The 277,526-nt window shown below is 36.7% G+C and overlaps 5 protein-coding genes across 16 annotated transcripts in view; 3 read left to right on the forward strand and 2 right to left on the reverse strand.

Moving 5' to 3' along the window:
* The window catches only part of LOC121383816, an 81,261-nt gene extending 55,000 nt beyond the window's left edge, over positions 1-26,261 (forward strand). The window contains 5 exon segments of the mRNA XM_041513915.1: positions 9,827-9,957; positions 11,963-12,019; positions 15,733-16,018; positions 18,272-18,346; positions 23,431-26,261. Coding sequence (XP_041369849.1) covers positions 9,827-9,957; positions 11,963-12,019; positions 15,733-16,018; positions 18,272-18,346; positions 23,431-23,687 — 806 coding nt within the window. The 3' untranslated portion in view covers positions 23,688-26,261.
* Positions 26,262-36,207: 9,946 nt separating this feature from the next.
* LOC121383818 lies at positions 36,208-37,561 on the reverse strand. The gene is made up of 2 exons (XM_041513916.1): positions 36,985-37,561; positions 36,208-36,722 (listed from the first exon to the last, which is right to left on the reverse strand). The coding sequence occupies exons 1-2, from the start codon at positions 37,559-37,561 to the stop codon at positions 36,208-36,210; spliced, it is 1,092 nt and encodes a 363-aa protein (XP_041369850.1).
* A 19,903-nt stretch (positions 37,562-57,464) lies between these two features.
* Positions 57,465-100,693, forward strand: LOC121383349. 2 transcript variants are annotated; one of them, XM_041513327.1, is made up of 6 exons: positions 57,465-57,641; positions 87,900-87,993; positions 88,650-88,713; positions 95,630-95,698; positions 98,276-98,347; positions 99,385-100,693. In XM_041513327.1, the coding sequence occupies exons 2-6, from the start codon at positions 87,924-87,926 to the stop codon at positions 99,596-99,598; spliced, it is 489 nt and encodes a 162-aa protein (XP_041369261.1). In that variant the 5' UTR covers positions 57,465-57,641; positions 87,900-87,923; the 3' UTR covers positions 99,599-100,693. The 2 variants fall into 2 exon arrangements, with proteins under 2 accessions (XP_041369261.1, XP_041369262.1); XM_041513328.1 differs by lacking the exon at positions 95,630-95,698.
* Positions 100,694-113,359: 12,666 nt separating this feature from the next.
* On the reverse strand, positions 113,360-174,391 carry LOC121383139. 8 transcript variants are annotated; one of them, XM_041512958.1, is made up of 18 exons: positions 174,318-174,391; positions 172,205-172,416; positions 169,191-169,314; positions 167,486-167,707; positions 166,461-166,569; positions 164,985-165,008; positions 158,447-158,544; positions 153,628-153,693; positions 142,189-142,556; positions 141,672-141,812; positions 136,116-136,270; positions 134,675-134,900; positions 133,758-133,832; positions 127,348-127,566; positions 126,046-126,135; positions 118,917-119,129; positions 115,317-115,406; positions 113,360-114,686 (listed from the first exon to the last, which is right to left on the reverse strand). In XM_041512958.1, the coding sequence occupies exons 2-18, from the start codon at positions 172,380-172,382 to the stop codon at positions 113,380-113,382; spliced, it is 3,705 nt and encodes a 1,234-aa protein (XP_041368892.1). In that variant the 5' UTR covers positions 172,383-172,416; positions 174,318-174,391; the 3' UTR covers positions 113,360-113,379. The 8 variants fall into 8 exon arrangements, with proteins under 8 accessions (XP_041368892.1, XP_041368893.1, XP_041368894.1 ...); XM_041512959.1 differs by having other exon boundaries at positions 126,058-126,135; positions 174,274-174,391; XM_041512960.1 differs by having other exon boundaries at positions 115,317-115,394; positions 174,274-174,391.
* A 188-nt stretch (positions 174,392-174,579) lies between these two features.
* LOC121384153 (endophilin-B1-like) lies at positions 174,580-243,490 on the forward strand. Of its 4 annotated transcripts, XM_041514407.1 has the most exons (12): positions 174,580-174,700; positions 185,510-185,651; positions 187,203-187,331; positions 196,875-197,008; positions 197,533-197,625; positions 202,247-202,264; positions 214,071-214,088; positions 214,866-214,955; positions 220,725-220,825; positions 223,274-223,309; positions 231,206-231,416; positions 234,072-243,490. In XM_041514407.1, exons 1-12 carry the CDS (start codon positions 174,623-174,625, stop codon positions 234,177-234,179), a joined length of 1,158 nt encoding a protein of 385 aa, XP_041370341.1. In that variant the 5' UTR covers positions 174,580-174,622; the 3' UTR covers positions 234,180-243,490. The 4 variants fall into 4 exon arrangements, with proteins under 4 accessions (XP_041370341.1, XP_041370344.1, XP_041370342.1 ...); XM_041514410.1 differs by lacking the exon at positions 223,274-223,309; XM_041514408.1 differs by lacking the exon at positions 202,247-202,264.
* Positions 243,491-277,526: the final 34,036 nt, after the last annotated feature.

The raw sequence follows: 277,526 nt of genomic DNA on the forward strand, positions 1-277,526 counted from the left end.
ACACACACAGATACAAACAGAAACACCACACACACACTCCACACAGACACACATATACACACCTATATAAACACACCACACAGAGACACACACACATACATACGCACACTCATACACACACAGACACACACATACACACAGAGAGATACACACAGAGACACACCCACCACACACACACACACACACACAGAGAGAGAGAGAGAGAGAGAGAGAGAGAGAGAGAGAGAGGGAGAGAGAGAGAGAGAGAGACACACATATACACATACGCACACATATACACACAAACATACACACACGGACACACACACATACACAGAAACACACACACATACACACACAGACACACACAAGAGCACACACAGACACACTCACACATACTCATACACACATGTATACACATACTCTAATACTCACACAGTAAACACACACACACACACACAAACACATGCACACACACATACACAATAATACACACACAGTAAACACACACATATACACACACAACACACACATATACACACACAAACACACACACAGTCACACACATTAATACACACAGTAAACACACAACACACACATACATACACACACAGACACACATATACACACCTATATACACACACCACACAGAGACACACAAATACATACACACACACACTCATACACACACAGACACACACACAGATACACATAGACACACAAACACATGCACACATACACAATGACACACTCACAGAGAGACACACATACACATACACACAAACAAACATACACACACAGACACAGAGACACACATACATACACACACACACAGAGAGGCACACACATACACTAACACAAACACACACACACACAGACACACACAAAAAACACACACAGGCACACTCACACATACACACACACATGTACAAACACACACTAATACTCACACAGTACACACACACACATACAGAAACACATGCACACACACATACATACACACTAATACACACACAGTAAACACACACACACATACACACACAGTAAACACACACACACATACACACACAGTAACCACACACACACACACACACAACACACACACACACACACACACACTAATACACACTCAAACACATACACATACTAATACACATAGTAAACACACACACACACATACACTAATACACACACAGTAAACACACACACTCCCTCACACACACACTTAATCACATACATTAATCACATACACTCACATGCACACACACTCCCTCACACACATACACACACTCATACACACATATTAAGCTCACATACACCCACACACACTCTCTCTCACACACACATATACAGACACCCGCACACATACATGCATATAGACATACAGACAGACAATCATACTGACAAACATACAACCAGAATGATTAACAAAAATACAGACAGAAACACACATCTATACAAACATTCCTTATACAGCCACATTAATACACATGGATACATATACACACAACATTCATTATAGAGCCACATTCATACACATGGATACATATACACACAACACTTACTATACAGCCACATCCATACACATGGATACATATACAACGAACATTCATTATACAGTCACATACATACATATGGATACATATACACACAACATTCATTATACAGCCGCATTCATACATATGGATACATATACACACAACATTTATTATACAGCAGCATTCATACATATGGATACATATACACACAACATTCATTATACAGCCACATTCATACATATGGATATATATATACACACAACATTCATTATACAGCCGCATTCATACATATGGATATATATATATACACACAACATTCATTATACAGCCGCATTCATACATATGGATATATATATATACACACAATATTCATTATACAATCACATACATACATATGGATACATATACACACAAAATTCATTATACAGCCGCATTCATACATATGGATACATATACACACAACATTCATTATATACAGCCGCATTCATACATATGGATACATATACACACAACTTTCATTATATAGCCACATTCATACATATGGATATATATATACACACAACATTCATTATACAGCCGCATTCATACATATGGATATATATATATACACACAACATTCATTATACAGCCGCATTCATACATATGGATACATATACACACAACATTCATTATACAGCCACATACATACACATGGATACATATACACACAGCATTCATTATACAGCTGCATTCATACATATGGATATATATATATACACACAACATTCATTATACAGCCGCATACATACACATGGATACATATACACACAACATTCATTATACAGCCACATTCATACACATGGATACATATACATACAACATGCATTATACAGCCGCATTCATACACATGGATACATATACATACAACATTCATTATACAGCCACATCCATACACATGGATACATATACATACAACATTCATTATACAGCCACATCCATACACATGGATACATATACACACAACATTCATTATACAGCCACATACATACACATGGATACATATACACACAGCTTTCATTATACAGCTGCATTCATACATATCGATATATATATATACACACAACATTCATTATACAGCCGCATACATACACATGGATACATATACACACAACATTCATTATACAGCCACATTCATACACATGGATACATATACATACAACATGCATTATACAGCCGCATTCATACACATGGATACATATACATACAACATTCATTATACAGCCACATCCATACACATGGATACATATACATACAACATTCATTATACAGCCACATCCATACACATGGATACATATACATACAACATTCATTATACAGCCGCATTCATACACATGGATACATATACATACAACATGCATTATATACAGCCACATCCATACACATGGATACATATACATACAACATTCATTATACAGCCACATCCATACACATGGATACATATACATACAACTTTCATTATACAGCCGCATTCTTACACATGGATACATATACACACAACATTCATTATACAGCCGCATTCATACACATGGATACATATACACACAACATTCATTATACAGCCGCATTCTTACACATGGATACATATACATGTACACACAACTTTCCCTTTAATAATGACATCAACCTCAGGACATTATCTTTAATAATGATATCAAACTCGCGACATTATCATTAATAATGGCATCAAATTCAAGGCATTATCTTTAATAATGACGTCACACACAGGACATTATCTTTAATAATGACATCACACAGAGGACATTATGTTTAATGATGACATCAAACACAGGACATTATCTTTAATAATGACATCAAACTCAGGACATTATCTTTAATAATGACATCAACCTCAGGACATTATCTTTAATAATGACATCAACCTCAGGACATTATCTTTAATAATGACATCAACCTCAGGACATTATCTTTAATAATGACATCAAGCTTAGGACATTATTTTTAATAATGACATCAAACTCAGGACATTATCTTTAATAATGACATCAACCTCAGGACATTATCTTTAATAATGACATCAAACACAAGAAATTATCTTTAATAATGACATCAAACTCAGGACATTATCTAATAATGACATCACACACAGGACATTCTCTTTAATAATGACATCAAGCACAGGACATTATCATTAATAATGACATCAAATTCAGGACATTATCTTTAATAATGGCATCAAATTCAGGACATTAATTTTAATAATAGTATCAACCTCAGGACATGAAACACAGGACATTATCTTTAATAATGACATCAACCTCAGGACATTATCTTTAATAATGACATCACACACAGGACATTATCTTTAATAATGACATCAAACACAGGACATTATCTTTAATAATGACATCAAACACAGGATATTATCTTTAATAATGACATCACACACAGGACATTATCTTTAATAATGACATCAACCTCAGGGCATTATCTTTAATAATGACATCAAACTCAGGACATTATCTTTAATAATGACATCAACCTCAGGACATTATCTTTAATAATGACATCACACACAGGACATTATCTTTAATAATGACATCAAACACAGGACATTATCTTTAATAATGACATCAAACACAGGACATTATCTTTAATAATGACATCAAACACAGGATATTATCTTTAATAATGACATCACACACAGGACATTATATTTAATAATGACATCAAACACAGGACATTATCATTAATAATGACATCAAACACAGGACATTATCTTTAATAATGACATCAAACACAGGATATTATCTTTAATAATGGTATCAAACACAGGACATTATCTTTAATAATGACATCAAATACAGGACATTATCTTTAATAATGACATCAAACACAGGACATTATCTTTAATAATGGTATCAAACCTCAGGACATTGTCTTTAATAATGGTATCAAACACAGGACATTATCTTTAATAATGACATCAAACACAGGACATTATCTTTAATAATGACATCACACACAGGACATTATCTTTAATAATGGTATCAAACACAGGACATTATCTTTAATAATGACATCAAACAGAGGACATTATCTTTAATAATGACATCAAACACAGGATATTATCTTTAATAATGACATCACACACAGGACATTATCTTTAATAATGACATCACACACAGGATATTATCTTTAATAATGACATCAAACACAGGACATTATCTTTAATAATGACATCAAACACAGGACATTCTCTTTAATAATGACATCAAACACAGGACATTCTCTTTAATAATGACATCAAACACAGGACATTATCTTTAATAATGACATCAAACACAGGACATTCTCTTTAATAATGACATCAAACACAGGACATTATTTTTAATAATGGTATCAAACACAGGACATTCTCTTTAATAATGACATCAAACACAGGACATTCTCTTTAATAATGACATCAAACACAGGACATTATCTTTAATAATGACATCAAACACAGGACATTATCTTTAATAATGACATCAAACACAGGACATTATCTTTAATAATGGTATCAAACCTCAGGACATTATCTTTAATAATGGTATCAAACACAGGACATTCTCTTTAATAATGACATCAAACACAGGACATTCTCTTTAATAATGACATCAAACACAGGATATTATCTTTAATAATGACATCACACACAGGACATTATCTTTAATAATGACATCAAACACAGGACATTATCATTAATAATGACATCAAACACAGGACATTATCTTTAATAATGACATCAAACACAGGATATTATCTTTAATAATGGTATCAAACACAGGACATTATCTTTAATAATGACATCAAACACAGGACATTATCTTTAATAATGACATCAAACACAGGACATTATCTTTAATAATGGTATCAAACCTCAGGACATTGTCTTTAATAATGGTATCAAACACAGGACATTATCTTTAATAATGACATCAAACACAGGACATTATCTTTAATAATGACATCACACACAGGACATTATCTTTAATAATGGTATCAAACACAGGACATTATCTTTAATAATGACATCAAACACAGGACATTATCTTTAATAATGACATCAAACACAGGACATTCTCTTTAATAATGACATCAAACACAGGACATTCTCTTTAATAATGACATCAAACACAGGACATTATCTTTAATAATGACATCAAACACAGGACATTCTCTTTAATAATGACATCAAACACAGGACATTATCTTTAATAATGGTATCAAACACAGGACATTCTCTTTAATAATGACATCAAACACAGGACATTCTCTTTAATAATGACATCAAACACAGGACATTATCTTTAATAATGACATCAAACACAGGACATTATCTTTAATAATGACATCAAACACAGGACATTATCTTTAATAATGGTATCAAACCTCAGGACATTATCTTTAATAATGGTATCAAACACAGGACATTCTCTTTAATAATGACATCAAACACAGGACATTCTCTTTAATAATGACATCAAACACAGGACATTATCTTTAATAATGGTATCAAACACAGGACATTCTCTTTAATACTGACATCAAACACAGGACATTCTCTTTAATAATGACATCAAACACAGGACATTATCTTTAATAATGACATCAAACACAGGACATTATCTTTAATAATGGTATCAAACACAGGACATTCTCTTTAATACTGACATCAAACACAGGACATTCTCTTTAATAATGACATCAAACACAGGACATTATCTTTAATAATGACATCAAACACAGGACATTATCTTTAATAATGGTATCAAACACAGGACATTCTCTTTAATACTGACATCAAACACAGGACATTCTCTTTAATAATGACATCAAACACAGGACATTATCTTTAATAATGACATCAAACACAGGACATTCTCTTTAATAATGGTATCAAACACAGGACATTCTCTTTAATACTGACATCAAACACAGGACATTCTCTTTAATAATGACATCAAACACAGGACATTATCTTTAATAATGGCATCAAACACAGGACATTCTCTTTAATAATGGTATCAAACACAGGAAATTCTCGTTAATACTGACATCAAACACAGGACATTCTCTTTAATAATGACATCAAACACAGGACATTATCTTTAATACTGACATCAAACACAGGACATTATCTTTAATACTGACATCAAACACAGGACATTCTCTTTAATAATGACATCAAACACAGGACATTATCTTTAATAATGACATCAAACACAGGACATTATCTTTAATAATGGTATCAAACACAGGACATTCTCTTTAATAATGACATCAAACACAGGACATTCTCTTTAATAATGACATCAAACACAGGACATTATCTTTAATAATGACATCAAACACAGGACATTATCTTTAATAATGACATCAAACACAGGACATTATCTTTAATAATGGTATCAAACCTCAGGACATTATCTTTAATAATGACATCAAACACAGGACATTATCTTTAATAATGGTATCAAACACAGGACATTCTCTTTAATACTGACATCAAACACAGGACATTCTCTTTAATAATGACATCAAACACAGGACATTCTCTTTAATAATGACATCAAACACAGGACATTATCTTTAATACTGACATCAAACACAGGACATTCTCTTTAATAATGACATCAAACACAGGACATTATCTTTAATACTGACATCAAACACAGGACATTATCTTTAATACTGACATCAAACACAGGACATTCTCTTTAATAATGACATCAAACACAGGACATTATCTTTAATACTGACATCAAACACAGGACATTATCTTTAATAATGGTATCAAACACAGGACATTCTCTTTAATACTGACATCAAACCTCAGGACATTGTCTTTAATAATGGTATCAAACCTCAGGACATTCTCTTTAATACTGACATCAAACACAGGACATTGTCTTTAATAATGGTATCAAACCTCAGGACATTATCTTTAATAATGACATCAAACACAGGACATTGTCTTTAATAATGGTATCAAACCTCAGGACATTATCTTTAATAATGGTATCAAACCTCAGGACATTGTCTTTAATAATGGTATCAAACCTCAGGACATTATCTTTAATACTGACATCAAACACAGGACATTGTCTTTAATAATGGTATCAAACCTCAGGACATTATCTTTAATAATGACATCAAACACAGGACATTGTCTTTAATAATGGTATCAAACCTCAGGACATTATCTTTAATAATGGTATCAAACCTCAGGACATTGTCTTTAATAATGGTATCAAACCTCAGGACATTATCTTTAATAATGACATCAAACACAGGACATTGTCTTTAATAATGGTATCAAACCTCAGGACATTATCTTTAATAATGACATCAAACACAGGACATTGTCTTTAATAATGGTATCAAACCTCAGGACATTTTCGTGCCCACTGGACAGGGTTTTCCAGCTTTGGCACGTTGCTAGAAAAATCTGTCTGACCCTAGGGCTAGATAAATCTGTCTGACCCGAGGGCTAGATAAATCTGTCTGACCTGAGGGCTAGATAAATCTGTCTGACCTGAGGGCTAGATAAATCTGTCTGACCCGAGGGCTAGATAAATCTGTCTGACCTGAGGGCTAGATAAATCTGTCTGACCCGAGGGCTAGATAAATCTGTCTGACCCGAGGGCTAGATAAATCTGTCTGACCTGAGGGCTAGATAAATCTGTCTGACCCGAGGGCTAGATAAATCTGTCTGACCTGAGGGCTAGACGATTTCTACATACCCGTGACGTCATATCTCATATTTTACGACGATTGAAGTCATAACTGATGGTTTTCAAAATTCTGTTTGCCATTTCACGTTGTATCATTGTTTCAAAAATATTTTAAAAAATTAATATTTTCAACTTTATATTTATTGTTAAGTTGTTGCATTTTTATGTCGCTGCATAAGTTGGACTATATTTTTCAGCGTATGATTAAATGAGTTTCATTGTTTGTAGGTGAAATGTTTACGAATCGTTCAACTATAAACAAACCGTACGTAGCTTAAAAAGTTAATGTTTTGTTACTGTAATTAAATGAGCAAGAAAAAGAATCAATCACCGTTGTGAGGTATAGATAAGGCAATTCCAACCCTCGGAAAAAAAAAAAATTGTCCCTCGGGTTGGAATTGCCTTACCTATACCTCACAACGTTGATAGATTCTATTAATCTTTAATAATGGCATCAAACACAGGACATTATCTTTAATAATGACATCAAACTCAGGACATTATCTTTAATAATGACATCAAACTCAGGACATTATCTTTGACAATGAAATCAAATTCAAGACATTATCTTTAATAATGACATCAAACACAGGACATTATCATTAATAATGACATCAAACTCAGGACATTATCTTTGATAATGACATCAAACTCAGGACATTATCTTTGATAATGGAATCAAATTCAAGACATTATCTTTAATAATGACATCAAACACAGGACATTATCATTAATAATGACATCAAACACAGGACATTATCATTAATAATGACATCAAACTCAGGACATTATCTTTGATAATGACATCAAACTCAGGACATTATCTTTGATAATGGAATCAAATTCAAGACATTGTCTTTAATAATGGTATCAAACTCAGGACATTATCTTGCCCACTGGACAGGGTTTTCCAGCTTTGGCGGGACAGAGCCCAGTGGTAAAGCGTTCACTTGATGCGCGGTCAGTCGGTGGACTCTTTGGGCTATTTCTCGTTCCAGCCAGTGCTCCACAACTGGTGTAAAAAAGGCCGTGGTATATGCTATCCTGCCTGTGGAATGGTGCATATAAAAGGTCCCTTGCTGCTAATCGAACAGAGTAGCTCATGAAGTGGCGACAGCGGATTTCCTCGCCATATTTGTGTGGTCCTTAACCATATGTCCGAGGGCGGGACGTAGCCCAGTGGTAATGCATTCGCTTGATGCGCGGTCGGTCTGGGATCGATCCCCGTCGGTGGGCCCGTTGGGCTATTTCTCTTGCTGCTAATCACAAAGAGTAGCCCATGAAGTGGCGACAGCGGGTTCCCTCTCTCAATATATGTGTGGTCTTTAACCATATGTATGACGCCATATAACCGTAAATAAAATGTGTTGAGTGCGTCGTCCCCCCCCCCCCCCCCCCCTTCACGGAAACACGTGCCTGAATAAACAGAAATACGCCTCTTTTTTTCTACGTCTATCTGCGTCGGTTGTCGGTGTTTTATATATTTTATGAAAACCAGACTGCTTAATTCTATCCTGTTCTTACTGTTTCCAGGTACATCATCTAACTTGAACAAGGAGTCAAGCGCGGAAGTGCTAAAGGTTTCAGGGGCCCGATCAAATAGTACAGATATAAGTATCAAAAGTGGCAGATCGCAGAGTACAGAGTGTGCTAACAATTCCAACGTAAGAGAAAAGCATGTATTTTTATAGTCAAGCAAGGATTTACGAGGTCTCCCCCGTCCGTCTCCATGCGACACTTTTATCCTTTGTTGACCTCACATTGGACTCCCTAGACTATTTTAATTAAAAATTATAGTAAAATTTAGAGGTAGAATAAGGAGAAAAAGAATTATATACAGGAATATTAATTTAAATCAATGTAAATTTTATTAAACAATATATATATATATATATATATATATATATATATATATACACACACATATACACACATATACATATACATATACATATACATATACACACACACACATATATGTGTATATATATATATATATATATATATATATATACACTGTCAAAAAAGAAACGCATAGGTGATAGGGAAAGAAGAAACGTGTTTGATTTTACAAAATATCGGGGTTTTTTGTACAATGTTGCTGAATGACCATGTTTGTTAATGTTCCTGAAATAGGACAGCATGCCCAAATGCACCCTGAAACAAATTTAACGCACGTTGTGGCACGTTGTGCGACAATTGCAGGAAATCGGCGTGAAATGGTCAGATTTTAGCGAATGCACGTGACACTCGGGGAAAACATTGGGGTAGTAATGGATATTTAAATCTGCAATGCTTGCAATGATGCCTCATTTCCATTTCGACGTAGACGAGTTTCAAGATGCCAAGACTAAGCCTGCCGAATCGAAATATTGCAAAAGGCCGCCTCCAGTTAGGTGAATCGCAGTCAGCAGTCACACGCCACATGAACGTTCATCAGAGAATCATTTCACATCTCTGGGACAGGTACCAGCAGTTTCAATCAGCTGAAGACCGGCCCAGAAGTGGAAGACCTCGCATAACAACTGTAGCACAAGATCGCTACATTCGGGTTCTGCACTTGCGTCACCGAACTGCCACAGGACGCATACCTGGTTTGAGAAGGGTGTCTGCACAAACCATTCGGAACCGACTTCGAGAAGCTGGTTTACGGGCTAGAAGACCATATGTTGGCCCCGTCCTGCGACGTCAACATCGACATTTCCGTGTTCGCTGGTGTACGAATGTACAGGGATGAAACTTGGGAAACTGGCGGCGAGTATGGTTCAGCGACGAGTCACGTTTCCTTCTACAACGACATGATGGATGACTACGCGTTTACAGACGCCGCAATGAACGTGTCGCCAGCAACTGCGTCGCCCAAGTTGACAGATTCAGTGGAGGGAGTGTCATGATGTGGGGAGCCATCTCATACACCGGTAGAAGTGAACTTGTGTTCGTACAAGGCAACCTGACAGCTGTACGCTACCGGAATGAAATTCTTCGCCGTTATATGCTTCCCATTTTGGATCGACAGAGAGAACTCTTTCAGCAGGACAATGCCAGGCCGCATACGGCACGTGTAACAATGGATTTCCTACATAATAAGAACATTAATATGCTGCCATGGCCATCAAGATCGCCAGATCTCAACCCCATTGAACATCTATAGGACGAACTGGACAGACGTGTACGCCAGCGTGACCCGGAACCTCAGACGCTTCCGCAACTGCCACATGCACTGCAGGAAGAATGGGCTAGGATTCCACGTGCTCGGATTCAGAGACTCATTCAGACTATGCCAAGGAGGTATCGCGCAGTGATTGCTACTGCTGATGGCCACACATGGGTGGGGTGTATGCAGTTCCCATGGTTAAATTCGTAGTTGTTAGGTTTATAAATGGCCAAATGGATGGAAATGGTAGTGGCGATTGTATCCAACATCCAACATCAGTAGAACATTAATTTTGTACTTTTTAATTTAAATAGTATTAAAACCAAATTTGACGGCAAACAGTTTGCTTTAAAACAGACGTATATCAAACAAACACACAAAATACATTTAATTTTGTATTTGTAAATTATGTCATAATATGATGAAGGCCCATTTTAACTTTAAAAAGCTACTATTTTGAATATCGGATTTTGTTTTTAAATGATGAAATACACTATTGTATGTTTTTATTGCAGAACAACTCCTGTATTAAAGTGCCTGCTTTAATGATTTGCACTGGTGGGTCTTTGAAGGTATGTAGAACATAATAGTATCCACATAGTTCAAGATACAGGGAAATATAATGTCATAATCCTTTCATGTGCACAACGAATGACGTAATTTTGAGAAGCGCAAAGCGACTTCCCCAGTCTTATCTCTGTGTAATCGCTTACCAAAATTACGTCATTTCATTGTCCTTGTTAGTCATCAAAAATAATATGGATAATGTGCATAATAAAGAAACTCCTGTCGGGATTCAATAATCGTGACACTCGTTCCATAAAACCAGTACGACACACACGTGAGTATAATCTCTATATAAACCTCACCCTGAACTGCGGTACGGCAAGCGATGCTAACAATCTGGAGTTATTTGACTGGTTTCCAGTGTTGTCAATTCAGAAATAGTATAATTATTGGTAGTAAATTTTAAGGCACAGATGACTTTTACTTGTAGAATCCAGTAAATTGCATTTCAGGACATCTAGTTTTCAAACCAGCCTCGGTGGCGTCGTGGTTAGGCCATCGGTCTACAGGCTGGTAGGTACTGGGTTCGGATCCCAGTCGAGGCATGGGATTTTTAATCCAGATACCGACTCCAAACCCTGGGTGAGTGCTCCGCAAGGCTCAATGGGTAGGTGTAAACCACTTGCACCGACCAGTGATCCATAACTGGTTCAACAAAGGCCATGGTTTGTGCTATCCTGCCTGTGGGAAGCGCAAATAAAAGATCCCTTGCTGCCTGTCGTAAAAAAGAGTAGCCTATGTGGCGACAGCGGGTTTCCTCTAAAAAATACAGTGTCATAATGCCATATGTTTGACGTCCAATAGCCGATGATAAGATTAAAAATCAATGTGCTCTAGTGGCGTCGTTAAATAAAACAAACTTTACTTTTACTCTAGTTTTAAAAATGTTATGGGGGAACATATCCCCGAACCCCCTAGAAACGCTGCTTTACTCTCTCGATCTTAGTCAGCCCCCCATCCCAAATGCCTACTTGTTTCTGCCGTATCTGCATTTGAGAGGGTGGGGGTGGGGTAACAAGAAAAATGTTTCTTTTTTATATACAGTATATATAAACCAGGGTTGGTAGCGGTCTTCAAATTCCTTGAAAATCTTTGAATTTGAAAAACAATCTTTTAGGTCTTTGAAAGTCTTTGAATTGTAATAAACTCCTTTAAAAGTCTTCAAATTCTCACAAATCATAGCCAACGCAATGAAGACAACTTTTACAGCTGAATGCACTTGATATTTTACAGTTACAAGGTTGTAATCTGTCATGATGTATGTAAAACAAAAACAACTTTCTGCCATAGACAGCAACGTAGACGAGTTGATTTTGGTATTTTTGGCATTCTATTGTCTTTGACCGCTGTGTAAGTCTTTGAAAGTCTTTGAAAATGGTAGGTAATAGTATTTGAAAGTCTTTGAATTTGTTTGGTCTTTAAGGCTATGAACCCTGAAACTGTTCCCCTGTACTAAGTCTTGTCTGGCTCCTTCAGGGCTTATGCTTATAACTCTTTTGAGGTTAGAATTAAAACGACATACCCTAGAACGCCCGTGTAAGAAGTAATGCTTAGTAAAGACACGCTCTAGTTATTTTCGACGGTATTTCCAACATCATAGACTTTAGCTTCTCTCTGTTGTAACCATATTCAAATGTGTGTTGCAGGTTTGTAGATTAACTAAACTTAGTGTCCATGTTGTAACCATATCCAAATGTGTGTTGCAGGTTTGTAGATTAACTAAACTTAGTGTCCATGTTGTAACCATATTCAAATGTGTGTTGCAGGTTTGTAGATTCACTAAACTTAGTGTCCATGTTGTAACCATATCCAAATGTGTGTTGCAGGTTTGTAGATTCACTAAACTTAGTGTCCATGTTGTAACCATATCCAAATGTGTGTTGCAGGTTTGTAGATTAACCAAACTTAGTGTGCATGTTATAACCATATCCAAATGTGTGTTGCAGGTTTGTAGATTAACCAAACTTAGTGTCCATGTTATAACCATATCCAAATGTGTGTTGCAGGTTTGTAGATTAACTAAACTTAGTGTCCATTTTAACGGGCTGAAACTAGTGTCTGCGGCTTTAAGTGGTCAAATCTCTAATGACGTCAGAAGCATTTAATTTGTACAGCATTGACATGATGTTGAACTTTCAGACTATAGCAGTCTTGAGTCCAGACGCTAAATGTTTTACAAGCGCCAGGGCTATTGAAGTGTATTTAAATGAGGGGAAGGGGAGCACTGTTAGGGGATCCAGGGGCGTGTTCAGTTACGGCAATCCCAGCATTCTGATTACAATAACGGGAAAACATGACTCTCTGTTCCACTCCCCCTGAATTTCGGACCTTGTTCCCATTCTGTGTGTCTCCTGGTAGAAATCTTTTGTTTTGCAAGCTTGTTTGTACTGATTATAAAGAAAATCAATATGTTTTTGGGGTTTTTTGGGGTTTTTTGTTGCTTTGTTCTGGGTTTTTTTTTTTTATTCTGGGGAGTGTTTTGTTGTTTTTTGTTTGTTGTTATGGTTTTTTGTGTTGTTAATTTTTATTTATTTATTTTTGCTTTGTTTTTTTGTTTTATTTCGTAGGGGTTTTTGTGGTTTCTTTTTGGTTTTGTTTTGTTTTGTTTTATTGTTGAGTTTTTTGATATGATGAGGGCTTTTTCTTATTATGGGTGACGGGGTAAATTTGTTTTATTTGGTTTCGGTTGGTTGGTTGGTTGTAGTAATTTCAATAAAAACTCAAGATAGTGACTTGATTAAATCATTTGGTAAGTGCTAGTGGGTTTTCGGCAACACATCACCGTTTGCAGTGTGTTTACTGTGTGTAGTAGTCCGTGTTAGGGACTAGGTCTTCGTTAGACTGGTATACAAAATACTGAAATACCACTGGTTCCTTAATCATTACAAGTAGACTGACCTATTTAGCATTAAATAACCCAGTGGTTTGAGTTCCCTTGTTGTTTTCTAAACGATGACAAATGTGCATGTGGTGTGCTGCCACTTACATCAACCAAAATAAACCGTTGCTTTGGTTTGTTTACCACCCTCCCCCAGCCACCCCCCCACCCCCACCCCACCCCCCTAGGTACGGCCCGATGGTGTTTAACCTTTAGAAATATATCGTAGGAAATAGTGGTCAGTTCATATTACAATTAAAAAATTCAACGAAAATATACTCAGTTTCCGTGTAACATTTGAAACCTTTGGGTAGTGTCGTTCTCAGAACATTGGATTCCACTTAAATAGATGTCAAAAAATCATTACACGTAACAAACTACGTTTAGACAGAAATGTCGTACAGTGTTGTAGGATCAAGTACCTTTAATCCATTCATGCTATTTTTGTCCGTTTCCTATTCATTAAATGTTAATTCATGGAACTAAACAACAACAAAAGTAGTAACAACAACAACAACAACAAAATGAAAAAAAAATCACACAAGAAACAACAAACGAAACGAAACGAAACGAAAAACAACAACAAAACCCTAAAAAAAAAAAAAAAAAAAAAAAATACAAGAAACAACAAAAGAAACGAAACGAGTCTACGAAACCAAACCAAAAATTCAAGAAACAAAACATAACAAAACACGTAGCGGGTTTCGTCTCTAAGACTATATGCCAAAATTACTAAATATTTGACATCCAATAGCCGATGATTAATAAAAAAATAAAAAACTAATTTTAAACTTCTTTTTTTCTTTTTTCTTTTTTAATTAAAATCTATTGTATTAATAGGAAATTGGCAGTGATTCACTGGAGGACATGAGCAGACTCGGGGACAAACACAAACTGAAGACGCCTTTTGTCGACAGTCTTCTCAAAATGCACAACAAACTGAGAGCGCGACATGACGCCCCGGTCCTGATGCACAGCGACGAACTGTCCAAGTACGCCCAGGAGTGGGCTGAATTCCTGGCGCACATGGACCAGATCAAACACAGCCCGTGCACGCTGAAAGGACAGCGACTGGGGGAGAACATCGCCTGCAAGTTCGACATGGCGGGCTTTGTCGACTACTCGGGTAAGAGGTGTCGTAAGATTGCAGCGTGCCGTAAAAACGTTTCTTTTGTTTAACGACACCACTAGAGCACATTGATTTATTAATCATCTACTATTGTCAAACATGTGGTAATTTCGACATATAGTCTTAGAGAGGAAACCTGCTAAAGTTTTTCATTAGTAGCAAGGGATCTTTTATATGCACTATACCACAGACAGGATAGCATGTGTGTGTTTTGTGTGTCTGTTGTATGTGCGTGTGTGATGTGTGTGTGCGTATGTGTTGTGTGTGTATTGGGTGTGGTGTGTGTGTGTGTGTTGTGTGTGTTTTGTATTGTGTGTGGGGGCTGTATGTGTGTTATGTGCGTGTTATGTGTGTGTTGTGTGTGTATGGGTGTGTTGTTTTGCGTGTGGTGTTTGCGTGTGGTGTGTGTGTGTATTGTATGTGTGTGTGGTGTGTGTGTGTTTTGTTTGTGTGTTGTGTGTGTTATGTGTGCTGTGATGTGTCTGTTGTGTGTGTGTTGTATGTGAGTGTTGTGTCTGTATTTTGTAGTGTGTGTGTTGTGTGTGCGTTGTGTATGTGTTGTATATGTGGTGTGTTGGGTGTGTGGTGTGTATGTGTGTGTGTGTGTGTGTGTGTGTGTTTGTTGTGTGTGTTGTGTATGCATGTGTTGTATGTGCGTGTGTGTTATGTGTGTGGTGTGTGTGTATTGTGTGTGTTGTGAGTGTGCGTTGTGTGTGTGTTTTGTATTGTGTGTGTGTGTGTGTGGTGTGTGTGTTGTATGTATGTTGTATGTGTGGTTAATGTGTATGTGTGCTGTGTGTGTGTTGTGTGTGTTGTGTGTATGTATTGTATGTGTGTTGTGTTGTGTGTGTGTTGTGTGTGTTATGTGTGATGTGCTGTGTGTTTTGTGTCTGTATTTTGTATTGTGTGTGTGTTGTGTATGTGTTGTGTGTGTTGGATTTGCGTTATGTGGTGTGTGTGTGTGTTGTGTGTGCGTGTATTGTATGTGTGCTGTGTGTGTTGTGTGTGTATTATATGTGTGTTGTGTGTGTTTGTTGTGTTGTGTGTGTTCGTTGTGTGTGTGTGTGTGAGTTGTGTGGTTTGTGTGTTGTCTGTATGTTGCGTGTGTTGTTTTTGTGTTGTGTGTGTGTGTGTGTGTGGAGAGAGAGAGTGTGAGGAGGGGAAAGAAACAGAAAGAGGGAAAACGAGAGAGGGAGAGAGAGAGAGAAAGAGAGAGAGAGAGAGAGAGAGAGAGAGAGAGAGAGAGAGAGAGAGAGGAGGGAGGGAGGGAGAGAGAGAAACAGACTAGTTAGACAAACAGAACGTATTTTGACACCCAGTGTGTGTTTTTGGTATAGGTGTGTCGTTAAACATTCATTCATTCATTCATTCCTTGTTCGTATTAATTCGATGGTTGTTGGTAGTTGCGGAAACAACTGTTTGACATATTGAGAGGTGTGTTAGTTTTGGCACTAAGAGCACTGCAACCTTGCTTACCTTGTTATTTTCATTCTTTTGCCTTGAGTTAGCCTGTAGAGACTGGACGGGACGTAGCTCGGTTGGTAAAGCGCCGCCTGATGCGCGGTCGGTCTAGGATCTATTCCCGTTGGTGGGCCCAATTGGGCTATTTCTAGTTCCAGCCAGTGCTCGACAACTAGTGTAACAAAGTTCGTGTTATGTACTATTCTGCCTGTCGGATATTGTATATAAAATATCCTTTGCTGCAAATCAAAAAGAGTAGCCCATGGAGTGTCGACAGCGGGTTCCTCCTCTCATTATCTCTGTCGTCCTTAACCATATGTATTACCCGAATGGTTAAAAATATCTTGGTACGTATCAAAGTGATACGTCCCACTTGGCGTAACGTAACACTTCGACGTCATCGATTGGTGCACTAAAACAACCTTACACGAACATCAATCAAACGAGTTGAATGATATAAATTAAGATCGATTATGGGTAATAAATAGGATATTAAACTCGCTACCATTTCGTATCATGTTTATGTCCCTCGAGAAATAATTATTTCACTTGGGGCATAAATATGATACGAAATGGAAGTTCGTTTAATATCCTATAAAAAAAGTGCATACATATACGTTAAAACCATTTAACTGATTATACAAAATATATATTGAGAGCGTAAAATTAAATCATGGTATTAAACCACCTTCAGTGCTCGGAGGCCGAGGTAGTTTCTGTTTCTGTGCGTTAATAAAATTCATTACAAAACAACTACACGTACTAATATTATTTGTGTTCGTATTGCAGCTAAAGAAGTTGCACTGCAGTGGTACAGCGAACATTTAAACTACGATTTCTCTACCCACAAAGGAACAAACGCTGGTTGGTATCATCAGTCTACATATCGTTCTTTCTTACTGTTATATTCTAATATCACAGTCCAATTTACAGTAACAATTACAGTGTTGGTCATTCGAATTTCTGAATAAAAAATCAAACTAGTATTAAAACATCATAGCAATATGCCTGCACCGTTAAGCTCAGTTTGACAGCGAGCCAGTGATGACATGCACTTATGAATCGATATCGGTGAAGACATGTACTTATGAATCGATATTATTGGTGACATGTACTTAGGAATCGATATTACTGGTAACATTTACTTATGAATCGATATTACTGGTGACATGTACTTAGGAATCGATATTACTGGTGACATGTACTTAGGAATCGATATTACTGGTGACATGTACTTAGGAATCGATATTACTGGTGACATGCACTTATGAATCGATATCGGTGAAGACATGTACTTATGAATCGATATTACTGGTGACATGTACTTATGAATCGATATTACTGGTGACATGTACTTATGAATCAATATTACTGATGACATGTACTTATGAATCGATATTACTGGTGACATGCGCGTACGAATCGATATCGGTGAAGATATGTATTTATGAATCGATATTACTGGTGGCATGTACTTATGAATCGATATTACTGGTGACATGTACTTATGAATCGATATTACTGGTGACATGTTCTTATGAATCAATATTACTGGTGACATGTACTTAGGAATCGATATTACTGGTGACATGTACTTAGGAATCGATATTACTGGTGACATGTACTTAGGAATCGATATTACTGGTGACATGCACTTATGAATCGATATCGGTGAAGACATGTACTTATGAATCGATATTACTGGTGACATGTACTTATGAATCGATATTACTGGTGACATGTACTTATGAATCAATATTACTGATGACATGTACTTATGAATCGATATTACTGGTGACATGCGCGTACGAATCGATATCGTTGAAGATATGTATTTATGAATCGATATTACTGGTGGCATGTACTTATGAATCGATATTACTGGTGGCATGTACTTATGAATCGATATTACTGGTGACATGTTCTTATGAATCAATATTACTGGTGACATGTACTTATGAATCGATATTACTGGTGACATTCACGTACGAATCGATATCAGTGATGACATGCACTTATATATATATATATATATATATATATATATATATATATATATATATACGTGTATATATAATCGTGTCTATTCCAGGTAAATCGGTGTATATTTATCTAGTCATCATATCTTGAGCGTATGACGAAGAAGAAGAATATAATATTATTGGCAATACATACATTGATTGCAGAATAAGGTAGAATTAAGTCTCTTTGTAACCCACACACACACAAACACACATACATACACACACACACAACATATATACTGATTCCACTGGAATAGACACGATTATAGCCGTGTCTGTTCCAGTGTAATAGGTATATATGTTGGGGGGGGGGGGGGGGACAAAGAGTCTTAATTCTACCTTATTCTGCAATCACTGTATGTATTGCCAATAATATTATATTCTTTTCTTCGTCATACGCTCAAGATATGATGACTAGATAAATTTATTCATATTTGTTCTCTGGCCAACGGAACGGAAGAACATTTACACTAGTTATGATCGGCAATGGAATATATTGTTCGAAGTTACTTATTCTTTTATTTCCAGATGTTTGTTTCAATTTTAAAAAATCGTTTTGAAGACAATTTGTTATTTAAGGTATTGTAGGCGACAAGTCATTGAATGTATGTGGATAGACGATTCCGGAAAACTATAAACTTGTGAAATAAAACGGTTTGTTTCATTAATTGTTCGTTTTATATTAATTGCAGGATACATAAAATAACCAGGTACTGTCTTAAAATATCGGCTTTATCCTGCGTAGGCCGAATGGCAAATTCTGCTCGACAAAGCCTCGCGGCCTTCGCTATTTTGACCGTCGCAGGATAAAGCCGTTATCTTAAGACAGTAACCGGTTATTAGCTATATATACTAAAAGGCAAAAGTTATTGTGACATGGAATGTTTGGAGTAATAAATTTGTGAATGGATTTATGGGTGTAAACCAGAGAAAATGTGCATGAAACAGCTCGAAGAAATGCAACCAAGCAGTTGTTGCAGGGATTGCCTGCTTTGTGTAAGAAACACTGAGTATTCGGGAGAAATCCTCTTCAGTGTTTACCATAAAAGGCCAGACATTCAGTCGCAAATCACTGCCACTTTGTGCAGCCTTCAGAAGTCTAGAAGTCAGAAAAACACCATTAGTGAACCGTTTGATGCAATTTCTTCATGCCACGCCTCAATTAAAATGACAGATGTCATAGGGATGCTTGAGTTTGGAAAGTCGCAGCATGACGTCACGTCAATTCAATGTCCACAGAAACATCATATGGCACTTATGGCAACGATATCAACAAAAGAACCAGGTCAGGGACCGTCCCCGTAGCAACCGACCACCCGTGACAACCCCACGCCAAGACACATGGATCCGAACCACGCATCTGCTAAACAAGTTCCAGCCAGCTACCCTCACAGCCAGTACCATCCCTGACAAGAGAGGTGTATCAGCGAGGACAGTCCGACGACGTCTACACATCTACGGCATCCGTGCAAGACGCCCAGCCAGAAGGCCAATCATCGACGTCGACGTCTCCAGTGGTGCAGACAACACCTGCGATGGACAGCGCGTGACTGGAGACGTGTCCTTTTCATTGATGAATCCCGTTTCCTTCTCCACAGATCTGACGGCAGGACACGTGTCTACAGACGTCAAGGTGAACGTTACGTCACGCCATGTGTTCTTGAAGGGGATCGTTTTGGAGGCGGTGGCGTTATGATATGGAATGGAATTACAGCCACAGGCAGGACTCAGATGGTTGTGATTGAAGCCAATTTGAATGCTGTGAGGTACCGATATGAATTTTTGCAAACAACTGTGTTGCTGTTTTTGCAGCAGAACGGACCCGGGATGACATTACAACACGATAACGCCAGACCACACATTGCTAGAGTTGTGCAGCAGTATCTCAGTCAGAACAATGTTGATGTGCTACCATAGCCTGCCAGGTCCTCGGATTTGTCATCAATCGAACATGTCTGGGATGAAATGAAACGATGCTTGCGACGTCTTCCAAATCCTCCAACAACACTGCAGGAACTCCGCTTTATCCTTCCTCAGATCTGGAATGGCATTCGCAGGAACTTTCACCAGCGTTTAGTGGCATCATTGAGATGACGGTGCCAGGCCTGTATCAGTGCTCAAGGTGGACACACTCGCTACTGACTGTGTGAACTTCGCTCTGGACCCCCTCTAGTGATCTGGCTCATTTGTATATGGCAAGTGAGCACAGTTCATGGACTATTGCTCGTCTCCATACCTTCGGACATTTCTCTTTCCATGTTATAACGTTTCATATACGGCAGTAAAAACTTATCATCAATTATCTTTGTCTTTTGTGTGTCACAGTAACTTTTGCCTTTTAGTATTATGTATCTTAAAACAGTCTAATGGATGAGGTGAAAATTATTCGTCTTGAAAAAACAATTGACTCGAAGTTATTGTCAAAAAAAATAAAAATAAATAGCACATTTTAAAGGGTTAAACTGAAGGGAGACCATTATTGTTTATAAAACGTTGAGCGGAGTGTTTACCTTGTGGTCAGTCATTGTTAATCATTCATGACTGAAGCATGTTCACATTGGGTTGTAGTTCGTCTGTTTGTTCTGCCAGAGTGTTAATGTTATCGTAGCAGACCACTGTTATTTGTGAATCTTCAGCTGAGATGTATGCCTACCAGCCCGTGGCAACCTAAATGTCCACCTATGGTTTAAAAATAAAGAAAGATACAGGTATTTTTAGTCTCAAGGAAATTACAAAAAGGGTCATAATTGTAAAGAGGACTTATTTTAAATATGTTTAGTTAAATGTTTGTGTTACTTTCATCATAATGTGTCCAAACTGCATGGTTTTGGGTGCATTTTTTGACAATTTTCACACCCATACAAACACACCCAAGCGGGAGTTGGCGGATATCACATATATTTATGGAAACTTTACTCATCGAACCTTACAAAAACCCTAATTTGAATAAAGGTTTAGCTATTAAATTTTTCACAAAATCAGTTTGTTTGAAAATTACCCAAAATGATCGTTCGCCACTTTTGTCACAAGGAAAGCCTAGTGTATGAATACCAAGCCTCATTACAGCTAAACCATTTGCACTGCTGGTGACAAACCAATTGTCATTTGTTTAAAAATAACTCCTTAGCTATCACTAAGCTAAATAATTTACTTGCTATTCCAAATAATTCGCTTTTAAACATGGATCTGTGCAAAACCAACAAGCGAACTCTTTGCGCGCCGGGCACACACGGGAACTAACAGTACACTGTGTGGAGCGGGCAAAGTGTTCTTACTCGATCATTTGTTCTCCTCTCTTTTTGTTTTTATTGTTTGTTTGTTGAGGGTTTTGGTTTCTTTGTTTTGTCTTTATTTTTGATGGATTTTGTTGTTGTTGTTGTTGTTGTTACTTGTGGGGGATTTTCGTGCTGATTGGGATATTACGGATGCAAACGTAGGTTATCACAATGCTTTGAAAAACAACTTCGATCACCACGGATGTTTAAAACTGGACATGGCTGTTCATTTTAAAGTCAACACACACACACACACACACACACACACATACACGCTAATAAGAAATGTTACTTTGAGAATAATAAGAAATGGTGATGACAGCCGACTCCCGCATGGGCCTGGGTGTGGTTTGTATGTGTGTGAACATTGCCAAAATTGTGCCCAAACTACATTTAACTATAAATATTTAAAATGAGTCCTCTTTATAATTATGACCTTTTTTGTAATTTCCTTGACACTAAAAATACCTGTATCTTTCTTTATTTTCAAACCATAGGTGGGCATTTCGGATGCCAGGGGCTGGCATGAGTAAATCTCGGCTGAATATTTTCATATAACTGCGGTCTTCTACAAAATACTACTTTAAGAAGGACTATTAAGAAAATATTATTTCCGGACTGAATAATTACAAGAAATGTTACTTTGCAGGTCAGTTCACTCAGATGGTGTGGAAAAGCACAAGACACATGGGGGTGGGTAAGGCGAAGTCCCCTGAAGGAAAGGTGGTGGTGGTGGCTTCCTATCGACCTCCCGGTAACGTCGTGGGACAGTACGAAGAAAACGTGGCTCCCCCGAACGAAGACATTCCAGAGGAAGGCATAAAAGCCATTTTGAGTACGTCGAAAACGGCAGTCACGGGCTGTATGTCTATGCTTCGTAAGTTTGGTATGGACAAGAAAGCTTAAGACTTATATCAGAACTATTCCAGACATTATCACATTGGGAGAAGTAGAGGGCAACTTAAACCATGTGTATGTCGCGTGTGCTGAATTGTTTTTTATTTTTTTGTTCATTTTGAAGGGGTGGCGTGAAGTGGAAGATGACGTTTCAAAATTAAGGTAAATCAATTCAATTAATTCAATTCCATTTAAATACAATGCAATTCAATTCCAATTCAATTAATTTCAATTCGAAATTTAACTTAATTTAATTATATTAATTAATTGTACTTTTTTCCTTACTTTCTTCAGGTGGATGTAGGTTAGTTTGGGGGTATTATTTTATTTGTTTGAGATTGTTTTCTTCATATTTGGTCTATTTAGCACCGTTAATCGTAATAACCTTTTCTGGATAGGTTCCCGTAAAATCATAGAAATACTAGTTTATTAAAGGGGTACCAATTTGATAACTATAACTTTGTTCATGCGTCGTAGAAATTAAAACAAATGTCTTATACACCCATACCCACGTGATAATGTCTCGAACAAGTCTTGTTGGTTGATGTCTTTATTTGGACGTAGAAACCTATTGCTGAGTATGTATGGTATATATTACTACATAGCCTGAGTATGTACAACATTAAAATGTAATTCAGTTTTGTCGTCTTTCAAATAATAAGTTCGAGGGATGATCTGTTATTTCCAAGGAGTGATGAGAATTATAAAAAGATACCTCTGGAATATCTGATTCGTCCAAAAGGTTTTGTTTTAGCATTAGTTATTGGGAATTTTTGTAAAGTCAATATAGCTTTGCATCAATGCCTATCATATAACTTGAAATGCAAAGGATTCCAAAACTACAGTGGAATATGACACTGTATACAAATACCTGTACTATATAACGTCAATCTCGAAAACATTCATGTCTCTTTAATACCTTTTGGAATCACAAAGTTCCCCTTCAGTATTTGCTTATTAAGCCATAAGAACAAAATTGTAATGAGCTGAGCAGGTGAACCTTTAACGTCGACCTTAATGAAAGCATTCTCTTTGTATACTTGTTAATATAACCGTATGACCACAACCATCAGTAGTTACCTATACGTAATTACAGCAATAAACGTCCACTCCTCACAAACACGTGGCATCATTATCTACAGTAGATAGCCAAAGGGTTTCGTCTTCATTGTTAGATTAACACTAACTGGTGAGGTATATAAGTGGTAGGGCATTTACTCGAGATGCATGGTCTTAAGATCGATTTCCCCATCTGTCTCTACAGATATATATATATATATATATATTGATATATATATATATATATATATATATATATATATATATATATATATATATATATATATATATATATCCTCTTGATCTCTCGAACTTGAACTCAATACCAAAACAAGAAACATTTTAGGTTGGGACCAAGGGCAAAAAGGCATATAGACAAACTCCCTGAAAAAGGCACTTCAATTTAATTTGTAAACAAATTGTAAAAAAAAAACGTGACACTTTAATTTTTAAGGGGGTACAGGTTCCCCCTGGTCCCCTCCCTTAACCCGCCCTTGCAAAACAGTTGTTATTTAAAAAGTACTGAGATACCGTTTAGTCAACTAGTCCTTTTCTTCCCTGGGCACTAAAACGTAAAGTGATGTAGAACTAATTGAGATAATGTCTGCAGCAAAGCGAAGAGCAAACGACCACAACATCGCGTTGCATTTATCAATCAAACTCGGGCGTGTCAACTCAATGACAAAATGCTGCATAGCGTTTCTCACTTGGCTCTCCGAGGATGTTAATTTGGTGTCAGAAGTGGGACCACCATCGCTCGCTGCCTCGTGGGATCTCAACTAGATTTGACGGAGAAGTCATAACAGAATATAATTATGAGTCTGAAGTGTTAAGACATGGTGAGAAAAGTAGGCAAGTACTGGAGAGGATGCCAAGAGGTCCACAGAGGATATTATAGTGCTCTACTGTAAATCAAAATTTAAATTAAACAACTTATCGTTTTTCACAATTCCTGAGAACATTATAATTTATGCTGAAATGTATTAAATAAATAGAAAGCGAAACCCATTAAACTAATTTCACCACACGCATAAAGGTGACATAATGTGTATATCGGAATATAGTATTATTTGTTATTTTGATTTCTTTCTTCTTTGAATTGTAACAGATATTTCAAATCAATTTGTTACCCTCCATTTGCTTTTTTGTTGTTTAATTTTTGTATATTTATTTTTTTATTTTTTTGGGGGTTGGTAGGTAAATGTTTAATGTTTTGTTTTGTTTTGGTTATATGTACATGCATGTACACATTATATCCATGAGATATATAAATATATATATTGTAGAATGTATTTGTTGTATTCAAACTATTATTAGATATTTTATCAAATTCCCTTGACTTATGCTATGTTTCAACAAATATTTAGCATTCCTATGTTACTTTCTCTTCACATTATCCATCTGAAATGGTGTTAGACATATTTTAATTTTATATATTCATGATACCAGTAAGGTGACGGTGTTCAACTCGCACACTGATGTACTGCAGTTTGTGTGGTGATATATAAACGCATACAGATGATATTTCCGTGTTCATTTGGATATATCCTACGAGTTATTGCTTTCTACTTTTGCCTCTTACTGGGAATAGTTTGATGAATACACAAATCTTCAAAACTTATTACGATATGTTTTCTTTACCTACATAACACGCAGACACAACCCACACCAATTTGGTAAGAAGACCTAAAATAGTCGCAGTAGACCTAAAATTTTCGCATTAGATTGATCACTTTAATGAACGTCATAACTAAAACAAGTTTGTTTTGTTTAACGACATAACTTGAGCACATTGAGTTATTAATCATCGGCTATTGGATATCAAACATTTGGTAATTTTAACATATTGTCTTAGAGGAAAACCCGCTACACGTTTCCATTAGTAGCAAGGGATCTTTTATATACACCATCCCAAAGACATGATAGTATATAGCACGACCTTTGATATACCAGTCATGGTCCACTGTCTGGACATTTAATCTGAATGTTAAAATAAATTAAAACTAAATTAATATTCTTCTTTCTTTTGCCACAATTGGTATATCAAAGGCGTGGTATGCACTATCCTGCCTGTGGTATGGTGCATATAAAAGATCCCTTGCTACTAATGGAACATTTTTTAGCGGGTTTCCTCTCTAAAACTATATGTCAAAATTACCAAATGTTGATATCCAGTAGCCGATGATGAATAAATCAGTGTGCTCTAGTGAGGTCGTTAAACAAAACAAACAAACAAACTTTTGTTTCTGTTGTTGGTCAGTATACTCTGTGCGTGTCTATCTCAACACTATATTCTGGTAAGATTTTACTAAATAACATATCTCGTGTGAGTAATCTCTGTCCTGGGATTTAATTAAACAAGCTATGGCTGGACCGGAATATAGAGACCCACGTAATCTTTAGTTTTGAAAATAGCATTATTTACCTACAGCCAAACAAGGTGTAAAAGAAATCATATAGGTAATATTTTAAAAGTTAAAATAACTATCCGCATTTATTATTTTTTATGATGACCTGTATATGAAACTTACTGGGGTTTCGGTTTTGATCGTGGATAATTAAAGAGAACAAACGTCGACTGTGTATTAAAAGACACAGGGTCTCAATGTCTGGATAGAACAATGACATTTTCAAATGCATGCATGTCTTACTTTGCAATACCTACATCTGCAAAGCCGCGTAATAAATAAGGATATATTCTCGTTTTCTTGAATGTTTGTGTGTTGTTACCTTCACGATTTTAAACAATGCTATATAATCAGACATTGATTTTAAATTATTTCCCAAGAAATAAATTTCACGTTAAATTGTTTAGGCCATTTTTCACCAAAAGCTCAACATTTTTACTAAAATAACACAACGAGGGGCCGATCTGGGTCGTTCGGTAGAGCGCTCGTCTGAGATACTGGAGTTATTGGGTTGAACCTCTCGGCGAAACTATTGGGGTTTTCCGCTTACCAACCAGCGATATGTGCTGCTTTTCTTTCTGTATATTCAGTCTTCCGAGGAAACCTGCTACAGTTTTCAATTTGCAGTAAGGGATCTTTTAATAGTCATTTACCACGACCCAATCATATCCGACATGCCCTCTTTTCACTGAGCTAAAACCCGCCCCTTCACTCGCGTAACCAAATGTTCGAAATAACCATATGTTAAGCCATGTTCACACCTACGCAACTTAAACTGGTTTAACTACGTATATTGGTTTAGTTAAACCACTGTTGGATGGCAATGACGAGCGTTCACACATGCAATAGTTATACCGGTCTAAAGTGGAAGTGCATTTATTCGCACTTGCGCAAGACATTAAAACAGCAGTGGACTACCAGACTTAGGCCTTGCCTTTGCTAACGCATTTACTGTTTATTCTGACTGTAAAAGATCGCATTCACATTTAAATTTTTAAACTGGTTTAGTTATGCCAGTTTAGTTACAAGGACATTCCTGAGTTTGCCGCATTGTAAAATGTTTCCGACTAATAAAATATTTCTACGATATAAATATATTTTCTTGTTTAGAATATGAATGTCTGTATATTCAATGTGTTTCTGGTCGTCTTAATATTTGTAAGAAGCCCAAACTAGATTTTGTCTTCAAATAATTTCGTACGTACAAATAAAAAAAAAATAGATTTTTTTTTTTTTTAAACCAATACAAATATTAGAACGATCAGAAACACGTTTAATATGTTTGATACGTTTGACATGTAATTACAATCGTTAAAAGTCTGTTAGTTGATCACATCTTAAAAATTGCAGCAAGCTCAGGAATGTCCCTTTAAACTAGTTTAAATTTTAAATGTGAACGCAGCTTTAGAAACGTTTACTATGCTGAGGTGTCGTTAATCACGAATGAAGGATTCAGCCGCCTATACCTCGATATGACATCATCAGAAAACTATAACAGATTATTTTACTTGTTTAAAATATACATATTCTTGTATATTGAGTTTTAGTTTAGACGAACAATACATTATTTTTAACTACTATAATCATCGTACTGGAAAAATCGAATTTGAAGCGGAATCAAAATAAAACGCAATCTCAACTCTCAAAACAAATATCGTTAAAATAGAATCACTCGTTATATTTAGCTTTATAATAAAATTGTTTACTGTGAGCATTGCGGTCTAAATCTATTTCACTGTACTAAAAGTGTCAGTCCTACTTTTCTTTTACGTAAGCACCGCAACGCGTCTTACAAAATACCTACGCTAAGCGTATTGGCAAAACAAGGATAACATCCATATTCATTATGTGACGTCATTTCTATATCATTTTCTGTACGTGCACCTATACACTGTACACAGCAGACGAGAGTAATCACAAAACAAGACAAGACAAAGACAAGACAAGACAAGAATTGTATTCTCATAAACTGCACCAAGTGCAGTATGGAGAAAATATAAACAAAATAGGTTACAAAGTGTTTTCTGTAGTGGTAATGGACATAATATTTAAGTAATATTAACCCGGAATCGATGACAATTTGCAAATATTTACATAGTTTACACAAATGTGATTTTTTAGTTGTAGAAAATAACTGGTAAAAGGTAATTTCACTTGCTATTTTGGTATTGTAACTAGGTATATACTTATTTCACTCAGTAGATAAAGACGTACATTTAAAAATATAGTGGAACTCATCACCAACATCAGTGTTGCACAAGTGACATATTCCGTTTTCTCTCTCAATATTAAACCATCTACCGGTTTCAGTAGGAAGTCTGATACTACCAGTTCGAAATTTACAAATAATTCTAGCATTTTTTGTTGAGAGTTTCAACAAATAATTTTCTAATTTAAATTCATGCTTGAACATTCTGTAGTTAATACCTTTTGATGAGGCAAATGTATCACTATTCCATTTTTGTAAGAGCTGGTCACATAATATTCGTTTAACGAGGCAATCTGATTAAAATTAGCTCTACTGGGTCTAGCCAATAGATCTAACAGCATTGCATGGACTGCCCTGTCCAGGTGACATTTCATCTATAAATAACAATTTATGGGTATGGGTAACTATATTTACGTGCCCCTATCCACGAGGGTTCAGGCACGCCCACCCCGGATTCAGCCTCTGACATCGCCAGTTGTTTAAATATCGACCAATTACATTTCGCCTTTTATAGCGTTATTCGGGAGCATACAAATTCTAAAAATATCGGGCGAGACTATTTATGCAATAGGTGAACTTGTTGGTCTATTTCAATTGAAAAAACAGGGTGAAAAGTGCAGTAATAAACTTTGGATTGTATACTAGTATAAACAGATTTTATGGCTATACCATCACGGGTTTTTTTTTCGTCTTGATGATGATGATGATGATGATAAGTGGTTTAACGTGCCCATATACCACTAGGGTTTCGAACACGCCCATCCCGAGTCCGACCTCCGATAAGATCAGTTAACGAGGTGATGTCAACGCCAGGTGACGCCACACGAAATAACGGTCCTACGTGAAGATGGAAACCAGTCTAGGAAGGCGTTTTCGTACACAATTAAAAATAAATAAATAACATCAAAATACGGCGTATCCAACTTGCATTAATTGTGAAACGTCACTATTAAAGAGAGTTAACTCGTGGTCCCTTTTACTTTTATCCAAAATAAGCATACACATGGCAATCTCCTTATATTTGACTACATAGTAGCAAGATATTTTTTGTCTGGTCAAATTTTAAGTAGCATTGTTTGAACTATTTTTTTGTGGCTACATTTTAGTTAGTTCCAGTAGTCCTTTCTTGTTGGTGTCGGGAATAATAGTTGTAAAAGAATGACGTCGAACTCAGAGAGGAAACCCGCTGCTGCCACCACTCAATTCGTGACTCTCTTCAAATAGCATCAATATGTCTTTTATGTGCATCATCACACAGATAGGATAGTGCATACCACAACATTTGTTACACCAGTAGTGTAATAGCTTGGAAAAAAATGCAGGGAGTTTTAGTTTCAGTGATTTTTTTATTATTGATACTTTTAATGTGCGTTGTATGTTATGAACAAACTCCAAAAATGGTGTCACGGGGATTCTATAATACCCGTAACTAAATAAAACACGATTATCCAAATATCTCTCCTAACTGTATATCTATTAGATCTCTCTGTAACAGGCAGTATATACCCGCGTTGGCTCGTGTTTAGGTATGATCAGAGATAAGATCTTATATAAAGTATATATTATTATAGCACGTTTAGTTCACTAGAAAACACAACAAAAACACAATACACTTTGGAATCTGTATTAACCTACGCTGACAAATGTACAGCCGCAGTAGTTAATTAATAACAACAATAATAACAACCCAGAACTGATCACTTAATTAGTTAATCTCTAGGTGTCTAGTTTACACAATATGCTAATCACTTCACCGTGACACAACACCCACACGTGTGATAATTGAGAAACGCTTCTAGGAGAACTTAATTAATAAAGGAATTACAGCACTATTCCTAACTGGTTAATTTTTAATTAACCCTTAACTACTCATTCAGTAACCTTGTAACACAGAATTAATACTGGTACCTATCACAATAAAGACAATAACCTACAGTTTACCTAGGTCTTCTAGGATGACTGACTAAGCTTTATATTACCAAATACACGTATAAATATAGAACAGTAAGACTACGATTTACTTCGTCAGATGACCGAAGACACTGTCTAAAGAATATTGGTATAATACAGTATTAAAATATGTAAAGTCACATCAATCACATCAAGGTTATACAACAGAGCAGAAATAAAATATTTACCAAAGTCCAAACGGACAACGTTCCCCCGGGATACCTTCCTATGGTTCCCCTAGCTATTTATTCAAAACTCTCAGAGACCGCGAATATTGCCTGGGGGTACAACGCGGTACCTCACCTATCATCTGATATTCCACCTCTCCCAGAGTCGGTATATTTTCCTCTGATCGTCAGACTGGCTGTCGCCAATCCGCGAGCAATCCCCTGGCCATAAACAGCACTACCGGAGATATTACGTAACCACTAGCCACATGGCCTCCACACCTACTATGGGTGTGTATTAGAAAAGGTCGATGACCGTCGCGCAGAAGTATTACGTAACAAGTTGCCCACCTGGATAAGTGCAATTTGGAACTGCACACGGCCTTCTAAAACAATTAATATCGCCACAGGTGAAAACAAATTAAGAGCATGTTCCGTCACAAATGGCTAATGAAAAGTCTGAGACAGATTTCAGACAGTTTGTACCTTTTAGACACAGTATGTAACAAATCCTTTTGGTCGTCGAAAATATCAAAACTGATAGTTTTTAACATGAAGCGAACTCTAGCAGTGTTCTCAAATATAAAGTTTAACGACATCATTAGAGCACATTAATTTATTAATGGATGTCAAACATTTGGTAATGTTGACATATAGTTTTCGACGGGAAACCCGCTTCATTTTTCCATTAGAAGCAAGGGATCGTTCTTTCTTTTTTTTAACATAATTGATAGAATTAAAACAAGGTGTTAATGCGTTATACATGCTGCAGCATCTATTTTAAAAGGGGGCGGGACAAGGCTCAGTGGTACAGCGCTCGCCTGCTGCGCGATCGATCCAGAATCGATCCCCGTCGGTGGGCCCATTGAGCTATTTCTCGTTCTAGCCAGTGCTCCAAAACTGGTATAACAAAGGCCGTGGTATGTACTATCCTGTCCGTGGGGTGGTGCATATAAAAGATCCCTTGCTGCTAATTGAATATGAACTTCAACCACAAACACCTGAAGTAAATGACGATTTCTCATGATCGAGTGTATACCATTGTTAGGTTTATTAATCTCAATCCATGTGCATGCTGGAGAAAATAAGAAACTGTAGAAATCCAAATAAAACAGTAAAACGATTTCCTTTATGACACCACTAGAGCACATTTATCAATTAGTCATCTGCTACTGGATGTTAAACATTTGGCAACTGAAATGTTGCGTTCATAGGGAAAATGCTGCACATTTCCATTATCAGCAAGGCATATTTTACATGCACTTTCCTACAGACAGGACAGCACATAACACGGCCTTTGATATACCAGGCACTATTTAGGGCAGGAAAAATATGATACACCAAGGAGGTTTGACCCTACGAACCAAATAATTCAGGCGAGCATTCAGAGTTAGGTCACGGACCCTTGATAAAACAGCCAATCACATGCGGAGAGAAGACGGACCGCAGTTATATATCAGATGGGTTTGCTGCATTCTGTTTCCTCTGTACATTTAAAAAAAAAAAAAAATGACAGCTTACAGGATTCGAACCTATTGCACCGATTCGTATGTCATTTGATAGTCACGACTTTGTTTTCTTAAATACGAAGGGTGGGACGTAGCCCTGGGCCGGTATTTATAAAGATTCTTAGAATTTTTAAAGAAGATTCTCAAAAAATTCTTAACATGTTAAAAATACTCTTGAGTATAAAAATATTCTTAAAATTATTCTTAAAATTCATCTGATACAAACTTTTAGTTTAGTCTTAAGTATAACACTAAGAATATTCTCAGATGGAATTCTCTTCATTGTTAGGGATATTCCCGTTTATATTTAATATCACGTGGCAAAACAGGCAGACGAACTATCAAACGCCAACGAGTAGATCTGCAACATGACGGAAGCAAGCAAACCGAAGCGTAAACCGAACTGGACTGAAGATGAAACATTGAGTCTTGTTCGTTTGGTGGACGAGAGAAAATATTCATCTGCGTTGTCCTCCAATCCCTATTATGGCAGCCATTTTGTTCGAGATAAGAATTCTTAACCCAACTTAAAAGTCCTTCATATGACTCCTAAATTTTTCTCAATTCTAAGAGCAATCTGAGAGTAATTCTTACATTTAAGAGAAATTCTCAGGGATTCTAAGAATTATTTTTAAATTCTTACATTTAAGAGTAATTCTGAGAATTATCTTATATTTAAGAATTCTTAAGCATTTAAGAATCTTTATAAATACCGGCCCTGGCAGTGGTACAGGGTTCGCTCGATGCGCGGTTGGTGTGTGATCGATCCCCGTCGGTGGGCCCATTGGGCTGTTTCTCGTTCCATCCAGTGCACCACGACTGGTATATCAAAGGCCGTGGTATGTACTACCCTGTCTGTGGGATCATGCATATAAAAGATCCCTTGCTGCTAATCGGAAAGAGTAGCCCATGAAGTGGCGACAGCGGGTTTCCTCTCTCAATATCTGTGTTGTCCTTAACCATATGTCTGACGTCATATAACTGTAACAGGGTCCATGTATTGAAAACAACAACACGTCTCATTTGGAAAACTTTTTACTCTCATGGGAGAATCATGTGTCAGTGACAAACACCCTGCAAGATTGAAAAATACACAGTATATAATAACAATTCATTATAAGTTGATCATACAAATATTTTCCAGATCTTCAATTCATCATAATAAAAACATAAATCATCATCATAAAAATATTACAATCCATAGTTAACTTTTTCTGGTTCACACCTATAGATGATAAAAAATTATATTTCAAGGGGAGATACCCACTAAAGTAAATGGTTAGCATTAAATAAATATATTACCCTAATTAGATGTAAATAAATTACAAGTGAATATGTTGTGAGAAAATAAATACTTTACTCTATTAAATATTACAATTACAATATAATGACATTAAATATTTATAGGTATTGAATTCATGTTTGACAATAAATCATCACTATTCCATACCCTGTATGTGGTACACGGGCGCACGACAATGATTTCACAAGTGAGTTGGCACTACTGTCAAAACCTGGGGAATAATAAAATATAACTAAATACCTAATATGAGTTATTAAGCATTACCTCATTACAAACAAACAAAACATAAAACATTCACACCGCATACACCCATTGAAGTAATAAAATATAACTAAATACCTAATATGAGTTGTTAAGCATTACCTCATTACAAACAAAACATAAAACATTCACACCGCATACACCCATTGATATAATAAAATATAACTAAATACCTAATATGAGTTATTAAGCATTACCTCATTACAAACAAAACATAAAACATTCACACCGCATACACCCATTGATATAATAAAATATAACTAAATACCTAATATGAGTTATTAAGCATTACCTCATTACAAACAAACAAAACATAAAACATTCACACCGCATACACCCATTGATATAATAAAATATAACTAAATACCTAATATGAGTTATTAAGCATTACCTCATTACAGACAAAACATAAAACATTCACACCGCATACACCCATTGATATAAATATAACTAAATACCTAATATGAGTTATTAAGCATTACCTCATTACAAACAAACATAAAACATTCACACCGCATACACCCATTGATATAATAAAATATAACTAAATACCTAATATGAGTTATTAAGCATTACCTCATTACAGACAAAACATAAAACATTCACACCGCATACACCCATTGATATAAATATAACTAAATACCTAATATGAGTTATTAAGCATTACCTCATTACAAACAAACATAAAACATTCACACCGCATACACCCATTGATATAATAAAATATAACTAAATACCTAATATGAGTTATTAAGCATTACCTCATTACAAACAAAACATAAAACATTCACACCACATACACCCATTGATATAATAAAATATAACTAAATACCTAATATGAGTTATTAAGCATTACCTCATTACAAACAAAACATAAAACATTCACACCGCATACACCCATTGATATAATAAAATATAACTAAATACCTAATATGAGTTATTAAGCATTACCTCATTACAAACAAACATAAAACATTCACACCGCATACACCCATTGATATAATAAAATATAACTAAATACCTAATATGAGTTATTAAGCATTACCTTATTACAAACAAAACATAAAACATTCACACCGCATACACCCATTGATATAAATTAATAAATATTATTGGAAATATTAAAAATGGATAAATGCCTAAAATACAAACCTAAGCTTAAAATATAACCTTTAAACTAAATAAATAATATTATATATTGTTAAGATTACTTTTAGAAACTGTTTAAACATTTAACAATTAGTTAATAGTTACTCACAAAACTTTACACAATAATAATTAAATTATCAAAATAATTTAACCACCATTTACCTGTAATGATTAATTTCTACATAACTATATTATGTTATATTTGTTGTTTTAATGTTTAACTAAAACTATTAAACTAATTTGTACCTGTAAATGTAATTTGTCCTGTCACAATCTCATGTCCAACATGTCTGCTGTCAGTGTGATTTGTGATCATGAAAAGCATGCAGTGCTATTATCCAATCAGATAAAGGATACCTGACTAAGAAAACTATTAAAATAAATACTATTTGGCAGACAACTATATCTTGACAAAGACCTAAAACATAATATTAAAAATAGCAAACTATATACACTTAATATTACTAAAATATCACCTGCCACACACTTCCCCCCACCGTGAAATGACGTCCCCGTCATTTAGCATCACCGGTGACCAGGCTCAGAATAGCATGACTAACTTCTGACTGTATAGTGAGCACTCCCTCAGCTAGAAGAGACCTGAGGTAATTGGCTCTTACAAACCAGTCAGGCTGTGACACTGCTGAAAATACATAATCTCCACCAGTCATCCACGTAGGCTGTGTGCGCCGTCGACTAGACCTTCGAAGTGAAGGTGTAGGTGGAGTAATCGGAGTATCTTCCACAACAATGTCATTTCCACGCGGATCAGGATCCACATCCACCAGATGAGTTGGCAGTTCATCAGATACTGGCTCATTCGAAACATCATCTTCCGATATCTCTGACACAGCATCTTCCGATATCTCTGCATCTACTTCTAAAACCTCATCCCCAGCACTAATGTCCTCTCTCTGGTCATCCTGTACTACTTCCACTTCAGTCGGCCCATCAGCTGCAATATCAGCTGACAATGAAGTTTCGGATGGGTATGTGGAGATTATAACCAAATCGTCATCCCCAGACATCACTATCAACCACAGAAGTATCTTTAATTTTGGTGCTATTCGGTAATGAAGATGTTAACATCCTATTCCTCCTTGGTTTAGGAACTAGCACCAAAGGTTCTTGGTGAGGAATGGATCTTATGGGAAGTAATAAGTTTCTATGCAGTGTTCTCTTGCGATCATCTCCATTTTCCTTTCCAACGATAAAAACTGGAATAGATGGATTTGGTTGCTTCTGAACAATGTAAACATCTTCTTCCCACTTATCCGATAGCTTGTGCTTACCATCAAAAGCAACAATCTTCACTAGCACTCTGTCTCCTGGCTTTAACACTGCAGCGCTAGCTTTCTGGTCATAATAAAGCTTCTGTCTTTCCTGTGACTTCTTGACTGTAGTGGAGGCTAAATCAAAGGCATGTTTTAGACGTTCTCGTAATTCTGTATTGTATGCTCTAACAGATTTGGACTTATTTGGCTCCATATCCAATCCAAAAGCTAGATCTATGGGTATACGTGGTTCACGCCCAAACATCAATGAGAATGGAGAGTAACCTGTAGTCTCATGCCGTGTACAATTATACGCATGAACTAAAGGTCCTACATGTCCTTTCCAATTCTTCTTGCTGTCCGGGTCAAGAGTTCCGAGCATGTTGCAGAGTGTCCTATTAAAGCGTTCACACATCCCATTACCCATTGGGTGATAGGGAGTGGTTCTAGACTTGTCAATCTGCAACATGGCACACAACTCTTGCATCAATTTCCCTGTAAAGTTAGCTCCTTGATCGGAATGAATACGTTTTGGAATCCCATAGTGAACTACAAAGTTGTTGAAGAATGTCTCTGCCGTAGTCTTTGCAGTCATGTTCTTAGTGGGATAGGCCTGTGCATACCTTGTGAAATGGTATGTAACCACCAAGACATATTGCTGTCCTCCTTTCGATGGTTCTAATGTCAGGAAATCCATACAAACAAGTTCCAATGGATGAGATGTTTCTATACTGATCAAAGGTGCTCGACTTGTGGGAGTCTTTCTTTGTAGACAAGGCACACAGTTATGTACGTGCTCCTCTACATCGTTGGTCATTCCTGGCCAGAAAAAGCGGTCTTTAATGAGTGATAATGTTTCTGCCCGGATGTCCAACATTATCATGTAAACTGGTCATAGCAACAGATCGGCATCTACTGGGAAGAACCAACTGTTCATGTGTTTTACCATCCACTTCAGTGATTCGATACAAAACACCACGCTTAAGTCGAAACTGTTGAAATGTCTTCAAAAGTCCAATCATCTCCTTGTTTCCAGCATACTGCTTTCTGTCAGGTCTGGTTCTATTCGTCAAGTGTCCAATTACTGTGGCAAGTGTTGGATCCTTGTTTTGGGAACGTCTCCATTCACGGGCATTCAGTTCACACTTGTCATCTGTAATATTTACATCATCAAATTCATCAACATCAATAGCCAAACACAAACTTTCTACTAAATTTGAAACACAAGTAGATTTACAAATTGCTTCAATGGAATCCTTTGACAAACTTTTCATTTCTTGTGAGTCATCTGTGTATTCTGGCAATCTTGACAAAGTGTCCGCATCAGCATTAGCCTTGCCTGGTCTATAGCTGATACTGAAATTGTAATTAGCCAACGAAGCCAACCACCTAATATGGGTGGAGAAGACAGTCTACTTTTTAAGTGTTCAAATGCCTCTTCCTGTTCTTTTCCCCATTCCCACTGCACCATATCAGAAGCTTGTCTTCTTGACTTCTTAGAAGCGGACTTTGGCATAAGTTCATTTAATGGCTTGGCAATCTTGGAAAAATTGGATACAAACTTTCTATAATATCCTGCAAACCCAAGAAATTTCCTCACCTCTTCTGGATTTACTGGGGTAGGCCATTGTTTGATTTTATCCACCTTCTCCGGATCTGCTTCTATGCTATCTGCAGTAACAATATACCCGATATACTTCACTCGTTGCTTGAATAAATTGCATTTCTGTGGAGCAAGCTTCAACCCACAGTCACGAAGTCGTTGAAACACCATCTCTAATCTCTGGACGTGTTCTTCATAAGACTTCGAAAAGACAATCAAATCGTCTATGTAAATCATACAAATGTTGAGATGCAATTCATCAAGACAAGTTTCTAGCAGGCGCTGGTATGTTGCCGGAGCATTGGACAATCCAAAGGGCATCCTGTTAAACTCATAAAATCCGAGAGGCCCAACTGTAAAAGCGGTCCGTTCTTTATGGGTTTCCTCAATTTCAACCTGATGATATCCGCTTTTCATATCAAGAACCGAGAAATATTTCATGCCTCCCAAACAATCCAAAAGTTCATCAATCCGTGGCAATCCATAGGAATCCTTGATGGTTCGATTATTCAACTGTCTATAATCAATACACATTCTAAGCTTACCATCTTTCTTCTTTGCCAATACAACATTCGAAGACCATGGGCTGTGCGATCGTCTAATAAATCCAGCGGATAAAAGTTGTTGTAAGTGACTCTTTCCCTCTTCAAACATGGATGGAGGAATCCGTCTATGTCGTTGTTTGAATGGAGTAGTGTCGTACAAATCAATTCTATGCCGAACCTGCCCGGAATAACCAAGATCTTCATCACTTTTGGAGAATATGTCATGAAACTTTTGAACAAGATTTATTCCTTGTTCCATCTCCTCCCGAGTAAGACCATTTTTCTCAATCTCAACCTGATCTAACAATGTTCGTACATCAATCGGCTGTTGAGTTGGTGGATCCTCTAAAGTCACTGGGTGTAGTTCGCAAAGCAGCGCACGTGGCGGAATAATTACCGTTCGAGATGTTACATTACAGACATGAACTTCAATAATGTCCACACTCTCACTGTCAAAATCAATAACAGTAGGTTCAATATCAATGTCGTCAGTTAAAGATGACCTCAGTGTTGGTTAGAGAAGTGCACAAACCTTCGAAGATCTTAAAACTTTATCCACTTGACCTCTTACAACCATTCTACTATTGGGAGGAATAAAAATGTTTTGGTCTTCTGCATTTTTAACTAAACCCAAACGCCAATCATTCCTTATCAAGTTTTTCTCCTGCAAGACCATACTTCTGTAAGCCAAGTACCATGTAGTAAACAATGGCGCTTTTTACAGAAATCTGTTTCCATGTTTAGCCTTGCATTCTGCTATCAGACAACTCAAGATGTTAGTACCGAGCATTATACTTAGTATCAGGGACAATCAAAAACAAACATGGTACACATCCCACATCGATACCACCACCAGTAATAGCAAGTTGAACCTCCACAAAACCCTTATATGGAAGGTTTTCTCCTCCAGCACATTCAATGTTAAGAAGATCCCCAACAGGTTCCAAAGGGATATGCTGTAGATTAGTCATAAAAAAAATGATTCTGAAATAATGGAAACTGTGGCACCTGTATCTAGAAGAGCACACACTGGTACCCCTTCAATAGATACTTCTACCTCGTTAGCTTGGCCAACTAACCCATCAGGCACTCGATTCACTGTAGGGCATGCTGTGGAACCTATGGTCGCCCTCTTCGCATAAGTCCCCGGGAGTTTAAAGGTCGGCGTAAATGATCGAGTCGCACTCTGCATGGAATAGTGATGATTTATTGTCAAACATGAATTCAATACCTTATAAATATTTAATGTCATTATATTGTAATTGTAATATTTAATAGAGTAAAGTATTTATTTTCTCACAACATATTTACTTTAGTGGTTATCTCCCCTTGAAATATTATTTTTTATCATCTATAGGTGTGAACCAGAAAAAGTTAACTATGGATTGTAATATTTTTATGATGATGATTTATTTTTTTATTATGATGAATTGAAGATCTGGAAAATATTTGTATCATCAACTTATAATGAATTGTTATTATATACTGTGTATTTTTCAATCTTGCAGGGTGTTTGTCATTGACACATGATTCTCCCATGAGAGTAAAAAGTTTTCCAAATGAGACGTGTTGTTGTTTTCAATACATGGACCCTGTTACAAAATGGAGCCGACGTAGGGACGTTTTGATAAAGGACGTGATGGCTCTCTTGAATTAGTGACAGCAGATTTTCTTTGAACAGCCATTTCGAATACTATGACTGGTCAAAGAGTGGCGGAAAGCGTAACATTGGCAGTCTTTCATAAAGTTGGTTTCCTCTTCTAAAATAAAATATATCACTATTCCATACCCTGTATGTGGTACACGGGCGCACGACAATGATTTCACAAGTGAGTTGTCGCTACTGTCAAAACCTGGGGAATAATAAAATATAACTAAATACCTAATATGAGTTATTAAGCATTACCTCATTACAAACAAAACATAAAACATTCACACCGCATACACCCATTGATATAATAAAATATAACTAAATACCCGCATACACCCATTGATATAATAAAATATAACTAAATACCTAATATGAGTTATTAAGCATTACCTCATTACAAACAAAACATAAAACATTCGCAAATACACCCATTCACCTACATTACCATTACAAACAAAACATAAAACATTCACACCGCATACAATATAAATAAAATATAACTAAATACCTAATATGAGTTATTAAGCATTACCTCATTACAAACAAAACATAAAACATTCGCACCGCATACACCCATTGATATAATAAAATATAACTAAATACCTAATATGAGTTATTAAGCATTACCTCATTACAAACAAAACATAAAACATTCACACCGCATACACCCATTGATATAAATTAATAAATATTATTGGAAATATTAAAAATGGATAAATGCCTAAAATACAAACCTAAGCTTAAAATATAACCTTTAAACTAAATAAATAATATTATATATTGTTAAGATTACTTTTAGAAACTGTTTAAACATTTAACAATTAGTTAATAGTTACTCACAAAACTTTACACAATAATAATTAAATTATCAAAATAATTTAACCACCATTTACCTGTAATGATTAATTTCTACATAACTATATTATATTATATTTGTTGTTTTAATGTTTAACTAAAACTATTAAACTAATTTGTACCTGTAAATGTAATTTGTCCTGTCACAATCTCATGTCCAACATGTCTGCTGTCAGTGTGATTTGTGATAAAGGATACCTGACTAAGAAAACTATTAAAATAAATACTATTTGGCAGACAACTATATCTGACAAATACCTAAAACATAATATTAAAAATAGCAAACTATATACACTTAATATTACTAAAATATCACCTGCCACATAACCGTAAATAAAATGTGTTGAGTGCGTCGTTAAATAAAACATGTCTTTCTTTCTTTCTTAAATACGAATGTAATGGGAGACAAAATCAAGGACTATTTACAAACATTAGGTCGACAGACACACACTGAATATATTGACAGTGATATTCTAAACACGAATCTGTATTTAGTATGTAGGCCTACTGTCAGTGGCTACAAAATGGTATTAGTCAGAACCATTGTTTATGGCAGAAAACGGAGAGCAGTTACTTTAAAACCACACTGACCATCTAGTCTGTCTGTAATAACATTGTGTTGACCAACAAAACAGTACAAGAAGTTTGTTTTGTGTAACAACACCACAAGATCACATTGCTTAATTAATCACTGGCTATTGGATCTCAAACATTTTTGTAATTCTGACACGTAGTCATCAGAGGAAACCCGCTACATTTTTTCCTAATGCAGAAAGGGATCTTTCATATGCACTTTCCCACAGACTGGAAAACACATACCATGGCCTTTGACTAGTTGTGGTGCACTGGTTGAAACGAGAAAAAAACAATCAATTGAATAGATCCACCAAAGTGGTTCAATCCTGCGACTCGAACACCTCAAGCGAGCACTCAACCAACTAAGCTAAATCCCGCAAACCACCCCCACCCCCCCAACAATAACAACAATAAAACAGATACATGCTTTATGTTGGTCATTAACCCCTTTGCAATTTAAAAATTGGTGTGCTGGATATAAATACTAAATTGTTGCATTAGTTTCGAGCCGATGGTTTGACAATTTACGCAGTCTTAACTACCGGTTGAGATGCTTCTATTTTTGTAGAATCCATTTCGGCCGATGCGAATTGGTGCAGTAGATTCGAAACCAACCAGCTGAAAGGTGATTTTTAATATTATATTGTTATGACCCCTCCGACCTGATATCGTGGCTGTTTTGATTAGTGATATGTAGTGCATGTCAACACGTTTACATCTCTCTTCATCCCAGGCTCTCTGTGCAGGTTTTAAAAAGTATATCGTCTTATTGATTTGTCATTCACATGCAATCATTTTGATTGTTTCAAACATAAACATTTCCAAATTCGGTCGTAGGTCCTATAATGTCATTGTACTCCACAGGAAGTTGCTTCTTGTTTTAATCTCTACCGCTCCCACTCACACCCCCTCCAAGTCATAAATCCAGCAATTTTCTTAATCGAATATCACGAGTGTTGTTAAAAGGTATTCGATTTGATCTCTGTAGCGGCACTCCTCCAGTGAGCTTCATTGGCCGGTTGCATGCTCTCCACGAGTTTCGTTTAAGGGATCTCCGTGATGCATTCGAGATTAGATCATCTATTAATAATACGTGTCTGGTCTCCAGGGACTCACTTCGGTCTCGTAAGGGAGGTTCGATCTAGATTACTGGTTATTTCGAGAGTGCGGTCGTCATTACATCTACGGTGTTTGAAAGAAAATACACAAGTGTATCCTGGTGCAAAACGTATTTGTCACACGATCCTCATTCACGACTTTGACGTGTAGAGCCAGGACCTAAAACATTTTTTGTGAAAGTCTATTTTGTTTAACAACACCACTAGAGAATTTCGATTTATTAATAATCATTGGCTATTGGATGTCAATCTTTTCTCTTTTTTTTAACTCGTCTTCAGAGAGAGCCCGCTACATTTTTCAGTTAGCAGCAAGGCATTTTTATATTCACTTTCTCGCGGCCTTTAATACACCAATCGTGTCGGCACTGGTTGGAAAGGCAAAAAACAATCAAAAAATGGTTCCATCGAGAAGGTTCGATCCTCCGACCAGCGCACATCTCGCCCCTGCCAGAACGTATGTCAACGGTAGAGCGATCGTCTAACCGCGCAGTGGCTCGCGGGAAGGTTCGCACTCTAAATGCTCAATTTCCTATTCCGTTCCAACCAGTGCTCAACAGCTGGAAAACAAAAATTTGGTATGGTTTAACGACAGCGCTAGAGCATGGGGTTTTTTTAATCATCGCCTATTGGATGACAATTCTGTAACCTAGTCCTCAAAGGAAACCCGCTACATATGTCCATTAGCAGCAAGGGTCTGTTATTTGCACTTTCCCACAGACGGGACAGCACATACCATGGCCTTTGATATAATGGTCGTGTCTGGTATATCAAAGGTTGTGGCATGTATGGGCAAGTGAATATAGAATATCGTGTGTGTTTTATCGGTAGGAGTAGCATATGTGACGGCAGCTGGTTCAGTGTGCTCTCTTTCTGTCTCTCGACAAAGTAAGGGCGGGACGTAGCCCAGTGGTACAGCGCTCGCTCGATGCGCGGTCGATCTAGGATCGATCCCCGTCGGTGGGCCCATTGGGCTATTTCTCGTTTCAGCCAGTGCACCACGACTGGTATATCAAAGGCCGTGGTATGTACTATCCTGTTTGCGGGATGGCATATAAAAGATCCCTTGCTGCTAATCAAAAAGAGTAGCCCATGAAATGTGTTGAGTGCGTTGTTAAATAAAACATTTCTTTCGTCTTCCTTCTTCCTCGACAAAGTATCTAAATAACCATATAGTAGATACCAAACAGCATTAGTTTAAAATGTTCTGAGGTGTCGAACAAACATTCCTTTCCTCTCCTTTCCTTTGACGTAGATGTAAATGTGTGCGTGTCATTCAGTGGTTAGTAGTTAGTGGTCAGCCAGACAGACGTCGGTGTAGTGGCCTTACATCCACCCACTGAGCTGCTGAAACTCTGGGTGGAAACCGGTACCGGAATGCAAACTCAGTAACTACCAACCTTAACTATGATGGTTTAACCATTACAAAACTACAACACTTCTGAAGTCGTTTATTCCGTTTCTCAAAAACCTGCATATATATGCAAGATCTGTGTGAAACACTAATTTGGGAGTATTAGAATCATTCATATACAGTTACTTCAAACAGAAAACGTTGGCGGAAGTTGTGACGTGTTGACGAGGAAAAAATACTGTCCTTAGGTCGAAATTTCCGCCACGAAGAGATACAAATATTTTAACATTATGATACACTGCCGAGTTTGTGATTGATTCTGGTGTCTTTACATTCTCCGGTTCTTCAGATTTCGCCCCTTATCCATTTAGTTCTTTCATGTTCCAATTATCCGAAAGTTCAACACTGGGTTTATTCTTGCAAACAGAAGAATTCGTTTGTTGGTTAAATCTATCTGAGGGCAAACAATAGAAAGGTTGTTGTGACTGCGAGAACTTCAAACGGCGTGGAATGCACGACAGAGGCTATATTACCAAACTAGATCATCTTCCGTGTGCATTACAGTTATTACAGAACGGAAAACACAAAAACAAAGAAAAATGCCCATTGGGCTTCTCTTGCCGCCGCCAACGTTAAAGCGATCAGTGTGTGTAAATTGATATAATGGTTTAAAGCAGGGCCGTTTCTAGAATAAAATAATTGGTGGACATAGCTGAGAGGGGGTGGGGGAGGGGGCAGAATAAAGAATCAGGGAATATTGATTTAGCGTCTTCTCCAGATAAACAAAAAAGGGAAACTTTAACATAAAAAAGACAGGGGTGGGGGGGGGGGGCAACTTCCCTTCTAAACCCACCCCGCTAGATACGGTCCTATGTATGTGTTAGACTAGCTAGTTACAAGTGGAGACATGTTCAGGAAGTGACCGGTCGCTGGTGGTTGGGGTTTTGTTTGGGGGGGTTTGTAATTTTGTTTTTAATTTTTGTTTTTAATGGTGGGCAGGAGAGGAGGTGTTTTGTTTTGTTTTGCAGAGGTTATGTTTGTGTCTTTTGTGTTATTTTTGTTTTGGTTTGGTTTTTTGGGTGCGTTTTTTGTTGGGTTTTTTTTGGGGGGGGGTGTTTTTGTATCGGGTTGGGGAGGTTGGAGGTGTTTGTTTTTTTGGAAGGTGTTTATTTTTTCTGTTTTTGTTTTGTTTGTTGTTGTTTTTGTAGGGTTGTATTTGGCTTTTGAAGTGGTGATGATATGGTTCATTAACCACTAACCAACTAACAACTAACCTACTGTCCTGGACAGACAGCCCAGATAGCTGAGGTGTGTGTGCACAGGACAGCGTGCTTGAACCTTAATTGGATATAAGCACGAAATAAGTTGAAATGAATGAATGGTGATATGGTTGGTTAGATGGTTTCTTGTTGTTTTTTCTGCTACTGCTGCTGCTGTTGGTAGTGGTTATAGTGGTGGTGGTGTGTGCTTGGTTATTTTTCATTTCGGGGTTGCTGTTTTTTTCACCTAACGTTAAATTAGTTTGTTAGCATAGACGAAGATCGAAGCCAGTCAAATTATCGAACACACGCCATTGGTAGGTTCTTGGATTGCACCACTTGATGATAGCCGTGTCAGTAGTTCGACATCTCTTACACCAAGCACTAACCATTAACCCCATTAACCGTTCCACAACGGCGTTGGAGGAACATACACAATACATTGAATACAAATTACATAGTCATAATGAATAGTCAGCATTGGTTATCACGGAACAGATGTTAAAATAAAAATAAATAGCAATGAATGAGCATATAAGATTTGTCAATAATCAATTTGTTTCGTCTTTTCCTTTGTATCTTCTTCTTCTTCTTCTTTTTCTTCTTCTTCTTCTTCTGGTGTATCAAAGGTCGTGTTATCCCGTCTGTGGGATGGTACATATAACAGATCCCTTGCTACTAATGGAAAAATATAGCGGGTTTCTTTTTTAACACTATATATGTCAGGATTACCAAATGTTTGATATCAAATAGCCGATGATTTATAAATCAATGTGCTCTAGTGGTGTCGTTAAACAAAATAAGCTTTAACTTTTCTTTCATATCTTCTTCTTCCCCTTTCTTCTCTTTCTATATTTATTCTTCTACCTTCATTCTGCTTGTCTCTCCCCTTTTCTTTTTCTTCTTTCCTCCTTCTCTTCTTCCTTTTCTTCTTTATTTCTCTTTTGATATTATATCACTACTTCTTGGGGGTTTTCCACTCTTTTCTTCGTCTTCTCTTTTTTTTTCTTCTTCTACCTCCATCCTTATTGCTTCGTGGGGTTTTTTTTTCTTAGCGCGCTATGGGAAATCAAGAAATGTTTCATATCAAAAATACATTCAAGATTGTAGCCTTGATGTTTGTAGCAGCTGAAAATATTTTTTATTGATGTAATTAGAAATTTCTTTAAGTGAGCACGTTATTGCGTAACGTATCCTCCTATGAGCAGCTTGAAACTTAATTGAATAAAAGCACGAAACAAAATAACAGCATCTTAATCACCCGACCAACCTTTCTGCTGAATTTTAAAATGCCAAACCACTGTCGCTTGACTTAGTTCTATGTATTCCATGTGTGAGAAGGCAGCATTCAAAATCACAGCTAATTTGCGAACTCGTAAACAAAATTAATAAAAAGCCAGCATGACGATTCTGACGAATAAAACCAATAAGATAAGACCTTGGCGGTTCTTGAAGGTCACTGAGATACACACACGTCATTTACCTGTCGGCGTTTCAGCCTTCAGGCAATATCAACATACTATCATGTCATGCATATCAAATGCATATTGGAAAAGACCGCTTTGCTGCTAAATCAGATATTGAAAAGGATATGAATGGATTTTTGTTTATCGATATATCATCTTTTAAACTACTGATATTTGACATCTCATGTAGCTATTTCTAATTTGGGAGAGAGTGAGAGAAAGAGAGGTGTGTGTGTGTGTGTGCGTGAGAGAGAGAGAGAGAGAGAGAGAGAGAGAGAGAGAGAGAGAGAGAGAGAGAGAGAGAGAGGGGTGTGTGTGAGGAGAGAGAGAGAGAGAGAGAGGAGAGAGAGAGAGTGTGTGTGTGTGTGTGTGAGATAGAGAGAGAGAGAGAGAGAGAGAGAGAGAGAGAGAGAGAGAGAGTGCGTGTGTGTGTGTGTGTGTGTGTGTGTGTGTGTGTGTGTGTGTGTGTGTGTAAGAGAGATAGTGAGAGGTGAGAGCGGGCTACGTCCCGCCCCTTTATATAAACAGAATGTCCTGAGTTTGATGTCAGTATTAAACAGTATGTCCTGAATTTGATGTCAGTATTAAACAGAATGTCCTGAGTTTGATGTCAGTATTAAACAGAATGTCTGAGTTTGATGTCAGTATTAATGAGAAGGAAGGAAATGTTTTATTTAACGACGCACTCAACACATTTTATTTACGGTTATATGGCGTCGGACATAAGGACCACACATATATTGAGAGAGGAAACCCACTGTCGCCACTTCAAGGGCTACTCTTTTCGATTAGCAGCAGGGAATCTTTTATATGCACCATCCCATAGACAGGATAGTAAATACCACGGCCTTTGACGTACCAGTCGTGGTGCTGAATGGGCCTACTGACGGGGATCATTCCCAAACCGACCGCGAATCAAGGGCAATCGATCCTACTATCCATCGCCCCTCATGAGCATGGTTATGTGGTCTATATTATTAAACATAACCTGGCAATGACGACCGATTGTAACAAAATAAATGCGGATGAAAAATAAATGTTTTTGTTTTTTTAACGACACCACAGGAACACATTAATTAATCATCGGCTATTGGACGTCATACATTTGGTCACTCTGACACGTAGTCATCAGAGAAAACCCGCAAGATTTTTCCTAATGAAGCAAGGGATCTTTTTATAGACAGACAAACAGACAGACAGACAGACAGATAGTTTATTAAAGTCTCACCTCATTACAACAAAATAAAAATACAACATATACATACAATCAATAAAAGTAATAAAATTGTAATGAGCCACTCTATACTGAGTTACGAGAGACTATTGAATAAAAACATCTAAAGAAGACAAAAAACAAACAAATATACAGCTAAAACAATTGCAGCACAGATAAAACAATAAGATATATATCGGAATCATTTCATAGTGTATGAAAGGGATTTTCTATGTTTAAGAATACAATAGCAGGTTTTGGCAGATAAAATACATATATCAGGACAGGACAAGATAAAACACACTTTTTGGATGTCGGTGCAGTGATCAAAATTTAAAAGTAATGTCCTACAGTAAGCGAGTACTTCTACTCTAATATTTACATATAACGGACATTCAAGTAAAACTAGGCACTCGTCTTCAATGTGGTTGGGACAATTAAAACACGTTCTTTTTTCCAGTGGTGTATTATTGTATCGACCGGTTTCAACTTTCAGGGGGGCAACTCCGCATCTAAACTTAGCGAGAGCACTTCTGTGGTATCGAGGCAAGTAACTGGTTACATAGGGCTCTACTTTAAAAATATCTTTAAAACAAGAATAAATTCTTAATTTATTCCCCCCGACACCTGTTCTGCCGTGTGGTTGTATTAACGCCCGTTTCCATTCTGTTAAGACTTCTTGTTGACTTTGTCCTTCACCTTGTTGACTACATACTTTTTACCATATTTGCATTGTAAGTTAAGGAAGTGATTTAGCCCAAGTTTAATGAATTTATTGTTGACTTTAAAGGACCAGTTATTTTTCCTGCGTGTTGACCACCGGTGAGACCATAACCAGATGCGAGACGTGATTCGGTGTTGATTCAAATTTCTCAATCTCATATAATGCCTTGATACAGTCCCCCACCGCCGAACTATTGGAGAAATCCAGCCCATGTCCCCGCCTGCAGCGTTATTTGGGGCGTATTTTCGTAATCCAAGAAAGAAACGTATGGCTCTGTTATGTATAGCATCAATACAAGAAAATTGTGAGGTTCCCCAGATAGCTGCTCCATAGTCAATAATGGACCATACCATAGTATCGTAGAGCTTGGTGTATGTACGATATTGCATTCCATCGAGACATTTGTATTTAGAGATTAACAGACCGAGTGCCCTACTGTCGGAACAGGCTACGGATTTGGCCATGCGGCCGTAGTTTAAATGCTCAGTTAAGAGAAGTCCCAAATAATTATAGAATTCAACAATCTCCAGTACATGATCACCACACATAAAGTTACAGTTTGTCTTTACAACTGATGGATTTCGGAAGTGTATCACTTTAGACTGTTCAACGTTGATGGTCATCTTACTTGTACGACACCAGGTATTCAAACAGTCAAGCATGATATTGAGGTCATCCTCTGATTCTGCTAAAAGAATAATGTCGTCAGCGTAAGCCAATATACAAACAGTAGAATATTCAACCATTATTCCTACTTCGTGCTCAGTTATTGCAACGATCAGGTTATAAACGAAAAGGTTAAACAATAAGGGAGACAGCAAACATCCTTGTTTAAAGCCACAACTAACATCGAACCAGGATGTACAACATCCATTTAAGCGTACACAACTTTTTACATTTTTATATAGTGAGACAGTAGCATTAAACATTCGACCCTTGATGTTAGACTCGAGTAACTTCGTCCAAAGAATATTTCTATCTATACAGTCATCTAAAGTCGATAAACCCCACATATATAGATTTCTTCATACTTTTTCTGGTTTATATTATAGATGTTACACTTGAGACGTATTCTGTTGTGGATCTTCCCCTTCTAAATCCATTTTGACAATCACTAATAATTTGATTGTCTTCGGTATATTTCATAAGCCTGGAGTTCAAAAAACCGCAGTATAATTTACTGGTAGCACTGGCTAGTGTAATACCTCTATAAGACATAGGGTCTCTTTGATCATTAACGGTAGATTTGGGGATGGGGTTGAGGATTCCTTTTCCCCACGCAGTGGGGGAAACACCTTCATCAAAACACAAATTAAAAAGTTTATGAAGGAAGTACACTGAATTATGATTCCGGAGTTCCTCGACTGGGATACCATCGAAACCAGGGCACTTTCCATTCTTAGCTTGTACCATGGCTTTTCGTATCTCACTTACTGTTATGTCTACATTCATTTCTGTCATTCTATCACCATTTTCTGGATATATTACAGTCTCCTCAGAGCCTTTATTACAATTCAACAGGTCTGAATATGCTTTCTTCCACGTTTCTAGCACAACATCCTTTTCTGCACTAACCGACCCATCTGCTAATGTAACCTCCATAGGTATTGCCCTTCTCCTTTCCCATCCTACTCCTACTTTCCCTATCTGTTTCCAAAACTCATGCTTATCAGTCTCACACAAACGTTCTAGATATTCTAAAGTTCTACGAATGTGCGTCGTTTGGCTCGCTGTGTTGCCCTATCAAAGTATTTTCGTTTAGTTACATAGACAGCTTTAAGACGTTTTTTCTGCGGCCTGTTACATTTACACCAGTTTTTCTCAGCTAGGCACATACCTTTCCATAGGTTATCTAAATGCTCGTTCCACCATTCCTTTTTTCGTCGACCTTTCTTATGTCTCATCGAATCATATTTAAAAGTTCTAGTTGGTAGCGGTGAATGCATATCCTCCAAGACATACTTGGCAAAAGTATTAAAAGCACCATCAACATCATGCACTATCCCACAGACAGGATAGTACATACCACGGCCTTTGATATACTAGTCGTGGTGCACTGGTTGGAACAAATGCGGATAAATAGTAAAATAAACAAAAATATATTAGATATTTCATCTTCATGTAAATAACGATAAATTATTTAATTAGATTTCGTGTTATAAATATTGAATTGCATTGCGTGGATTCTAGGTATTGAAACAGTATTGATTTCCCAACCCACACTATGTATGTATGTATGTATGTATGTATGTATGTATGTATGTATGTATGATTTTATAAAGAGAAAAAAGGTCTGATGGGGGAGGGGGCATAGTCCCCGTGTCCCCACCCCCTGCTACGCCACTGTCTCGCACTACGATTGTAATGTTTTGTACGACAGTCGTGACTAAACCGTGTTAGAACAGCGCTGAAGATAAACAGTTTGGATGTTAAAGGGACATTCCTGAGTTTGCTGCATTATAAGATGTTTCCGACTAATAAAATATTTCTATGATTAACCTTTATTAAAATATATTTTAGGAAATAAAATGAAAGTTAACCTAGTACAAATATTAGAACGATCAGTAACACGAGAGAGACAGACAGACAGACAGACAGAGACAGAGATATTTTTTTCAAGTTTGAGCAAACAGATGTGTACGTGTTTAATTGTTGTTCCAACTTATTTGGCAAATATTGGCAAGACTACTAGCCATCTTGCAAACGCATATCTCCTGAACCACAAGGTGAGTTTTCAAAATATTAGTAGTTCTAAACAGTACACCCAGACTGGAATGTGAAATATTACCACACCGACTGGCTCAGTGATGATAACGAATCAAGTTATTATATTTCACTCTTTCTGCTAGTACTGGAATCAAACTGTCTACCGCGGTATTTGTATAATCGGTCTGCTCATTGACAGTAAGATAGTTGATGGCGTAAGAATCAATTCTGAAATCAGTCAGTGTAATTCCGCTTCATCAAGTTTAAAGTGTCTGTTTAACGACATCACAAGAGCAGACTGATTTAATCAGCGGCTGTTGCATGTCAAACATTTGATAATTCTGACATACAACGGTAGTCGTAGAGAAACCTGCTGCATTTTTTTCATAAGCAGTAAGGGATCTTTTATACGCACTACTCACACATTAGGGGGTAGGACACAGCCCAGTGGTAAAGCGCTCGCTTGATGCACGGTCAGTCTGGAATCGATCCTCGTCGGTGGGCCCACTGAGCTATTTCTCATTCCAGCCAATGCACCACGACTGGTATATCAAATACAATGACATGTGCTGTTCTGTCTGTGGGATGATGCATATAAAAGATCCCTTGCTACTAATGGAAAAATGTAGCGGGTTTCCTATCTAAAAGTATATGTCAAAATTACTAAATGTTTGACATCCAATAACCGATGATTAATAAATCAATGTGCTCTAGTGTTGTCGTTACGCCAAACAAACAAACGAAATACTCACACATTAGAACAGAAAATGCCACGGTCTTTGATGTAACCAATCGTGGGGCATTGGTTTGAATGGAAAAACCCAACTGGAGAATGAGAGAGAGAGAGAGAGAGAGAGAGAGAGAGAGAGAGAGAGAGAGAGAGAGAGAGAGAGAGAGAGAGAAGAGAAGGGGGAGAGGCAGACAGACACAGATAGATAAGAGAGACAGATGCAGAAAGACCGTCTGAGAGAAGGAAGAGAGAAAAAATGACAGACAGACAGACATACTGAGTCAGAGAGAGTCAGAGAGAGGGAAATGAGAGAGAGAGAGAGAGAGAGAGAGAGAGAGAGAGAGAGAGAGAGAGAGATGGGAGTGAAGAGAGAAGGGCATCTATGCGGCCACAGAGACTCGTCCTACCGATAATACAGCAAGGGGTATTTTATTTGCACTTATCCATAGACAGGACAGTACATACCACGATATTTGATCTACCAGTCATGGTGCCTGGCTGGGACAGGAAAAAGAAAACAGCATCAACAGACGGCGATCGATCTTGCGATCCACTTGAGCTTCATCCCGCCCTTCACCCCGTCCTTCATTCCGCCCTTCACCCCGCCCTTTATCCCGCCCTTCACCCTGTCCTTCATTCCGCCCTTCACCCCGCCCTTTATCCCGCCCTTCACCCTGCCCTTCATTCCGCCCTTCACCCCTCCCTTTATCCCGCCCTTCACCCTGCCCTTCATTCCGCCCTTTATCCCGCCCTTCATTCCGCCCTTCACCCTGCCCTTCATTCCGCCCTTCACCCGCCCTTCATTCCGCCCTTCATTCCACCCTTCACCCCGCCCTTTATCCCGCCCTTCACCCTGCCCTTCATTCCGCCCTTCATCCCGCCCGATCGGCCTCGGTGGCGTCGTGGTTAGGCCATCGGTCTACAGGCTGGTAGGTACTGGGTTCGGATCCCAGTCGAGGCATGGGATTTTTAATCCAGATACTGACTCCAAACCCTGAGTGAGTGCTCCGCAAGGCTCAATGGGTAGGTGTAAACCACTTGCACCGACCAGTGTTCCATAACTGGTTCAACAAAGGCCATGGTTTGTGCTATCCTGTCTGTGGGAAGCGCAAATAAAAGATCCCTTGCTAATCGGAAAGAGTAGCCCATGAAGTGGCGACAGCGGGTTTCCTCTCAAAATCTGTGTGATCCTTAACCATATGTCTGATGCCATATAACCGTAAATAAAATGTGTTGAGTGCGTCGTTAAATAAAACATTTCTTTCTTTGTTTTTCATCCCGCCCTTCATTCTGCCCTTCATCCCGCCTTTCATTCGCTTAACAGACACAAATCAAAGATTCTCGTCAAACGACAGTACAGCTACTAGACAAGTAGACACGTAAACTTTGTTAGTGGACCGTTTGTCTAAAACACACAAACTTCATTACGTTTGCGCGTTCCACTAGACGGACGTGTGTTCGCCGAACTGATCAGATTACTCCCACTGTCGCCAATTCGAGTTCGCAGATTCCAGGCCAAACAGGTCTGAGAGTGTTCATTTCATTGGCATCTGTTACGTTGGTTAATCGACATGAAAGAGTTGAGTGGGATGAGTTATTTGTGTGTATGTGTACGCATGTTGAGTCATCCACGTATGTTTGTTATTTATGTACGTAGGTTGAGTCATCCACGTATGTCTGTTATCCATGTACGTAGGTTGAGTCATCCACGTATGTCTGTTATTCATGTACGTAGGTTGAGTCATCCACGTATGTCTGTTATTCATGTACGTAGGTTGAGTCATCCACGTATGTCTGTTATCCATGTACGTAGGCTGAGCCATCCACGTATGTTTGTTATCCATGTACGTAGGCTGAGTCATTCACGTATGTTTGATATCCATATACGTAGGTTGAGTCATCCACGTATGTTTGTTATCTGTGTACGTAGGTTGAGTCATCGACGTATGTCTGTTATCCATGTACGTAGGCTGAGTCATCCACGTATGTTTGTTATCCAATGTACGTAGGTTGAATAATTCACGTATGTTTGTCATCCATGTTCGTAGGTTGAGTCATCTACGTACGTTTGTTATCCATGTATGTATACTGAATGTAGATTGAGTGATGATTCACATATGTTTGGTATCCACGTACGTAGGTTAAGTCATCACGAATGTTTGTTATCCATGTACGTAAGTTGAGTCATCACGTATGTTTGTTATCCTCGTACGAAGGTTGAGCCATCACGAATGTTTGCTATGACATTGTACGTAGGTCGAGACATGATCCACGTATGTGTGTTATACATATACGTAGTTCGAGTCACACACGTTTCTTTGTTATCCATGTACGTAGGTTGAGTCATCCATGTATGTTTGTTATCCATGTACGTAGGTCGAGTCATCCACGTACGTTTGTTATCCATGTATGTAGGTCACGTCATCCACGTACGTTTGTTATCCATGTACATAGGTCGAGTCATCTACATATGTTTGTTATCCATGTACTAGGTTGGTCCATTTACATTTGTTTGTTATCCATGTACGTAGGTCGAGTCATCCACGTATGTTTGTTATACATATACGTAGGTTGAGCCACCCACGTACGTTTGTTATCTGTGTACGTAGGTTGAGTCATCCACGTCTGTTATTCATGTACGTAGGTTGAGTCACCCACGTACGTAGATTGAGTCATTCACGTATGTTTGTTATCCATATACGTAGGTTGAGCCACCCACGTACGTTATATGTTTATTATCCATGAGTCACCCACGTACGTTTGTTATCCATGTACGTAGGTTGAGTCATCTACATATGTTTGTTATCCATGTGCATAGGTTGAGTCACCCACGTATCTTTATTATCCATGAGTCACCCACGTACGTTTGTTATCCATGTACGTAGGTTGAGTCATTCACGTACGTTTGTTATCCATGTACGTAGGTTGAGTCACCCACGTATGTTTATTATCCATGAGTCACCCACGTACGTTTGTTATCCATGTACGTAGGTTGAGTCATCTACATATGTTTTGTTATCCATGTACGTAGGCTGAGTCACCCACGTACGTTTGTTATCCATGTACGTAGGCTGAGTCATCAACGTATCTTTATTATTCAGGTACGTAGGTTGAGTCACCCACGTTTGTTATCCATGTATGTACGTTGAGTATTTCACGTATACACAGAGACATTAATTAGTATCTCCTACAACAATAAAGGACTCCGATTTACCCTTTGATATAAAAGCAAGTTGTATATGATTTATACCTAGAAAGGCTTTCAATCTAAAGGATGTTCTGGGGATCCTGCTTCGGGTGAAAGTCAGTACTGGGAATGGATGAATGGAAGGAAGAACGAACGAACGAACGAACGAACGAATGAACGATTGAATGTTTAACAACACCCCAGCAATTAATAATATATATATATATAGGCATTTGGGTATCATGAGCAAAAAACAATTTTAAAAATTGTAAAATTGCAATGGTCAGGATGTAACTTGGTAGTGGGCTACTGCGGTGGGTATAAGGATCGATTTCTCTCGACTGAATTGTGTCGACATGTCAGACACCAAATAATTATTATTATTATTCTGCAAGACAGTGTGGGCATTTTTTTTAATTTGTTCATTGTATTAATGAGATTCAGCAGTTATATAATCAATATTTATCGAGTGAAACCAAGAATAGAACATATTAAAAGTTATGTGTTTTGTTTAAATTGCCAATAAATATAGGCATGGCCCTTAAATGTTTCCATACTTTTCTAGAGGTCGCGCGTTCTAAATATAGTAACACTGTGACCGTGTATAGCCTCGTTTTGATTGACAACAACCAGACGACAGTCTGATAGCTGTCAGAGCAGAACAGTATGCGGGTATGTTAGGTACTGGGGCTATTTATAAGCATGGGGGTGTTACTAAAATCACACTCTCTGTTATTTTATGACCAAACAGTGAAACTATGACATGTCAGACACCAAATAGCTGTCGATAGATCAGGTGTTGTTTAAAAAAAAAAAAATAATAATAAAAATTAAATGTTTTAAAAGATTCCTTGTAATCCCCAATCCAATTAAAATTAGCTCCACTATTACATGTGGATCTAACAGCAGTCCGTTGAAGCTCATGTCCAGTTGACCTTTCATTCGACCAATCAAAACCTTACTTGCAAAATCATGCCAGTGATTTGAAAAGAATTTGAAAACATTCGGGATTATGCCGAGGGTATACGAAATGATTCGGGTGAATTACGAAGTATGCCGGAAACTAATTTCAATATAAAATTTTATATAAAATTCGTTTCAAGACGAAAGAAAAACGTGATGGTATAGCCATAAAATATGTTTATACTAGTAAACAATCCAGAGTTTATTACTGCACTTTACCCCCTGTTTTTTCAATGTTGAAATAGACCAACAAGTTCGTCTATTGCATAAATAGTCTCGCCCGATATTTTTTAGAATGTGTATGCTCCCGAATAACGCTATAGAAGGCGAAGTGTCGATATTTAAGTTGATATTTATAGATGAAATGTCACCTGGACACCACGCAATGCTGTTAGATCTACTGGTGAAACCAGTAGAACTAATTTTAATCAGATTGTGTAATCCCATGGTCTGCACGACGTGATTGGTTTGTGTGCTCCGCCTCCGTGGGGGTACCAGTCTAACTTGAAGCACCAGTACAATGAGAGTTACCTGGCGCGGGATTGGCCGATATTATCGTCTGCGTGTTCGCGTGCTCTGCTGTCATCGAGCGCTGCCACGAGAGACTGGGTGATTAGTTGACGACGTGAGTCGAGTGATCCACGGAGTTCGGGTGGCGGAAATAACGTGTGTCTGGCACGTCTAGTACGGAGTACTTTCAGTTTTCTGGTCGCTAACTTAAGTTCGAGGTAAGATGCTTAAATTTTAATGTTACAGTCAATTTCTTAAATCAGTAAATTTTATAAAATGACTGAAAATATCAGTCAGGTTTATTTGTTGGGGTTTTTTTCGTCCTTTTTTTTCTTTTTTGTAACTAGATTGATTAACTGACGCCATTTACAAACTGCATAAATATTTTTATTAGTTTCTTTAAATTAACTGGAAAAGCAGGCTATATATTTTACAGATTGACTAAAACAATTACTTTGATGATACAGAATGAAAGTAATGAGTATATTAATAACTATCACCATCGCATGTTGATATCATACACCAAATTTTTGTGATGTACCAATAATCGATTATAATTTTTAAAATTGATGGGTCTACTATTTCAAGGAGAGGTTTTGTCTCCGATTCTATTTTCTATGTATGTTAACGATTGTGAAATGCATCTTTTAACTGATAATTGCCCTTATTTTCCTGTTAATGTACGGTGATGACATGGTTCTTTTAGCCGAAACGCCAGAAGGACTTCAGAAACTAATTAATGCTATCTCAAATTATTCCAAAAGATGGGATTTAACTGTAAACATTAATAAAACAAAGATAGTTGTTTTTAGAAACGGAGGCAAAGTAAGGGAAAACGAAAAATGGTCTTATGACGGTAATTCTTTAGAAGTTGTTAATGAATTTATATATCTTGGCCTATTATTCTTTTATAACGGAAAATTCAGTCGCTGCCAAAAAAGACTCGCAGAACAAGGACGCAAAGCTCTATTTTCAATTCGCAATGTATGTAGTAAAAATTACTTTAATATGGAAACCATGTTATCAGTGTTCGATACTTATGTGAATAGTATACTTAGTTATGGGTCTGAAGTATGGGGTTTCCATTCCGCACAGGACGTTGAAAAGATTCATATATATTTCTGTAAGAAGCTTCTGGGTATACGGAATGGAACTTGTACTGAATTTGTTTACAGTGAATTAGGTCGATTTCCTTTACAAATAATAAGAAAACTGCGAATCTTCAAGTATTGGATAAAGCTACGTAATACTAGTAATTGTATTTTAAAAGCTGTATATGATGAAATGTATGAGAATGAAGATAATTGGTTAACGAATGTTAGAAGGGAACTTAATATGTTGGGTCTTAACTATATATGGAATCTAACCTATGTTGAGGACCATTATTTTAATGTAATTAAGGAAAGATTATGCGATAGTTTTAAACAGCATTGTTTTAGTAAATTAATTACCACGCCTAAGGGCATTCTGTATCGAAATTTGATAAACGAAGTTTAAATTACAAATTTACCTTACTAAACCATTAGAAGGAAAATATTTAAAAGAAATAGCAAAAATGAGATTATGTGAACATAAATTAAATATCAAATCTGGTAGATACAGGAACATTAACAGAGAGGAAAGAGTATGTGCACTTTGCAACAGTAATGAGTTTCATTTTATATTGCAATGTCCACAATATTACGACCTAAGAAAAAAGTATATAAAAAGTTATTACTATATGCGAACCAGCGTTTTTAAACTTTCACAACTTTTAACCACTGGAAATAATAAAGACCTAAACAATCTTGGGAAATACCTAATAACGGCAAATATAATAAGGAATTCTTTAATTAATTAATAGAATAAAAAAAAAATTGTGTAATTTTATAGTAATTTAATGAATAGTGAAATATAATTATTGTTATTTATTGATCATATAAATATTTTAATTCGATGTTACTTAATTATCTTATTGATTAAATAAGTAATTGAATGATTAATTATATTATTTATTATTATCCACCATTGTTTGTACATATTGTATATAGATGTATTTATATTTATGTTATTATTAATGCTGATAAGATGTAAATCTTAAGGCAATAAAGAACTTGAACTTGAACTTGAACTAATGTGATGATCGATTATAATAATCTATAATCGATTATGTGGGGACAATTATATTTGTTATTTTCATCCTGTTTAGATGATGGAATCGGTACATGTTTTTCCATATGTATACTGGGGTACCATGATATCGCGGTACTTAACTATTTGGAAGAAATAAAGAAATGCACTAACATATATGAAGGTACATATAATTGGGTTGCAATTTTTGCTATATCTGCATCATGTCCATGTCATTATATTGACAAATACATGAAGTTCTAACATTAAAATAGTTGATGGAAGTACACCATAGCACTGGTTTTCGTTCAAGGGAGGTTACCAGGATATCGCGGTAAATCGCAAACGTTACAATACGGTGGACCGCACGGGTCAAAAATGGCTTTTTGTAAACACATTTGTAATAATGTCTAGTAAACTAACTTCAACACAAGAATGAAGAAAAGTCAACTTAAAACGTTTCGTTTTTCAATTGTAGTAACATATTTACATTTTCCAATGGAAAAGTTGGTAATAATTATTATTATTATTCTGCAAGACAGTGTGGGCATTTTTTTAAATTTGTTCATCGTATTAATGAGATTCAGCAGTTATATAATCAATATTTATCGAGTGAAACCAAGAATAGAACATATTAAAAGTTATGTGTTTTGTTTAAATTGCCAATAAATATAGGCATGGCCCTTAAATGTTTCCATACTTTTCTAGAGGTCGCGCGTTCTAAATATAGTAACACTGTGACCGTGTATAGCCTCGTTTTGATTGACAACAACCAGACGACAGTCTGATAGCTGTCAGAGCAGAACAGTATGCGGGTATGTTAGGTACTGGGGCTATTTATAAGCATGGGGGTGTTACTAAAATCACACTCTGTTATTTTATGACCAAACAGTGAAACTATGAATACTTACTAAAACTTTTGACATTTTTTCAAATTGGTTAACGGGAAAAACAATGTTTTGTCTGTCATCATATTTCTAATAATAAACGTGCCACCAGGGGGGCTTTGCGCGTGCTAAACCGCAAAATTTTTAGATGCCGCGATATCATAGAACCCGTGATATCGTGAGCAAGGAGTATATATATATATATATATATATATATAAATATGTGTGTGTGTGTGTGTGTGTGTGTTACAAGATAATAAATAGTTATTGAAGGTAAAATTAACGATTTGTAGGTCTATCCTTGTGAACAGCACATTATATGCTTGGTTTTTATAATTAAAATCAGTCTTATGTTCATATAATTTTAACCGATTGTGTAATCGAAAGTTGATCGGTTACTGCCAAACAGTGGCGTAACGTGGGCGGGGCCTTGCCCCGGGCGCTGGCAACCCACGCTACGTCACTGCTGCCAAACAATTATGACCGATGATCGATGATAAAATTCCAACCGATTCCCAACAGTTAAGCATAGAAGGAAGGATATGTTTTATTTAACGACGCACTCAACACATTTTATTTACGGTTATATGGCGTCGGACATATGGTTAAGGACCACACAGATATTGAGAAGAAACCCGTTGTCGCCACTTCATGGGTTACTCTTTTTCGATTAGCAGCAAGGGATCGTTTATATGCACCCTCCCACATACAGGATAGCACATACCACGGCCTTTGATATACCAGTCGTGGTGCACTGGCTGGAACGAGAAATAGCCCAATGGGCCCACCGCCGGGGATCGATCCCAGACGGACCGCGCATGAAGCGAGCGCTGTATCACTGAGTTAAGTCCGTTAAACAAGAACGTACAAGAACAATTACTTTAATAGATGGGAGATGAGAAATTACAGTACATTTTATTTGGAAATCCTTGGTTAATTTGATTTTTTTCTGTTAATACACAATAATACAAAATACTGACAACAGACAGATGTAGATGGGTGGGTGGATGGATGGATGGATGTGTGGGTAGGTAGGTAGGTAGGTAGGTAGGAGGGAATGAAGGTAGGTAAGTAAGTAGGTAGGTAAGTAGGTCAGGGGTTTCCCTAGAGCGATAAGCCGACACGGCCCGTGCTCCCTTAGCCAGCCAAGTAAGCGCCTTCATGTCTGGTAAGCGCCTTAACTGCAGGACCGTGTCGGCTTAATTTGTAACATGTATACAAAACAATGGAGCTGTGATCCGTAACGTCATTCACCACACATTATCACACTTCCATTTGGTATCTCTGCAATTCTTTAGATGTCACTTTGAGGTCCATTGATCGCACCGTTTTAATTGTCGGCAGGCTTGTGTTGGTCACGTGGTACAGGTGATCGGCTACTACTAATCCGCCAGTTAACTGCTTGTTGTAATAATGTCTGTATGATTGGGAATTACGCATCAAGACAAATCAAAGAAAATACCTATTAATTGAATAAACATCTTTGAAGGTGAAATTCTTGAGTAAAACATGTCACCATTAATCCTGGTATATATTTACCATATCGAAACCGTAACTACGTTGTTATTTGCTAAAATGAACGGTCACGAATCGACCAAAAAAATGGCTAATAAAATTTGCAACAGGCTAAAATTTTGGCTGAGCCATTTTCTATCTTCTGATGTGAACAAACGGTTACATAATCTATTCGACACCTCAAACATAATAATACCAAATATTTAATTAGCATAATAGCGATCTCGCGACCGGTAACGAGAAACGGTGTTATCCAGAATACAGCGTGTGCCTTATGATGTTTGCTTATTTTAATAATAAAGGTTATTAATTTTAACGGCATGCATTCGACATGTATGATAGCAATGTGACGGCGATTCAATGTCTGGAAGATATGTAACTTGCTATTTTAATTTTGTAAAGTCTTTGAACCAAAGTAATAAAAACAAACCGACAATGCATGTCAATTTGAATACACATGCCAGTTCAGGGCCGAACGACATGTCGGCTATCCCAAGGGCTGAGTTCAGCCAGACCGAGCGGAAACAAAACGTTTGCTACACTGTTTTGTGCGCTTCACGTTAAACCAAATGGACACGACGGACACCAATCAAGTAGTTCGCGAACGTTAGGAAGAACGTTCGTTGGCTGAACTGAGGAAAGCTCTCGGCGTAATATACGTCACGCTTCAGAGTCAGCTGACACCCACTTGTCAAGAGATATCGTTGCGGACATGAACAATACGATTACACAGGAGTAAATCCTGATGTAAATGTGTAGAAAAACAATAGTTGTTTGCAGCAATGAATACCTAACTGCAGTTTCGTTATTTCCTTTGTCTTTGTTAATTTTGTACCTATGGTCGAGAGCACGCACTGAGATCGCGATCGCGGGAAATGTACATGCAGTATTTATACAAATTGCAGTTAAACGTACACTGAATTAGTTTACAATAATCATATTTGTTAGATAATGCTAGATATATATTTGTTAAACTGTGAGATGACATTTAATAAGTTAGCTGGATTTTTTTTAAAAAGTAAAATTTTATTTTATTAACGTTTTGGGGGGTTTTTTTGTAGTTTTTTTTTTATAAATGGAATATACTGTAAAGTCAGCATTCTTAGCTTAGGTATTTTACAAGCAGAAATCACAACAAGCATTTAACACGACGCTGAAATCAACAACAACAACATGACGCAAATTATGAAGTTGTTGGGGGTGGGGAATTGATGGGGTTTTTAGAAAAAAGCCCCCCACAACCCCCCACAAAAACAACCCCAACATGATTTGATGGATTGAAGGCAAACACTTGACTGTTTTCAACTCACTACCCCACTTCTTTTGGCTTGATTTTTGTGTTATAATGATGCTAAATATGTAAGCGCCTTAAAAAAATCCTGGGGAAAGGCCTGTAGGTAGGTAGATACCATAATATATTGATACAGTAATTGATGAATATTCATGTACATATACAGTTACTCGGATATGTATTCAATAATTGTAATGCTGGTATGTGATTGGCGGTAGAATCGTAACAAAGGTGCCTCGATTGGCTGGTTACAATGTAAACCACATACCGACACAATAACGATACCTCATCATGGAAATACTGCGGCTTCCCCATTCATCTCTTCATCATTCATGTTTGTAATGTCCAACAACGTTTTTGTCTATGTATTAAATGTGTGTGGTGTTATTAATTGGCTACAACTGGAACTGATTTCATGTCAGATTATTTGAGTTCCAAGCAATTACAGACGTAGAGGTGGACAGAGGATATGAGTTGTATTTGTCCAGATGCGCCCCGCCTATACATGTCCGTTGACGTCATTACTGTTTGTATGTTGACTTCAGTTTGTTTGTATGTTGACGTCAGTTTGTTTGTATGTTGACGTCAGTCTGTTTGTATGTTGATGTCAGTTTATTTGTGTGTTGACGTCAGTTTGTTTGTACGTTGACGTCGGTTTGTTTGTATGTTGACGTCTTTTTGTCGCTTTGTTTGTATGTTGACGTCGGTTTGTTTGTACGTTGACGTCAGTTTGTTTGTACGTTGACGTCGGTTTATTTGTATGTTGACGTCGGTTTGTTTGTAGTTCCCACTATCCCACAGACTAGAGGCTCCAGAAGTACTCAAGTACTCGGGCACAGGACGAGTCTAGCAAAACTCGAGTCCGTTCACAGAACTCGAGTACCCATCAAGGAATTGGATAGAATGTTCAGATACCGTGCAAAGAAGAGCATTATCATTTAATTATATATTGTTTACGTCATTTTGCCATATGCTTGCAGCCGATTACATTACAGGGCTATGAGAATGTGTGCAATGCAATGACATGATTTGGCATCCATGTTATGTTCAGCGCTGGAATTAAGATGCTTAATGCTTTTTACTTTATTACTTAGTCTCATTATTATCTACTGTCGGGTACTCGGGTCCGGGTCGAGTTTGACCAACGAGTACTCGAGTTTCAATATTTTGGACTCGTTGAGGCCCTACCACAGACAGGAGAGCACATACCACGGCTTTTGATATACCAGTCGTAGTACACTTGCCGAAATGAGAAGTAGCCCAATGGGCCCACCGACGGGTTCCTAATAAAAACATTAATAAAATCTCTTTAATGGAATATGACCACCTGTTTTCTTGCAGGTAGTTTAAATGTGAGGTATAACACGGTTTGTTGGTGTTCTGCCTGGGTGTTTTGATATGCTGCTTATATGAATTGAATTAGTAAACGTTAACATTTTCGGCAATATAAATTGATTTGGTGCATTGGGACTTCTAGCAGGACAAGCGCGCTTGAAACAATTTACTGGTTTCTATCATAACCTATCCTACCACATCCATTTATTGTTGTGCACAGAAAACAGTCTAGCGAGATAGTGACCGCAAGTGCTCGACCTCCTGAACACGACTGTAAACTATGTTTGGTCTGTGTGAGGGCCTATGGCGGTACGATCGTCGTTAGCGATTGTTATAGTTCGTCTGGAATCACCTCCATTCAAAGTGTCGTAACAGTCATTACCCCAGCCATAACAACTCATCATTAAAATATGCTTTCCTCGCCTCGTGTGCTACTTAACGGAATTCTGCGGACAGCCTAGCCCCGAGGAGAAAGGATCGCAATGTTGCTATCGGATAATCAGGATGATCAGTGGCGGATCCAGAAAATCCATTTAGGGAGGGCCCCAATGACATGAGGTGAAATGCCAAGGGAACTTTGGGGGAGGTTTGGAGGGGGATCGTAAAAAAAATAAATTAATATATAATAAAATTATAACTCGCAAAATTAGGGGTGCCCGGGCCCCTGCCCCCCCCCCCCCCCGATCCGCCTTTGATCAGGATGGTAGTGAGTGCAAATCAGTGGATGTTGTAGGTTTTGACTTTTTGACTTTTAAATATTCATGTATAATATGTAACTAATATAATATAATATGTCATTATAGAGGAACTGTTTTTTTTTTTTAATATTACACTCGGAAAGTCTTGTTACTCACGACACGTTAGAAATAAAGTGTTCTAGAAATAGTCTTAGACGGAAGGGATTATCGTTTACAACACCTTAACGTAGTTTAAATGTCAGCCAAGTGTCGCAGATCTTTATTACAGGTTAGGTATACGCGTACAAGCATTGAATGTGACGACAAGTTTTAAGGATTCCGGCGGATTCGTAAGTGATGTAATCTAGATGTTTTGGGATTCCCTCTCATACTCTGACGCTTGCGATCGATCATTAGAGATTCCCGGAAGCGTGGACTCCTACTAAGTTCACCGCCTGTCATAATGTCAGTTGATTAAACAAGAATTGTGAAGGTTGCTTTACACCAAGACAATCCTCATTTCCCAAAATGGTGGTGGTGGTCGACGTCGTGGTGGTGGGTCCGATAATAAATGTTTCCTAATAAAGCTGATTTAGTGTAAAGTAAGTGTTAAAGACATAGTCCTTCTTCTTTTTTGCCCCATTTTATGACATATTACCTTTTAAATCAGGGACATTTTATTTACAGTTATATGGCGTCAGACATATGGTTAAGGACCACACAGATTTAGAGAGGAAACCCGCTGTCGCCCCTTCATGGGCTACTCTTTCCGATTAGCAGCAAGGGATCTTTTATTTGCGTTTCCCACAGGCAGGATAGCACAAACCATGGCCTTTGTTGAACCAGTTATGGAACACTGGTCGTTGCAAGTGGTTTACACCTACCCACTGAGCCTTGCGGAGCACTCACTCAGGGTTTGGAGTCGGTATCTGGATTAAAAATCCCATGCCAAGACTGGGATCCGAACCCAGTACCTACCAGCCTGTTGACCGATGGCCTAACCACGACGCCACCGAGGCCGGTCAAAGTTACAAATACACGGAGTAAAAACATCTGTAGCTGATTGGTAGTAAAATGAGTAATTGTATAAATAACATTTTCTTTTTCAAATAAATAAATATATCGGGTGCCCCCTCCCCCCCCCAAAAAAAAAAAGAGAGAGAGAAAGAAAATGATAGCATTAACAACCCTGTGACGCCAGACAGGAGGACAACACGTGCTATGAGCGTCGCATTGTTTTTACTTACAATTTGAATCTGTTGCAAAAGGGGCGGGATTTAGCTCAGTCGGCTGGGTGTCTCGCTTTAGTTTTTGTTTTGTTTAACGACACTACTAGAGCACATTGATTTGTTAGTCATTGGCTATTGGATGTCAAATATTGGTTCATATTGACATATAGTTTCAGAGAGGAAACCCGCTACATTTTTCCATTAGTATCAAGGGATCTTTTATATGCATCATCCCGCAGATAGCCCATACCACGGTCTTTGATATACCAGTCGTGGTGCACTGACTGGAAGGAGAAATAGCTCAAGGGGCCCACCGACGGGGTTCGATCCCAAACCGACTGCGCATCGATCCCAAACCGACTGCACATCGAGCGAACGCTTTATCACTGGGCTACTTCCCGCCCCCGGGTGATCGCTTTAGGTGCTTGCGTCGCAGAATCGAACCAACTCGGTGGATCCATTCAGCTGATTGAGTTTCTTTCCGTTCCAACCAGTGCACCACAACTGGATAAAGGCCGTGGTATGTGTTTTCCTGTCTGTGGGGAAGTGTATATAAAAGATCCCTTGCTGCATTAGGAAAAATGTAGCGGGTTTCCGCTGATGACTACGAGTCATAATTACTAAATGTTTGACATCCAATAGCCGATGATTAATTAATCAACGTGATCTATTTGTGTGGTTAAACAAAAACAAGTGTTGCAATATTAACAATATTTGATCTGAGGCCTAAATTTTCTACTGGAGGTGGCACATACCCCATACTTTTTAAATACTCTATATTCAGTAGGGTTATTGTGGGGTTTTGTTTGGGGTTTTTTGTTTCTTTCTTGTGTTGTGTTTTGAGGTTTTTTGTGTTTTTGTGGTTTTTTGTTTTGTATCACTATTCCATTTTTGTAAGTGCTGGTCACATAATATTCGTTTAACGAGGCAATCTGATTAAAATTAGCTCTACTAGGTCTAGCCAATAGATCTAACAGCATTGCATGGACTGCCCTGTCCAGGTGACATTTCATCTATAAATAACAATTTAAATATCGACCAATTACATTTCGCCTTTTATAGCGTTATTCGGGAGCATACAAATTCTAAAAATATCGGGCGAGACTATTTATGCAATAGGTGAACTTGTTGGTCTATTTCAATTGAAAAAAAACAGGGTGAAAAGTGCAGTAATAAACTTTGGATTGTATACTGGTATAAACAGATTTTATGGCTATACCATCACGGGTTTTTGTTTCGTCTTGATGATGATGATGATGATCATGATGATAAGTGGTTTAACGTGCCCATATACCACTAGGGTTTCGAACACGCCCATCCCGAGTCCGACCTCCGATAAGATCAGTTAACGAGGTGATGTCAACGCCAGGTGACGCCACACGAAATAACGGTCCTACGTGAAGATGGAAACCAGTCTAGGAAGGCGTTTTCGTACACAATTAAAAATAAATAAATAACATCAAAATACGGCGTATCCAACTTGCATTAATTGTGAAACGTCACTATTAAAGAGAGTTAACTCGTGGTCCCTTTTACTTTTATCCAAAATAAGCATACACATTGCAATCTCCTTATATTTGACTACATAGTAGCAAGATATTTTTTGTCTGGTCAAATTTTAAGTAGCATTGTTTGAACTATTTTTTTGTGGCTACATTTTAGTTAGTTCCAGTAGTCCTTTCTTGTTGGTGTCGGGAATAATAGTTGTAAAAGAATGACGTCGAACTCAGAGAGGAAACCCGCTGCTGCCGCCACTCAATTCGTGACTCTCTTCAAATAGCATCAATATGTCTTTTATGTGCATCATCACACAGATAGGATAGTACATACCACAACATTTGTTACACCAGTAGTGTAATAGCTTTGAAAAAAATGCAGGGAGTTTTAGTTTCAGTGATGTTTTTATTATTGATACTTTTAATGTGCGTTGTATGTTATGAACAAATTCCAAAAATGGTGTCACGGGGATTCTATAATACCCGTAACTGAATAAAACACGATTGTCCAAATATCTCTCCTAACTGTATATCTATTAGATCTCTCTGTAACAGGCAGTATATACCCGCGTTGGCTCGTGTCTAGGTATGATCAGAGATAAGATCTTATATAAGGTATATATTATTATAGCACGTTTAGTTCACTAAAAAACACAACAAAAACACAATACACTTTGGAATCTGTATTAACCTACGCTGACAAATGTACAGCCGCAGTAGTTAATTAATAACAACAATAATAACAACCCAGAACTGATCACTTAATTAGTTAATCTCTAGGTGTCTAGTTTACACAATATGCTAATCACTTCACCGTGACACAACACCCACACGTGTGATAATTGAGAAACGCTTCTAGGAGAACTTAATTAATAAAGGAATTACAACACTATTTCTAACTGGTTAATTTTTAATTAACCCTTAACTACTCATTCAGTAACCTTGTAACACAGAATTAATACTGGTACCTATCACAATAAAGACAATAACCTACAGTTTACCTAGGTCTTCTAGGATGACTGGCTAAGCTTTATATTACCAAATACTCGTATAAATATAGAACAGTAAGACGACGATTTACTTCGTCAGATGACCGAAGACACTGTCTAAAGAATATTGGTATAATACAGTATTAAAATATGTAAAGTCACATCAATCACATCAAGGTTATACAACAGAGCAGAAATAAAATATTTACCAAAGTCCAAACGCACAACGTTCCCCCGGGATACCTTCCTATGGTTCTCCTAGATATCTCTAAACCCTAGCTATTTATTCAAAACTCTCAGAGACCGCGAATATTGCCTGGGGGTACAACGCGGTACCTCACCTATCATCTGATATTCCACCTCTCCCAGAGTCGGTATATTTTCCTCTGATCGTCAGACTGGCTGTCGCCAATCCGCGAGCAATCCCCTGGCCATAAACAGCACTACCGGAGATATTACGTAACCACTAGCCATATGGCCTCCACACCTGCTCTGGGTGTGTATTAGAAAAGCTCGATGACCGTCGCGCAGAAGTATTACGTAACAAGTTGCCCACCTGGATAAGTGCAATTTGGAACTGCACACGGCCTTCTAAAACAATTAATATCGCCACAGGTGAAAACAAATTAAGAGCATGTTCCGTCACAAATGGCTAATGAAAAGTCTGAGACAGATTTCAGACAGTTTGTACCTTTTAGACACAGTATGTAACAAATCCTTTTGGTCGTCGAAAATTTCAAAACTGATAGTCTATTAGATCTCTCTGTAACAGGCAGTTATACCCGCTGTGGCTCGTCTAGGTATGATCAGAGATAAGATCTTATATACGGTATATGTAAAATAGCACGTTTAGTTCACTAGAAAACACAACAAAAACACAATACATTATGGAATCTGTATTAACCTACGCTGACAAATGTACTGCCGCAGTAGTTAATTAACAACAACAAATAATAACAACCCAGAACTGATCACTTAATTAGTTAATCTCTAGGTGTCTAGTTTACACAATATGCTAATCACTTCACCGTGACACAACACCCACACGTGTGATAATTGAGAAACGCTTCCAGGGGAACTTAATTAATAAAGGAATTACAGCTCTATTCCTAACTGGTTAATTTTTAATTTTTAATTAACCCTAACTACTCATTCAGTAACCTTGTAACACAGAATTAATACTGGTACCTATCACAATAAAGACAATAACCTACAGTTTACCTAGGTCCTCTAGGATGACTGGCTAAGCTTTTTATAATTATTTAGGACAGTGAGCCTACAGATTACTGCGTCAGATGACCGGCAGCACCGTCTAAATAATATTGGTATAATACAGTATTAAAATATTTAAACAGAGCAGAAAATATATATTTACCAAAGTCCCGTCTGAACTAATATAGATCGTTCAGTGGACGACGTCCGTGCCCCTGGATACTTCCAAATGTTTCTGCTCGATATCTCTAAAACCCTAGCTATTTATTCAAAACTCTCAGAGACAGCGAATATCGCCTGGGGGTACAAGGCGGTACCTCACGTATCATGTGGATTTTCCACAGCTACCATGCCGGCATATTTTTCTCTGATCGTCAGACTGGCTGTCGCCATTCCGCGAGCAATCCCCTGGTCATAAACAGCACTAGCGGAGTTATTACGTAACTACTGACCACATGGCCTCCACACCTGCGCTGGGTGTGTATTAGACGACCGTCGCGCAAAGGTATCACGTAACAAGTTGCCCATCTGGGCTTAAGTGCAATTTGGAACTGCACACGGCCCTCTAAAACAATTAATATCGCCACATGCGAAAACAAATTAAGAGCATGTTCCGTCACAGTATGCATTTGTTATATATCATCCATTGGAGGTTAAAACTAGCCTATAGCGCAACTAAAAAGTCTATTTTGGTGGTGGGGGGAGGGGGGTTTGGGGGGGATAATTAATGTTAATATAATTACTGAAATTTGATGGATTCTTATTGGAATTATTTCTACAGTTTACCATAATCAACGTGTATTCCCAGAAAATATATTTTTTTTAATGAAAGCTAATAGGTTTGATCTGAAATACTAGCCAATGTGACTATGAACAGCTGTTTGGGAAATCATTTACAACTACATTGAATAACAAACTGAATTAATTCTCTGATTTAGTTGAAGTACTCTCCAAAAATCAGTCAGTTTTGTATTACGTATTAACAGGCATTAATGCATAGAATGTATAGTGCGTTTATTGCTATGGGAGGTGGGAATGCGTCCTATTTTGTGTAATTAGTACAAAACATAGTACTATTCCATTATTAATAAAGAAGCGCTTCAAATAAAACATCAGTATGCACAAGAGTGCACCATACATAGTTACCAAATAATTCCTTATACTGCTTACCAGTAACATTTTATCAAATAATTCGGTAGTCACAATCGCAAGTATCACGGATAGGAATAACAAGAAGCGTGCATTAGGATATGGTAAATGATTATCTTTGTGTTTCATTCTGACAATAACTATACTACCTGTGATTCAGGATAATCGGCTATTTTTGTTGAGTTCATATCAGTCGGTTTTATTGTTTGTACAGCTTAAAGTACACATTTAAAATTAACGTGTTCTCTAGTGGTCTAAGATGCCACGATGTAACAAGTAATGGCGCACAATGCCATCGCTATGGGTTTAAATCTCGGCGTAGATATTAGCATGTAGCGTTTTCAAAATACACCAGTCTCTCTCTCTCTCTCTCTCTCTCTCTCTCTCTCTCTCTCTCTCTCTCTCTCTCTCTCTCTCTCTCTCTCTCTCTCTCTCTCTCTCTCTCTCAACTCTTTGTATAACAGTTGGTTGTTTTTTTAATCGCACACTTTTATGTGATAAGTATCGCACATATAGCTGGCAACATCTCTACATTTCCTTTTTCAGTCATACTAGTCAAAATACACAAATAAAACACGTCAAGGATATTCCGGCAAGTGCTAGCTAATTAATGGCTGACAAAACAGCAACAACAAAAAAATGTACACTAAAACTTTTGATTAATTAAGAAACGTGATTTTATTAATTAAAAAAAAAATATATATACAAGAATATGTGTGAAAAACACGGAACACTTTTGCATTCGATAGTACTATTATAGTAATAGAATCGTGGAAGGTATGACAAACGAAACACGTAATTCTCATTAAATCTTCAAACCTGTATTTAACCATTTCATTTCGATTTAGTTGCTTGGTTGTTATTATCCCACTATGATTCAAGCTCACTCGACACACATTGATCCCAACATCCCAGTGGTAGATGTTGGATATTTTCTGAGGAGGCGATGCAACATTTAAAAAGGGCACCTGTAATATTCAAAAGTACACTAACATATATTATTTATATGGTAATCTTCAACGGAAATATCAAGCTGAACAATTAGGATACGTTTCCCACTAAAATCAATAAATGCAATTGTATTCACCTGCCAAACACTGGATTTATCAGGACACTTCATATATCGAGGGGGAGGAGATGGAATGCACCCTCCACACCATCCACTTTGACCCGCGCCTGTTATCTTTGACAGAGATTAATGGTTAGTGCTTAGAGAAATTAGTTCATCCCTGTGCTTCTCAGGAACTAATGTTCAAACAGATTGTACAGGCACCATCAACAGTGTCAGTGTCTCTAGATCTCTTATGTGTGTGTGTGTATATATATATATATCCCACAACTGTCAAAGGCCGTGGTATGTGCTTTCTTGTCTGTGGGAAAGTGCATATAAAAGATCCCTTTCTACATTAGAAAAAATGTAGCGGGTTTCCTCTCATGACTGTGTGAGAATTACTAAATGTTTGACATCCAATAGTCGATGATTAATTAATCAATGTGCTCTAGTGGTGTCGTTAAAGAAAACAAACTTCAGCTACATTTTCCCATTATTAGCGAGGGATATTTTATATGCAACATCTCAGACATGATAGCACATACCACGGCGTTCAATATACCAGTTCCCGCACCAATAACTAGGACATTCGTAACTAATTTATAATCAATGAACTCAAACACAAAAATACGCATAAGCTATTGGGTGTCAAACAAAGGCACGTGTACGAACAGGACATAACCACAAAATAAAGGTCACCACCATATGACGTGAAGTTTCCTCGTCCAATAGGGCTGATCAAAAATGAGAAATACAATATGGTTGTTAACATGGATGGATGGATGGATGGATGGGTCGATTGTACAACACCCTTCCCTCGCTCTTCTGAAACGATCGTTGTTTGTTGAACACAACTATATGGAGTTCATCAAGGACGAGACGCGGAAATATGGCACCCCACCTGTTCTCTGTTATTGTGACCAGAAGGTTGGAAATATCGTATTTAAACACATGAACCTGAACGTTTTCTCGGGAAAGCACACCCTCCGAACCCACCGTAACAAATGCCGGCCCTTCAGGCCCACAAATGCCCATCATTTGGAGTACCTTAGTAACTGTGCCACCCCCACCCCCTTTCCATTACACGTCATAGGCCCTGTCCATCACTACAGTGTCGTATTAAATAGGTGAAGTTAAGTATCCTAGCTTCTGATTGACTAACGCTGCCAACATCAGTTTGGTGAGGGTGTTTTCTTTCGCCATTCCTCGGGGGAATTCAAACTAAATGACCACCATGTAAATGTCCCACCGAAAACAGCTTTGGCCTCATATCTATAATGAAGTGTCTTCAGTTGCTTAGCTACCGCATGAAAACCTTATGAAAAGGCTCATGAAAACAAAGATAGTCATTGTCTTGGTGCTAAATGAATGTGAAAATTTAATGACCTCTTATTAGCAGCTGGCGCGTTGGTTCTAAATAATGAAAATGTAATGGTGACAAAATTAATATCATCCTTTAGAAAGAGCTCTTTGTTTGCAACACAGAACTGATCGGAATGTTTGAAATTGGGCGTTTCCTGTATTAGTTAGTCCGGATACGCCATATGTCGGCCATAATTAAAATGTGGTGCTTACTTTAATTGGGAGGAAATTACCAAAGTTATCCTGAAGGTAATCATCAAGTACATGACAAGAAGTATGTTAGTCAGAGACCATGGCTATGTTTATAGTGATTAGAAGGAATATGTCAGCTCTTGGCGGTATATTACCCAGTCTTTGAAGACGTTTGATCAGCGTTTATATTAGGCCGCAAGTGATAATGTTAACGGGTTTGGATAAAACAAATATATATATGCAATATACCAACTAAACTGTGATCCCTAAATATGAATACAACAACACCTAACCCAAATTATTAACTGAAGAAAGTGGAACCGTTTTTGGCTTATTGTCGCCCTTGGTTTTGCACAATATTACATAGATTTACTTGACAGAGTGGTAATGGATAGCATAAAATTGCTTGGAAAAACTATTTGTGTGTACAACACAGTGAAACACTGTTCTATTTTTAACCATTTTCAGGACTGGTAGTATTAACTGCGGTATCAAAAGTTGCGTGCACTTCGACCGGATGTTATTTGGCGCAGTGCTCCCTGTAAATAGAGAACACTACATAACTGGACGTTACATACCATTCATCTTACAATGAACTACTTGTATTTCAAAATGTATCTAACTAGCTGCAGTGATTTGGTTACGTTTTTAAACACTCAGTAGCACGATAAATGGTATCTGACTGACACGAGTGTGATCTTTTATTCCTGACCTATCTCCAAGACGTCTTTTCCAACAAAACATGTTTATATCAGACTTTAAACAATTAGTGCATCAAAAATTACTTTCGTTGGTGTTAATTTCAGTAGACGGTCTGGCTTATACATTATGCTTACTATTATGAAAGAGACAATCAGATGTATTTGAAATAATGTGATGTCACTAATATCACACAGTATGAAGAAAACCATACCAAGTTTTTTTTTCTTAGTAACTATTTGCAGTAATCTGTGTCTTGGGCAATGGAAACAGGAAATGTACATTTAACATCTCAGTACATTGACTGTGATACAGCAGCCACTACCGCGTCAAAACTTACTTTCGATCTGCATTGCGTAACGAAATTATTTTAAATCTGTTAATGAATTTGTCGTCCGATTAGAATATAATATATCTTTGATTAAACTGTGCTAGGTTGTTGTTAAACATTTCCTTTCTTTCCTTTTCTTTCTATAACAATGGCGATGAAAGATATGTGGCGGATGTTAGTTATTCGTTAGAAGATCTGAGTAAATCCGATTTCACCACGTGTCGAGATGACTTTTCATTCAGCCGGCCATAACGTCTCTGGTTCTTGTAAAATCTGATGACCGATATTTATCTCTATCATCAAAGTATAATGGTAAACGGAGCCTGAGTGAAACGTATTGTGTCCGGAAAAAGCATTATGTATAGGGGAATGTCCGAGTAACTCTCCATTCCTGAAAAACAATGGAGACGAAGCCCGCTATATTTTATCTATATTACTCTTAGTAATGGAGAGTTAGGGAATGATCGCTCCATTACTGAAAAATAATGGTGTTGATACAATACAGTGACGTAACAGGTGTATTTTAATGTTACATAAAAATAGTCCTACGCAAGTATGTTGAAATACTGAAAGATATTTCTTAATTCACAATGTTTCCAATTTTCACTAACGACTATGGTTGGTTAAAATTGCTTACCATACAATTTTTAAAGGTCAAAAGATTAAACACATTACTCCCTATATGTCTCCTTAGCATCACAATCGATAAATTGTAACAGTGTGACGCAAAGGCTGCAGTGATAGCATTTGTCAAACTCTCATGCAAATGTCGTACAGTTTTCGCATAGTTTGTTAATCGTTTTCTATTTGCATTCGTCATTACTAAATAATGTAGTCAAATATTTGACTTTCTGTTCTGAATTTAGCGATCATCATTATCTCAATTTGAGCACTGAAGCGTAATTCTTTAAGCGCATGTACGACTGGTAAGTATTTCATCACGCATTGTCTGCCCGGACGCCAATATTTCGGTATAATACATGAATATTTGATGATTATAAAATGTTTCCAGCAACAATAGGTTCCTGTTTCTAGTGTATCAGTTTTGTGAAGCTCTGTTAAGAACATATAATCCGATCATGTGCGTGGTTGCGGATTTTGGCTTGGATTGTAAATACAAGCGCGCAGTAGGTGGGAGAGGGGGAGGAGGAGCACTCTTACCCTCCCCCAGCTCACAACAATAGTTTTTTTTTTCAACTTACCTTACAGGGCATTCAACTACCAATTAAATAGTTTATGTACGCCTCACTCCGCCGCAAAATATCCATGTTCCGCGTTTGAAATATGTTCCAGAAATGATCAGATACCATAATTATTTATTTTATACCTTGATGTGAATACCAACCCAATAGATACTTCTGGTTACAGTCTTTGGGTGGGGGGACGTAGGCCAGTGATAAAGCGCTCGCTTGATGCGCGGTCAGTCTGGGATCGATCCCCGTCGGTGAGTCGTTCAAGCTAGTGCACCACGACTGGTATATCAGGCTGTGGTATGTGCTATCATGTCTTTGAGATGACGCATATAAAAGATCCCTTGCTACCAACGGGAAAATGTAGCGGGTTACCTCTCTAAGACCATATGTCAAAATTACAATTTTTGACATCCAACAGCCGCTGATTAATAAATCAATGTGCTCTAGTGGTGCTCTAGTGGTGTCGTTAAACAAAACAAACTTTAACAACTCTTCTAACACTGGACTGTAGGTTTTTATTCGATTCTTTTGGAAATCATCTGTTGACACAGATTTTGAACTGACATTCGCTCGCAGCAGCGGATCACAACACAATTCGTTTTCTTGACGTTGATTCATGGGTGTGGACTTTTAACTTCAGATTTGTTAATGGACGTGGTCTTTTTATTGACGTCTATCCGAGGACGTTAACTCTGATCCGCACAAGCACTAATGGCACATGAACGGGTTCTTATAGTCCGTATCTTTCAAATCTGACAAACAAGAAACATGCTGCAACATCGGCAAGACAATCACAACCACACAAACATTTATACCCCCCTCCCCCCAAAAAAAAAAACACAAAAAAACAACAACAAAACAAAAACAACAACACACACACACAGACACACACACACACACACACACATACACACACACAACACATACATACACAAACACACACAACACACACAACATACACACAAAAGACACACACACCACACAACACACACACACACAAAACACACACAAAACACACACACACAACACACACAAAACACTCATACAAACACAAAACACACACAACACACACATACATATACACAAAACACACACACACACACAAAACACACACACACACACACACACACAACACACACACACACACAAAACACACACAGACACACATACACGCACACATACACGCACACACATACACACACAAAACACACACACACACACATACACACACAAAACACATACACACACAAAACACACACACACACAAAACACACATACATACATACACACAAAACAGACACACACACACACACACACACACAAACATACACACACAAAACACACACATACATACACACACACACACACAAAACACACATACACATACATACACACACACACACACACACACACAACACCACACCACACCACACCACACCACACCACACCACACGATGACATTTGATGTTTTTGAGATACTGTGTTATTAGATTATGACATAGTTACCCATCTTTATATTCGTTATAAGCTATAATTTCTCTCACCATATCATTTACTGAAACTAGTTTTCTTTAAGGGCATCACTAGATGAATTTTTAATCATCGGCTACCCCGTCGGTGGGCTCATTGGGCTATTTCACGTTCCAGCCAGTGCATAACGACTTGTATATCAAAGGCCGTGGTATGTGATATCCTGTCTGGGATAGTGCATATAAAAGATCCCTTGCTACGGATCGAAAAATGTAACGGGTTTCTTCTCTAAGACTATATGTCAAAATACCAAATGTTTGACATCCAATAGCCGATGGTTAATAAATCAATGTGCTCGTGTGGTGTCGTTAAACACAACAAACTTTAAACTTTAATTATTGGCTAATGATTGTGAAACATTTGGTAATTCTGACATATAGTCTTCTGAGAAAACACGCTATATTTTTCCATTAGCAAGGGATTTCTATATATATCAATATTATGCAGTTTTCCGCAGACAGGACAACACATACCACGGTCTTTGATATAGCGGTCGTGGGTCGTTGGCTTGAATGTGAAAAACCATTTGGTAATGAGTCCAATGAGTGCTTCGATCCAGCGTCCCAAACACACCAGATGACCGCTTGGCCATGGTATGTGCTGTCCTGTCCTGTCTGAGGGAAAGACCCCTTGCTGCAAATGACACAAATGCCACATGTTTTCTTTATAATTATGTCAGAATTATCAAATGTTTGAATTCCAATAGTCGATGATCAATATATCAGTGTGCTCTAGTGGTGTTGTTAAACAAGAGCAAATGTTTAGCCACATTACAAGTCTGTCACTGTGTATTTCAGAACACTAACGTAAAAAGTGTAAATGGTATCCCGCTACAGAGAGTTCAAATGGAGATGGGACTAAAGCCAGTCATAATACAAGCACTACTACAGTTTTAAACAACAAGCTCATTTGCGGATCCAAGGGTGGGTGGGGGGGGGGGGGGCATGGCGCCACCCACCCACTTCCGTGCTCGCTTGCTCGTTATAAATACTCTTTTTAGTGTCCCTTTTGAGACGTTTTTTTAGTTGTTGTTGTTGTTTGGTTTTGGTTTTGGGTTTTTAGGGTTTTGTTTAATGTTGGGTTTTTTGTTTTACTTTTTGTTTTTTGTTAGGGTTTTTTTTTTCTTTTCTTTTCTTTTTTGTTGTTGTTGTTGTTGGTTGTTGTTTTTGGGGGGGGGTTTGATGGGGGGGTTTGGGGGGGGATTTTGGGGGGTTCTATCCAAACCATTGCTCCACGACTGGTACATATATGTATGTGCTCTCCTGTCTGTAGGAAACAAAACAAAACATTTAATGGTTTATTCTAAATGGTTAAATGTCTTTTAAATCACAATATTGCAATTTTAAAGCTAAAACATTATAACTGTTATAATGCAAATTTCATGTTACACGTATGTTTAGAAATTTAAAACATTTTGTTTGTGTGTCATGTTGAAATAAAACAACGTTTTAATAAGCGGGATTCGGAATTGTCGTGTCGCTTTACACCCAGGCCAAACATCAATGCCAGCTTAATATAACACGTAATCTTTCAGGATATCTGTTATTCAAATTGTTGTTCGAAAACTATTAACTTCACGCATGGTCTTGTTTTCAACAATGAATAAATGCATGCTGTCTTTAGGGACAAGGTTTATTTGTTATTCTCTTTTTATCATCAGAAACACAATCCCATCACATAATAATAAAACAACAAAGTGTGTATTAAGCCCATGTCACAGCATCATACCTAACACCCATTAATGGTTCTAGTTTTTAAAGAGTTAAAACCATGCAGCAGTGTGTTTCTCTTCAACAATGGCGGACTTCACGGAGTGCTTCTTTTATCCCAGATCATATACCCGTTTTTATCCCAGTTCATATGCCAGTAGATTTGGCTATAGAAATGGGCGTCCGACTCTATACCGGCGTCCGACTCCTCTATACCGGCGTCCGACTTCTCTATATCAGCGTCCGACTTCTGTATATCGGCGTCCGACTTCTCTAAATGATTACATTGCCAGCATGAATGGCGTGACTCTGGACAACGAGTTTCAATCAATTAATTGTCACTTGATGTTATCTACGAGTATCTTACACGGTCTGGAGGTGACCATCCCACCGAGACCACCGCCAATTCCTGCTAGTACTCCTCGACACAGAGACACTGATCGAGAAACCCAGCGGCGGACCTAGAGAGGGGCCAATGTGTCCCCTATAAATAAATGGTGTATCGATCGTAATCCTCACCATAAGACCTAGATTAATTTAGATGTTTAGGACTCGGCGACAGAACAGAACAGTATTACGCTCAGGACCACCATCGTTCGATAGTATTTAAGGAATCCATTCCAGCGGCGAATCCAAAGAAGGGGCCCAGGGTGTGGGTGTTGATAAAATGTGGCATGCTTCCACGCTTATTGTGGACACAACCTCTGACTTCGCCGCAGAATTCTGTTCAAGACAGAACTTCGCCTCAAATAATGTTAACAATATTTCTTTAAATCAGACACACAGGTTTTTGCTTGCTATTTTTGGGTCAGTTGAATTTGCCAGTACCCCACCCCTAGACAATCGTGGATCCGACACTGAAGTCTGATATCTCCTTTTAATATTACTGACCGAGTTTGTTGACTTTACAAACACTGGTTATTTCTGACTGACGAAACCAGATTGTACATTAATCTTGTATCTACAGCAATATTGGATTATTAGTACGCTGACACATATATGTTTTTACTGTAAAGAGTGTTTGCGGTGTATTACTATTACAGTACATCTGACTTAATAAAAGAATGTCAGTCATGTGATCTAGAGAACATACGATCACACCAGAATATTACAAGTATTGATTAATATAACCCTGGAAGGAAGGAGTTCGAAGGAAGGAAATATTGTTTTGTTTAACGACGCACTAAACACATTTTACCTATGGCTATATGGCGTCGAACATATTGTTGCCTTGGGCTACTCTTTCCGATTAGCAGCAAGGGATATTTTATATGCAACATACTATAGACAGGATGGTACATACCACGTCCTCTTTTACACCAGTTGTGGAGCATTGACTGGAACGAAAAATAGCCCAATGGGCCTACGGACGTGGATCGGTCCTAGACCAACTGCGCATCATCAGAGTTGCCCCGTGACATAGTGCTACTATATGCCTGCGCTGGATACCGTGCTTATGAAAGTGTAAAATCAAGATTTCACCAAAGTGGTCATTTCCTGCCAGCTTACGCGCTGCCATCGTCTGTCACAGCTACGCATGAAAAGAGATAAACGAAATGAATGTTAGTTTAGTTTAGTTTGTTTGTTTGTTTGTTTGTTTGTTTTGCTTAACGACTCCACTAGAACACATTGATTTATTAATCATCGGTTATTGGATGTCAGACATTTGGTAATTCTGATATATAGTCTTAAAGAAGAAACCCGCTATATGTTTCCATTAGTAGCACTCTATATGCACCATTCCATAGACAGGAAATCACATACCACGGTCTTTTATATACCAGTTGTGGTGCACTGGCTAGAACGAGAAATGGCCAAATGGACCCATCGACAGGGATCGATCCTAGATGAAGCTCGCATCAGGCGAGCGCTAAAAATACCACTGGGCTCCGTCTCGCCCCGAATGTTTGTTTAACGACACCTCAGCGTATTTTAAACTAATCCAACCCCCCCCCCCCCCCCCCCCACACACACACACACACACACAAACCCCCCCCCCCCTCCACCCGCCCCCCCCAAAAAAAAACCCCACAAAAAAACAATAACAACAAAAGAAATAGAAATAAAAAATAAAATTAGAATTTTAGTAACCTCATAGCATACCTCTTCCCTCGTACCCTCCTTAGCCATTGTCTAGCCCGAGTAGAGTACTCTGATTGTAAGAAAGCAAGATGGACATTTGGATGGCTATGACGCTCTAATGAGAGCGTATATAACTGTCCAAATGTCCGTCTAGTTCTCTTACAGCCAGAGTACTCGGGCTAGCCATTGCCGTGTCCTGATTTGTAGAATAACTAAATTGCAATATGAACTGTAGTGGTACGTTCTAAGAGAGAAATATGTTTTCCTTTCATTGTTATCAGGACTGACTCTGAAGTGCCCACTTTAGATAGCTGTTAATTCTCGTATAAAAGATTAATTAACTCTTCGTTTCCTGAAGTGGTTTTGTCAGAGCAGTGAAGCAACACAACAACATATTTATCATAGGCAGACTCGTTAGCTTCAAAAGAAGGATAATTTGTTTAAATTTGTGTTAATATTGTTTTTACTTCTCTAATTTTAAAGTTATTTTCTAATGAATTAATTTAATATATTTGTTTTTAAATAAAGGTCCTATTAAAAGATTGCCTGTCAGTTCTAGTCGACAATAATTATTCCTGTAAAGGTCATTGTGATATTGGTTGTACTACTTGTGAATTGAAATAAAGAAACAAAAAGATAGAAAGAAAGTTGTAAACATTATTAAATATACTGTCCCGAGATTGCTGCCTTTGTAAAACGTTTCTGATTAACAGTTAAAGTTTGTTTTGTGTAACAATACCACTAAAGCACATTCATTTATTAATCATCGGTTATTGGATGTCAAACATATGGTCATTTCGACACAGTCATAGAGAGGAAACCCACTACATGATTCCATTAGTAGCAAGGGATCTTTTATATGCACCATCACACAGACAGAATAGCACATACCACGGCCTTTGATATACCAGTCGAGGTGCATTGGCTGGAACGAGAAATAGCCCAATGGGCCCACCGACGATGATCGATCCTAGACCGACCGTGCATCAGGAGTACGCTTTACCATTGGGCTATGTCCCAACCCCTGATTAACAGAGTATTTTTAACAACTAAACTGACACGTTAAATACATGGGGCGAGACGTAGCCCAGTGCTAAAGCGTCGCTTGATGCGCGGTCGGTCTAGGAGAAAAATATGTTTTCCTTTCATTGTTATCAGGACGGACTCTCAAGTGCCCATTTTAGATCCCGTCGGTGGACCCATTGCGCTATTTTGTCGACACCGTAATGTTTGTAGTGGCTCAAACGTCATTTTACAAGTACTTCCTAATATAAATGTGGGTTTTTTTTTTCGTATATGTGAATTTATTGGGAGGTAAAATAGGACGTCTAGAATGTTTATAAAATCCACTAGTCATGGGATCAATGCTTTAAAAAATTTTTACTAGCAATGATTGAAAATTCATTAGCCCTACTTTTCTTTAAGTAAATACAACTTTACTAATACGGTAGTAATAATGGGATATGTCACCTAAAGAGGCAGATAGAGCCTGAAAACACTAGGGTTAGGGTGGAGACAGGATAGTCATATTTACAAAACAGACTTATTTGCAGCATTTAACAATTTGTTTTTCATTAGTTGTCGGACATGGCAATAGTAGTATTTACTAGCCCAACATTATTTATTATCACTAGCCATGGGAGTGGGCTACCATAATCTAGAAACCCTGGATAAAATCAAGTCGCGAATTCTAGAAACATAAAGGCGATCAGAAACCGAGGTTCTAAACATGAAAATACATTTCATATGTAATTATAGTAATTAAAAATGCTTAGTCGGTCAAAAACCTGTTACAACAGCAGCAAACTCAGGCAGTCCCTTTAACTTTAAAGAATTTTGAATATGTGTTTAGAACATATGTTTCACCTTTCGGACATCGGGGTCGAGATGTAGTTTGGTGAAAGAACGCTCGTTTGGGGGATGACTGGCCGCGGAAATAGCTGATGTATCATGAAACAGATATTCTTTCTTCTTTTCATTATCGTATTTTCATAGAAACAGTTACGCGTAACCACGTCTAACTTTCACTAACTAGTTTTATCCCCGACGCTATACCAACTAATGAATTGTTGATTTTTTATGCGTCAGACATACACCAGCTTACCAATAAAACGTCCATTAAAATCGAACGGTTTTCACCCGACTGTCCTCTGGGACTTGCTGCTGCTGGAACCTGTGACTTGTTGTTTGATCGTGATGGCGGCAGGTCTTTAGTTACCACGATACAAAGCAGGATTACACTCTGATATTGGCAGTTTGATGACAGGCAGCCTTCGTCGGAGATTTATCAGGTCTGCAAAGACAAAGTTTTCTCACAGATTTCTTTTTTAACAAAAAAGGTAATATTTCCACATGAAAGTATGCACTTGCTGACGAGTTGAGTACACACACAGAGGAAGACTTTTGAAGACATAAAACGCATTTAGTGGTCAATGTTGTTGGGTTGTTTTTTCTCTCTTTTAACGACATCATTTTTTCACACATAGTAATGAATCATCGGCTGTTGGATGTCAATCATTCAGTAAGTCTGACCGTCTTCAGACAAAAACCCGCTATAATTTTCCATTAGCCTAAAGGGTTAGTAAAATGCACCTTTAAAGACGTTCTCGTAGATAGGAAAGCATATATCACAGTCTTTGATACACCAGTCATGAGGAACTGATTGACAAGGAAAGACCAAACGTATGGATGGTGGGGTACCAGAAGAATTTGTAATAGAAAGAGGAGGAAGGGGGGTATATGGTATCCACATATTATGGTTAAGGACCACATAGATACTGAGATGAAGGGAGAAATGTTTTATCCTAACTCCATTGAAAACACCAGTCAGATTTGTAGTTGAAAAGAAGAAGAAATAACAATATATTTAACTGCTTTTGTGTAACTGTGTGTATTCCGGTAGGCAATAAACAATCCAAACATTGTATACACGGGTTAGGGTTATTGTATGTCGTATAGCAACCTAGCACATGCCATAGCAATAACAACCGAAAATTGAGTGGTGCGTTTTCGATGGACTTCAGTATATCTAACGACCAGATAATGAGTGTGGTGAAAACACGTTGTCGTCACTCCATTGGCTACTCTTGTTTCCTTTAGCAGCAAGGGATCTTTTATATGCACCATCCCACAGACTGGGTAGTACATACCATGATATTTGTTCCGGGCCCAAGAATGCCGCGACGCTCCGCTTCCAAAAACATCCACCAGTTTGTTTTGTTTAACGACACCACTAGAACATCGACTATTGGATGTAAAACATTTGATAATTCTGACTCGTAGTCATAAGAGGAAACCCGCTTAATTTTCCTAATCCAGCAAGGGATCTTTTATATACACTTTCCCACAAACAGGAAAGCACATACCACGGCCTTTGACCAGTTGTGGTGCACTGATTTGAACGAGAAAAAAACCAATCAGTTGAACGGATCCACTGAGGTGGTTCGATCCTGCGACGCAAGCATCTCAGGCGAGCGCTCAACCGACTGAGCTAAATCCTGCCCCCCCCCCCCCCCCCCCCCCCCCCCCGCTCATCTTCCAGCTGAATGTCTCCTGTTCAAGCACACTAATTTAATTACTGTAGCTTCCATAAGATATTTGACAATAAAGACTAAACATAATATGTATAGTAATACAGAAATGAAAAGGTCAAAGAAAATTAATCAAAAACTAAAGGCGTAACGGTAATATTAATCAGAACAGGCACGTAGGGACGATATTTAAAGTGGAGGTGCGGGACAAAATATTTAGTGGACACGTGGGGGGGGGGGGGGGGGGGAGAGAATATAGGAGCAACAAGCCAGGCCCGTAGGAACGATATTTGAAGTGGGGATGGCACAATCTCTAGTGAAGGGTGGCGAGGTGGGGGAAGGGGGGTACAGTATCTGGTGGGGCACAAGCCATATTTTTTTTAATCTATATTTTTATAGAGTAGGACAAAACACACCTTTTCGTTCTCAAGTGGGGGGAGAGCGCACGGGCCTCCCCCACCCCCCCCCCCCCCCCCCCCCCTTCCTGTGGGCCTGTAAGCGGCCTATATTTGGGTGGCAATATTGTGTATTACATTTTTCAGGAGTTCAGTTATAAAAGTTATTTTATTTTTAGCACGACACAGCTGTCAGATGATGTTAGCCACTGATAGGGCCAACAGGGAAGGGAACTAGAATGTATTATTTATACATTTGGGGGACATCCCGCTACCGACGCTAGTAACTACGTAATTAATAGCAAAACCATGTGCAGTTTCTGTGTAATGGCCTTTAATTTTGCCTTATTGAAAGCAAATACCAAGTTTGCTGTCATTATACTTCCACCATTCCTCGTTTTCCAATCACATTTGAATTTTCGTTTTAGGATTGTCTTGGCTTCTCTGTATGATATGGAAGAGTTGGGTTGTGGGAGGCAGCTGCCTGCTTTGACCAGTTGGTCGGCATTTTCGTTGCCTGCAACTCCTACATGTGCAGGGATCCACTGTAGTATCACCTTGCAGCTTTGATTAAGAGCATTCAATTTTTCTTGCAATTGTCTAATCGGAAGTTCCGAGGGTCCAGTTTGGGCTACTATAAATAATAATACTAGAACAGAAACACTATATATACAAACACAGATATTGGAAATGAGAATTTTTAATATTTAATTGTTATGGTAAAAAAGGATCTATTGGTTGGAAACGTGTTACAACAGCAGTGTTATATTTAACCAATAGTATGGTGTACAATGCAGCACACACAACAGAGGGCACAAAATGCAAGTTTTCATTGTCAACCATGAACAGTCTTTATGGGCAGCTGTAATTTTCACTTTCGTTTGTTGAACTAGTCAAATAAATCAATTACGAGCTCTCTCTATCGCTTTCAAATATTCGCAAACAGTGCTGCGGCCGTAATTCAATTTCAGACGAATCAGTGTTCACACCCTGTGGTCGTTGGTCGTTTGATAACATTTCAGGTTAACGTGTTTCCAGTTAACTAAATCAGACCATTTCGCACGGCGCACCACAGTTCTTGTCATTGGCGCCACCTCAATATTGCTTTAGGTAAAGTCGCTATACAATCCACCGCCTACACAACTAGGGTTTCCTAAAGTGTGTGTCGATTGAAATGTGTCTTTTTCTGGGGGGTTTTAAAGCTTGTAATAAAAGATTAATTATACATGTAAATAATGACACAACAAAAAGGTTGAGCGTATCCTTCCATAGATAATTTAATTATATGATAGAACAACATCGTGTGTGTGTGCGTGTGTCTGTGCGTGTGTGTGTGTGTCTGTCTATGTGTGTAGATATATGTGTGTATATATATGTGTGTGTTTGTTTGTAGGTACGTCTCTCTGTTTGTGTGTCCTTATTTAGTTTAATAACTGAAAGCCAAGTTTCCTGAATACAAACTATATTTATAACTGGAATCGCATTTTTCAAACAATGTTTAAGTTCGTCTCCATGTCCCTATGATCTCAGGCCTCTAGCATTCCATTGTAGAATGGACAAGCCTTTAAATATATCAAACCGTTTATTTTTATTTTGATAATTAGATGTATTAATAAAAATATTATTATTAACATTGTTACCATTTTTAGTATTGGAAAGGGATAAATTATATCTCGTGTCTCCCATAATCGGTTTGATTGCAATACTAATTATAAATAATTAATAACATTTTTAATCCATATTATGGTGATTAGGGGTGGAGACAAGAGTTGGTTTGGCCATTCTATTTCTATACCAATAGATGTGATTTGGTCTAACACTAGATTCACTAATGGTAACCCCCTGGTAACAGATATCAACAAAGCCTATCATTTAAACCACACACACACACACACACACACACACACACACACATACACACACACACACACATACATACATACATATATACAAATGTATATATATATATATTTGCGCGCGACGAAGCGACGAAGTAGGACAATCTGGAAGAGCTCTCTTGGGGCATGTTAAAATAGTTCAGCAGACAGTTGCCCAACTCGACGGTTACGTTGTACTTTCCCCAACTCCCGACTTACGACGGCAGTGGCGGATCCCGAAAATCCATTTTCCATTTGACTTTGGTTGAGTTTTGGAGGGGATCGTAAAAAAATACAAATTAATATATAATAATAAAATTGTAACTGTCGCAAAATTTAGGTGGCCCAGCCCCCCCCCCCCCCCCCCCCCCCCCCCCGATCCGCCTCTGGACGGGGTTCTCAGATTAACAACTAGTGAATCGAGTTGTAAGAGCACTCAAACTAGCAACTGGACAGTCGTAGAAGTCGCGACAGCAGAAAGTTGGCCAACTTTCTGCTGGCAGTTGGTAGTCTGAGATAGCATTAGACTTTGTCAAAATATTTACCAAATTTTTGACATTCAATAGCCGATGATTAATAAATCAAAGTGATGTCATTAAAGAAAACAAATTTAACATATAACTTGACTGTTTTCAGATTTGACGACTCGCAGCCAGTGATATGAATCTCGTTGCCTTGTCTGCCAGTGTGTTCCTCTTTACCTTGGTGCTCAACTCATCTGGTGCTTTTGGTGAGTCTTACACTGTCCAGTCGGATTAAACCATCGTCCACGTTATTATATATGTTCTATATTAGTAGTATTAATATATGTACGACAATTCCTTTGTTTGCTTAAAAAAGAAACCTAAAACCCAAACACTTTGGTATATCAAAGACCATGGTATGTGCTGTCCTGCCAACGGGATGGTGCATATAAAAGCTCCCTTACTACTAATGGAAAAATGCAGCGGGTTTCCTCGATGGGATGTATATGTCGGTATTGCCAAATATTAGACATCCAATAGCTGATGATTAATAAATCAGTGTGCTCTAGTGGTGTCGTTAAACAAAACAAATAAATAAAAAATAAAAAAAACATCTTGATCTGACAGTTTAGAGGAAGAATAATGTCAAGCATCTTTGTGTTTTAAATTGAGAATGTGTAACTGTTCTACTTGCACAAAGTAATTTTTAATGACCCGAATCTAAAAACCACTGGCCTCGGGCATCGGGCCACCGTATTCTAGAACCTCTGTTGCTGTAATAAATTATAAAATTTAAGTGGTTAAACATTCAATAAAATAGTTTGGATACCCCTTTACCACCATATAAGAATAAAATATTTGGTTACAGCCCTATATGAATCCGTTCTTTTTATAAGTTTCATATAATGATATCTTTTTTCAGATTGGGATCTATCAGACCTAAAAGATTTATCTAACACTGAAAATCTTCCAAACGCCGATAAAAGGTAAGACTATTGATCAGTGCATGCAGCCATTCCGTATGACGAATAGTGATGTGCAATGTCCCCCGTTTATATATAGAGGATACTACATGAGTAGTAGGGGTGTGCGGTATTATCGGTATGTCGATATATAATGATTTGAAAAACAAATAATACGTATTGCGATACACTTTGCCTGTACTGATACATTCGGTAATTTCCGTGCATGTCCGTTAATGTCCGTTATTAGTAGTAAATATCTTATTCGTGAATTTCGACCGTAGTTTAGCAATCTATCATTACGACTGCAGTTTAAACAAACATGCTGAGAGTGCTGCTAAAGCAGAAAAACAAAAATAAAAATAAAAATCAGCTCATTTTCTTTTTATATGTATGACAGGCAGACGGACAGACAGACAGATAGACAAACTAACTTACAGACAGACAGAAGGACGCAGACGAATCGTATAGTCCCCTCCAGTTGGACTGGCAGGGGACTAATATAACATAGAAGACGAAAGTAAACATTCTTGCTGAGAGGAACGGTCTAATATTATTAAAAAGACGTTACTACAGTGACCCCGTCGGTGGGCCCATTGGGCGATTTCTCGTTCCAGCCAGTGCACCACGACTGGTATGTCAAAGGCCGTGGTATGTACTATCCTGTCTGTGGGATGGTGCATTTAAAAGATCCCTTGGTACTAATGGAAACATGTAGCGGCTTTCCTCTTTAGACTATATGTCAAAATTACCAAATGTTTGACACCCAATAGCCGATGATTAATAAATAAATGTGCTCTAGTGGTGTCGTTAAACAAAACAAACTTTACACTACAGTGAATTGACCTATTGTATACTTAAAAGTTTAAACAAGCATTCTGAGAGTACTGCTAAAGCAATACATGTTCCCTACCTAAAGTCAAGTGGATAACTAGCCATTAAACTATAACAGTATATGATAAAGTTATATCCAGAATTTCAGATCAATAACTAGCCATTAAACTATAACAGTATATGATAAAGCTATATCCAGAATTTCAGATCAATAACTAGCCATTAAACTATAACAGTATATGATAAAGCTCTATCCAGAATTTCAGATCAATATCTTGAGACATTGCACAAAAAATTAAATAAGAAGAAGAAGAAGAAGAAGAAGAAAATCGTATCTCTTAAATTCAAGTGTCATAACTCTGTCCACAATAGGTAAGTCGTCATGAAAGTCAAACTTGAACTGTAGTAGTACATGATAAAGATGTGGAGTCCAGAAAACAAACACCCGTCTCTCATAGGTTCAAGGGTTAAAACTCTGTCATAGAATCGGCATGGAAGTCAAACTTGATCTGTAATGGTGCATGATAAACCTATACGCAAACTTTCAGCTCAACATCTTGAGGTATTGAGGGGAAAAGTACGGAAAACAAATTTCTCCTAAGTTCAAAGGCCATAACTCTGTCAAAAAAATTAGAAACTTGATCTGTAATAAGTTAAATATCTCTAGCCATTGTGAAAAAATCATCTGGAATACTATATGTGGGACTGACTGACTGACGAACGGACGGACGGACTGACGGACAGACAGAAGGACGGAGATGAAACCAACAGTCCGTTCCGGTTGGACCAGTTGGGGACTAAGCTTATATCATGAATTTTCTTTATATTTTTTTTATCCTTTCTTAAAATAGAAGATGTTTATATATCGCGATACGAAAATGTTCATACTTCAAATATCTAGTTAATAGCTGTTAGATGTATTTAATAAATTTACTTAAGGGTCAGACAGAAGACGTATGTGGCCATAACTGCGTGCTTGAACATTAATTGGATTTAAGTTCGAAAATGAATTTACAACAACAAAAATGCTTGTGTTATATTATGTTATGAACTTTTCATCACAGATGGTTTATAAATGTTGTTTGAGTATATTTCACCAGTGATGCTAGCTTTGTATCCTTTGCAAACCCTACAAACAAATGCACTTTATACCATATATAAAGATAAATGCCACAAATGGCTACTGGCCTTTAATTTTGTTGAAAATATAATACATCTTACAACGAATTGTTTCAAAATGTGTATAACGGCCGAGGTGTAGGCCTATTTGCTTTGCATCTGTCGGACGCGAATGTACATGTAGGAATGTGTTTTCCATTACATCGTATCTACGACACTATCTTAGTTAACGTATACACCACAGAGCAACCTGTTTCAGTACCGTTCATATCATTGAATGGTGTGGCTTTGGCGTCTAAATCATCACCGTGGAACAACCAATGAGATGTCTTTGGATTAATCTCCCTCATATGTGGTATCGCTGTTTAATAACAAGAATATCATAACATGTTCTCAGCAATGGATGTGAAACAAAGATATAGTATGAATCAAAATGTAAATAATACGTGTCACGAGTGCACGTTTCCTGTACCAATACTAAATAAAATATAATGCACCGAGGTGACTGGTTCTTTGAGGTTTAAATAATAAATTAAACTTGTATTGTGTAATTTCTTTATTTTGTTAAATGTTTTCCTCAAAATACTGTTGTTGTTTTTGTTGTTGTTGTTGTTGATGCTGCTGTCTATAATAATAATAATAATAATAATATTCTCAAAAACGTAGTTTTGTCTAGTTTAATAACACCCCTAGAGTACATTGATTAATAATCATAAGCTACTGGATGTCAAACATTTGATAATTCTGACATAATTTTCAAAGAAGCCTACATTATTTCATTACTAACAAGGGATTTTATATGCACTTTCCCACATACAAGACATCACATATCACGGTATTATATATTCCAATCGTATGACATGAAATGAGAGGGTGGGGGAACAGTAGGTTCGCCGAGGTGGTTTAATTTTACGGTCCTAGCACCCCAGGCGAGAGCTCTACCAACTGAGCTAGATCCTGCCCCATAACTTCTCATAATACCCATCCGTGGTAGTTAATGACTCGGTTATTACTTGCAGCATCGTGTGACATTCGACAGTAACTGGTGTTTATGAGGTTTTCTACAAGACATATATACAGTTATGAGCGAGTCCATCATAGTGCCCGATACGAGTGTGACATTCGACAGTAACTGGTGTTTATGAGGTTTTCTACAAGACATATATACAGTTATGAGCGAGTCCATCATAGTGCCCGATACGAGTGTGCATCGTGCACAATTGTCAAATATGTTTTTCCTTGTAACAAAATATTGATCAAATCTCTTACTTATTTTCAGTAATGGTGCATATAAAAGATCCCTTACTAACTAATGAAAAAATTTACCGGGTTTCCTCTCTAAGATTATATGTAAAAAATACCAAATGTTTGACATCCAATAGCCGATTATTAATAAACGAATGTGCTCTAGTCGTGTCGTTAAACAAATCAAACAAACTATTTTAAACTACATATTATATAAAAGGAATATTTGATCCCTAATATAAGCAGGCGACCGTCCAAGGTACGGTGCTGGGTGAGCGCAATCTCGAACTTCGAACACGATCATTTATTTGTTTTAGTCGAATACATGATTTACTTTCTTGGTCGGCTTTGTGTTTCTGTGTAAGCTTACCGTAATATGTAATACCTGTTAGTGTACTTTTGAATGTTGTAGTGCTTCTTCTATGAACACCGTGTGTGCCTTTTTTAAAAACCGTTGCTACCCTTACTAGACAATCCTGCATCCGCCCTTCCAGCTCGAGTAACCTCCAGCCCTCCCATTTTTGGTATGCTGTTGGCGAAGGCTATAGAGGACTGTGTGTAATACTTTAGCAATCGTCGATGACCAAATGGTAGCCAGCTATTGTGTCTAAAATACTTTTTTTCTTCTTAAATCAAAGCTTTAGTTTAATTATTCTCGAGTCCAGTGATGACATTAAACTTACATGTTGTTAACCAGTACCAAGACTATACGAAGAAAGCCGACTCCTCTATGCGACACGAACCTGTGCTGTACTTTGTTGTGATGACGTAGAGCAAAGTGTGAGACACATAAAGCTCTGTGGCATGAGATTTAGGAAAAACATGTGTATTTTAGACACAGTACCTGGCCACCATTTAGTTGTTGACGATTGCCGGTGTATTATACACAGTCCTGTCTAGCTCTCCCCTACAACATATCAATAAGAAAAGGGCTAGAGGTGCTCGAGCTACCGCCCTCAAGGAATATATGTGTGATGCTATCTCAACATTTTACTTGACTGGCATATTACTCGACATATTACTTGACTGGCATATTAATCGACATATTACTTGACTGGCATATTACTCGACATATTACTTGACTGGCATATTAATCGACATATTACTTGACTGGCATATTAATCGACATATAACTTGACTGGCATATTACTCGACATATAACTTGACTGGCAGCTATCGAGTGTTGTATACGGGGTCTAGAGTGGGAGAAAACGGCGATGTTACCATTGGGGTTACCAGAATGCTATATTGGGTGGTGACACCCACATTCGTGTGGGAGCATACACAGTGTGTTTTACACGTGTTATGGGGCGATAGGCAAAGAAAAAGAGGTGTAATGGGGTATGGCGTATCTAGGGGAAGGCACCGTGGGCTCTCTTTTGTTTTCGCTGACGTCAAACAATAAATATATGATCCGCGCCCGGGTGTCTCATACTGTGTATGTATACTTGTTCATGAACATATTACTAGTGATGCGTGGTATTACAGGTATACCGATATTTATGATTTTGAAAGTAAATAACATACGTACAAATATTATATACTATACGGTATATTTCCGTAAATAGCTGTTGTCCGTCAAAACCACCTGTCTGTTAGATTCGACTGGTTCTCTCAACTTATCTGCCCAATGTATTGCGTAACTCTTCTTTTCATATTTCTGTCGTATGTAAATCAATGAACTAAAGAAATCACAATGTGGATTGTAGGTTGTTATTTCTAACTCCAGTGTGTAACAATAAGTAACGTTATAAGTATTATGTATATGAATTATGTATTATGTATATGAAACAAAACTCTTGGTTATAGTAAACTGTAATGTCATTCTAGTAAAGTTTGTGCTTTGTCAGAGAACTACAAGGCGTGTGAACAAAACCTGATCTCCCAGTGTCTCACGCTCGTGGATAGAGGACCCTTATTTATAAGACAAATACTAAACACGTATCCATGTTGTGATTTTTAGTTGTCATGGTATACCCGTTAAGACTTTCTGTAATAAACCTGAGGCAACAATTAAAATGCATTGTGTCTATGACTGCTCGTAAAAGATTATTATTGCATACCACGGTCTGTGTGGCAGATTGCCAACTAAGTGGAGAACATGTTAATGTATAGATGGCAGACATCAGTTAACCATGAGATAATTCGTATTGTACATGTAAAAATAAACATATAAACTGTATTGTTACAAAGTTGAAATTGTTCAAACTGTGACAGTATGCATATATGCTGTAAACCCTTCTATTTATTTTACGACGCTCAGAGACCCAACCTCTATTCAAGGCAGGCCTCTATATATTTTGTTCATGCAAAATTGTCTAACATAAGGCTGTTGTAAGGTCATCTTCTAATCAAGGTTTCCAAACTTTTTTGTACGTTATATCTCACTGAGAAATGAAATTGTCTTCTTCTTTCCTGTTCTCCCCGTGTGGTTGTAAGCTGTTGGTTATGCAACGGAAATGAGTATAACGTGGTCTTTAACAAGACAAAGCAACTGTAGCAGAAGGTAGCCTTGGTTCTCTTCAAGGAAGCCCTCTATTCAAGGATCTATGGAATATATATTTCACGCTTTAGATAATAAAATTTAACATGTATAATATATTTTCTTTAATTAGAAGCCATCCTCATAATTGGCTAGTATATTAATAACACCCTGATATGTATCGTAATACGAGGTACCCATATTGCGATATGTCGTGATACCTTTATCCTGCATTCTCCATTGGGACTACGTAATATTGATTCAATTCACCAGTTCAAACAATGAAAGTGACACATAAAGCGTTAATAATTATACGCATAATCACTATCTGTGCATGACAATTATTACTGCGCAAACCTGTAGACACATCCACGATTCGTTAATTTTGGTGCGTGCTAACGAATGCCTGTAAGCAATGATTTGATACTAATTGCATTGTGCCGGCTATTACAGTTGGAATATTACGTTTTTATTAGGATTAAGTCAATCTGATTTTAATACTAAGATAATGTTCATTGTCGTGGTCTACTTCATCTTGTGTGTTTTTCCTAACATGGTTTCGAACGAGTCGAAAGTTTAATGGCACACAATCACGAACAAAATACAAAGAATATTTACACACTTGGTTGGAGAAATTCTTATTATCATATCGCGCTCTGCTGTTGAATATATCTAACCAGTATTGTTGTGGTTTTAACAGTGATGTTTTAGTGTATGCTAAGGTGTCTTTGTTAAAACTTCGCTTTTTCTATACTGTTTTGTGATAAGATATAATCAATATAGCGGTTGATTCCTTTGATATATTGTTTAAGGAAATTGTATATATTTTAGTAGTAGCAGTAGTATTTATTTATTTACTAGTATTTCTTGATTTTATTTCTTTATTTATTTCTTTATTTAACTATCGATTAAATGTATTTACGTATTTATTTATTTATCTTTAATATGCCTAAAGGGCGCCAAGTGATACTTTGGTTTTATCGTCTATTAAAAATATGTCGTATTCAATAAGGGATCCGTCGCTTTAGTTTTAATTTTTGTTCATATTTTTAATGCACGACTTGTAACACAATAAATCTTAAATAATAACATAACGTTCTTTTAAATCTTGGAGGGTGCGTCGTAAAATAAAAATAAAATGTCTCTGTTTCTTTCTTTAACTCTTGGAATGTTGCACTTTGCACCAACAACAGCTCTTGTAGTGAGAGTTATCGTTCGTGATGCGTGTGTTTCATACGGGTTCTGGACGTTCCGTTTCAGGTACGCCAGACTGTCCTACTATCGTGCTCCCTCCTCCAATAACTATCGCCGGCGTAACAGAGTATCCAGGTCAGAATACATCACGTGATTAACAACTTGGTTTCTGAACATTTTCAAATTCTCTAACAACTCTTTTATATTTCCTGTATTTCGTTTCGTTATTAATTAATTATTATTATTATTTTAAATAATATGATGAAATATTCATGAAATGTAATTTGGTTTTCATCTATAATTTTGGTTTATCTCGTTTTGACCTTTTTTTACACAGTCGTTCAGTAAATATAGCCAACGTCTCTAGATCAGAACACATCACGTGATTAAGCATCTTGTCTTTGACACGCTTCGTACTTTATACTACATGTATTTCGTTTGCTCGTCTCGTGAACTATTCCTAATATTTTGTTTGCTCGTCTCGTGAACTATTTCTAATATTTCGTTTGCTCGTCTCGTGAATTATACCTAATATTCGTTTGCTCGTCTCGTGAATTATACCTAATATTCGTTTGCTCGTCTCGTGAACTATTCCTAATATTTCGTTTGCTCGTCTCGTGAACTATTCCTAATATTTCGTTTGCTCGTCTCGTGAACTATTCCTAATATTTTGTTTGCTCGTCTCGTGAATTATACCTAATATTCGTTTGCTCGTCTCGTGAACTATTCCTAATATTTCGTTTGCTCGTCTCGTGAATTATACCTAATATTCGTTTGCTCGTTTCGTGAACTATTCCTAATATTTCGTTTGCTCGTCTCGTGAATTATACCTAATATTCGTTTGCTCGTCTCGTGAACTATTCCTAATATTTCGTTTGCTCGTCTCGTGAACTATTCCTAATATTTCGTTTGCTCGTCTCGTGAACTATTCCTAATATTTCGTTTGCTCGTCTCGTGAACTATTCCTAATATTTTGTTTGCTCGTCTCGTGAACTATTCCTAATATTTCGTTTGCTCGTCTCGTGAATTATACCTAATATTCGTTTGCTCGTTTCGTGAACTATTTCTAATATTTCGTTTGCTCGTCTCGTGAATTATACCTAATATTCGTTTGCTCGTCTCGTGAACTATTCCTAATATTTCGTTTGCTCGTCTCGTGAACTATTCCTAATATTTTTCAACCCATAATCTCTTGGCAGATAATTTAATTACTTAGTCAATATTCTGCAATCGCAATCTTAAATTATCGCCATTTTCCAATGTTCATTCTACATACAATTTGCAAAATATTTTTTTTTTGACAGAACGGGGAAGAATTCTGTGAAACTAAAAGCGTTAAACGTTTAAGTAAAACACTGTTATACGGAATTTATCTTGCGAAAGGTTACATCAATTCATTCTTCATAAGAAATCGACATTCTTTTCTATAGCCATTAGCAGCAAAGTGCATTTTCTTATAGTCAAATGCATTTTCATATGACCAAATGCATTTTCATATAACCTAATGTATTTTCATTTAACCAAATTTATTTCAATATAATCAAATATTATTAAATTTAAATTCATCATCTTGATCCGTAGGATTTCAGTAATGGGGTACCATGAAAACATTCTTGTTGATAGCGGCGCGGATAAGCAAATAAGTTCGGGAAATCTGCACAATGCATTATAATGAACCGTCATTGTTTTGTACACTCTTTGTTTAGATATAAGCTACATATACATTATAATGAACCGTCACTGTTCTGTACACTCTTTGTTTAGATATAAACTACATATACATCATAATGAACCGTCACTGTTTTGTACACTCTTTGTTTAGATATAAGCTACATATACATCATAATGAACCGTCTCGTTTCCACATAAGACGAATATAAACCTCTTTCTAAGAACACGCATTTGTTTTATTTTGTTTAATATTTTATTTTAACTCTCTCTCTCTCTCTCTCTCTCTCTCTCTCTCTCTCTCTCTCTCTCTCTCTCTCTCTCTCACTCTGTGTGTGTGTGTGTGTTTGCGTGCGTGTGTGTGTGTGCGCGCGCGTATGCGTATGTGTCTGTTTCTGATTCTCTATCTATGTTTTTGTATATTTGTCTTTGTCTCTGTCTGTCTCTCTCCATAGTTTGACACTCAATAGCCAATATATTTTTCGTGCTGGAATGTCGTTAAACATTCATTCATTCATTCATTCATTCATTCTGTCTGTGTCTTTTTCACTCTCTCTCTCTCTCTCTCTCTCTCTCTCTCTCTCTCTCTCTCTCTCTCTCTCTCTCTCTCTCTCTCTCTCTCTCTCTCTCTCTCTCTCTCTCTTTATATATTTCTAGTTCCAGTCAGTGCACCACGACTGGTAGATCAAAAGCCGTGGTATTTGCAATCTTGTCTGTGGGATGGTACATATAAAAGATCCCTTGCTACTAATGGAAACATGTAGTGGTTTTCCTTTCTAAGACTATAGGTAAAATTACCAAATGTTTGACATCCAATAGCCTATAAGTAATAAATCAATGTGCTCTAGTGGTGTCGTTAAAAACATATTCTTTTTTTTCTTTTTGTTCTCCAAATTCCCCAGGCAGATTTGGATAATGCCATATTTGGGACCGTGAATCACCATATTAATAATGACAGCAAGGGCATTCTCTTTAAGAGCGTTGTTTGGCCGCTCTGGCAGTGATTAACAGGTGATGTGGTTAGTTGTGTGTTTTTCATTTCAGATATGCCCGTTTGTCGTTTTATCGACCCTCGAGTTTGCCGCGTCGTTACGGATGGAGACCGAGATATTCAAGGTGAGATTACATCATGCGCATCAGTAACTCGATATTAACTTCATATTAACTCCATATCATTGTTAACAGCAAAGTCACAACAGCGGCGATCACGACGTGATAGGAAGGGAAAATGAATATCCAGGAAAATATTTCGAAAATGAGAAATACGAGAGAAATTATCGTTGTTTTGTATGAGGGTTTATTGTAGTAGGGTTTTTTTTGGAGGGGAGGGTGTGTATTGTGTCTTGTTTAGTTTTGTTTTCTAGTGATGGGTCAACCCGAGTACTCTGCAGGCACGGCGGAAGCAAGTAGACTAGATGTCCTGAAATGCAATTTTCTGCATTCCACAATTAAAATTCATGTCTGCCTTAAGATTTGCTACGGAATGGCTGCCTACCACCGGGTAGTCGAAGATCCCCGCTCTAATACAACAATCACCCTATGTTTGACGCTAAGTACCACTAACTGTTCATTTTCGAGTTCGCCGATAACAAATAGTTCACACATTATCCAATAATGCACACACTACAGGCAGAAATCCGACAGCACCCTCTTTCAATAACGTCCCAGTTACATAGGTTAACGTAGGTGCAATTTTAAAACACTAAACAGTAGTTTCTAATCAATTTTCAATTGACTAGAAATATTGCACATCAAGATTTTGAAAACAAAATGTTTCCTTAGGGGGAAAGCACATAATAATTACTTCTTTTTTTTTTAAAGGCCTAATTTTAAATAAAATTGTTTATCGGCGTCGGTGACGCAGTGGTTAAGCCATCGGACTGTAGGCTGGTAGGTACAGGGTTCGCAGCTCGGTACCGGCTCCAATCCAGAGCGAGTTCTTAAGGGTTCAATGGGTAGGTGTAATGCCACTACATTCTCTTCTCCCTCACTAACTACTAATGAACTAATAACTAACCCACTGTCCTGGACAGCCAGCCCAGATAGCTGAGGTGTGTGCCCAGGACAGCGTGCTTGAAACTTAATTGGATATAAGTACGAAAATAAGTTAAAATTGAAATTGAAAATAGAATTGTTTTGTTGTTTTATATTAGTAGGCGGATGATGCCCTGGGATTATCTCCCGCCTGGGTTCTGCTTGCGGAAGCGCTGCCGAAGTCACTACGATTGTTGCCGATCTCACAACCTGTGTGACCCGAACGCCAAGGTTTGCTACGACTGCTGGTACGGCCACCCGTGCTCCAAGAACGCAGACTGCTGCCAGCGGTACCCCTACTGCAACCTGGCACAGAAAACCTGCTCAGACTGAGCTGGTACAGTGGACTTGCTCACGGACTGCAGCTATTTGTATTTTAAATACACTCCGGCATTATTACCACTTTAAAACAAACAAAGAAATTCATTTACAGCCTGGTTCTACTAGAATATGTAACACGTCGAAGATTGTTGCAGAACGGTGACGATATTAATGGGAACATAGTGGCAGATCGTCGACGTTTTGCGGCATGTTAGAGTTTTTATGGGAACCAAGCTTAATAGTTCGCTTTTGTGGGTGTGGGTAATTTTTGACATGCTTCCATCAGATAACTGTTCAAGCACGCGTGTCATGGACACAACCTCTGGCTTCGCCAGAGAGTTATTTCCAAGACAGGGAGGGCGTTCGCATTAAAATTTTATTCAATGTCATTCTATATATAAAACGCAGCCCACCACGAATGATTAAATAGTTAATCGATTCTACAATAACACAGGTATTTGATCTGTTCGTGCATCAGCTACTGAAACGTTTCTGTGAATTACTGGAAAGACAAAAAGAAATAATAACGGAACGAGAATTGTATAAAGAAGGTGTTGGGGGCAGCGAAAGTCTAAACTCAAAAGTCAACTCAGACATGGGAATAATACAATTTGGACTGGGTATATATTATATGTTTACAGTCTGAAAGTCAACTCAGACATGGGAATAATACAATTTGGACTGGGTATATATTATATGTTTACAGTCTGAAAGTCAACTCAGACATGGGAATAATACAATTTGGACTGGGTATATATTATATGTTTACAGTCTGAAAGTCAACTCGGACATGGGAATAATACAATTTGGACTGGGTATATATTATATGTTTACAGTCTGAAAGTCAACTCAGACATGGGAATAATACAATTTGGACTGGGTATATATTATATGTTTACAGTCTGAAAGTCAACTCAGACATGGGAATAATACAATTTGGACTGGGTATATATTATATGTTTACAGTCTGAAAGCTGAACATTAGGAAGGAAAGAAAAAATGTTTTATTTAACGACGCACTCAACACATTTTATTTACGGATATATGGCGTCAAACATATGGTGAAGGACCACACAGATAATGAGAGAGGAAACCCGCTGTCGCCACTTCATGGGCTACTCTTTTCGATTAGCAGCAAGGGATCTTTTATATGTACCATCTCACAGACAGGGTAGTACATACCACGGCCTTTGATATACCAGTCTTGGTGCACTGTCTGGAACGAAACATAGCTCAGTTGGCCCACCGACGGGGATCGATCCCACACCGACCGCGCATCGAGCGAGCGCTGTACCACTGGGCTACGCCCCGTCCCCATTATGAAGGAGAGGCGTGTATAGACAATTATTCAGAGAGGGGGTATAGAGTGACTGACAAGCGAGGTTTCTGAGGGGGCTTGCGTCATGCTCCCTCTGAAAATAATATGAAATAAAAGAAATGTTCGCCCGAAGCTGGGGACGAGTAGACCTATACATTTTCTTGTTAGCTGTTCTTTGAATTATCTTGAAACATTTCAAAACTGACTTTTCCGTATCCATAAAAGTGTGGAACGAGAGATGTATCCCGCCACGAATATTGTTTTTATTTGATTAAAAACTCACCTTCAAAAGGTGTTAAAGCCGTAAATGATTTCAAAAGCAAAACTAATGATACGATATTTATAGCACGGTCACCGAAAATATGTTAATTTTGTTTTAGTTATTTGTTAATCGGTATGTTTCTGCACAATTCATTAGCAGTTTTCTTTGTAGTAACTATATAATTTTCGAAAACGTATGAATAAACATGTTGTATCTTTATTAAAGTATGCATAGTTTTGAAAGGTGATTATTTGCGTTTGTTGTCACTGATTAATTAAAATAAAACATTGGGTTTCGTGTGTCTCTTCTCATTTCGAGTAGGATAACAATTCAATGTAAATTGACTTTTTTCTCTCTTTTTTTTTTTTTTTTTTTTGTAGCTTTATCTATGGACGTGTGTACGTTAAGTGCTTACAAATATGTTTCTGTTTGGTAAATGTGCGATGTCATTTCATTATTTGTTATTTTGTGTTTCGTCTGTTAAATTATATTTGTGGATAAGAAAAACAAAAAACTTTTTATTGTATTACATACTTAAGACTTGAAAATGGCAGTAGAGAAGTAAGTAAACAGCATTTGGTCTACATGTTAATTCAAAAACCGTGTACAGGTTTTGAGTTACTGAACCATTCCAGAACATTTTATGTTTTAAATTTCACTACGAATAGTGATGCGATTGACGACATAAAAAAGACAGGATTATGCATTTTGTGTTAGAATTGTGCCACTTTGCATGCACATACTACATGGGTAAGTGACTATTTTCTAAGTGGCGCTCACATTGAGGAACCCAAGTACTATAATTATACATGCGAAGTGGCACAATTCTATCACACAGTGCACAATCATTTCCGTTCTTATTCGCCTCACTAGCAGCCTTTTAATAGACCAAAATTACACATTAAAGACGTTTTCTTCTTCAGGAGGGGAATATCTATAAAATACTAATGTGGTTTGTTTTTGTAGTCGTCTTAGTATTAGCAGTAGTTCAAACTCCATTTTACTTCGTAATACATGTTGTTGTTGTTTTAAACATAGGACATATTTGGAGGTAAAATGTTGAATGGTGAGAAATACACTGAATATAGAGAAAGTTATATTCTTAAGAAGAAAATGTATGTAATATGTAATTATTAAATGCTCTCTCAGTGAGTTCAGCAAACGCAGGACAATGTCGTTGATGCTGTTAGGTACAGGGTTCGAATCGCAATACCAGCTTCGCCTGGAAGCGAATGTTCAATAGGGAAGATTTCAGTTTACGGTCATTACATAAACTTCACTACGGTTTGTCTGTTTTGAACAGATAGCCCGGGTGTGTCCAGATCAGCGTGCTTTAACATGAACTAGGGGGCAGGATTTAGCCCATTCGGTAGAGCCCTCGCTTGAGTTGCTTTGGTTGTAAGACTAAAACACCTTTGCGAAACCATTGCATGTTTTTTGACCCAACTAATGTCCCACGACTGGCATATCAAAGGTCGTTGTAAATGTAGTTCTATTCTGTCTGTGGGAAAACACTGCTACTGGGAAAATGTAGCATATTTCCTTCTGAAGATGTAGCATATTTCGTCTGAAGATGTAGCATATTTCGTCTGAAGATGTTTCACATCTAGTAACCAATGATTAACATAATTAGTGTGTTCTAATGGTAGTTTGGTTGTCTCCCATTTGTTACACATCCCATTTGTTACACACCTCCATATTTCCAGTTCTTACACAGTCAGCTTAGGAACTAATTAAGCAAACCTCTATAACCTCAGTGGAACAGTCTAGTCCAATTCAACTGTTCAATTCAATTCAACTCTATCCCATCAAACTAATCACATTGGTACATAATACATGTATGCATTTATAAATTAATATGCATACTGTAAATCGGGAAAATAATGCGTGTTTAAACTAAAACATCCAAGCGCATGAGATAAACGTTTACAGTGTGAATATCGCACACATGACTGTAGTATGCCGTAATAAGCCAGTACTCACGAACCGGAAATGAAACTCTAAATAATGTAAAAAATAACACGGACAAGCTAACATAGTTGTCAAGGGTTTTTTCTTCTACTACTAATTAATGACTAGAACTTCAATGAGTGGCGAGAATATATGTTCTCTTATTGTGTCTTAATCAGTGGCGGATCCAGACAGTCCACTGGGGGGGGGGGGGGGGGGGGCAGTGACATGAGGTGGAATGCCAAGGGAACTTTGGGGGAGGTTTGGAAGGGGATCGTAAAAATATGAAAATTAATATATAATAAAATTATAACTATCGCAAAATTTAGGGGGGGCCTCTGTTAATTGGTAATAGAAGGTGAGTCTACTATAGCATACGAAGTAGAAGGTATAGGATTCGCAGTTCATTCAACTATGACCTATGTTGTTAAAAGGTGTGTAAGTAATGGGACGTGTAACAAATGGGAGTTTCTGTCCAGGGTCGGATCACTGGCCAACCCATAAAGCGGACCCGGGATGGACATGCCTTAACACCCAAGTGGTATAGGGCATGTACAGATAGTTCAAGTTCTAATGGTGTCGTTAAACAAAATAACTTTTAACATTGGGAAAGAAAATGAAATAGTTTCAAGATGTATGTGATTCAGGTGAACTTAGTTCCAATAGTACTCGTACTCGTAAACTCGATTAACGTGCCTCTATCCAATTAAGGTTCAGGCACGTCTCTCCCACACCCAGTCTCTGGCATGGCCAGTGGTCGAGTGTGGGACAGAAAAAGTACTTATTAATGGGTCAATTTTGAATTATTTATAAAAAGGGGATAGTGGAAAATTTTGATATTTTTAATAGTTTTAGTTAATTTAGTGTGACGCTTATTTGTGACTGGTTAATTCCAAAAAAGTAAATAAAACAATAAAAATTACGTAGTTTATATGCCCTTAAAAAAGATTAAATGAAAGCAATTCCAGGTGCCCAAAAAGATTAATAGAAACAATTTAGTCCAACCTAAACGCATCCCAGTAGTACTATTAAGACTACTGTCAATTATAAGGCGTTTGCCATTTCATGTATCTAGGTAACAAAATCCATTTTCTTTGTCTTGTATGCATAAAAGTTAAACCAAGGCTCGACTAATGGGATCATAGGATTTGATTTACTTCGCTGCCTCTTCAGTATTGCTCTATTAATAATAAGGTTTGGGTTATCCATTAACGCTGGATTTTGCAAACGCATTATAACATTTGTCAAGTTCTTTGTAATATTTTGAAAGGGAAAATAATATACATGTACACTCACTACAGATTTAAGGTGATGCAGGAAATAAAAAAATCTTTTTGAAAACATAGCTTGTTTTAAATTTGATCATGTTGGATGTTCGTCGTTGATGACCTCGGGACACAGGACGTGGCTCAGAGGTAGATAGCTCGCATCTTGTGCTGTGCGTTCCTCGGTGTTTTGGCATAGTCCTAATTTTATATTGGGGGAAACTCACAAATGCCTTGAAATGGGGGAGGAGAGGGGACTACACTGAAAAAATAAAAAGGTGGTGGTGGTGGGGGAGATGTATTTGAGGTGGGCGTGGCACCTATGTCCTCCACCTCCCCGGCTAGTCCACTGCCTCTGCACGAATGGACGCACGGCATTTGACCTAATCAATGGCCTAACAAGACATTGCATTTTTCTTTCAAAAAGTACTTTATTCAACTACTCACATCATGCGTGGATTAAGGTGGCAGCCCCTCCCCATCCTACGTTTTGGTAAAGAAATGAGCACTGCCTTTGTATGAGGAATGTTGTTTATGAACGACGCCGAACTACATAACCTAATGTTACTGGGCCCCTTCTAGTAAGTCTTAGATTTATGCTATGATATTTAGGTACAACTGAATTATGGTTGCATGTCCATAAATAAGAAGAAAATCAAGCAACCAACCAACCAATCAAACCAAACCAAACCAAATCAAAACTGTTACAGTAATTTTAGTTAACGCTATCAATTTAAAATGTCTACAAAACGGCCTCTGATAGCAAGCGGTACCTGAATAGGAACGTAGTGTATATTTCAAGTCATGTCAAGTCAAGTAACTTGGCCATTATCAGGTCAACTGCCGTGTGATCCTACCGTTAAAATAAGTTTGAGATTTCTTAAATTGTGCTCTACGACTAACCTCAAAGGTCGTGACATGTCCTAAACATGCATATGGGGAAGTACATGAGGGAAGAGGAAACCCGCTGTCGTTATATAAAACATTACCACTGAAAACCCCCCCATCAAGGCATATTTTATAAGTACTGTCCCACAGACGGGACATATACCACGACGAGAGAGAAAGTGTGTGTGTGTGTGTGTGTGTGAGAGAGAGAGAGAGAGAGAGAGAGAGAGAGAGAGAGAGAGAGAGAGAGAGAGAGAGAGAGAGAAAGGGAGAGAGAAAGAAAGAGAGAGACAGACCGAGAAACAGAGACAGACAGGAGAGAGGGAGAGAGAGACACACAGATACAGACAGACACAGAGAAAGAGACAGAGAGACAGAGAGAGAGACAGAGATATTGTTTTTAAGTTTGAGCAAACAGATGTGTACGTGCATAATGGTTGTTCCAACTTATTTGGTTATGTTGTTTAAAAACATGCAACGGCAAATATTGGCAAGACTACTAGCCATCCTGCAAACGCATATCTCCTCAACCACAAGGTGAGTTTTCAAAATATTAGTAGTTCTAAACAGTACACCCAGACTGGAATATGAAATATTACCACACCGACTGGCTCAGTGATGATAACGAATCAAGTTATTATATTTCACTCTTTCTGCTAGTAATCGAATCAAACTGTCTACCGCGGTATTTGTATAATCTGTCTGCTCATTGACAGTAAGATAGTTGATGGCGTAAGAATCAATTCTGAAATCAGTCCGTGTAATTCCGCTTCATCAAGTTTAAAGTGTCTGTTTAACGACATCTCAAAAGCAGACTGATTTAATCAGCGGCTGTTGCATGTCAAACATTTGATAATTCTGACATACAACGGTAGTCGTAGAGAAACCTGCTGCATTTTTTTCATAAGCAGTAAGGGATCTTTTATACGCACTACTCACACATTAGGGGGCAGGACACAGCCCAGTGGTAAAGCGCTCGCTTGATGCACGGTCAGTCTGGGATCTATCCTCATCGGTGGGCCCATTGGGCTATTTCTCATTCCAGCCAATGCACCACGACTGGTATATGAAATACAATGGCATGTGCTATCCTGTCTGTGGGATGATGCATATAAAAGATCCCTTGCTACCAACGGAAAAATGTAGCGGGTTTCCTCTCTAAAACTATATGTCAAAATTACCAAATGTTTGACATCCAATAACCGATGATTAATAATGAATGTGCTCTAATGGTGTCGTTAAACAAAACTAACAAACACAATACTCACACATTAGAACAGAACATTCCACGGTCTTTGATGTACCAATCGTGGGGCATTGGTTTGAATGGAAAAACCCAACCGAAGAATGAGTCCACCAATGGTATTCGATCGACCGACCCAAGCACCTCAGTCAAGCGCTCTACCATCTGTTAGATTCCGTCCACACTGTTATAACGCGTTTATTACCTTTCCCCCTTTTTCTTTTTAGTTTAAATGAGCGAATTCACAAATGGTCATGTAAACAGTATATAGTAAACAATTAACAGTCAGCACTGTCAGAAGTGAACAACTAACAGCAGTTTGTCAATTGTGCCATGATATCACTATAGCTGTAGTCACTCTTTCCAGGCACGCAGAAACCTAACCCAAGGCGGACCCAATTAATAACATTGCTACGTCTGATTTGGACTAGTAGAAACTGATTCGGACTAGTAGAAACCGTTGTGTTGTAATATGCCCTCCAAGCGAGGCCCAAAACATTCACTTTTACTATATACATGTACTAGCATTTTAAAACAAGTGCTTTCCTATTACATTTATCTTTTACTAATTCAAACTACAAAGAGAAATAAAGCCATAATCGACAATTTGCCAACCTCCTGTAATATTCAAATGCCATTGGTTGAAGGCAGCCATCTTGTTTCAAACATAGCTTTCATACCTCTCATGTATTTGCATGTTCGGTTACATTGTGAGGTTACGCCAGGCAAAGAAGCATTTGAATATGACCTAGACTAAATAAAATCTACAGAAAATGGATTGGCGTGCCAAGGGGAAGAGAGTTGCTTGTCTATTCCAAATACATAAATGTTAAAAATATAGTAGATAGTTCTGCTTTAATGTTACATTCCTTTTCTTATATTAAAGCCTACTGTACAAACTGTACACAAAGACAAGACTACACGAGTGGCCGTTAGATCCCATTTATCTATAAGCTTACGCGACGGGGGGGGGGGGGGGGGGGGGGGGGGTCCTGGAGAACATCCTCAAATTCGGGAAAAAACAATAGAGGAATTTGGGCAAAATGGGCTGGCCTGAACAATTTTCACTATGTATTTTCATTATTCTAAACAAAATGGCGATTCATTTGTATCGCTATATAGCTGTTTGGCAATAATGCTAATATGAATAAACGTTGTAATCCAGATTCGGGCACTTTTGTTTAATTCTGGCAAAAATCAGCTCCCCCCCCCCCCCCCCCAAAAAAAAAAAAAGAAAAAAAAAGAGAAAAAAAAAGAAGAAAAAAAGGGTCAGCCCGGACGCCTATGCATTTATCAGACTCGATTAAAACGTATATAAAGGTGACGTAACACGATACGAGTCCCATTGTCCTGGACAGACAGCCCAGATAGCTTAAGTGTGTTTCCAGGACAGCATACTTGAACCTTAACTGGATATAAGCACGAAAATAACTTGAAATGAAATGAATGAACGATACGAGTGCATTGTCCGAGAATAGCCGATTCACTGAACATTACTTCCACAACGAGCGAAACTGGTCACATTTCCACTATCGATAGAATGGGCGTCACCGTAAGACCAGTGGTACAAGTTCATCTGATTTTACCTTTTTACCGGTATATTTTAAGATGTTTCCGGCTTTAGATGAACTGAAATAAATAGGCCCCCCATGTCCTTTGTTGTGTTCATAAAAAAACATATGGAAAAAGTTGATTTTTAAATACAACTCATGTAATGTTTATAAGTTATAGGTAAAATGTTGACTTTGGAATACCTTTTTGTGAGCTTTTGTGGACAGATTACTTTATTTGTTATTTTAGTGTAATCTTTATTTAATACTTTACACAATCATACTTGTCGCAGTGGCAGTATTTAATTTGATGTTATAAAAGTTTGAAAACATGTTGGTAGGGATCACGGTTCACGGTTTTGTCTCGACAGTTTTACATGTGGTGTACGGTTTCGTCATAATGCAATGTTCGGTTCATCAATACGCAGAATAGGCCATAGATCTATCCAGGAACCGAGCTAACACACGAAAAATACATTTACCTGCTTCACACACACACACACACACACACACACACACGCAGACACGCACACTCACACACACACGTACACACACACTCTCACACACACGCACGCACACACACACACAGACACACACACACTCACACACACACGTGTACACACACACAGACACACACACACAGACACACACACACACATACACACACACAGACACACACACACACAGACACACACACAGACACACACAGACACACACACACAGACACACACAGACACACACACACACAGACACACACACACACACAGACACACACAGACACACACACACACACACACAGACACACACACACACACACACAGACACACACAGACACACAGACACACACAGAGGTATACAAAGTACTTTCATATAAAACATATTTACTGCGCTGCCTCTTGGGCGGTTTAGGGGCGGGACGTAGCCCAGTGGGGTCAGTCTAGGATCGATCCCCATCGGCGGGCTCATTGGGCTATTTCTCATTCCAGTCGTGGTATGTGCTATCCTGTGTGGGATGGTGCATATAAAAGATCCCTTGCTACTAATGGAAAAATGTAGCGGGTTTCCTCTGTGAGACAATTACCAAATGTTTGACATCCAATAGCCTCTGATTAATAAATCAATGTGCTCTAGTGGTGTCGTGTGCGGTTACTTGTATATCAAAGAGCAATCATTCTGAGTATTTTAATAAGGACATTTTTAAACATTCCAATCCCGCCCACACAAAATATGAAAAAAAAGAAAAAAAAAGAGAAAAAAAACATATGTATCACAGTATTGTTGTTTATTACATGCATAGACAAATATATATATCTTCACAGTTTAATACACACAAAGTATCTGCATCTACGTAAGGAAATGATGGAAGCTTAAATAAGTAATACCACTGCAAACCATTGCTGCCATAAAATAGTACACACAGAACAGTGGGGTCTTTCACAACAGATATAAATACATAAATAAAGGTATATTAAATAAAGGTATATTAAATAAATGTATATGCATCACTGAGAATTAACTGACAATCAAATATTAAAGTAGTTTAAAAATACGGTCATGAGTTCCCGGTCATTAGGCCATAATAAAATAAATCCTACATTTTCATCCAAATGTTTTCAAAATGGCAGTAGGGGTGACATTTTATTTTAAATATTCTGGACATTGGAAATGCCATACATCATTTATCATAAATGTTTATGGGATAAAGGTTGTGGGTTTTTTTGTTGCCAATGACACCCCCCCCCCCCCCCCCCCCCCCACCAACCCAACAAAACCAGAGCCTTGACGTTATCCTCAATGTGGGCAGATATGCTTTTCCTTTCTTTTTTTAAAATATAAAATTATTATAGTCTTTTTAATGACTAAAATTAAATATTAAATGCAATTTTTGGTTTAGATTATCAATGTCTTTATACTTAATGTTTCCCATCATTCCAACTGTATATATACATGTAGTTGCTAAATGTCATTTTAGTTCACAATTGTGTAGTACGATTATGAAATTATTTGGAAGAAAATACATTTAGGCTACTACAAGTATTCAGATATCAAGAATACACGATGAACAGTCTCAGATATTCTGACCCGGAAAATATATGTACAGTTTCAGTTGTTTAAACAGCTCTGTTAGTTGGAAACATATTACAGCAGCAGGGAACTCAAGACAGTTTCTAAATTGCAGTATAAATTGAACTTTAAAGTAAAGAAGATTACCATTATCACAGCTTGTTTGTGAGAGGCAGCGGTGTTAAGATATCACAGTCTATATCCACTATACGACACATCCTGGGAGACTCTCACAGAATCCAGGAAGACTGACTGGTCTGCATATCTGTGGGAAGATGGCAGCAACTGGGGTGTAGGTTATTTATTAATTTCCCTTTCAATAGGTGTACCACTGGTCGCCCACCAGTTTCCAACATATATGGCAACATTTACTAATCACTATTGCTCAAATTTGGCACACACACACACACAGCCCAAAAATAATACATAATCGGTAATGGAAGAGATGTTTTAAACAAAAACAAAAGTCTTTTTATGGAGACATATTTTGTAAACAAAACTATGAAAGTAAATGCATGTCATATTCAGTTAATATTAAAGCTGCAGTCTTGTCCTGCCATCCCAAAACATGTTTCCTTAAATTGATGCAAACCTCAAACTATTGTATTTCCTCTATAATTACCTCTGTAAAGTTTCAACTTTGCATTGTTTTCTGATCTTTAACAAAGATTTTAAAAATACAACCATGTGCAAGAATAGTAAATCTGTGAATAAGTATTTTGACCACCTTGTATTATTAGACAGTAGCCCAAGTACTCTGACTCTCACAGAGCTAGACGGACAGTTATACACTCTCATTACAGTTATACACTCTCTATCCAAATGTCCGTCTAGCTCTCTTACAGTCAGAGTACTCAGGCTATATTAGATTGGTACAGTAAAAGTAATAATAAAATAGATATATATTAACTGTAGGTAGATACAAAAGAAATCCATGATTTGACATGGGTAAACTGGATGATCTATTCTAAAAGCTGAAATATATTAAAGACCAAACTAACTGTTAGTTAGGATTATGGTTAGTTTGTAATAGAAATGGTTTACTTGATTACAAACGCTCACTTCTGTGAACTGATAATCAATATATGAACTGGTAATTTTCCTCAATCTCAGTATGTGATAATCACTTTAAAACAACTAAATTTAATGTTACAGCTGACAGTTATATATATGTAGATATTTTAGTGTTCACTGTAGTCCGATATTCTTAACATTGCAGCTTAAAGATGCAGACCCTAGTTTGAACCTGTGTAATGGACACTAAGTCTGGTTAACTTACAAACCTGTAACACATTTGGATCACGTTACAAGAGTGAAACAAGAGTCTGTGATGTTGATATGGTGAAATATCATTAAAAAGTAGACTAATAACTGTTACTTCTCAGACGCACATGCGTTTTAAAAAATATGAAAAATGCATTTTATGGTATTAGAAACACCAGGATGACCAGAAACACTTAGGTTATACAGAAATGGATTATCTAAACAATAATATATAAGTAATGGTTTGATTTCAGTGATTGTAAATGGTTGTAATAGTGAAAAATATGCCTTAGTGTTTAAAAACTAGGGTCTGTCCCTTTAACATAAAATAAATAGTAGGTCCAACAAGATAACAGTACTGGAGATGGGTGGTGTAGGGGTGGTGGGTGTAGAACAGATGTTTACTAGTAGGTCCAACAAGATAACAGTACTGGAGATGGGTGGTGTAGGGGTGGTGGGTGTAGAAGAACAGATGTTTACTAGTAGGTCCAACAAGATAACAGTACTGGAGATGGGTGGTGTAGGGGTGGTGGGTGTAGAAGAACAGATGTTTACTAGTAGGTCCAACAAGATAACAGTACTGGAGATGGGTGGTGTAGGGGTGGTGGGTGTAGAACAGATGTTTACTAGTAGGTCCAACAAGATAACAGTACTGGAGATGGGTGGTGTAGGGGTGGTGGGTGTAGAAGAACAGATGTTTACTAGTAGGTCCAACAAGATAACAGTACTGGAGATGGGTGGTGTAGGGGTGGTGGGTGTAGAAGAACAGATGTTTACTAGTAGGTCCAACAAGATAACAGTACTGGAGATGGGTGGTGTAGGGGTGGTCGCTGTAGAAGATGGGTCCATCATCCCACATTTTACATGAACAGAAAAAGCACAATTTAACATCACATTCATACAGTTTATATACAGTGTCATGTACATCCATCCAAAGTGCAAGTGTTATAAAAACAACAACATACATCTACACTACAAATATATTGTATATTAATAGAATGTGTGTTAGCCAGGACTGTTTAAAACACAAGTCAGGCTGGCCTGTAGGAATAGTCACAAGTATAAATATAAAATAAGTATATAGTCAGACCTCATTACAATCCCAGGATCACTCTGTCATTGTATTAAATTTGCCATTGTAGCAAATTTGTCATGAATTATCTCTTTTGCCATAATGATGTTGGGAAAAATACTGCTTAATAGTTATTACAACATAACAGAAATTATAACAGAAGACTGATACAATTTTCAAATATGGTTAAACTGAAACTCAATATTCAATTATTTTCAAATGTTTTATTACATCTGTTAATTACAATACATCAAAGTTCATTGACTGTCAGTCACTGACTGTTTAAAGATGTCTATGACTGGTACCTGTTTCTGCCCCAAACCCTACAACTGCACATGGCAATCGGCAATGCCATCGAGATTGTCATGGAGCTTTTAATTCTTCACAGCATTTTTTTTTTTGCCTTGGGACTATATTCAGGGTTTTTTCAATGGCATGTTTTTTTGCTGCGGACATTTTCTTCATTGCAAGGGTTGATGCCGTACACATTTACAAATCTCTATAAAAACAAATCTCTTTGTAATGAGGTCCGACTGTGTATATATAATATACATATATGTATCAAAACAAAAAAGTAAATTAAGGGAGGGTACAGCCCTCCTCTCCTTCCATGTTGGGTTTGTTAGGTGAGAGAGGAGAAAAAAATATTTGCACATCAAGTGTAAATAAATTATGTGGTAAATTTTTCACATCAAGTGTAAAAAAAAACTACGTAAAAAAAAAGGGCATTTTTTCAGATATCTTTTTTCAATATGTTATTATCAGTGTAAAATATTTTTGGTTTCCCTGTATACAAATAAAATCTGTGTAATAAAATGATAAGAAACATATTATTGTGTATATGTATAATATAAAAATGCATAACTTTGGTCGTGTCTTCTTAACTGGTTTCTTTTAAAGCTCAGCTGTTCTTGTGTTTTAGTGTTGTTCATTAGAAATGTCCTGGTCTGTGTCCTTTGCTTCCCCCTCACCTGCAGCATCACCAGCCTGCTCCTCCACCTGACCAGTAACAACTTCCTCCTCCTCCCTGACATCTCCACCAGGAGTCTCACCTGCTACTCGTTCATTGCTGACCGGAGCCTCGGTGTTCATCTTCGACTCGGAGCTGTCAGCATCCACTGGATCAGACACTTGAATGTCCTGCCCTTGATCATCATCATTGTCAGTAGAAGTCCGGATGATATCTGCTTCACCCATGAAGAAATCAGATTCCGCTCCATCAATTTCTCTTGGTGCATTACAAGGTCTGGGTTCCATGTTAATTTTCTCAGTATCCGTGGTTGATTCGCTGTCCTCCAACACCTCACGTTTTGATGTTTCTGGCAGCACACCTTGGGTCATGCTTCCATTTGTAGTTTTACTAACTGGCATTCTTCCTTTAAAGAGAAGGTCAGGAGAGGAGTCTTCACACTCGTCTGATGCTATTTCACCCGTCAGAGTCCGCTCGGTGATGTAGCCAGCTGCAGAGACACCCGCAGAGCTGGGAATATTCGACCGATACGTCGTGCCATCCGCATCCGATTTGAGAGACGACCTAACCGTCCCGTCACCATTTGTCTTGTCACTGCCAGGTGGCATATCTGCTGGAATGTCAACATTCACAAACGAGTGTTCCGTCATTTCATTTCCTCTGTGGCTACTGCCTAGAGGTGCAACATGGGATACGTAGGTCGCTGTCCCCGGATCGTCTTCCACCGGAGACTCACCAGCAGCTGGTGCAGACGCGAGGGAATCGACCACCTCGCCACACTCCTCGTACAGAGGCTCCATCACCAGCGAGTCATGAGACTTCCCTTGAGCGCTCTCAGCTTTCTTCAGACCCTTCAGCTCCGGTGACGGAGGAGGGGGAGCGGGCGACTGCACATTCTTGGTGTCGTCCATCATCTTCCGGACCAGAGACTCACGGTCAGACTCCTTCCCATTCGACTTGCTCCTCGAGGTCGAGGTGGGGATTTGGATCAACTGTTCAGAACTTGAAGCCTGCTCAGTTTCCTCTTTGGATGCTGGCATACTGGCCAGCTCATACGCTGCTTCACTGACTTCTGGCCAGACATCAGGAGACGGGTACTCTGGAGCAACATAAAGTGCTGGAGAACACGTTTCGGGTTCGTCTGCCTTCATCAGCTCGGAATCAGTTGGAACAGTGTCTGTTAATGGTTTCGTTTCTGGCTTTTCTGCTTCTTTCACTGTATCTTCAACGACTGGTACTTTGCTGATTATTGGACCTGAAAAATAAAGACAAATGATGTTGTGAAGTGTACAATGTCTTAAAATTATGTCCGATGCTATTCCATAAAAAGTATCCATTATGGCTGTATGCTGATACTGTAGATACTGAATACGGCAAAACCAGATTTGTCACCTACCAAACAAATAAAAGCCAACATCTGCAAAGAATTGTTTTGTTTACATTTTTAAAGATTTTTCAAATAACAATGATTCAACAAATAAATAACAAAAAACCTGTTACACAACCAATGCATAGAAAAAGATATTAAATACAAAGACATAGACAGACAGCATGGATCAGCTTCATTCCATCATATTCACCTAGATATTAGGAGATGAAAACATTGGATGGATGAATGGATGGATAGATGGTATATGGGACATATGAATTGGTTGAAACAAAACTGATGTACAGAATCAATTTTATTCCCTCATCTTCACCCAGATAAATGAAGAGGACAAATGGATGGATGGATGGATGGATGGATTGATGGATTGATGGATGGATGAATGGATGGATGTCTGAGATAAGGAACAAATGGGTAGGATGAATATAAGGGTGATAAATAGTTGTAACATTATCAGCTTTATTTTCATCCCTGCACAAGAACACACAGCAGCATCACCTGACTGAACATCCACGTGGATGTCACTTGTATCCTTTTGTTGGGAATCTTTTATAGTGGAGTCCACTTGACACATTCCTGAAATAAATGCTGAAAGTTTACCACAAACAGTATTAGCAAAACAGACAAAGAAATTAGCAAAACAGAACCCCCCCCCCCCCCCCCCCCCCCCAAACAATAACCACCCCAAAATCCCTATCAAACATGTTATTCTGAACTTGGTGACAACCAGTCATTCTGTGAATGTGAGGATTAGTAGTACTGAACTACTGAATTACTGATCATATCATGTGTGGAAGTATATACTGTACAATTAACACCGAAACCTGTCCTTACAATAACTGTAACTGAAAGATAGCTATTTTGAAGAGAGAGTGAGAGAGAGAGAAAAAAAGAGATCAAAATGGACATTTCATGAAGATTGTCAGTAGAAAAAGTATAACCACAAACCTATAAATACAAAATGATATATTGAAAAGCTGATTTTCCATTCACGGCTTTGGTATAAATATTCCAATTCATACCAATTTGTAATGTATCAACCTTTTTGTTAAATGCAGGGTTTAATCTCACAAACAGATAGGCATATAAACTACTGAATTGATAGTTAATGGATTAATGAAATAAACAAGTAGGCACATCATGAAAATTATGTCAACTGGTGCAGATGTTTAGAATATGTTACCAACTGAAAAGAAATGAATAACACAATATGTTAGTAGAAATAGTGGTTGGATACACCTATTGATAGATTAATATTTTAATTTCCTCAACACTTTCTTGATATCGCATGAGAATTTTGCAGAATCACTTGTCTGATAAACCATTTGTGGTTTGTTTTGTCTCCTGTTCTGAATCATATGCAATATGTACTTAGTGTCCATGGTTGCTGGGAGCATTCCAACAATCAATACCAATGGTATCACTGTATTTTGTTTTTAAAGAAGTGTTTTGTAACCATATTTAAAATACAAAGGAAGGAAAATACATGAAAATGCATGCATGGTTGATAAATAGATGAACTGCATGTCACCAACGTATTACTGGAAGGATGGATTTATAGATAATTGATTGACGAAATTCTTTGTCTCGATCCCCTCCTCCAAGACACAAGATGACCCAGTAGATGACTTGGTAAACTTCAGCCCTCCCAAAAACATTCTGTTACTTGGGTTGGAATTGCTGTATCTATATCTTACGATGGTGACAGATTCTATTGCTCTGACAACTTCCATCAAATCTGAATATTCTACCCTACCAGTTAGTCATACTACTCATACATATGTTAAGAATGAGAAAAAAAAAGCAAAAAAAAGCAGCATGTACAAATCATACAATGTTTGTAATTATTATGATGTTCAAGAAGAATTTCTGACACAAAGTTTGTTTTGTTTAACAACACCACTAGAGCACACTGATTAATTAATCACCGGCTATTGGATGTCAAACACTTGGTAATTCTGACATTAGTCTTAGAGAGGAAACCTGCTACATTTTTCCATTAGTACATGTAGCAAGGAATCTTTTGTATGCACCCTCCCACAGACAGGATAGCATATACCATGGCCTTTGATACACCAGTCATGGTGAACTGGCTGGATGACACAAAGACAGAGTCGAGAATACTGTGGGCTGGTACCATGGATATCAAATAAGACTGGCAGAACCAGAATGGTCAGGTTATGAATATCTGACAGAAGAAAAGCTGACATCCTACTTGCTTACACTGCTGTCAAAAAACTAAATTTCCAAATGTATTTTAGATGCATTAGAACACCCCCAAAATAATTTGGATACACCTGTTAATACATAGCTAAAATAAGACGAACAAATCTAGTTTTGCAGGACATTGTCTTAATGATTGTAACAGATTTTAGACAGGTTGAAAAGACAGAGGATTGAATGAATGATTAAAGTATGTAAATGAAGTTTTTAAAAATATAAGCAAACTGGAAAATAAATTTATGTATGAAATGAATACAGAAACATATAAAGTTATAAACTGATTGGATAACTGGATGGATCATCCAATGGATGGTAGATGGATAGATGGATGGATTACACTGATGGAACGGTCAGATTGAATAAATGAATGAATGAATGAAAGAATGAATGTTTAACAACACCCCAGCACAAAAAAACCCAAACACATTGGCTGCTGAGTGTCAAAGACATGTTATATGATGATCAATATCAATGTAAAATTCTACAATTGTTAATAAAAATATCATCGGTTATTGGATGTCAAACATTTGGTAATTTTGACATACAGCCTAAGAGAGGAAACCTGCTGCATTGTTCCATTAGTACCTCTTTTATATGCACCATCCTACAGACAGGATAGCACATACCACATCCTCCATCAATAACATTCATCTGTGGAACACTCCTCCCATACAGATTTCAATAACATTCATCTGTGGAATACTCCTCCCATACAGATTTCAATAACATTCATCTGTGGAATACTCCTTCCATACAGATTTCAACAACATTCATCTGTGGAATACTCCCATACAGATTTCAACAACATTCATCTGTGGAATACTCCTCCCATACAGATTTCAATAACATTCATCTGTGGAATACTCCTCCCATACAGATTTCAATAACATTCATCTGTGGAATACTCCTTCCATACAGATTTCAATAACATTCATCTGTGGAATACTCCCATACAGATTTCAACAACATTCATCTGTGGAATACTCCTACCATACAGATTTCAACAACATTCATCTGTGGAATACTCCCATACAGATTTCAACAACATTCATCTGTGGAATACTCCTCCCATACAGATTTCAACAACATTCATCTGTGGAATACTCCTCCCATACAGATTTCAATAACATTCATCTGTGGAATACTCCTTCCATACAGATTTCAATAACATTCATCTGTGGAATACTCCCATACAGATTTCAACAACATTCATCTGTGGAATACTCCTACCATACAGATTTCAACAACATTCATCTGTGGAATACTCCCATACAGATTTCAGCAACATTCATCTGTGGAATACTCCTCCCATACAGATTTCAATAACATTTATCTGTTGAGTACAAAGGATTTTATACAGATGAAATTAGTACTAAGACTTTCAATTATAACTTTCAGGTGAAAGGCGAGAATCATCTATAGTGTACTAAATAAAAAGACCCATTGTTAGATAAATGAACACAGTAAATATACTATGTAGTGCATCATGAAAGTATTACAAATTTCCTCTAATCTTGGTCTTGTGCAGGTCTATATTTGCTAAGGATCAGATACATAGATGGATAGATGGATGGATAGATAGTTGGATGGATGGATGGATGGATGGATGGATGGATGGATGGATCAGTTTCATGAATACATTTTAGGAAAGATAGATGATTTAATAACTGGATGGATCAGTGCATGGATGGATGGATAAATGGATGGCCAGGTCAACCATGCTCGCTTCCAATCCTCCCAGATATGAGATGACTGAATTCAAAGCAGAGGATGGACAGATGAATTAATGGACTGACCGAAGAAAGGAAGGATGGATGAATGGACATTCCCTCCCTTCCTCCCCAATATGAGACAAAGACCCAGTAACATCATCACCTGACTCATCACACTTTTTGGCTCCGTTCGTCTCCTGCTGTGAATCTGTGGTGTCCATGGTTACTTCATCCTCATCTAGAATGACTTCATTCACAAAATTAGTTTTTTTGACAATTATTGTAGGTTTAGGAACTTCAGTTTCGAAACTGTCCATTCTATCTATCTCTTGATAAACTGGAACCTTACTAGTCACAGAGACACTGTTAGTATGTACTGTAAATACAAACGTATAACAATGTACAGTTTAAGGTCTCCGACTTTAGATTTTGTTATGTATATTACAAAAGAACATAGTTAAACCTTCAGCCTACCACACTGGAAGCCTACAAAGATGGCAGAACTATACTGGTCATAAACTGAATGTCTGATAGAATTAAATTGGGATGATAGTACAAACGGTAATTGCCATAGTCCCAATATGAATTGGTGTCGGTCAGGAGCTTCACCGATGGCAGTGTTTTGCTGATGGATAAAACGTATTGCCATCCGTTGACTATTTTTTGTTTTTATATTTGTTACAAACATTACCGATTTAAAATTGCTGTAGGCAGACTCAAAACTGTCGTTGGTGAGCATTTTGCCTGTGGCAAAAACATTTCAAAATTGCCGTAGGTAACCAATTCTTAAGTTTGAGTCGTGGCTGCGGAACACTCCTCCCATACAGATTTCAATAACATTCATCTGTGGAATACTCCTCCCATACAGATTTCAATAACATTCATCTGTGAAACACTCCTCCCATACAGATTTCAATAACATTCATCTGTGAAACACTCCTCCCATACAGATTTCAATAACATTCATCTGCGGAACACTCCTCCCATACAGATTTCAATAACATTCATCTGTGAAATACTCCTCCCATACAGATTTCAATAACATTCATCTGTGGAACACTCCTCCCATACAGATTTCAATAACATTCATCTGTGGAATACTCCTCCCATACAGATTTCAATAACGTTTATCTGCGAAGTACTCCTCCCATACAGATTTCAATAACATTCATCTGTGGAACACTCCTCCCATACAGATTCAACAACATTCATCCGTGGAATACTCCTCCCATACAGATTTCAATAACATTTATCTGTGAAATACTCCTCCCATACAGATTTCAACAACATTCATCTGTGGAACACTCCTCCCATACAGATTTCACTAACATTCATCTGTGAAATACTCCCATACAGATTTCAATAACATTCATCTGTGAAATACTCCTCCCATACAGATTTCAATAACATTCATCTGTGGAACACTCCTCCCATACAGATTTCAATAACATTCATCTGTGGAACACTCCTCCCATACAGATTTCAATAACATTCATCTGTGAAATACTCCTCCCATACAGATTTCAACAACACTCATCTGTGGAATAATCATCCCATACAGATTTCAACAACATTCATCCGTGGAATACTCCTCCCATACAGATTTCAATAACATTCATCTGTGAAATACTCCTCCCATACAGATTTCAATAACATTCTTCTGTGGAACACTCCTCCATCCAGATTTCAATAGCATTCATCTGTGGAACACTCCTCCCATACAGATTTCAATAACATTCATATGTGGAACACTCCTCCCATACAGATTTCACTAACATTCATCTGTGAAATACTCCCATACAGATTTCAACAACATTCATCCGTGGAATACTCCTCCCATACAGATTTCAATAACATTCATCTGTGAAATACTCCTCCAGATTTCAATAACATTCATCTGTGGAACACTACTCCCATACAGATTTCAATAACATTCATCTGTGAAATACTCCTCCATACAGATTTCAATAACATTCATCCACGGAACACTCCTCCCATACAGATTTCAACAACATTCATCCGTGGAATACTCCCATACAGATTTCAACAACATTCATCTGTGGAATACTCCCATACAGATTTCAACAACATTCATCCATGGAATACTCCTCCCATACAGATTTCAATAACATTCTTCTGTGGAACACTCCTCCATCCAGATTTCAATAACATTCATCTGTGGAACACTCCTCCCATACAGATTTCAATAACATTCATCTGTGAAATACTCCTCCCATACAGATTTAAATAACATTCATCCATGGAACACTCCTCCCATACAGATTTCAACAACATTCATCCGTGGAATACTCCCATACAGATTTCAACAACATTCATCTGTGGAATACTCCTCCCATACAGATTTCAACAACATTCATCTGTGGAATACTCCTCCCATACAGATTTCAACAACATTCATCTGTGGAATACTCCTCCCATACAGATTTCAATGACATTTATCTGTGGAATACTCCTCCCATACAGATTTCAGCAACATTCATCTGTGGAATACTCCTCCCATACAGATTTCAATGACATTTATCTGTTGAGTACAAAGGATTTTATACAGATGAAATTAGTACTAAGACTTTCAATTATAACTTTCAGGTGAAAGGCGAGAATCATCTATAGTGTACTAAATAAAAAGACCCGTTGTTAGATAAATGAACACAGTAAATATACTATGTATTGCATCAAGAAAGTATTACAAGTGGTTAACAGTGGCCAAAATAGCATGTAGAATGTATTGCAACCCCAGCTTATGTTTTATTTGTAAAAACACAACAAGGTTTGCTGAAGCAGCGAGCTAGGGTTAAAGATCATACCATGTGTTGTTTTAATTAATTGGAAAGCTGGAGACAATTTCACAAAACGTTTACGTCATTGACAAACGGTTATACCAGTCATATGTTTGAAAGAGTTTGGCATCTATTTCATGCCCCCAAAATAACATCATTACGGAAGATGGAGTATTTTAACGACTAAAGAAAATGAAATATGTGTACTTCATATTATATATGTTGTACTGCCAATAATAATAAGAATTGTTATTTACTTGTAAATTTACGTTCATGTGCAAAACTAGGCAAAATTGGGCCCTGGTCATAAGTGTTAAATGAGCACATATCACCAGTTTGCTCTGTGTGTATTTAGTAACTCAATGTCAACGTCATTGCCACAAGTAACATTTTTATACATTTAGCACATAAATTAGAGGCTAAATTATAGCAATGTTTATGACTGTACTGATATTTTCGTCTTTTGTTACCTAACAAGTATAATCATACTACTGCACGCGGTAGTCACTCACAGGTTTTGCAATACTTGGTAGCTTTCAAAACTTTCTAGCTTTACAGTACATGGATAAATGAACAAATGGAGGAAATTGTAACTATAATGTAAGAATTAAAGAATGAATGCAGAATACACGTGCAGCACTTATCACGGTCAGATAAATGAATAGTACATGAATACATGGAAGGAAATGGTTGATGTATTGATGGATGTATTGATGGATGGATGGATGGATGGATATGGTTGATGGATGGATGGATGGATGGATGGAGATGGATGGATGGATGGATGGATGGATGGAGGTATAGATGTATGGATGGATGGATAGATGCATGGATGTATGGATGGATGGATGGATGGATGGATGGATGGAGGTATAGATGTATGGATGGATGGATAGATGCATGGATGGATGGATGGATGGATGGTTACAAGTAGCTTAACATTCCCTCTATTACCCTGATATACCATAAGATCTCAACAACAGCATCACCTGACTGACCCCCAATGTTGTCTCTGTCTGTGATGCCATTTTGTGAACCAACTATACTAGCCATGGTTGTCTCAGACATTCCTGGAATGATTTCATAGGGTTTTTACCGGCCTCATTGGCACAATGGTAAAGCCATCGGACTACAGGCTGGTAGGTACAGGGGTTCGCAGTTCTTAAGGGCTCAATGGATAGGTGTAAGGCCACTATACCCTCTTCTCTCTCACTAATCACTAAGCAACTAACAACTAACCCACTGTCCTAGACAGACAGCCCAGATAGCTGAGGCATGTGCCCAGAACAGCGTGCTTGAACCTTAATTGGATATAAGCACGAAAATAAGTTGAAATTGAAATATAGGGTTTTGTAAACAATTATTGCAGGTTTATCAGTTTGATTATCAAAAATGTAAATTCTATCTATCTCTTGATAAGTTGGTTCATTACTAGTTGCAGATATACTGCTTGTCAGTGCTGTAAATTAGTATAAAAATTGAAAATAACGTAAGTGGCCATTATAGATTCCATTTATCTTCAGTTACACATTTTAAAATGAATGAACCAATGAATGAATGAATGAATGAATGAATAAATGTTTAATGACTCCCCCCCCCCCCCCCCACACACACACACAAAATGTACTGGTATTCAAAAAGTGAAAACTAGTGGGATATGTTTTTGAACCAGTTGAAGATAAATGGGCAAATAGTATTTCATTTCTTACATATAATTCTCAAAAACCAGGTTTAAATTACAAATTTAAATGTCTGTTCATAACTAAAACACATTTACAGTGCTTACACTTGCTGCGCAATCAGTTTCAGGTTAATTTACACATCACAGAGTATTCAATTTCAACAATGCTTATTTTGGTGGAAACAACCAATCACAAGTCCCATATAAAAGTATAATACAAACCAAAGGTAGGACCTCTGTAGCAGCATTTTTGAAGTTTTTAAACCAAGATTTTGTGGAGGGTTTTAATAATGTTTTCTTGTGAATGCCAAAAGAAGTACAGAATAGCTGCACATAGGCACCGGCTAGTGGACATCAAATATGATTAACACAAGAAAATATAGAATAAATTGGTAAGAGAACAAGAAACCCATCAGCATACAGAGCTTCACCAGTAATAGATGATTAATTCATTAATTTGTAAACACCACCTTAGAATATCTATATGTCAGGTTTAACAATTATTAAAACTCTATGAGATATACAATGGCATGTACATTGAGATTTGTAATTAAATAAATTAAATTATATATATATATATATATATATATATATATACTCACGGAAAAATGTTCCTGTGCATCATTACAATTTCAGTGAGACTTATCTTTAAAAATTTAAAAATATTGTGTTTTACATAGATGTACTATTTATTTGTTAAAAGTACAGTAATCCTCTCCTGTCTTCTGAACTTGAAGTACGGTCTACACAATGCTTGGTGAGCCATCAGTGAAGATGTAACAGAACGACGTACTGATGGACGGTCATGGTCGTACTTTGTGATCACTTAATCGGTTGTGTACAATTCTTCCACTGATTGGCCTTAACTCAGGGATGTATTGGGATGTTAAACTTGTCATTTCCAAATGATTCCATATGTAAACCCGCTTAATATTGACAATTTATTAACTTGACTTTAGGTGTTGACTCCTTCCATATGGAAGATCCCTAATATCCCTAAACTGTCGAGAACATCTCTACAGACACTGCATAGTGTTCTCATGAACACCAATGAACACTAAAATGATTAGCAACAACGTTTGTGCCATTCTAACCTCAATAATACCCATCGTTCGAAGATCATTTTCTTGGAGGCGTGGCATCACACTGACAACGATCCGATACCAATACAAGTATTTTTCTGAGTGATGAGAATCCATACAATAGTTTTAGAGACCAATGATAAGAAAAATGACGTCAAACAGGAGCATGTGACCAAGATTGCTAGTAATGCAACTCGTGATCACAAAGCATGAATAGCTTGTGCAATTGATAGGACACCTGTGGAATATCGAAGTGAGTGGTTACACATTCATTACCGAAATGTGTATGACCAGATTTCAAGTCAATTATATTCTATATGCAATTATTTGGTGCACAGGAACTTTTTTCTGCGAGTATATATATATATATATTAATTTAAAAAATGATGTTTGCATACAACATTATTCTGGCTAGTGTAGTGTAACACTGGTAGCTGTGCAGTGTTTGCACATACTGATTTTTAACCTTTGGGAATAGATTTAATAATACTGGCTTCAAGTTACCACCATCTAAAATAAGGGCAAATTAATTTTATGACCATACAGGATGTTTAACCTACTCCAAAGAAAACAACATTTAGCCATGCACTTTTATAAATACATGTAAAGAAAAAAGAAAACAACAACAAAACAAAACAAAAGAAGTAAAAACATGCACAAATGAATTTAATAAGAAAACAGAATGGTTAAAACATCATCCAACGAATGAAGAGATTTTAACTTAAGGAGGACCATCAAAGTGCTGTCAGAGTTAACCCTGACTATTGTTGCAGTATGGAACAAATGCAGGAATGAAGTAAAGGAATGGTTGAGCTTTGGAGAGTCAGAGAAGAAACAAACTGTCACCACAGAAACAACCTTTACCAAGCTGTAAAAAGAATCTTATATGTGCACGTTCCCATTCACCAGATAACAGTATATTATACCTCAACATTTAGTAGACACAACCAGTTCTGCCCTGTTAAGGCTAGATGTACTAAATAAAAATAGTAATTTATGAATTTCAGGATTGTAAAATAAGAATCAAAATAAGACAGCCATTGAATATACTAGTGAATTATCTTCCTAAAAAAAATGAATGTTGAGCAACTGCTTAATAAAACTAGATCAAGGCTCAAAATGTGTTTTTCTGAACATTCTTAATTCACCACTAATCTGCCAAATGTCTCAGCAGGACAGAGTTGTGAAGCACTGGTTGAGACACAAACAACTAACAACTAACTCATTGGCCTGGACAGACAACCAACATAGCTGAGGTGTGACCTAACCCAGGACAGTTTACTTGAATCTTAATTGGATAGTTAAAAGTCTGTTTTGTTTAAAGACACCATTAGAGCACATTGATTTATTAATCATTGGCTATTGGTTGTTAAACATTTGGTACTTTTGATGTATAGTCTTAGAGAGGAAACCCCCTATATTTTTTCATTAGTAACGAGGGATTTTTTTTATGCACCATCTCACAGACAGGATAGCACATGCCTTAGAAACACCAGTGATAAATTGCCCAAATGGGCCCACTGACAGGGCTTGATCCCAGACTGACTGCAGATCATGTTAGTAGGAAAGAAGCACGAAAATAAGTATAAATGAATGAAGGTTGGGAAAATAAAATAATAGGTAGAGAAAAATAAAGGAATAAATTAGAAATAATGGTTAGGTAAGAATATGACTAAATGGTTAGTGAGACATGACAGATGAGTCATGTTGCCCTCCCAGTGACATCATCACCTGACGGATCACCTGTCGAGGCCTCGTTTGTCTCCTCCTGCCGTGAATCAACTACAGCAGCATCCATGGTAACAGGTTCAGGAATAACTGCTGAAATTGTTTCATAAAAAATACCATCAATAGAAGTGTTTTCTATGAACTTTACTAAAGGTTTTACAAACTGTTTAACAAACCACATTATGATGTTCTACAATCACAATGTTTCTCACTATATGATGAACGTATGTAACATTGTATGGGTGAAGGGAAGTGAGGATGAATGGATGGATGAATGAATGAATGGGTGAGTGGATATATGGGATGGATGGATGAATGGATGGATGGATGGATGGATGGATGGATGGATGGATGGATGGATGGATGGATGGATGCATGGATGATGGATAAATATATCAAGTTCATCATCACCTGGCTATCCATTTCTTGTTAAGCTGGAAGCTAACTAGTTACAGTATTACTGCTAGTGGGTACTGTGAATACAACAGAGCAATAACGTTCATATTAAGTTCCAGACTTTGACATAATATACAGTAGTTCTGGGTGTGCAATAAGCTGGCAGAATTAGACTGGTCATAAAGTGTTTGACACATAGATTGAAAGAGGTGAATTTCAAAATATTACTTTTAGAATAATGTTTCCATATTGATTTCAGCAACAATCATATCTCTATTAGGGAAAAACAAGAATCCTGCCAACTTTGACAGCTCATGTACATGTACTTACCTTTTTAATAAAATGTCTTAACATTTAAAAACAAATCAAATACTAGACCCCATAGAATCCCTGTATGTTTCAGAACTTTCCAGTTGAAACTTTATCATATGGACTTTAGAGTTTTCATTAAATTTCAATTTTAATTATTTTAAATAAAATGAAAGTTTGTTTTTGTTTAATGACACAACTGGAGCACATTGATTTATCATTCATCGGCTATTGGATATGAACTATTTGGTAAGTTTGACATATAGTCTTAGAGAGAAAACCTGTATTTTTATATTAGTAGCAAGGGATCTTTTATATGCGCGATCCCACAGATAGGATAGCACATACCACGGCCTTTGATATACATATGTACCAGTTGTGGTGCACTGGCTAGAACAAAAAGTAGTCCAATGGGCCCCATGGACAGGAATCGATCCTCGATCAACCGTGCATCAAGCAAGCAATTTAGCAGTGGGCTACGTCCCACCCTTCAGTGCATGAATGGATGGATGGACAGATGGACAAACAGACCGATGGACCGACCTCATGCTCTTTCCCAATCCCTCAATTGTAAGGATGTGACCTCTGTAACATTATTACCTGACTGAATTTGCACATCACTTGTCTTCTGCCCTGAATCAAATACACTAACATCCATAGTTGCTTTGAACAGTCTGTGAATGGCTTCAATGGCAGAATGCTCTTTCTTAACAGTTATTGTAGCCTTTGGAGCTTGAATATCAAAACTGACCATTCTATCCATCTCAAAATATTCTGGTTTACACATATATGTAGCTAGTGATATAGTGCTTGAGGGTTCTGTAAATAAAACATGATAATAAGTTAAAGTTTGTTTTGTTTAATGATACCACTAGAGCACATTGATTTATTAATCATCAGCCATTGGATGTCGAACATTTGGTAATTTTGACATATTGTCTTAAGGAACACACTACATTTTTTCATTAGTAGCAAGGGATCTTTTATATGCACCATCCCACAGACAGGATAGCACCATACCATTGCCGTTGATATACCAGTCGTGGAGCACTGGCTGGAATGAGAAAGGGCCCAATGGCCCAAATTCACACTTTGTTGTACATATTGTCCATTACAGGACAATGAAGGAATACATAGGGCTATATGAAGTGTGATTAATTTTTAGGAGACAGCCAGAATTGTATACAATGTATTTGACTTTATACAATGTATACATATTTTGGGATTCCATCTCATAATCTTGCACTTTTGACCCAAAATCTGGGATTTGCAGAAACATGGAATGCTGTTAAATTTAAATCCTAAGTACAGAATTAGTTCATCCTTCCCCATTTTCGAGATACAGATGAACACTTCGATTGATGGATATTCATGGATAATGTAAAAAATCAGTGGCCTAATTTAAACTCTCACAACTTTGCGATATCGCAGTGCAATGCTAAAAGACTTGCAAAGAGTATGCTTTGTTGTCCAGCAGAGCCTAAGAGACCTTTGTGAATTAGGCCACAGCTTCACCCTTCCCTGTTTACAAACACAGATGATCACCAGTCTCATCGTCTGTTTGGACTTGGTGTTACTTTCCTCCTGCTCTGAACAGACTATTGTCTGTATGGAATCCAAGGACATTTTGAACATTCTTAGGTTGTCTGCTACAGTTAATTTGGGATGTTTAACATTGATTGTAGATTAATAAACTTGTTTCTCAAAATCATCCATTCTACATCTGTCTGTGGACAACTTTGTATATGACTAATTCTGGCTATCTGTATATTGTGTATTGGTGCTATAATATATGGACATATAACACTGGACGAATCAAAGTAGTACTTTCAGGACTTTTTTTTATTATTATTTTATAAAAATTACATGCACATTGGGCCCTAAAAATAAATATTAGAAGAACTATATACTGGCACCAATCTAAATGTGTGTAAAAAAAAAAAAAAAAAAATGTGTGTAAGACAAAAGAAGAACAATTGTAAACCGGACACTCATGGGACCAAAGTCTGCTTTAATTGGTATCTGGTTTAGACAGGTTCTGTACCAATATTTATAAAGGGACCATGAAAAATGTCAGGTTTTTTTTTTATGGAATGCTGGTTTACTGAAGGTCCAGTTTAGACAGGGTTCGCTATGATAATTTCATTAAAGTTTAATTTAGGTGGTCTCCCTGTAAACAATAGTGAAAGTTTCATGTCATATATTATTTTTGAATAAGATTTAAAAACACACTTCAATAAAAATCATTTAGCTGTGAAGTCAAAACTGATGGATGAATGAATCAATGGATGGATGAAAGAATGGACTGACTGATGAAATGATGGATGAATAATGGCTGGTTGGCTGACTAGATGGATGGATGGATGGATAGATGGATGGATGGATGGATGGATGGATGGATGGATGGATGGATGGATGGATGGATGGATGGATGGATGGATGGATGGATGGATGGATAGTTGGATGGAAGGATGGATGGATGGATGGATGGATGGATGGATTGAAATCATTATATAGAAAATTAGTTGTGTAAAAGGTTTAGATCAATATATTTAATGGTTTGATGGATATATGTATGGATGTATATTATATATATGGATGGATGAATGGATGAATGAATGGATAGATGGATGGATGGATGGACGAACAGAAACAAAAACAAAAAAAGTTTCAGAAACTATTTTTATAATCTGATGATAGCTTTGATAGAGTACATGCACACACACACACATACATGCACACACACACAAAAACGCACACAACACACACACATTCACTTTAAAGTCCAGATTCACAATCTCGAAACTTTAACAAGAAGCAACCATATAGGCCAGATTTATTAAAACCTTCAGTGTAGACTTCCAACTTTAAATATAATCACGAAGCCTGACAGTACTCAAGCTGGACCAATCTTCCTATAAATGATGACAGACACTTTTTGTGGTGTTAAAACATCCATTACAAAAATGAGATTTTGTTTCACTGACATCTGTATGTAACTAAGTGATACAGGCCTTGAAGAGAATTTTTTTTTAAATATATAAAAAAATTAAATAAAAAAATCCTATGGCTTTGGTGACTAGTAGCCAACAGAAAGTTAAACATGGTCCCAATATAGAAACTGCTCTTTAATGGTTGGCTTCATGACTAATATATGCAATGTTTGTGTTCTATCTTGAGAAGAGAAGAGAGAAAAACATATGTTTTGGTTTTGGTTTCTTTCTTTTGTTTTCACTTGAAAGTCACTTACATCACACCACATTAACAAGAAAATGCACAAAAATACTTAAATTAGAAATGTCATCTATTTTCTGCACCTTTAATTTCCAAATTCAACTTTCCATTTCTTTTGACCTTTACTTTATTCTTTGACGATGCTCTCTGATGTGTGTAAAATCCCATGCTTCAGAGTGCTAAAACCCATCGGATTTGTGCATGTACTTTAAATAACACCACCGATATAGTTTTTCTTTTACTCAGCGAGAAACAACGAAGTTGCCTTTATTTTGATTCTGTGACTATTTTTGACTATTTTATTCTCTGTGTCTGAACAATATTTATTTACCGCCAAAGACAACAGGCAAAAACATACATTATGGCCTCTTTCGACATTTTACAAATACAAATACTGTTTTGTTTAACGACACCACTAGAGCACACTGATTAATTAATCAACAACTTTTATATACAAAACATTTATTAACTGTCTTGAGAGAAAACCCGATACATATTTCCATTAGCAGCAAATGGATCTTTTATGTGCATTTTTCCACAGACAGGAAAGCACATACCACAAGATTTGATATATATACACATGTATGTGTATATATATATATACATGTATATATATACTGATGGAAAGAAATAAGGGATCGGATGTTTATGTTATATAATTTGAATTCACTATACAGTTAGAAATGACACAAGAAAACCTGAACTTTAAGTTGTTTTATTGAATATTAATAATGGTTGTGTCCCCCATACACCCACGCATCTTCAGCACAACGTCGGGGCATACTTTGAATGAGAGTACGGATGGTAGCTCTTGGGATGTTGTGCCACTCATCTTGGAGAGCCAAGAACAGTTGATCCACGTTTTGGGGCGCAATGGGGCATTCACGAACACGACGACCCAAAACATCCCACAAATGTTCTATTGGATTCAGGTCTGGACTTTTTGCTGGCCAGGGTAAAGTTTGGATATTGGCATTTCTTAAGCAGTCCACCGAAACACGGGCTATGTGTGCGTGCATTATCATGCTGGAACTCAAAGTTGCGTCCAACCCTGCGTGAAAACGGTATCACTACCGGCTGCAAAATGTCGTCCCTGTATCGAATATCAGTGACTCTTCCATCAAGCCGTATCAGATCTGTCCTGTTGTCGTAGATTATCCCGCCCCACACCATTACAGAACCACCCCTGTATCTGTCATGTTCTTTAATGGTGCATGCAGTGTATCACTCATTAAGACGGCGCCAAACACGCAATCTTCTATCAGCATAGTCAAGATTGAAGCGAGACTCGTCACTAAACATTGTACAACGCCAATGACGTAGTTGTCGTACCCCATATTGATGCACCCACTGTAACCTCAATCATTTGTGTTGGGCTGTCATCTTGATTCCAATAACTGGTCGTCGACTTTTTAACCTGGCTTCTTTCAGTCGATTGCGTACTGTTCGGTCGCTGATTCTTAGCCGACATATAGCCCTGAATTCAACATTTATTTTAGACGATGGCTTACATCTGTCCCGTAAAGCAATCAGGCGAATCTGACGGTCCTGTCGAAGGGTGGTGAGTTTACATCTTCCTCGACCAGGTCGCATTGTCACGTTGCCAGTTTGTTGGTACAGGTTCCATAACCTTGATATCACGCTAATTGACTTCCCAAGAGCAGTTGCAACCTGTCTAAGTGATTTTCCTGACCTAACCATACCCACAGCAGTCCATTTTTGAGCTAAAGTCATGTATTGTCGTACCATTTCAAAACCCTTTCTAACCTGTAATCTCCATACAACAATAACTTATATACCCGAAAGAACATTGTGGAAAAATCGTGGAAACATATTCTGCACGTGCATTACATTACAGGGAGTGAGTTTAGGCTCAATCAATAGTGTTGAAATTGTATGGGAGTTAATGCAAAACGCGCAATCATGACCCTATTTACTGATAGTAGAAAAACGATCCCTTATTTCTTTCCATCAGTATATAATATATATATATATATATATATATATATATATATATATATATATATATATATATATATATATATATATATACCAGTCATGAAGCAATGTTGGAATTGAAAAAACCAATGGGTTCACCGAGGTTTGATCATATATGACCCAAACACCTGTATCAAGTGCTCTACCGGTCAGCCCAGCTCAGTAAGATCTATGAGCTGTAAATGCTTACATTAGCTGCAGTGATGTATGATAAAATAAATGATGAGAGGATGAGGGATGAGATCACGTCCAAATTTAAAAAAGGATACCAACTAGTCCTACAGTATTCCCAAATATACTACAGGTAACACACGTGTATTACAATCAATCATTGCTAGAAACAGTCTTCACCATGAGTAAAACCAAGACAAGCTGAAGATCACTCTCCTGGAATGATGCCAGGTGAGCAATCACATGAAGTTTTAAATGAAATTCATTAAAATTTGTATTACAAGGCGAACAATTTGCATTTTAAACATCTGTTAACTTGGGACAGTCTGGGTGCACTCCCTCAGCACCCTAACCCTGGATCTGCACCTAAATAGATCAGCAGGCAGATGAAATTATTTACATCCATCCTCAGCATCGGTTACAAGTGTTACAAGGCCTGAAATGCACTGTCTAGAATGAGAAGAAAGTGCCACTTCTGACCTTTTAATCTGGAAGCAAACACTAGAAACTGAGAAGCGGACCTCTAAACCATCTGTATAAATTTATATCATTGTCGAGGAGTCACAACCTTGCTTGGAAACTTTTGTTTTAATAACTTTGATTATCAACAGTTGGTGATCTGTTGAAAATTGAGTAGCAACTACTATTTAACATTTTGGAATTGTGTAGTGATTTCTGTAATTGCATAGTGAATCGTGATGCAGTACTGGACAAAACGTTTCCTGGCTTGTAACTGTGTATAGCCATCATTTTAGTTACCATACAAAGTTTTGACTCATGAATGACAACATAAATCTTACACTCATTGCGTATACATTTAAACTAATCAGTTTTTCTTGTCTTTCTATTCAACCCCTGAAATTAAGAAAAAATTCCACCACAAAAAAAGCATGAAGTTGAAAACAACTGAATATATAGCCCAAGGCAAAAAAGTGTTGTGGATGATTAAACATTTCATGACAATCTGTACTGTGTCTTTTGAATGACAACAACCTCTTGCTCCCTATCATAGAATAGAATAGATGTTTAACGACACCCCAGCACATAAAATACATCAGCTATTGGGTGTCAAACTGCTCCCTATCAGTTTGAGCCTTGGTAATCATAATTGTTTTAGTCGTTTCTGAAATGACTGGCAAAATTTTGCCACAGTCAGCTGCAGTAAGTGAAACGTGAATTTGTGTTAACAAAAGATTAACTAGCGACACAGTAATTCAGCAATATGCTAACTGGGTGATAGGTTTTGGATCATTCCTGCAACTGGGAGCAGTGGTGAGAAACAAGATATTAAATCAACTTTCAACAGGGTGCAAGAAGTGGCAACATATATTATGGATAACTTAGTTTCAGAGCTGGATGGGGGTGGGGGGGGGGGTGGCACTGATTTATGTCCCTTTGCTTCAGACAGCCACATAGGGAGATCTGGAGATGGACCCACACCAACAGTATTACTTCACCAAATATTCTCCATCTGGCCTTCTGGATTGGGGCTGGAGGGGGGTGGGAGGCACTGGCACAGGTACCTTTTCTTCTGACGGTTATGGGGAGATAACTCATTTGACTGCAAACTGAGATATCTGGAGGTGGGGCCCACACAACAGTATTACCTTCGCTGAACATCTTCTGTTCTGAGTCATTAACACAAGGCACCATGGATGCTTCATTCAGTCCAGATGTGACTGCTGAAAAATCAACAGAAACACAATTTGTACATTGAAGCTTGTCAAAATATGCAGGGCACTGGCAGATTTCACAAGCTTAAGAAAATCTATGCCAGCTATATTGTATGTTTTACAAGTTACATTACATTCCTACAATTTGTATTTATTTATAACAGACCCAAGTAGGTGGCCATGTTAGCTGACTTCCAGTTAAAACTTGAAAAGTCTGTTGCTAAACTAATCTGGTAAGGTCACAGAGTGCTCCCTAGTATACAATATGTAAGTACACTAGAACATTCTGTTTACTAAATATATTATTAATTAAATGGAATTAATTAATTAAGAAGGAGATTGTTTTGTTTAATGACACCACTGAAGCACATTGATTTATTAATCATCAGCTATTGGATGTCAAACATTTGATAATTCAGACATATACTCTTAGAAAGGACACCTGCTACATTTTTCCATTAGTAGCAAGGGATCTTTTATATGCACCATCCCACAGACAGGATAGCACATACCACAACAATTACATGCATGCCAATTACACACACACACTACAAAAATATGTCAGCTAACAGGAAAATATGTGCCTATAGTTTGTTACCAGTAAATCACCATGTATTTAGTGAGAGAGAGGTTGGTAGGCGTGGCTTAAAAATTTTTCGGTTCATCAAGATATTAATGAAAAAATGGAAGCACCTCTGAACCAATCAGTTTGCTGTAAAATGTATAGACACAAAGAAAATTTAATTATATACATATTATATACCTGTAACATAAATACTCGGTGTCTTATCTCTGCATTACCAAATTTTTCTGGGGCAGTAAATGTTTGTTTAGAAACCAAATCTGCTCACATATTACTGGTGGAGGGGGACTTGTGGTAGGAGACTGGTTGGGGGAGTTGGCCGGCGCCTGGAACTTGGGAACAGGAGACATGGAGATCTCCCGTGCTTTGTCTGCAGCATGCTGACCACTGGCAGACTTCGGTACCGACTGCCTCGATGCCACTAGGTGGTGCGGCGACTTGCGAGTCCTCGATGAACGGGCGGGAGATCTCGAGCGCAAAGTACCTCTGGGTGACTGGAAAACAAATGTGTGTATCATGTTAGCAGTGACTGCCATTTGTAAAATATTCAGGAGCTAAAAAAAAGCTCCCCTGATTTTTTTTTTGCAAGAGTCATTGCTCTCCTCAGAAATTAGCATGCCGTAATTGTTAAAATGTAAATGTTACCAAACTGATAATAATATTCAACAATAAAATTAATATCTGTTCATGTTTCACTGTCATTTATTGATACATGTTATATTAAGGAAGGCACCACTGTTTTCTTTTTCTGAACGAAAGCTTTTGGTTTCAGTTTCAATTTCTAAAAAATTATATAAGTTAACAGTATAAAATTTTCATCTTGCAACAGCAGTCACTGTGTTAGACACTTGGCTTCAAAGGGATACAAATGTAGGTAGTATAGTAAGTTTTGTATTGCTGTATACATTACGATATGGGAATCCTATATCAAGATACATATCATAATCAGTCAAACATTGATTTCTCTACTCCTGTCACTCTGCTAGCCCAGCAGGCTTTCTGCCAGACGGTACGGAGGGTAAAATTATGTATCCTAAAATCTTGTAAATTAATGGATCAATATATATATATTTTTTTTAGAGAACTGCAGTTTTTTAAATTTGTCAAAGCACATGAAATGCAGTATCCAATTTCATTTAACATTCAGCCACGTAATCACCTAATAGGGACACTTATGGTCTCTTTAGTTTTTATTACATACACTCAAATTATTTTCTGGCAAAAAGCCAGCTCAGGGTATTTCAAGGCTGAGAAATTATCCTATTGCATAACGTCCTCCAACAACAATAACTATGTTTATCTAGAACTAGTCATATCATTTCATTTCAACTTATTTTCGTGCTTATATTCAATTAAGGTTCAAGCATGCTGTCATGGGCACACACTTCAGTTATCTGGGATGTCTGTCCAGGACAGTGGGTTAGTTGTTAGTTGTTAGTGACAGAAAAGAGGGTGTAGTGGTCATACACCTACCCATTGAGTTATTAAAGTTTACTCTGGATGGGAGCTGGTACTCGGCTGTGAACCCTGTACCTAGCAGCCTTATGTCCGATGGCTTAACCACAACACCACCAAGGCCAGTCTAGTCATATCTGTGTAGATTGCTGGTTCAGTCCCTTCCACATGAAGATAATGAACAACACTTGACTGTGTATTATTACAGGGCTTGAATTTAACAACTGCACCGATGGCAATTAACTGAGACTCACCTTAGGCTTGGTGTACTGTGGATCATACACAACGCCATACAAATCTTTATCTAATCGTGTGGAGGCAGAGGTCATATTTGGCCGGACGGTTGTTCCATGGTCAGAGCCACCAAACTCTGAACTGCAACTAGTGGACGGTGGACTAGGAACAGGACCTAGCAGAAACAATACAATAATCCAGACATAAGAAATGGAGAAGACTTGGGAGTGTTTTTTCTTTTAGGAATACTTCACCTGACCTCAAACAAATGCATATTCCCTTAAGGGATGACCAGACTAGTATCCTTAGGGAAATATGTTATTGTTTGAGTTCAGGTGAAGTAGTAGAGAAAATATACAATTAATTTTAAAACAAACAACATGAGACACAAACTAAAAACGGCATATCTGCATGTACACAGAAAATGTTTTCCTAGTGGAGAAATTTCAAATCACCTATGGACCTTAAACCATTAGTTAACGGTTTCACTGGTATACCAAGAGAAACCATAAAGTTATTTGTACATGTAGTTCCTTGATGTACACGTACATATACATACATTTATAACTGAAAATTTAAAGATGCACAGAAAGGTTTTTCCTTGAGTACACTATATGTACATGTAACATTATGTTATCAGTGGTAACATGCAATAAACTACTGCAAGATAAATATCACCTGTAAACAGGGTGGAAAATACATAATTATGTATACATTTGGCATCATTCAAACCCATCCTCAAGACATGACATTTATATGCACACACAATGTTCACTGCAAATTTGCATTGCAGATACCAATGGTTGTTTGCCAAATTCCCACATCATCAGCATGTACTAAGGTGCATATTCAGAGGAGAAAAAACATGTCATATTTATTAATATACATCACAAATATTTTTTTTTTTATCATATTACAGTCTTACTGACATGCAAAAATTCATATCTCACTGCAAATTTTGTTTGTATACACTTCATTTCAGAGATTTCCAATAAGGTTGTAGGCCTACCACAGGCATCCTATGATCAAGCAAATGATTACAATAACTTATAGTCTATAGACTATAACTAATTTGTATACATATTAAAAAGAAATAGGGTTTTCCTCGTCTCAATCAGTGCTCCATGACTGGTATATCAAAAGCCATGGTGTGTGCTGTCCCGTCTTTGGGAAAGTGCATACTAGATCCCTTGCTGCTAATGTAAAAATGTAGCGGGTTTTCTCCTAGACTTCATACCAAATATTAACAAATGTTTGACATTCAATAGCCGATGATTAATATATCAACGTGCTCTAGTGGTGTAGTTCAACAAAACAAACTTTAACTTTAAAAATCATTATTGCATGTTACCACCAATAAAATAATGTTACATATAAACATCTTGTTCAGTTATGCATCAACTTTGTTTGCATACAGCTTATACTGCAATCTTGCAAATGAACACGAACAGGATATTATTACCAAAAAATATGTTTTGATAATATCCTGTTACAAATACATTGTGTCGTATTAATAAATATAAAACTCACGTGAAAAAACTCAGTTCTGCTTTTGTCAAAGGCTACGATCAATGCACAGTGATAAAATATATTGTGGTAATGTGATGCATAAAAAGCTATCACATTTCCAAGGGCAAAGCAATTGAATTGTACCAGTTTGTATATTAAATATTTATATCTTCAGGGACTTATTTTGTGGTTATTTGATATATGGATTTGAGATCATTACAAAAAAAAAATCATTTTAATCATCTGAATGATGCTCAAGGGAAATATTAAAGGTACGGTAATAATAAGCTCAGGGAATAGGACTGCAAGTATTCTACTGCAGCCTTGTGTTATAATTATAACATGCAAAATTTAACTAACATATATGAACATGTATCTCAGGGGTTTAATTACAAATAAAAGTAGGTCAAATTTGAAAGCTGGGTGCAGGCACTTGACTTTGTTGCTGGAAGAAGATAAATTTAACCCCCCCCCCCCCCCCAAAAAAAAATACTACTAATAAAAATTAAATAATCAGTATTTTTGGGTGGTTTTGAGACAGTGCTATAACTACTACATGTATGTTACAACTACATTTGCTGAACAGCAATGAAAATGTAACAGTAAATGTTTCCCTTTTGATATTAATTATCAATAGCTAAAATTTTAAAAGAACAAAATAATGGTCAGCATCTTAAAGTAACTGAACTGAGTAGGCCTACAAAAATTCATTTTTAAAATTAACAGTTTATCCTTTTGAAAAAACAAACAAAAATATTAGTTTGTTAGGTCTCACTACACAGATGTCATCTGCCATTGAAACCCATGTTAAACTGCCCAACTTCAAGCGAAGATTGCCCATAGAACGGGTTCTCGTTGGCACTAACAACATACACCATTGCGAACATACATTATATAAGCATTTATATTCATTCCAAAATTGTGAACATTTCCGTCTCAGTTTTTTGCTATATGACCGCATCTGGCTGTAGTACTGGTCCGAACAGGTGGTTCATAAACCGATTCACTCCGGCTGTCACTTGCACTATATACCCATGTCCCAAAAGGTCGATTCACAATATTACAAAATAACATGGGCAAAATACAGCCAGAAGGCTTACCATTAAACATACATATTGTTTTAATTCTTCACCATTTCCTAGAAGTGAATATGTGAACCATAACATGTGCCACAATTAGGAACTATAGTGGACTGTGATGAATGAACTCTCACCCGGAAGTGATCTGTGTAGTGAGACCTTAAAGTCTAGTGACCGATTTTGTCAAACTTGGTTTGAAGTCAGTTTGATAATTTGGGTCATTTACACCATGAAAAGCTATACTAGAGCCGTGTAACTTATGAACTCTAACCAATACACCAAAAGATAGATGCACCATACCATCCAATAAAACTTCATATCACATTGTTACTCCTTGGTCATCCACACAATAGATGGCCATCAAACAAGCTGCCACTATATGGTAATGTATGACCTTGTTGGTAGTTCTGATATGGGGAACATACAAAGAAGCCAATTATCTAGTTAGTTCATTAAAAATATTAGTTTCCATCAATTGTTGCTATGGGCAACAATTGTTTCATAATGAAGTGTTGAAATCCTGTTTTTTCCTGTATATTTCAGCATGAAAATCCACATATTATTAATGGCAGATACAAATTCTACTTTCATAGTAGAATACTATGTTATATATTCACAATACCATCAAAACTGTTTGTCACTATGACTGTACATTCGAAAAAATTCATTATGCACAAAATCACAGAAATTAGGGTGAATTTGGATATTGACCTTGTGACCTTGAATTTTGACCTTTTGCAATGAGAAACTCAGTGTTAGACACTCATATCAATTTATTTATTACATGTAAGAACACTAGAATATACATTTTGACACACACACCCCTAAAAAATAAAAATAAAATAAAAATAAAAATAATAAAAATAAATAAAATTGACATGTTTGCTATATTTACCCCATACACTTGGCTCAAATCCACATCGATTGTAATTACCTTTTATAAGGATGCTACACTAGTACATTTTCATTTTGGCTCGCTAAACTTATATATTTTGGAATAAACAGTAATTTCATGTTTTATATTATGGTCTCACTACACAGATGTCATCTGCCATTGAAACCCATGTTAAACTGCCCAACTTCAAGCGAAGATTGCCCATAGAACGGGTTCTCGTTGGCACTAACAACATACACCATTGCGAACATACATTATATAAGCATTTATATTCATTCCAAAATTGTGAACATTTCCGTCTCCGTTTTTTGCTATATGACCGCATCTGGCTGTAGTACCGGTCCGAACAGGTGGTTCATAAACCGATTCACACCGGCTGTCACTTGCACTATATACCCATGTCCCAAAAGGTCGATGCACAATATTACAAAATAACATGGGCAAAATACAGCCAGAAGGCTTACCATTAAACATACATATTGTTTTAATTCTTCACTTTTTCCTAGAAGTGAATATGTGAACCATAGCATGTGCCACAATTAGGAACTATAGTGGACCGTGATGAATGAACTCTCACCTGGAAGTGATCTGTGTAGTGAGACCTTAATTTAAAAATGTAGGTTGTACATATACTATTGATGCATTTTCAATGCTATTCAGTGTATTATGCAGGCCCATAGGAACCAGAGGGACACAGTTTCCCTATCAAGGATGAAAATGTAAAGGTTTTGTTTTGTCCTACTCTATAAAAATAATGATAAGAAAATTGGCTTGTGCCCATTCCCACCCGCCACCCTGCATTATAGAGATTGTGCCCACCGTCACAAGAAATTGTGCCCCTCCTCCCCAGATATCCTTCCTACAGGCCTGTTATGCTTGCCTACTGTCATTAGGCTAGTTCCAGAAATGATCATATCTTGAAGGCAGGAGACACTGTAATTATTATTTTATGCCCGATCAGTCTGCTTCTTTTTTACTTTATCATCCATTAAAGGCTTTTGTAGGAGATATTGCTGAAACTATTATTTGCGACATCTCCTGCAACATTCTTCTAGGAGATATCACTTCTTTTTGTTACATCACAGTGTATGTTTCAGCGTTGACCCTATCATTTGTGACGTCACACCACTGTCATTCTGCTAGTTAACAAGTCTACCACTGCCAAATATAGTGACATTCAACCCACATTACTGACATTATTTACAACTGTCGCAAATGAAAAGAATGATAATGGATGATAAAAAGAATACCCCCTCGTGTCTTGTAATATCATAATTTATCAGCACTCATTGATAAAAGTATAAAAAATCCTTGGCAAGCCTTGGATTTCATACTTTTATCAACTTATGCTGATAAATTATGATGACACAAGACACTCGGGGAGTATCCTCTATTCACTGTATGTAGATGATTTAAATACTATAAAATTTTATTTTGTAGCCATGATAAGAACAACAAAATGCCTCCCAGATTCTTTCCCCTCCACCATGTGATAAATAATGGAGAACACCGTAGAGGTAAATAACAAAAACTGAAACAAATTGTAGGTCATGTATGCAGGTAATTAGAGTTGTTCCAAAATTGTTGGTCATGTATGCAGGTAATTAAGAGTTGTTCCAAAATTGTAGGTTTGGATGCAGGTAATTAAGAGTTGTTCCAAAATTGTAGGTCATGAATACAGGTAATTAAGAGTTGTTCCAAAATTGTAGGTCATGTATGCAGGTAATTAAGAGTTGTTCCAAAATTGTAGTTCATGTATGCAGGTAATTAGGATTGTTCCAAAATTGTAGGTCATGTATGCAGGTAATTAACAATTATTCCAAAATTGATATTAACTTAATCAAGGTGGGGAGGCAAATTATTTTAAATAAAGTTTCATTTAAACCATAGGCAAAACAATGTGGCAGACCCACAAACCATAAAGTATCCTGCTCTCCCCCCCCCCCCCCCCCCCACACACACACACCCTGCTTAGTGTACATGACTTCACTATTAAAACTGAGCTTATTGGTCCAGAAAGGCCTGCTGATCGATATTGTTTTTAACATACATGTATAATTAACCTGTTTGTTAAATCTGAGATAGTTACTCACCAATACTAAGGTCGAGGTATTGCCGATTTTTGTAAGTGAAAGGACGAATCTGAGAAACTCCGAAGGGCAGTTCGGGTAGACCAAGCGAGACCGACGGGAGTTTGCTACGATAGAGACGAGGAGAACATCCACCTTCTGAATCTGTAAAACAAATTTCAATTTCTGCTGAATAAAATTAAAAGAAAATATTCAACAAAAATAATTAAGGGCCAGTAGGATAAAGACAATATTGTACATCATTCCTTAGTTACTCTTTATATAAATAAGCACTTTGCCATACAGGACTACATGTATATACTGGTATACCATGGCTCATAAGGCACTGGCTGAACTGATGTGTATTCCCAGGCAGTGCGTAAAATGGTTATCAACTAAGACTGAAAACAAAAATAACACACTGGAGATCTCGAGTGGATCCATCTGATTCTAACCAAACAAGAACAAAAACCATTTTATTATAAATTAATTAATTACCATGATGAGACTTTAAATTTATACAATTATACCGGGTACTCACATGCAATGGTTCCGATTTCTGGCAGTGCCTTCCTGTACTTGGCGAAGCCTTGTAGAGAGTACGCATCCCGAGTTTCTATCTCACTGCTCGTGTACACATCCTTGCTCACGTCCCGGTCCCTGTCCCTGCCCAGGCCCTTGACCTGCAGGTCATCTGAATGCTTGTCGTCGTTGTCCAGCTGAAACACTGGCTGGGTGATGACTGACGGCTGGCGCACATTGCGTGTCTTGCCCTGTAGCAACTTGACCTTCTGCTGCTGGACAAACACTGGTGCAATGGGGGAGAGGCGACCCTTGGCAACCACTGGCTCCACCTGGGGTCTCACACGCTGGATCACAGATCGTACTTTTTCCTTGGACGTGAAATCACTGAAAAAACAGCAATCATTGAAATACATATTACTTAAAAACAGCAATGATTTGAATACATATTACTTAAAAACAGCAATGACTTGAATATATATTACTTAAAAACAGCCATCATCTAAATACATATTACTTAAAAACAGCAATGATTTGAATACATATTACTTAAAAAACAGCAATGATCTGAATATATATTACTTAAAAACAACAATGATTTGAATACATATTACTTAAAAACAGCAATGACTTGAATATATATTACTTAAAAACAACCATCATCTAAATACATATTACTTAAAAACAGCAATGATTTGAATACATATTACCTGGTACTTAAAACAGCAATGATTTGAATACATATTACTTAAAACAGCAATGATTCGAATACATCTGAGATCTTATTAGTGCTATATCTGGGGAAACTGCATAATACATTGGACTCAGTAGAGAACCGTTCATAATATTGTGGATCTGTAGAATGACAATATGGAAGGATCAAGAGAAATACAGTCATTTGTACATGTATGGGAATTCTTTAATTTAAACCCATCTGATTTGTTTTGTTTTTATGCCCATGGGCTTAAATTCAAATCAAATGGCTAAAGTACAGATGTATCTTTAAAATGAAGTTTATCCTGTTGAAAAAAATGTACAGGTTAAAACATCATTTTGATATGGGTGAATAACTATGTTTGTTTGCATTGGAAGTGTTTTAATACATACAATTATGAATAACTTTCTAACCCTAGCAATTAAGAATTCCATTTATTCCCCCAAGAAAATAAACACCTATCTTGCTTTTTTTCTTGTTTTTTTAAAAACACCATCTTACCTTAACATGTTTTAAATATAAAATAATTACTCGGATAAATACATTTAGAATTATCTTATCGCAAATTATTTAAAATTTCAATTGGTTGTTGGAAGAAATAATAAACTCGTACGTACGAAATTATTTTAGACAAAAAACGACACTAAGATACTGCAAAACATTACATTGTCCAGAAATACATTTTAGTTAGAGAGATATTCATATTTTAGACAAAAAACGACACTAAGATACTGCAAAACATTACATTGTCCAGAAATACATTTTAGTTAGAGAGATATTCATATTCTAAGCAAGAAAATGTTAATTTTAATAATGTAAAAAATCTTTTTTTTAGCTGTCTACAAACTCAGAATAGTTCCTTTAAACACTTAAACCAAATAGAAATTAAAAATCAATATCATCATTTTGATTTTAAGCCCAGGGTTTATATTTAAATAAAATCTTGCTTACCAAATGGGTTAAATTTGTCAGTTATTTTTGTGCTTATATCCAAATAAGGTTCGAGCACCCTGTACTGGATCCATCTCTCCAGGACTGTGGGTTACTCATGGTTATAGTGAGAGAGAAGTCAGTGAAGTGGTCTTACACCTACGCATTGAGACATTAAATTCACTCTAAGTTGGAGCTGATACTGGGAAGGAAGAAAGGAAATGTTTTATTTAACGACACACTCAACACATTTTATTTACAGTCATGGTTAAGGACCACACAGATATTGAGAGAGGAAACCCTCTTCATGGGCTACTCTTTTTGATTAGCAGCAAGAGATTTTTTATATGCACCATCCCATAGACAGGATAGCACATACCACAGCCTTTGATGTACCAGTCGTGGTGCACTGGCTGGAGTGAGAAATAGCGCAATGGGCCCACTGACGGGGGTCGATCTCAAACCGACCACGCATCGAGCGAGCACTGTACCACTGGGCTACGCCCTGCCCCCTTAGAGCTGATATTGGGAGGCAAATCCAATACCTGCCTGCCTTTAGTCAGATGGCTTAACAAGCACATGTACACCATCGAGGCTGGATTCATCTGGTCAGATGGCTTAACAAGCACATGTACACCATCGAGGCTGGATTCATCTGGTCAGATGGCTTAACAACTACATGTACACCATCGAGGCTGGATTCATCTGGTCAGATCAGGTCATCGGGTTTACATGCACATTCAGAACAAGCTGTTGTAGTGCACATCTGTCCTGGGCACAGGTGCCGGCCTCAGCTGACTCCTCCGTTCAGAACAGGAAAAGGGTTGGGGTGGGTGGGAGGGAGAGGGGACCAGCAGCCTGACCGGAATCGTTTAAACACAGCAATACAGTTGAGTGAGCATATTACATAACATGGAGGATCCACAGAGGCTATTGCCAGAGTGTTTTTCGGTATCGTCAATATCATATATTAGGAATAAAAATTATATTATTGATGATACCGAAACAAACAAGGGCAATAATCTCTTTATTATATAATCTTAAGCTTAATTAATACATGTTTTTGTAAACTGTATACACAACTTTAATTACAGTCAGCCATTACCTGATATTCAAATGACGTAAGAATCTACAGAGATATGACTAGACCAGCCATAGTGGTGTCGTGGTTAAGCCATCAGACAATTTGGCTAGTAGGTACAGGGTTCGCAGCCTGGTACTGGCTCCCACCCAGAGTGATTTTAACAACTCATTGGGTAGGTGTAAGACTACTATACCATCTTCTCTCTCACCAACCACTAACAAATAACCCTCTGTCCTGGACAGACAGCCCAGATAGCTGAGGTGTGTGCCCTGAACAGCGTGCTTGAACCTTAATTGGATATAAGCATGGAAATAAGTTTGAATGAATGAATGAATGAATGAATGCTATATCAACACATTTTGTGTTTTCATGTTCATTGGAACGCAGGTTGCCAATGTCAATTAAAAAAAAATCACCAATAATTTTCTTAATGTCATATAAATTATGATTTATGTTTTTATTTTACTTATTTAATGCTAACTCTTTCAATGTGGAAATTCCGAAATATAACATTCTTGCAGCAGAAAAACAATACATGCCATTTTTAAAGATTTGAGTCTACATAACAGTTTTATAAGCATGATCATGAAACCCAGGGCCGCCCGCATGCTGTAACCTCACCGTGGTGCAGGGGTGTAACATTCTCTTTGAGAACCCCTGTGCGTGCTGTAACCTCACCGTGGTGCAGGGGTGTAACATTCTCTTTGAGAACCCCTGCGCGTGCTGTAACCTCACCGTGGTGCAGGGGTGTAACATTCTCTTTGAGAACCCCTGCGCGTGCTGTAACCTCATCGTGGTGCAGGGGTGTAACATTCTCTTTGAGAACCCCTGTGCGTGCTGTAACCTCACCGTGGTGCAGGGGTGTAACATTCTCTTTGAGAACCCCTGTGCATGCTGTAACCTCACCGTGGTGCAGGGGTGTAACATTCTCTTTGAGAACCCCTGCGCATGCTGTAACCTCACCGTGGTGCAGGGGTGTAACATTCTCTTTGAGAACCCCTGCGCATGCTGTAACCTCACCGTGGTGCAGGGGTGTAACATTCTCTTTGAGAACCCCTGCGCATGCTGTAACCTCACCGTGGTGCAGGGGTGTAACATTCTCTTTGAGAACCCCTGCGCATGCTGTAACCTCACCATGGTGCAGGGGTGTAACATTCTCTTTTAGAATGGCCAAAGCACAAATTGAAATTTTGAGTAAAAGTCAGTATCTATCTGTGATATTTGTCTTTTTGCACAGTTCTTTACACTGTTTTTAGTTAAATCTTGAATTTTTATATTGATGTTGATCATCACCTTATTTGTTTGCATTACCAAAGTTTGACACCCAGTGGCCGATGTATTTTTCGTGCTGGGGTGTCATTAAACATTGATTGATTCATTCATTCAAACCCAGGGCCGTGTTTTATGAAGTGTTCCATGTGTTTGTGTTATGTGTTCCTAAATACTCAGCAATTTATATATAAAGAGTTTATACTATGATTTGGTTATTGTTGGTTTTTAAATATAATTTAATACACATTTTCTTATTGGCTATATACCGGTAAATAGTAAAACAAAAATATTATTGTAAAGGCTTTTTCTTGAAACCTCAGTAAACTGAACACCTCTCTTCAATGAAAAAAAATGTATGTCTCAAAGGGTGTTTTGTTTACAAGAGTTTAATTTTTTATATATATGAAGAGATTTTTAGTAACCGCGGTATTACATTATTTTTTTTATAATAATCATTTTTAAATAACCTCTGAATACATTTGAATTGATACAGTTATAATTTATTAGATACAAATGTAGATGCATGAGCACTTTGTGATTAAATTATATATGGTCGGAGTGGCCTTTTCATGTCAGTTATTTGCATTTATGTAATATGATATTTCCGTGAAAGTACATTACTAATTAATCACAAAGATCATTGACAAGACCATGGTGCACCAATGTTAGGATTATACTTTTTATGTTTTATTTTTTTTAATTAGTGAACCCTCCCCCCCCCCCCCCCCCCCCCCCCCCCCCAAATTACCAACAATGGGTACCCCGGGATTAATAAAATCACTAAACCAGTGGCAGATGGAATATACAGCAAAGTAAAGTTCCAATCAGTAATGACTGTTTTTACAGCAACTGTCAGTGCATACACTGTAATATCAATTGATTAATATAGTATTGATCGTTCTTGTACGCAAGTGTGTGAGCAATATGCAATGGGTGTGTACAAACACCTCTTCATTCAGACTTCAATACCAGGAGTGTTGACAGAAGCAGATAAACTATAATGAGTGTGCGATTATAGAAACACTGTGACAAACAAATTTTAATTATAGCCATATTTCTTGATCTGATTTAAAGCCACGAGCAGGGTTAAACAATTTACTAAATGAATCAACAGACTAACTGATGTATGATGTTTGTGTATGCATCACTATAGCAAGCTAGAGTACACATATGACAGTGTTTGTTAATAATGTTTCTTTTTAGTATATATATTAAAAAAAAAGGAGCTAAAAATGACACAAAGCTATGAATTAAGCTTAAATAATATTAAAGCTCTGCTTCACAGCTGCATTTTTAAGACAACTGCATGTAATAAATAATGGACGTAGAATAAAGTAATAAAGTACGTGATCGACTCTATGGTACCCTCAGTGATAAATATTTGAAACCTACTTCGCAACAGCTACAATAATATTGTTTTCGCTTTTTGATTTATCAAACTACTTTACTGAAAAAGAATTTCAAAAGCTATCGTATTTGCCCACTCAGTGCAGTTACTGAAAATACAAAACACAATTACATAATATTATATACTTACAGTTTACCACTTGTTTGTGCCATTATTAATATTGTTCTTAGATCTACTAGTTTTACAATGTATTTGTAGACCCTATTGCTCTATAGCACCAGTACATATGATGTCCATCCCACCGCACCCGACCCCACACACATGCAGTGTCAATGGACAACACATTACTATATTAACTACTTTCCATGTATAAACAATATTACTGTGAAACCTTACCACTGACAGATTGCAAAGCAAAATCAATAAATAATAAGATAATGGATTATTATAATTCAAACAGTTCAAATTATAAAATTAAAGGTATAATTATAGTTCTTCAAAAGCATATTATTCTGTGGTACATCTACATTGTGTACCTCCGGTTGAAGTTACAGTTTTAATTTTTTGTTTAATATTCATATAGACCTGTATATCTGGTGAATTTCTGGTTGTTCTAATCTCCATAGATGTTCAGAACAAATGTCTTGGGGTAACTGTTTGGCATGTACCAAAAGTTTGATGATACAATTATTTATTTTATGCCATCCTTTTAGAAATGCATTCTAATGAATTTTCAAGATGTGTGGCAATTTTGATGACTTCAGAATCACATCAGAATTTAATCATCTTCAGATAAGATTGGATCACATTTAATTGATACAGATGAAGTTTTACATTCCTCTATGTGAAGAACTTACAATTTCAAGCACAACACACTGTTTTAGACCAAAATACCCAGGAATGTTGCAAGAGGATGAAATACATGTATCATCCATTAAAGGCTTTTGTAGGAGATATCGCTGGCACTATCATGTGCAATATCTCCTGCGATATTCTCCTAGGAGATATCACTTCTTTTTATGTATGTTTCAGTGCTAAACCTATCATTAGTGATGTCACGTCACTGTCATTCTGCTAGTTAACGAGTCCACTGCTTCCAAATATAGACATTCAACCAACATTACTGACATTGTTTACAATTGTCGCAAATGAAAAGAATGATAATGGATGATAAAAAGAATACCCCCCCTCAGCATGCCTCGGATTTCATATCTTTATCAACTCGTGCTGATAAATTATGATATCACAAGACACTCTTTTATGCTCTTGTTGACAGATGATGCACGTAATATAAACACACTAAGTCCTACCACATAACAGTTAATAAAGTTAAAATTTGTTTTGTTTAACAACACTTAATAAAGCCAAAAGACATCCAATAGCCGATGATTAATAAATCAATGTGCTCTAGTGGTGTTGTTAACCAAAACACACTCTTTTTTAATGCAAAAAGATTATAAGAATATACAAGGATATTTTTCAATCAAATGTTTTTCAGTTTAAAACATTTTTATAAAATTCTTCAAGATAAAAATTTTTAATATATATATATATATATATATATACAGAGAGAGACAGACAGACAGACAGACAGAGAGAGAGAGAGAGAGAGAGAGAGAGAGAGAGAGAGAGAGAGAGAGAGAGAGAGAGAGAGAGAGAGAGAGAGAGAGAGAGAGAGAGAGAGGATGTGTCACAAGTATTTTTTAATATGGAAACTATCAATTTAGTCTATGTTAATCGGTATTTGTTGAGGCTCTGCCAAGACAAATACCAATTAACTAGACGAGGTTGATATTTTACATACTAAAAAACATGATTAGAGAATTCTGTTTATCCTATAACACTTCTAAAATAACATTTTAATTTAATTTTTAGTAACTCACAGTACTAAAGTCGCCGCCATCAGCACAAATCAGTTTGACGTCACGCATTTTAACTAAATCTTTGAAAACGTCGCACTCAGGTATACAGGTCCGTTAGTTTGCAAACAAATGACCCATCCACAGCAACACATTATCTAGAGACCTTGCAAATTTGCATACCATTATTAACCAGGTTAATATATAGAGGATATTTCATGTTTTTTTGGTCAAATATGATTTATATCTCATCGAGTGAAGTGCGACTCATGAGATAAGATTGCAGACTTCACGAGATGAGATATAAATGATATTTGACAAAAACATGAAATTTTCTATTTATTATATAACTTTTGGCAATTTACCTTTATTTTTAAAATGCCATCAGCAAAATAGTTCCGGCTTTCTTTTAGTGAAGATAACACATTTTACACTGATGATAACACATTTTAGAGTGAAAGTGTAATTTTCACTCTAAAATGTGTTATCGTCACTGAGTGACTGATAACACTTTTATTTCACTGATATTTTAAGATATTTGAAGAAATGTTATGTCATAAACTAAATTATCACATGGGTTTATGACATGGATATTATGGGTAAGTTATAGGATAAATGTATATACACAGTTCTACTCATTCTTGCAATGTACACGTATAATTAAGCACTGTTTGAGAATGGAGAATTGAATTGGTGGGTGGGAACTAAAATGATTTTGTTATATACCTACATGTGTACCAACAACAAAATAAAATCTTATTTATAGAGACTGTCCTGGCGGAGCATTTTTAATGACAAAAATTACATATTAAAGTGCTTTTCCAGACCATGCATACACTAAAATTTCAAATTCCACAATTAAATGCTTTCTTAATTCATTGCAATAATATTTTACACCGATATGTAAATCAATAATTACGAAAATGCCCCATAAAAGTATTAAAACATCACTCCCATAGAACACTGCCGGAAAAAACCAAGTAAAATTCTCGGTAAAAACATTTGCCTGTAAATAGCCGTGACGTCATGAAGGGAACGCACTTCACAGAAACCTACCACGAGATGACTTCCAGTGCAAGCGAAAGTGGGACCGACAGCGATGATGAATAGTGTAGTAATGACGACTGGACTAATATTTGTGCAACACAACAACTAATGCCTTATCAGTTTGAACCTGGAACATCTTCCGACGAACCACCGGCCTGACAGATGACGATGAAAATGGTGCTGGAAACAGCTTACGACTAATTTACAACTTTTATTCTTGTTTTGTTCTTTAGCTTTTCGTGCGAAGTATTTTGCTACACTGTATGTTTTAATACGTATGATGTAGTAGAAAAGACGATAAATAACTCTTGAATTCTACGAGTCAAGTGGACCCAATATTGGTAATTTTAAGAAATAAACAAAAAGGACTTTTAGTCCGTCCCATCCCTCTATGAAGATGTTTTTTGTGAATAGTTTCAGTTTAGTTTGACGTAAAAAAAAAAAAAAGTAAAAGTGTTTTGGAAATAACAAAACAATACTATTTTTGTGTGCAGTTGTAAAAACAGTTGGCTCAGAAATAAATATCACTTGAGCTCATTGATTCATTACTCATCGGCTATTGGATGTGAATACTTTTTTTGCAATTTTGACATTTCTTCTTAGACAGGAAACCCGCTACTAGTATATTTTCACCTTAGTAACAAGGGATTTTTTATATGCATCATCCCACATACAGGATAGCACATACCACAGCCTTTGATATACCAGTCTTGGTGTACTGGCTGTAACAAAATATAGCATTTTACCACTGAGCTACACCGCACCCCTAGAGAGAGACAGAGACAAATAGACACAAAGAAAGAAAGAGGGAGACAGACAGACAAACCAACAGAGGAAATTCACTTCTATCACATAGGCTATTCCTAGAAAAAAAGCAGCAAGGGATCTTTTATATCCACTTTCTCCATAGACAGGACAGTACATGCCAGGGCTACCTTAGGCTACATTATCATAAAACCATCATAGGCTATGATGTCACTATAGCATGCGTTATTGTGACGTCATAGCTTACAACAATTTTACAATATCGTAGTGCTAAAATAGCTTTGAAAATCTAAAGCTAGGGTCTTGGTGTATCAGACATAGGGCACATACAGGCTAGGACATGGGAATACCCGAGTCCATCAAGCGTGGTTGATACTACAACCCATCACAGCTGAGGCAAATGCTCTTTAAAAGACTATCACTAAGTGACATCCCCGCCCACTTATCAAACCAGGGATAACCATCAGCCACTACAAGCTGTGTGTAGTACAGGACAAAATCTGTACAGATGCATGCATATTAAACTTTGATAGCTGATAAAAGAAATTAGATACCATCTATAGTGTATATGCATATATGTCTATCCAGGGAGACAGGTGATTTCGGGCATTAAGTATGAAGAGTGTTCAGGGTGTATACTACCAAATCAAATTCCATAGACGACAATAGTAACATATGTGGCTAAAACCTGCAGTGTATCAATTGACATAAACACCATGGATATAAATACTACCACATCTCACCCTTAAAGTGAATCAGAAAAATGTGTGGTCAAGCTGCTCATTTCAGAGATAATGGGTAGCGTCTATGACTACCCTAGTTCCACACAACATTTGAGTACTTTTTTTTACAGGTTCATGTACCCCATACATGTTTCAAGCACAAGGTTACTTCACACAGTGGTACTAGATGAAATAAAATTGCATACACTTTTTGCACAGATGAAACTAATTTCTTTTGCAACCAACACACTCACATTTATCACCAATCACAGGACTTGTGGTGTTAACTTCTCAATCACAAGTTTGGTGCACCTTGAACTTTGACCCAGCTGGAAATTATTTGGTTTAGTACTACCTTCAAATGGGGTGCGGGGTGTTCGCTAATAGTACATACTAAGTTGTGACGAAAACCTCATTAGTGCCTCTTCTCCAACTAGACTGTGTGTGTTACTTAATAATTATATTATCATGTGTGCTGCCTTATACAGTACGTTTAAATTACCGTGTTTAATATGCATATGTCAAAGAGAGTTGCGGCTACACTTTATCCTAATGATGTTGTTATATTAGGATGATAGTGTATTGTCTACACTGTTTTTAAGTGTTTAAAATGTTATATTGTTCTATTTCTGCAATGGTTATTTAATTAATGTGAGACACTGGTAGGAGATACAACAAAACTAACTAGCGCATTAAATGCAGACGACTCGGTCCTAATTAGAAACGATCAGTAGTTAATTATAAGTTATTCCGTTATCTTATTAGACAACAAATGCCGATTGTTTAAAACACAACTGGTTAATCGAGTCGTAAAATAATTAGCCGGCATGGCTTGATTTTTATTGTCTCCGGTTGGGTCCGCGTGATTTCTTATATAATGGTGGGAGACCTGAGTGCGAGGATCGTTTGATCATGTGAATGGGACGAGGCGCCACGCCTGAGTGATTTATACTCAGTGCTAATCTCTACGCTGGAATGTTGGTAAATATGTGTAAGTTATGATGTGTAATATGCATTTGATAGATAGTTGATAGTAGAGTATATATCTAAAAGGAGATAATATAGTGTTAATCTGTGGTAATTGCTTACGCTTGAAAACTAAGTATTAAACTAGGATTACTATTATCTAAAACTACGTAATGAATTGTTAAAAGCAAGACTGCCAACCAACTGCTCTTAATTGATCTTGTATGATATTGTGATTAGTGTATTATTGTAGTCTTATTATTGTATTACCTTAACACAACAAACTGTATCTTGTGTTTATGAGTTCGTTAGGTTTATGGGTATGAGAAATAGCCTATAAATAAACCAATGGTAATACATTCTTTGTTGTAGTCTTATTTCATGTTATGGATATCCCGATTAATAGTAGACCGTCCTACAAGAGTAGTACTTTAACGTGAGGTCAGGTGATCATTAACCCCAACGTGACGAGCCAAACAATAAGGTATTTTTATAATACCAGCCGAAATGATTACCGTGACATAAGTCAATTTTTTTTTTTAATTATTGCTATAAATTGTATGTAATCCAATTTCATACATGTGTAGTTGTATTAAATATACTTCTCAACAAGTATGCCCATACATGTACATGTGGGGATTGGGCCTGTGTGTAATAATCAAATGTACAAAAGGTGTACATGGAGCGAAGGGGATAAAAATAAACACAGATTTTGTGCATAGGTACAAGACATTACATGTATATACAAACCTTTCTCTGAGGTGGTCCAAAACCTGCATTAGAACATCTCTTGGAAGGTTCAGCAAATCTTTCAAGCTGAAAACACAAGCTTTAAATTAGTGTATGACACTGTATTTGTAAACATGTGGTGATCTAGTTTTGATTTACAATGGGGTGGCAAGGGTTTGGTTTCTTTTTGTAATGCATGTTGTTAACTGACTAAGCATCAAATACAATTAAGGGGATTTTCAGAAATACTTAACCATACCTCTAACCTTTGTGACTGCCCACTTCCAATGAACTAGTCCAAACATCCCAACAACCAATACAATGGTTGTGATCTTCCAAAAGGGAAGTGCCAAAAGATCAGATGTCAGGTAAATGTTCAAAAAGAAAAAGCTTGTTTGAATTACACGGGCATGTTTGTACAAATGAAAGTAAATTAAGAGTAATTTTCTTCAAAAAAAAGAAAAAATAATTAGAAGAAACGAAAAATCACCTTTAACGTTTTAACTAAGAATGAATATCTAGACCTGGACCATGAATAAAAATATCCCAACTATAATGATTAAATGATCTTCAAAACTATAACTGAGTTACTGTTACATATTAAATAATTATCATACAATTAGTTTATTGAAATTAAAATTTATAAATTAATACCACAAAAGGTAACAATACACCAACTATGTACTATGTTAAATTACACTGCACAACGTAGCTGCATGAGCATCTCATCTAAATGCAAAACAATTTCACATCAATGCAAAAAACAAAAACAACAACATTTCATTTTACAAGCTAATTTCGAAACTAAATACATTTGTATGTTGTGACCATTGTAGCTATCAAAAAAAAAAGTTTTAAAGAATTTCTAGCAAGCACTTTTGTTAAACACCCATGCACCTTTTCAAGAATTAGCTATCTTACAATTCACACCTACTACCCAATTATCTAGTGCAAACGGACCTGTTTAAAGCAGTGAAATGACAAAGTGAGCATGTTTTATACACTTTTGTGTGACTGTTCTATACAGGTTTAATTGGAGTCCAACAATTCATACATGTACATTTCAAAATACAAGCCCATTCTAGCAAGCTGATAACATCTAGGTGACTACATCATGGAACAGTCCAGATTACCACCTGGCTGGCATGTTCTCTTACTGGTATTCATGTTAAAAAAATAAAAATTAAAAAATATACATGTATGAATCTGCGTATGGCTGGACAAACTCTAGCAACTCTACACACTCGAATACCCATAATGTCTTTGCACCAATGGTATATTTTCTATCTGTGGAAGCTCAGTGTAGATCATGTCACTGTTAAAATAGTAAATTAAACTACAGTGGACTACTGATAAAAACAAAGAAACACTCTGAGATATGCTGGAAATAGGTTTTTTTCATACATAGTTCAGTGTTCGAGATTAACGGTATCCCGATATCCCGGGGATACCAGAATTTAATTTTGGATACCAGACTTCAATAACCCAGTATCCCACCGGGATACCATATAATTTTTTTTTTTTTTTTTTAATCCTGCATTTTTATTTCTCACTGAAACAATGAAAGTCATTATTTACTGGTGAAGTTAAGTAACAGTGTCGTCCAAGTTTGTTATGATGTTATTTATGAATTTCATTTAAGTGGGATACTAAATTCTCAGGTGGGATACCAGATTTTAAAATGTTCGTATCCAACTGGGATACTGCCCCAAATTTTTAATCTCGAACACTGTAGTTTAAATGAAATGTTATATGTATATACACATAAAAAGATAGACAAGTTAACATACCCTTCAGTGTCGACTCGTGGTTTTATGAAATGTTAGACAAGTTACATACCCTTCAGTGTTGACCCGTGGTTTTATGAAATGTGACTGTTATCAGCGTTAACATACCCTTCAGAAATGAAATGTGACTGTTATCAGCGTTAGACAAGTTAACATACCCTTCAGTGTCGACCCATGGTTTTATGAAATGTGACTGTTATCAGCGTTAGACAAGTTAACATACCCTTCAGTGTCGACCCATGGTTTTATGAAATGTGACTGTTATCAGCGTTAGACAAGTTACATACCCTTCAGTGTCGACCCATGGTTTTATGAAATGTGACTGTTATCAGCGTTAGACAAGTTAACATACCCTTCAGTGTCGACCCATGGTTTTATGAAATGTGACTGTTATCAGCATTAGACAAGTTACATACCCTTCAGTGTGGACCCATGGTTTTATGAAATGTGACTGTTATCAGCGTTAGACAAGTTAACATACCCTTCAGTGTTGACCCGTGGTTTTATGAAAGGTGACTGTTATTAGCGTTAGACAAGTTAACATACCCTTCAGTGTCGACCCATGGTTTTATGAAATGTGACTGTTATCAGCATTAGACAAGTTACATACCCTTCAGTGTCGACCCATGGTTTTATGAAATGTGACTGTTATCAGCGTTAGACAAGTTAACATACCCTTCAGTGTCGACCCATGGTTTTATGAAATGTGACTGTTATCAGCGTTAGACAAGTTACATACCCTTCAGTGTCGACCCATGGTTTTATGAAATGTGACTGTTATCAGCATTAGACAAGTTACATACCCTTCAGTGTCGACCCATGGTTTTATGAAATGTGACTGTTATCAGCGTTAGACAAGTTAACATACCCTTCAGTGTCGACCCATGGTTTTATGAAATGTGACTGTTATCAGCGTTAGACAAGTTAACATACCCTTCAGTGTCGACCCATGGTTTTATGAAATGTGACTGTTATCAGCGTTAGACAAGTTAACATACCCTTCAGTGTCGACCCATGGTTTTATGAAATGTGACTGTTATCAGCGTTAGACAAGTTACATACCCTTCAGTGTCGACCCATGGTTTTATGAAATGTGACTGTTATCAGCGTTAGACAAGTTAACATACCCTTCAGTGTTGACCAGTGTCGACCCATGGTTTTATGAAATGTGACGTGGTTTTATGAAAGGTGACTGTTATCAGCGTTAGACAAGTTAACATACCCTTCAGTGTCGACCCATGGTTTTATGAAATGTGACTGTTATCAGCATTAGACAAGTTACATACCCTTCAGTGTCGACCCATGGTTTTATGAAATGTGACTGTTATCAGCGTTAGACAAGTTAACATACCCTTCAGTGTCGACCCATGGTTTTATGAAATGTGACTGTTATCAGCGTTAGACAAGTTACATACCCTTCAGTGTCGACCCATGGTTTTATGAAATGTGACTGTTATCAGCATTAGACAAGTTACATACCCTTCAGTGTCGACCCATGGTTTTATGAAATGTGACTGTTATCAGCGTTAGACAAGTTAACATACCCTTCAGTGTCGACCCATGGGTTTATGAAATGTGACTGTTATCAGCGTTAGACAAGTTAACATACCCTTCAGTGTCGACCCATGGTTTTATGAAATGTGACTGTTATCAGCGTTAGACAAGTTAACATACCCTTCAGTGTCGACCAATGGTTTTATGAAATGTGACTGTTATCAGCGTTAGACAAGTTAACATACCCTTCAGTGTCGACCCATGGTTTTATGAAATGTGACTGTTATCAGCGTTAGACAAGTTAACATACCCTTCAGTGTCGACCCATGGTTTTATGAAATGTGACTGTTATCAGCGTTAGACAAGTTAACATACCCTTCAGTGTCGATCCATGGTTTTATGAAATGTGACTGTTATCAGCGTTAGACAAGTTAACATACCCTTCAGTGTGGACCCATGGTTTTATGAAATGTGACTGTTATCAGCGTTAGACAAGTTAACATACCCTTCAGTGTGGACCCATGGTTTTATGAAATGTGACTGTTATCAGCGTTAGACAAGTTAACATACCCTTCAGTGTCGACCCATGGTTTTATGAAATGTGACTGTTATCAGCGTTAGACAAGTTAACATACCCTTCAGTGTGGACCCATGGTTTTATGAAATGTGACTGTTATCAGCGTTAGACAAGTTAACATACCCTTCAGTGTTGACCTGTGGTTTTATATCAATATTCGACAAGTTAACATACTTCTAAGCTGTCCACACCATCACCTTCCTGTCTCAACTTCTTCCATGGTGGGTGGGACATAGCCCAGTGGTAAAGCGTTCGCAAGACTGGTGTGGTATGTGTTATCCTGTCTGTGGGATAGTACATATAAAAGATCCCTTGCTGCTAATCGAATAGAGTAGCCCATGAAGTGGCGACAGCGGGTTTCCTCTCTATATCTGTGTGGTCCTTAACCATATGTCTGACACCATATAACCATAAATAAAATGTGTTGAGTGCGTCATTAAATAAAACATTTCCTTTCCTTTCCATGTGTGCAGTCTCTGTGTATTCCCCCGCACCCACTTGGCATCCTCGTCCTCCGCTGCTAATAAAGCTGGTCTGACCCACAGCACTAACTAATGACCACCGGTAGTAGGGGTGCATAGTAGGTGGTTACAAGTGCCTCTTAACAATGCCAGATGTAACTACTGAACACTCTCCAAAGTGGTAAGACTAAGCCCACAGCTAAAAAGCTGATGGGAAATGACAGGTGTGTGGCACAGATAGCTAGAAGAGACAAGCACATGTCACAGTTGGAGAGACAAGGACTGGGATGTGGAGGTAGATAGCGAAAGAAGTTGAAAGATAGGAGGAGCTGGCAGATCTGGAAGAAATGAGATGGAAGTCAAAGGAGAGAAAGCAAAGGAGGCAGAGGGAAAAAAAAAAAAAAAAGGAAGAAAGAAAAAAAAACCCCAAATGAGATTGAATTCAAAGGAGTAAACAGAAAGGGAGCAGTGGAATAAAAAAATTAAAAAAAGAGAAAAAAGAAGAAAAACCATTCACATACCCTTCAGTGTCAACCCGTGGTTTTCCCGATGAGCTCAACCGTGGTGTTCTGATTAGTGTTCTCGGGTGGACAAGACTTGAGCCTTGGCTGATTTTTTTCTGAAGTTACAACAGATTTAAAATGAATAGTACGTGACATATAAACATGATTTCAGCGGAATAAAAAGATCCCCAGAATTAAAAGTATTTTATTATTATTATTATTATTTTAATAATATTCTAATCAAAACAAGTTTTCTGACTGTAGGCATAATGATATTTTCTGAATACTCACATTTCAGTAAAGATGCAATCCCAAGTACCGTACATGTAAAGTTCTATTATTTCACTAACTGCTTAGGTCCCATATAACATGCAGATTACATGTACAAATACCGAATGAAGAAATTTTAGAATATAGTTCTAAATTATTTCCGAATTGCTTGAGAAAATACCACTGTTCATTAATACGATACTTGTGTATACTTGTATACATACATGTATGGTCTCCAGTGATTACAAATAATACAATTACTCGGCTGTTTGTTTGTTTGTGTTAAAAATTATGACAAACATGAATATAACGTTTTCTCCCATTCCTAGCCATGCAAGACAGACCTATTCCATGATGTCAGCCCATACGGAATAAATCTGTCTTGTATAGGCTATGACATCACTGCATTTAACATGGGGAGTATTACGTTGTTGGTAATATATGACATCATATTAATAAGAGTTGGTTAGTTTTAGATCAATATTTTGTTATTAAAACCTTCATTATAAAAGCTATCTTGTTAATTTGTAGTGTTAAATTATATTTAACACATGAAAAAGCTGCAACAAATATGATAGTGTAGTTTATTTATAATAAAATGGTCAAATAAAGAAATGACTTTTTCAGCCATCTTTGTTTGTGCATGTGAAATAATGGTTTATTTATTGAATGGAAGGGAGAAAAAGAATCCACCTTTTTATCTTCATTTATATAGAGTAGAAAAGTAAAAAAACCATCATCTTTATCAAGTGGGGACACAGCCCAAACACACCCCACCCCCTCTCCGGTTCCTATGGACCTGGTAACTGTTACTGCGGTAGTTCTGTTTGCTCTTTGATTTTTAAAGATATTATAGGATAGAGAAACTAGTATTAATTAATATACATGTATGAATCTAGATGACATATCTCTTGTACATCTCATTTCTCTGGGGAGGGGTTGGGGATATGCAGATATGACAACTATAATCACGAAGGCTGATGGAACGTGTGTTCCGATCATCACAGTTTACAAGACACTGTACACATTTCACAGAATGGTATTAAATCAGAATTTTTTTTATTACATATACATATATACTCTTCAAAAGAAGAAACGCAAAACCACATTGTCGTAACATTTGGAGAATTGATTTAATTATTGAATGGTGAGTCCGATAATTACCAAATGTTGCAGGATTGTTCACAATTCACTCTAGTCCATTGTGAGTAAGTGATAGGACACACCACCAAGGTCAAGGTCATCTGGAGTCAATACCGGGTGTGGCCTCCGCGTGTGTTGACAACTGCCTGGCACCGCCTGCCCATTGAAGCAACCAGAGTACGGATGACGTCCCGGGGGATGGTGGCCCACTCGGCCTGCAAGGCTGCTGCCAGCTCGGGCAGGGTCTGGGGCTGTGGTTGTCGCTGTCGGAGGCGTCGGTCCAACTCGTCCCATAGATGCTCAATTGGGTTCAAATCCGGAGATATCGATGGCCAAGGAAGGACATTAATGTTGTTGTTCTGTAGGAAAGCAGTTGTGAGACGTGCTGTGTGAGGCCTGGCATTATCATGTTGGAACACTGCGTTGGCGTTGGCCATAACTGGAACGATGTGTGGCCGGAGGATCTGGTCAATGTAGCCCTGTGCATTCAGGTTGCCCTGCACGTGGACCAGGTCAGTTCTGCCAGTGTGTGAGATGGCTGCCCACACCATGACACTACCCCCGCCGAATCTGTCCACTTCCTGCACGCAGTTTGCCGCATAACGTTCACCACGACACCTATACACGCGACATCTTCCATCATGACGTTGGAGCAGAAATCGGGACTCGTCACTGAACCACACCTGTCTCCATCGCAGTTGAGGCCATTGTCGATGAATCTGGCACCACTGCAGTCGGAGTCGACGGTGTTGTGGTGTTAAGATGACACCTCGAACTGGACGTCTGGCATGAATTCCTACCTCATGTAGGCGGTTCCGTACGGTCTGGTCGGATATCCTGCGCAAACCTGGTATTGCTGTGGCTGTGGAGGTGGCAGTAGTCAATCGTTCCCGAAGGTGGCGTACCCGGATGTAGCGGTCCTGCCCGGGGGTAGTGACCCGTGGTCGACCGGATCTAGGGAGGTCATGTGTTGATCCATGTTGCTGGTAACGGTCCCACAGTCTGGAGATGGTGCTTGGGGACACATGGAATGCCCTGGCAACGGCCGTTCTGGATTCGCCTGCGTCTAGTCGGCCGATGGCATTGTTTCTCTGCGGTTCACTGAGACGTGGCATGTCCTGGATTGTCAACTGTCGGCCAGATACAGAGGCCAGGCAAGCGAACACCCTGCACTTTTATACTGTCGGTGTTCATGTTGCACGTGCAGACAATGCACGTGCAGTGGTGACATGGTTTGCACGTGGCTGCGTTTTTACGAATATTCACATTTTGGAACTTTATTGTACAGTAGCTGCGTTTTATCGAATGTAACCGTGGGAATGTGTTTGGGACATGCAATGACCTTATATTCACAAAGCATGAACCGGTAGGAAACATAAAATCGGAGTTATAACCCATTTGTACCCTTTTGTGTTTCTTTTTTGAAGAGTATATGTAATAAAGTTTAAGATGTAACATCTATTGATAGGTGATATGCAAATAAGGAAGGATAAAAGATGAGCAATGAACAATAACAGGTTAATGACAAGACAATATCGGATTTATATCCTAGCAATGTAAGAATAAAGCCAACATCCTACATGTACGTCATTAACCTGATACTTTTTTTTATCCTGCAATCCAACAAAAAGAGTGATGAAAACTTTGTATCTGCAACTAGTAATGAGCAAATTGTTTGTGATTAATCTAAGCAAGAAATCCCATCACAGTGTAATGTCATATATGATTCATAATGATACATTTTTTTAAATGTTAAATATGATCCATTAAAATAGTTGTTAATCTGTTAATTCATAAACGAATATGTAATGTTTGTTATGATTACCACAGCAGAAAACCTTATTTCCTTATACACATGTGCTATATTGAAACTAACAAATAAATGTAAGCAGTATGTCGAATCCTAAAAAAAGCTTGTTTGCTATGTTTAAAAAAGAGGGTGATTGCAGAATAAAACAAGATAGAAAATAATTAAAGGGGGAAAAAAGAAAGAAAAACCACCAAACAAAATAATGGATGAATGAAACAGAAAAGTAAATAACTGTAACAGAACTTTATAAACTTGTTTTAAAAGAAACAAAGCAGAGCCACTTAATATAATTATGAATCCTTCTGCATGGTTGTAATTAAAATCAGTTTTATAAAATTATACAACATTATGCAAAGTTTTACACTAAGTGCTAAATGGAAGGTCAATTCACAAAAAAAATTTAATTGTGACAAACCTTTACTTAATTTTGTATAGCATTAAAAGTATTTGTTCCTAGGTACTTCTGGTTAAGCCATAGACGTTCTTGCTTCTAAATATAAATCTATAATATTTATAGTTACATAATTGTGTGAAATTTATTTATGCAATAATTTGTATACCATTTCCTAAATTAAATTGTTCCAATCTTAATCTCATTACAAGTGAATAGTAATTTTTGTGATCATTTGGTTCTGAGTGGCCAAATATTTAGACATTTCAACAGGGAACAAATTACTTCTAATACCCAGTATATATAATGCAAATTTTGGTGCATTTCCAATGACCACAACAACGAATGACGAGCTTTTACAAACATTACATGTAATTAAGACAGGCAGAAATACACTGATGTAATGAAATAAATGTTTTTTGTAAGAAACAAAGTTTCAACCACTTGTTCCAACCAACATTGTTTGAGAAACATATAGATGTTTAAAGTTCAGTTTATTGAATCTGTCTAATAATTGCAAATTGTTCTCTATCATTTTTGACATTGAATATGGTCCATGACTATTGTAATGAAATAAATGTTTTTTGTAAGAAACAAAGTTTCAACCACTTGTTCCAACCAACATTGTTTGAGAAAAATATAGATGTTTAAAGTTCAGTTTATTGAATCTGTCTAATAATTGCAAATTGTTCTCTATCATTTTTGACATTGAATATGGTCCATGACTATTGTAATGAAATAAATGTTTTTTGTAAGAAACAAAGTTTCAACCACTTGTTCCAACCAACATTGTTTGAGAAACATATAGATGTTTAAAGTTCAGTTTATTGAATCTGTCTAATAATTGCAAATTGTTCTCTATCATTTTTGACATTGAATATGGTCCATGACTATTGTAATGAAATTTCCTCCAAGACAGTGTAGCTCATTATATAGAAACAGACAACAGAACAACAGAAAATATATCACAAAAATAAGAATTTAAACTTCAAATTAACAACAGCATTAGTTCACACATGCATAGCTTGTCATTAAGGTCAATAACAGGGCATTAATAGTGGCACCATAACTTTGACTTCATATATACACTAAATATCAGATGTCTTTCCATAATTTTACATCAGATCACTTTTTGGTCAATGGCACACTTTTCTAAGTTACAAACAGTTTTATCAAACATAGTGGCCGTCATATTATGTATGTGCAATCACCAAACAAAATACATTCCAATACATCAAAGGTTTTCTGGCATTTTAATAATGGAAACATTGTGTAGGTGTTTATTATTACTGTACATATATGCAGTGAAATAATTCAATTTATTAAAAAGTTATCCTTCAACCATGCCAAAATAATTATTGGTTAATACTGAGCAGACATCATTCACGAGTCTGTATGTTCTGTTTGGATCTTTTATACTAATGTACATAGCTCATGTTTAAAATCATCAAAGAGAAAAATGTACCATCCATCAAACAAAACATGAAAAATTACAGTCAGAAATGTTTATTGTGCATAGTGCCATAGTAATGGTGTCTAATGTCCTATCATCAACCTTAAGAATATCAGTAGCATGAACAACAAATAACCTGTAGACAGAACATAAAACATAAATAAAACTGTAAATAAAGTTATAATAAGTTTCCAATATAACAGAACCAAAATTGCACACAATTCTGATTATTATACAAAGAAAATGTTTCTTTTCAAGCAAGGGTTAATAAGCTGAAGAGAAAAAATTAAAATGGAACCTGCCAAAACCAGACACTCTGTAAACTCTAATTCTGATTTAAAAACACCCCAAAATTGACAAATTATTTCTCTCTTTTTTTTTCCATATACATACATGTATATTAAACACTTTAGTAAATGCATGTGTTGTAAGAAAAGATGGCAATATTGGCTTGCAAACAAATGAAAGATTTTGAAAATATTTATTTGTTTATTGTTTTGTTTTTTAAAGCAGGCCAAGTATAAAACACTGCTTGGTATCGGTACTCAATGCTGATGTTAAAGTTTGTTTTGTTTCACAACATCACTAGAGCACATTAATTTATTAAATCATTGGCTATTGGATGTCAAACATTAGGTAATTTTGAAATATAGTCTTAGAGAGGAAACATGTTACATTTTTTATTACCAAGGGATCTTTGGGCCGTTGCTGATGTGGAATTTCATAATATCTTAGAAGCAAGTGTTTTTGGTTTTTGTTTTGTTTTTCAGTATAGTGTCATAAATGATTTATGCATGACTATACATTTTGGAAACATACTAAATTTGTCAAATACACTACCTTGGGAATATCTTGTCCAAAAGAGCTTAATTTTTACGGGTCAGTTTGTGATTAACATTAAAATAATAAAATTAACAAAACCGAGGACACTGGGCTATTCATTTGATAACTGATTCTTCTAGAGGTAGTGCAGATAAATGAATGAATGAATATATAACATCTCAGCATGAATAATATACTGCAGATAAATATGTGCCAAACAAATCAGTACCTCCAAAATGAAGTGGCATTTCCACATTATTTTGTCTGAACCAGATAAACATATAAATTTTTAATATGGGGGGAAAAAACAAACTTAAAAAGCTGTAATGACAGACGTTTTCTACATGCAAAGCATTGCAGAACAATATTTGATGACTTATTTTTTTTATGGGCATAAATTATTAGTCCATCCATGTAAGATTAAAATGCAAGGGAAATAATTACATTTCGTAAATTATGTTTTCTAAAATATATTTTTATTAAGAATACAAAACAAAATAAAATTTAAAAAGCTGGTTTCTATTTACACCATATGATGTGTAAATATGAGGTTTAAAAGGTGATCTGGTTTAGGCGTGATCCAGTAAATTTATAAATATGCAAGCCAAAAGATATGCAGGAAAGTTTTCTCTTCTGAGGACCATTTATTCCAGATAGAGTTATCTACCTTTATCACAGGAAACTCGTCAAACTGTAAAACAAATATACCAGGACTGATGATGTAAATGCTAACAAGTGTTTTTAGAGTGCTTTATTTAAAATATTTTATCAATTAAAATAGTTGTAATTGAAAATTCATACTAACAAATGACACCCATCCATTAAAACATGTTTTCATGGTTATCTAATATAATGCACGGACAGACAACGCCATACCATAGACGGGCGTATATATATATATTTAAAAAGTTCCTTTTTTAAAACATTAATACTTAGAATATATATACATTTGTTTAATTACCAAAATTTTCATCATTGCATTTATTTATATTTTAAAGGTGTCCGAGTTACTGAAAAAAAGTTATTTATAATAATTTAACATTTTGTTTTGTTTAAATTTTAAGTTCTAAAGGATATGTTTTACTTAAATGAGTTCTCATCACAAAATGGCACAGATTTGCTGTTAACCAATGATTTAATAAGCACGGCCACTATCAGCTGCTATTCTACTGAAGAAAACATCCAACTTCTATTCACTTTCTGTAAAAAGTATTTACTACAAGGAAAGCAAATCAATGAAAACATTTAAAGCCTGTTTCAGCATGCATGGTCGATACACCAGTTGGTTCACAACAACACTAAAACAAGCATTTTCTGTGGACATGAAACAATACTATTTTCGTTCAGCTATCGTATATTATGCTGGATATTTTATATTGTTTTAACTACAAGTATACGACATGAACAGTCTTATAAGAATTAATATTCAATTTACACTACATAAAAATGACAAACTAAGTTGCAATGATCATAAATATATGTAGAAATTTCTGATATTACAACTCACTAGCCATTTCTAGAGTTACAAACACTGCAATAACAAATCATATTGATCTGAATGTTTAATTCCTACTGAAAAAGAGCTTTGAAATAATACATCTGAAATGATCTTTTAAAAGCTTTCTACACCATGCACCATGCTAAAGAAAGCACAAAATAAAGACTATTTTGAAAAAACTATTTAATTTCAAATGAAAAAGAGCTGAAATTACCAAACCTTACTACTTCAGATACCAAAGCACTTCAGATCTATCATTCAAATCAAATAATAGCTCTTAAATGTTTCCATATATATATGTATACAGTAACTGATGTGTACAAAACAAATATATATACAGTAATTCAAATAAAGAGCACATTCCTCAGAATGTGTAGGCCTATTGTTCTAGAAAGTGAGTTCCTTAATAACCCTGAAATAAACGTAGCTGTTTGGTTTGTTTGGTTTATCCTGAAATATTATTTTAGCTTTTTCAAATACATTAAAAAAAATTTAAAGCATAGTTTTACCCGAACATAAAATTGCTTTTAGGTCATTATTTTTAAGTATGTTTTTATGTAGTAATGAAATTTAACTCTTTATACTTTATCTGAACGCTGATTTGACCCTGAAGTGAAATTTAGGTTTTACTGAAAATAAACCTACCACTTTGGTTTGTTCGCGGTGACGTTCTATTTCTTGTGGCATCATTTCCTCAGTGTGATCTTTTACTAAGACAGGGTGTTGCCTGTAAGCAGCCTCTATAGCAGATGTTCTACACAAACAAATAAAAGTTAAAGATCTCAGCTGTACTAAGTTAAATATCATAAGATAAATAACATCTATTTCAAATGGTATCCATTAACATACATGTATATCATATCTGTTATAGCCAGGTGAATGAGCAAGATATTTTATATAATACACACAAAAAAAGGTTTGCAAAGAAGGGAGAGAGAGGGAAGACTGAGAGAGGTATTCAGAGAGAGAGAGAGAGAGAGAGAGAGAGAGAGAGAGAGAGAGAGAGAGAGAGTGTGGAGAGGGAGGAGGGAGGTGAGGTAGTCAGATGTATGAAGGGAAAACTGGATGGATAAATGGGACGGAGAGATGGATTATAGATGGATGGATGGATGGATGGATGGATTGGTGGATGGGTGGATTGGGTGTGGATGGATGGGTGGATGTATGAATGGATGGATAAATGGACGGATAGATGGATTATAGATGGATGGATGGATGGATGGATGGATGGATGGACATGGATGAACAGGAAGGCAGGTTAATGACAACATACATACAAATGGGTGGGTGGATGGATGGATGGATGGATGGATGGATGGATGGATGGATGGATGGATGGATGGATGGATGGATGGATGGATGGATGAATGGATAGATGGATGGACAGTAGTATAGGTAGAAGATGGATTTATGAATGGATAGACTGATGTATGAACAGGCATACGGATGGATGGATGGATGGATGGATGGATGGATGGATGGATGGATGGATGGATGGATGGATGGATGGATGGATGGATGGATGGATGGATGGATGGATGGATGGATGGTTGGTTGGTTGAATGGTTAAAAGATGGATGAACAGATGGATGGTTGGATGCACAGACAGTCTGGTGTATAGATAGAGGATAATGAGAGAATTGAAAAAACAAAAAAAACACCAAACTCACGGTGGTGATTGGAGTGATTCCGTGGTAACCCGCGGCGTTCTGGATGGGTTGGGCACCCACATGTAGCACTGTTTGGTGAGGAAGGTCTCGTCCCACTTGTTGTTGAGGTCATCGAGGTCAAACACCTCCTGGACCTCGACAACGTGCAGCTCAGGCACATGCTCCACACATCGACCGTTGCTTCTTGGTGTTGGCGGCAATGGCTTCCTCGGCCTCGCCGAACTGTAACAGTCACAAGTTAAAGTTTGTCTTGTTTAACGACACCATTCAGGACTATTTCTGGGTGATCAGAAAATTTCGCCAAATTATCTTTAAAATGCTAAACCCATAGCTATCTTCCAACAAAATATCAATTATTACACTAATTTCTTTTTTGCTAAATTAAAAACAAATTCACCAATTGTTCTTAAAATTCGGAATTGGAAAAGTTGTTGCGTGGCAGAGGTAGCCCTGCGATTAGAGCACAATGATTTATTAATTATTGGCTATTGGATATCAAACATTTGGTCATTGTGACATATAGTCTTAGAGAAAAAACCTGTTACATTTGTCAATTAGTAGCAAGTGATCTTTTATATGCACCATCCCACAGACAGGATACCACATGCCTTTGACATACCAGTTGTGGTATACTGGCTGGAATGAGCAATAACTTAATGGGCTCACTGACAGGGATCGATCCTATAACAACTGCACATCAAGCAAGTGCTTTACCAGTGGGCTACGTCCCAACCCTGAACTGTAACAGTAAACACATTCAAACTAAGTGTTTTATATATAACTATTGTAAACAAATTCAAACTAAGTGTTTTATCTATAACTATTGTAAACACATTCAAACTAAGTGTTTTATATATAACTATTGTAAACACATTCAAACTAAGTGTTTTATCTATAACTATTGTAAATTATAAGGGAAGTTTACTGATGTACATCAGACACAAATTGTAGAATATTACGCATCATTGCAAATCACATTTTATATTAAATTTGAAACTGCTATACACCAATGAATTATCTAAGTAAAGTCGTTTTTATACATGTTAAGTATAAACAACACAAATAATATAGAGAGGAAATAATTTTATTCAGACCCTATCACGATCTATTTTATATGACATTATTTTCTGCATTTTAACGAAGAATAACAATCAGGTCCTACTTTTAATATCAAACAATTAGATTCCACCTAGTGGAGATGCAGGGGAAAACTGGCCCCCATAAAAATATAAAGAATGCCCTTTTTGACTAGCTGGAAAAGATTGTGCCTTTATTTTTCTTTCCTACTCCTCTTCACTCCCACACCCCCCAGCCCCCACCCACCCCCAACCACATATATTAGGTTAGATAAGTTCCTGAGTCCAATAAATTATATAGCAGCAGAAATGTTAAATAAAAACAAAAAATTATCAATCCACTGCTAAACATGTTTTGGATAGTGATGTTTTTTAAAGGATATCTTAACAATAAAATACGAGCATGCCACAGAATTAGATGTCTTGCCTACCATGAACTATTTCAGTGAATAGGGAAATAATCTGTAATGTAACATTCAGGGTTAGGCTACTTCTTTAAAAACAGAAAGCGAGACAATTATTGGTTTTCTGTTTGATTTTAAAAGTGGATATCGAGTACTGCTGATGGAAATATTGTGCTATTGTTTTTTTTCTGTTTTTTAATTGAGACAGTTTGAAAGCTGACTTACATTGCTGCATCTTTATCATCTTCTGTGTGGTACAGCCAGTGTCCATCAAACCGGACCGGGTAGCGGTCACTAGGGTCATGGCCGTAGTCTTCCAGAAGGTTGTACATCGTCAAGTTAGGGAGATCTACATTTGAAACACAAAGTTAAATAAAATTATGAAAAATTAACAGGTTTTTTCTCTAAGACTTAAAGGCAGGGTCCACCAAAAATTACTGACCTAGCAAAACCAGTTGCATAAGTCATCTGACTTTAGTTACACACTGGGTGTACATGTATGCTCCTTTTCAGCTGCCAAAAGCTGTTGTACAAACAGTGTAAACCTACCACACATGAAAGCTATTAGCTAAGAACAAGTTTTTAAAAGATTATTTTCTCAACTCTTAGCTCTCATGTGCAGGCAATTTTGCTGAGTTTTCTTTGTTTGTTTTGCCTCACATGGTCATGAGGAAAATATCTATCAGTATCATGTTTGATGTTTTTGGCCTTGCATACATTTATTTCAACTTATTTTCATGCTTATATCCAATTAAGGTTCAAGCATGCTGTCCTGGACACACACTCAGTTATAGTGGCTGTCTGTCCAGGATAGTGGGTTAATTGTTAGTTGGTTAGTGGTTAGTGAGAGAGAAGAGGGTGTAGTGGCCTTACACCTACCCACTGAGCATTAAGAACTCACTCTGGGTTGGAGCCAATGCCGGGCTGTGAACCCTGTACCTACCAGACTGTAGTCTGATGGCCTAACCACTGCACCACTTAGGCCAGTCGGCCTTGCATAGCACAAGAATATCACCATATATAGGCAATGTGAGCTATCAGCTGAGCTGATGTCACCACATGTCCAATGGAAATGCAAAATCTGTGACAGAGTGATAACACTGTGTTAGTTATGAGCAAACTAGCTGAGCACTTTGTTCATCATGTGTATTGAACTTGTTATGAGCTGACAGCTGAGCAAAAAGTCTTAAGTAATAAATGTTTAGTTCAGCTAATAACTTCTGTGTATGGCAGGCTTTAAATGGCCAGTATTAAACCAAAACTATGTTCTTTTAGCAGAAAATCTGCTCTATTGACATTGTTGCTGCAATGATATTCTGTTATCTGCAAGGCTAAAAGTAGAAGTACACAACACAGCATCTCTCCCGGTTAAAGTTCGAAGTGCACCCAACTTTTAATATTACAATTAACATATCAGTCCTGCCATTGGTACTAAATGTGACAGTGTTTGTTGTCATAAAATATTACTTCATCCAGCCAGCAATTCCTGCAATTTAACTGGAGCTACATGTATTACCTATGTATCAGCTACCATCATGCTTGAAACATTTGGGGTCTTACTAGAAATAAACATGTCTTTGGTGATGGCACTAAATTATAGTATTGACACAAAGTTATATTATAAATGAAGTATTAAAGTATTTCAACAACATGTCAACTTTAGAAAACTAAATGTTTATCAAAATAACAGAATCTCCATAGTTCTGCCTTTACAAATAATTACAACAAATATTCTAGAAAGACTGAGTATACAATTATCGGGCAGTGCTACAATAGTTTTTCCTTGAGCATAAATTTCTGTAAACCTGGGCACAAAATAAACCCTTGCTGTTAATAGGTAGAGTGACGGGAGAGAGGGGAGAGAGGAATGGGAGGGAGGTTGGGAGGGGACAGAAAGAGAGAGAGAGAGAGAGAGAGAGAGAGAGAGAGAGAGAGAGAGAGAGAGAGAGAGAGAGAGAGAGAGAGAGAGAGAGAGAGAGAGAGAGAGAGAGAGAGGGAGAGAGAGAGATATATAGAGAGAGAGAGACAGAGAGACAGACAGAGAGAAAACATCTAGCATGGGAGGGAGTTTGGGAAGGGGGAGGGGGAGAGAGAGAGAGAGAGAGAGAGAGAGAGAGAGAGAGAGAGAGAGAGAGAGAGAGAGAGACAGACAGACAGAGAGAGAGAGACAGAGAGAGAGAGAGAGAGAGAGAAAACACCTAGAGTGAGGGGATTTTGGAAGGGAACAGAAAGATAGAGAGAGCAAGCGAGAGAGAGAGAGAGAGAGAGAGAGAGAGAGAGAGAGAGAGAGAGAGAGAGAGCGAACAGAATCTCCATTGTCCTGCTTTTACAAATAATTACAACAAAAATCCTAGAAAGACTGAGTATACAAATCATCCTACAGTACTACAATAGTTTTCCCTTGAGCATAAATTTCTGTAAACCTGGGCACAGAAATAATCCCTTGCTGTTAACAGGTAGAGAGGGAGAATGAGAGGGGAGAGGGGAATGGGAGGGAGGTTGGGAGGGAACAGAGAGAGAGAGAGAGAGAGAGAGAGAGAGAGAGAGAGAGAGAGAGAGAGAGAGAGAGAGAGAGAGAGAGAGAGAGAGAGAGAGAGAGAGAGAGAGAGAGAGGAGAGAGAGAGAGAGAGCAAATGAGAGAGAGTGAGAGGGGAGGGAGAGACAGACAGAGAAACAGAGAGAGAGTGAGAGGGGAGGTAGAGACAGAGAGAGACAGACAGACAAACAGAGAGAGAACACCTAGAGTGGTACTGTTGACACCTCCTTCTCCTTCATGCACCTCATGTATCAACACCTGGCCACTGTCTAAGTTTCAAGACAAATCCCCCACCCATCCCATGGATGTGTTTTTGAATATATGAGATGACCCCTCAATTAAGACAGTTAAATTTGTTTAATACCAAGTTCAACACCTGTGCAAATCAATCATCTTAAAGGAGCCCACTAGTTGATCTCATCAACCAGAATGATGCGTCTGCAACCATTTTATAACAAAAAGTATACTGAACATCAGTGAAAATGCACCAGCAAGATTTGTTGTTGTAAAAAGGCAATAAACCCCCCCAAAAAACCTGTATACAAGGGTTAGGGTTATTTTGTTATTTATACTAACCTCACATATGCAATAGCCATAACAACTGAAAATTTGGTGGTGTTTTTTTTAGGTATTTTGTATATTTTCAAAGAAATTTAATTTAATTTTCTATTGTAAATAGTTTTTAAAAAAACAAGAAGCATACCTGTCTCCAAAGGTTCGGGGAGTGACTGAGCTAGACAGGTGTATCGTGGGAATCCCTTTTCTTTCCTCTGCTTTGACTGCCAGCAGGCCGGGTGCTGGCAGATCGGACCACAGAATGTCTCATCCTCCACAGGCTTCCCAAGGTCAAGTGAAGTGGAGCCAGTGCTTGCCAGCGTCATGGTCTGACAGTATTGCTTACTATCTTCTACAAACCTGAATAAAAGAGTATGCAGAAAAGAAATAAAAAATTAATGTATTTTAAATGGTTTTATATATTCTGAAAAGAGATGAGAAACTATAGGGAGCTGTTACTAGTGTGCAAACCCACATGTACCAGTTTTAAAGGAGAACATAAGTCAAATGTAAGCCTTATGTGTTGGAAAGATGCATACTGGACCACCAACACATACAGACACTTTAAGAATTTTAGAATTAATAAAAAACTGTGATTATTCCTGCTAAATGGGAGCAGCCATTTTGTTTCTTTTTATCACATCCGGTACTCTAGCTTGGGAGGAAGTGACGTCACAGCTCTTACTAACTCCTGTATGCACAGTGTAAACAAACACAGTAATTTATGGCAAGGCACACCACTTTGATCAACCTGACTTGTAAAACAACATAAATGACTTGATAGCATAATAAACTATTTAACTAAATATATTTCAATATTAACAGAACAAAATGGGGTTATAGTATTTTTTTGTCTTAAAAATCCAAAGAAAAAATACATACTATTAGGCCTATTGGTAGGCTATGTTGGAACAAAAACAACCGTCCACAATACCCAAATAATAATGTTCTTTTCTTTGGGACTACATAATTGGTAAGTTTTTTAATTTTAGATGAAAAAGCCTACTTAATCAAGAGTTTTACAGAATTATTTACAGTAACAAAGCATGACGGCTGATAATGTCCATTACCATTTTAGGGGTGGCTGGTGGATGTCAAATATTTGGTAATTTTATCATAGAGTTAGAGAGGAAACTCGCTACATTTTACCATTAGTAGCAAGTGATCTTTTATATGCACCATCCCACAGACAGGATAGCATATACCACAGCCTTTGATATACCAGAGTGGCACACACGCCAAGCAGGCATATTAGTACATCAAATACTTTTTCACCTTGAGAAAACGTGAATGTAATATTGTTTCTTTGTGTGTGTGTGTGTGTGTATGTGTGTGTGTGTGTGTGTGTGTACCACTCTCTGTCTATTAGGTGACTGTCCACAGCCCAGTGGTAAAGCGCTCACTTGATTCGTGGTCGGTCTGGGATCGATCCCCATTGGTGGGTCCGTTGCACTATTTTTAGCTGCACCCAGTGCACCACGACTGGTATGTAAGAGGCTGTGGCATGTGCTATCCTGTCTGTGGGATGATGCTTACAAAAGATCCCTTGCTTCTAATGGTAAAATGTAGTGGGTTTCCTCTATAACACTATGATAAAATTACCAAATATTTGACATCCAATAGCCGATGATTAATTAATCAATGTGCTCTAGTGGTGTCATTAAACAAAACAAACTTTTTTTGCGCGATTGTCGGGCACTTGTCGTATTATCAAATGAGACCGCCCCTGGAAGATGGAATGGCTGAGATGGCGATCATGTGCCGCTACGTCACAATATAGATCGGCAAACTTAGAATTCTGCTGTTCAGAGTTTGCCAAAGCTTAGCTGAAAGTGGGTGCTGTCAGGTTTCTTTCTGTAGTGTGTGTATTAGTGATTAATATCTGGATTTTTTTGGTAATCAAGGAACTCGAAAATGATCAATCATTCAACGTAAATGTATTTGATGTCAAACATAGGATTGTTATGGTATTACAGCAGAAATCTTTGACTACTTTTTGGTGGGCAGCCATTGAAAGAAAATTGCATAGCTTGGTCTCTGACTGTAATGAGAGCGAATAACTGTCCAAATGTCCGTCTAGCTCTCTTACAATCAGAGTACTCAAGCTATAGTATAGGCCTACTCTACGATACGCCAACTTTTTCATCGTTTCTGGACATAAGGAAGAAAAGAAACAAACATAAAACTCATAATTTAATTTGTATCATTACAACATACGTAAAATCTATCCATAACACGATGGTAAATCCACACTGGTTGACCTTAATGGAAATAATGAGTTATTTGTTTCTTTCTCCACCTCTCCGTTCCATCACGGTGGCCATTTTGAAACAATTTCCTGGCAACTGGCAGGCTCGCACAGAATTATAATAACAGGGCATCTATATTATGTTAATACTATCACATTGAAAGAAATTTAGAATTAATAAAAAAAAAAAAGATTTTATTTTTTATATATTGCTTCTTGTTTCTGTTTTACTTTTTTATTTTCTCCGTAGCTAACGGAAGTATTTGTGACGGAACAAGGTTTTATTTGTGGGCATATTTGTCACTTGGAAGATTAATCATGGATGTGAACTCAATGAACGCAAAATTCAAGAAGTTTGCTGGAGCAACAGCCACGGCGTTTAATAGGGCTGTGCAGGTATTCAATTTTATATACGGTTGTGACTATTTGACATCTTTGACTCCACTAATATACTTCGTCGATGTAGCCATTGCTTAGGAGTTTCTTGTAGGCTAAGTGGAAGTCCCCCCGCCCACTGCACTTGACAGTTTGTAGGATGTTTATTCAGTGATGCACGACTAATGCTTAATGCAATGATAATTTGTAGCACCCTTTGATGTAACGATTGAATAAGTTTAAATAGCTACATTTCTGAAGTCATTTATACCTCTACCTCTTCCAGCCAGTAGCCTGAGTAGGCTATATTATTATTTCAAGATTTTTTTGATTTTTTTTTTTTTTGTCAGTAATTCTATTTTTTTCAAGTTTGGGGTTACATTAATAAAACAATTTTTAAAAAGAATGTGGTGTTCTCGTGGAGTTTGAAATTATATTTTCTCAATTAATTTATTCTAAGGGGCAGGACATAGCCCAGTGGTGGAGTGCTTGTTTGATACGCAATCAGTATGGGCCCATTGGGCTATTTTTCATTATACATACAGCCAGTGCACCACAGCTGGACTATCAAAGGCCATGGTATGTGCTATTCTGTCTGTGGGATGGTGCATATAAAGATATTTTGCTACTAATGGAAAAATATAGTGGCTGTCCTCTCATAGTGTATAATAATACTGTATATGTCCAAATTACCAAATGTTTGACATCCAACAACCGATGCTTAATAAAGCAATGTACTCTAGTGGTGTCATTAAAGATAACAAACTTTTAACTTTATCCTACTAAATTTTAAAAGTGATTATTCTTTTAATATCTCTACTATTTTTTTGTTTTGTATAAAAAAAGAGAGAAAGATAAATGATAATTTCATATTCATTGAGCAGACAAGTCTTCATTACATTGACTTGTATGCATGTGTGGGTATTTCTGTTTTATTTCAATATCTTGACCAATGTTTTTGTTATTTCCAAAACAGTTTTTCCTTTCTTTTTAGGTTAAACCAAACTGGAATTACTGACCAGCATCCACCCAAACCCCTCCCAATTTAAAAAAAAATGTTAAATATAATATTTTTCATTAATATGGTATCTAGACCATTCCAGTCTGTGGATTTAGCATGATTCAGTGCTTTCACAATACTAGATTTTGGGTCGGAAGCATAAGATTATATGAGACTGAATCCCAAAATATCTATCTTAAATCATGTTTATGATAATGATGTTTTTTTTTTTTTTTTAAATCCACCAGTTTCAATGCATGTATACCTATTCTATCCTACATATAATATGTATTTTTGTCAAGATTGACAGAAAAGGTTTCTAAGTGTTTTGGACACCCCACCCCTCTGAAAATGTTCTATTTTTATGTGCAGTTTGTAAAAGATTTATTTGTCAAGATATACATTTTATAAAACAGTAATGTATACATGTACATATGTGTATATAGATGTATTAGTGTTGGGAATCTGTTGGAATTTTATCATCGATCATTTGTTATAATCCGTTTGCAACAATCAATCAACTTTAAAACTACATAAGGAAGATTTGAATTACAAGGACCATGCACCTATTGTGAAGATCACCAGGATGGACCTTACAATTTGCTCATTTTATCTTTATCTTTTTATATGCCTGTCTTTCATGGTTTATATTATGGCCATATGGTGTTGTCTGTACATATAATCCATCCATAAGCCTGTTCATAAAAGTTTCATTTCCGGAGCATATCTTGCTTATCAGTTCATAAAGAATCATCAAATCTTGCATGCAAGTAAAACTTTGGATGGCACTGTGTTGCATAAGATTACTAGGTCACCATGACCTACTTTTCACACATGACTGCACATGAAAGGGAATCCTTGTCATGGCCATATTTTCCTGATCAATTCATACAGGAATGAGGATCATCAAATCTTGCATTCAAGTACCACTTGCAGGGTTTCTGATAGAGATTAGTGAGGGAGAAATTACTTCTTTTTTTTCATGTTCATTTTTATTCGATCTTGCATTTACATATTTAAATACATACAGTACATCTACACAAAACTATGATTGTCACATTAAAACAAAATATATATCCATTAATATTTAATATTATACAAACTTACAGATATTGCTTGATACATTTGTGAAAATACATCAACGGGAGAGATTACTGTATTTTCTCTAAAATCTTGGAAATAAGGACCATATTTTTAATAATTTTTAGATAGATGATAGTAAGAGATCTGCTGTTGAAAATTTGTCAAAGCGCATGAGGTGCAGTGTTTAATTTTGAAACATTTTAAACCCATAACCACCTACACCTGTAGTTAGTACCTAGGGTTACTTATGGTCTGTTTTGTTTTTATTAAGTACCCTTAAATTATTTTCTGTCAGAAAGCCTGAACTTGGGATGGCGGTGTGTTGTGTACCATAACTAGGTTACCATATACTTATTAACCTACTTTTGATGGGCATATCATGTATTTTACCATTCTCTTGTTCCTGTATGTACACATGAACACAAACACCATCTGAAACATATTTACATCATTTTCAGTTAAACTGAAAAACAACAATTACAGTTATCATTTTCCCATGCACACAATCGATTATTGATTTTTATAATCGATTTTCGATTATAATTGATAGTTGCCAGTTTAGTACATTGCTAACACATATATACATGTAATCTGTCCCTGTGTATGAAGTATATATATATATATTAGAACTTTAGTGATCTGTTTTGCTAAATATATAAATTTACAATGTACATGTAGTACTAGCAGGGATCATGTTTTTTAGTATTGCATAGTGATTCGCTACACAAATTTCAGAGTTTGCTACACAATTTTGAAACATTAAACAGTAGTTAGTAATAAATTTTCAATTGATTAGATATATGGCTAATCAAGATTATGAAAACAAAATGTTCCCTGACTGGTACTATTACTATTAGGATAAATGATATATAAAATAAGACATGCTTCGATCATAATGGGTATATAAAGAATGAAATTATATTTTGTTGATTGATTTATTCTAATAGTACTAGTAAGTACTACATTGTACCAGTACATGTAGTTAGCAAAACAGATCACTCTTAAGTTCTAGCCAGTGATTAATAAATCAATGTGCTCTAGTGGTGTCATTAAAAAATGTGTTAATTAACTTTAACTAAAGTTCTAGCGACAGATAATAATTAACAAAAGGATAATCCAATATGGAGTTCAGTTGGATAAAGAAATCAATAAAATATAATTAATTATCTCTGTAGCAGATGGCATTATTCTCCATGAGTAAATATTGCTACATGTATATTTTTTATATATCTTGACCAATGTTTTTACAAAATGCACATAAAAAAGCGCATTTTTTGTTATACATTGTATTTCCAAAACAAATCATGACATTATCTTTTTATGTCAAGCCATACTGAAACTACTGACAAAAATTAATTTTAGTGGAAACTAGGAGGAGCTTTATATTTATACTGATGGAAAAAAATAAAGGAATACATGGTATTTGAGACCAAATTTGATTTAATACAACTTCAAGAGTATTATAAGATACAGCTAGATGTGGGACTGGATGTCCATTCTGTAGTGTGTGTAATCAATGAATGAATGTTTAACGACACCCCAAACACAAAACATCTTGGCTATGTGGAATGCCAGTAAGTCGGTTAACTTCCTGATATGATGGATGAGGTTCTGGTAGCAGTCAATATCTGCCATTACTGTTTACGTGTTTCTTTCTCTCTCAAAGTTTGTGAGAGCGAAGTTTTTGACAACAGGGAGACTTCTTTTTTTTAAATTTTTAAATAATGATAATAAAATATGCAAAAAAAGAAGTTATATTAACCTTTATTTGTATGTTGAATTTATTCATTATGAGAAAGTGTATAAGAAGTACCTGTCTCCAACTAATAATATGGAATCCATGAAATTGTAATGTACAGCCTGTAATCCCTAAACACGTAATACACATTAAAAATTTAACAGTTAATACCCAATACCCAAAGGAACATAGGAAATCATGTGTTTCCGACTACTGATGGAAGTTCAGAATTTGTTAGTCTTTTAAATATTACTCTGATTATTTCATTGCCCTTTAACCGGAGGGGACTATAGGTTTCATCTCTGTCTGTCTGTCCATCTGTCCCACATATGTTTTTCGGATGGGTTTTTTTGCAAACGGCTTTGAGATATTGACCTGAAGTTTTGTGTATAGCTTTATCATGTGCTGTTATAGATCAAGTTTGCCTTTCATGGTGATTTACCCATTTTTGGCGGAGATATGGCCCTTGAACTTAGGAGATATGAAAATTAGTTTTCTGGACTTTTTTCCCAGAAGGCCTTGATATATTAACCTGAAATTTTGTGTATAGCTTTATCATGTACTGTTACAGAATACGTTTGACTTTCATGGCAATTTATCCATTTTTGACAGAGGTATGGCCTTTGAACTTAGGAGATATCAAAATTTGTTTTCCCGACTTTTGTTTTGCAATACCTGAAAATATTGAGGTGAAATTTTTTATATAGTTTTATCATGTACTGTTACTGATCAAATTTAATTTTCATGGTGATTTACCCACTTTTCTAAGATGTTTGGCCATTGAATTTAGAAGATAAGAAAAATTGTGTGGTCAGGTAGGGGTATTGCTTTAGCAGTACTCTCAAAATGCTTGTTATTTTTGAAGAAATTGTTTGGTTGTTACTAATTACCAGCTAATTTTTAGCTGCCAATGGCTAGGGTGTACTTAATAAAATATAAAATAACTTAAGTAAATTTGTATTGAATTCAATAAATTAAGACTGATGGATATTAAACTGACAGTTAGTTGGAAGCCTAAACTGTATTACAGACATTTGCTTGAAGCTTCCTTGGCACATGGAGAAACAAATTTGTGAAGTTGGCCATGTTCTGACCTACTTCCCTCATGAGCCTCAGTTGTGGTGCGCAAAAACCTACAAATTAAGCCAGTTTAGAAAAATCGTCTTTATAAATGTACATGTAAAAGGCATTAGTTGGTTTATCAAAGTTGTGAATTACATTAATGCTGGGTCCCCTTTTTGTGATAGAGATGGGGTGAAGCTTATTTAAAAAATATAAACTATGCATTTGGTCGTGGGTCACTAACTGGTCCTAATTTGTGTTGCGGGGTCAAAATTACAAATTTTTCACTATTCTTGGTATGAATACCTAGGACACTAGTGGTCAGAAAACTGAAAACAGAAATAAAAAATTCTATCATTTAGCAAAGATATTAACATTTTTAATCAACAAATTTAATAGAAAATGCATTACATTGTACACATGTTTTTGGCATTATCTCAAATCATACCTACCCTGACATAATTGGCCTTAGACACAATAATATCCATCTGATTTCAGTAATGTTTGTGGCAAAATGATCCTGAGAAAATTATCTAAATATCTATACAAAAAGTGGGTCTAGCTGAACTGTTTGTTCCATCCTAGAACTACATTGTATGTCTAGAATTTTAATTAATTTTTCACACCACAATCTTAAAAAATTTCCGTTTAGTAGAGATTATCCTCAAAAATGTGACAACTTCCCAGTTTCTTTGTTTGAAATTCAACCACTGGTGTTTATGACACCCCAAATATTCAGTAAAAAGCATGGGAAACATTTTGTTTGACTCTTTAATTAAGGAAACACATACATGTATATCCTCAAGATCAAATGAACTTAGTAACAGTCTTCCGTCCGGTTGTTGCTGCAGTTCCACCCCAACTTACACAACGCTTCCAGCAGGGACTATCAAAAAGAGATATATTATATCAGATTCTTTATGAATGAAGTTAGTACATTCATGTGTTTCCACTTTCTAAATGAATATAAAACATGACAACCATTGTCGGAACTTCATCCAACTGAAAGACAGTTAAATGACCATATGACATGTCTTGTCTAGCTAACTGCATTGGATTTGGAACACTGTAGCTTCTTGACAAAACCAAGATAGTCATTTACTTTAATTACCTTTTCACTAACTGATATATCATAAGTATGACCATGTATCATGAATAATCATTTACCATTGAGTAATGGTAAGAATGAGCAAATTTGTCATTAATATTTCAAGACAAGGCTTGGAGATCCATGGCGTCAAGAAAATTACCTTTCTGTCATGAATATATCTTTCATAGCTACATGTGTATTCCACCGTGTTTTATTGATTATTATAGACGTTTTGTATTGATATTGATTATCATATTTCTACATGTGTATGTACCTTTGTTCGATGTCCAATAGCTGGTGTGATCTTATTTCTATGCTTGGGTGTGGAAGGAAGGAAGGAAGGAAATGTTTTATTTAACGACGCACTCAACTCATTTTATTTACGGTTATATGGCATCGGACATGGTTAAGGACCACACAGATATTGAGCGAGGAAACCTGCTGTCGCCACTTCATGGGCTACTCTTTTCGATTAGCAGCAAGGAATCTTTTATATGCACCATCCCATAGACAGGATAGCACATACCACTGTCTTTGATGTACCAGTTGTGGTGCACTGGCTGGAGCGAAAAATAACGCAATGGGCCCATTGACGGGGATCGATCCCAAACTGACCTCACATCAAGCAAGTGCTTTACCACTGGGCTACGTCTTGCCCTCGCTTGGGTGTGAAGTTGAATATTCATTCATTCGCTCATACATATATTCATTCATTTATTTATTCATTCATTAATAATCTGTGCAAACATGATTGATGGTAAATATATATTTCATTTCCAACACTAGTTTATTCATAATGTTTGTATGTACATATGTATTGAGCATTTACGTGATCAGTGTACATTTGAGGAAGGACGTACATATATAGCTCAGTCTATAGAGTGCTTAACCTAGGTGCTTGGGTCATAGGATCAAACCCCCTTTGTGGATCACTTGGGTTTTCCCTCTATCCCATCCAGTGAACATGACTAGCATTGTACATGTACATATGAAAGGCTTGTGACCCTATATTTGAGTGTTTTGTAAAGGTTGGTATAACATATGTACATGTATGTAGAATATTAATATTATTATACATGTATGTTTCTGTTTTCTGAACCAACCCTAATTTTAACCTGCCAACCTAATCTTTTTATAAACAATTTCCAAGAAAAGTATACAAAACAGTCACTTTGGATTTAAGATGATACATTTTCTATATAAAATGATTTTTACCCACGTATTCCCTGTATGTAATTTTGATTCATTGTGAAATAGAAACTGATCAACGTTTTTGTTCACGCCTATATAAAGTTACAGTTTTATACACTGATCACACTATCTGCATTAACACAGCTCAGCACTTACGGAAATCCTGCCAAGTAATATTGGTTAGAAACTGTCAATATTAGCGATAAACAGGGATAACCGTCCATCACGCACATCCATCTTTTATTCTGTGTGGAGATATATTACTATGGATTGATTCCACTTCAGATCCTATCTTTAAATGTGTGGACCGTAATTGATTTTTATGCAGACATTTTTTGTCAGAGTCACATGCTATTGAACTACGCAGTGCACGTACATGTATACAAATGGGAACCAGAATGTAGTTTTTGTGTACTTTATATGACTACAAATGTCTACAAACTATCAAATAATTAGGATATCATTATTGATTTTTATGCCGGAGCTCCTTTTTTGTATGGATATCTTGGAATGTTCCATTAAATGAAAACCACACAGATGTGTTAGATCCCTGTAACATCAATCATCAAGCCAGACGCCCAGTGTTTTGGCAACATATGTTGGAAAATGAATGTAGTGTCTAGATAAAATGTATGCTATGATTTATTAGGGTTTATAAGATGGATGCCAATAATTAATAGCAGTTTGTCAAATTTGATCACAAAATATGTAGCCAAATGACACTTAACATTTAGTTAAACAAAATTATTTAAAAAAAATAGCTACATGTACAATATATACTTATATGCATGATTTTCGTAATTAGCTTTTTAGCCAATTGGTAATGACATATATTTGCCAAATTCAACTTTAAATCATATTTGGTTATTTGATTAACAACAGTTTAAACCCTGATTTATTAGCATTAAAATCAGACTTAATTAGTCACTTTATATGTACAGCACATTGTATGTAATATAATAATTTAAAAACGAAAACATTTTTAAAAACCCACATAAAAAAGGATGTTTGTGGATTCATGTGGCAAATGTTTCTAGAATCCAAATAGAATGGTTGAATTTGACAAGAAATGAGGCCTTGGCACAATGTATGTTAAATTACTGTTGCTGCAAGCTGTTTCAATTGAATGGAGTACAATGCGAAAATATTCCTTGGAGCGTGGGGAAGTTGATTATGAAGGGACTGCATCATTGCCAGTTGGATGGCAGTGGTAGAAAGATGTTTACACACATTTAGCTGTACAATGAAGCTAGCATCAGACTTCCTGTCACAATCAATATGTATGGCACTCTAAGACAGAATCCCTAGCTGAGTCTGTTGAAGGAAATGATACACTGCCGAGGTCCGTGCAGTATTTTAAATAGATATTTTCTTCTGGTGCTTCTGTCATCTTCATGATTGTCAGGGCAGAATATTAGCTCAGTTGTAAAGCTTTTGATTGAGGTGCAACTGATCACATGATCGATTTCTTTAAATCAGTTGACTTATTGGTTATTTTTACAATGTTCCATTCAGTGTTCACTATTGAGTTATCAAATATGGTATATCTGTGGATATGTGTGTGTGTGTGTGTGTGTGTATATATCAAAGCTTATATACATGTAGGGGCGGGATGTAGGCGAGCGCTTTAGCACTTGGCGGTTGGTCTAGGATCGATCCCTGTCAGTGGGCCCATTGTGCTTTTTCTCGTTCCAGCCAGTGCACCATGAGTGGTATATCAAAGGCTGTGGTATGTGCTATCCTGTCTGTGGTATGGTGCATATAAAAGATCCCTTGCTGCTAATCGAAAAGAGTAGCCTATGAAGTGGCGACAGCGGGTTTCTATCTCAATATCTGTGTAGTCCATAACAATATGTCTGACGCCATATAACCGTAAATAAAATGTGTTGAGTGTGTCGTTAAATAAAACATTAAAAAAATTATATACATGTAGATTGTTCGACTGATTGACTGTTTGGATGGTGTCACCAAAGTAAATTATTGATGTTCATATAGTTGAAAAAACTCACAAAAGTCATGATTATAAAAGTCAGGCCAGGAATGTCTTATAAAAATAAAGTTACCTGTACATGTATGTTGACAGTTGTCTTTTTTTTTCTTCTTTTTTTTAATTCCATTGACATGGGTTTTGACCTGATAGTGGCATCCTTCCTACTGGTGTAGATGCATGTTTTCAACCCCACCTCATCTTCCACCATGATGGGTAAAAGAAAATGCACATAAAGTCTGTTTCTGCTGTTTTTTAAATGATAGAGCCAATATTATATTTTGCAATTGTAGGTTTTTTGCTAATATTTTAGTATTAATGCTATCATTAATTGGTGATGGCATGCTAATGACAAGCAATTCTAAACTAATAAAATGAACTATAGAAATGAGGTTAGAAATAAATTTTGTAGCACAAGTTTCTTGTACAAAAAAAAATAAAAAAATAAATATATATAGTGGAAACAAGTCAACTTCATTTTATCTTTTATAATACTTGACATCACTACGGTATTAATTTTTGAAAATGATATTGGAAAACATTGCCAACATTTGAAAAAAAACAAATCAACATCCTAAATTTGTAGAAATATGTTGGTGTTGACTAAACCAATTTTAAAAATCTCAAAGTTGGTGATGTAACAAAGGTACATGTACATGCACATAATGTATAGCAGGTGATAACGAAGGTACATGTATAGCAGGTGAAAAAGTCCTGAGAATATATATATATATATTAAGTATTTGTTATTTAGTAATCTTAACTTGATTGTTTTAGTATATATCTGAAAGTGATTTTTCAATAACAAAAAGGTTTGTTTTGTTTAACGACACTACTAGAGCATATTGATATATTAATAATTGACTATTGGATGTCAAACATTTGGTAATTCTGACCAGAGGTACCCCCAAACAGAAACCCCTAATACAGATACCATAGTTATTATTTAAGTATAACATATCCAATGTCATGGTTTGGGGATACCTGTGATTTTGACTCGTAGTCAATAGAGGAAACCTGCAACATTTTTTTAATGCGGCAAGGGATCTTTTATATGCACTTTCCCACAGACAGGAAAGCACATACCACAGCCTTTGACCAGTTGTGGTGCACTGGTTGGAACAAGAAAATACCCAATGAGTTGAACAGATCCACTGAGGTGGTTCGATCCTGCGATGCAAGCACCTCAAGCGAGCACTCAACTGACTGAGCTAAATCCCACCCTGTAAACATGTATAAGTACTGTAGGTAAATGTTTACGTATTCCAATCCCGTAATTAATGTCAATCTTTTTATAACATAAACACTGATATCAGAGACTGTGTTGAATGTTCCTGTCATTTTCTGATTTTAACAAGTCTTAGGAAATCTCAGGAATACATGTAAATATATTCATTTTTTCCCAGGTTTTCCTGGGATTTTGAAGAATTCCTATTAACAAATTATACCTACATGTCTTTTTCCTGGATTTTCCTGTATATAAAGGCTGGGAAGTCTTGGGATATCCTAGGATGCTAATTCAAGGAAATATCAAATAAAATCTTAAGATATCGCAGAACAGTTTGGCAGGGAATCTGTATAGTTTTCCTTTTTAAATAAAAAGATGTTTATATGATAATGGTGTACGTAATATACGGTGTATAATATTATGACATAACTTGTGTTGTTAATCGTTTCAGTTCACAGAAGAGAAACTAGGAGCAGCCGAGAAGACTGAACTGGATGCACATTTTGAGAACTTGTTAAACCGATCGGAAAAGACAAAACTATGGACGGAACGTATTCTGAAACAGACAGAAGCTGTTATCCAGCCAAACCCAAGTAAAACATTTATTTGTTTATTTATTAGTCTTTCGCTATTTCATTCTTTGTATAATAATAATAATAATAATAATAAATTATTTATAGAAGGTATAGCTCTATTAGTTCTAGACTATTCTCCCCTGAGGCCTTTTTACTAATTATAACCATAATAATAATAATATTATTAAAAAAAACCCACCTAACAAAACCATACATGTATGTACAATACATACAGCCATAAAATATATTAAAACATAAATATGTAGTGGAGCGATCATGTTTCTAATATTTAGAGGAAAATATTTCTTTTTATCCTGCAACGACTGTTTCTATTGACAGATTATGATGACTGATTAAAGCAAAGTCATAAACGTATACTAGCAGATTATGACTTTTGACGTCACTCATATGACATCACACACATAGCTACATTACAAAATTGCTCATTTGACCTCTATGTCATTGTACAATGTGGCAGAAATAACAGAAATAGCACCTTTTCCCATTAATTGTTATGGTCTGCAGGATAAAAATAATAACTAGTTACTGACGTCGGATATCTGCTTTATCCTGTTCTGGTGGAATGAGATATTTCCAATTCTTACCATCACAGGATAAAGCAGATATCCGACATCATTAACTAGTTACTCTATAATTTTGCTAGCAGAGTTATTTTTCAAGTATGCATGTCGCAGTCTTGGGTTCTGACTTTGAACCTCGGTACATGCTCCCACCCCGAGCGTTTTAATGGGTCATGTTTGTCTAGCCATTAACCCCTGTTCTAGACAAATAGCCCAGATAGCTGAGCCGTGTGCTCAGGACAGCAAGCTTGAACTATAATTGGATATTTAAGTATAAATTAATTTGTTTAAAGATGGGCTCCATCAGCCCTCTATGTTAACTTTTCCATCTAGGAGCCAGATGGTGCCTACTTATATATTTATATAGATGGTATGAAATGTTTTAGTCAACAAATGAACAAAATTGTTTTCACTGACTAATATCAAAACACATATATGTACCAAAACAAGATGCACACTGTTTATTAAATGAAATGTTTTAAATCATTATTTAATTTCAAACTTGCTGTTAAAGAATAGAACTAATTATGATTTTTGCATCACTAATTTCTTTTACGAAATGTTTTTTGAAATTTATACTTATGGAAAGAAATCGGGGAACACACATCAAATTATAGACCATATTTAATTCACAACTAGCGTAGTAATGTCTGTATTTCATACCAAGTTGTAATGTGGAATTGAATGTCTGTAATGTTGAATGAGCTGCCTATATGTTCCCAGTCAACTTCTGACAATATCAACTGATTTTTGATGCATTCATTATTTCTTGTTGCTATCTGTGTGATCCTTTATTTCTTTCCATCTGTATATTTATTTATTTTTATTTATTTATTTTATTTTTTGTGATGGGCATTGAATGGAACATGCATGGGTGAATCTACATACATGTATATCGTATGATTGCACCATCAGTTTATAGTAGGCATGACATTTATGTGTACTTCTGCAGAATGTGTATACATTATAAGCCTGTGCCTGATTTCAGATCAGAGAATGGAAGATATGTTGTACGAGAAGCTGGACAAGAAGAAGAAGGATCGCATGACCCAGACGGAGCAGCTAGGACAGTACATGCTGGACGCTGGCAATGACTTCGGACCAGGGACGTCCTACGGTAAAGAGTCACTATTTAATTTGCCAAATAAAGGAATAGAACTTGTTTAATAATGTTACGACTCAGCATATTTTAAGCTATGGCTACTTGCAGAAAACATTTTGTTGAGTATTGCTTTGGCACTAAGATTCACTATACAAGTTTCAGAGATTGCTACACCATTCTGTAAAATGAAGAACTAGTTGGCTAATAAATGTTGGCAATGATTGCGAATATTCCTAATCTGTTGAAAACACAATGTTCCTTCACTTGGTGTCTAACATAGGAATTCAACACTTAGTTTGAAGAGGTAGAGAGAGAGACGAAACCCACTGCTGCCACATAGGCTATGGCTAGAAGAAACAGCAAGAAATTTTACATAATGCACTTTCTTGTGGACAGGAAAGGTCAAATAACATGAGGCACTGGTTGGGACTTGGGGCGGGGTGGGGGGAGGGGCTGTATGTATTGAGGTTTACCAGTTCTATTGCCAATCGCATATCTGCTGAGCATTCTTTGACTGAGCTACGTCCCAAGTCCCATTACCAAATATGAACTGAAGTTGAATCAGGTTACCCAGTACTGTATTTTATAACTTAAGAAATGAAAATAAAGCTAAATTTAAAGCATGTCTAATTATAATAATACTTTTTTTTAAGAAATGTATATTGATTTCTCCTGAATTACATCACTTTTGTGAAATTCTCAATCGGTCTTTAAATCTGTAATGGGTTATGCAACAGTTTGCTGTTGACTTTAGCCCATAAAAGTTGTCCATCCACTTGAAACCCTGGCTTCCAAAGCAGATGGTTATTGCAAACTGTATGTTGTCCACTTCATATTGGCAAAGGGTTGCAGGTAGCCCAATGATAAAGTGCTTACTTGATGTGCGGTATGTTTAGCTGGGTATTTCTCGTTCAGTGCACCACGACTAATAAATCAACAGCTGTGGTATCAGGCCTTTCCCCAGGAATTTTTTAAGGCGCTTACATATATAGCATCATTATAACACAAAAATCAAGCCAAAAGAAGTGGGGTAGTGGGTTGAAAACAGTTAAGTGTTTTGTTTTGGTGGGGAGGAGTTAAAACTTTAAAAAAAAAATAACCCATCAATTCCCCACCCCCAACAATTTCAAATTTGCGCCATGTTGTTGCTGTTGATTTCAGCGTCGTGTTAAATGCTTGTCATGTTTAACATATACATATCTAGCATTATCTAACAAATATGAATTATTGTAAACTAATTCAGTGTACGTTCTGCATGTTCATTTCCTGCGATCGCGATCTCAGTGCGTGCTCTTGACCATAGGTACAAAATTAACAAAGACAAAGGAAATAACGAAACTGCAGGGTATTCATTGATGCAAACAACTATTGTTTTTTTTACACATTTACATCAAGATTTACTTCCGTGTAATCGTATGTTCATGTCCGCAAACGATGTCTCTTGACACGTGGGTGTCAGCTGACTCTGAAGCGTGATATATTACGCCGAGAGCTTTCCTCAGTTCAGCCAACGAACGATCTTCACTAATGTTCGCGAACTATTTGATTGGTGTCTCGTGTCCAATGAAGCTCACAAAATGTAGCGAACGTTTTGTTTTCGCACGGTCTGGCTGAACTCAGCCCTTGGGATAGCCGACATGTCTTTCGGCCCTGAAAGGCATATTCAAATTGACATGCAGTGTCGGTTTGTTTTTATTACTTTGGTTCAAACACTTTACAAAATTAAAATAATGGTGACATGTTTTACTCAAGAATTTCACCTTCAAAAGATGTTTATTCAATTAATAGGTATTTTCTTGATTTGTCTTGATGCGTAATTCCCAAGCATACAGACCATTATTACAACAAGCAGTTATCCTGGCGGATTAGTAGTAGCCGATCACCTGTACCACGTGACCAGTACAAGCCCCACCGACAATTAAAACGCAATCTAATTAAACTTATTATTTACAGACGAAATGTTACCTAGACATTGGGGACTACGCAGTGTTGTTAGTTTTAAATCACTGGCAGGATTCTGCAAGTAAGGTTTTTGATTGGTGGACATGAGCTCCAACTGGCTGTCTTTAGATCCACATGTAATAGTGGAGCTAATTTTAATTAGATTGATTAAAACGGTGCGATCAATGGACCTCAAAGTGAACATCAAAAGAATTGCAGAGATACCAAATGGAAGTGTGATAATGTGTGGTGAATGACGTTACGGATCACAGCTCCATTGTTTTGTATACATGTTACAAATTAAGCCGACACGGTTCTGCAGTTAAGGCGCTTACCAGACATGAAGGCGCTTACATGGCTGGCTAAGGGAGCACGGGCCGTGTCGGCTTATTGCTCTAGGGAAACCCCTGGGTACGTTATCCTGTCTGTGGGATGGTACACATAAAAAAAATCCCTTGCTACTAATGGAAAAATGAAGCAGGTTTCCTCTCTAAAGCTATATGTCATAATTACCAAATGTTTGACTTCCAGTAGCCGATGATTAATATTCAAAGTGCTCTGGTAATATATCAAAGGCTGTGGTATGTGTTATCCTGTCTATAGGATGGTACATATAAAAAATCCCTTGCTACTAAGGTGTAGTAAAAAATGTTATTTGGTTCCGGTTACCCGGCCATCCCTTGATTTTTGCTGCCAACCCTTAACTTCTTTTGACTTTTTTTTTCATTTTCTTTTTTTCACCAGTTTTATTTAATAATCCATTAAAATCAATCCTAATTTTCGTCGACGCTAAAAAACAGCAACTGCAGAGAGATGCCACGAGATCTGTCAGTCCGAGATCTCATTACCAGAAGACCCGGATCTCATTACCAGGAGACCCGGAACACTTTGTGCAGTTTTACATATAATCTTTAAGCTTCCAAGGAGTTCCGAATGAAAAGCTTCCGAGAGCCATTTGGCCGATTCACAAGTTCCGAGTAGTTTCGAATGAATCCAAGAACACTTTGGTTTCCGAACAGAGATTAGTAGAATATAATATTGTGAAATGTATACACGTATAATATACCTGTATTCTCATACTCACCTCCACTGATTCATTCAAATTTTACATTTTAATTATACCTTTATCAGATTTGATATTGAACATTTTGTCCAATTAACAAATTATAGTGTTATTTTAGTGTCGTTATAGTTTATAACCTTACAGTGTAATATTAGACTTGGGTGGTGTTTACCGATTGTGTAGAGGGGATGATTTTCCGTGATCACGGAAAAACGGACGGAATCACGGAATTTAGTAACTGAAACGGAATTTGCAATTTTTAAAAAATAACCTTCAAAAGTTGTATTTCTGGTTCAAGCACCATAATAAATATTTTTGTAGTTTTAAGATTCAATATTGATAATATACGCATAGTGTTTTGGTATGCGAACTTTCATGGAGTGTACTGTATGCCTAAATATTTTCAGAACCGTTAATTCTCAGAAATTACGCTTAATTGCCGTAAGCTTGCAACAAAGCATGTGACTGTTTACCCGTGTCACTTTACATAGTGAAATTTAACTTGAAATATAAAAATAAACATTTACTAATACAATTTTAGAATGTTGATTATATAATAAGATTTCTAGTACGTTCAATTTTGATATTTTTCAATAATACTTATTACGATTCAAAAGCATAGCCAATTTACACAACGCTTTCACCAGAAAACGTAATTTCGTAAAACTTCGGGCATATTCGTTAATTTGTACAGAAACATTTCACATTTATAGTCCGTTCCACAGAGAACGCCTTTTTTCATGCTACGGAATTTACTACATGTTATTTATTTCTGAACCGATTGTTTTCTAAATTGCACACAAAAATAGCATTTTACTTTTCTTCTCACCGGTTTATTATTGTAATACATGTAGCATGTGCTACAGACCCTACGGTTCAGGGGGTCCCGCGGTGAAGCATTGTCATCATTGTGTACATTTTCCCCCTCTCCCCGAGGGGGTTGCAAAATATATATCTTGGAAATTGGGCTGTTATTTGTGCTACAGGCTCTGAATATATAATTATAGGCAAATATATATATATATATATATTTAAAGTTATAAAATACTGTCGAAACTTTAAACGATCGACAGAACAGTGCTTAGTTTCGGTTCACTACCACTGGCCTATATCCAGATTGACCCGACCTCGTTTGAATATGTAATTTGTGCACACGGCACGCTAGTTAGGTTACAGAGAAACATACATGTGTAATCGAGTGAGTACTAAAATAGTAATTCTTACGTGTGGGCCCCCCCCCCGTTTGGTTCACGCTTTGTAATCATACTGGAACTAATAAAATTTTCTCATGTATTTATTTATTTATACATATTTTTTGGCAACTAACATAAGATTACGAACAATACATTACCAAAGTTCTTGTTCATATTTTCGTGAAAATAGTGGGGTTTGTCAACGGTGTGTTTTGTTTATAAATGAAACTTACCCATAATCCATCAGATGAAATGAAACTGAAAGCCACACAATCAACAATTATTTATTGTTTGGATTTAAGGGAGAATGGATCTCTTTATTATTATTAAATACAAACAATAATTAACCGTAATTAAGTTTGTGGCTTTGTTTTAACCGCGGCTTATTTAAAGGTCCGGTTTATTTACGGATGAAGGTGGGAACCAAGTGGTGCGGTTTATACACTTTTTTCTTTTTTTTAAGTTTGTTTCAAAAATTATTTTTACAGGTATTTAAAAAATAGCAATAGCAAACCAGCTCAGAGCTGGAACAATATAACAAATGTATATAGTTTATAACAATAAAACATGACACTAATTGAACACAAAAACGGAAAAAAATGGAATTTGCAAAAATCTGAAACGGAATGTGGCAAAATCTGAAACGGAAAATCATCCCCTCTAATTGTGGTTGGACTAGGTTTGGACATGGGTTTTGTTTGTCTAGAAAATAATTAATCATTCTGATTATAGTATGTATTGTCAATTTTACTGTAACACAAAGAAAAGAGCTTTTAAAATATTTATTAATCTGGAATACTATTCAGCAAATATTAGATCGAAAATGAGGAAAACATTTTTTTTTTTTAAATAAAAAGGTTTTTTTACTTCAACTAATGGAAAAATGAAGGTTTCCTCTCTAAGGCTATATGTCATAATTACCAAATGTTTGACATCCAATAGCCAATGATTATTAATACATCCATGTGGTCTAGTGATTTTGTTAAACAAAACGCTTCCACTACAACTACAACTGTCCTGTGCCAAAGTGTGAGTCTTTTTTTCTGTCTGCACGTTACAGTGAATCATCCCAGCTGTACATGGGTTATTGATTTTGTTTTCTCAACTGCTAATCATGACATATTGGCCTATCAGAAGGTCACTTCCACAGACAGTGACAGTTGTTTGTACTGTTTAGACAAACATGACTTCCCTGTTAGCCGGAAGCCATTTATGTGTTGAGTACATGAGAAAAAATGATTTCTCATTTAAAAAAATAAAAAAATAGTAACGATTTGTATAACGACGTACTCAACACATTTTATTTATGGTTATATGGCGTCAGACATATGGTTAAGGACCACACAGATTTTGAGAGGAAACCCGCTGTCGCCACTACATGGGCTACTCTTTCCGATTAGCAGCAAGGGATCTTTTATTTGCGCATCCCACAGGCAGGATAGCACAAACCATGGCCTTTGTTGAACCAGTTATGGATCACTGGTCGGTGCAAGTGGTTTACACCTACCTGTTGAGCCTTGTGGAACACTCACTCAGGGTTTGGAGTCACTATCTGGTTTAAAAATGCCCATGCCTCGACAGGGATCTGAACCCAGTACCTACCAGCCTGTAGACCAATGGCCTAACCACGATGCCACCGAGGCTGGTAGTTTGTATAATATGTACATGTATATTACCTGGTATGTACATTTATTGGATGTCCATATGTCATGAAACTGGGGGGAAAAAAAAAAAAAAAAAAAAAACTTGACATTTTTTTGTGTGTGTGTGTGTGTAAGGATTGGGGGTGACTGTTTTGGGGGGAGGGGTGGTGGTTGGACTTTTTTTTTTGGGGGGAGTGTTCTTTTTTTGTGTGGTAAATTCAGCTTTTAATGCAGTCTTCTATTATGTAATGTTCTAAAACTATGTCCTGCTTTCACATACATTGTGTATATATAAACATGAATGTTTTAGGGATTAGTTTAAAAAAAAAAAAAAAAATATATTATACAAATACTTGTACATATACATGTACATGTAGGTGGGTATATTTCCAATTTATAATTATTATATATTTGTATTTTTGCTAATTATTTTACCCATCCCCTTTCTCACCAAATAGAACGAAAGCAACAGTTTCCATATATTTACTTAAGAATACATCTCATTGCTGTTAACACCATGGGATATAAAACGTTTTTATTTATTGTGGCTGCTCTAGAGTAACCAGATCCACTTAAGCCCCGTCATTGGAATCCGCAGCCAGATGTGTCATACAAATTGTGGCGACTTCAACTATTCTATTATCTGGCCAGCCTCGCTAATCAATAATCAATACACGCAAACTTTCATTTTAATTTACCTCTGCATGCATGAAATATTAAAGCCATGCATATTGTGCAGCAGTTTTCAGCACAAACAAAAAGTGACAAATGTGTAATATACATGTAGTGACGGTAGCTGTGTAACACAGCGTTGTCAATGTGTTAAACGGAGAGAAAGAAACCATATGGGATGAACACATGTAATTGCAATTATTATGCTGATGAATGCTTCATTGTGAGTTTGTAAAATGCTGTTTGTTGGTCGAATGGATTAGTGCTAAATGATATTTCTAAAGTAGTGTTCAGAGTACATTTTTGTTTGATGAGTCATACCTGCTCATATATATACCTTAATATAGCAACCACCTGGTATTGTTTAGTACAAATTCAAATTTTTTAATGTCCACCTGTATTAAAAATTCTCTATGCAATGCAGATTGATCTGTATTCAATGACCACTTGTCTTTTAAGGCCAATTTTGGATGTTCTTAAAAACCTGTATTAAACAGCCACCTGTATTTAAAGACAAGCTGTGGCATTTCTATCATCTAATAATGTACAAGTTGACCTGTATAAAACAACCAGCTGTCTTAAAAAGCCAATTCTGGCTGTTTTCCCAGCCTCTACTATAGGGTGTATACTACCAAATCAAATCCCATAGACGACAATAGTAAAATATGTGGCTAAAACTCCTACCTGCAGCGTATCAATCAACATAAACACCATGGATATAAATACTATCACCCCTCACACTTAAAGTGAATCAGAAAAAATTGGGGGTCAAGCTGCTTGTTCCTGAGATAACGGGTAGCGTCTATGACTACACTAGTTCCGCACAAAATTCGAGTACTTTTTTTTACAGGTACCCCATACATGTTTCAAGCACAAGGCTACTTGACACATTGGTACTAGATGAAATAAAATTGCATATTTTTTTTACCCAGATGAAACTATTATTTTTTTAGAACCAACACACTCACATTTATAACCAATCACAGGACTTGTGGTGTTCACTTCTCTATCAAAAGTTGGGTGCACCTCGAACTTTGACCCAGCCGGAAGTTATTTGGTTTAGTACTACCTATAGCACAAGCGTGAGATTTATCTTAGTGGTTGAGTGATAGTGATAGGAACACTCCTCCATGCAGGACCTGTTGGGTTTTCACCATGCCGACCAATACCCTACAACTACATGTAGTCAAATGCATTTTTTAATGCTATCTTTATGGTTGCGTACATGTACTTATTACCCTCCTGGTGAAGATATAGCGGTGTCGTACAAATTTCGTACGCACCACCAGGTGCGTATTACAAACTGTATTTTGATTTGTCAACAGGGAACAGAGTTAATTTCGATTGGTTGGACAGCGACCTTATTAGCATAACGGGACTATTTTTTTCATTCATAATTAATGTCAAGGTCAGTAACATCCACAACTTTTACTACAAATGTCATTCATTAAAAGTTGATGTAAACTGGACCGTGCGAGAAATATTTTTAAATAAAAAATAAAAATAAAAGAATGAATAGAACAATAATTAAACTTATTCATTTTATTTATTATGTGGATTTTTGGTCTACAAATTGTTATTGTCAGTTGTGATTTGTAAATTCATCATTATTAAGGTCTACGACAGTCATTTTTTGGACCCTTGTTTTGGCTTCGTACACAATAAATGAAACATATCCAACGTTAATTTTTTCATATGATATGGTAAATTTTTATTTTTTTAAACTTAATATGTTTTGTAGAATTATGAAAAAGTAAAATATACCGACCTGTAAACAGCGTTGTTTGCTTGTTGTAGAAATTTAACAGGGGTCAAGGTTAGTAGACCAGTTTTTATTTTAATGTGGCGATGCATTGTAATAATATAGCTAATTTTGAATTTGAATGACATCAGAATTCCAATGACGTCACTTCAAGTGAAATTACGGTAAGATATGCTATATTTATTGTGTACAAAGAAAGCCAAAACAAGGGAGCGAAAAGTGACTGTCGTCGACCTTAAAGTTATAACTTTAGTTTTCCCGTGAACTCAGCTGCTTTTGCAAGCTACATGTTTTTAACTGCAAAAACACTTGTTATTCTCTTATTGGTTGGATTTTTGGTCAACAAATTGTTATTGTCAGTTGTGATTTGTGAATTCATCATTATTAGCATAACCAGTGCCAGTGGGGTAACGGGAACATTTGTTTCTTGGGGGGGCGTTTTGTTAAAATATGGAATTATGTATTAGTTTTACCCATTTTTCACCCAATATGAAAATAAACATATATTGATGCATGTACCTTACAGCTTTCTTTAAATTAAAAAATGAAACCCGATGGAAATTTATGGGGAAGTACGTCTACACCACTCCCCTGAAAACATCTCTGAGAAGTAGCGGAAGTACAACGAACTATTTCTCAATGCGGCAGTACATAGTCGTGCACGGCTAGTTATGCAAATCAACATCCGGTCTTGAAATAGGCTACAAAATTGATTGATTGATTTATTTATTTTTCATAATTTGCGTGATTTAAAGGAGGCTAATAAATAAAATACCACACTCGTTTTCGCTAGATATAATTTTTACGAAACTCGTGAACTTCCCAAACGTATCTGACCTCACTTTCGTTCGGTCAGATACGTTTGGGAAGTTCACTCGTTTCGTAAAAATGATATCTAGCGAAAACTCGTATAGTATTCTATATATATATGGTACATGTGTAGGTCTCACTAGATTAGCATTGTGCTCACTCAGGGTTATATAGCTTTGGGCAAGCAGAACATTTTGCCAAATAATCTATTAAATTTTTAAAATCACAAATAAACCCAGTTATTTTCGTATAAAATATTAATTATTACATTCAATTATTTCACCAAATTAACATAAATTTAACCAATTGTTTTTAAAATTCACATATGGTGAATTTGGCGAGTAGCAGAGCCAGCACTACTCTCAGTATCTACAAACAGAGTGTCTTTATGGCACTTCAATTGTTCACTCTTAAACTTGTAAAGTGTCCATTATTTCGTTAGTATCCTGCACTACATGTGTGCTGTCTTTGCAGGCAATGCCCTTGTTAAGTGTGGCCAGGCACAGATGCAACTTGGAAATGCTGAAAGAGAATTTATGCAATCTACAGTCAACAACTTCCTCCAGCCATTGAAAAACTTCCTCGATGGTGATATGAAAACAATTATGGTAAAGTATTCAAAATGACAGGTTTCAGCTTTTTAAAGATCATTTCGGCTTTAAAAAAAAAAAAAAAAGGTATCACATCCCTTCATTGTTTCTGCAGATGTCTTTATTTTCAGTAAGATGCTTTAATTATTCTTTCATTTTAATGATATCAGAAACATGTTACTATGGTTACAAAGTCTGGATTTGTCTCTTTGTAAAACACATTAGTGAAATCTGATGTTTTATAGTTAGTTACATGTAAAAGAGCAATAACCAGAATCTTTTCTTCTTGTGTTTTGAAATTCTAAATAAAGTTTATTGATCTAGAAACAAATATGGTTGCCTTAGGGATAGCAGAATTCATGTAGGGGATTCTGTCTAAAGTGAAATCTGTGTAATCTGGACTTACATATATAAATTGGCATGATCACTGAGTCTTGGGTGGAATCTCTCTAATCCAGTACCCTGTGAATACAGGCACATTTTATTAGTCCATCTTGAATCCAGTTCCCACAGAATTCACTTTATTTGGTTTGGTTTTGCAGAAAGAAAAAAAACTTTTAGAAACAAAACGCCTTGACCTTGATGCTTCAAAGGGTCGGCTACGTAAAGCCAAGTCACAAACCGGCCAACAGCAGGTAGGTTTATATCAAACTATAAAAAGATACACAGCCAGTTACTAACATACTAATGTCATATATGGTGCTTTTTTCCTCAAAGTACATTAACCATTGTAGATGAGGAAAAGAATATGTGTGTGTAACAACACCTCAGCACATTTTAAACTCTGACTGTTTTGTGTCTAACACAGGGTAGTTATTTTGGCACATGGTCTACAGTGTAAGCCTACTGCCTGCCCACAGGATACTACCACATAGTCTTTTTCCACATCAGGCTCTGCAAACAAACAAAATTGTTCAAAGGGAGTTTATTCTCACAGACACACACATGCATACACAGACACACACTTGGACACAAATACACACACACACACACACACACACACACATGGACACATACAAACACTGGCACACATAAACACACATACACACACAAGCATAAACACACACACACACACACACACACACATAAGCATAAACACATACACACAAGCATAAACACACACAAACACACATAAACACCACACACACATAAACACCACACACACAAGCATAAACACACACATAAACATAAACACATACACACACTCATAAACACACACAAGCATAAACACACACACACACAAACATACACACACACACACGTGCACACAAACATAAACACACACACAGTACTTCCCCAAGTGTTCAACATTCTACACTGTATGTTTGTACGTGTGTTACACAGCCTATAGTGGTATGTTCTAGTCCTGGTATTCAGACGTCTAATTACACACACAGGTGACAGCTGTCTGATATTGACATCAAGGACAACCATCGAGCTCTCTGTTATTACCAGACATACTATTGGAAATCTTGTTCACTTCGACTGATTGAAACAGCATATTGTGCTAACAGAAAAACAGAGAAGAAATTAATTAGTAGTGCTTTGGTAATTTTCTGTTAGCTGTTAATTGTAATTCAACAAATATAATGCATGAACACTAGAATAGAAACACAGTACATTGAATAGATTACAATTGCTGTAGCCTTGAAATTGTTCTCAGTGCTTCTAGAATTTTTATAAAATCCACTAGCCATGGGATCAGTGATTAGAAACATTTACTAGCCACGATTAAAAATTCACTAGCCCTATTTTACTTTAAGTTAATACAATTTTACTAAATAATAGTAATAATCAGATATGTCACCTAAAGAGGGAGATCGAGTTTAAAAACACTAACATTGATGGGTGTTGGTGTGGGCAAGATATTCGTATTTACAAAATAGATAACTACAACATTTGACCCCAAAAAAATTCACTAGCCGTTGGGCATGGCAATATTAGTTATTTACTAGCCCAACATTGAATATCACTAGCCATGGGAGTGTGGCTACCATAATCTAGAAGTCCTGGTTCTTCCTATCAATATGGCGATACAGTGAACCCTGGGTTTAGGTTGTTACAAAGGCTGTCTTAGATGACTGGCTGTTTCACATGTGGTTAGGTCTGTTGAGTTCTTAAAGGCACATAACCCAGTTTTAACAGGTACTTAAGGTTTGAATTTTACCACAGCACCAACAGTAATTGCCATGGTTGCCCTCTTTATTTGCCGATTATTTGTGCCCTCAAAATCAGACTTTATTTAAGCGCTTTAGTAAACTGGTATGTCCCACCCCAGTCAGCAAGCAAGTGCAATGTAGATGGTGAAATGCTAGACCAAGTACTCTGCTGTTCGAGAGCAAGATGGACATTTGTAAGGGTATATAATTGCTTTATGCCATCAATGATAAGTCTACATCGAAAACAGTATTTTCACCTACCACCGAATGAGCTCAGTAGGCAAATGTTTCCACTCTTAATACAACAGTAATCCTATGTTTGCTGTTAAATACATTGATAATTTTCCAGTTCACCATGAACAAATATTTTAAATATTAACCACTAATACAGACACTACGGGAAGTAACCCGACAGCACCACCTTTTAAAAGTGTTTCGGTTAAATAAGTGGGGTTTGTTTGTAGTGTGTGTATTACTACTATTAGTGATTGATATGTAAAACATTTGTTATCAGCAAACTGGAAAATGTATCTATGTAAAGATATTTAACATCAAACTTAAGATTATCGGTGTATTAGAGTTGGAATCTTTGCCTACTAGGTGGTAGGCAGAAATATTCTATTTTCATTTTAAAGTTGTCTCTGACTTAGAGCAATTATAACCGTCAAAATGTCTGTCTAGCTCTCGAATGTCAGAGTACTTGGGCTAGCGAAAGGCAAATAAATGTATTGATCCCTGTGTTAGACACCCAGGAGCAGTTACTGTAGATTAAAATGTTCTGAGATGTCATTAAACAAACATTCCTTTCTTTTTCTTAATTATTCTCTTGGAAAATTAAAGCCTTATAATTGTTACTGTTATATCATGTGATGTTGTATTATTATTATCTTGTGACCGTGAGACATTGATAGGGTTCTGTAAGTTGCTACATGTAATTCAGATCAAGGCTCAGAATTCATTTTGTGGAATGGGAAGCAATCTGCTTCAGACATTTTACTCTGGAATCAACTCTTACAACCGCTTACAATTATTGATTTAAACCAGGGCTAGCTTGGCCATTCATCATATTCGCCAATTAAGAATTTTTTTAAAACAATTAGCAAATTTGTATTTAATTTGACAAAATATTTGCATGCAATGATTGATATTTTATTGGGTTTTTGAAGTTTAATAAATTAATTTGGCAAAATGTTCTACTCACTGCGAGTTAGCACTGTAAACTTTTTTAATTTTAGGTCAGTTTAACCATATCATTTTTTATTATTTTTTACAATATCAAATCTAATATTGGTTATTCTAAATTCTTAATCTAAATAGCTGTTCAGTGCTTTAAGATGGACAGCAAAAGCTGCTTGTGAAATTGTTTATCACAAAGCATATTGTGTGTTTTGAGTGGCAGTTGCCTCATGCTCCCTGTGAATTTCAAGCTGGGGGGGAAGAGGCACGTAGCCCAGTGGTAAAGCACTTGCTTGATGCACAGTCAGTCTGGGATCAATTCCCATTAGGCTATATCTCTCGTTCCAGCCAGTGCCACACAACTGGTATATCAAAGGCTTTGGTATTTATTATCCTGTCTGTGGGATGGTGCATATAAAAGATCCCTTGCTACTATACAAGGAACATACAAAATTTAATAGCACCACAAATGCCCCCATCCGCTACTGACCCCGGTCGGGCTGCTGGTGATCTCTTGCACTTGCCAGCATGGGCAGTCCTATTTTGACTGACCCCAACCCTTTTCCTGTCCTGGACAGAGGAGACGGCACAAGCTCACACCTGCACCCTTGATAGGCATGTGCACACTACAACAGCTTGCTCTGAATGTGCACTTTAAAACCTATGACCTGACATGACCTAATAAAAAAAAAGTGGGTTTTCTCTCTTGAAACTACAGGTATAAATTACCAAATGTTTGACATACAATAGCCAGTGTTTCATAGACCAATGTGCTTTATGGTGTCATTAAACAAAACAAACAAACTTAATTTTCGAGCCTTGCAGACGATGAAAATAAAAATTACAGTTCAAACAACACATACATGTAAACACCAGCCATGGTGTGAGTTGGGCTGTCGCATGTAAACAGGCCATGAGTCAGGCATGTTGATTACCTAAATTGTCTAATTATAAGGCTAACATATAAACACTGGGAGAGCTGTTGCTTATTGCAGATAAATATTTCATGTTGACCCATGACTAACATACACATACATGAACATGAATAATAGGTCAGTCTTGGTGTAAACTGCTCTTACACTAATTTAGGCCATAATAAAATAAATACTAGATTTTCATTCAATTTGTTTTGACTTTTTTCAAATTGGGCCTGAAATTTTATTATTTATTCCATATTTTTGGGACATCAAAATACTGCATATTAGGCAAAAAATAAAAATAAGTTAAAAAATAGAATATTATTCTCCAGTAAAAGAAAATGGGTGTGCATGTGCCTCTGTTCTCAGAGTATGTGTGTATAAAAATTTTATGATTGTTTTATTATGAATATGACATAAAGGGCATTGATAATTCATGTGCATGTACATGTATGTTAACCTGTATATTAAAACTACCTGATTATCCAGGCCAGTTTGAGGATGAATCATGTGAGCAGGGGGAGAATCGGTGATACACGTAGAGCACTCGTCTGAGTTGCAGTGGGTCATAGGAACAACACCCTAGGGGTAACTAGTTTTTCCAGTTCCAACCAGTTTTCCATAACTGGTCAAAGGTCATGGTATGTGATGTCTTGTCTGTGGGAAAGTGATTTTAATTACATGAAAGATCCTTTGCTCTGATTTGGTAGGAGTTATATATATACACTCAGGAGTCCTTATGTAGTGACAGTGGGCATCATCTCTGAGTATTTAGACCAAGTGTCGAGATAACCACACGTTAGACACAAAGCAGCTGTAGTTTCAAATGTACTGAGTTGACAGAGCAAATGTACCTTTCCTTTATATAGGTTGAATTTTTAAAGTCCTTGTTGAATCGATACACTGTATTTTTTATTGTTTATCATTAAAAATACATCAGGCTTTTTTATTATTTTATAATTTGATTTATTTCACTTAATATCTGTATCACTTGCATAATACAGGCTGCAGGCATAACGGAGGTAATACATTTTTGTTTTAGACATTCTGAAAATTTGCATCCTGGTACAATTTGCGTACACTATTTTATTATTTATTTTTTGGTATTTTTAAAACTTTTATCATTGGATCATAATGGCATATACATGTACAATGTATATATATTTATTTTTTTGGTATCTGTTGCTTTATTTTATATACTCTTGTCTGTACAGTTTTGCATGCCGTGATTACATTAAATTGTTTGTGATATAAATACTTTGGAAAATGGGGTTGGACATATTTCAGTTTTCTATGCCTTTTATAGCAGGGGATATTGTGTTTATACTGACTCCCTTGCATGCTCAGTTGATACATTTTCCTTATTTTTAAGACGCTTGGGGTTCAGCATTTGGTGGATAAGCAGGGCTCGCACTGTCGTTCGCCAAAGTCGCCAATTGCGGAAAAAAAATAAAAATTAAGAAATAATGTTTGGTTTGGTGAAAAAATTTGCGAAAGATTTTTTTTGAACTCGATTTTTAGAACCAAACGTGTTCAACCAGTTTTGTTCAGTTGATCCGCCTTGCGGTGTGAATAAGCGTTATTTGCATGTCCACGTGGCCAGTCTACTATTCAGCAGCATACTGCCAGCTGCTTGTCGTAAAGTTAGAAAACGCGATTAAATAAAATGAAATACTTTTTAAGACATGTTGCATTGTTGATACTAAATGTTTGATTACTATCAACTACAAGTTTTACTTTTTATTAGTCATGTTTTGTCATACCGCTTAATGTTATAAATCTAGGTCACATGGTTGAGTTAATTTCCATGAAGTGGGTGCGTTGGTGAGGAATACATATTGTTTCTCACTTATATACAATCATTATTAGTTAAAACTTTCTATGTTTACAGATTATATTTCAGACATATTAAATGGCTAAATTATAATTCATTTGTGCTATATCTACTGATATAATACTAATGCTGACATGATACATTCCTCCGCCCCTTGCACAGAAATACAAAACACTTGTGAAAGACTGTCGCATGCCAGTGTTTTGATAGCAATAAGTAGAATAACATAAAGACATTTTCTTTGTCTTTATGTTGGGTGACTGGCTATAACCTTGAGTTGGACACCATACTAATTATGAATAGTATTCAGTTATAAATCATACCGGGAAGTTAGGAGGGTAGTTACGAAACGAGGTCATGGTGTAGGGTATGATCAAGAGTTGCACACTTTTAATTATTAATTTTTTTCATAAAATAAAACAGCCAGTCTGGCCATTTTGTTTCTTTAAAATATGAATTTTCTATTATATATACAATAATACATCTATTACCAAAGAGATTAAGATACATGCCTACAGGCACGTGGCATTGGAACAATATCTGGAGGGGGTAGCACAGGCTGGTGGGACTATTGAGTTTTATCTTTATATAAAGCAGAAAAGAAAAAAGATAACTAAAATAAGAACAGAAAATCTAATGTTTATAAATTTATAATGTTGGTAAAATTAATGCCAGTGACAGGGAAAGAAGGAAATGTGTTTGAGACAATTGTTAAAGAACTTTAGAGGGGTGATTATTGTCATTACAAAACATAACGCAGGCAGGGTTACAAAAAAAGTCAGATCTTACATTATGTAATTGTTGAACGTCTCCATAATTGGACATTTATAAACTTCTTTTGTCATTTTCAAATTATTTTGTAATAAAAACAAAAGGGCATTGGGTCCTGTTCTGGACCTCATTTATTCCAGCATTTTGCACACACATCTCGAAAGCTCAGATACTGAATGATATAAGTTGTTAGGCTATTAAATATGTAAGCATTATGTACCGGTACTTACATTTCACATTTTTGGTGCAAAAATATATGTATAATGTATATCTTAGTCCGGTGAATCTTTTTGCGAACATATATATTGGATAAAAATTCACTTGATTCTTTCAAATTACACAGAAACATACAATTTATATCATTCTCTGATGCTTACAAAAAGTAAAATTGTCTCTTTTGTGATATACCACTCGTGATGCACTGACTTCAATGAGCCCATCAACGGGGATCGACCCTAGACTGACTGCACATCATACAAGTGGCTTTACCACTGGGCTACAGCCAGCCCTAAACATCAGCAGCATTTCATTATTAGATTACAAGACGTAAACTGAATAATAAGTACATTTTAGCATATACTATATTATTATAAAGAATGAGATTAAGAATATAATCTTTTGACTGAAATGCAAATGTGTTACTGACGAATATATATTTAGATTGGCGAAAGAAATTGAAGATTAGCGAATTTTTTGGCGAACAAAAATAGCAACCCAGGGCTAGCCCTGATAAGTCTACACATATGTGGTTATTGTGAAAACAATGATTAAATAAATTATGGCTTATTAAGTGTTGTTATAGGTTGTTTGTGCCATATAATGACGTGTGTGTGTGTGTATATATACATAATGGTACTGGTAATAAACAGTGGTTAACAGTGTGTTGCAATAATATTACATGTAATTCTTCAAAGGTTCTTTTGTATACTTATACATCTAACCAATTTCATTGCTATCTCTTCTCTGCAAGGAAAGGAATGTGTTTTTACTGATGCTTAAGCCCATTTTAAACTACACATTTGGCTGTTTGCTATCTAACAGTTATTGTGGTACTTGGTCTAGTGTGTGAGAGACTGAACCCACTGATAGCACTTAGAGCTAATCCTACCTACATGTATGTAACGCAACAAGGGATCTTTTGTATGCACTTTAACCAAAACTTTACAGCACCTACCATGGCTTTTGATACACCAGTCATAAGTCTTTGGTGGGAATGGGTAAAAAACCTTTGGGTCCACGGACACAAATCCATCCTTTGACCTACATGTATCACATTCCAGGTAACTGAGATAAAATCTGCTCCTTACCAACTTCAAAGACCATATTTTATAATATTGAAAGATTTTTAGTGTTTTGAGATTAGTACAAAGTCATCAACACTACAGATATTGCCGGTACTCCTGGGACAGTAAACATTCTGAAAGCAATATTATAATAGTACTTACATGTAGTCACACTTTGAAATGCATTACAGTATTTATTGTTCTCAGAAATGTTTTCAAGATTCATAATGATATAATAATGTGCCTGAAACAATGTCTTGTATTTTTGCTTTCATCATGTCCTTCCAATCTAATGACCTGTAAAATTTTTCCTCTTTTCTGAAAGTTGAGTCCCTCCAATAGCTACTCTAGCCTGATGATGGAGGTTTGCTACTGGTGTTTTCGTTTGGTGTTGTCTTGTCATGCCTTTTGTTCAAGGCCCTTTATCCACCTACAACATTGTACATTACATGTAATTCTAGTTTAGTTGTGCACTTTCCTAGACTATTACCATATATCTTCGCCTGTAAGTCGATCTCGGTTATAAGTCGAGTCCCTGATTTCAAGCCCTAAAAACTTTTTTTTATTATTGACCTGTTTATAAGTCGACCCATGAAAAACATCTTATACACATTGAAGTATGTCTTATTTTCAGCACATGAGAACATTGTTGTATGATATTTGAACAAAAGAAAATTATTTTACAAACTTCGGTTTTCACATTTTGTACATCACAATATTCCATTGAAACTATATCATCAAAACTAAATATTCCCTTAGTAGATAGTGAAAGCTGTTTGACTTACCGTATGGCACTGTACAGCATGGTTTTGTGCACAGACAACAACTTTATTTATCAACACTGACAACAGATCACTACGATAAAACTAAATGTATCATCAGTTAATCACGTTTTTCCGCCACATTAATATATGTAAGGAGGATAACTCTGGAAAGTACACTGGTTTTTGTACCAAATGATGTGTGTCCCTGTTGCTCTAGTGAACTGCAGAGACCAGTCTAAGCTAAATTAAGGGAAAGCTCAGTTATATTCATGAAGCTAATCATCGACAAAAGATTGTTTGAACAGTAATTAATGCCAGTGACCAGATTTCAAAATAAACTCAGGCAGCAGGTAGTTAGTATCGTTTATATTTTTGCTATTAGTAATGGCTGTTATTTTAACTAAGTGGACTGCTGTCTTGGCATGTGAGTGAGATTGCACGCCTTTTCGCATAACCAAAACTGGTCTAATGCCAAAAAACATTGGTTATAAATAATAAATTTGTCAACTTAACACACTTGAATATAAATACAGGGCATAATTAAACAATAAAAATTGTAAAATAATCCCCAAAATGGTAATATTTTTTGGTGAATTTTTTTTACCCTCTTTAAGTCGACCTCCCAAGTTATAAAATAATTTTTGGGTGAAAAAAATTCAACTTTTACGCGAAATTATATGGTATTTAGAATTTAGTACACATGTCTTAGAATATAATAGCATATATATATCTTAGAATTCAGGATATATTTTAGAATTTAATAGAATCCAAGATATATTTTAGATATATATTAAGGATTATTCTTAGAATATGATAAAATTTATCTTAGAATCTAATATACCAGTAATATATCTTAATGTCCTATATAGTATTTCTTTAAAAATATATTAAGAATATTGTTAAAATATAATATAATATTATTGTGTATATGGTGTGTGCTTGCTGGTTGTCTCACCTGTAAAAAGGAGAGATTAGATCCATTTCTCACAAACTACCAGCTCTAGGTCAGTAAAACTTGGTTTGTAGTTGTACCAATGGATGTTCATCGCAGTGCACTGAAAACATTCTTGGTAGGCAAGACATTTAATTCTGTGTCTTAAAGAAGCTTAGGAGATGATGACATTATGGCACACACCAGAGTGTGGGTGTAGCTACTTTTTAGAAATACATGCCCATCTCATCAGGATAATTGGCAATTGAGAACTCGTCAGTCTATCACAAATATAAACATTTAATCATTTCCAAATTATGATTTGAAGATTTCTAAAAGATTATGCACCCCAAAAACAAATATGTAATCAGATATATGAAGAAATAATTAATCTTTCAAGCAAGGAACTACAGTTTACTCAGAAGTACATGTACCTTACAGTGTTGTATATAGAGGATCGTCTTGAACATGAACCAATATAGCCCCGATTGTTGTACATTTGTGAACACATGCATCTACTTGTATGTTTAAACATGTGTTGACATGGAATTTATTAAGCTTCATATTTAGCATAATTGTTTAGCAGTAGCCTAGATGTATTATGTACAATCACTTACATGAATGTTTTTCAACTTTATAAATATTCCAGTCTGATTTACATGCAGTGCTGGCCTCATAATTTTCAAAACCATGACAGTCATCCTGAATTTGATTCAGTTCAAGTCCCAGGTCTTGTGGTTTAAAGTGGTGAATTATCCATGCATGCCATACCTCCCATAACATGCTGACTAGGCAGGCCACAAACCACCCACCTAGCCCAATTAATATTGAAAATAATTTGTTCAACATTGTTGATGTAGTGGTTAAGCTTTTGGTCTTAACTCTTTCACCACTAAGTTTTACAGTCTTGACCTTCCCTGCACACTGAGTTTAAATAGCAGATTTATGATCATGTTTGTTAAAGGATAAAACTACTTGTTTTATCATTAATTTTAGTTATAGGCTATACATTTCCAGAAAGGTGAATGGACGGCTGTCTAGATAAAAAAATAATACTTTAAAAATGTTAGATTCAACAGGTATAAATCTGGTAATTACAGGTAAACTATGCATATTACTCACCTATTTGAGTAGGTAGGACTGGTAATTTAAAAAAACAACAACAGTACAAATGTTTTTCTTGTTGGATAATTAATTAATTAACATTCCAGTTATAATTTTAAAAATATATTTACAATGCTTTTGCAAAATTAAGCTTTCATTTCATCAACAGAAATATCATACCACACACATTTGTTGTTAGCAGGATCTGTATCACGCTTTTTTTTGGCATTCATGTTGGTAAATTACACAATTTTTCCATACACTGTATTGGAATAAAATAGCGAAAAGTACTCTATGTCGTTTGTGTTGACGTCAAACACTTTTACGGGCCCCGGATTTTTAGTAAACGTTTATCTGCAGGTAACCGAATATGGCTCATGTGTCCAGGTAAACTCAGGCGCGTGGTAAAACAGTGGCAAGTCATCTTGTAACTCGTCATCGGTATCATTTTCTTCTAAATTGCCATGTTGAATGACATTTCGTTCACGATCGCCAATCTCGATTAAATCAAATGCACCAAAGTCCATATTATCCCACATTTCATCATCGGAAAACCCGTCATCTGAATCGCAACCATTGTTTTCAACAGACGAAATTTCGTCACCTCGGTTCATGTTTAATTACAGTCAGAATATCAGTATAAACTTGGAAAAACTCATTCAAAATTCGCTAGAACATGGGTGCAGCCATTACAGTGTGTCAAATGGCAGCTATGGTCGCGCGAGATTTTGTCTAATTATAATATTGACGCTTCACTTGGCGCCAAATATGAACAGGTGTTACAAGCCGCTAAACCGGCCTGTCGTGGTGAGAGGCACTGGTATCGCTAGCCGGTATACCAGCCTGTCGTGGTGAAAGAGTTGAGGCTCCTAGGTGCTAGGTTGAAACCTCTACACTGGCTTTGACCACTCCAGAAGTGTGCTTCAACCTTAATTGGATATAAGTTAAAATGAATCGATGAATAAGCAAGATGGTGCTATGATATACACATGTCTTTGGACACTCCTGTGATACATTCTGATTTATGTTATATGCTCAATAATGTATAAAATTGCGAATCACATTTTGATGCCATTGTCATTTGTGTTGCACATAGATGTACATGTACATGAGTGGCTATATTCTTGTGAAGGCTTTTCTCCTATTGTAGTCAGTATCACCACTGCCCATGTGCAATCTAAACTACATGTACATGTATATACATGTGGCTATATTCTTGTGACTATTGTAGAGTATCATAATGACATTACATGTCAGTAGATTATAATGATTACATGTCAGAAATATATTTTTTCTTAGTCTCAGGCAACTATTATAATTGTTATTATATTTTTATTATTGTTAGTAGTAGTAGTACTGTAGAAGTGGAATATTTGATTTATATGTATATACAGGGTTGAAAATGAACATGAAAACCATGTTCGTCAGCAGGGTCAGTTGAAGAAAAATCTTACTGGCCCTTCTCAAATACAACTAGCCCCTCAATTATCACATTGAAATTTAACTGCACCGCCAAAATAAAAAATTAGAATGTTCTTTGTTGAATAATAACCATGTTCTCACAATATATATTCTGTTTACGTCAAAAGGAAACCGATGAATTGGCATTGTTAACATTCATATAAAGATAAGTTATTAAATATTAAATTTTAAACCCATGCCAACTCAAATAACCTTTTTTTTTAAGCAATCCAGTATAAATTAAAAAGCTGCTTTATAAATTGCCATTAAATTGTACAGATTAATATAATTTTTAGAACATCCAAGGTAAGCAGCTTGATTTGTGTTGTCTCTCAACTAAAAATAATGCAGTACAAAGATGCTAAAGGTAGAACTGTGCGTGGGATGAAATAAACTTTGTGGCGAGGCAAGAGGGATGAAATCTCCAGTAAAGGATTTCCTCGGGAGTAGCTGTCTTGAATATGATTATAGACGATGCCTATCCATGGAATCATCCACTATTTTGCCAATTATGTCATGTCATTTCATAGGGTTTTACGTGCACATTCAGAACAAGCTGTTGTAGTGCACGCCTGTCATGGGCACAAGAGCCGGCCTTGGCCGGCTCCTCCGTCCATGACAGGAAAGGTGGGAAGGGGGGGGGGGGAGAGGAGGGACCACCTGCACTGGCAGGTGCAAGGGAGTACCAGCAGCCCGACCAAGTCGGTAGTGGGGGGGGGGGGGGGGGGGGGGGGGGGGGGGGGGGGGGGGGGGTGGGGGGTGGGGGGGGGGGGGGGGGGGGGGGGGGGGGGGGGGGGGGGGGGGTGGGGGGGGGGGGGGGGTGGGGGGGGGGGGGGGGGGGGGGGGGGGGGGGGGGGGGGGATTTTGAATGGAGCAATTATATGCCAGAGAAAAGGTGCACAATTTTCATTGAGGAAATTTGGCACAATTTTCATTGAGGAAATTTGGCACAATTTTGAACGCAAAATGAATATTTTCTGTCTCAGTAAAATGTAATAGTGTGTGTGTGTGTGTGTGTGTGTGTGTGTGTGTGTGTGTGTGTGTGTTTGTGCATGCACACATGTGCGTTTAATTTAGATATTCTAAATGCTACAGTACTAGCCTACTAATAAAATAAATATTGAAAGAAAAATAAATCTGTGAAAAAACAACAACATTTTACCAAAATAAAAGATGTACTAAATGTTATCATATTACAAAGCATACAAGCGTAGTTATTGTTTATTACAGTACTCTTTGGATAATTATGTCATCATGTAAGCCTTGGTGTCAAGATTAGATCTGATCTGTTCTTATTTCATGCAAATTGCTTAAACTTAAAACAATACTGACAACAATCAATTGACTGGCCTTTGGAATAATACCTGTAGTAATAGAAAATTCTATCGTTATTTTTATATGTGTGCCTGTGCACATGTTAGTGTGAGCTAAAACTACAAGATAGATTTTGATTTTGTCCCACAATATAAACTAATTAAATATGATTAATTTTTACCATAACACTGAATAACAATTGTGAAATATACTAGATAATTATAGCATATCCAGTCCATTCCAATAAGCTAACGACATCTAGGTTTTAGAAAATACATGCAGTGTCTGCAATACATTTTGAGCTCTATTTTCATAAAGACCCTGCCCAAAACCACATAAGCTGAGTCTGGCACTGAAAATATAGAGCATGTTCTACATGTTTGTCTTCTGTTGGCAGACCTGTAGTTCACGCCAGCACAGATGCGGTGTGTTTTGCCACATTCGATTCAGTTTCAGTGTGTTTCTTTTTTAACTGGTACCATATTAGCCAGACCCTAAAATCGATGGTTGCCCAACAAACTATCTTTGTAAAATCCTTACTTGCCCTTAGCCAATAAAGGTCGCTATGGGCGACCAGTCGACGGCTAATTTTCAACCCTGTATATAATATATTATTATTGTTTAGAAATCCAACAATATATTTATTAAGGGGCCATTCACAGTCAACAACATGTCGCTGAACTTACAAAGAGTGACTGATTACTCATTTTGATGCCATTCCAGGTCTTCCATCCTCTTCCACAAGCTGAAATGCTGATTTTTCTTTGAATATTTTTTTTAAAAACATTTTTTTCGGGTTTACATATTATCCTCCATCTCAACTAATATATATATAAAAATTAATAATTGCCTAATATTTAATATGAAAACAATTATTTTCTCAAACCTAAATTACATGTAGAATTATGTCAACAAATGTCTATGTTACATATACAATGTACTGTAAATTGAAGGGTGGCGTGCATATAACTTTTATGTACATGTAGTTTGTGCCTAACATCATATTTTTAAAAATTTATGTACACACATTATTTTCATTGCAAACACAGATGATTATATATTCATTAAATCAACACATCACAATCATATAATGATATGTCATTATGTGTATTTGTTAGAAATAAATACATGTACATTACAATATTAGTCTGGTTTACGATATGAATACTTAAGTGATTATGCTGTCAAGTACTTATAATTAATTTATACATCTAGCTATATGGTCCCCTAGATGTTCTAAATCTGAAAGTCATGTGTCCTAAGGATAATACAAGTTATACATTATATATTTTTGATAGTTTAACATAGTTTAAAATAGTCTCTGATTATTATTATAGTTTTGCGCGTGCTGCTTTGTATGTTAGACAGTTTCCCTAATGGCTTTGTTTGGTGCATGAATATACTTAATTAACCTAGTGTAGAAACTATTTGTGTTTTTAAAAAATGCATCACAAAGCATGTATATGTATAGTGGTGTTCACATATATATAGTTAAAGTTACTGCATAAACTTACAACAAGTGGTCTGTATGGTTTTGCACATTTTGGATGTTTTGATTGACAGCCGATAGTTCCAAGTGCCACAACACCAGGGTTTATCTACTGTCAATAAAAATATAAAACGTTTGCAATAACCATGCATGCCATGAGTAAGGGTATGCAGTAACTGACTTGTGCCATGCCCTTAAGTGACATTGCATGATGCAATAAGGAAGTTTGGCTCAGTGAAAGGTGGGGTTCTAACAGTGTGCGGTTATACAGATGTATTGCACACCAATGTCAATGAGAAAGCAATGTAAGCATGGTACAGTTGAAATTGTGTTGTTTAAGTATGTACATCTCTATAACATAGATATTAGGACTAGTATTAGTGGAAAATTCTTAATTATTTAGTTTGACAGAGTTTGATACAGGAAAACATTTGATGCTTATACATGCGTATTTCATGTATTACTAATCTATTACACTAAATCAAGAGACATGGTCCTTATGAAATGTTTATATATCACATTCTTCAATTTAAAGTATTAGGTGTTTAAGTGGATTTCTTTCATTTATGATTCAGCTATCTGAGGTACAATGTATACTATACATTACATGTATGTTAAATATGCATGTAGACTATACTTTATTACATGTACAGTTTAAGAGCTTTGTATTATAAGAAGCTAACTTTTTTGTTTTAATTCAAAATATATCTTGGGGCAGGGTTTCTTCACCCCCACCCCCAGGATATTTATAGTGAACAATTACAGTTAACAATTTCCCACACAATCTATTATGGATTTGTATAATCGATCATAAACATTGGTAGAGCTTAACCCATCAATGTTTTAAATTATAATCAACCATTGGAACATAACTAAGTAGTAATATTTCAGTATTCCATCATAAAAGTTATCAAAGAAGTGTGTACGATATGGAGAAACAGGGGACAATATTTCAAAATCTTAGATAACTGGAAGTCATTTTTAATTACGTAACCGATTGTTCAGTTACGTGAACTATATTCACGTAACTGATGAGTGAGATCTACCTAATCCAAAAACACTTGAACTACAGTTCTGTGCTACACTTGTGGTTCAAATGTATTTAAAAAAATAAACTGATATTCAAATTAACTACTGATATATGGTACTTATAATTTTAGGACGTAATTTGTTCACCACTTAACCGATTGGCGGTTCATGTGATTTTAAAGTTGTATAACTGACATGCGAACAGAACAATGGTTCTCGTGAAATATTGTGTCCTGGAGAAATGGAAATTTTAAATTACATTTCAAATAAGACATGTACTGTGTATTCGACCAATAATATTACTAGTGATAGTGTATTTGTTTTAAAATTATCAGTATCTTAGGCAGACTAGTACATTATGAAATTCATTTTTCCTTTCAAATAGTTGTAAAATAATTACAACAAAAAAGAAGCCAAAACATTCAACTGTGAATATGCCATGACTACATCATTCTGATATTATGTCTGCTGTTAAATGCCATCTTGAGGTGTTACTTATATTTTGTACATGTACCAGTTTGTAATTAAACCATCTCTTTGATTAGTGTCATGAAGAATAGGAACATTTAGCAAGTGAAAGTTAAAGTAGAGCAGGCTGTTACTGTAATGTGACATAATCAGATTACGGTACACTTCCTCTCTCAATTGATACATTGTTGACATGTCTTTAAAGTTTAAAAACCTTTACTGTTTTGAATTAATGTACATATATATTTGCTGTTTGTTGCCTCATAATAAAATGGATCACTATAAATAGTTAAATACATGTAAATAATTATGGCTTTGTCACTTAAATTTGAAATTATTTACTGATTTAGTTTTTTCCTTTTTGCTTTTTGCACTACCAGGATGATGTGGTTGCAAAAGTAAGTTGTTATTTTCTGTGTAATTATTTCTAAACGTAATACATGTATTTATAATACACATAGTCAGTGCTGATTTATAAACATGAATCTAAGTCTAATGTCCATAATATTCCTGTACTGGCAAATGAAAATTACACAAAATCCATTTAGATGTCTCTAATATCGGTCTTTTAACAAAAAACCCTAACAAAAAACTAAAAAACAAAAAAACCTGACATCCATCATTCAGGCAACATCTAATAATTACAATAATTGTGTTTCCAGATAATAATTATATTATTTATTAGCTTCAAATTCTGAGTTCTATGCAATTAGTCACTTACAAAATGTATATGTACATGTACATATAGTGCATTGTAAAAACAAAACAAAACCCCCCACCATATTTGTGGAATAAAATGGATTCAATTTATAAACATGAATCTGAGTCTAATGCCCATAATTTGCAGGAATCGAAATCGATTTTGGTTGAATTTGACAAAACATGAAGCCTGCATGTTTTAGATAATCTCCATATGCATATGTATACATTTGTTGTATATTATGAGCTGATATCTGCATGTATATATGTTTCAAGACAGTATTTACATGTAGTTTTTTTTAAACATATTAAGATGAAAGGACTTAATTTCTTCATATCAAGATGGTTATTATTTATTAAGGTGGAATGTAGTAACAGAAACTAAATGTGGGCAGACTCTGTTGCATTGTATTAGACTGAGCTGTCAGTATAACCTATCATGCTCTCTCATGCTATTCTGTTTTCATATTTGATAGGCCGAAGCAGAGCTACGGGCATGTCAGTCAGAGTTTGACAGACAGGCAGAGATTACAAAGATATTGCTGGAAGGAATTAACAGTACACATGTAAGTAGACTTAACTTAACTTACGGTTTTATGTGCACTTTCAGAAAAAACTGTTGTAGCACACACCTGTTATGGGCGCAAGTATTGGCTCACACCAACTCTTCAGTTTCATTGACAGAAAGCAAGGGTGGGGTGAGAGAGGGGCAGAACTACCCGGACTGGCAGGTGCAAGGAAGTACAGGCAGTCCAACCGGGTCAGTAGTGGACTGGGTAGTGGTTTGATGCTGAGTTTTGCAATAAGTTCCTGTGGGAATTATGAGGCAAATGAAAAGAATGTGCCCAGATTTTTAAAGGTGATTTGGCTTGTAATTTTGGAGTGGTTTGCCAAAGGTAAAACTGAGCTGTTTGTTTTTTGTTTTATTTTGTCTGATGAGCAGCTCGTTGTTGAAACCTTAGTCTTAGCCTTCTGAGGACTGAAGTGAACAGCACCCATAAGTGCTTTGGGATCCTGAATTCTAGGGCATCCTGAAAATGACGCAGCAATTTGTCAGCTTTTGCTTTTATGGGTGCCATGTTGGGTTGTCCTATTGGGCTATTTGGTTAGCTCTTTGAAGGGCCTTTTTTGGCTATACGTTGACCGATCCTTGTTATGTCTATATCTCCTTTCATTGTTCCTGTCGTCTTTTGCCCTTCATATCCAGTGCCACTGGTTTAGGGTGTGGGTGGCCGGTAGATTTTCTTTTGTCTTACTCCTCCTGGATGCAGGTGCAGATGCATTAATGAGCAGCTTTCTTTTGTCTGGCTCAGGAACTTGGTGCGAGGTGCTGGGTCATTAACTGGGTGTCAGATGCATTGTTATCATATAAGTGCTCGCTTGATGCATGGTTGGTTTAGGATCGATCCCCATTGGTAGGCCCATTGGGCTATTTCTCGTTCCAGCCAGTGCACCACAACTGGTATATCAAAGGCCATGGTATGTGCTTTCCCATCTATGAGATGGGGCATATAAAAGATCTCTTGCTGCTACTGTCATGTAGATGGTGTCTTAAAGTTAAGAAGGGACAGGATTTAGCTCTGTCAGTTGAGCATTTGCCTGATGTGCTTGGGTTATAGGATCGAGCCTTCTCAATGGATCCACTGGGTTTTTCCCATCCCAAACCAGTGGCCTTATCTGGAATATCAAAGACTGGTATGTGCTGTCTTGTCTGCTGTAAACGATTCCTTGCTGCTAGTGGAAAAATATAGCAGGTTTTCTCTAAAGACTATATCATTATTATCAAATGTTAGACAGCCAATAGCTAATGATTTATTATTGATCAATATGCTCTAGTGGTTTCTTTAAACAAAACATTTAACTGAAGACTGAGTGTCAGAATTATCAAATGTGTGACATCCAGTAGTCACTGATTAATTAACCACAATGTTCTAGTGTAACTTAGGGTGAAATTGAGGACGAGTTTCATGCTACATGGATATTATGTTGTCCTTTTTTTAGTGATTTCAGAGTTTTATATATCAAAAAATATTACAGAATCCATCCATCTATGTTTAAATTAATAGAATTACTATCAACTAACAATGTCAAAGAATTATGTAAATTAGGGAAATATTGATTCAAAATGTTTAAAAGATGAGAATCAACAGTTAAATAGTCTCTATTAATACAGAGTTCTATACACAATCATTTATATTATCCCTGTCCTTTTTATGTCAACACCTTCCAGTATACCATTATACCATCTCTTGTATATATACATGTATTTGTATGTAACACTGATGAACTGTAAATGTTCAAAGTTAATAAATGAATTGAAAATGAAATAGTGGTGTCATAATGTCATTAAACAAAACAGACTTTTCACTGAAGACCACCTTATGTTTGACATCCAGTCACCAATGATTAATTAATCAATTCACACTGGTGGTGTTGTTAAATAAAATCAAAATCAAAATCCAGGATTATGCCAGTTGAATCACCCAGCACAATGGTAATTACCAAGCATCTCCTCTAGAAGACTTTCAGTTGTTGGTTTGTCCAGTTACTTACATGTAATTTATACTTCACTCTGGTGACAACATCCACACAGACAATCAATGAAACCGTCTATTTGACCGTCTGTGTCAACTTGACTTCATTGCATTGTCATGTCAACTATAGAAAACATACTACTAGAAATGTTGAATTATTTTAGTTCTGTCTAGAACTGATTTTAAATTGTTTGAAAAGAGATTGGTTTGGATCATGTCGGTGATTAAAATAGTTTAAGTTATTAAAACAATAATAATAAAAATATTATCATGTAATATGTGGACGGAGGTAGAAATGTTGAATTGTTTCATTTCCATTTAAAAGTTATTTTAAGTCTTTTGAAAGATATTGGTCAGCAATTTAAAAAAAAAAAGACTTCTTATGAATATTTATATTATATTTTTCTAATTAATTATTCTTTGTCAAATTACCGGTATGTACATTAATGTACATACATGTACTTTACACACCCAGTTATTGCTTCAGACATTCTAGAGAAATAAACCAATAATTTTGAGTTGATATTACTACTATGATTTATCAGGAGAATTACATGTATCTTGTAGGTTCATTTACCAAATTGTATTGTGTACCGGTAATACAATAAAATATATGAATGGTTGATTATTAAAGCTTATGTCGATTTCGTTATTAATTTCTGCTGTGTGTTTGGGATTCAGCTGACTGGTATAGGGCTTGTACATGTAGCTGATAAGTACGCTAATAGATTATCAAACCTTCTTGGAACCTTAACAAAATATATATATGATTTCTTTTTCCTTCTTGATTGTTGTTTTGTTTTGTTTTGTTTTGTTTTGTTTTGTTGTGTGTTTTTTGTTTGTCTTTTTATTTTGAGGGGTGGGTGGGTGGGTTGGATTGAAGTGTTATCTGTTCCACACGTGTGTTCAATAACTTGTGCTTCACCGATTTTTGAGTGTGCCACCCTGTTTGTGGAGAGTACACATGAAAGCTTCATGTTACACCCATCTATGTTTTTCAATAGAGAATCCTAAGTTGATTTAAAACATTACAGAATCTATTTCTAGTAATATACAGGTAGATCTATACAGTTCAAAAACCTTCCAGGAGAGATTGTCTACTGGTTACAGAAACATGGTAGGACCCATGTGCTTGTTACTAGTTTAGAATTGGTCCATGTGGTGGTGGTGATTTTCTGTGCTACAAGTAATTCTAGACATCACAATAATCATATATTTGCCATTTAATAGTCGCTGATTGCACGATACAGTTAGTGTTTATATACCAGTCTGTGATGCTTACATCATCACAATTCTGCTTTTGTCTGTGATGAATGATTTTGTCCATGAATGATACATTTGTTTCATTTGTCTTCATTGTTGAAGGACTTTGTGACGTCACTGGAATAGTGCTGTAGTCCTGTAATGAATGCTTTTGTTGTCTGTGAATGGTGTGTGAATTGATTTCAGTTATTGCTGTTAAAGCCTCATCATGTGTACTGTTTCATTGATGGCATTGTATTGCTGGGGCAGGCTGTAGTTTAGTAGTAGACCACTCACCTGATGTGCGATGGATCGCTAAATCTATCATCCTAAGTGGGCTCAGAATATGTATTTCTTCCTTGTCACTTTATTTTAAAATTTTGCATTTAGATCAGTTTTTTCTCACTAACTATAAATTCTAAGTCAGTGAAACATGGTTTCAAGAATTTTTCCAGGCATTTTGTGGGTCCAAACATAGGACTCTTCCCAAAGGAAAGTGGCACTGGTTTATTTTTGCACTTATGGATGTTCATTACAGTGCACCAATGTTTATGTATTTTTTGTTTTATTTGTTCAATAAACAGTATTCAATGGGGTTGTTTGCATGGAAAAGTCAATGATAGCTGCCTATAGCAGTGATGTGAGATTTCCGAGTTTTTGCGGAATTCCGCGTTTTCATGACCAAATTTCCGCATTTTTATATTTTTTTCCGCGAATAAATAAAAATATAAATTTAACGATTTTGTCCGACTTTTAAGCTTTTTACCGGCATTTCCGTCTTTTAATCAACACGGAAGTCATTCGACTTATCTCCCTTCCCACACCGAACAGTAACGATGTTTGCCGAGGTTTTCTATTGTTAGGCGACATTTCATTGGTTCGTTTTCGCCAACCGTGTATAGCGTTAGACAATTAGCCCGCCTTTTGTGAAGCGGTAACCGTAATGGCAACACGACACAAAGATATCGTGAAGAAATCAAATAAATTAAAACTTGACGTAAACATAAAAAATCCCTGGCGATGGGAATGGCTAGAGAAACAGGTGGACGGTGTTAAGTTAGAAAGCGTTTTTGAGAAACTGTCGGCAAGTGAAAAAGCCTATTGCCAAATTATTGTGTACTGTCATTGTAAATAGTGCATACTAATTACTAAATGTACTGTACATAAGTTGTGACATTACTGTTTTATCTACAAGAAATGAAAGAAAGACACCATGGTAAGTAGGTATTGAAAAAGTTCACTTTTTGTAGGTAAATAAGAATAATAAAGTCTTAACACAGTGATTTAACACACTTCATAAATTTGTTGTTAAGTACCATTACATGACAATTTTTGTGATCTAAATAGGAAAAATAGCTCCCCCCGCCCAATCCTCTTACCGGGGCGTTGCCCCTGGACCCTAGTCGGGGCCTGTCGGCACCAAACACCATCGAGCAATTTTCAGAGTTTTTGACATTTGGTCACTCACATCCCTGCTATAGTTAGCTCACTTGTGTAACTGGTTGGGTAAAGAGTTCTTTGTTGTTTCAGCTTAGATCCCTTTCATTTCAATTGATTTTTACCGGCCTCGGTGGTGTCGTGGCAGGCCATCGGTCTACAGGCTGGTAGGTACTGGGTTCGGATCCCAGTCGAGGCATGGGATTTTTAATCCAGATACCGACTCCAAACCCTGAGTAAGTGCTCCGCAAGGCTTAATGGGTAGGTGTAAACCACTTGCACCGACCAGTGATCCATAACTGGTTCAACAAAGGCCATAGTTTGTGCTATCCTGCCTGTGGGAAGTGCAAATAAAAGATCCCTTGCTGCCTGTCGTAAAAGAGTAGCCTATGTGGCAACAGCGGGTTTCCTCTAAAAAAAACAGTGTCAGAATGACCATATGTTTGACATCCAATAGCCGATGATAAGATAAAAAATCAATGTGCTCTAGCGGCATCGTTAAATAAAACAAACTTTTTACTTTTCAATTGATTTTCATGCTTATATACAATTACGGTTCCAGCACGCTGTCCTGGGCACACACCTCAGCTACCTGGTCTGTGTGTCTAAGACACTCAATTCCACAGAATTATTCTTTGTGTGAATAGTGCCAGCAGCAGATTTTCTCTCTTTCTCTGTCAAGCAAGTGTTGAACTAATCATGTGAAACACCAAATTTGCATAATTTAACATGTGCTGAGGCAGTGTTTCACAAATGTTTGAGAAAGTCACTAGCCTTCACAGCAACTTTGGCTTGTGCTGTACAGTGTTTCTGCCAGAAAGAAATGTTTGGGTATGGCACTATGGAATTGAATACAACCACAGTCAACAAGGGGTATGGGGGGCCTCTCCCAGAAAGAAAATGGGTTTAGTTTAGAGTTGGTGTTAAGAAAATCATATAGTACTGATAAAGAGTAATTAATTTTGTCAAAGGTTAACTTAAAAAAAAAAAAAAATTGTAATCTGCAACCCTGCCTTATGAATTACCGTTGATAATTGGCACTAGCTCGGACCAAGGGCTAGTGGATTTGTCGATCCTTGGCTGAGGCATAATTAACTATTCCTTTCTTTGCTCCGCCTACAGGCTCACCACCTGCGCTGTTTGAATGACTTCATTGAAGCCCAGATGACCTACTACTCCCAGTGTCAGCAGTATGTCACTGACCTGCAGAAGCAGCTGGGCAGGTGAGAACATAGTAAAACAACAAATCACAAAATATACTCTTTTTCTTTAACCTAACCAGGTGTGTGATAAGGTTTATTTAAAAAATAACAGGTATTGACTCCCTCTTCCTGTACAGAGATTCTTTAAGAACATATATTGCTTGCTTATTTAAAATACCTGGCATATGGATAGCATCAGTTAGTACATTGTATCATGCTTTACCTGATCATTTTAGTGTGTCTGATTGTGATGGTTCATTAAACTGTAAAGGTACAAAGTATATGTATATATTAGTGCACTAAAAACATTGTACCACTGGTGTTGTTTGGAGTATTCATGCCTCTACTTCCAAATTACTCATATCAACTAAATTAGATTTTTTTAGGCTAACTGCCATTGAAAATGGAGGTTTAGCTAATAAAAGCAGCTTAATACAATGTATGTATTGCTGAAAAAATAGTGTTTTAAAAGCTCAGCCATTTTTAAATTCAAAATGGCTGCCAGTTGCCACTGCTCCAAGATTGTTATCATGGCTGCTCTTTGAAATGCATAAGTGAAACTGAAAGTTTAACATAAGAAAAAGAAAAATGGTTGTAGGTTGATATAAAGAGTTCATTTTCAATATGTTGTATGTTCATGTATGTCATCTTCACAAAAATATGGTTTTGCTACAACTTGACGTAGCATATATATTATCACACCAATCATGGTTTTAACATCCTGTTCAATAGGCATACATGTCATATTGTTGAGTAGTACCTATATCAGTATGACTCCAAAATGTGAAAATTGGCATATATCGCATTTTGGAAATGATGTCTTCATATCTTTTTAGGCAGTTGTAAGTTTATGTGTCTTAAGGTAGTGCAACATTGTTAAACCTCTTTTGTTTCACAGAGGCATTTTGAAATTGAAGGATGATGCTTAGTGGTATGAAACATCTTCTCTCTTTTTCACAAGCTGTTACAGTATATTTTACTGGCAGCATTGGTATTTATATTTATTATTTATTCTGTCTACACCAAATAACATGTAACAGATTAGCTGAAGACAGTTTTTAACAAGATGTAAGTCTAATTACAAAATATTATGAAATCAATGGTCATCAAAACTGCTCTGGCTTTCTGCCAGAAAATAATTTGAGGGTGCTTAATAAAAGCAAAACATATCATAGGTACCCCGACAAAGTGGTTATCGGTCCGAAATGTTTAGAAATTGGACCCTGTATTTTATTTACTTGACAAGTTTTAAACAGCAGTTCTCTTACTATAATCTGTCTAAAAGTTATTAAAAAATGCATCTATTAATTTCCAAGATTTTAGGGTACGTAATTTTACCCTTCCTACCCTCTGGCAGAAATCAGATAATGCAGTGGCGTAGGAAGGTGCCAAAAGGTGTGTGTGTGGGGGGGGGGGGGGGGGGGGGGCACACACTTTTATATTTACACACTTATACACTATTATAAAGCAAAATATCTGAAAAGTGACAGTGCCCCATTTCCTACACCAGTGTAATGCATGTAAAAAAATATGGCTAGTAATCAAAAAGGGTAAATTATGTGTCAGCTACTGGTATCTTCATTAACATTTTTTTGACCATAATTATCCAGAACTAAACTTTATCTTTATGGCATTCAATAATCTGTGGATATATATACATATAGTAGATACATGTACATTTAATTTTAGTCCTACCACAGTAAACACTTTCGATCCAACGAATACAGTAACTATGATTAGCGGATCCTGTGACCTTCCCCATATCTTCCTCCTCACCTGTTTGAAGTGCTGTTTTTAATGACCTTTTTTTCATGTCATCATCCACACTAAATTCTCAGAAAACTTTTCTCTGATCATGTTTATTTCGAATTTCATAGGAAACATGTCCCTGGACCTCCTTCATGTTACTCCCTTTGAGAACGCAGCTCATTTGCCCTTTTTAGAATTTAATGACCCCCCTTTTAGTGTTTCTGCCAGAAAGAAATATTTGGGTTTGGCACTAGGGAATTGAATGCAACCACAGTCAACAGGGGGTATGGGGGCCCTCCCCCAGAAAGAAAATGGGTTGCGTTTAGGGTTAGAGTCAAGAAAATCATACATTAATGATAAGAGTAATTAATTTTTTCAAAAGGTTAACTTTTTTTTTTTAATCTGCAAAAACATCTGGGTATGGCGCCATACCCGTTTTACCCTCTGGAAGAAACCCTGCCTTTATAAAATCCTGGATCTGCCCGACCATTTCCATCTAGCACCAGACAACAGTAAACTCAAACAACTTGTTGCAGAATATTTCTGACATGTTACATTCAATTTAACTTGTTGTAAGATGTGCCGATGACTTACAAAAAACAAAATCAAATTAATAAACTAAACATTCTGGCAGGTTAATTGGTGTAGATATGAAGTAACGTATTGTTTCACTTTACGACTGCTGTTTGAGCAACGTTTTCCTTTTTTAACAACTTGCAGCCACTCCCCAGCTACACCACCCACTGGTGATAAAGAGTAAGACATTTACTTTCACTTCCTTCTGCTGCCTTTTAATTTTGGTTCCTGGTGAACACGTTTCACATTTCTCCATGTTCCAGCTGCTTTAGCGATTTGCTTGCCATTACTATCTGTTATTTTATCTGCACATCTCGTAGTTGCATCACAAGTAGTTTCAATGGTTTACCACTGACATAATACAAAAAGGGAGTTAATTAATTTAGAACACTTAAAGAAAGCTGATCCAGGGCTCACCCTGTACATTGCCAAATCAGCCAATTGCTAGTTTTCATACAAAGTGGCTACAAAATGGAGTATTTGGCTAATAAAATCTTTGTTAAATTAGTCACTTTTGAAAGATTTTTAAGGAAATAGTCTGCATATCTGAACATTGTCTAAAGCCTCTACTTGTGTCCAGTGTGAGCCCTTGTCGTGCTTTCTCTCGGGAACATGACAAGTCAAACGCTTTTAACTGACTGCGAGTCTGCTGCTAGACTCTCACTTTTGGAACTCACCCATGTTGGGTACATCTAGTGCAAGTTAAGATGGTGATCGAAGAATCCTTTTTCTTAAATTGTATTGAAATTGCAACTTCTCTTTCATCCAAGTAATAAAAAGTGTTTTCTTGTTTATCTATATGTGTAGTTTAAAAACCACACATGCTAAATCTCATTGTGTTTTTTTTAATCATTATGTTAATGTAATAACTTATGTTTGTTTTAATTTTAATCATTATGTTAATGTGATAAATACTGTTTTAATAAATGGCAGCCTTAAAAAAAAAAAAAAAAATCATTTATGCTTGATTGTTCAAAAATAACCCTCCAAAAAACATTTTCAGAGTCATTTTTTAAAATGTATATCACATGTATAACTTTAGGAACAGGGGAATAATACAATGTAACAAATCTAATTCTATTGTTAGTGGTAAATGTAGATGTTGATGTAAATGTTTCTTTTGTTGCTGTTGCATAGTGTGCAATCATGTAGTTGTAGCTTGCATATGTACATGTACCTGTATGTATAACATTTAGCTGTCGGAGTAGATATGTTGTATGCACACACTATCTGCATTAACAGTAGTTTGTTGTTGATATCTTGGAATGATTCATCAATTTTAATTTAGCAAGTTCTATAACTTATTCATAAAGACCGGTTTGTCCAATCCCAGTTATCTCCCTTGATGTGCTGTCTTATTTTTCCTTTCTAATTGGTTATTAATAGTGATTTGTAAGTTGAGGTTTTGGAAGATGTAAAGTTTTAAATTTTGGAAAGATTTTTTTATGTCGGGTCCCATTTTAAAAAATAATATAGATATTTAAAAAATACAAGCATTTGGAATGCTATAGAACACACCTTTTTTCTTTTCTTTTTACATAAAGTGGGTTGGTAGGTTTCTTTCAAGTAAGATGACACCACTAATGTTGTTTGTCATCCTTAATGTAACTGCGTTCTCTATAATTTATGACAGTCCATATGCTGTATTAGTGACAGTATTCATAATTAATACATTATTTGGTTAGGGTTATACAAATGCAATTACATGTAGCATATCTCACCAACATTGTGTATTATGGCCTTCAGGTTCAAAGGGTTGACAATAGAAAGTATTCAAATTTATTACACTAAACAAGAACATGTCATAGTAAACGTTTGCATTGTATGGGGAGAAGAAAGGAATACAAAAAAGAGAACATTTAAAAGACGATATTTGCCAAATAGTTTTTTTTTTTAAATCATACCAGTAGTGACATTTGTATAGTTAAACTATAGTTAAAACTGTTTTATCTTGAATCATGAACGCAAAACGATAAACATGAAACGTTTTTTTTTTTAAATCACATCGGTGAAAAAACCCCACAAATTGTATATATTTTACATAATGGAATAAATAATATAAAAAATGAATAAAAGTTATGTATAAAAAGTACGAGTATTCAGTACTGTGTCCTGAAAATTAATAAAAGTTGGCACCGTTGAAGCGTTTGACAGCCTGAGCAAGCACATGTTTAGACAAAGAGAGTAATAACGTCATCACTGATTGGATGAAACTTGACCTCTGCTGGCTCTAGAGATAACAGTACATGTAGCTGTTCTGCTTACTCCCACTTGTTAACAAAAAAAGTGGAAACCTTTTGTTAATTTTAAAATCCTTTATAATTATTGGATACATTACATTGAACAGTCAACAATAAATACATTTACAGATTATTTCACTACATTTTATGCTATTTCAAGCAGTTTGTATTGCACAAAAGCCTCTTGCTTCAGACTAGGACACTCAACCCGACAGAGCTCCGTACACACATAGTCATTGACAGGTGTTGATTGTAACCAGTTGCAAACTCTGGGTCCTTTGTTTTAATTGGAGTGTAATACCTTGATGGCTCTCTAAACCAAGAATGGTGCTATCATTAATGTCTGTTTAATCTCTTGACCAGCTAAGCGACTTTGACAAATGTCTATCCTAGTGGCAGTCGATTGACACTACTGTAGGTCCGACTTCAGTGACTGGCGATATACTTTGGTAGACTTTAAAATCACAAACGTCTGAAACACCAGCCATATTGACCACTAATTATTTATTATTTTAAAGCATGCACGAGATACTGATGGTAGTACTAAACCAAATAACTTCCGGCTGGGTCAAAGTTCGAGGTGCACCCAACTTTTGATAGAGAAGTGGACACCACAAGTCCTGTGATTGGTTATAAATGTGAGTGTGTTGGTTGTAAAAATTAATAGTTTCATCTGGGTAAAAAAAATGTGCAATTTTATTTCATCTAGTACCAATGTGTCAAGTAGCCTTGTGCTTGAAACATGTATGGGGTACCTGTAAAAAAAAGTACTCGAATTTTGTGTGAAACTAGGGTAGTCATAGACGCTACCCGTTATCTCAGAAACGAGCAGCTTGACCCCCATTTTTTTCTGATTCACTTTAAGTGTAAGGGGTGGTAGTATTTATATCCGTGACGTTATGTCGGTTGATACGTTGCAGGTAGGAGTTTTAGCCACATATGTTACTATTGTCGTCTATGGGATTTGATTTGGTAGTATACACCCTATAGCACATATTCAGTGCATAATAAAAAATATTATGATTTTGTCATTTTTTTAAATTAAACTATACTGGTTGATTAATTAGCCATCACTCGATCATGCAAGTTGACAATGACCTTGACCTTGACAATAATCTCTGTACATGGCTCTGAATGGAGTTTGAATCAAAGTTAGCACTGAAGAAAAGTTGGTTTTGGCCTATAATTCATACTGTAAAGATTTCAATAATTTCTTTTTACATGGTATTTGACTTGCCATATACAACTGCTCTTAAATATGGTATTATATATAGGCAACCTGAACTAAGATTTTAATAGCAATTTATTTTTATATTAAAAATAGCATGTGCCAATAGTGGGTTAATGTCTTTAGTTTCCATTAACATTGTTAATTTTTTATGTATGAAATTCTGAAAACTCAAATTTGTAAAGAAGTTGATTTTTATTGTCATTTTGACATATTTATAGGGTGGTAAGTTATATTTTAGACAAATTTGTAGTTTTATGCAAAATTTAAAGTAAATTTGAAGAAAAACTTTACCAAAAACATAATTAAATTTGTTGTCACTATTGTGCCTTCTGTTCTTATTTGTACATAACAATAAGGTTGTTAAACATATACTTAGATCTCCAGATCATTTTTTCTTTCTTAATAATCACTTAGTTAGCTCTCATGAAAAGCATTTTGAGTTTATACTAGATTCAGAACCAATTTTTTCAGATTTGATTATCTGCCTTGGATTAAGTTGATAATTTATTTTATTGTTAAAGCTGTATTACCTAATCTTACTAGCTAAATAAAATGCTGGATTACAGATTGTAGGAATACATCTAATGTACATATTGTATTCATCCGGATTAGAAAATAAAGCAAGAAAATAGATGTTCGGGTAATTTTGTCACTTAAAAATAGGTTTTTTCAGTAATTAATCAAAAATAAATGTGTTAAAGCTGCATGATTATTCCAGATATCACAACTATTAAAACCTCCAACTACAGTAGGCTATAAATAAAATATAGTCAGGAATATTGGTGGCTGCCAATAGTTTTGATGGTTCATTATGAAAATCAGCATGGCCGATGGATTTGAAATTCCCACACCTGGTAACTTGAAGACACCCACACCCAGCATACAGGATTTCCTCCCAACACTAATGTTCAGGACATTAAGTCATTACTTCATACAAGTACAGTCATGTTTGTGTTTCCTTCCTCAGATATTGTATTTTTTTAATACTGATATTTCTTTGATGTGCCTGTTAAGGTCTTCATAATCTAGGGGTCAATCAAGTGCATGTGTTTTAATGGAATTCTTTAAAGGGGTAGAGGTACTCTGACTATCTTTGTTGTCTCTACATATATACCTGAGTACACACACCCAACTGAAAGTAAATATCTTCAGGAGTTTTATTTTAAAACATTTTGTTGTTTAATATGACATATTGCATTTGTACAAAACTATATGCAATATATATGCTTTTTGAGGTGTACATTATATTAGGTTGCACTGTAGAAACAACAGTTTCAGTGAGGTTGTCAGTTTATGTCAGAATACACCAGATCCTGGTTGTCATAAAGACACATAGCTGGACACTTTTTGAAAAACGTATGTTATCAGTATAGGTAGTACTAAACCAAATAACTTCCGGCTGGGTCAAAGTTCGAGGTGCACCCAACTTTTGATAGAGAAGTGAACACCACAAGTCCTGTGATTGGTTATAAATGTGAGTGTGTTGGTTGTAAAAATTAATAGTTTCATCTGGGTAAAAAAAATGTGCAATTTATTTCATCTAGTACCAATGTGTCAAGTAGCCTTGTGCTTGAAACATGTATGGGGTACCTGTAAAAAAAAAGTACTCGAATTTTGTGCGAAACTAGGGTAGTCATAGACGCTACCCGTTATCTCAGAAACGAGCAGCTTGACCCCCATTTTTTTCTGATTCACTTTAAATGTAAGGGGTGGTAGTATTTATATCCGTGACGTTTATGTCGGTTGATACGTTGCAGGTAGGAGTTTTAGCCACATATGTTACTATTGTCGTCTATGGGATTTGATTTGGTAGTATACACCCTGATGTCTGGGTAGGCCGGTCCACTTGACTGATAGGAATTTGTTCCAATAATAGAAATGGACAGGTGCTTCGGACCGACAAGAATGACAAAAGTGGGACCGGCAAACACACGTTTTTAAAAAATAATTTCGGTCTCAGAGATCGAGAATGGGTCCCAGACCGGGAAAAAAGGGCTTTTCCCCACCCCTGGTACCTGTATATGTTACATACATGTACATTTCTCCAGTATGAAAATTATAGTTTTAGAAAGTAAAATATTATTGACTTGCAAATAGTTTACTTTCTTGCACAATAACACTGGTTATGATATTTTTGTAATTTTATTTATTTATTTATTTATTATTATTATTATTATTATTATTATTATTATTATTATTATTATTATTATTATTATTATTATTATTTATTTATTTATTTATTATTTGTACAGTTTAACTTTTAGTTATTTTGTTGTTAAATTTTCACCAGATTGAGCACCATGTTTTTCACCTCACCTGGCCTGCTCGGACCGTGTTAGTCCGATAGTACTTAATGATTAATTAATTGTGGTAGTGTTAATGAATAGCTGCACTGATCACCTTACAGAGTGCCACCTTCCACCTACTTGTCAGCTTTGCTTCAACATGGAATCTGGGGAAACTTTGAAACATGTCACTGTACACCAGTATACTTCTTATTCTTTCGCAAAATAGTTTTTAAAATAAATTTTAAATTGTTAATTTGTTCTGGTCTTTCATCTGGGTATGATTCTCATAATTTGAAAATGGCTAGAAAGGAATTCATTATTTTCCATATTATTATTATATTTTTGTTGTTTTAAAAGTAGTGATTAAAAAAAGAAAAAATTGCAAATGAGTGCAATAGTGTTATACATTTTTTTTCTTCTGCTATACTGCTTTTATTTTCCATAAGTGATTATTTTAAGTTTTTGTCCATGTCAGCATTAAAGATGGGTAATATATATTATATATATATATATATATATATATATATATATATATATATATATATATATATATATATATATATATATATTTCAATCCATTTGACAAAGAAATAACCTTGTTTTAAGAACATTTATATATATATATATATATATATATATATATATATATATATATATATATATATATATATATATATATATATTCAATCCATTTGACAAAGAAATAACCTTGTTTTACACCCTCCGTCCCAGATCCATTGACTGGGGATACCAGAAGTTGAACTATAGAAATAACCTTATGATATGTTTTAAGAACATTTTACACCCTCCGTCCCATATCCATTGACTGGGGATACCAGAAGTTAAACTTGCTGCAGCCTTGAATAAAGCTTAAGTGGATATACACACAGTGAACAAAGAGTACCCCGACACTGACATTTTACTCTTTGATATATTGAGGGATTGGGGTTTTTTGTTCTTGGCTTCCACCATCAGTACCACCACCATCACAAGAAATATTAATGTGTATAAAACCCCATCCATCCCAGAGTGGTTTTTAATTACTGCTACATATAGTCTTGTAGTGTACTGTGTAGTTTATCTTTTGTATGCCATGGCACTGACCAGGTAACTTCGTGGTTCTTAATGTGTACAGGTATATCTGCTTCTCCTAAGCAAGTTTTAAGTACATATATGTCTCACCTCAGCATATTTGTACGGTGAGATATACTGTAGATGCTAATTTTACAGAAATGCATTGACATCAACTTTTGTATTTACATGTGCCTGTAGCTTTACATTGTATGATACATTCTCAAGGTTAGCTCCATTCCTCTCAAACAGTAACTATAAGTCGTAGATCATTTAAACATGCTGTCACCTGTGGATGTTCGTCTTGATGCATGTTGAAAAAAACACTTAACAAAACTTAAGATTAATTATGAATTGTACCTAATAACATGTAGCTGACAGATATTTGTAGCTATTTTATTAATTTATCTTAAAACAAAAAAATACAAATCTGCAGTATTGTGCTTAAGACCAGATATAACATTGGGCAGACTATATGTAAGTGTGGAAGCCACCAGATTTAAACAGCCTTTGGTTGACCTGTGATTTTGTTACTGCTGGTTATTATTGTCTTTATTTTTTAATAATCTTTCAGTAAGTTGTTTTTCTCACCTTGATGAATCAGTAGGCAAGTTATTTTATTCCAGAGAATTCTTTTTTGTTACCTAATTTTCAGTGGAAATCCCCACCCCAAAATTGAAAATCTATATATATATGTGCGGATAATGGGCAGCTGCCAGCAATTTTCCCAGCCTTTTTAGTAAATTTTCACTGCCTATAGAATAAATGCTTTCTGACCAAATGTTGATATTTTACAGTCTAATTTGTGCATGTTGACAACCCTGTTACAAATATGGTTGTAAGTTTGTCCCTGATTGGTTAATATTAACATATTATCAATGTCTAATGTTAATATTTAAGATAAACCAATGAAATCACATCATTCTTTGGCTTCAGTGTCAACCTGATTATGTCATATGACACGACAATCTAGCCAGGTATAATTTCATTTTCACCTTATATTTCTATTAATCATATCACTAATTATTGTAAATGTTAACTTTCATTTACAAGAAGATATATACTGGTTTACAAAATGTATTTTATTTTATCCTTGTTTCATCTTAACCTTGTTTGTTGGGTTTTTTCTTTCTTTCTTTTTTTTTCTTTTTTCTTTTCTTTTAAAAGTTTCAGTTTGTCGTTCTGGCTGGGTATTTGTTTTTTTTTTGTCTTGAGTGTTTTTGTTTTTGTTCTGTATGTGTTTCAGTTGCTCTGTCGGTTCCAACACCAGTGTCGGTGGTGGTGGTGGCAATACCAACTCGCATTCCTCGAATATCCCAAACAGCTACCCCCTCCGCCCCTCTGCACCGCCTGCCATTCAGGTTACTGCACCTTCCCCCACTGAGAAAAAACAAGCTCGGGTATTATATGACTACGACGCAGCTGATAACTCAGAACTTTCATTATTGGCTGATGAGGTAATTTCTCTCTTTCTTGTGTGTTCGCTCGCCATTTGTTAACAATGTCGTTGCTTCATGTTAATGTTGCTATTTATTAAAAATGTAGGTTGTCATTGCTTTACATGTTTAATATTTGGTTGTGTATTTTTTTAATAATAGTTTTTTCTTTCTGTATACCTGTCTTGCTTGCTCTAGTCTTTTTTTAGCAAGACATATAGGAACTGGGGGGTGGGGCCTGAGCCCTCTGTATAAAAATAAAACTTGTGACACCTCCACTAGAGATTGCGCGCATCCCTCTCCCCCCAGATATCATTCCTATGGGCCTGTTTAGTGACTATTTATTTATGTTGATTTATGACTGACTAGTTTTTATATCCAATTTAAGATACATACTGGTGGAATTTTAGGAGTTTGATTTTGGTAGTATACACTGTAGTCGCACTTTTCACCTATATACATGGACATATTCCGAATGTAGGATTAATTTAAACAAAAATTAAAAAACAAATTAGAATCTGGGAATCTAATGTCCATGAAATTCTCATATAAATGAGAAACATACGAATCCGATTAAAATTCTGAAACATAAATCTTGAAGAAAAACAAAATAAGCATTTAGTTCAATATTTAATGTTCAAACAATATCTACTTGTATTAGAAAATACAATTTTTGTGTAGAAATAAGAAGTTTAATATTAATTATCAAATTCTGAATGAATGAATCACTACACATAATAAAATGCATTTAAAAATAATTAAATTCCTGTGACATGAAGGTATATGAATTCAAATTAATTCTGGTAGAACTGAATGAAAATTAAGGTCTATATTGTAAATAATTGAAACATGGGTTCTTTAATAGTCAGGTTTCAGTATATTTAATTTTATATATTAATTTTTGTTTTATTTTAGCTAATTTAAGCATGTCCACATTGAAGTAAATATACAAATATTTCCTGTAACACACTTCACTGTATCTGTTATTATTATAGCTTGCCTCCAATCACTTAGCCAGTCTGCTTTGTGCTAGTGCATGATTATACATGTAGCTTAGACAAGTTAGAGAATTGTAAATTGTAGTGAACGACTAATGAATTTGACTTTCAATGCACTGTGTACACATACAGGTACATGTACATTTGTAGGTATTCGAAAATCAGCTTTATGCTTCATTCAGTAGCATGTCATTGAATTTTGTTATTTTCACCAAGTATTTTCATTTTTACGAAAAAAAATACCACAATTCTTTGGAGGTTTTTTGTAGTGATTTGTTTTTCTTGTTTAATTTTTATAAATATACTTTATTATTTTATAATATTTATCAATTATATTTTTGTTAGGATCTATCTGTACTTCAGGGTTTTTTTGGGGGGGGTTTCTCAGTCTTTTTCTTTTTATTATTATTTAACAAAATATATTATTTTCTACAATTTTTTTCAAAATGTATTTTCTTCTTGTTCTTATTCTTCTTCACTACGTGTATATACAGAGAAAATGTGAAACATTTTGTTAATATTTGTTGTATTTTTAGCTAATCAGAATTGAATGTGACCATTTGTATAGTCAGATCTTTGATGTAGCATTGTGAATTTGTTGATAATTCTGAATGTTTTCAAATGGAAATAGGCTGGAATATAGCTCAGTGGTAGATCGGTCACCTGAGGTGCGATAGGTCATAGGATTAATTGCCATCAGTGGGCTATTGTTGTTTTTTCTGTAAATTTGTTCATGGAAAAGTTCATATAAAAGAGATACCTTGTTGCTTTTTTAATAGTCTTAGCCAATATGGCGACAGGTTGGTTCTTTTTCAGTTGACAGACAGGTATACATTTTTATATATAATGATGCACTAAACTATTTTCATTTACAGTTTTACATGTATATGTATTGGAATAAGAATTTTCAGTCAACCAAGTATTAAAGGGACGTTCCTGAGTTTGCTGCATTGTAAGATGTTTCCGACTAATACAATATTTCTACAGTTAAACTTACATATTAAATATATTTTCTTGTTTGGAATATCAGTGTCTGTATATTCAGTTTCTGGTCGTCTTAATATTTGTAAGAAGCCCAAACTGGATTTTTTCTTCAAATAATTTCATACGTACAAACAAAATATATATATTTTAGGAAATGAAATGAAATTTAACGTAGTATAAATATTAGAACTCTCAGAAACATGTTTAGTATACTGATATTTTATGCTGAAAAATATATTTGATATGTAATTACAATTGTTAAAAAATCTCTGTTAGTCGATAATATCTTAAAAATGGCAGCAAACTCAGGAATGTCCCTTTAAAATAACCAATGGTTAGGACACTAAATTGTCGTCATTTGAAACATGCTGGTTGAGGTGCCAATAACATATAGTCCTTTCTTGGGGTTTTCTTTTCATTATAAAGTTACGTATTATTATTTATTCTTGATATGGTCCAATTAAGGGTGCACTCCTTTATTAAGGGACAGATCTAGAGCCTCACAATTTGCATACATTTTGAGTATGAACCTAATATGAGCAAAGTTGACACTTAAAACTGCATGCAGTTTAAATATGAATCAAATTTGAAGTTGAATGCAAAGTTAACATAGTTTTATCAGCTTTGAACCTGTCATTGTAACATATATGTCACCTGAGAGTTATTTGATTGGTTGTTTTTTCTGTCATTTCAGCTAATCATGGTATACACTGTTCAAGGCTTGGATCCTGATTGGTTGATGGCTGAAAGGGGCAACCAACGAGGGAAAGTTCCAGTCACATACTTGGAGATTCTCGAATAGTTTTATTGGGTGTTGGCTTCTCATTTTACTTCAGTCTTCTCAATCCGCATATTATATCCTGCAGTGACAAACTTGGGGCATGTTGTTGGGTTGCTTTTATTTTATAATATTAAAGTGGCATCATCAGTGTTGAGCTTTGAACATTATGGAATGTTCAAAGATAACTGTTTTACTCAATATTTGTAAAGAATTATTTTCATCTGTAAAATTGAAGAGCACCAGCAGTAACTTTGATCTTTAATTACAATAACTAATATGGTCAGAGAATCTTTTTATTGTGTAATTACATCACACCTTGATAATTATTAAAGGATCTGTTTTTAATATATATATATATATGAAGAGTTTAGGTGCAAAACGCGATTTTAGATTACATTTAATATTAATCTTTGAACAAAGTGTCTCATTTCAACATCAGTGTTATGCAGGCAACAGCCATTACAAAATATTACATCCTTATCTAAATCATTATTATTTTATTTATTAGTATAAATTTTTTAATTAATTGGCCTTGTAGCATGTTGTAAAAAGAAATACATAAAAAGAAATGGATTCTCATAGATTCCATGCTTTAAAGTTGTGGGAATCTGAATCAGTTTTACCAGAATTGGATGAAAAACAGTCAAGATGTCCACTTTAAATGTGTTACTTTAATGATCAAAAAGAAAATTAAAGTAATACAGGTTTGTTGCTTATTTAATATTTGTGACAAGCTGTGATCTTTTGAAACAGTCATGTAACACATATTTGAATATTGTAACAGTTATGATCAGAAGATGCACAATAATTCTTCTGAATATTGCATTACATCTGTACATTTCCAACATGTAAGTTCCTGTATTGTGGATAAAATGTCTTATAAACAAAGACTGTATAATTATATCGCCACATTGAGCGTCCCATCAATCTGGTAGAGATAAAGGTGCTATATCCACATTTTCTGTTTCTGAGGGTGGTACGTAAATATTCTATAGCACCTTCTGGTTCACATAATTTATGTATTAGCCAGACACTACTTTTGTCAAAATAATTGTGTAACCGAGTATTGACAACTAAATTAAAATAATTTAAGATACAAAACACTACATGTACCTGAGAATCATGTTAATGCACTTAACTCTGCCTCTTATTTGGACAAAAATGAAAATTATAATATTGTGGCTCTAAAAGTAAAACATTGTTATTGTTCTTTTAGGCTATTTGTTAGCTATATTCAAAATGAAGTTATATGTAGGATTAGGATATAGATGGAGTAAAAACTACAAAATGGGGGAAATATATAACTTTTGAATTATTTTAATTATTTTACTTGTAACATTTTGCTACAATATGCCATTAATTAAGTGGACTTGTTCAAGTGTTTGCTTTTGTATAGATCTATGACTGCTAGTTACCATAGTGAATATTGCAATTGTTTGTCATATTTAATATTCTGGTTTGTGAGAAATTGTGATGTGTATATTTGATTGTATTATGGTTGGAAATAAATGTTTTGTTCTCCATCTCTGTAACAAAGTAACAGAGTTGATGCCCAGCTATGCCAGTTTAACATAGCACCAGTTTTGTGATTTTCAAAAGCTTGTCCACCTTGCTGAATATGATTCCACAATGCTCTCACATCTAAGCCATACATATGTTTAAAAAGAAGAAAAAACAATGAAGTCTGTAGTTAGCTATGAGTCAGACAAGGATCACCTCTAGGCCTTGCATTATATTTAGACATATTAATTAATACTGGATATTTTTCCAATATATTACGCCAGATGTTAGGGAATCACATCTGTGTGTTCACCATTTACACACGTTCTAATTTATGCATTGTCATTTGACCACTGCTCGAATCTGGTTACAGGAATGGAGAACACTGAAATGGAGAACACAGAAATGGAGTCATACATAGGGTACTTGTATCATGTACATGTATGAAACTTTTCTGGCATAAGACGTGTGTTTGATTGTTATGTCACACATTTATAACATTCAGAGGTTCTGTTAAATTTTCAACACACAGATGAGATCTCCAAAGGTTTTTGCAGTGAATAACACAAAGAGGGGGAGGGTGGGGAGGGACAAAATTATTTGTGTTTATCAGTCACAATAATTTATTACTCCAGTGTCTCAAAAAACTTAACGAGAATCATTTTGTGTTCAAGATTAAAAAAACTTTTTCAAAAATACATGTACATGTACTTAAATTTCTTCTTCTATTCTTATTGTACTGTTTTTGACTTAACCTTTTTCTACTGTTCTTGTTGTATTGTTGGGTGAAAAGTGTAATTGTTTTTTCTTGAATCTTGGTAACTTATTATTTTTATTTATTTTTATTGGTGGACATTATGGGTCTCATCAAGTCATTCGTTCTGTTAATCCTAATATACATATAGCCACATCTGTTCCTCAGGTTAAAACTCTCAGTAACCAGATTGAGTATTGTAAAACAAAAATTGTTGCAGATTGATGATTGTTATTTAAACTTCAAAACACATGCTTCACCTTGGTGCACTCGAGTTACCGTATTGTTCCTATTTGTAGCGCCCCCTCTAATATAAGCGCCCCCTATGATCACGAGAAGTGTATCATGAAACGGTACCCGTAAAATAGTAAAACTGCCGACTTGCAATGACAATAATCGGTAAACAAATAAAATCCAAACAGGTGAAGCACTACGACACTAGTATGGGCGAACAGTATGTCACACGTGTCGTTTATCAAATGTATGTCGCTGTTATCTCCATGCAGAATGAATGCACGACACTCCGTTAACGCTGTTCAAAACCGGAAGTACAAACATACCGGTAGGTATTTACACCAACACCGTAACACCGTTTAAAATATATTCAGACTGGGTGACAAAATGAAGTGGGCGAGTATGATGGGTCTCAATCACACACCCCTCCCCCACCCCATTTTCAAATACACTCCGCAGGCCCTATATGCCTACGTGCACAGTACCATGTATTTCGATAAATCAGCTGACGATGTACGGTATGCTACGTCATTTCAACAAGAAAACGTCACTGGTGGAGTGACTCGGCCGCAAAGCTTTTGATGTCTAAGCGAGCCAGACGCATTGACAGTTTGATACGAGGATTTTTCACACGTATTACGAAACGTGTTCTAGTATTCTAATTAGCGCATCCCCTTTGTGTTTTGCATCGCGCCCAGGCGCTACAAATAGGAACAATACGGTATTTAGTAATGTCAATCTCTTCCTTTTTTGTCTCGCCTTTTCGAACTCAAAAGGTAAGATACAGGTATTTCTTTTTCAACAGCAGTAGCAATAGCATCAACAATACCAACTTTTGCATTAAAGCTTTGCATTTAGATCAGTTTCTTACCAACTATAAGTTTTAGGTCAATGAAATTTGTTTTATAGTTGCTCCTATGGATGTTTATCACATTGCACTGAAAACATTTATGGTAGGCAAGACTTTTAATTCTGGGGAATTCTTGGTTTACGTCTCTGGACAGAGAGAAGTTGGAAGATGCAGTCAAGCGAAGAGATCTGCTTATCTGTCTGACATTGGACTTGTAAAGAAACTGCAGATGAAATGTATCATAATATTTATTATTTACCTTTTCATTCATAATATGTTACCATATACTATACAGCTTATGCTGTGAATAACTACTAGTACCATTCAGCAATACAGTGGAACTGATTTCTTCTAAGCAGTCTAGATTAATTGTTCCAATTATCTGTCAGATATGGTCAACATCTAGTGGCCTTCAGGATGTCATTTGCTTTAGTACAGGTCTTGTGATTTCAAGATAACAATCGGTTCCAGTAGTCTGTAATGCCAACTTGACGGTTGCGTTATAATTTCCCCAACTTCCACCTTACGATGGGTGCACTCTGACTAACAACTGGGTGTCATGTTTAGTTGTAATGCCAGCTCAGACTAGCAACAAATGTCAGGTCAGATTCATTTTTTGAATCGGTTATGACGGCTGTCGTAGAAGTTGTAAGATCACTCAGACTAGCAACTGGACTGTCATAGAGGTCGTGAGAGCAAAATATTTGCCTTCTTCCTGTTGGCAGTTGGTAGTCATGAGTCTAGCATATGTCGTTAATTATCAAGTAACCTTTTCCACCATTGCCATAATTAGGCTTACCAAAAACCAGTTTCTGAGGAGTTCAGTAATCACAGGGTTTCTCTCTCTTTCTCTCTCTCTCTCTCTCTCTCTCTCTCTCTCCCTCCCTCCCTCCATCTCTCTCTCTCTCTCTCTCTCTCTCTCTCTCTCTCTCTCTCTCTCTCTCTCTCTCTCTCTCTCTCTCTCTCTCTCTCTCTCTCTCTCTCTCTCTCTCTCTCTCTCTCTCTCTCTCTCTCTTAAGATGTTTTGCTGGTAGCACCTGTCATTGTTAAAATGTGTCTGACCACTTTTGTTAATAGTTCAGTGCCCAGATGATTAAACTTTGTATATGAATTTATTGGGTCTTAGTGTATTTCTTTAGTGTGTTAATATGGGATTAGGCCACATAAAACATAGGTGGTGAACATCTGTCTTTTTTTTTCCTGCCAGAAATGTGGTTGGTTGGAGGTTTTTATTTTTGTATTTTTAAAACGAGGTGGAATATACCCTACACGGCAAAAACTACTGATGTTAATAAAAGTGCAACTAATGCTCTTTAGAAACAGCATTAATAGTTTTGGTCTGTTGTCATCTGATCTGCTGAGTTTTCCATTCACATTCTTGTAGTCTTTGTTTTTTGCTGAAAAGGTCACGGTGACTCCCTATTTGTCAACACTGGACAACACTAGATTGATCCTGAATGTTAAGTACATTGATCACACATTATTTATTCAATTTTAATGGTAGGCAAGACATTTAGTTCTGTGAAATTCTTATGTTTAAAGGTAAGATATATTTTCTTATTAATTAAACAGACCCACTGCTGCCTGCAATGCTAATGACGGCTACATTGACCTATAGACCTTGTTTTGTTAAGACACATTTATAAGTTTGTTGTACAGTTTCTGAGTTTGCCATGAAAGATTTGTGTAGATTCACCATCTCCAAACCATAGGTCTTTGAGTTTTAAATTCTTGTATATTTAATGAGTGTTTTTTCATACATATGGTTTTATTAATAAGCTGCAAGCTAAGAGTAAGTCTCTACAAAAGAAATGGAAATAAGTCACAAATATATGCACGACCAGAACGTCCTTGTAATTAAAAATTACATGATTATGAAAATTATTAAGTATAATTGTGACTTTTTGGTTGAAGTGTAATTTGACATCCAATAGGTGATGGTTAGTAAATCGGTGTGCTCTAGTGGTGTCATTAATAAATAAAAAAAATTGAAGTGTAAGTAAGTATTGTTAGTGAAAGTGTACCAGTATGTAATGTACTGGTACACAAATAAATGGACCCAAAATATTTATTTTATACAAATGTAGTTTAAAAAAACAAGAGAGAGAGAGAGTTGTTTCTCTTTGAATAACTTTTTTTTCTAAGCTTTTGACACTTGAGCTATTTCTTGTGTGGAGTTATTGCTTAAACAGTTCAAAATTGTTGATTCGTTTTCCATTACATACTCTGATTAACCTCTTGTCACAGAAGGTCGAAAGCTACCTTGCTATAGGTCAAGGGCATATTGCCATGTTGAGTTGTTTTAATTAATAATACATGTTCCTAGAGCATTCTGAGAAATGTTAAAACATCACCATTGTAGTGCTAAGGTGGGCTGGAGAGGAACATATAGCCCACCCATACCCCAGGGCTCTAATGGCCATATTAATTAAATTAGATACATTTTGTTAAAGACTGAATCAAGTACACCTGTATTACAATTAAGTTAATTTGGTATTGTAAATAAATAAACACAGCATGCCCTTATATACTTTATTAAATATTTTTCATCTATTCTAAATTTTGTACATAATATGCAAGTATATATTAATATGTGCATAAATTTACAGTTTCGCCGAAGTTGTGGTCTTTTTATTTTGTACTGTAGTGAATGGTTCTGACAAATTTAATTGTAGTGCTATTCATTTCTTCGTGATGGTGTTCTGTTGTCTTTAAAACAGGTTATTCAGCTGTAAGGTGTCACAGTAATGTTATTGGCTATCATCGGGATATTACTACTAATTCTCATAGTTTTGTCTTAATCACTCTTGGCTAGTTACAGTTATGTTTTGAATCTCCTGTCTCTTTTACAGTAAATGAGATCTGATCTTTGATTTATACTGAACAGCAAAAACCTCAATTCAAATATTGATTTAGTTTCCTTTAATTTTATTTAAGATTATTTAATTTTAATCACATTAGTGTTTGTGTCCGTTAAAATTATCAAATTGAATAACCGTTTATGGCCATTTTGACATTCTGGTTACTAAATTAATTTCTTTTGTTGTTCGCTATATTTCTTATTATGCATATAGGCTACATGTATAGAATATATATATATAAATAATTACAAAATTTCTGCGTTATACAATTTCCTCAATTCTGATTGGACAACATGGAAGAAAAACTGAATGTTATCCTTTGATAAACCTCGAAAAATGATGTCATTATGCCAGCTGTGGTGTTATTATGTAAAACAGGCCATGGAAAGGATGCTAGAAGCTGATTTATGTGTATTTTAACTCACTATGGTGTGTCCAGGTGCTTGTGCATACATTTTAGAAGAGAGTGGGGGCTAAACTGTGGCTAGTGAAATTTATGAGGGGTTAAGACATGCTTCTCTGGAAAAGTATTGAAAAAAAGAACATTTGCTTGATCAAAGGAAGGGTTCGACTGCCTTAACATGCCCTTTGTAATTTTATAAAATCTGTTTGTCTTTTTATTTGTTTTAATGAATTTATCGATGTACAGCTGTCACAAACTGCATAAAATTGCTTAGCGTAGTGAAGGATTTTAAACTAAACACCTCAGAAAATGATGTCATTACGTCAAATGGGATGTCATTACATAATGCAGATCATGGAAAGAAAGAATGTTAGTAATTGATTTATGAATTATGTGTAGTTTCAACTAAATATGTTGTGCTGTTTGTAACTATGAGAATTTATCAGTGTGTAACAGTCACAAATTTAGTATAAAATCGCGTAGCGTAGCAGTAATACAGTGTATTTTATGTTTCTATCCATTTTGCATAACTTCTGACTAAAAATATGCTGAGTTGTATTAAATAAAAATATTCCTTTTCCTCACTTCTATGTAATGATAATTTTAAAAACACCATTTTTGCATGCTAAATTTGGCAACATAATATATTATCTGTAGCAAACAAAGCAAAACTATTATGAAGCATATAGGGTTATATTTTTTTAAATTTCTAAATCCATGATATACATGTAATGTTATTTTTATTTTTTTTGCATAACAAACATCTGACATCTGGAACACTGTCTAAATAGTCGCTGAGGTTTATCATTAAATATTCCACATGTACAGTATAGTTGCAGGCCGGCCATGAAAATGATGATTTAAAGGCATATTGGGGTGTTGTTTATGTTCACAACTGACGCACATATATGAGACAATACTCCGGTAGCTTGTTGAACTGGAATGACGTCAGTATTACAATAACGTCACTTTGCTTCTCCTTACAATAACAATAAACTGGGTGCATGATTTCCATCTTCAAAATGCCTGGGAAATTTCTATACAAAATTGCTATTGAAAATATTTTGTTTGAAAATTACTAAATCTTATAATTAATTTTTTTTTTTTTTTTTTTTTACAGAATATTGATTTGAAATGAGATTATGGAAATATATTATATTATAATTATTATTTATTGTGTACGAAGTCAAAACAAGGGTGTAAAAAGTGACTTCTATTCTAAACTTGCTAACTGGAGACATGGTCAACAAATCGTAGATATGGGTCCTAATTTCTAGTGTAACAGATGGCTACTTGAGTATTATGTAATATTGGTCCAAATCAAATAAATACACAATTACATACAGAGATGAATGCATGATTTTTTCTAGGGAGGGGTGTAATAATTTTAAAATGGCACCTACAGTATTCAAAAGTATACTAATGTATTCTTCCACAAAAATATCAAGCTGAGTAAGATAGTGGATGTTCCCCCACTAAATTCCAACAAATGCATTGTATTCATATGCTATACATGAATTTTTTGAAAGGGGGTGAACACCGCCAACATTGCCCCCTTGGTTTTGCACATTGACATACATGTGTGTTATAAGATGCTTTCTGGTCTATTTGTAGAGTTATATATATTTTATTATTGTTGGAAATGTTCATAGTTAAGACAAGACATTGTTATTGCATTTTGCATTACACATTAAAAAAAAGAAAAAAGTAAGGGATAGGGATATATGTTTTGTGATATTTTTTTTAATAAGCTGGTGACCTATTTTTTTGTTGTAATTTTTAGTAAGTAGATATACTAGTAGTCTTTATACAAGATTTGTGGGAATTTTTGAGTGGTGAAAAAAATTATACAAGCTAATAAAACGTGAAATTGTAGTTTAAATATACTGAAATAACTGGCTTAACTTTTTTGTCAAGAACATACAAACATTAATGGATATAGGTTGTACCAAAATAATTTCTATAATGCACACAAAAACATTAAATTTGACATGCATTTCAATTTAAAAACTCTTTATTAGATAAAGATTATGGCAAATTTCAATTTTAAGGTATTTGTTCACAAAATAGAAAATGACACAATGGTCGAGATGTGTAAAAAAAAACAATCTAGCCCTGTAACACCCCTTTCTTCTGAAGATAAGTGTTTTGATATACTTGTAGAATAAATAGGTGAAAAATTAGCACATTTTGAGTAGTAGAAATATTTGCAGCATATGCTTTTAACATCTGGAACACTGTCTAAACAATCACTGAGGTTTATCATTAACTATTCCACATGTACGTTATAGTTGGTGACCGGCCATGAAAATGATGATTTAACCAATAGTTATTGTTGAGCATTTGATTAATTATTCATGTGCACAGTATAGCCATTGGTCATTAGAAGGTCTTGTTCTTTATCTTTTGTGTAAAGCATAGCCATTGGTTGGTTGGTAATTTATGTTTATTTTTGACATTGACATAATGTTTTTAACATGCTCCTATACTACTAAGGTTTCGACCACCCAGGGTTCGGCCTCTGGAGGCCAGGGACCCAGTCTGGGGCATTTATTTTTGAAGCTAATTAATTGATCCTAAACGTAATGTTTGCACAATTTACCATCAAATATAAACAAATTTTATCTGGTTTCACTTAGCATAAACAGTGGTTTCCCTAAGAATCTCTGGTAAAAAATATACTGAACAAAGGAAATGCAAATATTTTAATATATGTTGGGCTTGTGTTGTTTTTTGTTTGTTTGTTTTTTGTGTGTGTGGGGTTTTTTTTTTTGGGGGGGGGGGGGGTTGGGGGGGGGGTTTGGGAGTTGTTGTTTTTGGGGGGGGGGGGGTGTTATAAAATTAATTCAGTAAAAAGACTGCCAAAATGGGCCTAAAATGTTTCTAAACATTTAAAAATATTTTTGGAAGGAAGCAACTTTGATAGAACCTCTTTAACCCATAGTTAAGCTTGTGTTAACTCTACTGCACAGATCACAAGCTTGTTTATAAAACTTTTAAAGTCTTCACTCAAGTTTCTAACGACTTCTTGAGACTTTTAACATTATGGCAACGCATACCAATTACATGAGTATGATGTCATTAAAGATTTGAGTGTAGACTTTAAGGTTTAAAAGAACATGCTTGTTTCACCTTCTTTATGTAATATTAACATATTTGTTTCACTTTCTTTATGTAATATTAACATATTTGTTTCACTTTCTTTATGTAATGGTAACATACTTGTTTCACTTTCTTTATTTAATATTAACATATTTTTGAGAACCAGTTGGTGGCCTTGTCTACTATTCTTCCATGGGTACCAGGCATTAATATCTTTTTTCAGTAAATATATATATATATATTTTATGTTATTTGTGCCTGCATTAAATGTATTACTAACAGTTCAACTTCCAACCAAGACTGAGTACGACTTGGCTCAGAGCATGGGTAGATGTATGCCACATAAAATATCTCAAATGCAATTGTACAAATGTACATGTGTGTGCTATCCCATTGGCAGACTTTTATATAATTAATTTCCCTGCAATTAATTATTAATAGCTGTAGAAATGTGCAAATCATTAACCTCTGTTTTGGACAGAGAGCGCCTGAATAGCTGAGGTATGTGGTCAGGACATTGTGCTTGAACCTTAGCTTCATATTATAAATAATTGATGTCATTGATGTAAAACTGAAGAAGAAAAAGTCACGGATGTACCTTCTTTAACATTTCATTTCATTTCAACTTATTTTCATGCTTATATCCGATTACGGTTCAAGCATGCTGTTCTGGGCACACACCTCAGCTATCTGGGCTGTCTGTCCAGGACAGTGGGTTAGTTGTTTAGTAGTTAGTGAGAGAGAAGAGGGTGTAGTGGCCTGACACCCATTGAGCCTTTAAGAACTCACTCTGGGTTGGAGCCAGTACTGGGCTGCAAACCCTGTACCTACCAGTCTGTAGTCCGATGGCTTAACCATTGCGCCACCAAGGCCGGTCCTTCTTTAACATGGTGAAAAAATAAAACATTGGTTCATTCAAATTTAATTTTTGGCTTCTATTCAGTTATGTTTTAAGCACGCTGCCCTGAAGGACACCTTAGTTATCTGGGCCGTCTATCCAAAAACAGTAGGTTAATTGTTGGTGGTGTGTGTGAATGAGAGTGTGCGTGCATGCGTGTGTGCGTGTGTGTTTGTGTGTTTTGTGTTTGTGTGTGTGTTTGAAAGGGTGGAGAGGGACTGAGAAGGAGAGAGAGAGAAAGACAATATATTTAGTGTAGTGGCCTTACATCTACCCATTGAGCTGAATAGTTACTCGGTATTTTGGAGCCTATATTGGGATTTGAACAGAGCACATTCAAGTCTTGAATTTAATGGCTTAAGCACTATATGTTGATTTGTATAACTCTAATATCACAATATTGCTGTGTGTTTAGTCTAGTCATAAGTTGGCCACATACTTGTAAAAAAACAAAAACACATTCTTAATTATCAAGTGATCTTGGCATCCATTGCAGTGTTAATATGTATTTGTTTTGTTTTTTTGTTTTTGGGTGTTTTTTTTTTCATGCAATACTTGTTGCATAATACAAGAATAATTGGGTATTTGGAATATTTGCTTGAAGGTCCCACTACTTCACATGGTGTTATTTCAATAACTGATTAAAATTACACATTTTCTTTGCGTAAGCGAAGAACTGGTGTTATATAAGGGCAGGTCTTGAAATGGGGAAACCAGAGGTACAGGATTTGTATCTGAATACTCATACCTAGTTAAGGTTGTGGCAAGTCTTGACCTTGGCACAGTGTTCAACTTGCACCAGAGATCCTGTCCAGGACCCCGTTCCACGAATCGATCTTAGCCCTAAGATCACCCACCGTAACTGTACAGCTAACATAAGCACTTACGGTGATCTTGGTGCTAAGATCGCTTTGTGGAATGGGGCCCAGGGCAGATACAGGTAAATGCCTGTACCTAGCTTAAGTGACTGGTGGGGTGTGGACTGCAGTATAAACAAAATCTGTTCACAGTTGAATATAGTCTTTACCAGGTTTACAGAGGAGCAAATCAATTACCACCCCCTCCCTCAAATACAGCCCATATGTATGTGTACTATAATATAATGGTCATATTTTATTTTGTCTACTTACCTGGAATAACATAAAAAAGGTATTTTGCTTTTCACTCTCTTCTTTAAAAATCGTTTTCTTTTCTAAAAGAATTGTTTCTTGTAATTGTAGCATTTTATCATCAGCAGTTTCAGTAGTTTGTAAAATAGTGATTTTATAATTTTTATGCTGAATGGATTAATATTGTAAGTAAAACTGGATTATTGTAATTTTATTTTTTAAAGTGATAATTGCACAATTATTTTTGAAGATACTACTAGTATATGAATGTTTATGGAAATATCATTGGGATTTAGACGTTTTCCTTCAATTTTTCATTCTCAAAATTGCAGCTGTCCTGTTACATTATTTTTACTATTAAATGTTATAAGTAATTTCAAATTAATCAATCTAACATATATCTGTGCATAATTAAAGAATATTAAGATTGTAATGTGTTGCCACTTGGCTTAAATGGGGGTTTCCTCGAGGATCTGGTGGCAAAGAAAAGGTACATAAAAATATTCATTGCTTATCCATTAAATAACTTCCATTGTATTGTCAATATGAGGGGCCATTCAAATTCAAACTGACGACGTGCATTAACCTATGGGTCACCCGTGTTGGATTTTGCAGTATACATTTATAAATAGTAAATAGTAATTAAATGAAATTATTTTGATGTTATTTTTTGTGGACATGTATTTCAGTGTATAATCTTTACATTTCACACAAAAAAATAATAATGTTTTGGTTATTATGCAAATTGAGGCTGAACCTTTAATTCTGATAAGTGTTTAAAATATTTTCAACATTGTTATGTATTAGTGTTATGAATGCTTCATCCTGGGAAGCTGTGTACTGCATCAAGTTATAAATGACGTTGCTTAAAGCTGCAATCTCGCATATCCATTCTCTAAAGTCCCTGTCACACTGTCAAAGATCAGAACGCCGGGTTAGCCACAGATACGATCTGGCATCATTCGTGACAATCCGTTTTGGTCCATACTAAACTGTAGCGATCCATAGTGACCCCGTTGTCAACTAACCCCCATCCTTAATAATCCTTGGTTTATCTGTCGAAAACCATAGTTAAACCATGGTGCATCAATAGGGAACCGCGGATAGACCACTATCCGGTGTCATCTGTGAGGTTTTCGTCCGTCGTGGATCCGGCCAGACGATTCTTGACATTGTGACTGGGGCTTAACATAGCTGACTATAGCTAAATATAAACACATTTACAATTTCAATAAATCTATGTTTTTGGCTATCATCAGTTAACTGGCTTGGTACAAAATACAAATAGTTATTCAAGTTTTTGACATGTTATGCCAGTAAACAGCAAAGAAGCATCCTGTATATGAGAACTGGAATTGTAGAAACTACATTTATATATGTTACCTAGCTTTGCACTGCAGTTAAAGAATATCAAATAATGGCATGTCATGGGGAGGGGGGTGGGGGGTTTGGTGATCTGTTCTAAATGGTTAAAGGTATTTCACCCTCAAAAGAAAGGGTTTTTTCCCGAGAAAATATATTGACGATAATATGCATTAACTGCCAGTCATACACAAAAACAATATAAATCTTAAAAATATGTAATGAAATGCCATACGATGCATAATAATTATGAATCTCCATTTAACAGTATTGTAATTTGTATCTCTGCACTAATATGGTTCCAAAATATGTTATCACAAAATATTGAGGATACGTAGTCATGACTCGTTGGACATTAAGTGCTTTGTCTACAGAGAACTTAACTTGACAGCCATACTGCTTCCAACACCATTTGTAGGAGGACTGCCACAAATTATCATGCATCAATGCACTCGCTAAAACATGTTATATACAACTTCCATAAACAAATAAATCTTCAAGTAAGCAACTGTAAATATGTTACCATAATATTACTCAATTTATTTGAGGGCAAAGTACCTTTAATTGTTTGGTTGTTTTTAAACAAAATTTTAAATACCCTATTTGTTAAAGATTGCAGCTTTAAATTTGGTTGGTTTGAAAGTGGTGGCAGTTATCAGCACTCGGTTTTCGCTCTTTGTATACTAACAAATTCTTCTTTGTCTTGTGTAAATATTTTACCTTAATGCAATTGTACATAAATAGCATCTATACTACACCTGTGTTGATTGTTATTTGCTATTTGCCTGAATCAATTGGTTTAAAGGCACCGATTCTAGTTATAACATGTAGCAGTGTATAATATTTCCAATGATTACATGGTTTACATCGGAGATTAATGCATTTTCATTTCATTTTAACTTATTTTCGTGTTTATATCCAGTTAAGGTTCAAGCACGCTGTCCCAGGCACACACACCTCAGCTATCTGGACTGTTTGTCCAGGACAGCGGGTTAGTTGTTAGTGAGAGAAAAAGAGGGTGTAGTGGTCTTATTTAGTCATTAAAACTTACTCTGGGTGGGAGCTGGTACCAGCCTTATGTCCGATGGCTTAACCATGACACCAGTAGGATTAATGCAGACCAAAGAAAAATATATATATGGAAACGTAGTTGCAGATTGTCTGCAACATATTTGACTGATGTAGCCTGTTCTTGCAAAAAAAAAGAAGAAAAAAAAAGTATTTTGTCTGCATCAGTATGCGTTGATGGGCGTGATGTAGCCCAGTGGTAAAGTACTTGCTTGATGTGTTGTTGGTTTGGGATCGATTCCTGTCGCTGGGCCCCATTAGGCTATTTTTTTGTTCCAGCCAGTGCACCACGACTATATCAAATGCCATGGTATGTGCTATCATGTCTGTGGGATGGTGCATATAAAAGATATCTTACTACTAATGGGAAACTAGCGGGTTTCCTCTGATAACTACGTGTCAGAATTACCAAATGTTTGACATCTAATAGCCAATGATTAATTGATATGCTCTAGTGGTGTCATTAAACAAAACCAATTTTTATCAATGACACCGCGCAAACACTGGCTAATTAATCATCAGTTTTTGGATGTCAAATATTTGTTAATTCTAACACGTGTTAGAGCACAGCTGAATTTCTAGTCCAATGGGAGCTTCATATTTGGTCACGTGAAGTACATTTATATCCCGATAAAGTACTTCAGACATTCACTTTATAAGCGGTATTGCTGCACGAGATTTTGGCTCTGCTCTAAGACGGAGGACGAGAACAATACTTTATCGGCGTATAAAGGTAATGTCGCACGAGAAAACGCTCGGCTAACATCTCGTGTGACACTACCTTTATACGCCGATAAAGTATTGTTACTCGTCCTCTAACTATTACTTAAGTATACGGGGCGGATAAGTGATATAATTGTTCAGTTGGTGATACAAGCAAGAACATTGTTATGAGCAGTCTCCATGAATCACCTGACAAGAAAAAGGTCATAGCTACTTGAAATTTTTAAATGGTGGCCATTATCCAAGATGGCCACCATCTGGATCTTTAAATTATACCTTTTCTCATAGAAATGGATTGCAATATCCGATTAAGGAGATTTTCCTGTCATTTCTTATGTTATACATGTAGACTATGCTGAAGCCAATGGTGCTAAAATTGAAGTTACAGTCTCTGGTTACCATGTTATAACATCATGTCCAAATATGAAACCAGCTCAAATGCACTTTTAAAAAACTCGTGTGTGTTCGATATGAACGGAGATCGTAAAAAATATACGCTCGATTCGTCGCCTGTGCCGCCATTGCTCCGCAAAGCACAAACGACAGCCTGTTGTCAGTTTCAGTTAAAACGTGCGCTTGTGGATTTGAAATTGTAGGGTTCGTCTCAACAAATGAAATGAGAAATCTTGCGCTGTACGAAGAACGTTCGGTTAAGGATACGGTACTATAGTAGTGTCGGAAATAGAATTAAAATAATTTTCGTCAATTATTTCTTTCATATTAACCTGACAAGTAAATATTTTGTAAATACCTATTTAATGATACTCTACCTAATTTAGCATTTAGTTGTTTGGGCTCTCATTGATGTACAAGGTGGTGTTTACTCTTGAAATTGAAATAAAGATGTCAGTAAACAGGAGATAATGTGACCTTTATTGGAACAGACTATAAGACATTTTGATGCTATGTGTCAATTTCAAACTGCAAGTTAACTGATTATTTTTAATTGCAGCATTAATTATTAATTATGACCAGCATATTTAGTGAATATAAATTTAATATAAGTACATTAGACATTTACACGTTCTTGCAACCACTTAAAGGTGCTATATTAGAAGTTATATGTGAGCATCTGTTTGTGATACAAATTCTCCAATAAAAATGTGTTTTCTACTGGTAGATACAATTATGTCCTATAATCATTTATGGGCATATAGTTAAAGGTGTAGTCTTTAAATGTTAAAGCAAAATTTAATAAAAACATGTTTTGCAATAGCTGTCATTATGCAACTTTGAGATAGCACCTTTAATACCGGTTTAGAGCACAGTTGAATTTCTAGTCCAATGGGAGCTTCATATTTGGTCACGTGAAGTACATTTATATCCCGATAAAGTACTTCAGACATTCACTTTATAAGCGGTATTGCTGCACGAGATTTTGGCTCTGCTCTAAGACGGAGGACGAGAACAATACTTTATCGGCGTATAAAGGTAATGTCGCACGAGAAAACGCTCGGCTAACGGAATGCTATTGGAGTATCGAGTCTCGTACACCGGGTCACGGGCAACCGTGACCTTGGTGTACGGAGACCGGATTCAGAAGAAGGGAAGGTGGAGGAAGAGGAGACGTGTGCCAGCGGCGGCGCAGGGGGGGGTCAAAACCGGTGGCTAAACCGCCGGCGGCGACTCCTTCTGTTAGACCGCCGAACACCGCTCACCCGAGGAAGACGACCCAGATGGAAGAGGTTCCGGCCCCGGCTGTCTCGGCTTCCGTCCCCTTGGAAGAAGACGAACTGGACGAGCTTGACACAGCCATCTGTGTCACCCCGTTCAATCGGCCTCCTGCACCAGTTCCCACTCAAGCGCTTCCGGATGTGTCGCCGATCCTGTCGACGACAGTAGTATCAGGGCCTGTATAGAGCCATGACCTACTTTCCGTGACCTTGACCTTGATGACGTCACGTGACCTCGTCCTGCCGGGCCTCATGACCTACTTTCCGTGACCTTGACCTTGATGACGTCCTCGTCCTGCCGGGCGCCATGACCTACTTAGACCGGTCCCTGACCTACTTAGCCCGGCCCCGACCCGTCGTACTTAGCAACGCCCGTGCTATCCTGTCTGTGGGATCCCTTGCTACTAATGGGAAACTGTAGCGGGTTTCCTCTCTAAAACTGTCCAAAAGTATGTTTCACATCCAATAGGCAATGATTCATAAATCGAGGTGCTCTAGTGGTGTCGTTAACCTACCACATCTAAGGACTCGGCCCGACGCCAGGTAGTGTGTTTAATTTTAGCGCACTGAATGATGAATGGTTATCACTGTTTACATCCGGGAAGCGGTGGTATCCTATTTTATTGTTGGTGGCAATACTGAACTAGAAGTTACATTCTTAAAGACGTGAAATAAGAAATGATTTAAATGGTGTAAAATAGAATTCTCGCTCTACCCTATCTGATAGCGCATTCACAAGATTATTATGAACTAACCTATTTCGTCACTTCATTCCGCGCTTCGCCGCTCGCACATATAACGGTTTAAATGACAGATGTTGTTAACATGCTTTTAGTAGTCAAGTGCGAACGACTTCGCGTCCAGCGCTGAGGGTACGTCGTTCGTATCTCATGTGGGGAAATTATATTTTTCTATTATTTTTTAAACCAAAATAATAATTTATAGTTTGTTTTTATTTTACTTTATTTACTTATTATTTATTTGTTTATTTATTTATTATGTTACGATTTTTTTTTCAAGCAGCCTCTAATAACCCTGTGGGGACGGGACGTAGCTCAGTGTTCCCTTGATGTGCGGTCGGTCTGGTATATATCCAGCCAATGCTCCACAACTGGACAACGGTATGTACTATCCTGTCTGTGGGATGGTGTAGGATCCCTTGCTGCTATTCAAAAAAGAGTAGCCCATGCAGTGGCGACAGCGGGTTTTCTCTAAAAATCTGCGTGGTCCTTAACCATATGTCCGTATAACCGTAAATACAATGTGTTGAGTGCGTCGTTAAATAAAACATTTCTTTCTTTCTTTCTTGTATAACCATAAATAAAATATGTTGAGTAAATAAAACATTTCCTTCCTCGTAAAATAAAGATTAATTGAACACAAATATTTTATTTTGTTTTAGCCATAGGAAAAGAAAGACATATTTGTCTCGAAGAAAGGAATGTTTGTTAAGAAGAAAGGCATATGTGTTAAGGAGAAGAAAGGAATATTTGTTAAGGAGAAGAAAGGAATGTTTGTTAAGGGAAGAAAGGAATGTGTGTGTGTGTGTGTGTGTGTGTGTGTGTGTGTGTGTGAAAGATCCCCAGCCCATTGCTTTGAAGAAAGAACGCGTGACTGCAACTGAACGCTCCGACCTAAACTATGATCTTTTAACTACATTTTAAACACAAGTATTTCCCTAGAGTACAAGCCTTTTTACAGGGCTTTTTTAATTACCAAATAGGTAAATACAGTGGTCGATCTAGGATCGATCCCCGTCGGTGGCCCATTAAGCTATAGCCAACTAGTGTATTATGTCTGGTATATCAAAGATCGTGGTATGTTCTGTCTTGTACACACAGCTCTTGCTACTATAAAGTAGCGGTAGTAATATCCAATCACAAATCTAGTCATAGAGTAAAAAACACAAAAAACAAACGCAATGGTTTGGTTTTTCATTTATTTCTAAATTACAAATCACTGACACATATATAAAATGGACACACACTGGGTTACATCGAGAGGCCTTAAGGGCGACATGTGAATAATATGAGTGTTCATTTCTCTTCATCATCGTCGTCCTCCTCATCGTCGGTATCGTCGTCGTCTTGTTCATCCAAATATTCGCCGATCCATGAACGATACTGATTTAATTTAGAACGAATCTGTGGTCTCACATCTTTGTCTGGATTCACAAACTGTAAAAAAAATTCTGGTGTTGGGACCTTTGTCAAAGTAATGCATATAGGTCAGGAAGCGAGAGTACGTGTCTTTAAATAACTTCCATTGCAATGTCTTCATGTTTCTTTCAATGGCATCTTGGGACATGTTTTTTTCTTCGTAGCGTTTCCTCTTGCTTTCGATATAGTCACGATTGATGTCGAATTCACGTTCCACCATGAGACGAATGCCTTCGTTTTCCAGGTCGGGCGACAGCTCTTCTTCTTTTTCAGTTCCCTCCTCGCACGTTTTAAATCGCAGATGTCGCTGCAAGTCGCTTCTGTCTTTAAAGACCAGACCACACGTATCGCAAGACTGCATCCTCTTGACTTTTTTCAGATAGGGTTCTATCTCATCATCTTCTTCGTCGTCACTTTCGTAGGCGGGTATGCCTGGTAGTTTTCTCTTGAATGCGTTTCTTTGCATGATTTGCATGTAGAGCTCTTTCTTCGTCGGTGGCTGCAACTCTTCTGAGACATTCGCCGTTACGTTCGTGCTTTTATACCATTCGGACGGCCCCGTCTCTAAACCATTAGGCCGAAGACGCCAATGTTCGGGCGTGGTCGGTTTCAAGTCCACCAAGAGATGTCCGTAGGGCCTGTGGGTAGCTTCCTCAAACTGATGCATGAAATGACGAGTATTTCCAGGATACATCTGCCGTGCCAAAGTCAGAACTTGCTGCTTGTCGATGGGGTTGTTGAACAGCGCCAGGTAATGACAGTTTCTTCTCTGTGTCGGGTCCTTGCTGTGATACAAGTTCTGGTTGATGGCAATCACAGAGAGGTTTCTGTGGTGACTTCCTTCCGTGAACAGGTCGGTGATGCGAGGGTCTTTTCCAGCTGTAGACATCAGGTCGTCCAACACGATGAGATTTCTGACTCTCGAATCCAAATAACGATCCTTTTCCAAATTCTCGGGTATGCCTTGAACAAATTTCACTCGAACAACCATTTTGATCGTATCATAGAGGGGTTGCCATCGTTTGTAGAGCCAGATGACGCGCTGGGGAGGCGGCTGGATTTTACCATCCCTTAGCAGTTTGTACAACAAAACTGTCTTTCCACACGACGTGGGTCCCGACACGATCATGGTGAACGGATGTAACAATCTTAGGTGCTGCAGCGGAGTAGGAGCTATAGGAGCCCTATGAGCAGGAGCTATAGGAGCCAGAGGAGCTAGAGGAGCCAGAGGAGCTGTAGGAGCCGGAGCAGGAGCTATAGGAGCCAGAGGAGCAGGAGCTATAGGAGCCATGAGCTATAGGAGCCAGAGGAGCAGGAGCTATATGAGCTAGAGGAGCCAGAGGAGCTATAGGAGCCAGAACAGGAGTTATAGGAGCCAGAGGAGCAGGAGCTATATGAGCTAGAGGAGCCAGAGGAGCTATAGGAGCCAGAGGAGCTATATGAGCCCTAGGAGCCAGAGGAGCCAGAGCAGGAGCTATAGGAGCTATAAGAGCCAGAGGAGCTATATGAGCCCTAGGAGCCGGAGCCGGAGCCAGAGGAGCCGGAGCTATAGGAGCCATAGGAGCCTGGAGTTGAGCTGAATGGAAGGTCTTCCAATGACGTAGCATATTTGATGGTTTTGAAAAAGTCTTTGGACATACGGGACACGATCTTTTGTTCATGACATGTTCCGGAATAAACCAATTCTGATTCATGATGTTGATTGTTGAAGTGTTCGACGTGAACTGACGATGTTGAAACTGCCATGCCCCCTTTTATAGCCTTCTCAGAAATGCTTGTGCCGTTTTTGCCCAGTCTGCTCTCGTCGTTTCTGTTCCACGCCACTCTCTTGACGTTTCCGTTTCTGCTCGGCTTTGGCTTGCTCTACCACTTGTTGTGTTGGGGAGACCATGACGACTTTGGGTGTCGGGGACTTGTTTTGTTCCTCTTTTTCTTTTTTCCACGTGGGATCGTAGAGTTCTAGACATCGATCCACACTGTACATGATCTGACGTTTCCCACCACGTTGCACTGGAAAATGAGGTTGAAGTTTACCTTGTGCCTGCAGTTTATAGAAACGGGTCCACCTATCCACGTCGGGTACATATAACTTGTACTGGTCTGACATGTTGCTCCTCTGAAAGTTCTACCTCAAATGACGAGTTTTCCAAAACTATTTTACTTATATACCTTATGACGCATAAAGATATGGTACAGGAATGTTTGAATGTGTGTGATACGTATGACCAGTGTCCCTCCTCCCAAGCACAAATCTCATCGTGCGAGTTCCCAAAAATAATCGTTACCAAAATATTACCCTTTACCAGTGTTACTACCATAGGGACACGTCCAGAGACACACTCATGGACCCAGGACATAAATAAGAAAGCAAAACCTGTTATTCACGGTTTTATTCACAACATACAACATGATAACATAGCACACAAGTGTCTAAAACATTTAATGTCTGAACAGGTTGTTCACATAAGGACATCTTGGAGAGAGTCTGTAATGTTCCATCACTGGGTCGTCTGTTTTCTTCCATCGGTAGACGCGAAGTCCGCAACAGTAACAGGTGATGGCATCGTGGTCTCCCGTGTAGTAGAAACCGGCCTTGGCAAGTTCTTTTGGTTTTTGACGTAATTGTATGGGCCACCGAGCATACGTCAGCATCCGGGCATAGAAATGTCTCATTTCGGGACGATGACAGAACACGTAACGTCTCGAATAGCAATCTTCCTCATCCCAGACAGCATCTGTGTCACGGGCGGCATCCGTCTGATCTGTGGCTTCTTTGATTTCACCATCTTCAGTTCCATCCCCAATTTTGCGTGTAGCATCCGCTTGATCCATGAACTGTTCTTCAGGTTTGCTAGTCACACATTTGATTGTATGTCTTTCTGAACATTTGCAGACCAAGACGTCGTCCTCGTCGCTGCTGCTACTACTAAGACTGATCGAATATCCCGATGCCATCTTCTTCGTTCCAGATAGAGTGCAACAAGACACAAGAATGTCAGAATCATAAAACACGTCTGTTCTCTAGCACAGTCGCAAAGCAAATGAAGTGTAAACCATAAATCCATTCTTTTATACCTTCATCCAAAACAAAACTCGTTCACCACTGGTGACACTCGTTAGGGTTGCAGAAGTTACACTGAAGAAATCCCATCTGGTTTTGATGGTCGTCTTGCATGGCGCAGGGCACAATCGAGTTCAGCTCTGGTACAAAGTCACACATGACTGTGAAACAGCCTTTCAGTTTCTCCCATTGTTGTAGAGAAAGGAATATTCCCTTCTTCGAAGGTTTCACGGATTTAGTTTCTTCACACCACCACCACTGACGCAGGTCCACCCCAGCAAAGTTCTTGTCGACGCTGACATGGACGTTGACACCAAGGTGTATGAACAATGTTTCGTCTTTCCCCTGGTTTAATGCTGAAATTGTTTCGTCAATTTGGCTTTTACATCCACACAGTTCAACCCAGTGTTTAAGACTAAGGACAATGCCTCGTTTGGTGGGGAAGGTTTTCCCCTTGTCACTGTCAAATTTCCTTATGTGAATAGCAGTGTCCCCTTTCCATAACTTGGCCACCACGTAGACGTTAGTTCCAAGTTCTAGACGACATCTCGCTTCATCACTTGTGGAACAGGCCATCTCTGGATTGAACGTAGATCTGATCGTTTTCGGCGAGCGAATGACAATGAAACCGTATCTAGCCTTTTTATACTCTTTCGTGCCAGTCCAAGTAGGTCAGGGGCCGGTCTCAGTAGGTCAGGGGCCGGCCTAAGTAGGTCAGGGCCGGGTCAGTAGGACGTTGCACACGGTACAGTAGTCCGTGACGTCATCAAGGTCAGTCTAAGTAGGTCAGGGCCAGTAGGACGTTGCACACGGCACAGTAGTCCGTGACGTCATCAAGGTCAAGGACAGTCTAAATGGGCCAGTAGGACGAGGTCACGTGACGTCATCAAGGTCAAGGTCACGGAAAGTAGGTCATGACTCTATACAGGCCCGCTTACTACTGACGACACCCGTTGAGGCGCAGGCCCGGAAGGAACCAGTTGTGAAGAGGAGGAAGGCGAACACTTCCCCGAGTGCCACTCCAGCCAAGCCAAGTCGCCCCTCTCAACCGCCGCAGCCGGGGACAGAACCAGAGGAGCGGTGGTCACTGCAGGCCGGCCGTCTCCAACAGCGCTACCAACAGCTGGTGAAGACCAACCTTACAGACGTACGCCTCCTGATTAGTCGTCCCAAGGAGCAGTCTTACCAACCTCTACCCGACGGACTCAGCGAGGGGGAATTCGCGGTGCACCGGCTCAAGATGCGGGAGGGACAAAGCGCAGTGTGCGTAACCATCCGCCGGAACGGAAGATTTAATCAAGGTCTGCTACTATCGGAGATGGACAACCCGACATTACATCGTGTCCTAAAAACCGTCGCGGGTCCGCACTACCGTCCAATCACCAAGTCGTTAGCAGACTCCGATTACCGGCAGTTCCTCCTGCATCTCGAGATCACCGACTACATCGGATCCCCCTAGATAACAACCTTTCCTAGGACAGGTAACAACCTCTTTTTTTGGGCTAGTTAGACTTTAAACGTTTTGGAAGCAGTTCAAAATTCTTATGTTTATTTTTGTATAAGTAGTCTAACGCATTTTACTTTGGCGCCCGTTCAATTGCTCAAAATCACCTTAAAAACCTTTTGGCTGAGCAGTCTTAACTATTTTGGGTTAAATTTTAGAGTCCGGACATGTTTTGGATGCAGTTACTCTTTGTAGACTTAGGTAAAATACAGGCTTCACCGAGGAATCGAAATTCAGCCAATCAGAGCACGGCTCCCACTCGGTGTACTTCAAGTTTACGAAGTGTCTGCTATTTGGTCCGCGCTCGCGTTGACCTTACTAAATGGCTTTCTTCCAAATTCCGCCCACCTCGCGTTACCCCCCCCCCCCACAACCTTACTAAATGGCTTTCTTCCAAATTCCGCCCACCTCCCACTCCCCCCCCCCCCCCCCCCCCCCCCCCCCCCCCCCCTCCTGCTCCGGAGTTAGTCACTGGCGAAGTCAGAGGCTAAATCCGTGGTGGGCGTGCCTGAACCTTCGTGGATAGGGGCACGTAAAATGAGTTGCCAGTTGCCAGGCTAACGCCTCGCCTTGTCTCGTGCGACACTACCTTTATACGCCGATAAAGTATTGTTTCTCGTCCTCTAACTATTACATAATAGATCACAAACTCAGAATGGTTTTTGACAGTTTTGCTCAAAAGTTACTTATAAATGTCTACAGATATTTAGTTTTGGAGAGGGATAGGGGTAAACGGTCATCAAAAACGGTCTCTCAGATATTGTAACAACAATGAAACTGACACGTTGACCAAAATTTGTTATAGTCTGTTCCAATAAAGTGCAGAAATCACCTGTTTACTGATATCTTTCTTTTAATTTCAAGAGTAAACACTACCTTGTACATCATTGATAGCCAAAACAAGTAATTGCTAAATTAGGTAAACTATCATTAAATAGATATTTACACAATATTTACTTGTCTGTTTAATATGTAAGACATAATCGACGAAAATCATTTTAATTCTATTTCCGATAGTACTTAAAGGAGGGGACAATTAAGGCATTTGGCCTGGTATGCATATTCAGCGATATATAATGCACATTATTGCTTAATATCAACAAGTATAATCGTATAGTTAATTAATGAAACGGTTAAATGTGACGGCTATTATGTATAATAGGCACAGCCATTTTGTACCATCCCAGTGAATACGCCCTCTGGCGAGCTGGTGGTTACGTAATACCTAACGTGTCACGTCAGGAATTAGTCTTCGAAATGAAGAAACAAAACATACCTGATATTTGCAGATGCATCGCAATGTTCTGTAATTATATCCATCCTAGTAAGTCAGCACCAATTATATATTATTTTTCAATACAAAATAAACCACCATTGTCAAAGTGTTGAAATAACTGTATTATGTTTCGTACATAAATTAACCCACGTACTGAAACAATAATCGGAGTGGTTTCTTGGTTAATTGGTCTTTTTTTTCCGTGGCATTTCTGTGGTTCCTGATTGGCAGGTGTATTTTCAGACGGTCCCCAGACACTGTGTCTAGACACACTAAAAGGGCGTGCCTCTTTTATGAAGATCACAGGGTATTGTGTGATAACAGCACGGATACACCTCAAATCGTAATGGACATTACCAACCGCCCTGCTTTATTACTGTAAGTAATTCTGTAAAACCCTTGATTAAGTAGACTTTCCCCATCTAAAATCACAAAACTGACCAATTACGTCGTCCCAAAGAAAAGTATCACTTGGGTATCGTGAGTGGTAGTTTTTGCTCGAACGTGTCCCACTAATAGGCCTAATAGTATGCATGTTTTCTTTGGATTTTTAAAAAAAGTAAAATATTATAACTCCATTTCGTTCTATTGATGTAACCTGAAATATATTTAGTTAAATAGTTTATTACATTATCAAGTCATTTATGTTGTTTTACAAGTCAGGTTGATGAAAGCGAAGCGCCTTGTCGTAAATTAGAGCGTTTGTTTACACTGTGCATAGAGAAGATGGACGGAGCTGACGTCACTTCTCCCCAAGCTATACCACCGGACGTCACAAAAACGAAACAAAATGGCTGCCCCCAGTTAGCAGGAATAATCATGGTGTTTTATTAACTCTAAAATTACGCGTTTTTCATTTGTTAAAGTGTCAGTATGTGTTGGTGGTCCGGGTATGCATCTTTCCAACACATAAGGCTCTTGTTTGAGTATACCCTACCTTTAAGGGTCTTTCGTTAAAACAGTTTTGATCTTGACAACGTATTATCGACAATCGTACCTTCCTATTTCAGAATTAATATTTTATAAAGTGTTAGTAGAACTTCCAAAGTTCAGTTTGTATACTAGTAACACATTGATCATGTTTCTACTTTTAAAATATACTAACGTAGACAATGAACGTTTTCATTTCTTAATGTTACGTGTGTTAAAATCGACAAATTCAAATAAATATTCTTTCGTTTGGAAAGGGTAAAGTTAGTTTTTTTTGTTTAACGACATCAATGTTAGAGCATATTGATTTAAGAGGAAACTGGTGCATGTGCAGGGGAGGGTATTGGGGGTCGAAACCTTTACCTGCCCAAGCTAAACAAAAAAATTAAATATATTTTCGGGGGGGAGCATGGCCCCATATATAAACTTCGCTCAACACAGTCTATAACCCCAACCCCGCAGAAATCCCTGCACATGCGCCTTTGTTTAGCAAGGGGTTGTTTATATGTACCATCCCACAGACAGGATATCACATACCACGGGCTTTTATATACCAGTCATGGCGCACTGGCTGGAACGAGCCCGCCGATGGGGATCGATTCTTGACCGACCGCGCATTTCCAAAAAACACCTTTTTAGGTCTAAGTAATGAATATAAATAGCATATAGTCTTGATAAATATTATGTAAATCGAACACAACACCCTCTTCCTCTACCCCTAGAGGGTTACGTAATTATTAACACCCTCTTATATGTAATGCGTATGCCAACCGCCGACCACTAAAAATTTCAAGGTAAATCCCCCATCAACCCATGGAAAGGTGATGTACCATACCTTTATGGATATAAATATGTTTTGGAGATATGAGACGACCCCTCAATCAAGACAGTTAAATTTGTTCAAAATCACGCGAGAAGCTCAGCGCCTGCGCATATTAGGTAAAGTCCCAGTTCTACTGGCGTCCCGCTAAATGAAGAAAAACAAAGCTGGCCATTGCGTTTGTAGTTGACCTAGATAATATAGATAAGCGAGCATTGTCAAATTGTAGCAACGTGGTGGACATTTCAGCTACCAAACAGAACTGGATCATCTATTCAAAATGCTTAAATAATAAAAATATTCCAGGGACTGCAGCTTTAATATTTTTTCATAGAAAATGATTGGATTGTCCAATTAAGGTTTTTGTGTCATTTTATGTGTTTTAGACTATGCTGAAACCAATGGGGCTAAAATAATCCACTTAGGTCTCACTACACAGATCTCATCCGCATTTAACATCCATGTTAAATTGCCCAATTTCAAATGAAGATTGCCAATAGAACGGGTTCTCGTTGACAACATACACCATTACGAACATACATTATATAAGCATTTATTTTCACTTCAAAAAAATTGAGAACATTTCCGTCTCAGTTATTTGCTATATGACCACATCTGGCTGTAGTACCGGTCCGAACAGGTGGTTCCTTAACCGATTCACTCCGACTCTCTCTTGCGCTATACACCCGTGTCCCAAAAGGTCAATGCACAATATTACAAAGTAATATGGGCAAAATACAGCCAGAATGCTTACCATTAAACATACATATTGTTTTAGTTCTCCGATTCCTAGAAGTAAATATGTGAACCATAACATGTCACAATTAGGAATTATAGTGGACGTGATGAATAAACTCTTACCTGGACTTGAATTGTGTAGTAAGACCTTAAAGTCTATTAACAGATTTGGTCAAACTTGGTGTGAAGTCAGTTTGATAATTTGGGTCATTTACACCCTGAAAAGTCATACTAGACGAGTGTAACTTATGAACTCTAAACAATACACCAAAAGATAGATGCATCATACTATCCAATAAAACTTCATATCTCATTGTTACTCCTTGGTCATCCACACAATAGATGGCCATCAAACAAACAGCCACTATATGGTAATGTATGACCTTGCTGATAGTTATGATATAAGGAGCATACAAAGAAGCTAATTATCTAGTTACTTCATTAATGGTTGCTATGGCAACAACCATTTCATAGTGAAGTTTTCTGCACATTTCAACCTGAAGATCCACACATTATTAATGGCAGATACAAATTCTACTTTAATAATAGAATACTATGTTATATGTTCACAATACCATCAAAACTGTTTGTCACTATGACTACATTCCAAAACATTAATTAAAACAAAATCACAGAAATTAGGGTGAATTAGGATATTACCTTGTGACCTTGAAGTTTGACCTTATGCAATGAGAAATTCAATGTTAGACACTCAGATCTATTTATATATTACATGTAAGAACACTAGCATATCAAGTATTGCCCCTCCCAAAAAATAATTAAATAATAAAAAAAAAAAATAATAATAATAATAATTATAATAAAAATAAAAATAATTATTAAAAAAAAAAAAATAGTAATAATAATAAAATAAAATAAATTATAATAATAATAAATATAACCGCAAGTGGTAATGACGGATTCTCAAGCTATAATAGCTGTACATTACTCAGACATTATTTAATTACAGCAATAATCACCCACAAACACACACACACACACACACACACACACACACACACACACACACACATCCCACAACACGCACACGCCGTCACCTATTACTCAGACTGACTAATGTTATCTAATTACACCAATAATTACACACACCCAACCCACATATACGCACACACTGTCACCTAACCAACTACCAAAGTCAAATCGTCCCAGAACCTTTTAAAAAAACCAAAAAAACAACAAAAAAAACCCTCATAAAACCTGATGCTCACATTTTACTTTATTATTTCTTTATTAAGAACGGGGCTAGCTCTCGATGGCTGATCTCTTACACACAAACCTGACCTATTGTTCAGTGCATCTCTTTATTCTTTATTTAACTTTGAGCTGTTACAGCTCATTAGTTGTACAAGTAAAGTACAATAAATGTACATATCAACAACAAATCGAAAGTAGCCACTTGTGCAGGATGTATTTGTTTAGGTCGTTTCATTAAATGGCTTGCCATATTAACAAATAACATTGTACTTCTTTCATATTTCATACATTAATAAAGCAGTAAATGATTAATTATAACATACAAATGTTATGTCTGTCACTTCAAAGATTTAAAGATATAAAAAATTGTCAAAACTTAAAAAATGTAAATCGACAGTTAAAGAGTAGATTACAACAGAACAGATATAAAATTTGTGTAACTTCTCGACATACACTTATTTTCGTGTTTTAAAAATGAAAAACAAACTACCTAAAAATGGCCGGACTTAACCCTAGAAATCCCTATTCCCCCGGAAGTAAACGACGAATTAATTCAATATTAAGAGACTTTATGTAGATGGGCAGTAGGAAATAAATGTAGAATTTCAAGAGCGTTTACTTGTAAATTTCATAGAAACTGATATACAATGCGAAATTCGCAATAGAGGCCAATACACGTAACCATTACACATAATTTTGTAACAATCAATCCCCCTGGTGGGGTTAACTACCCACCAAATTTCAGCTATATGGGCCCAAAACATTTTTCACAAAATGACAAAACAGACGGCTGAATCAAATTTTTTATAAAACATTTCACATGATTCGCGATAGAGGCCAATACACATTTTTTTCAAATACGATCAATCCCCCAGAGGCCCCAAACTACCCACCAAATATCAGGTAAATAGGCTTAGAACCTTCTTTTGTTTCGCACAAAGTGACAAAACAGACGGCTTAAAAACAAATATAATAAATATAACCGCACGTGGTAATAACGGATTCCCAAGCTATAATGGCTGTACATTTCTCAGGCTAATTTATATTTTTAAAAACGTGATTATTCCTGCTAACTGGGCGCAGCCATTTTCTTTTCTTTTCGAGGCGTCCGGGACAACTAGCTTGGGGCGAAGTGACGTCAGCTCCTGACCATCTCCTGTATGTACAATGTAAACAAAAGCAGTAATTTTCGACAAGGCGTGATCAACCTGACTTGTAAAACAGTATAAATGACGTAATAATATAATAAACTATTTAACTAAATATATTTCAAGTTGCATTAACGGAACAAAATGGGGTTATAGTATTTTTCTCTGTTAAATAATCCAAAGGAAAAATGTACACTATTAAGCCTATTGATATGCTACGTTGGAGCAAAAACGACAACTATTAGAGAGACTTGTTGCATCCAAGTGTCGTGGGTACCAGTCTCATCGCGAAAAATATAAAGTGGCCGTAGCGAACACAATCAAAGGTCGTCGTGTCTCACTATGAAGATACTCGGCACACACACACACACACATTTTCATATACTTACCATTTGTGACACCCAATAGCCGATGTGTATTTTTGTGCTGGGGTGTCGTTAAACATCGAATATCTATAAAATCTAAAGGTGGTTATATTATACTTCAAGAAACACCTGTGTTCATCTTATCATAACAAAGTGTCCGTATGTTCTTTGGGTGAACATATCAGGAAAGCTGCTTCAACTGCAAAAAGATGTCTTGCTGGGATCAGTATATATACCACCAAGCAATTCTAGCTACAGTTTGACATGTGCCACTGACCCTTTCTTACAAATAGAAAATGATATCAATAGTTTAACAAGTAATGACTGTCACATTATTTTAGGTGCTCGCGCTGCCGAGTTATCTGATTATATACCCCAAGATGATGACCAGTATGTTCCGGTTCCAGAAGATTACTTATTAGACTCATGTTGTAATCGAAATAACAAAGATACAATAATTAATTCCAATGGCCAATATTTGTATGTCCACTAAACTTACTTAATACTTAATGGTCGGACATACGGTGACACATTAGGCGCATACACATGTTATAAATACAATGGCGTTAGTATGATCGATTACATGATTGCTTCAGAAGATTTTGTTGAATTGTATATGTGTGCTAAACCATTATCATTACTATCAGACCATTGTCAGGTAGTTGTCCATCTAGTATCTAAAAAAACCTGTACAAAATAAATGTAGATATAAATACGAGAAATTACCAGGTAGATTTAAGTGGACTGAAGAAAGTCAAGCAAAGGCTCTATCTCCCATTCAATGTCCAGATGTTGATTCTTTTCTAAAATCCTTTATAATGAATAACCATAGCAGTGATAAGGAAGGTGTTAATAAAGCAGAAGCTGATATGAAGGTAGTTCTTTCCACCATATGTCTAAAGTTTATGACGTTTGTTAAATCTTCAAATAAACCAAAACGTAAGCGAAGGTGGTTTGAGCAGGCATGCAAAGAATACAAATGTTCTGCACTTACTGCTTGTAAAACAACAAATCACAAAACATACTTTTTTTCTTCTTCTTTTTTTTAAAAACCTAACCAGGTATGTGATAAGATTTATTTCAAAACTCTCCCCCCCCCCCCCCCCCCCCCCCCCCCCCAACCCTTGGGGCTGTTTTGCGCGAGCTTGGTCCTTTGGCCAAGTATCGCGTTGAACACAATGGGAGTTCAGCTATTGTCACCTTGTAGAAGGCGGCTCGGAGTGGGGGGACCAAACTCGGCGGCTCAAAGAAGAAGTCGAGATCGGCAGGGGCGGTTCAGGTGGGGTGTGTGTGTGTGTGTGCAAAACCGGCAGCTCAACTGCCGGCGGCGGTCCCTTCTGCTTCGCCGCCCCCCACTATCAGAAGCAGCAGACGCCAGGAGCGGCAAAGGTGAGGCCTAAGCTGTCAGCTCAACCAGTACGTCGAGAAGAGTCGCACCTTCTACTTGACGTCTGAGCGGAACGAGGTGTATCAGCAAGGACTGCTGAAATCAGACATGGATAATCCAATCGTCCATCGGATTATCAGGCTGATACTTCCAGAAGATTACCCAGCCTTACTTCGGGGAGAGTGCTACGTTGACCTGCCTCACGTCTTCCCGAGGTTCCGAACCGATCACCCCAACATCTCGCCATGAGTTCCACCAAAACTCTCTCAGGGCAGGAACCTCCCTTTTAGGGCTTAGTTGGACTTTAAATCGTTTGGCCGTGGTTCAAAATTTTATGTTCATTTTTTTGTAAACAGTCCGACACACTTGCAGCCCAACAACTTTTTGGCCGAGCACTCTAATATTATTTTTTGGATTTTAAATTTTATCCAGACCTGAGTCGAATGTAGCAGCTCCTTTTGGCTTTAGGTCCCACGACATAACTACTAAATTCGTATTCCAAATTCCGGCCACCTTAAACCCCCCCCCCCCCCCCCCCCCCCCCCCGGACCCGGACCATATAGATCGGACTTGAAACTTTTAGACCTCCGTTCGAAATCTAATGTCGAAATTACTTTTTTTTTTAAATATTATTAAATAGTCCGACCCTCTCTTCCTATCTCTTATTTATTTGTGGGTGCGAGTGCGAATAATTTTAACATGCTCATATACCACTAGAGTTTCGAGCATGTCCGTCCCGGGGCCTGTCTCTGGATAGCCAGTGACTTGCTCCGGGACAGAACAAAATTAAGGGAACAATTTTGAAATTTACATCCAAAAATTAAATAGTGGGCCTTTAAAATTTTGATGCGCATCTCTAATTAATATAATTAATAAAGAAAATGCTACTTCATTAAATTTGGTCGCTAAATTAGATTGGGCGGTCAAAATGAAATTAGATAGATAACACGCCTGATTTGGGGGGTGGGGGGGGGGGGGGGTGGATGTGAAAATGGACAGAATTTTGAAAATAGCAATAAGTAAAAGAAATTAGTAGGATTAAAATTAGAAAGAAAAAAGATACAAGCCAAAAATAAAAAGAATTGACTGCTCGGTCGAATATTTATATAATTTGGAGCATTTTGGAAGGACAGTCCGAAAATAAATAAGAGAAAGAAGAGAGGATCGGACTATTTAATAATATTTAAAAAAAAGAAAAATAAAGAGAAGTAATTTCGACATGAACTTTTGAACGAAGGTCTAAAAGTTTTTAAAGTCCGATCTATACGTCCACATGAGTGGCCTCGTTAAGGCCGTTATGCAGGCGTCACACTGTCCCGAAATTGGCACCAGATGGCCATACGAATATGGAATTTTGAATTTCGCGCGAAGATGGCCCCGAACTTGGTCAACAGTCAATCAACAGCCGAAGCAAGTACGATGCCTACAGAAGGTCACACGATGGCACCCGAACCACACACGAAGGCAACACAAAGATGTGAATTTTTATTAAGTAGTTTACCCGCAGGACACACGAAGGCCACACGATGGCTACACAACGTCGTATTGAGAGTACGATGCGTTCGAACTAGGTCACGAAGGCGCCACGTGACCTCCCGATGGTATAAAACCTTCGGCTGACCGTGGGAAATATAAGATCCACTATAGTGCTAATAAATTATTTATAGGGATTACTCAAAACCACCCACTTGTAAGCCCCTTCATAAGAGCTGCAACCACTATTGAACTCGGATCCGATGCACTCTAGTGAAAGTGGCCGAAGGTGGGTCGGTAGCGAATATCCTAAAAACTAACATTGATTTTTGTATGAATATATGTATCTTGTGAATGTTAGACCCGAGCCGTGATTACCATCATAGACTAGGTAGAAATAGAAAGCTAATTAAAGGGAGAGTAAAGAGAAAGATTGGAGTTAAAATAACAAATTGCAATTGGTATTCACTTTCAGGTGAATTGGTGGCCCTTAAAAGGGCCGGTTTATATACAACACTATTGTCGCCTAATAGTGTCTAGGGTTCAGGCATGTCTCCCCCTGGTCCTACCTCTGGCAAGGCCAGTGGTTTAACCAGGGGCAGAGGGGTTGTAAAAAGAGGGGCCAATTTTGAATCTTATACTAAATATAGGGATTTTAACCATTGTTTTGTGTGTGTCGGCCAAAATTGATAAGTGAATGGTATTGTCCATTATGTAATGTATTTAGTTGACACCAATTTTGACTGGGCTTCCGAAATTACCAATATTTATTAATATTTTTAAGCCCTGGAGGAAAAAGGTTAACGATCGGGGTGGGCATTGCGCACAATCCTGGTTCGCGGTCCAACACCCGGGTGGAATATATACACCACCGAACCGGGCCGGATCCCCGCGGCCAGTGGAGGGCGGGCAGGGGAGGCCGGACAAACCTAGCCCTATCCCTAACACCCAATCGCCAACGCCCTACCGCCCTACTTCCGGCATACCCGTCCCCCCCCCCCCCCCCCCCCCCCGAGTCACGGGAGGCCATTCCGGCCAGTGGTGAAGGGTATTGCTATATTGAGCTTTTTAGGGCTCCAGTATACACACCTAGGTGTGTTTTGGTTCCTGTAACTATAAGTAGACTTCATGATAATAGGTATTTAACCACAAGGTGGTGGTTAGTTGGGATCATGGAAGATGATCCATCTGGTTATTGAATACAGCCGCCGAGCTCGAGTAGTGGAGTGAAACGTATGTTGGTTGTTGTTTTGGAACGGTGTCCCCAAGGTTCTCCTCCATCCGTCATCCGTAGTACATAAGTACCAATGTGTCAGCTACATGGCCCAGACAAGCCATTAATATACAAAAGCCGGGCATGCACACGGTACTACCTAGTACCGCAAACATACCGGGTAGCGATCAATCCTATGATCACTTTGATTGTATGGATAAAAACATGTTATACATTGATTTAAAATATACATTATCAATTTAATACTAAATTAAAACCATCTATCTAAAAATAAAAATTGCCTGTAATACATTTCATGCAGTCAACACAACATTATTAAAAAAAATAAAATTTAAAATGAATTAGACATTCAACATCCGGCCGAGTTGAGAAGGATCCTGCCAGGGATCAAATCAAACTAAATCAGGACGAAGAAAAAATCATTCTAAACAAATTATAAAAAAAGAAAATAGGTCCTGTCTTCCAGGCCTATTATAATACTAAAAATAAACGTAAAAATAAGATAAACAAAATTATACCCAGACTCTACCAGAAGTCTAGGGTATAATGCAATATAAAATAGAATTTAACAATATTAAAAATAGCCAAGCACTATGCCGGACCCACTTACTAGGTCCATCTTGCATAGTATATTAAGCAAGAATATATTAAGCAAGAGTACATGCGAGTATATTTAATAGTTTACCATATTGCCCATGATCTACAAAAAAAGAAAAGAAAAAAAAAAGGGAATTAGTGCCGTCTTCCTGTGAAAAAAAAGAAGGAAAAACAACTATATTACAATTTATATTGGCAGTCCCGTCTAACCTCCGGGATTGCCCTGCCAGAGGCTATACCCGGTGTGTCGGTCCCAACCAATCCTCCCCTAGGATTATCCACATTGTATTTAAATAGGTACTTCTGATTTAGTGACATAGTCCCTGATTAAAGAAAACACTATTTTACTATTAATTTTATCAGGATTTAATACATTACGTGGGTTAAAGGCCAGACCCATCTCTGCCAATTTATTTTTAAAAATATTTCTAATATTAGTATATTTATTACAAAAAAATAAATAATGTTCTACATTATCTACCACTTTACATATAACACAATTAGGAGATTTAATTTGTTTTAATTTAAATTTAACATCATTAAGTCCGGCCACCACTCCCAGCCTTAATCTGGTTATTAGTTTAGTTATATATATATTTGGAGATGTGGGGCTTACTGAATTAACTTTATTTTTAAGTTTTAGGTGCCAAATATTTTCATTTTTGGCCCAATCTAGTTGCCAAATTTTAAGTATTTCAATGTTGGCCATAGACATGATTTCGGTATAATTATAACCAAGCCTACAGCCAACATTATTATCATTTAATGATTTTTTGGCATTAATATCCGCGTGCTCATTTCCGATAATTCCAACATGGGCAGGGACCCATTCCAACTTAGTAATGATGCCCCTGCCCACTAAGATGTCATTTATGGCATAAATTTTATGTATTAAATCCTTTCTGACTGAGTCAGCCCCCCTCAATGCCAGAAGGGAGCTGAGACTGTCAGAAAAGATAATATATTTAGTTTTAATATTTGTTTTATAATTAGTGTTGATCCAAAGGAAAGCGTGGAAGATGGCCATAAGCTCGGCCGTATATACCGACACGTGGTCGGACAGCCTGGCCCTTCCCACGAATCGTTTGAGGGGAGGGTCAGGCTGTACATAAAAGGCCATGGCCGCTCTTCCAGTAATCGGATCCTTGGATCCATCAGTGTATATATGTATATACTCTGCATATAAATCTTCAGCATTTGCTCTGAAAATTATATTTTTAAATGGTTCATAGTTATTATTTAATATTTTGTCCCTAATTAACAGTGGAATTGGAGGCCTATTTTGGAGCCATGGAGAAAATTTTTTGAAACTATCGTTACTTATTGTAAGATTATTAATTTTAAGTATTTTGCATAGTTTGTGCATGAGTATACCGAAGGAGTCGCCAACTCCTTCTGTAGATTTGAAGCCCAAGCCAATTTTATATTCTGGATGAGTTGGTATTAAGTTCACCGGTTTATCTGGTGTTATATTTTTAGTTTTCATCCAATATTTTAAACATAATTTGTTCCTAGTTTGGCTAAGGGGAGGTATACCCAGCTCTACTTGAATATTAGTATTAGAAGTAGTTATAAATGCCTTGGATATGATTCTCAACGCCTTGTTTTGAACCACATCCAAGGCATATAATATATTAGGCTCTGCACAGCAAAATGCCTGTGCTCCATATTGCAATTTAGAAACTATAAAAGCATTGTATAACATAATCAATGATTTCCTGTCTCCTCCCCAGGTAGTTCCCGAGAGGATCCTGAGAATGTTAATATAATGGCCACTATGGGCTACAATTTCATTAATATGTTGTTTGAAAGTTAAGGCCTGGTCGAATATAACTCCCAGGAACTTAACTTTGTTAACCTGCATTAAATATTTATTATTAAGTGATAAGTTAAGCCTGTAGCTTCCACCTCTAGTTTTATGCTTAAAAAAAATACAAACAGTTTTAGACTCGGAAAGTTTGACTCCACAGGTTTCGGACCATTTAACTATTTTGTCAATGTCGGATTGGATTGCTTTTTTTAAGATGTTAAAATCCATACCCGTACGCCAGAATGCAGTGTCATCTGCAAATAGTCCGATACTAAATTTTGCACTTTTATATTTTATGTTGTCAGTCATAGTTTTTGCCAAATCGTTAATAAATATACTAAAAAGTGTGGGTGCAATGACTGACCCCTGTGGAATCCCATTTTCCAATATTATTAAGTCAGAAAAATACCCATTTACATTAACTTTAAACGATCTATTCGATATAAATTTCTCAATAAAATTATATAAATTACCTTTAATACCCATTTTATATACTTTTTCCAGCAAACCGTGACGCCAAACCATGTCATAGGCTTTCTCTATGTCAACAAAGACTGCCGCTACTTTATGATTTTTAGAAAAGGCTCTATTAATTTCAGATTGCAGTCTTATTAGATGATCTGTAGTAGAGTGGTTTTTGCGAAAGCCACTTTGAAATTTAGTGATTAAATTATTTTTATCTAAGTATAGCGTCAGTCTATTGTTGACCATTGCCTCCATGGTTTTACACACGTTAGAGGTGAGAGATATAGGCCTATAGTTAGTAGGTTTACTGGCATCTTTGCCCTTTTTTTGTAGACTGAAAACCGTGGCTACTTTCCATTTAGTAGGTATGTACCCTTGGCTCCAGACCGCATTAAATAAATCTAAAAATATATCTAATATTCTATCAGACATATGTTTGAAAAAAACATAACTAAAATTGTCTGGTCCAGTGGCTGTACCTTTTTTATGAATAAAACTTTGAATAAATTCTTGTTTAGTAAATTTCTCATTAATATCTAGTTTATCAGTATTATATTTAGCATCTATTGGTATTTTTTTATTTTCTTTTTCTAGCCTATTCTTTTGAAAATTTACAGAAAAATTTGCATCACTCGAATTATTGCCGAATGTTGTAGCTAAAATATTAGCTTTTTGTTGATTGGTTATATAATCTTTATTATTAGCTAATGTAATTGGATTTTTAAATTTTTTACCTTGAATCCGTTTAATTTTGGACCAGACTTCTTTAGTATTAGTTTCGCGGGAAATACTGGAGCAGAATTTTTCCCACGATTCTTTTTTGGCTGACTTAACAGCTTGTGTAACTAAATATTTACTGTGTTTATAATTAGCAGTGGTATCGGTAGATTTATTTTTCTTCATTTTGGCTCTATTTTTATTCCTATTTTTTATGAGCACTCCTATGTTGTTGTTCCACCATGGGACAGTATGTTTTCTACTACCAATTGTAGAAATTGGAATAGATTTTTCTGCAATATTAATTATTATTTTTATTAGATCATCATTGTATTTATCAAGATTTTTAGATTGAACTTCTTTAATTTTAATTTCTTCACATAAATTATAAAATAACGTCCAATCTGCTTTATCAAAATTCCATTTTTTATTGTGTTTGGGTACTTCCCTCCATTCTCTGTTAATTTTATAAGTAATTAAAATGGGTAGATGATCACTACCCAAATTATTTAGGACTTCCCATTCACATATGGATGCTATTGATGAGGAGACTAATGTTAAATCAATGCAGGTGCAAGCTGCATTGTGGTCAGATATATATGTTATTGCCCCATCATTAAGGCATGCCATATTATTAGTATCCAAAAATAACTCAATCATTCTGCCTTGTTTACATGTTATATCAGAACCCCAAAGAATATTTCTACTATTAAAATCCCCTACAATTATACTTTTATGATTTCTATTATTTATGTTAATTAACTTATTATAATGACTATCAGTTATGTCTTTCTGCTTCCCTCCCGGATGAATATATATATTATATATATCAATTTCGTCCTTATTCCCATGAATGGTAATTCCATTGACCTCAATATTTTCATGTAGGTCTAGTTTAGGTAATATAGTATATGCTATATTATTCTTAACAAAAAAACCAAGTCCCCCTCTGGTAGTTATATTAGTGTTAGTAAGAAGAGTCGTGAACCCCCCTATTTTAAATGGATACATAGTTTTTTTTAGTTGTTTATCGTTAATCCATGTCTCCTGTATACAGATGACATCTATATTTGGATTAATCGATATAAATTGTTTAAGCTCATCTCCATGATTTTGGGATCTAAGGCCTTTGGCATTCCATTGTAGAATGGTTAGGCCATTATCTACTATTATATTTGTTCCATGCCTATTAAAATTATTTTTAATTTTATCAGTACTATTAGAGTTGTCTCCCATAGTGTAGTTAGGAACAATTCTATTATATTAATATTTAATTTTAATTAATTATATCTTATTATTATTCACTGTTACCGCCTTGGTAGGGATGGGATTTTCCCATATGGAGTCCCCAACAGTTGGTACTCCATACCAAACACAAGTTCGTTTTATGATGTCTGCTTGATTGATATGGATTCCCAAAGTAGTTTTAAGGATATGGCAGGCTCGTACCGTGGCCCCATCAACCTGTGCCCGAGTGGGAGAATCTATAATTTCCCCCCCAAAGCCCCCGTTGATGTAAAGGCCACTGAGGAGCCTGACAAGATCCAAGGAAGTTATGGGAGGACTAGAATTAGTTGCCGCAGGAAGACTGGGGGTCGGCCCCTCCGACTTATTTTTAACTATGTTGGAGTAGAGACCCCCAGTCCCTGAGACAATTGGTTTGTAACTAAAAGTTTTGGTTTGGTTAGAGTTTACATTCGTCTTATCGGGTTTCTGATTTTTATTAGTTAGTGCATGAAGCGCTCTCCTGTACTCTGGGCAGCCCTTATCGTGTGTATAATGAGGGCCGCGGCAGTTAGCACAGGAGATTTCTTCCCTACATTGTTGAGGACTCAGTCTTTTGGGGTGGTTTCTACCACATCGGCAGCATGTGGGGGATGTATGATTAGCCCTACACCCCCGAGCGGTATGGCCCCATCGTTGACAGTTTGAGCACTTAATAGGTTTTATAAGGTATGGAAAGAGCTCAAAACTGTCACCGTTATAACAGATGGTTTCCTCGTTAGAGATTTCATGTAGCAGGATGTCCATGTACTGATTGCTCCACACTATCACATTTTTTATATTGAGGGGGGGGTTTTTCAATCCTCAGTTTGGTCAGCAAATCAGCACCTGAACATCCCACATTTTTAGTTTTTACAATGTATCTGAAAGGGTTGACTGACTTTGTACTTTTATTAGTGTTGACTTCTGTAAATTGATTATTAACATTTTGATCAGTGTTAGAGATTAGGGGGGCCTGATTAAGTTTTGATTTTTTTTTTCCCATTGGGACTGCTGTGTAGAAGGAATTATTTATTTTTGAGCCATCAGCCTCCTCAATCTTATCTCCAATAATAGTGATTTGGGTTTGTACCAGGGTCTCAGATGTTGGTTTTTGGAGAATTGGATACTCATCTACCCTAATTTTATCTTTTTGTCTTGTTCTTCCCACATTGGGGTGGGCGTTAGTGGATGGTAACTTAACTACTTTTTTAGTTTTTTTTTAATGTTGGGCTGGTTCCCCCGTTTGGCTTTTCAGATAAAATTGGTCATCAGTTTTTAGTTTGTACTTGGGGAAACCATCTTCGTCTGAATCAAGGGAGTACCCCAGGGACCTCCCAATCAATTTTGGTTGAATCCCGGGGGTGCGTCCATTGCGTGGGTCGGACCTGGCACGCGGATCAGCCCAAAACTTAGTGTTATGTTTGCCCAAGGGGTTAGATAAGTTTGGGTGATAGGGGTTGGGTCCCCCTATATCGGCCCCCACTTCCTTTGTTTTACCCTGATCATTGGGGGCGTCTACGACCATATCGGAGACTCCCCCCACTCCCGTTGTGTCATTGCCATCAGAAGTGGCTATTACTGTAGTGTTAAGACCAGCGCGGACGCAATCGTAGCCCGAGCTGGACGACGTATTTTCGATCCCTATTTGGATGCCTTTTTTGTTTTTATGGAAAAACACTAGTTTATCGTGAATGTTCTGGCTTTGAACTATTGGTTGGATAATATGTACGTCGAGCTCATCCTCCGAAAAGGATGGGGTAGGTGGGCAAGACTGATTAAGGCAGGAGCCTTCCTGGGGGGGGGTATTAATTTGACCAAATGAAATTAGACTTTCTTTGTTATTTTTTGGGTCTGGCCTGAGGGTAAGAAAGGGACCAATGATATTTAGTGAACTTTCATCCCCCCTGATAAATGTTGCTCCATTTTGGAGTTGAGAATAAAAAAAAACTTGATTTCTGATTTGGGGTTTTTGTAGCCTTTGGATTTCTGAAATAGAATTTTGTAGAAACAAAAATTCGTATGTAGTTGGATTGGAATTATCAAACCAGACCTGTCTTATCTCTGGCAGAGGCAAATTGGGTTTACTTTTTTTTGGTTTTTTTGGAGTGGAGAAATCCAGGGAGTCTTGGTCGAACTCGATACTGCTTTGTGACATATTCTCCAAAGAGTTCCACCTGTTAGAGATTAAAATATCAGGATTTATATTGAGTCTATTATCTCCTTGTGGTGAAATCAGCACATCCGCTTTCCTTTTAATAGGAGTAGACCCCTCTAGTAAGCTACGGTTACCAGTCTTTGGAAGATACACTTTATGTTGGCCTGACCGAGCCGATCTTTTTGCGTAAGGTGTATCGGGTTTCTTCTCGGTTGTACCTCTTACTTCCTCAGGGAGTGGGTTATTTTTAAGAATGTTATCCCCTGCAAGACTGATTGGCTCTTGCAGACTTACCTCTAGGTAGCTTCCATTGAGACTGGTACCATTACCTTCCGTGGTTGGATTGGGAGAAGTTGTGGGGTATGGATTGTTGTGCTCGGGCATAAACTCTTTATTAACAGCTGGTTTCTCTACCTTCTCGGAGTCGGCACCAGTTCCAAATTGAACCATACCAGTATCATTTATCACATTTATGTTTGTAAATGGTTGGAATGGGACAGTAATGTTAGTAGAGCCGGCGGACTCAGCTATATTACCTGATTCATCCAGGGAGATGTTGGTGACGAACACTAGTTGCTCTTGACAGCTGGCTGTTGTTGGTGTAGAACCTGACTTACCTGGGTCTTCCATTATAGGACTGTTGTTTGACCCCCGGGCCGAAGTCGCTGGTCTGTGGGCTCTTACTATTGTTCCGGGTTCCGAGTCTGTTGAGTCTTCCAGTTCCCCCGATTCCTTGGTAACGTTGATAAAGGAGCTTACGTCCGCCCGGCTATCTATAAGGAGCCTGTCCCCGGCCGATTCATCCAGCCGTGAATCATCATTGGGGGTGGGGGTGTTATTAATAGATGGGAGCCCATCATTATCCCATGACAAATCCTTGGGAGTGACATTTACTTGGGCCATATTATAACTAAGCTGGCACTACGTGACAATATGGAGCCAAAAAATGGTTGTTGGACCGGGAAAATGATAGTATTATAGTAAGATACGTAGCTGGCACTATTACTCTCTGTTTATGAGTTATTAATGATAATTGTTAGTATAGTAAAGGCTACCGTGGCCTAAACTATTTGTTTATAGTATTAAATAGGTTGGGTTGGGATATAGAACAGTCCGGGAGTGTTAGCTGGCACTAGACACAAACCGGAAAGTCAATAGAATAATATCTCCTAACAAAGAAATAACGTAGAAAGGACAAAAGGGCGCCTAACTATACAAAGAAATCTTGCGGACCTGAACGGAGCCACGACAAAATACACAACTAAACACAACTAAAAGCTAATATATCAACAATTACGTATTAAAACCTGTAATAAAACATGAGCATATATAAAATACCAGCACGTACTCTAATAAGGAGCTGAACAAAAGAATATCAGCTCCGAGTACAAAAATTGCACTGCACCCAGGGAATGGCTGAACAAAAGAATATCAGCCTACCCTACCCAAACCCCGATGGGCAACCTAGGGAGACACCACAGCAACACCTAGGTCTAATTAACGAGCTACTCTCGATATACTAAAGTCAAAACTTATACTAGCTCTACTACCCTTTACAGTTTAGACTGACCATTAAAAAATTCGCGCCAAAATTCCTTCAAATCAAAACTGCGCACCTTTTTCTTTGGCATATTAACTGCTCCATTCAAAATTCCATAGCACCACCACCCACCCCCGCCTGCTACCGATCCAGGTCGGACTGCTGGTGCTCCCTTGCACCTGCCAGTGCAGGCGGTCCCTCCTCCCCCCCCCCCCTAACTTTCTGTCTTGGAGGAAAGAGCTTGCTCCGCAAGCACTTGCGCCCACGACAGGCGTGCGCTACAACAGCTTGCTCTGAATGTGCACGTTAAACCCTATGACATGACATGACGTGGGAAATTCAATTGCTGATCGGAGATTATTGGGAGCAGAACACACAGTACATTTCAACTTTATTTCAAATTTAATTCAACTGTAATTCAACTTTAACATGCCACCCAAGACAGGGAGAGGCAGGAAGAAGAGGCTGGCTGGTAAATACAGAACTCAGAAGAGGAAAGCAGAGGAAACTGAGTATTTAGAGGTCCAAGAAGACAGCACTGAGTCTCCAACCAGAGAGAGAAGGAGGAAATCCAAGAAAGATGTCAGTCCTTGTCCAAGTAAAACTCCAGAGCGGTCCCCAGAGGGTTCCAGGTCTCCTCAGCAGTCTAGGAGGTCCGCAAGAGTCTCGGCAGCATTCACCTTCTCTCCCTCCTCCTCGTAACAGACAGCCCGAATCCTCGGATGATGAAGGTAAATATTTATAACTTATTTTTGGTATGGATGGGGGCAAGAGGGGTTATTGATTTTGTTATATATTCCCATACATTGTTGTCCTGCATGTACTTAAAAAAAAATTCCATTTGGTATCTTTTCAGATGAGTCAGCTTCCCCCACCCTCCCTGCAGGCAAGTCCAAGTCCAAACCTCAAGTGGGCAAGGGCAAGGGCGACAAAGGGAAAGGCAAGGCCCAGAATAAGAATCCACCCCCTGG

This window comes from Gigantopelta aegis, chromosome 10 (genome assembly GCF_016097555.1).
Source record: "Gigantopelta aegis isolate Gae_Host chromosome 10, Gae_host_genome, whole genome shotgun sequence".
Taxonomy (NCBI): domain Eukaryota; kingdom Metazoa; phylum Mollusca; class Gastropoda; order Neomphalida; family Peltospiridae; genus Gigantopelta; species Gigantopelta aegis.

What these genes read in the sequence shown, in the direction of transcription:
- LOC121383349 (XM_041513327.1), top strand. Translation starts at nt 87,924, where the DNA reads ATGAATCTCGTTGCCTTGTCTGCCAGTGTGTTCCTCTTTACCTTGGTG. An exon ending in CTTCCAAACGCCGATAAAAG is followed by an intron (nt 88,714 to 95,629) that starts GTAAGACTATTG and finishes GTTCCGTTTCAG; the next exon opens with GTACGCCAGACTGTCCTACT. An exon ending in CGGCGTAACAGAGTATCCAG is followed by an intron (nt 95,699 to 98,275) that starts GTCAGAATACAT and finishes TTTTCATTTCAG; the next exon opens with ATATGCCCGTTTGTCGTTTT.
- LOC121384153 (XM_041514407.1), top strand. Translation starts at nt 174,623, where the DNA reads ATGGATGTGAACTCAATGAACGCAAAATTCAAGAAGTTTGCTGGAGCA. An exon ending in CCACCCACTGGTGATAAAGA is followed by an intron (nt 223,310 to 231,205) that starts GTAAGACATTTA and finishes TATGTGTTTCAG; the next exon opens with TTGCTCTGTCGGTTCCAACA. An exon ending in TTTCATTATTGGCTGATGAG is followed by an intron (nt 231,417 to 234,071) that starts GTAATTTCTCTC and finishes CTGTCATTTCAG; the next exon opens with CTAATCATGGTATACACTGT.
- LOC121383818 (XM_041513916.1), bottom strand. Translation starts at nt 37,561, where the DNA reads ATGACTGCAAAGACTACGGCAGAGACATTCTTCAACAACTTTGTAGTT. An exon ending in GAAGATTGTTGCTTTTGATG is followed by an intron (nt 36,723 to 36,984) that starts GTAAGCACAAGC and finishes TGTGGTTGATAG; the next exon opens with TGATGTCTGGGGATGACGAT.
- LOC121383139 (XM_041512958.1), bottom strand. Translation starts at nt 172,382, where the DNA reads ATGACGCTGGCAAGCACTGGCTCCACTTCACTTGACCTTGGGAAGCCT. An exon ending in TTGGACCACCTCAGAGAAAG is followed by an intron (nt 142,557 to 153,627) that starts GTTTGTATATAC and finishes CTGTTTTTTCAG; the next exon opens with TGATTTCACGTCCAAGGAAA. An exon ending in TCCCCCTCCACCAGTAATAT is followed by an intron (nt 133,833 to 134,674) that starts GTGAGCAGATTT and finishes TTGATTTTTCAG; the next exon opens with CAGTCACATCTGGACTGAAT.